This window comes from Oncorhynchus mykiss, chromosome 25 (genome assembly GCF_013265735.2).
Source record: "Oncorhynchus mykiss isolate Arlee chromosome 25, USDA_OmykA_1.1, whole genome shotgun sequence".
NCBI classification, from domain to species: domain Eukaryota; kingdom Metazoa; phylum Chordata; class Actinopteri; order Salmoniformes; family Salmonidae; genus Oncorhynchus; species Oncorhynchus mykiss.
This window is the reverse complement of record NC_048589.1, coordinates 46,774,304-47,062,661: the sequence shown is the minus strand read 5'-3', so window position 1 is coordinate 47,062,661 and position 288,358 is coordinate 46,774,304. Positions and strand designations below refer to the sequence as shown.

The window sequence follows — 288,358 nt, the reverse complement described above, 5'->3', positions numbered from 1 at the left end:
TTATACATCCAGACATAACAGATACTGTACATTATTATACATCCAGACAGATACTGTACATTATTACACATCTAGATATAACAGATACTGTATATTATTATACATCTAGATATAACAGATACTGTATATTATTATACATCTAGATATAACAGATACTGTATATTATTATACATCTAGATATAACAGATACTGTATATTATTATACATCTAGACATATACTGTACATTATTACACATCCAGACAGATACTGTATATTATTATACATCTAGATATAACAGATACTGTATATTATTATACATCTAGACATATACTGTACATTATTATACATCCAGACAGATACTGTATATTATTATACATCTAGATATAACAGATACTGTATATTATTATACATCTAGATATAACAGATACTGTATATTATTATACATCCAGACAGATACTGTATATTATTATACATCTAGATATAACAGATATTGTAAATTATTATACATCTAGATATAACAGATACTGTATATTATTATACATCCAGACAGATACTGTATATTATTATACATCTAGATATAACAGATACTGTATATTTTTATACATCTAGATATAACAGATACTGTATATTATTATACATCTAGATATAACAGATAATGTATATTATTATACATCCAGACATAACAGATACTGTACATTATTATACATCCAGACAGATACTGTACATTATTACACATCTAGATATAACAGATACTGTATATTATTATACATCTAGATATAACAGATACTGTATATTATTATACATCTAGATATAACAGATACTGTATATTATTATACATCTAGATATAACAGATACTGTAAATTATTATACATCCAGACATAACAGATACTGTATATTATTATACATCCAGACAGATACTGTATATTATTATACATCTAGATATAACAGATACTGTATATTATTATACATCTAGATATAACAGATACTGTATATTATTATACATCTAGATATAACAGATACTGTATATTATTATACATCTAGATATAACAGATACTGTATATTATTATACATCTAGACATAACAGATACTGTACATTATTATACATCCAGACAGATACTGTACATTATTACACATCTAGATATAACAGATACTGTATATTATTATACATCTAGATATAACAGATACTGTATATTATTATACATCTAGATATAACAGATACTGTATATTATTATACATCTAGATATAACAGATACTGTATATTTTTATACATCTAGATATAACAGATAATGTATATTATTACACATCTAGATATAACAGATACTGTATATTATTATACATCTAGATATAACAGATACTGTATATTTTTATACATCTAGATATAACAGATACTGTATATTATTATACATCTAGATATAACAGATACTGTATATTATTATACATCCAGACAGATACTGTATATTATTATACATCTAGACACAACAGATACTGTATATTATTATACATCCAGACAGATACTGTATATTATTACACATCTAGATATAACAGATACAGTATATTATTATACATCTAGACAGATACTGTAAAATATTATACATCCAGACATAACAGATACTGTATATTATTATGAATCTAGACAGATACTGTATATTATTATACATCTAGACACAACAGATACTGTATATTATTATACATCCAGACAGATACTGTATATTATTATACATCTAGATATAACAGATACTGTATATTATTATACATCTAGACATATACTGTACATTATTATACATCCAGACAGATACTGTATATTATTACACATCTAGATATAACAGATACTGTATATTATTATACATCTAGATATAACAGATACGGTATATTATTATACATCTAGATATAACAGATACTGTATATTATTATACATCTAGATATAACAGATACTGTATATTATTATACATCCAGACAGATACTGTATATTATTATACATCTAGATATAACAGATACTGTATATTATTATACATCTAGATATAACAGATACTGTATATTATTATACATCTAGACAGATACTGTATATTATTATACATCTAGATATAACAGATACTGTACATTATTATACATCTAGATATAACAGATACTGTATATTATTATACATCCAGACAGATACTGTATATTATTATACATCTAGATATAACAGATACTGTACATTATTATACATCTAGATATAACAGATACTGTATATTATTATACATCTAGATATAACAGATACTGTATATTATTATACATCTAGATATAACAGATACTGTATATTTTTATACATCTAGATATAACAGATACTGTATATTATTATACATCTAGATATAACAGATACTGTATATTATTATACATCCAGACAGATACTGTACATTATTATACATCTAGATATAACAGATACTGTATATTATTATACATCTAGATATAACAGATACTGTATATTATTATACATCTAGATATAACAGATACTGTAAATTATTATACATCCAGACATAACAGATACTGTACATTATTATACATCCAGACAGATACTGTACATTATTACACATCTAGATATAACAGATACTGTATATTATTATACATCTAGATATAACAGATACTGTATATTATTATACATCCAGACAGATACTGTATATTATTATACATCTAGATATAACAGATACTGTATATTATTATACATCTAGATATAACAGATACTGTAAATTATTATACATCCAGACATAACAGATACTGTATATTATTATACATCTAGATATAACAGATACTGTATATTATTATACATCTAGATATAACAGATACTGTATATTATTATACATCTAGATATAACAGATACTGTATATTATTATACATCTAGATATAACAGATACTGTATATTATTATACATCTAGATATAACAGATACTGTATATTTTTATACATCTAGATATAACAGATACTGTATATTATTATACATCTAGATATAACAGATACTGTATATTTTTATACATCTAGATATAACAGATACTGTACATTATTATACATCTAGATATAACAGATACTGTATATTATTATACATCTAGATATAACAGATACTGTAAATTATTATACATCCAGACATAACAGATACTGTACATTATTATACATCCAGACAGATACTGTACATTATTACACATCTAGATATAACAGATACTGTATATTATTATACATCTAGATATAACAGATACTGTATATTATTATACATCTAGATATAACAGATACTGTATATTATTATACATCTAGATATAACAGATACTGTATATTATTATACATCTAGACATATACTGTACATTATTACACATCCAGACAGATACTGTATATTATTATACATCTAGATATAACAGATACTGTATATTATTATACATCTAGACATATACTGTACATTATTATACATCCAGACAGATACTGTATATTATTATACATCTAGATATAACAGATACTGTATATTATTATACATCTAGATATAACAGATACTGTATATTATTATACATCCAGACAGATACTGTATATTATTATACATCTAGATATAACAGATATTGTAAATTATTATACATCTAGATATAACAGATACTGTATATTATTATACATCCAGACAGATACTGTATATTATTATACATCTAGATATAACAGATACTGTATATTATTATACATCTAGATATAACAGATACTGTATATTATTATACATCTAGATATAACAGATACTGTATATTATTATACATCCAGACATAACAGATACTGTACATTATTATACATCCAGACAGATACTGTACATTATTACACATCTAGATATAACAGATACTGTATATTATTATACATCTAGATATAACAGATACTGTATATTATTATACATCTAGATATAACAGATACTGTATATTATTATACATCTAGATATAACAGATACTGTAAATTATTATACATCCAGACATAACAGATACTGTATATTATTATACATCCAGACAGATACTGTATATTATTATACATCTAGATATAACAGATACTGTATATTATTATACATCTAGATATAACAGATACTGTATATTATTATACATCTAGATATAACAGATACTGTATATTATTATACATCTAGATATAACAGATACTGTATATTATTATACATCTAGACATAACAGATACTGTACATTATTATACATCCAGACAGATACTGTACATTATTACACATCTAGATATAACAGATACTGTATATTATTATACATCTAGATATAACAGATACTGTATATTATTATACATCTAGATATAACAGATACTGTATATTATTATACATCTAGATATAACAGATACTGTATATTTTTAGACATCTAGATATAACAGATAATGTATATTATTACACATCTAGATATAACAGATACGGTATATTATTATACATCTAGATATAACAGATACTGTATATTTTTATACATCTAGATATAACAGATACTGTATATTATTATACATCTAGATATAACAGATACTGTATATTATTATACATCTAGACATAACAGATACTGTACATTATTATACATCCAGACAGATACTGTACATTATTACACATCTAGATATAACAGATACTGTATATTATTATACATCTAGATATAACAGATACGGTATATTATTATACATCTAGATATAACAGATACTGTATATTATTATACATCTAGACATAACAGATACTGTATATTATTATACATCTAGATATAACAGATACTGTATATTATTATACATCTAGACATAACAGATACTGTATATTATTATACATCTAGATATAACAGATACTGTATATTATTATACATCTAGATATAACAGATACTGTATATTATTATACATCTAGACATAACAGATACTGTATATTATTATACATCTAGATATAACAGATACTGTATATTTTTATACATCTAGATATAACAGATACTGTATATTATTATACATCTAGATATAACAGATACTGTATATTATTATACATCTAGACATAACAGATACTGTACATTATTATACATCCAGACAGATACTGTACATTATTACACATCTAGATATAACAGATACTGTATATTATTATACATCTAGATATAACAGATACGGTATATTATTATACATCTAGACATAACAGATACTGTATATTATTATACATCTAGATATAACAGATACTGTATATTATTATACATCTAGACATAACAGATACTGTATATTATTATACATCTAGATATAACAGATACTGTATATTATTATACATCTAGATATAACAGATACTGTATATTTTTATACATCTAGATATAACAGATACTGTATATTATTATACATCTAGATATAACAGATACTGTATATTATTATACATCTAGACATAACAGATACTGTACATTATTATACATCCAGACAGATACTGTACATTATTACACATCTAGATATAACAGATACTGTATATTATTATACATCTAGATATAACAGATACGGTATATTATTATACATCTAGACATAACAGATACTGTATATTATTATACATCTAGATATAACAGATACTGTATATTATTATACATCTAGATATAACAGATACTGTACATTATTATACATCTAGACATAACAGATACTGTATATTATTATACATCTAGATATAACAGATACTGTATATTATTATACATCTAGATATAACAGAGACTGTACATTATTATACATCTAGACATAACAGATACTGTATATTATTATACATCTAGATATAACAGATACTGTATATTATTATACATCTAGATATAACAGATACTGTACATTATTATACATCTAGACATAACAGATACTGTATATTATTATACATCTAGATATAACAGATACTGTATATTATTATACATCTAGATATAACAGATACTGTACATTATTATACATCTAGACATAACAGATACTGTATATTATTATACATCTAGATATAACAGATACTGTATATTATTATACATCTAGACATAACAGATACTGTATATTATTATACATCTAGATATAACAGATACTGTATATTATTATACATCTAGATATAACAGAGACTGTACATTATTATACATCCAGACAGATACTGTATATTATTATACATCTAGATATAACAGATACTGTATATTATTATACATCTAGATATAACAGATACTGTATATTATTATACATCTAGACATAACAGATACTGTATATTATTATACATCCAGACAGATACTGTACATTATTATACATCTAGATATAACAGATACTGTATATTATTATACATCTAGATATAACAGATACTGTATATTATTATACATCTAGATATAACAGATACTGTATATTATTATACATCTAGACATAACAGATACTGTACATTATTATACATCCAGACAGATACTGTACATTATTATACATCTAGATATAACAGATACTGTATATTATTATACATCTAGATATAACAGATACTGTATATTATTATACATCTAGACATAACAGATACTGTATATTATTATACATCTAGACATAACAGATACTGTACATTATTATACATCCAGACAGATACTGTACATTATTACACATCTAGATATAACAGATACTGTATATTATTATACATCTAGACAGATACTGTATATTATTATACATCTAGACAGATACAGTATATTATTATACATCTAGATATAACAGATACTGTACATTATTATACATCTAGATATAACAGATACTGTATATTATTATACATCTAGATATAACAGATACTGTATATTATTATACATCTAGATATAACAGATACTGTATATTATTATACATCTAGACAGATACTGTATATTATTATACATCTAGATATAACAGATACGGTATATTATTATACATCTAGATATAACAGATACTGTATATTATTATACATCTAGATATAACAGATACTGTATATTATTATACATCTAGACATAACAGATACTGTACATTATTATACATCCAGACAGATACTGTACATTATTATACATCTAGATATAACAGATACTGTATATTATTATACATCTAGATATAACAGATACTGTATATTATTATACATCTAGATATAACAGATACTGTATATTATTATACATCTAGACATAACAGATACTGTACATTATTATACATCCAGACAGATACTGTACATTATTACACATCTAGATATAACAGATACTGTATATTATTATACATCTAGATATAACAGATACTGTATATTATTATACATCTAGATATAACAGATACTGTATATTATTATACATCTAGATATAACAGATACTGTAAATTATTATACATCTAGACAGATACTGTATATTATTATACATCTAGATATAACAGATACTGTATATTATTATACATCTAGATATAACAGATACTGTATATTATTATACATCTAGATATAACAGATACGGTATATTATTATACATCTAGATATAACAGATACTGTATATTATTATACATCTAGATATAACAGATACTGTATATTATTATACATCTAGACATAACAGAGACTGTACATTATTATACATCCAGACAGATACTGTACATTATTATACATCTAGATATAACAGATACTGTATATTATTATACATCTAGATATAACAGATACTGTATATTATTATACATCTAGATATAACAGATACTGTATATTATTATACATCTAGACATAACAGATACTGTACATTATTATACATCCAGACAGATACTGTACATTATTATACATCTAGATATAACAGATACTGTATATTATTATACATCTAGATATAACAGATACTGTATATTATTATACATCTAGACATAACAGATACTGTACATTATTATACATCCAGACAGATACTGTACATTATTATACATCTAGATATAACAGATACTGTATATTATTATACATCCAGACAGATACTGTATATTTTTATACATCTAGATATAACAGATACTGTATATTATTATACATCCAGACAGATACTGTATATTTTTATACATCTAGATATAACAGATACTGTATATTATTATACATCCAGACAGATACTGTATATTATTATACATCTAGATATAACAGATACTGTATATTTTTATACATCTAGATATAACAGATACTGTACATTATTATACATCCAGACAGATACTGTACATTATTATACATCTAGATATAACAGATACTGTATATTATTATACATCCAGACAGATACTGTATATTTTTATACATCTAGATATAACAGATACTGTATATTATTATACATCCAGACAGATACTGTATATTTTTATACATCTAGATATAACAGATACTGTATATTATTATACATCTAGATATAACAGATACTGTATATTATTATACATCTAGATATAACAGATACTGTATATTATTATACATCTAGATATAACAGATACTGTATATTATTATACATCTAGACAGATACTGTATATTATTATACATCTAGATATAACAGATACTGTATATTATTATACATCTAGATATAACAGATACTGTATATTATTATACATCTAGATATAACAGATACTGTACATTATTATACATCTAGATATAACAGATACGGTATATTATTATACATCTAGATATAACAGATACTGTATATTATTATACATCTAGATATAACAGATACTGTATATTATTATACATCCAGACAGATACTGTATATTATTATACATCTAGATATAACAGATACTGTATATTATTATACATCTAGATATAACAGATACTGTATATTATTATACATCTAGATATAACAGATACTGTACATTATTACACATCTAGACATAACAGATACTGTATATTATTATACATCCAGACAGATACTGTACATTATTATACATCTAGATATAACAGATACTGTACATTATTATACATCTAGACAGATACTGTACATTATTATACATCTAGATATAACAGATACTGTATATTATTATACATCTAGATATAACAGATACTGTATATTATTATACATCTAGATATAACAGATACTGTACTTTATTATACATCCAGACAGATACTGTACATTATTATACATCTAGACAGATACTGTACATTATTATACATCTAGATATAACAGATACTGTACATTATTATACATCTAGACAGATACTGTACATTATTATACATCTAGACAGATACTGTACATTATTATACATCCAGACAGATACTGTACATTATTATACATCTAGATATAACAGATACTGTATATTATTATACATCTAGATATAACAGATACTGTATATTATTATACATCCAGACATAACAGATACTGTACATTATTATACATCTAGATATAACAGATACTGTACATTATTATACATCTAGACAGATACTGTACATTATTATACATCTAGATATAACAGATACTGTACATTATTATACATCTAGACAGATACTGTACATTATTATACATCTAGATATAACAGATACTGTACATTATTATACATCTAGATATAACAGATACTGTAAATTATTATACATCTAGATATAACAGATACTGTACATTATTATACATCTAGATATAACAGATACTGTAAATTATTATACATCTAGATATAACAGATACTGTATATTATTATACATCTAGATATAACAGATACTGTACATTATTATACATCTAGATATAACAGATACTGTACATTATTATACATCTAGATATAACAGATACTGTACATTATTATACATCTAGACAGATACTGTACATTATTACACATCTAGATATAACAGATACTGTATATTATTATACATCTAGATATAACAGATACTGTATATTATTATACATCCAGACATAACAGATACTGTACATTATTATACATCTAGACAGATACTGTACATTATTATACATCTAGACATAACAGATACTGTATATTATTATACATCTAGACAGATACTGTATATTATTATACATCTAGATATAACAGATACTGTATATTATTATACATCCAGACAGATACTGTATATTATTATACATCTAGATATAACAGATACTGTATATTATTATACATCTAGATATAACAGATACTGTATATTATTATACATCTAGATATAACAGATACTGTATATTATTATACATCTAGATATAACAGAGACTGTACATTATTATACATCTAGATATAACAGATACTGTATATTATTATACATCTAGATATAACAGAGACTGTACATTATTATACATCCAGACAGATACTGTATATTATTATACATCTAGATATAACAGATACTGTATATTATTATACATCTAGATATAACAGATACTGTATATTATTATACATCTAGATATAACAGATACTGTATATTATTATACATCTAGATATAACAGATACTGTACATTATTATACATCTAGATATAACAGATACTGTATATTATTATACATCTAGATATAACAGATACTGTACATTATTATACATCTAGACAGATACTGTACATTATTACACATCTAGATATAACAGATACTGTATATTATTATACATCTAGATATAACAGATACTGTATATTATTATACATCTAGATATAACAGATACTGTACATTATTATACATCTAGACAGATACTGTACATTATTACACATCTAGATATAACAGATACTGTATATTATTATACATCTAGATATAACAGATACTGTACATTATTATACATCCAGATATAACAGATACGGTATATTATTATACATCTAGACAGATACTGTATATTATTATACATCTAGACATAACAGATACTGTATATTATTATACATCCAGATATAACAGAGACTGTACATTATTATACATCCAGACAGATACTGTATATTATTATACATCTAGATATAACAGATACTGTATATTATTATACATCTAGATATAACAGATACTGTATATTATTATACATCTAGATATAACAGATACTGTATATTATTATACATCTAGATATAACAGATACTGTATATTATTATACATCTAGACATAACAGATACTGTATATTATTATACATCTAGACAGATACTGTACATTATTACACATCTAGATATAACAGATACTGTATATTATTATACATCTAGACATAACAGATACTGTATATTATTATACATCTAGACAGATACTGTACATTATTACACATCTAGATATAACAGATACTGTATATTATTATACATCTAGATATAACAGATACTGTATATTATTATACATCTAGATATAACAGATACTGTATATTATTATACATCTAGATATAACAGAGACTGTACATTATTATACATCCAGACAGATACTGTACATTATTATACATCTAGATATAACAGATACTGTATATTATTATACATCTAGATATAACAGATACTGTATATTATTATACATCTAGATATAACAGATACTGTACATTATTATACATCTAGATATAACAGATACTGTATATTATTATACATCCAGACAGATACTGTACATTATTACACATCTAGATATAACAGATACTGTATATTATTATACATCTAGATATAACAGATACTGTACATTATTATACATCTAGATATAACAGATACTGTATATTATTATACATCTAGATATAACAGATACTGTATATTATTATACATCCAGACATAACAGATACTGTATATTATTATACATCTAGACATAACAGATACTGTACATTATTATACATCTAGACATAACAGATACTGTATATTATTATACATCTAGATATAACAGATACTGTATATTATTATACATCCAGACAGATACTGTATATTATTATACATCCAGACATAACAGATACTGTATATTATTATACATCTAGATATAACAGATACTGTATATTATTATACATCTAGACAGATACTGTATATTATTATACATCTAGATATAACAGATACTGTATATTATTATACATCCAGACATAACAGATACTGTACATTATTATACATCTAGATATAACAGATACTGTACTTTATTATACATCCAGACAGATACTGTACATTATTATACATCTAGATATAACAGATACTGTACATTATTATACATCTAGATATAACAGATACTGTATATTATTATACATCCAGACATAACAGATACTGTACATTATTATACATCTAGACATAACAGATACTGTATATTATTATACATCCAGACATAACAGATACTGTACATTATTATACATCTAGACATAACAGATACTGTATATTATTATACATCCAGACATAACAGATACTGTACATTATTATACATCTAGACATAACAGATACTGTACATTATTATACATCTAGACATAACAGATTCTGTATATTATTATACATCCAGACATAACAGATACTGTACATTATTATACATCTAGACATAACAGATACTGTATATTATTATACATCTAGATATAACAGATACTGTATATTATTATACATCCAGACATAACAGATACTGTATATTATTATACATCTAGATATAACAGATACTGTATATTATTATACATCCAGACATAACAGATACGGTATATTATTATACATCTAGATATAACAGATACTGTATATTATTATACATCTAGATATAACAGATACTGTACATTATTATACATCTAGATATAACAGATACTGTATATTATTATACATCTAGATATAACAGATACTGTACATTATTATACATCCAGACAGATACTGTACATTATTATACATCTAGATATAACAGATACTGTATATTATTATACATCTAGATATAACAGATACTGTACATTATTATACATCCAGACAGATACTGTACATTATTATACATCTAGATATAACAGATACTGTATATTATTATACATCTAGATATAACAGATACTGTACATTATTATACATCTAGATATAACAGATACTGTATATTATTATACATCTAGATATAACAGATACTGTATATTATTATACATCTAGATATAACAGAGACTGTACATTATTATACATCTAGATATAACAGATACTGTATATTATTATACATCTAGATATAACAGATACTGTATATTATTATACATCTAGATATAACAGATACTGTATATTATTATACATCTAGATATAACAGATACTGTACATTATTATACATCTAGATATAACAGATACTGTATATTATTATACATCTAGATATAACAGATACTGTATATTATTATACATCTAGATATAACAGATACTGTACATTATTATACATCTAGATATAACAGATACTGTATATTATTATACATCTAGATATAACAGATACTGTATATTATTATACATCTAGATATAACAGATACTGTACATTATTATACATCCAGACAGATACTGTACATTATTACACATCTAGATATAACAGATACTGTATATTATTATACATCTAGACAGATACTGTATATTATTATACATCCAGACATAACAGATACTGTATATTATTATACATCTAGACAGATACTGTATATTATTATACATCCAGACATAACAGATACTGTACATTATTATACATCTAGATATAACAGATACTGTACATTATTATACATCTAGATATAACAGATACTGTATATTATTATACATCTAGATATAACAGATACTGTACATTATTATACATCTAGACAGATACTGTATATTATTATACATCTAGATATAACAGATACTGTATATTATTATACATCCAGACAGATACTGTAAATTATTATACATCTAGATATAACAGATACTGTATATTATTATACATCTAGATATAACAGATACTGTACATTATTATACATCTAGATATAACAGATACTGTACATTATTATACATCTAGATATAACAGATACTGTACATTATTATACATCTAGATATAACAGAGACTGTACATTATTATACATCCAGACAGATACTGTATATTATTATACATCTAGATATAACAGATACTGTATATTATTATACATCTAGATATAACAGATACTGTATATTATTATACATCTAGATATAACAGATACTGTACATTATTATACATCTAGATATAACAGATACTGTACATTATTATACATCTAGATATAACAGAGACTGTACATTATTATACATCCAGACAGATACTGTATATTATTATACATCTAGATATAACAGATACTGTATATTATTATACATCTAGATATAACAGATACTGTACATTATTATACATCTAGATATAACAGATACTGTATATTATTATACATCTAGATATAACAGATACTGTACATTATTATACATCTAGTTATAACAGATACTGTATATTATTATACATCTAGATATAACAGAGACTGTACATTATTATACATCCAGACAGATACTGTACATTATTATACATCTAGATATAACAGATACTGTATATTATTATACATCTAGATATAACAGATACTGTACATTATTATACATCTAGATATAACAGATACTGTATATTATTATACATCCAGACAGATACTGTACATTATTACACATCTAGATATAACAGATACTGTATATTATTATACATCTAGATATAACAGATACTGTACATTATTATACATCTAGATATAACAGATACTGTACATTATTATACATCTAGATATAACAGATACTGTATATTATTATACATCTAGACAGATACTGTATATTATTATACATCTAGATATAACAGATACTGTATATTATTATACATCTAGATATAACAGATACTGTATATTATTATACATCCAGACAGATACTGTATATTATTATACATCTAGATATAACAGATACTGTATATTATTATACATCCAGACAGATACTGTATATTATTATACATCTAGATATAACAGATACAGTATATTATTATACATCTAGATATAACAGATACTGTATATTATTATACATCCAGACAGATACTGTATATTATTATACATCTAGATATAACAGATACTGTATATTATTATACATCCAGACAGATACTGTATATTATTATACATCTAGATATAACAGATACTGTATATTATTATACATCCAGACAGATACTGTATATTATTATACATCTAGACAGATACTGTATATTATTATACATCTAGATATAACAGATACTGTATATTATTATACATCTAGATATAACAGATACTGTACATTATTATACATCTAGATATAACAGATACTGTATATTATTATACATCTAGATATAACAGAGACTGTACATTATTATACATCCAGATATAACAGATACTGTACATTATTATACATCTAGATATAACAGATACTGTATATTATTATACATCTAGATATAACAGATACTGTATATTATTATACATCCAGACAGATACTGTACATTATTATACATCTAGATATAACAGATACTGTATATTATTATACATCTAGATATAACAGATACTGTATATTATTATACATCTAGATATAACAGATACTGTATATTATTATACATCCAGACAGATACTGTACATTATTATACATCTAGATATAACAGATACTGTATATTATTATACATCTAGATATAACAGATACTGTATATTATTATACATCTAGATATAACAGATACTGTATATTATTATACATCTAGACAGATACTGTATATTATTATACATCTAGATATAACAGATACTGTATATTATTATACATCTAGATATAACAGATACTGTACATTATTATACATCTAGACATAACAGATACTGTATATTATTATACATCTAGATATAACAGATACTGTATATTATTATACATCTAGATATAACAGATACTGTATATTATTATACATCTAGATATAACAGATACTGTATATTATTATACATCTAGATATAACAGATACTGTACATTATTATACATCTAGACATAACAGATACTGTATATTATTATACATCCAGACAGATACTGTATATTATTATACATCTAGATATAACAGATACTGTATATTATTATACATCCAGACATAACAGATACTGTACATTATTATACATCTAGACAGATACTGTACATTATTATACATCTAGATATAACAGATACTGTATATTATTATACATCTAGATATAACAGAGACTGTACATTATTATACATCCAGATATAACAGATACTGTATATTATTATACATCTAGATATAACAGATACTGTATATTATTATACATCCAGACAGATACTGTACATTATTATACATCCAGATATAACAGATACTGTATATTATTATACATCTAGATATAACAGATACTGTATATTATTATACATCTAGATATAACAGATACTGTATATTATTATACATCTAGATATAACAGATACTGTATATTATTATACATCTAGACATAACAGATACTGTATATTATTATACATCTAGATATAACAGATACTGTATATTATTATACATCTAGATATAACAGATACTGTATATTATTATACATCCAGACAGATACTGTATATTATTATACATCTAGATATAACAGATACTGTATATTATTATACATCTAGATATAACAGATACTGTACATTATTATACATCTAGATATAACAGATACTGTATATTATTATACATCTAGATATAACAGATACTGTATATTATTATACATCTAGATATAACAGATACTGTATATTATTATACATCCAGACAGATACTGTATATTATTATACATCTAGATATAACAGATACTGTATATTATTATACATCCAGACATAACAGATACTGTACATTATTATACATCTAGACAGATACTGTACATTATTATACATCTAGATATAACAGATACTGTATATTATTATACATCTAGATATAACAGAGACTGTACATTATTATACATCCAGATATAACAGATACTGTATATTATTATACATCTAGATATAACAGATACTGTATATTATTATACATCCAGACAGATACTGTACATTATTATACATCCAGATATAACAGATACTGTATATTATTATACATCTAGATATAACAGATACTGTATATTATTATACATCTAGATATAACAGATACTGTATATTATTATACATCTAGATATAACAGATACTGTATATTATTATACATCTAGACATAACAGATACTGTATATTATTATACATCTAGATATAACAGATACTGTATATTATTATACATCTAGATATAACAGATACTGTATATTATTATACATCCAGACAGATACTGTATATTATTATACATCTAGATATAACAGATACTGTATATTATTATACATCTAGATATAACAGATACTGTACATTATTATACATCTAGATATAACAGATACTGTATATTATTATACATCTAGATATAACAGATACTGTATATTATTATTTTTTATTAATATTTTTTTATTTCATCTTTATTTAACCAGGTAGGCCATTTTAGGAGAAGTTCTCATTTACAACTGCGACCTGGCCAAGATAAAGCAAACCATTGCGACACAAACAACAACACAGAGTTACACATGGAATAAACAAACATTCAGTCAATAACACAGTAGAAAAAAAGTCTATATACATTGTGTTCAAATGAGGTAAGATTAGGGAGGTAAGGCAATAAATAGGCCATGGTGGCGAAGTCATTACAATATAGCAATTAAACACTGGAATGGTAGATGTGCAGAAAATGAATGTGCAAGTAGAGATACTGGGGTGCAAAGGAGCAAGATAAATAAATAAATACACTATGGGGATGAGGTAGTTGGATGGGCTGTTTACAGATGGGCTATGTACAGGTGCAGTGATCTGTGATCTGCTCTGACAGCTGGTGCTTAAAGCTAGTGAGGGAGATATGTGTCCTTTATCCTTCTCCCCCTCTCTCACCTCTCCTCTCTCCCCTCTCCTCTCTCCTCTCTCCCTTTTATCCTTCTCCCCCTCTCTCCCCTATCCTCTCTCCCCTTTATCCTTCTCCCCTTCTCTCCCCTTTATCCTTCTTCCCCCCTCTCTCCTCTCCCCTTTATCCTTCTCCCCCCTCTCCCTTCTCCCCTCTCCCCTTTATCCTTCTCCCCCTCTCTCCCCTCTCCTCTCTCCCCTTTATCCTTCTCCCCCTCTCTCCCCTCTCCCCTTTATCCTTCTCCCCCCCTCTATCCTTCTCCCCACTCTCCTCTCTCCCCTCTCCTCTCTCCTCTCCCCTTTATCCTTCTCCCCTTCTCTCCCCTCTCCTCTCTCCCCTTTATCCTTCTTCCCCTCTCTCCCCTCTCCTCTCCCCTTTATCCTTCTCCCCCTCTCTCCCCTCTCCCCTTTATCCTTCTCCCCGTCTCTCCCCTCTCCTCTCTCCCCTTTATCCTTCTCCCCCTCTCTCCCCTCTCCCCTTTATCCTTCTCCCCCTCTCTCCCCTCCCCTCTCCCCTTTATCCGTCTCCCCCTCTCTCCCCTCCCCTCTCCCCTTTATCCTTCTCCCCCTCTCTCCCCTCTCCTCTCCCCTTTATCCTTCTCTCTCCCCTCTCCCCTCCCCTCTCCCCTTTATCCTTCTCCCCCTCTCTCTCCTCTCTCCCCTCTCCCCTCTATCCTTCTACCCCCCCTCTCCCCTTTCCCTCCCCTTTATCCTTCTCCCCCTCTCTCCCATCTCCTCTCCCCTTTATCCTTATCTCCCCCTCTCCCCTCTCCCCTCCCATTTGTCCTTCTCCCCCCCTCTCCCCTCTCCTCTCCCCTTTATCCTTCTCCCCCTCTCTCCCATCTCCTCTCTCCTCTCCCCTTTTTCCTTCTCCCCCCTCTCCCCTCTCCCCTCCCCTTTATCCTTCTCCCGTTCTCTCCCCTCTCCTCTCCCCTTTATCCTTCTCCCCCTCTCTCCCCTCTCCCCTCTCCTCTCCCCTTTATCCTTCTCCCCCCCTCTCCTCTCCCCTTTATCCTTCTCCCCCCTCTCCCCTCTCCTCTCCCCTTTATCCTTCTCCCCCTCTCTCCCCTCTCCTCTCCCCTTTATCCTTCTCCCCCTCTCTCCCCTCTCCTCTCTCCCCTCCCCTTTATCCTTCTCCCCCCTCTCCTCTCCCCTCCCCTCTCCCCTTTATCCTTCTCCCCCCTCTCCTCTCTCCCCTCTCCTCTCCCATTTATCCTTCTCCCCCCCCTCTCCTTTCTCCTCTCTCCTCTCCCCTTTATTCTTCTTCCCCCCTCATTCTCCTACCTCCTCTCTTCCCCCCTCATTCTCCTACCTCCTCTCTTCTCCCCCTATTCTCCTCCCCTCTCTCTTCCCCATCTGCTGCCTATTTTCTTCCGCCTCCAAACCAACCTCTAAATCACCCTTCAACACACCATGAGGGGAGATGAGGAAGATAATAAGTTTTTTATAAATAAAGATGTCTAGTAATATTTTGCTATTTAAACCATGCATCAAAACGTGAACAACAGAGTACACCAACAATGATATCATTTAAACAGTAGAAAACCAGTTGGTAGAAAAAGCTAATTATAGCAGAAATATTCAGGGTGAGGTTCTCGCATAGCAGATAACCTACTGGTCTACTACTGGCCTACTACTGGTCTACTACTGGTCTACTACTGGTCTACTACTGGTCTACTACTGGCCTACTACTGGTCTACTACTGGCCTACTACTGGTCTACTACTGGTCTACTACTGGCCTACTACTGGCCTACTACTGTTCTACTACTGGCCTACTACTGGCCTACTACTGGTCTACTACTGGTCTACTACAATGTGGTTCTCTTATAGCACATAACCTACTGGCCTACTACTGGTCTACTACTGGTCTACTACTGGTCTACTACTGGCCTACTACTGGTCTATTACTGGTCTACTACTGGTCTATTACTATGTGGTTGTCACATAGCAGATAACCTACTGGTCTACTACTGGTCTACTACTATGAGGTTATCAAATCAAATCAAATCAAATTTATATTTATATAGCCCTTCGTACATCAGCTGATATCTCAAAGTGCTGTACAGAAACCCAGCCTATAACCCCAAACAGCAAGCAATGTAGGTGTAGAAGCACGGTGGCTGGGAAAAACTCCCTAGAAAGGCCAAAACCTAGGAAGAAACCTAGAGAGGAACCAGGCTATGTGGGGTGGACAGTCCTCTTCTGGCTGTGCCGGGTGGAGATTATAACAGAACATGGCCAAGATGTTCAAATGTTCATAAATGACCAGCATGGTCCTATAATAATAAGGCAGAACAGTTGAAACTGGAGCAGCAGCACTGCCAGGTGGACTGGGGACAGCAAGGAGTCATCATGTCAGGTAGTCCTGAGGCATGGTCCTAGGGCTCAGGTCCTCCGAGAGAGAGAAAGAAAGAAAGAATTAGAGAGAGCACACTTAAATTCACACAGGACACCGAATAGGACAGGAGAAGTACTCCAGATATAACAAACTGACCCTAGCCCCCCGACACATAAACTACTGCAGCATAAATACTGGAGGCTGAGACAGGAGGGGTCAGGAGACACTGTGGCCCCATCCGAGGACACCCCCGGACAGGGCCAAACAGGAAGGATATAACCCCACCCACTTTTCCAAAGCACAGCCCCCACACCACTAGAGGGATATCTTCAACTACCAACTTACCATCCTGAGACAAGGCTGAGTATAGCCCACAAAGATCTCCGCCACGGCACAACCCAAGGGGAGGGGTGCCAACCCAGACAGGATGACCACATCGGTGACTCAACCCACTCAGGTGACACACCCCTCCCAGGGACGGTATGAGAGAGCCCCAGTAAGCCAGTGACTCAGCCCCTGTAATAGGGTTAGAGGCAGAGAATCCCAGGGAAAGAGGGGAACCGGCCAGGCAGAGACAGCAAGGTCGGTTCGTTGCTCCAGAGCCTTTCCGTTCACCTTCCCACTCCTGGGCCAGACTACATTCAATCATATGACCCACTGAAGAGATGAGTCTTCAGTAAAGACTTAAAGGTTGAGACCGAGTTTGCGTCTCTGACATGGGTAGGCAGACCATTCCATAAAAATGGAGCTCTATAGGAGAAAGCCCTGCCTCCAGCTGTTTGCTTAGAAATTCTAGGGACAATTAGGAGGCCTGCGTCTTGTGACCGTAGCGTACGTGTAGGTATGTACGGCAGGACCAAATCAGAGAGATAGGTAGGAGCAAGCCCATGTAATACTTTGTAGGTTAGCAGTAAAACCTTGAAATCAGCCCTTGCTTTGACAGGAAGCCAGTGTAGGGAGGCTAGCACTGGAGTAATATGATCACATTTTTTGGTTCTAGTCAGGATTCTAGCAGCCGTATTTAGCACTAACTGAAGTTTATTTAGTGCTTTATCCGGGTAGCCGGAAAGTAGAGCATTGCAGTAGTCTAACCTAGAAGTGACAAAAGCATGATACATCTTTCTGCATCATTTTTGGACAGAAAGTTTCTGATTTTACGTAGATGGAAAAAAGCTGTCCTTGAAATGGTCTTGATATGTTCTTCAAAAGAGAGATCAGGGTCCAGAGTAACGCCGAGGTCCTTCAGAGTTTTATTTGAGACGACTGTACAACCATTAAGATTAATTGTCAGATTCAACAGAAGATCTCTTTGTTTCTTGGGACCTAGAACAAGCATCTCTGTTTTGTCCGAGTTTAAAAGTAAAAAGTTTGCAGCCATCCACTTCCTTATGTCTGAAATACATGCTTCTAGCGAGGGCAATTTTGGGGCTTCACCATGTTTCATTGAAATGTACAGCTGTGTGTCATCCGCATAGCAGTGAAAGTTAACATTATGTTTTCGAATGACATCCCCAAGAGGTAAAATATATAGTGAAAACAATAGTGGTCCTAAAACGGAACCTTGAGGAACACTGAAATTTACAGTTGATGTGTCAGAGGACAAACCCTTCACAGAGACAAACTGATATCTTTCCGACAGATAAGATCTAAACCAGGCCAGAACTTGTCCGTGTAGACCAATTTGGGTTTCCAATCTCTCCAAAAGAATGTGGTGAGGTTATGAGGTTATCTCATAGCACATAACCTACTGGCCTACTACTTGTCTACTACTATGAGGTTCTCTCATAGCACATAACCTACTGGTCTACTACTGGTCTACTACTGGTCTACTACTATGAGGTTTTCTCATAGCACATAACCTACTGGCCTACTGGTCTTCTACTATGAGGTTCACATAGCACATAACCTACTATAAAGAGCCATCAGAGATCCAAAGTTTATCTTACAGCACATAACCTACTGGCCTACTACTGGTCTACTACTGGTCTACTACCATGTGGTTCTCTTATAGCACATAACCTACTGGTCTACTACTGGTCTACTACTGGTCTATTACTGGTCTACTACTATGTGGTTCTCTTATAGCACATAACCTACTGGTCTACTACTGGTCTACTACTGGTCTATTGCTGTTCTACTACTGGTCTACTACTGGTCTACTACTGGTATATTACTGGTCTATTACTGGTCTACTACTGGTCTACTACTGGTATATTACTGGTCTACTACTATGAGGTTCTCACAGCACATAACCTGCTGGTCTACTACTGGTCTACTACTGGTCTACTACTATGTGGTTCTCTTATAGCACATAAGCTACTGGTCTACTACTGGTCTACTACTGGCCTACTCCTGGCCTACTACTGGTCTACTACTGGTCTATTACTGGTCTACTACTTTGTGGTTCTCTTATAGCACATAATCTACTGGCCTACTACTGGTCTACTACTGGTCTACTAAAATTTGGTGAGGAATGTAACCCAGTGAGTTGAATGGGTTCTGGGTTAGAGTGGCAAGTCTCACTAACACCTCAGTTAGACACAAACCACAGATATATCAAATTGAGGGAGCGTGCAATTGGAGAATGTTCCTTGTGCAGGGATACTTAGATAGTCGGATTAACAGGGAGAGTTCTCCTGGGGCAGGGATAGTTATATAGATTGATTAACATTGAGAGTATTCCTGGGGCAGGGATAGGTAGAAATCTGGAATAACATGGAGAACATTACTTGTGCAGTGACAGCTAGCTGGAATAACATGGAGAACATTCCTTGTGCAGTGATAGCTAGCTGGAATAACATGGAGAACATTCCTTGTGCTGTGATAGCTAGCTGGAAAAACATGGAGAACATTCCTTGTGCAGTGATAGCTAGCTGGAATAACATGGAGAACATTCCTTGTGCTGTGATAGCTAGCTGGAAAAACATGGAGAACATTCCTTGTGCAGTGATAGCTAGCTGGAATAACATGGAGAACATTACTTGTGCAGTGATAGCTAACTGGAATAACATGGAGAACATTCCTGGTGCAGTGATAGCTAGCTGGAATAACATGGAGAACATTCCTTGTGCTGTGACAGCTAGCTGGAATAACATGGAGAACATTACTTGTGCAGTGATAGCTAGCTGTAATAACATGGAGAACATTCCTGGTGCAGTGATAGCTAGCTGGAATAACATGGAGAACATTCCTGGTGCAGTGATAGCTAGCTGGAATAACAAGGAGAACATTCCTGGTGCAAGTATAGTTTCCTATTGTGATTAACATTGAAAATATTCCTGGTTTTGGGAGAGTTAAATAGCTGTATTAAAATGGAGAATATTTCTGGTGCCTGGATTGTGAGATAGCTTCATTAACATGGATAATATTCCTGGTACTGGGATCCTTAGATAGTCGGATTAACATGGGAAATATTCCTTCAGTCAGGATAGTGAGATAGCTGGAATAACATTACGAATATTCCTGGTGCCAGGACAGTTATATAAATCAAATCAGATTTCATTGGTCACATACACATGGTCAGCAGATGTTAATGGTCACATACACATGGTTAGCAGTTGTTAATGTGAGCGTAGCAAAATGCTTGTGCTTCTAGTTCCGACTATGCAGTAATATCTAACAAGTTGTCACGGCCGTCGAATGAAGAGGACCAAGGTGCAGCGTGGTGAGCGTACATATTCCGTTTTATTTAGGATGATGCCGACAAAAACAATAAACAATACAAAAACAACCATGAAGCTTAAGGCTTTAGTGCCAACAAACAAAGACAACTTCCCACAAAGAAAGGAGGGAAAGGGCTACCTAAGTATGGTTCCCAATCAGAGACAACGATAGACAGCTGTCCCTGATTGAGAACCATACCCAGCCAAAGCATAGAAGTACAAAATCATAGCAAAACAAAACATAGAATGCCCACCCCAAATCACACCCTGACCAAACAAAATAGAGACATTAAAGGCTCTCCATGGTCAGGGCGTGACACAAGTAATCTAACTAATTCACAAAGACTACCTTATACACACAAATACACAGAAGTGTAAAGGGCTGAATAAGAATATGTACATATAAATATATGGATGAGCGATGGCCGTGCGGCATAGGCAAGATGCAGTAGACGGTATAGAGTACAGTATATACATATGAGATGAGTAATGTAGGGTATGTAAACATTATATAAAGTGCCGTTATTTAAAGTGACTAGTGATACCTCTATTAAGTCCATTTTTTTAAGTGGCCAGAGATTTGAATCTGTATGTTGGCAGCAGCCTCTCATTGTTAGTGGAGGCTGTTTAACAGTCTGATGGCCTTGAGATAGAAGCTATTTTTCAGTCTCTCAGTCCCAGCTTTGATGCACCTGTACTGACCTCGCCTTCTAGATGGTAGCGGGGTGAACAGGCAGTGGCTTCGGGTGGTTGTTGTTCTTGATGATCTTTTTGGCCTTCCTGTGACATCAGGTGCTGTAGGTGTCCTGGAGGGCAGGTAGTTTGTGCAGACCGCACTACCCTCTGGAGAGGCTTGTGGTTGAGGGCGGTGCAATTTCTGTACCAGGTGGTGATACAGCCCGACAAGATGCTCTCGATTGTGCATCTGTAAAAGTTTGTGAGTGTTTTAGATGACAAGCCAAATTTCTTCAGCCTCCTGAGGTTGAAGTTGATTGAGTTGGAGGCGTTCATGGCCACGCAGTCATGGGTGAACAGGGAGTACAGGAGAGGGCTGAGAACGCACCCTTGTGGGGCCCCAGTGTTGAGGATCAGCGTGGCAGATGTATTGCTACTTACAATCACCACCTGGGGGCGGTCAGTCAGGATGTCCAGGATCCAGTTGCAGAGGGAGGTGTTTAGTCCCAGGATCCTTAGCTTGGTGATGTGCTTTGAGGGCACTATGGTGTTGAACGCTGAGCTGTAGTAAATGAATAGCATTCTCACATAAGTGTTCCTTTTGTCCAGGTGTGAAAGGGCGGTGTGCAGTGTGATTGAGATTCCATCATCTGTGGATCTGTTTGGCCGGTATGCAAATTGGAGTGGCTCTAGGGTTTCTGGGATAATGGTGTTAATGTGGGCCATTACCAGCCTTTCAAAGCACTTCATGGCTACGGACGGACGTGAGTGCTACGGGTCTGTAGCAGGTTGCCTTAGTGTTCTTGGGCACAGGGACTATGGTGGTCTGCTTGAAACATGTTGGTATTACAGACTCAATCAGGGACATGTTGAAAATGTCAGTGAAGACACCTGCCAGTTGGTCAGCACATGCCCGGAGCACACGTCCTGGCAATCCGTCTGGCTCCGCAGCTTTCTGTTTAAAGGTCAGCATCTCTTTCATTTCAAAGATGATTAAAAAAATAACAAATAGAAAACGCATGTTTGTATTATCTTTTACCAGATCTATTGTGTTATATTCTCCTACATTGTTTCACATTTCCACAAACTTCATAGAGTTTCCTTTCAAATGGTATCGACAATATGCATATCCTTGCTTCAGGTACTGAGCTACGGGCAGTTAGACGTGGGAATGTCCAATACATGGAGAATATTCCTGATGCCGGGGCAGTTAGACGTGGGAATGTCCATAACATGGAGAATATTCCTGATGCCGGGGCAGTTAGACGTGGGAATGTCCAATACATGGAGAATATTCCTGATGCCGGGGCAGTTAGACATGGGAATGTCCAATACATGGAGAATATTCCTGATGCCGGGGCAGTTAGACGTGGGAATGTCCATAACATGGAGAATATTCCTGATGCCGGGGCAGTTAGACGTGGGAATGTCCATAACATGGAGAATATTCCTGATGCCGGGGCAGTTAGACGTGGGAATGTCCATAACATGGAGAATATTCCTGATGCCGGGGCAGTTAGACGTGGGAATGTCCATAACATGGAGAATATTCCTGATGCCGGGGCAGTTAGACGTGGGAATGTCCATAACATGGAGAATATTCCTGATGCCGGGGGCAGTTAGACGTGGGAATGTCCAATACATGAAGAATATTCCTGATGCCGGGGCAGTTAGACGTGGGAATGTCAAATACATGGAGAATATTCCTGATGCCGGGGGCAGTTCGATTAAAAGAGAGAATATTCCTGGTATCGGGATCGTTAGATAGCTGGATTTAAAAACATGAGTTGGCGCACACCCAGAATAATAGTTTGTGTGGAGGTGCTGACTAATTCAGAATAATATGTTTGTGTGGAGGTGCTGACTAATTCAGAATAATATGTTTGTGTGGAGGTGCTGACTAATTCAGAATAATAGTTTGTGTGGAGGTGCTGACTAATTCAGAATAATATGTTTGTGTGGAGGTGCTGACTAATTCAGAATAATATGTTTGTGTGGAGGTGCTGACTAATTCAGAATAATATGTTTGTGTGGAGGTGCTGACTAATTCAGAATAATAGTTTGTGTGGAGGTGCTGACTAATCCAGAATAATAGTTTGTGTGGAGGTGCTGACTAATTCAGAATAATAGTTTGTGTGGAGGTGCTGACTAATTCAGAATAATAGTTTGTGTGGAGGTGCTGACTAATCCAGAATAATAGTTTGTGTGGAGGTGCTGACTAATCCAGAATAATAGTTTGTGTGGAGGTGCTGACTAATTCAGAATAATATGTTTGTGTGGAGGTGCTGACTAATTCAGAATAATATGTTTGTGTGGAGGTGCTGACTAATTCAGAATAATATGTTTGTGTGGAGGTGCTGACTAATTCAGAATAATATGTTTGTGTGGAGGTGCTGACTAATTCAGAATAATATGTTTGTGTGGAGGTGCTGACTAATTCAGAATAATATGTTTGTGTGGAGGTGCTGACTAATTCAGAATAATATGTTTGTGTGGAGGTGCTGACTAATTCAGAATAATATGTTTGTGTGGAGGTGCTGACTAATTCAGAATAATAGTTTGTGTGGAGGTGCTGACTAATTCAGAATAATATGTTTGTGTGGAGGTGCTGACTAATTCAGAATAATATGTTTGTGTGGAGGTGCTGACTAATTCAGAATAATATGTTTGTGTGGAGGTGCTGACTAATTCAGAATAATATGTTTGTGTGGAGGTGCTGACTAATTCAGAATAATAGTTTGTGTGGAGGTGCTGACTAATTCAGAATAATATGTTTGTGTGGAGGTGCTGACTAATTCAGAATAATATGTTTGTGTGGAGGTGCTGACTAATTCAGAATAATATGTTTGTGTGGAGGTGCTGACTAATTCAGAATAATATGTTTGTGTGGAGGTGCTGACTAATTCAGAATAATATGTTTGTGTGGAGGTGCTGACTAATTCAGAATAATATGTTTGTGTGGAGGTGCTGACTAATTCAGAATAATATGTTTGTGTGGAGGTGCTGACTAATCCAGAATAATAGTTTGTGTGGAGGTGCTGACTAATTCAGAATAATATGTTTGTGTGGAGGTGCTGACTAATTCAGAATAATATGTTTGTGTGGAGGTGCTGACTAATTCAGAATAATATGTTTGTGTGGAGGTGCTGACTAATTCAGAATAATATGTTTGTGTGGAGGTGCTGACTAATTCAGAATAATATGTTTGTGTGGAGGTGCTGACTAATTCAGAATAATATGTTTGTGTGGAGGTGCTGACTAATTCAGAATAATATGTTTGTGTGGAGGTGCTGACTAATTCAGAATAATATGTTTGTGTGGAGGTGCTGACTAATCCAGAATAATAGTTTGTGTGGAGGTGCTGACTAATCCAGAATAATATGTTTGTGTGGAGGTGCTGACTAATTCAGAATAATATGTTTGTGTGGAGGTGCTGACTAATTCAGAATAATATGTTTGTGTGGAGGTGCTGACTAATTCAGAATAATATGTTTGTGTGGAGGTGCTGACTAATTCAGAATAATATGTTTGTGTGGAGGTGCTGACTAATTCAGAATAATATGTTTGTGTGGAGGTGCTGACTAATTCAGAATAATATGTTTGTGTGGAGGTGCTGACTAATTCAGAATAATATGTTTGTGTGGAGGTGCTGACTAATTCAGAATAATATGTTTGTGTGGAGGTGCTGACTAATTCAGAATAATATGTTTGTGTGGAGGTGCTGACTAATTCAGAATAATATGTTTGTGTGGAGGTGCTGACTAATTCAGAATAATATGTTTGTGTGGAGGTGCTGACTAATCCAGAATAATAGTTTGTGTGGAGGTGCTGACTAATTCAGAATAATATGTTTGTGTGAAGGTGCTGACTAATCCAGAATAATATGTTTGTGTGGAGGTGCTGACTAATTCAGAATAATAGTTTGTGTGGAGGTGCTGACTAATTCAGAATAATTTATAAACTATCAAAATAAAGAAAGTCACACACTCCATATATAAACTCCCAACAATGAGTTTTTACCAACGTCATCACTGTGCCTTCCTCAGGGTCATCAATTATTGATCCAGGTTATGTAGACAAACAATTAGTGCAATTAGTGCAACCAATGACAAAAGTGAGGGGTGTGTCACGATGATTAAGTTCACATAATTGTTTCGTATTTAATTTCATATTTGTTACATGTAATCTTTTGGTTCAACCTTAATGTATAATGAGCATCATCAACAGGTGGAACATATTAGCTGTATGCTAATAAGCTGCAGAAATAATATATACATTAAAGGGCCTGAGTCAATATTCAGACCACTAGGGCTCAATGTTTTTAGACAGGATCTCCAGTAAGCCTCCCTTTGGAGTAGTAGGATCTCATAGACCATTTTGAATCTCACCATACCTTCTCTGCTATGCAATCTGGTTTCAGAGCTGGTCATGGGTGCACCTCAGCCACGCTCAAGGTCCTAAACGATATCTTAACCGCCATCGATAAGAAACATTACTGTGCAGCCGTATTCATTGATCTGGCCAAGGCTTTCGACTCTGTCAATCACCACATCCTCATCGGCAGACTCAACAGCCTTGGTTTCTCAAATGATTGCATCGCCTGGTTCACCAACTACTTCTCTGATAGAGTTCAGTGTGTCAAATCTGAGGGTCTGTTGTCCGGACCTCTGGCAGTCTCTATGGGGGTGCCACAGGGTTCAATTCTTGGACCGACTCTCTTCTCTGTATACATCAATGAGGTCGCTCTTGCTGCTGGTGAGTCTCTGATCCACCTCTACGCAGACGACACCATTCTGTATACTTCCGGCCCTTCTTTGGACACTGTGTTAACAACCCTCCAGGCAAGCTTCAATGCCATACAACTCTCCTTCCGTGGCCTCCAATTGCTCTTAAATACAAGTAAAACTAAATGCATGCTCTTCAACCGATCACTACCTGCACCTACCCGCCTGTCCAACATCACTACTCTGGACGGCTCTGACTTAGAATACGTGGACAACTACAAATACTTAGGTGTCTGGTTAGACTGTAAACTCTCCTTCCAGACCCATATCAAACATCTCCAATCCAAAGTTAAATCTAGAATTGGCTTCCTATTTCGCAACAAAGCATCCTTCACTCATGCTGCCAAACATACCCTTGTAAAACTGACCATCCTACCAATCCTCGACTTTGGCGATGTAATTTACAAAATAGCCTCCAATACCCTACTCAACAAATTGGATGCAGTCTATCACAGTGCAATCCGTTTTGTCACCAAAGCCCCATATACTACCCACCATTGCGACCTGTACGCTCTCGTTGGCTGGCCCTCGCTTCATACTCGTCGCCAAACCCACTGGCTCCATGTCATCTACAAGACCCTGCTAGGTAAAGTCCCCCCTTATCTCAGCTCGCTGGTCACCATAGCATCTCCCACCTGTAGCACACGCTCCAGCAGGTATATCTCTCTGGTCACCCCCAAAACCAATTCTTTCTTTGGCCGTCTCTCTTTCCAGTTCTCGGCTGCCAATGACTGGAACGAACTACAAAAATCTCTGAAACTGGAAACACTTATCTCCCTCACTAGCTTTAAGCACCAACTGTCAGAGCAGCTCACAGATTACTGCACCTGTACATAGCCCACCTATAATTTAGCCCTATCAACTACCTCTTTCCCAACTGTATTTAATTTATTTATTTATTTTGCTCCTTTGCACCCCATTATTTTTATTTCTACTTTGCACATTCTTCCATTGCAAAACTACCATTCCAGTGTTTTACTTGCTATATTGTATTTACCTTGCCACCAAGGCCTTTTTTTGCCTTTACCTCCCTTCTCACCTCATTTGCTCACATTGTATATAGACTTGTTTATACTTTATTATTGACTGTATGTTTGTTTTACTCCATGTGTAACTCTGTGTTGTTGTATCTGTCGAACTGCTTTGCTTTATCTTGGCCAGGTCGCAATTGTAAATGAGAACTTGTTCTCAACTTGCCTACCTGGTTAAATAAAGGTGATCTGGTCTACCTGGTTAAATAAAGGTAAATAAATAAATAATAAAAATAGTGATCCACCCCTCCAGCGGAGCACACACACTCTGACAAAAATACTTATTCTCTCTCTCACACCCACATCTCTCACTTCTCTCTCTCACACACCCACATCTCTCACTTCTCTCTCTCACACACCCACATCTCTCACTTCTCTCTCTCACACACCCACATCTCTCACTTCTCTCTCTCACACACCCACATCTCTCACTTCTCTCTCTCACACACCCACATCTCTCACTTCTCTCTCTCACACACCCACATCTCTCACTTCTCTCTCTCACACACCCACATCTCTCACTTCTCTCTCTCACACCCACATCTCTCACTTCTCTCTCTCACACCCACATCTCTCACTTCTCTCTCACACACCCACATCTCTCACTTCTCTCTCTCACACACCCACATCTCTCACTTCTCTCTCTCACACACCCACATCTCTCACTTCGCTCTCTCACACACCCACATCTCTCACTTCTCTCTCTCACACACCCACATCTCTCACTTCTCTCTCTCACACCCACATCTCTCACTTCTCTCTCTCACACCCACATCTCTCACTTCTCTCTCTCACACACCCACATCTCTCACTTCGCTCTCTCACACACCCACATCTCTCACTTCTCTCTCTCACACACCCACATCTCTAACTTCTCTCTCTCACACACCCACATCTCTCACTTCTCTCTCTCACACACCCACATCTCTCACTTCACTCTCTAACACACCCACATCTCTCACTTCTCTCTCTCACACACCCACATCTCTCACTTCTCTCTCACACACCCACATCTCTCACTTCTCTCTCTCCCACCCACATCTCTCACTTCTCTCTCTCACCCACCCACATCTCTCACTTCTCTCTCACACACCCACATCTCTCACTTCTCTCTCACACCCACATCTCTCACTTCTCTCTCTCACACACCCACATCTCTCACTTCTCTCTCACACCCACATCTCTCACTTCTCTCTCACACATCTCTCACTTCTCTCTCACACAGGCACCTCTCACTTCTTTCTCTCACACCCACATCTCTCATTTCTCTCTCACACATCTCTCACTTCTCTCTCACACCCGCACCTCTCACTTCTCACTCTCACACCCACATCTCTCACTTCTCTCTCTCACAACCACATCTCTCACTTCTCTCTCTCACACCCACATCTCTCACTTCTCTCTCTCACACACCCGCATCTCTCACTTCTCTCTCTCACACACCCACATCTCTCACTTCTCTCTCTCACACACCCGCATCTCTCACTTTTCTCTCTCACACCCACATCTCTCACTTCTCTCTCTCACACACCCACATCTCTCACTTCTCTCTCTCACACCCACATCTCTCACTTCTCTCTCTCACACACCCGCATCTCTCACTTCTCTCTCTCACACCCACATCTCTCACTTCTCTCTCTCACACCCACATCTCTCACTTCTCTCTCTCACACACCCACATCTCTCACTTCGCTCTCTCACACACCCGCATCTCTCACTTCTCTCTCTCCCACCCACATCTCTCACTTCTCTCTCTCACACACCCACATCTCTCACTTCGCTCTCTCACACACCGGCATCTCTCACTTCTCTCTCTCCCACCCACATCTCTCACTTCTCTCTCACACACCCACATATTCTCACTTCGCTCTCTCACACACCCGCATCTCTCACTTCTCTCTCTCCCACCCACATCTCTCACTTCTCTCTCACACACCCACATCTCTCACTTCTCTCTCACACACCCACATCTCTCACTTCTCTCTCACACCCACATCTCTCACTTCTCTCTCACACATCTCTCACTTCTCTCTCACACAGGCACCTCTCACTTCTCTCTCTCTCTCACACCCACATCTCTCACCTCTCTCTCACACATCTCTCACTTCTCTCTCACACCCACATCTCTCACACATCTCTCACTTCTCTCTCACACCCGCACCTCTCACTTCTCTCTCTCACACCCGCATCTCTCATCGCCGAAGTCGAGGATCAGTAGGCTTGTCAGTTTTACGAGGGTATGTTTGGCAGCATGAGTGAAGGATGCTTTGTTGGGAAGCTGATTCTAGATTTAATTTTGGAATGGAGATGTTTAATGTGAGTCTGGAAGGAGAGTTCACAGTCTAACCAGACACCGAGGTATTTGTAGTTGTCCACATATTCTAAGTCAGAACCGTTCAGAATAGTGATGCTGGACGGGCGGGCAGGTGTGGGCAGCAATCGGTTGAAGAGCATGCATTTAGTTTAACTTGCATTTAAGAGCAGTTGGAAACCACAGAAGGAGAGTTGTATGGCATTGAAGCTCGTCTGGACGTTAGTTAACACGGTGTCCAAAGAAGGGACAGAAGTATTCTCATCACCTGTTAATGTGGAAAAGCCAACATAGGACAAAAGAAAAGACAATTAAAACAACTCATAGCTGAAGACCTGAACACCTGAACTCAATCAGATGTAAGAAAATTGACTATTCAGTAGCAGCTCACTTTGTTGAAACTAACCACCCAATTTCCTTCATCAAATACACAGGCATTGAGCATGTTGCTCTACCAAGGAGAGGAGGTAACATCGGCAATGTCATTTACAAAATAGCCTCCAACTCTCTACTCAACAAATTGGATGTAGTCTATCACAAATCAAAATCAAATCAAATCAAATGTATTTATATAGCCCTTCGTATATGAGCTGATATCTCAAAGTGCTGTACAGAAACCCAGCCTAAAACCCCAAACAGCAAGCAATGCAGGTGTAGAAGCACAGTGCCATCTGTTTTGTCACCAAAGCCCCTGGCTCCAGGTCATCTACAAGTTTTTGCTAGGTAAAGCCCCGCCTTATCTCAGGTCACTGGTCACCATAGCAGGATGGATAAAGGATGGATAAAAAAAGCCTCCCTAGCAGCAACACATTGGAAAAACCATTAAGGAGGGAACAAGCCCCGTCAGTAGATAATGAATAGCTCCTCAGTAGCAGCAGGATGTTCCCTTCAGGACGCACTTCAGACAAGATGGGACATGGGCCAATGTCCGAGCAGGGAGCACAACCAGCTTCAGTGCATTGTGAACCCCATCAGACAGCAGTGGAACAGCTAGCTCAAAACAGACAGACCCCTCTATCACACAGATAGCTAGCTCAATACAGACAGACCCCTCTATCACACAGATCGCAGGCTCAATACAGACAGACCCCTCTATCACACAGATAGCAGGCTCAATACAAACAGACCCCTCTTTCACACAGATAGCAGGCTCAATACAAACAGACCCCTCATTCACGCAGCTAGTAGGCTCAATACAGACAGACCCCTCTATCACACAGATAGCTGGCTCAATACAGACAGACCCCTCTATCACACAGATAGCAGGCTCAATACAGACAGACCTCTCTATAACACAGCCAGCAGGATCAATACTGGCAGATCCCTCTTTCACACAGCTAATAGGCCCAATACAGACAGACCCCTCTATCACATAGATAGCAGGCTCAATATAGACAGACCCCTCTATCACACAGATAGCAGGCTCAATATAGACAGGCGACTCTATCACACAGATAGCAGGCTCAATATAGACATGCGACTCTATCACACAGATAGCAGGCTCAATACAGACAGACCTCTCTATAACACAGCCAGCAGGATCAATACAGACAGACCCCTCTTTCACACAGCTAATAGGCTCAATACAGACAGACCCCTCTATAACACAGATAGCAGGCTCAATATAGACCCCTCTATAACAGAGCCATCAGGCTCAATACAGACAGACCTCTCTATCACACAGATAGCAGGCTCAATACAAACAGACCCCTCTTTCACACAGCTAGTAGGCTCAATACAGACCCCTTTATCACACAGATAGCAGGCTCAACATAGACAGACCCCTCTATCACATAGATAGCAGTCTCAATATAGACAGGCGACTCTATCACACAGATAGCAGGCTCAATACAGACAGACCTCTCTATAACACAGCCAGCAGGATCAATACAGACAGACCCCTCTTTCACACAGCTAATAGGCCCAATACAGACAGACCCTTCTATAACACAGATAGCAGGCTCAATATAGACAGACCCCTCTATCACATAGATAGCAGGCTCAATATAGACATACCCCTCTATCACACAGATAGCAGTCTCAATACAGACAGACCTCTCTATAACACAGCCAGCAGGATCAATACAGACAGACCCCTCTTTCACACAGCTAATAGGCTCAATACAGACAGACCCCTCTATAACACAGATAGCAGGCTCAATATAGACCCCTCTATAACAGAGCCATCCGGCTCAATACAGACAGACCCCTCTATCCCACAGATGGCAGGCTCAATACAGACAGACCTCTCTATAACACAGCCAGCAGACTCAATACAGACAGACTCCTCTTTCACACAGCTAGTAGGCTCAATACAGACAGACCCCTCTTTAACAGAGCTAGCAGGATCAATACAAACAGACCCCTCTATTCCACAGCTAGCATAATCAATACAGACAGAGATATCTATTCCTCAACTAGCAGGCTCAATACAGACCGACCCTCTGACTGGAATCCCCAAAGCCAGCAGAATAAATACAGACGCCTTTATTTTTTAAAATTTTATTTCACCTTTATTTAACCAGGTAGGCTAGTTGAGAACACCTTTATTTAAGTAGGTAGGCTAGTTGAGAACACCTTTATTTAACCAGGTAGGCTAGTAGAGAACACCTTTATTTAACCAGGTAGGCTAGTTGAGAACAAGTTCTCATTTACAACTGCGACATGACCAAGATAAAGCATAGCAGTGTGAACAGACAACAACACAGAGTTACACATGGAGTAAACAATAAACAAGCCAATAACACAATAAACAAGTCAATGACACAGTAGAAAAAAGAAAGTCTATATACAGTGTGTGCAAAAGGCATGAGGAGGTAGGCAATAAATAGGCCATAGGAGCGAATAATTACAATTTCGAGGATTGGTAGGATAGTCAGTTTTACGAGGGTAAGTTTGGCAGCGTGAGTGAAGGAGGCTTTGTTGTGAAATAGAAAGCTGATTCTGGATTTGGATCGGAGATGTTTAATATGAGTCTGGAATGAGAGTTTACAGTCTAACCAGACACCTAGGTATTTATAGTTGTCCACATATTCTAGATAGTAAACGTCCAGGGTGGTGATGCTAGACGGGCGGGCGGGTGCAGGCAGCGAATGGTTGAAAAACATGCATTTGGTTTTACTAGCGTTTAAGAGCAGTTGGAGGCCACGGAAGGAGTGTTGTATGGCATTGAAGCTCGTTTGGAGGTTAGTTAGCACAGTGTCCAAGGAAGGGCCAGAAGTATACATAATTGTGTTGTCTACGTAGAGGTGGATCAGGGAATCACCCGCAGCAAGAGCGACATCATTGATATATACAAAAAAAAAAGAGTTGGCCCGAGGATTGAACCCTGTTGTACCCCCATAGAGACTGCCAGAGGACCGGACAACAGGCCCTCCGATTTGACACACTGAACTCTGTCTGCAAAGTAGTTGGTGAACCAGGCGAGGCAGTCATTAGAAAAACCAAGGCTATTGAGTCTGCCGATAAGAATACGTTGATTGACAGAGTCGAAAGCCTTGGCCAGGTCGATGAAGACGGCTGCACAGTGCTGTCTTTTATCGATGGCGGTTATGATATCGTTTAGTACCTTGAGCATGCCTGAGGGGCACCCGTGACCGGCTCGGAAACCGGATTGCACAGCGGAGAAGGTACGGTGGGATTGGAAATGGTCAGTGATCTGTTTATTAACTTGGCGTTCGAAGACTTTAGAAACGCAGGGCAGGATGGATATAGGTCTGTAACAGTTTGGGTCTAGAGGCAGGGCAGGATGGATATTGGTCTGTAACAGTTTGGGTCTAGAGGCAGGGCAGGATGGATATAGGTCTGTAACAATTTGGGTCTAGAGGCAGGGCAGGATGGATATAGGTCTGTAACAGTTTGCGTCTAGAGGCAGGGCAGGATGGATATAGGTCTGTAACAGTTTGGGTCTAGAGGCAGGGCAGGATTGATATAGGTCTGTAACAGTTTGGGTCTAGAGGCAGGGCAGGATGGATATAGGTCTGTAACAGTTTGGGTCTAGAGGCAGGGCAGGGCAGGATGGATATAGGTCTGTAACAGTTTGGGTCTAGAGGCAGGGCAGGATGGATACAGGTTTGTAACAGTTTGGGTCTAGAGGCAGGGCAGGATGGATATAGGTCTGTAACAGTTTGGGTCTAGAGGCAGGGCAGGATGGATATAGGTCTGTAACAGTTTGGGTCTAGAGGCAGGGCAGGATGGATATAGGTCTGTAACAGTTTGGGTCTAGAGGCAGGGCAGGATGGATATAGGTCTATAACAGTTTGGGACTAGAGGCAGAGCAGGATGGATATAGGTCTGTAACAGTTTGGGTCTAGAGGCAGGGCAGGATGGATATAGGTCTGTAACAGTTTGGGTCTAGAGGCAGGGCAGGATGGATATAGATCTGTAACAGTTTGGGTCTAGAGGCAGGGCAGGATGGATATAGGTTTGTAACAGTTTGGGTCTAGAGGCAGGACAGGATGGATATAGGTCTGTAACAGTTTGGGTCTAAGAGGCAGGGCAGGATGGATATAGGTCTATAACAGTTTGGGACTAGAGGCAGAGCAGGATGGATATAGGTCTGTAACAGTTTGGGTCTAGAGGCAGGGCAGGATGGATATAGGTCTGTAAGAGTTTGGGTCTAGAGGCAGGGCAGGATGGATATAGGTCTATAACAGTTTGGGACTAGAGGCAGGGCAGGATGGATATGGGTTTGTAACAGTTTGGGTCTAGAGGCAGGGCAGGATGGATATAGGTCTGTAACAGTTTGGGTCTAGAGGCAGGGCAGGATGGATATAGGTCTGTAACAGTTTGGGTCTAGAGGCAGGGCAGGATGGATATAGGTCTGTAACAGTTTGGGTCTAGAGGCAGGGCAGGATGGATATAGGTCTACAACAGTTTGGGACTAGAGGCAGGGCAGGATGGATATGGGTCTGTAACAGTTTGGGTCTATAGGCAGGGCAGGATGGATATAGGTCTGTAACAGTTTGGGTCTAGAGCCAGGGCAGGATGGATATAGGTCTGTAACAGTTTGGGTCTAGAGGCAGGGCAGGATGGATATAGGTCTATAACAGTTTGGGACTAGAGGCAGAGCAGGATGGATATAGGTCTGTAACAGTTTGGGTCTAGAGGCAGGGCAGGATGGATATAGGTCTGTAACAGTTTGGGTCTAGAGGCAGGGCAGGATGGATATAGGTCTGTAACAGTTTGGGTCTAGAGGCAGGGCAGGATGGATATAGGTCTGTAACAGTTTGGGTCTAGAGGCAGGGCAGGATGGATATAGGTCTGTAACAGTTTGAGTCTAGAGGCAGGGCAGGATGGATATAGGTCTGTAACAGTTTGGGTCTAGAGGCAGGGCAGGATGGATATATGTCTGTAACAGTTTGGGTCTAGAGGCAGGGCAGGAGGGATATAGGTCTGTAACAGTTTGGGTCTAGAGGCAGGGCAGGATGGATATAGGTCTGTAACAGTTTGGGTCTAGAGGCAGGGCAGGATAGATATAGGTCTGTAACAGTTTGGGTCTAGAGGCAGGGCAGGGCAGGATGGATATAGGTCTGTAACAGTTTGAGTCTAGAGGCAGGGCAGGATGGATATAGGTCTGTAACAGTTTGGGTCTAGAGGCAGGGCAGGATGGATATAGGTCTATAACAGTTTGGGACTAGAGACAGAGCAGGATGGATATAGGTCTGTAACAGTTTGGGTCTAGAGGCAGGGCAGGATGGATATAGGTCTGTAACAGTTTGGGTCTAGAGGCAGGGCAGGATGGATATAGGTCTGTAACAGTTTGGGTCTAGAGGCAGGGCAGGATGGATATGGGTTTGTAACAGTTTGGGTCTAGAGGCAGGACAGGATGGATATAGGTCTGTAACAGTTTGGGTCTAGAGGCAGGGCAGGATGGATATAGGTCTGTAACAGTTTGGGTCTAGAGGCAGGGCAGGATGGATATAGGTCTGTAACAGTTTGGGTCTAGAGGCAGGGCAGGATGGATATAGATCTGTAACAGTTTGGGTCTAGAGGCAGGGCAGGGCAGGATGGATATAGGTCTGTAATAGTTTGGGTCTAGAGGCAGGGCAGGATGGATATAGGTCTGTAACAGTTTGGGTCTAGAGGCAGGGCAGGATGGATATAGGTCTATAACAGTTTGGGACTAGAGGCAGGGCAGGATGGATATGGGTCTGTAACAGTTTGGGTCTAGAGGCAGGGCAGGATGGATATAGGTCTATAACAGTTTGGGACTAGAGGCAGGGCAGGATGGATATGGGTCTGTACCAGTTTGGGTCTAGAGGCAGGGCAGGATGGATATAGGTCTGTAACAGTTTGGGTCTAGAGGCAGGGCAGGATGGATATAGGTCTGTAACAGTTTGGGTCTAGAGGCAGGGCAGGATGGATATAGGTCTGTAACAGTTTGAGTCTAGAGGCAGGGCAGGATTGATATAGGTCTACAACAGTTTGGGACTAGAGGCAGGGCAGGATGGATATGGGTCTGTAACAGTTTGGGTCTAGAGGCAGGGCAGGATGGATATATGTCTGTAACAGTTTGGTTCTAGAGGCAGGGCAGGATGGATATAGGTCTGTAACAGTTTGGGTCTAGAGGCAGGGCAGGATGGATATAGGTTTGTAACAGTTTGGGTCTAGAGGCAGGGCAGGATGGATATTGGTCTGTAACAGTTTGGGTCTAGAGGCAGGGCAGGGCAGGATGGATATAGGTCTGTAACAGTTTGGGTCTAGGGTTTCACCCCCTTTGAAGAGGGTGAAGATTTCCAATCTTTAGGGATCTCTGACGATACGAAAGAGAGGTTGAACAGGCTGGTAATAGGGGTTGCAACAATGGCGGTGGATAGATTTAGAAAGAGAGGATCCAGATTGTCTAGTCCAGCTGATTTATACGGGTCCAGGTTTTGCAGCTCTTTCAGAACATCTGCTATCTAGATTTGGGTGGAGAAGCTGGGGAGGCTTGGGCGAAGTAGCTGCGGCCAGGGTTGGAGTAGCCAGGAGGACTATCCCACAGCTTGCAGGCTCATTACAGACCCCTTTATCCCACAGCTAGCAGGCTCAATAACGACTGACCCCTCTATCCCACAGCTAGCAGGCTCAATACAGACAGACCCCTCTATCCCAAAGCTAACATACTCAATACAGACCCTTCTATTACACAGCTAGCAGAATCAATACAGACAGATCCCTCTATCCCAAAGCTAACATACTCAATACAGACCCTTCTATCACACAGCTAGTAGCTGTGACCCCTCTATTCCACAGCTAGCAGAATCAATACAGACAGATCCCTCTATCCCAAAGCTAACAGACTCAATACAGACCCTTCTATTACACAACTAGGAAAATCAATACAGACAGACCCCTCTATCCCAAAGCTAACAGACTCAATACAGACCCTTCTATTCCACAGCTAGCAGAATCAATACAGACAGACCCCTCTATCCCAAAGCTAACAGACTCAATACAGACTCTTCTATTTCACAGCTAGCAGAATCAATACAGACAGTCCCCTCTATCCCACATCTAGCAGAATCAATACAGACAGACCCCTCTATCCCACAGCTAGCAGAATCAATACAGACAGACCCCTCTATCCCACATCTAACAGAATCAATACAGACAGACAGAGCCCTTTATTCCACAGCTAGCAGGCTCAACACATAACCCCCTCTACTTCCAGCAAACTCCAGTACACACTCTCTCAATCTCTCTACATACAGTAAAGCAAAGCATGTTGATTTGTTTAACAGATCTTTATCAAGGAGCATATTTGTTTTCAGGGAGTGCAGGAAGTGTGTGTTTGATTAGTTTGATACATTTTGAGTTTACACATTAAAACATAGAAAATATTTATTACTTCAGTTAGTGCTAAAACGGCTGCTAGAATCCTGACTAGAACCAAAACATGTGATCATATTACTCCAGTGCTAGCCTCCCTACACTGGCTTCCTGTTAAGCAAGGGCTGATTTCAAGGTTTTACTGCTAACCTACAAAGCATTACATGGGCTTGCTCCTACCTATCTTTCCGATTTGGTCCTGCCGTACATACCTACACGTACGCTACGGTCACAAGACGCAGGCCTCCTAATTGTCCCTAGAATTTCTAAGCAAACAGCTGGATGCAGGGCTTTCTCCTATAGAGCTCAATTTTTATGGAATGGTCTGCCTACCCATGTGAGAGACGCATACTCAGTCTCAAACTTTAACTCTTTAACTCATCTCTTCAGTGGGTCATATGATTGGGTGTAGTCTGGCCCAGGAGTGTGAAGGTGAACGGAAAGGCTCTGGAGCAACTAACCGCCCTTGCTGTCTCTGCCTGGCCGGTCCCCCTCTCTCCACTGGGATTCTCTGCATCTAACCCTATTACAGGGGCTGAGTCACTGGCTTACTGGTGCTCTTTCATGCCGTCCCTAGGAGGGGTGCGTCACTTGAGTGGGTTGAGTCATTGACGTGATCTTCCTGTCTGAGTTGGCGCCCCCCCTTGGGTTGTGCCATGGCGGAGATCTTTGTGGGCTATACTCGGCCTTATCTCAGGATGGTAAGTTAGTGGTTGAAGATATCCCTCTAGTTGTGTGGGGGCTGTGCTTTGGCAAAGTGGGTGGGGTTATATCCTTCCTGTTTTGCCCTGTTTTGCCCTGTCATCGGATGGGGCCACAGTGGGTTCCCAGTCCAAGGTCGGTGGCGAGGGTCGCCGCTTTAAAGAGGCCACGGAGGCGGGCAAAGAGGCGCACTAGAACTTTGGTGAAGTGGGGTCCAAGTCCCGCGCCAGAACCGCCACCCCTATAGGTTCAGGTTTTGCTGGCAGAGTCCGCACCTTTTAGGGGGGGTACTGTCACATTCTGACCTTTATTTCCTTTGTTTTGTCTTTGTTTAGTATGGTCAGGGCGTGAGTTGGGGTGGGCAGACTATGTTTTGTGTTTCTATGTTTGGTTTCTGTTTCGGGCCTAGTATGGTTCTCAATCAGAGGCAGGTGTCGTTAGTTGTCTCTGATTGAGAATCATACTTAGGTAGCCTGGGTTTCACTGTTGGTTTTGTGGGTGTCTGTTTTTGTCACCACACGGGACTGTGTTGGTTTGGTTTTCGTTCATGTTCACATTTATTGTTTTGTATTTCTTAGTGTTCAGTTTATGTTTTATAATAAACGATATGGACACTTACCACGCTGCGTTTTGGTCCGATCCCTGCTACACCTCCTCTTCAGACGAAGAGGAGGAAATCTGCCGTTACAAGCTCATTCTAAACTATTGTTCCTTGGGACTGTCGACGTTAATATCTCATATCTCACTCCTCTAGACAAGGTTTCCCTCTCAACCTTTTTGGATATTACTTTCTTTCAGTATTGAATAGGTTAAGCCATCATGTTTGTACCAAACGACTGTCCTATTTAACCATACCTACTATATCCCTTCCTTCCTTCCGTTATATTAATTTGTGGTAATATTCGTTACCTCAGGTCTTTTCGGACCTGCCCCTTCCTATCGATTTTGGTTAAACTACAAAGTAGAAACCTAGTGTATTTGTTCAGAATGTTCAAGCACCTATCATTGATTAATTCTAAGCTTCTTTAGAACATCCAATCAAAAATATCTTAAATCATTCCCCCCAAATTCGAGAATATAGACTACTGACCTTTATCCTGAAGACTGGGAAAAGCAATGTAGGTTGAATCTCGTCACCACCTCTGTCGTTTACCAGTTCGATACCATCTACTGCATCTTGCCTATGCCGTTCTGTACCATCACTCATTCAAATATCTTTATGTACATATTCTTTATCACTTTACACTTGTGTGTATAAGGTAGTAGTTTTGGAATTGTTAGCTAGATTACTTGTTGATTATTACTGCATTGTCGGAACTAGAAACACAAGCATTTCACTACACTCGCATTAACATCTGTTAACCATGTGTATGTGACAAATACATTTGATTTGATTTGAGTTCACCACTGGCCTGAAATGAACCCTCAAATCAGAGGTCAGGTCTTTGTCTTACGGATTCTGGATCCGCCTGTGCACGATTTTCAGCAGTTCCTTGGAATGACAGAGGCAGGTCTTGAGATCCGTCTCGAAGGACTATTTGTCACTGGAATTTTATAATTACTATTAATTATAAATTAATTAAATCACTTCACTATTTTATAAGAATTTGTAAGATTCCTATTTGCATGAAATAGACAGAGACCAGTCTTATCAAAATTAGATAGTAGTATTTATTCTCGGAGCGCGCTGCCATGTAACCACGAACAACAGTTTATATACAAAATATGACGTCATTGGTTCTAGAATGAATCTCCTCCTCTCGACCAAGACAAAGCAAGTTTAAAAGTTCATTCCGACCTACTAGCGCACACACAAGACACACAATATAACTGAATTAACTCTTGACCCCTCACCATTATCCATCACCACTTAGCGGACAGTTCCAGTTAACGGAAAACCTGGGAAAGCATCCAATGTCTTATCTAAACATCCCAGAGCTAAGTTGCGTCGGTTCAACCATAGGTTAATGACCTTTTCTGCTTACTTAAAAAAACCCACTTCCAATCTTCTCCAACCTGGCTGGAATGGTATTTATTTAATTGAATTACCCCCAGTTTCAGGCTCCATAATCCCTCACTTATGAATTCATATTGTTAATCAGATATAATAAAACAGAGTATAAGTTTACTTAGTTACAGTTCTATTTATAATGGGGATATTGTTTACTCATTTATTCATAACATTCCTAACAGGTGCGCTTCTTCACAAAATTGGACCTCAGGAGCGCAACCTGGTGCGTATCCGGGCGGGGGATGAGTGGAAGACGGCATTTAGCACCACTTCTGGGCACTATGAGTACCTCGTCATGCGGTAAGTGTTGATGAATGCTCCATCAGTCTTCTAATCCTTTGTAGATGAGATTTTCAGGGACCTGCACGGGCAGGGTGTAGTGGTGTATAAAGATGACATTCTCATATACTCCGCTACACGCGCCGAGCATGTGTCCCTGGTACGCAAGGTGCTTGGTCGACTGTTGGAGCATGACCTGTATGTCAAGGCTGAGAAATGTCTGTTCTTCCAACAGTCCGTCTCCTTCCTAGGGTACCGCCTTTCTGCGTCAGGGGTGGAGATGGAGAATGACCGCATTTCAGCCATGCGTAATTGGCCGACTCCAACCACGGTAAAGGAGGTGCAGCGGTTCTTAGGGGCTTTGGTCAGGTAGCGGCTCCCATTACCTCCTTGCTGAAGGGGGGACTGGTGCGACTGCAGTCACCATTGGCCTCATGGTGATATCCATGAGCGATTACCTTCCTCTCCAGCATATGAGTTAGGATGGACGCCTGTATATTTGTAGTGACTGGGTGTATTGCTACACCATCCAAAGTGTAATTAATAACTTCCCCATGCTCAAAGGGATATTAAATGTCTGTTTTTTTATTTATTTTTACCCATCTACCAGTAGGTGTCCTTCTTTGCAAGGTATTGGAAAACCTCCCTGGTCTTTGTGGTTGAATCTGTTTTAAATTCCCTGCTAGACTGAGGGAGGCAACGCACAATTGGCCCAGCATCGTCCGGGTTAGGGAAGGGTTTGGCCGGCCGGGATGTCCTTGTCCCATCACGCTCTAGCGACTCCTGTGGCGGGCTGGGCGCATACAAGAAGCAGTGCGACTTGGTTGGGTTGTGTTTCGGAGGACGCACGGCTCTCGACCTTCGTCTCTACCGAGTCCGTAAGGGAGTTGTAGCGATGAGACAAGACTGTAACTACCAATTGCATATGATGAAAAAGGAGTTAAAAACATTTTATATATGCTATTATTATATTATATATACTATTATTATATTAAATATACTATTATTATATTATAAATACTATAATTGCACAGAGTCCATACAATTTAGGCTTATTTAGGCTTCCCATAACAAAGGGTTTGAATACTTATTGCCTCAAGACATTTCAGCTTTTCATTAATTTGTAAACATTTCTAAAAAATGAAATACATTTCCACTTTGACATTGTGTGTAGGCCAGTGACAGATCTAAATTTAATCCATTTTAAACTTAGGCTGTAACAACAACATGTGGAAAATGTCAAGGGGTGTAAATACTTTCTGTAGGCAATGCAGTATTTGGTTCAGGAGATTTTCTAAATAAGATGAAATAAGAGATATCTGCTTTAGCCGACATCAGCATAGCTGTTGTTTTGGTGGTGGAAATGTGTTAAAACGGTCAAATCCTTTAATGTGTACACTGGGAGTCGGGAAGCAGGGATTTAACAAATACTCATAGAACAAAACAACAAACCACGAGTGACTTACAGACATGAACACAGAGTCAATAACGCCTAGGGAAAGAACCAAAGGGAAAAGACAGTTATAGGGAAGGTAATCAGGACGGTGATGGAGTCCAGGGGAGTCTGATGAGGCGCTGGTGTGCTTAACGATGGTGACAGGTGTGCGTAATAATAAGCAGACTGGCGACCTCGAGCGCCGGAGAGGGAGGATACGTGACAAATCCACAAGTGGCTCCTGGAATTATACAAAAAGCGGACATTGCCATTGGCTGCACGGAGTCGCAGTATCAGAAATTCCATGCAGCCTTGCTTACAAGTTGGAACACTGGAATGTAGGATGCAATCTACCCCTTGATTAGGCTGATAGAAATATCTTAATTTCGTTTCATAATTTTCCATTTGAGGGTCATTATTCTGATATCTACACTTTCTCAATGTGAATTTCTAACGTGAGTGGGACGGGTGTGGCTTCATGATCACAAGAGCAGCAGCTCACCGATTTGACAGCTCCAACAAAGTTACACCTCTGACACCACCAAAACACCAGCTATGTGGGTGTCGGCCATTGACGGTTAATGCTTGATCTGATTGACACACTGGAAACCTGGGAAGATGTTTCAATAACAGTAGATAATGTTTCGGATGTTTCAATAACACTAGATAATGTTTCAGATGTTTCATTAACACTGGATAATGTTTCAGTAACACTAGATAATGTTTCAGATACACTAGATAATGTTTCAGATGTTTCAATAACACTAGATAATGTTTCAGATGTTTCAATAACACTGGATAATGTTTCAGATGTTTCAGTAACACTAGATAATGTTTCAGTAACACTAGATAATGTTTCAGTAACACTAGATCATGTTTCAGTAACACTAGATAATGTTTCAGATGTTTCAGTAACACTATATTATGTTTCAGAAACACTAGATAATGTTTCAGACACACTAGATAATGTTTCAGAAACACTAGATAATGTTTCAGATGTTTCAATAACACTAGATAATGTTTCAGTAACACTAGATAATGTTTAAGAGGTTTCAATAACACAAAATAATGTTTCAGATGTTTCAGTAAGACTAGATAACGTTTTAGTAACACTAGATAATGTTTCAGTAACACTAGATACTGTTTTAATAACACTAGATAATGTTTCAGATGGTTCAGTAACACTAGATAATGTTTCAGTAACACTAGATCATGTTTCCGATGTTTCAGTAACACTAGATAATGTTTCAGATGTTTCAGTAACAATAGATGATGTTTTAGTAACACTAGATAATGTTGCAATAACACTAGATAATGTTTTAGTAACACTAGATAATGTTTCAGATGTTTCAGTAACACTAGATAATGTTTCAGTAACACTAGATATTGTTTTAGTAGCACTAGATAATGTTTCAGTAACACTAGATAATGTTTTAGACGTTTTAGTAACACTAGATAATGTTTTAGATGTTCCGGTAACATTTTAAATAATGTTTCCGTAACATTCCACATAATGTTTCAGTAACACTAGATAATGTTTTAGATGTTTTAGTAACACTAGATAATGTTTCAGTAACACTAGATAATGTTTTAGTAACACTAGATAATGTTTCAGATGTTTCAGTAACACTAGATAATGTTGCAATAACACTAGATAATGTTATAGTAACACTAGATAATGTTTCAGATGTTTCAGTAACAATAGATAATGTTTTAGTAACACTAGATAATGTTGCAATAACACTAGATAATGTTTTAGTAACACTAGATAATGTTTCAGATGTTTCAGTAACACTAGATAATGTTGCAATAACACTATATAATGTTATAGTAACACTAGATAATGTTTCAGATGTTTCAGTAACACTAGATAATGTTTCAGTAACACTAGATCATGTGTCAGTAACACTACATAATGTTTCAGTAACACTAGATATTGTTTCAGTAACACTAGATAATGTTTTAGTAACAATAGATAATGTTTCAGATGTTTCAGTAACACTACAAATTATTTCAGTAACACTAGATCATGTTTCAGTAACACTAGATAATGTTTTAGATGTTTTAGTAACACTAGACAATGTTTCAGATGTTTCAGTAACACTACATAATGTTTCCGATGTTTCAGTAACACTTGATCATGTTTCAGTAACACTAGATCATGTTTTAGTAACACTGGATAATGTTTCAGTCACACTAGATCATGTTTTAATAACACTAGATAATGTTTCAGATGTTTCAGTTATACTAGATAATGTTTCAGATGTTTCAGTAACACTATATAATGTTTCAGTAACACTAGATAATGTTTTAGTAACACTAGATAATGTTTCAGTAACACTAGATAATGTTTTAGTAACACAAGATAATGTTTTAGTAACACTAGATCATGTTTCAGAAACACTAGATAATGTTTCAGATGTTTCAGTGACACTATATAATGTTTCAGATGTTTCAGTAACACTAGATAATGTTTTAGTAACACTAGATCATGCTTCAGAAACACTAGATAATGTTTCAGATGTTTCAGTAACACTAGATAACGTGTCAGATACACTAGATCATGTTTTAGTGACACTAGATAATGTTTCAGATGTTTCAGTAACACTAGATCATGTTTTAGTAACACTAGATAATGTTTTAGATGTTTTAGTAACACTAGATAATGTTTCAGTAACACTAGATAATGTTTTAGTAACACTAGATAATGTTTCAGATGTTTCAGTAACACTAGATAATGTTTCAGTAACACTAGATATTGTTTTAGTAGCACTAGATAATGTTTCAGTAACACTAGATAATGTTTTAGACGTTTTAGTAACACTAGATAATGTTTTAGATGTTTCAGTAACACTAGATAATGTTTTAGATGTTCCGGTAACATTTTAAATAATGTTTCCGTAACATTCCACATAATGTTTCAGTAACACTAGATAATGTTTTAGATGTTTTAGTAACACTAGATAATGTTTCAGTAACACTAGATAATGTTTTAGATGTTTTAGTAACACTAGATAATGTTTCAGTAACACTAGATAATGTTTCAGATGTTTCAGTAACACTACAAATTATTTCAGTAACACTAGATCATGTTTCAGTAACAATAGATAATGTTTTAGATGTTTTAGTAACACTAGACAATGTTTCAGATGTTTCAGTAACACTACATAATGTTTCCGATGTTTCAGTAACACTAGATCATGTTTCAGTAACACTAGATCATGTTTTAGTAACAATAGATAATGTTTCAGTCACACTAGATCATGTTTTAATAACACTAGATAATGTTTCAGATGTTTCAGTTATACTAGATAATGTTTCAGATGTTTCAGTAACACTATATAATGTTTCAGTAACACTAGATAATGTTTTAGTAACACTAGATAATGTTTCAGTAACACTAGATAATGTTTTAGTAACACAAGATAATGTTTTAGTAACACTAGATCATGTTTCAGAAACACTAGATAATGTTTCAGATGTTTCAGTAACACTAGATAATGTTTCAGATACACTAGATCATGTTTTAGTGACACTAGATAATGTTTCAAATGTTTCAGTGACACTATATAATGTTTCAGATGTTTCAGTAACACTAGATAACGTTTTAGTAACACTAGATAATGTTTTAGTAACACTAGATCATGCTTCAGAAACACTAGATAATGTTTCAGATGTTTCAGTAACACTAGATAATGTGTCAGATACACTAGAAAATGTTTTAGTGACACTAGATAATGTTTCAGATGTTTCAGTAACACTAGATCATGTTTCAGTAACACTAGATCATGTTTTAGTAACACTAGATAATGTTTCAGTCACACTAGATCATGTTTTAATAACACTAGATAATGTTTCAGTTACACTAGATAATGTTTCAGATGTTTCAGTAACACTATATAATGTTTCAGTAACACTAGATAATGTTTTAGTAACACTAGATAATGTTTCAGTAACACTAGATAATGTTTTAGTAACACAAGATAATGTTTTAGTAACACTAGATCATGTTTCAGAAACACTAGATAATAGTTCAGATGTTTCAGTAACACTAGATAATGTGTCAGATACACTAGAAAATGTTTTAGTGACACTAGATAATGTTTCAGATGTTTCAGTAACACTAGATCATGTTTCAGTAACACTAGATCATGTTTTAGTAACACTAGATAATGTTTCAGTCACACTAGATCATGTTTTAATAACACTAGATAATGTTTCAGATGTTTCAGTTACACTAGATAATGTTTCAGATGTTTCAGTAACACTATATAATGTTGCAGTAACACTAGATAATGTTTTAGTAACACTAGATAATGTTTCAGTAACACTAGATAATGTTTTAGTAACACAAGATAATGTTTTAGTAAAACTAGATCATGTTTCAGAAACACTAGATAATATTTCAGATGTTTCAGATACACTAGATCATGTTTTAGTGACACTAGATAATGTTTCAGATGTTTCAGTGACACTATATAATGTTTCAGATGTTTCAGTAACACTAGATAATGTTTTAGTAACACTAGATAATGTTTTAGTAACACTAGATCATGCTTCAGAAACACTAGATAATGTTTCAGATGTTTCAGTAACACTAGATAATGTGTCAGATACACTAGATAATGTTTTAGTGACACTAGATAATGTTTCAGATGTTTCAGTAACACTAGATCATGTTTTAGTAACACCAGATAATGTTTTAGATGTTTTAGTAACACTAGATAATGTTTCAGTAACACTAGATAATGTTTTAGTAACACTAGATAATGTTTCAGATGTTTCAGTAACACTAGATAATGTTTCAGTAACACTAGATATTGTTTTAGTAGCACTAGATAATGTTTCAGTAACACTAGATAATGTTTTAGACGTTTTAGTAACACTAGATAATGTTTTAGATGTTTCAGTAACACTAGATAATGTTGTAGATGTTCCGGTAACATTTTAAATAATGTTTCCGTAACATTCCACATGTTTCAGTAACACTAGATAATGTTTTAGATGTTTTAGTAACACTAGATAATGTTTCAGTAACACTAGATAATGTTTCAGTAACACTAGATAATGTTTCAGTAACACTAGATAATGTTTCAGTAACACTAGATAATGTTTTAGTAACACTAGATCATGTTTCAGTAACACTAGATAATGTTTCAGATGTTTCAGTAACACTATATTATGTTTCAGAAACACTAGATAATGTTTCAGACACACTAGATAATGTTTCAGAAACACTAGATAATGTTTCAGATGTTTCAATAACACTAGATAATGTTTCAGTAACACTAGATAATGTTTAAGAGGTTTCAATAACACAAAATAATGTTTCAGATGTTTCAGTAAGACTAGATAACGTTTTAGTAACACTAGATAATGTGTCAGTAACACTAGATACTGTTTTAATAACACTAGATAATGTTTCAGATGGTTCAGTAACACTAGATAATGTTTCAGTAACACTAGATCATGTTTCCGATGTTTCAGTAACACTAGATAATGTTTCAGATGTTTCAGTAACAATAGATAATGTTTTAGTAACACTAGATAATGTTGCAATAACACTAGATAATGTTTAGTAACACTAGATGATAATGTTTCAGATGTTTCAGTAACACTAGATAATGTTGCAATAACAATAGATAATGTTATAGTAACACTAGATAATGTTTAGTAACACTAGATAATGTTTTAGTAACACTAGATCATGCTTCAGAAACACTAGATAATGTTTCAGATGTTTCAGTAACACTAGATAATGTGTCAGATACACTAGATAATGTTTTAGTGACACTAGATAATGTTTCAGATGTTTCAGTAACACTAGATCATGTTTTAGTAACACTAGATAATGTTTTAGATGTTTTAGTAACACTAGATAATGTTTCAGTAACACTAGATAATGTTTTAGTAACACTAGATAATGTTTCAGATGTTTCAGTAACACTAGATAATGTTTCAGTAACACTAGATATTGTTTTAGTAGCACTAGATAATGTTTCAGTAACACTAGATAATGTTTTAGACGTTTTAGTAACACTAGATAATGTTTTAGATGTTTCAGTAACACTAGATCATGTTTTAATAACACTAGATAATGTTTCAGATGTTTCAGTTACACTAGATAATGTTTCAGATGTTTCAGTAACACTATATAATGTTGCAGTAACACTAGATAATGTTTTAGTAACACTAGATAATGTTTCAGTAACACTAGATAATGTTTTAGTAACACAAGATAATGTTTTAGTAACACTAGATCATGTTTCAGAAACACTAGATAATATTTCAGATGTTTCAGATACACTAGATCATGTTTTAGTGACACTAGATAATGTTTCAGATGTTTCAGTGACACTATATAATGTTTCAGATGTTTCAGTAACACTAGATAATGTTTTAGTAACACTAGATAATGTTTTAGTAACACTAGATCATGCTTCAGAAACACTAGATAATGTTTCAGATGTTTCAGTAACACTAGATAATGTGTCAGATACACTAGATAATGTTTTAGTGACACTAGATAATGTTTCAGATGTTTCAGTAACACTAGATCATGTTTTAGTAACACCAGATAATGTTTTAGATGTTTTAGTAACACTAGATAATGTTTCAGTAACACTAGATAATGTTTTAGTAACACTAGATAATGTTTCAGATGTTTCAGTAACACTAGATAATGTTTCAGTAACACTAGATATTGTTTTAGTAGCACTAGATAATGTTTCAGTAACACTAGATAATGTTTTAGACGTTTTAGTAACACTAGATAATGTTTTAGATGTTTCAGTAACACTAGATAATGTTGTAGATGTTCCGGTAACATTTTAAATAATGTTTCCGTAACATTCCACATGTTTCAGTAACACTAGATAATGTTTTAGATGTTTTAGTAACACTAGATAATGTTTCAGTAACACTAGATAATGTTTTAGATGTTTTAGTAACACTAGATAATGTTTCAGTAACACTAGATAATGTTTCAGTAACACTAGATAATGTTTCAGTAACACTAGATAATGTTTTAGTAACACTAGATCATGTTTCAGTAACACTAGATAATGTTTCAGATGTTTCAGTAACACTATATTATGTTTCAGAAACACTAGATAATGTTTCAGACACACTAGATAATGTTTCAGAAACACTAGATAATGTTTCAGATGTTTCAATAACACTAGATAATGTTTCAGTAACACTAGATAATGTTTAAGAGGTTTCAATAACACAAAATAATGTTTCAGATGTTTCAGTAAGACTAGATAACGTTTTAGTAACACTAGATAATGTGTCAGTAACACTAGATACTGTTTTAATAACACTAGATAATGTTTCAGATGGTTCAGTAACACTAGATAATGTTTCAGTAACACTAGATCATGTTTCCGATGTTTCAGTAACACTAGATAATGTTTCAGATGTTTCAGTAACAATAGATAATGTTTTAGTAACACTAGATAATGTTGCAATAACACTAGATAATGTTTAGTAACACTAGATGATAATGTTTCAGATGTTTCAGTAACACTAGATAATGTTGCAATAACACTAGATAATGTTATAGTAACACTAGATAATGTTTTAGTAACACTAGATAATGTTTTAGTAACACTAGATCATGCTTCAGAAACACTAGATAATGTTTCAGATGTTTCAGTAACACTAGATAATGTGTCAGATACACTAGATAATGTTTTAGTGACACTAGATAATGTTTCAGATGTTTCAGTAACACTAGATCATGTTTTAGTAACACTAGATAATGTTTTAGATGTTTTAGTAACACTAGATAATGTTTCAGTAACACTAGATAATGTTTTAGTAACACTAGATAATGTTTCAGATGTTTCAGTAACACTAGATAATGTTTCAGTAACACTAGATATTGTTTTAGTAGCACTAGATAATGTTTCAGTAACACTAGATAATGTTTTAGACGTTTTAGTAACACTAGATAATGTTTTAGATGTTTCAGTAACACTAGATAATGTTGTAGATGTTCCGGTAACATTTTAAATAATGTTTCCGTAACATTCCACATGTTTCAGTAACACTAGATAATGTTTTAGATGTTTTAGTAACACTAGATAATGTTTCAGTAACACTAGATAATGTTTTAGATGTTTTAGTAACACTAGATAATGTTTCAGTAACACTAGATAATGTTTCAGTAACACTAGATAATGTTTCAGTAACACTAGATAATGTTTCAGTAACACTAGATAATGTTTCAGTAACACTAGATCATGTTTCAGTAACACTAGATAATGTTTCAGATGTTTCAGTAACACTATATTATGTTTCAGAAACACTAGATAATGTTTCAGACACACTAGATAATGTTTCAGAAACACTAGATAATGTTTCAGATGTTTCAATAACACTAGATAATGTTTCAGTAACACTAGATAATGTTTAAGAGGTTTCAATAACACAAAATAATGTTTCAGATGTTTCAGTAAGACTAGATAACGTTTTAGTAACACTAGATAATGTGTCAGTAACACTAGATAATGTTTTAATAACACTAGATAATGTTTCAGATGGTTCAGTAACACTAGATAATGTTTCAGTAACACTAGATCATGTTTCCGATGTTTCAGTAACACTAGATAATGTTTCAGATGTTTCAGTAACAATAGATAATGTTTTAGTAACACTAGATAATGTTGCAATAACACTAGATAATGTTTTAGTAACACTAGATGATAATGTTTCAGATGTTTCAGTAACACTAGATAATGTTGCAATAACACTAGATAATGTTATAGTAACACTAGATAATGTTTCAGATGTTTCAGTAACACTAGATAATGTTTCAGTAACACTAGATCATGTTTCAGTAACACTACATAATGTTTCAGTAACACTAGATATTGTTTCAGTAACACTAGATAATGTTCCAGTAACACTAGATAATGTTTTAGTAACACTAGATAATGTTTCAGATGTTTCAGTAACACTACAAATTATTTCAGTAACACTAGATCATGTTTCAGTAACACTAGATAATGTTTTAGATGTTTTAGTAACACTAGACAATGTTTCAGATGTTTCAGTAACACTACATAATGTTTCCGATGTTTCAGTAACACTAGATCATGTTTCAGTAACACTATATCATGTTTTAGTAACACTAGATAATGTTTCAGTCACACTAGATCACGTTTTAATAACACTAGATAATGTTTCAGATGTTTCAGTTATACTAGATAATGTTTCAGATGTTTCAGTAACACTATATAATGTTTCAGTAACACTAGATAATGTTTTAGTAACACTAGATAATGTTTCAGTAACACTAGATAATGTTTTAGTAACACAAGATAATGTTTCAGTAACACTAGATCATGTTTCAGAAACACTAGATAATGTTTCAGATGTTTCAGTAACTCTAGATAATGTTTCAGATACACTAGATCATGTTTTAGTGACACTAGATAATGTTTCAGATGTTTCAGTGACACTATATAATGTTTCAGATGTTTCAGTAACACTAGATCATGTTTTAGTAACACTAGATAATGTTTTAGATGTTTTAGTAACACTAGATAATGTTTTAGTAACACTAGATAATGTTTTAGTAACACTAGATCATGCTTCAGAAACATTAGATAATGTTTCAGATGTTTCAGTAACACTAGATAATGTGTCAGATACACTAGATAATGTTTTAGTGACACTAGATAATGTTTCAGATGTTTCAGTAATACTAGATCATGTTTTAGTAACACTAGATAATGTTTTAGATGTTTTAGTAACACTAGATAATGTTTCAGTAACACTAGATAATGTTTCAGTAACACTAGATATTGTTTTAGTAGCACTAGATAATGTTTCAGTAACACTAGATAATGTTTTAGTAACACTAGATAATGTTTTAGTAACACTAGATAATGTTTCAGATGTTTCAGTAACACTAGATAATGTTTTAGATGTTTTAGTAAAACTAGATAATGTTTCAGTATCACTAGATAATGTTTTAGATGTTTTACTAACACTAGATAATGTTTCAGATGTTTTAGTAACACAAAATAATGTTTCAGTAACACTAGATAATGTTTCAGTAACACTAGATAATGTTTTAGACGTTTTAGTAACACTAGATAATGTTTTAGATGTTTCAGTAATACTAGATAATGTTTTAGATGTTCCGGTAACATTTTAAATAATGTTTCCGTAACACTAGATAATGTTTTAGATGTTTTAGTAACACTAGATAATGTTTCAGTAACACTAGATAATGTTTTAGATGTTTTAGTAACACTAGATAGTGTTTCAGTAACACTAGATAATGTTTCAGTAACACTAGATACTGTTTCAGTAACACTAGATAATGTTTCAGTAACACTAGATAATGTTTCAGTAACACTAGATAATGTTTCGGTAACACTAGATAATGTTTTAGTAACACTAGATAATGTTTCAGTAACACTAGATCATGTTTCAGTAACACTAGATCATGTTTTAGATGTTTCAATAACACTAGATAATGTTAAAATATATTATTAGCCTCTCTATATTATTAGCCTCTCTATAGTATAAGCCTCTCTAAAAGTATAAGCCTCTCTATATATAACAGTATATAACAATTGTAACAGCATTAGAGATTGAAGAATAACTTGGATGAAGAGGACTACTTATAGAACTACTGTAGCATGAGAAACTAGCATAAATAGTAGTAAAGTAAACTTGACATTTAGCTAAAATGTTACTGAAACCTTCGCAGTTGAGTCCTGTGAATCACTGCTTTGATTTGGTAAAAGTCAACTTTGCAACCAAGGTACGACGCAATAATGTTTCACTCCCTAGATTTACATTTAATCAAATTCAGTTTCCTTGTCCTACTCTGCTCATTAAAATTGCTTTAAATCTTTCATACATTCTTTTTTTTTTACTGTAAACAAAACAAGATGGATGAAAAATAAGAGAAATAAAATCTGCCAGTCGTGAAAATAATATTGTTCTGCTTTAAATAAGTTACAGAAAAATAAATAAAACATCTTTGCTGACAGTACTAAATCCTGAACAAGATTGTTCTAACTTATGAACTACATGTTAAGTCTATAAATATCTTTACAAATATACATGTTAATAATTCAAATAAACCTTTTGTATCACTTTAAATTATTACATGATCATGACAGTGTATTCTAGATTGCAATGCTTTGATTCTAAAACAATATTTTAGATGAAAAAACATCTCATTTTAAGCACATGGCTGTTGACAGCAATATGATACATATTTGCATTTATATATTTACAATGAAAACGTTTTAAAGATACATAGAAACACCCCCAATTATATTTCCCTCCTGTTGAAGGGTCTGACTACAGCTTGGTTCCCATCAGAGAGATTGGTTCTATATTTCCCTCCCGTTGAAGGGTCTGACTGCAGCTTGGTTCCCATCAGAGATTGGTTCTATATTTCCCTCCTGTTGAAGGGTCTGACTGCAGCTTGGTTCCCATCAGAGATATTGGTTCTATATTTCCCTCCTGTTGAAGGGTCTGACTACAGCTTGGTTCCCATCAGAGAGATTGGTTCTATATTTCCCTCCTGTTGAAGGGTCTGACTACAGCTTGGTTCCCATCAGAGAGACTGGTTCTATATTTCCCTCCTGTTGAAGGGTCTGACTACAGCTTGGTTCCCATCAGAGAGACTGGTTCTATATTTCCCTCCTGTTGAAGGGTCTGACTGCAGCTTGGTTCCCATCAGAGATTGGTTCTATATTTCCCTCCTGTTGAAGGGTCTGACTACAGCTTGGTTCCCATCAGAGAGACTGGTTCTATATTTCCCTCCTGTTGAAGGGTCTGACTACAGCTTGGTTCCCATCAGAGAGATTGGTTCTATATTTCCCTCCTGTTGAAGGGTCTGACTACAGCTTGGTTCCCATCAGTTTCAAACAGCAGAGACTTCTGTTACAGTCCTGGTTCAGATTGTTGTATTGTAGTCCCATTCTGTTGCATGATGGTTGAGATGATTCAACAGAGGTGAGGGTGAGGGATCTTGGAGTAAAGCACTAACTGTTATTGGAAGAACTAGTCACATAATTTTGTTGATTCTGGCTCTGCTGGTATGCTGCACATTTGCAAAAACGAGTTCCCGTGTACTCCACTGAGGAGAGGTAAAGAGACCCAGCCTCCCTGGCCAATGGCGTTATAGATACCATGTCTCCCTGGCCAATGGCGTTATAGATACCCTGCCTCCCTGGCCAATGGCGTTATAGATACCCTGCCTCCCTGGCCAATGGCGTTATAGATACCCTGCCTCCCTGGCTAATGGCGTTATAGATACCCTGCCTCCCTGGCCAATGGCGTTATAGATACCCTGCCTCCCTGGCCAATGGCGTTATAAATACCATGCCTCCCTGGCCAATGGCGTTATAGATACCCTGCCTTCCTGGCCAATGGCGTTATAGATACCCTGCCTCCCTGGCTAATGGCGTTATAGATACCCTGCCTCAGAGAGACTGGTTCTATATTTCCCTCCTGTTGAAGGGTCTGACTGCAGCTTGGTTCCCATCAGAGATTGGTTCTATATTTCCCTCCTGTTGAAGGGTCTGACTACAGCTTGGTTCCCATCAGAGAGACTGGTTCTATATTTCCCTCCTGTTGAAGGGTCTGACTACAGCTTGGTTCCCATCAGAGAGATTGGTTCTATATTTCCCTCCTGTTGAAGGGTCTGACTACAGCTTGGTTCCCATCAGTTTCAAACAGCAGAGACTTCTGTTACAGTCCTGGTTCAGATTGTTGTATTGTAGTCCCATTCTGTTGCATGATGGTTGAGATGATTCAACAGAGGTGAGGGTGAGGGATCTTGGAGTAAAGCACTAACTGTTATTGGAAGAACTAGTCACATAATTTTGTTGATTCTGGCTCTGCTGGTATGCTGCACATTTGCAAAAACGAGTTCCCGTGTACTCCACTGAGGAGAGGTAAAGAGACCCAGCCTCCCTGGCCAATGGCGTTATAGATACCATGTCTCCCTGGCCAATGGCGTTATAGATACCCTGCCTCCCTGGCCAATGGCGTTATAGATACCCTGCCTCCCTGGCCAATGGCGTTATAGATACCCTGCCTCCCTGGCTAATGGCGTTATAGATACCCTGCCTCCCTGGCCAATGGCGTTATAGATACCCTGCCTCCCTGGCCAATGGCGTTATAAATACCATGCCTCCTGGCCAATGGCGTTATAGATACCCTGCCTCCCTGGCCAATGGCGTTATAGATACCCTGCCTCCCTGGCTAATGGCGTTATAGATACCCTGCCTCCCTGGCCAATGGCGTTATAGATATCCTGCCTCCCTGGCCAATGGCGTTATAGATACCCTGCCTCCCTGGCCAATGGCGTTATAGATACCCTGCCTCCCTGGCCAATGGCGTTATAGATACCCTTTCTCCCTGGCCAATGGCGTTATAGATACCCTGCCTCCCTGGCCAATGGCGCTAAAGATTCCCTGCTTTCGAGGCCAATGGCGTTATAGATACCCTGCCTCCCTGGCCAATGGCGTTATAGATACCCTGCCTCCCTGGCCAATGGCGTTATAGATTCCCTGCTTTCATGGCCAATGGCGTTATAGATGCCCTGCCTCCCTGGTTAATGGTGTTCATGTCCTTGTGTCAATCTCCTCCCAGTCCTGTGGGTTAGAGTTAGGTTCCTGTAGGCACTGAATGGTTTGACCTTTCGGATTGTCAATAACTAAAGACTGGCCAAGTACAAAAAATATACATTTTCATTTTTAAGAAAAAAAAAAAGAGTTTTTGGCGGCAAAAAATTGTCCAACCTTCAATGCAAAGATTCTTAAAAAATGGGTCCATTTGAGGATGTATTGCATGGGCTGTTCTCTTCCTCATATCTGGAGGAGGCTCAAAGTATGACGCTGAGAGGTGTCTCGGGGGAGCCTCCCCCTCTCTCCCCATCCAGCCCCACCTATGTCCTGATTGCCATGTAAATCTGCAGCAGTTTGACAAGGTTATTCCCCCCTAATTTTGGGGAGGCAGGGTTGTTCAGGGAGGGGGTTGTGAGAAGGGGGTCGTGGGGAGGCAGGGTTGGTCAGGGAGGGGTTCATGGGGAGGCAAGGTTGGTTAGGGAGGGGGTCGTGGGGAGGGGGTCGTGGGAGAACACAGAGTCATCTCCTGAGGAACAGGTGCTGCTGGAGTCTTGGCAGGTTGGAGAGTACTGCTCAAACGGAACAGACAAGTCCAGGTACTCCTGTTGTAACACAACACACAGTGTTAGAACAGACAAGTCCAGGTACTCCTGTTGTAACACAACACACAGTGTTAGAACAGACAGGTCCAGGTACTCCTGGGTTTATAGTTGTGACTTACGTCTGTGGAGGTCATGGACAGAACCCTGTCATGGTCCTCCACCAGCTGCCTGAAGGTAGGTCTCTGAGATGGGACAGCGTGCCAGCACTCCCTCATGATCATATATCTACAGGGACACACAACAGTTACAATACATCACAGTCTATACAGACAACACCATACAATACAACACAGTCTATACAGACCACACCATACAATACATCACAGTCTATACAGACCACACCATACAATACAACACAGTCTATACAGACCACACCATACAATACATCACAGTCTATACAGACCACACCATACAATACAACACAGTCTATACAGACCACACCATACAGTACAACAGAGTCTATACAGACCACACCATACAATACAACACAGTCTATACAGACCACACCATACAATACAACACAGTCTATACAGACCACACCATACAATACAACACAGTCTATACAGACCACACCATACAATACAACACAGTCTATACAGACCACACCATACAATGCAACACAGTCTATACAGACCACACCATACAATACAACACAGTCTATACAGACCACACCATACAATACAACACAGTCTATACAGACCACACCATACAATACAACACAGTCTATACAGACCACACCATACAATACAACACAGTCTATACAGACCACACCATACAATACAACACAGTCTATACAGACCACACCATACAAAACAACACAGTCTATACAGACCACACCATACAATACAACACAGTCTATACAGACCACACCATACAATACAACACAGTCTATACAGACCACACCATACAATACAACACAGTCTATACAGACCACACCATACAATCCAACACCGTCTATACAGACCACACCATACAATGCATAACAGTCTATACAGACCACACCATACAATACAACACAGTCTATACAGACCACACCATACAATACAACACAGTCTATAAAGGCCACACCATAAAATACAACACAGTCTATACAGACCACACCATTCAATACAACACAGTCTATACAGACCACACCATACAATACAACACAGTCCATACAGACCACACCATACAATACAACACAGTCTATACAGACCACACCATACAATACAACACAGTCTATACAGACCACACCATACAATACAACACAGTCTATACAGACCACACCATACAATCCAACACCGTCTATACAGACCACACCATACAATGCATAACAGTCTATACAGACCACACCATACAATACAACACAGTCTATACAGACCACACCATACAATACAACACAGTCTATACAGACCACACCATACAATCCAACACCGTCTATACAGACCACACCATACAATGCATAACAGTCTATACAGACCACACCATACAATACAACACAGTCTATACAGACCACACCATACAATACAACACAGTCTATAAAGGCCACACCATAAAATACAACACAGTCTATACAGACCACACCATTCAATACAACACAGTCTATACAGACCACACCATACAATACAACACAGTCCATACAGACCACACCATACAATACAACACAGTCTATACAGACCACACCATACAATACAACACAGTCTATACAGACCACACCATACAATACAACACAGTCTATACAGACCACACCATACAATCCAACACCGTCTATACAGACCACACCATACAATGCATAACAGTCTATACAGACCACACCATACAATACAACACAGTCTATACAGACCACACCATACAATACAACACAGTCTATAAAGGCCACACCATAAAATACAACACAGTCTATACAGACCACACCATTCAATACAACACAGTCTATACAGACCACACCATACAATACAACACAGTCCATACAGACCACACCATACAATACAACACAGTCTATACAGACCACACCATACAATGCAACACAGTCTATACAGACCACACCATACATTACAACACAGTCTATACAGACCACACCATACAATACAACACAGTCTATACAGACCACACCATACAATACAACACAGTCTATACAGACCACACCATACAATCCAACACGGTCTATACAGACCACACCATACATCACAGTCTATACAGACCACACCATACAATACAACACAGTCTATACAGACCACACCATACAATACAACACAGTCTATACAGACCACACCATACAATACAACACAGTCTATATAGACCACACCATACAATACATCACAGTCTATACAGACCACACCATACAATACAACCCAGTCTATACAGACCACACCATACAATACAACACAGTCTATAAAGACCACACCAACAGTTACAACAGACCACACCATACAATACAACACAGTCTATACAGACCACACCATACAATACAAAACAGTCTATACAGACCACACCATACAATACAACACAGTCTATACAGACCACACCATACAATACAACACAGTCTATACAGACCACACCATACAATACAAAACAGTCTATACAGACCACACCATACAATACAACACAGTCTATACAGACCACACCATACAATGCAACACAGTCTATACAGACCACACCATACAATACAACACAGTCTATACAGACCACACCATACAATACAGCACAGTCTATACAGACCACACCATACAATACAACCCAGTCTATACAGACCACACCATACAATACAACACAGTCTATACAGACCACACCATACAATACAACACAGTCTATACAGACCACACCATACAATACAACACAGTCTATACAGACCACACCATACAATACAACACAGTCTATACAGACCACACCATACAATACAACACAGTCTATACAGACCACACCATACAATCCAACACCGTCTATACAGACCACACCATACAATACAACACAGTCTATACAGACCACACCATACAATACAACACAGTCTATACAGACCACACCAACAGTTACAACAGACCACACCATACAATACAACACAGTCTATACAGACCACACCATACAATACAAAACAGTCTATACAGACCACACCATACAATACAACACAGTCTATACAGACCACACCATACAATGCAACACAGTACATACAGACCACACCATACAATACAACACAGTCCATACAGACCACACCATACAACACAACACAGTCTATACAGACCACACCATACAATTCAACACAGTCTATACAGACCATACCACACCATACAAAACAACACAGCCTATACAGACCACACCATACAATACAACACAGTCTCTACAGACCACAACATACAATACAACACAGTCTATACAGACTACACCATACAATACAACACAGTCTATATAGACCACACCATACAATACAACACAGTCTATACAGACCACACCATACAAAACAACAGTCTATACAGACTACACCATACAATACAACACAGTCTCTACAGACCACACCATACAATACAACACAGTCTATACAGACCACACCATACAATCCAACACAATCTATACAGACCACACCATACAATACAACACAGTCTATACAGACTACACCATACAATACAACACAGTCTATACAGACCACACCATAAAATACAACACAGTCTATACAGACCACACCATACAATACAACACAGTCTATACAGACCACACCATACAATACAACACAGTCTATACAGACCACACCATACAATACAACACAGTCTATACAGACCACACCATACAATTCAACACAGTCTATCCAGACCACACCAACAGTTACAACAGAGTCTATACAGACCACACCATACAATACAACACAGTCTATACAGACCACACCATACAACACAACACAGTCCATACAGACCACACCATACAATACAACACAGTCTATACAGACCACACCATACAATACAACACAGTCTATACAATACAACACAGTCTATACAGACCACACCATACAACACAACACAGTCCATACAGACCACACCATACAATACAACACAGTCCATACAGACCACACCATACAACACAACACAGTCCATACAGACCACACCATACAATACAACACAGTCTATACAGACCACACCATACAACACAACACAGTCCATACAGACCACACCATACAATACAACACAGTCTATACAGACCACACCATACAATACAACACAGTCTATACAGACCACACCATACAACACAACACAGTCCATACAGACCACACCATACAATACAACACAGTCCATACAGACCACACCATACAACACAACACAGTCTATACAGACCACACCATACAATGCAACACAGTCCCATACAGACCACACCATACAACACAACACAGTCCATACAGACCACACCATACAATACAACACAGTACCATACAGACCACACCACACAATACAACACAGTCTATTCAGACCACACCATACAAAACAACACAGTCTATACAGACCACACCATACAATACAACACAGTCTATACAGACCACACCATACAATACAACACAGTCTATACAGACCACACCATACAATACAAAACAGTCTATACAGACCACACCATACAATACAACACAGTCTATACAGACCACACCATACAATACAACACAGTCTATACAGACCACACCATACAATACAAAACAGTCTATACAGACCACACCATACAATACAACACAGTCTATACAGACCACACCATACAATGCAACACAGTCTATACAGACCACACCATACAATACAACACAGTCTATACAGACCACACCATACAATACAGCACAGTCTATACAGACCACACCATACAATACAACCCAGTCTATACAGACCACACCATACAATACAACACAGTCTATACAGACCACACCATACAATACAACACAGTCTATACAGACCACACCATACAATACAACACAGTCTATACAGACCACACCATACAATACAACACAGTCTATACAGACCACACCATACAATACAACACAGTCTATACAGACCACACCATACAATACAACACAGTCTATACAGACCACACCATACAATACAACACAGTCTATACAGACCACACCATACAATACAACACAGTCTATACAGACCACACCAACAGTTACAACAGACCACACCATACAATACAACACAGTCTATACAGACCACACCATACAATACAAAACAGTCTATACAGACCACACCATACAATACAACACAGTCTATACAGACCACACCATACAATGCAACACAGTACATACAGACCACACCATACAATACAACACAGTCCATACAGACCACACCATACAACACAACACACTCTATACAGACCACACCATACAATTCAACACAGTCTATACAGACCATACCACACCATACAAAACAACACAGCCTATACAGACCACACCATACAATACAACACAGTCTCTACAGACCACAACATACAATACAACACAGTCTATACAGACTACACCATACAATACAACACAGTCTATATAGACCACACCATACAATACAACACAGTCTATACAGACCACACCATACAAAACAACAGTCTATACAGACTACACCATACAATACAACACAGTCTCTACAGACCACACCATACAATACAACACAGTCTATACAGACCACACCATACAATCCAACACAGTCTATACAGACCACACCATACAATACAACACAGTCTATACAGACTACACCATACAATACAACACAGTCTATACAGACCACACCATACAATACAACACAGTCTATACAGACCACACCATACAATACAACACAGTCTATACAGACCACACCATACAATACAACACAGTCTATACAGACCACACCATACAATTCAACACAGTCTATCCAGACCACACCAACAGTTACAACAGAGTCTATACAGACCACACCATACAATACAACACAGTCTATACAGACCACACCATACAACACAACACAGTCCATACAGACCACACCATACAATACAACACAGTCTATACAGACCACACCATACAATACAACACAGTCTATACAATACAACACAGTCTATACAGACCACACCATACAACACAACACAGTCCATACAGACCACACCATACAATACAACACAGTCCATACAGACCACACCATACAATACAACACAGTCTATACAGACCACACCATACAACACAACACAGTCCATACAGACCACACCATACAATACAACACAGTCTATACAGACCACACCATACAACACAACACAGTCCATACAGACCACACCATACAATACAACACAGTCTATACAGACCACACCATACAATACAACACAGTCTATACAGACCACACCATACAACACAACACAGTCCATACAGACCACACCATACAATACAACACAGTCCATACAGACCACACCATACAACACAACACAGTCTATACAGACCACACCATACAATGCAACACAGTCCCATACAGACCACACCATACAATACAACACAGTCTATACAGACTACACCATACAATACAACACAGTCTATACAGACCACACCATACAATACAACACAGTCTATACAGACCACACCATACAATACAACACAGTCTATACAGACCACACCATACAATACAAAACAGTCTATACAGACCACACCATACAATTCAACACAGTCTATCCAGACCACACCAACAGTTACAACAGAGTCTATACAGACCACACCATACAATACAACACAGTCTATACAGACCACACCATACAACACAACACAGTCCATACAGACCACACCATACAATACAACACAGTCTATACAGACCACACCATACAATACAACACAGTCTATACAATACAACACAGTCTATACAGACCACACCATACAACACAACACAGTCCATACAGACCACACCATACAATACAACACAGTCCATACAGACCACACCATACAATACAACACAGTCTATACAGACCACACCATACAACACAACACAGTCCATACAGACCACACCATACAATACAACACAGTCTATACAGACCACACCATACAACACAACACAGTCCATACAGACCACACCATACAATACAACACAGTCTATACAGACCACACCATACAATACAACACAGTCTATACAGACCACACCATACAACACAACACAGTCCATACAGACCACACCATACAATACAACACAGTCCATACAGACCACACCATACAACACAACACAGTCTATACAGACCACACCATACAATGCAACACAGTCCCATACAGACCACACCATACAATACAACACAGTCTATACAGACCACACCATACAATGCAACACAGTACCATACAGACCACACCACACAATACAACACAGTCTATTCAGACCACACCATACAAAACAACACAGTCTATACAGACCACACCATACAATACAACACAGTCTATACAGACCACACCATACAATACAACACAGTCTATACAGACCACACCATACAATACAACACAGTCTATACAGACCACACCATACAATACAACAGTCTATACAGACCACACCATACAAAACAACACAGCTTATACAGACCACGCCATACAATACAACACGGTCTATACAGACCACACCAACAGTTACAACAGAGTCTATACAGACCACACCATACAATACAACACAGTCTATACAGACCACACCATACAATACAACACAGTCTATACAGACCACACCATACAATACAACACAGTCTATACAGACCATACCATACAATACAACACAGTCTATACAGACCACACCATACAATACAACACAGTCTATACAGACCATACCATACAATACAACACAGTCTATACAGACCACACCATACAATCCAACACAGTCTATACAGACCACACCATACAATACAACACAGTCTATACAGACCACACCATACAATCCAACACAGTCTATACAGACCACACCAACAGTGTGAGGCTGGTGGGAGGAGCTATAGGAGGATGGGCTCATTGTTATGGCTGAAATGAATTACATGGAACATAGGAAACATATGTTTGACTGTTCCATGTATCCCATTCCAGTCATTACAATGAGCCTGTCCTCCTATAGCTCACCCACCAGCCTCCTCTGACATGTACAGTATCAGTCAAACGTTTGGACACACCTTCTCATTCAAGTGTTTTATTTCTTTTCACTATTTTCTACATTGTAGAATAATAGTGAAGACCACAAAACTATGAAACAACACATATGGAATCTTGTACTAACCAAAAAAGTGATAGATTCTTCAAAGTAGCCACCCATTGCCTTGATGATAGCTTTGCACACTCTTGGCATTCTCTCAACCAGATTCACCTGGAATGCTTTTCCAGCTATCTTGAAGGAGTTCCCACATATGCTGAGCACTTTTTGGCTGTTTTTCCTTCACTCTGCGGTCCAACTCATCCCAAACCATCTCAATTGGGTTGAGGTTGGTTGATTGTGGTGGCCAGGTCATCTGATGCAGCACTCCATCACTATCCTTCTTGGTAAAATAGCCCTTACACAGTCTGGAGGTGTGTTGGGTCATTGTCCTGTTGAAAAACAAATGATAGTCCCACTAAGCACAAACCAGATAGGATGGCTTATCGCTGCAGAATGCTGTGGTAGCCATGCTGGTTAAGTGTGCCTTGAATTCTAAATAAATCACTGACAGTGTCACCAGCAAAGCACCCCCACACCATCACACCTCCTCCTCCATGCTTCACGGTGGAAACCACACATGCAGAGACCATCCATTCACCTACTCTGCATCTCACAAGGACACGGAGGTTGGAACCAAAAATCTCAAATTTCGACTCATCAGACCGAAAGACAGATTTCCACCGGTCTAATGCCCATTGCTTGTGTTTCTTGGCCCAAGCAAGTCTCTTCTTATTGGCATCCTTAAGTAATGGTTTCTTTGCAGCCTGATTCACGCAGTCTCCTCTGAACAGTTGACGTTGAGATGTGTCTGTTTCTTGAACTCCGTGAAGCATTTATTTGGGCTGCAATCTGAGGTGTATTTAACTCTAATGAACTTATGCTCTGCATCAGAGGTAACTTCCTTTCCTGTGGCGGTCCTCATGAGAGCCAGTTTCATCATAGCGCTTCATGGTTTTTGCAATTGCACTTTCAAAGTTCTTGAAATGTTCCGTTATGACTGACCTTGATGTCTTAAAGTAATGATGGACTGTCATTTCTCTTTGCTTATTTGAGCTGATCTTGACATAACATGGACTTGGTATTTACCAAATAGGGCTATCTTCTGTATCCCCCCTTACCTTGTTACAACACAACTGATGGGCTCAAATGCATAAAAAAGGAAGAAAAAAAAGAAATTCCACAAATGAACTTTTATCACACCTGTTAATTTACATGCATTCCAGGTGACTACCTCATGAAGCTGGTTGAGAGAATGCCAAGAGTGTGCAAAGCTGTCATCAAGGCAAAGGGTGGCTACTTTGAAGAATCTCAAATATAAAATATATTTTGATTTATTTAACACATTTTGTGTTACTACATGATTCCAACTTTTGACTGGTACTATATATATATATATTTATTTATTTTTACATGGTTTTTGCTGTTTCCTGTCTACTGTCAGGTATAAGACACATTGTATTTTGTATCTACATTGTATCTACATAAGACACATTGTATTTTGTCATATTTTTGTTATTGTGATCACTGATGATAAAAGACCCAGTCTGATTTTAATACGCAGGTGATTCACAGCCATGAACATCATTGAGTCTTGCTCATCTAATGAGCTGTTTTCTACCTATTGTCAGAAAAGAAACTCCCGGTCAACTGGGACCGCTGGTTAGTCTCTATATTACACAACGAGAGATAAAACATCTGTGACATTAACATGACCTACAGTTCATGTGTGCAGTTGGCAGGTTTGTCCATGCGGTGGCCCTCCTTCAGCAGTTTGAACAGCTCCTCTACAGGGATGCCGGGGTACGGGGACCCTCCCAAGGTAAATATCTCCCAGAGCAGCACCCCATACGACCACCTGGAGAGAGGGGAGGGATCACAGATTAGAGGTCAAAGAGCACTGAAATAGTAAGATTGTTCAGCTGTCATTTTGACTTTATATCTTATTAAATACATCACTCCCCTCAACTCTAACTCTAGTACCTGGACCTGTCTCTGGTAAGTGTATCATTGTATCAGTAAATTCCCATCATGATATATGTACTTTCTGACCAATCTTCAAGATTGTTTTGATCACGCGGACTGGGACATGTTCCGGGTAGCCAACGGAGAATAACATTGATCTATACGCTGATTCGGTGAGTGAGTTTATAAGGATGTGTATTGGAGATGTTGCACCCACTGTGACTATTAAAACCTACCCAAACCAGAAACCGTGGATTGACGGCAGCATTCACACAAAACTGAAAGCGCAAACCACCGCATTTAACCATGGCACGGTGACTGGGAATATGGCCGAATACAAACAGTGTAGTTATTCCCTCCGCAAGGCAATCAAACAAGTGAAATATCAGTACAGAGGCAAAGTGGAGTCGACGGCTCAGACACGAGACGTATGTGACAGGGTTTACGGACAATCACGGACTACAAAGGGAAAACCAGGGACGTCACGGACACCGACATCTTGCTTTCAGACAAACTAAACACCTTTTCCCGCTTTGAGGATAATACAGTGCCACCGATGTGGCCCACTAACAGGGACTGTGGGCCCCCCTCTCCTTCTCCGTGGCCAACGTGAGTAAGACATTTAAACATGTTAACCCTCGTAAGGCTGTTGGCCCAGACGGCATCCATAGCCGCGTCCTCAGAGCATGCACAGACCAGCTGGCTGGAGTGTTTACGGACATATTCAATCAATCCCTATCCCAGTCTGCTGTTCCCACATGCTTCAAGAGGGCCACCATTGTTCCTGTTCCCAAGAAGGCTAAGGTAACTGAACTAAATCACTTCTGTCATCATGAAGTGCTTTGAGAGACTAGTCAAGGATCAGACGATGCAATCGCCAACACACTGCCCACTGCTCTATCCCATCTGGACAAGAGGAATACCTATGTAAGAATGCTGTTCATTGACTATAGCTCAGCATTCAACACCATAGTGCCCTCCAAGCTCATCATCAAGCTGGTATGGTCCATATCAAGAACAACATCAAAAACAACATCCCTACAGCACTACTGCCATCAGCACAAGGAAGGTCAACAACAACAACAACATCAACAACAACATCAACAACATCCCTACAACTCAAAGAAGAAAATACTATAACCCAGACCTACTACTGTATACAGGACTAATACTATAACCCAGACCTACTACTGTATACAGGGCTAATACTATAACCCAGACCTACTACTGTATACAGGGCTAATACTATAACCCAGACCTACTACTGTATACAGGGCTAATACTATAACCCAGACCTACTACTGTATACAGGGCTAATACTGTAACCCAGACCTACTGCTCTATACAGGGCTAATACTATAACCCAGACCTACTACTGTATACAGGGCTAATACTATAACCCAGACCTACTACTGTATACAGGGCTAATACTATAACCCAGACCTACTACTGTATACAGGGCTAATACTATAACCCAGACCTACTACTGTATACAGGGCTAATACTATAACCCAGACCTACTACTGTATACAGGGCTAATACTATAACCCAGACCTACTACTGTATACAGGACTAATACTATAACCCAGACCTACTACTGTATACAGAGCTAATATTGTAACCCAGACCTACTACTGTATACTGGGCTAATACTATAACCCAGACCTACTACTGTATACAGGGCTAATACTATAACCCAGACCTACTACTGAGTACAGGGCTAATACTATAACCCAGACCTACTACTGTATACAGGGCTAATACTATAACCCAGACCTACTACTGTATACAGGGCTAATACTATAACCCAGACCTACTACTGTATACAGGGCTAATACTATAACCCAGACCTACTACTGTATACAGGGCTAATACTATAACCCAGACCTACTACTGTATACAGGGCTAATACTATAACCCAGACCTACTACTGTATACAGGGCTAATATTATAACCCAGACCTACTACTGTATACAGGGCTAATACTATAACCCAGACCTACTACTGTATACAGGGCTAATACTATAACCCAGACCTACTACTGTATACAGGGCTAATACTATAACCCAGACCTACTACTGTATACAGGGCTAATACTATAACCTAGACCTACTACTGTATACAGGACTAATACTATAACCCAGACCTACTACTGTATACAGGGCTAATACTGTAACCCAGACCTACTGCTGTATACAGGGCTAATACTATAACCCAGATCTACTACTGTATACAGGGCTAATACTATAACCCAGACCTACTACTGTATACAGGGCTAATACTATAACCCAGACCTACTACTGAGTACAGGGCTAATACTATAACCCAGACCTACTACTGTATACAGAGCTAATATTGTAACCCAGACCTACTACTGTATACCGGGCTAATACTATAACCCAGACCTACTACTGTATACAGGGCTAATATTATAACCCAGACCTACTACTGAGTACAGGGCTAATACTATAACCCAGACCTACTACTGTACACAGGGCTAATACTATAACCCAGACCTACTACTGTATACAGGGCTAATACTGTAACCCAGACCTACTACTGTATACAGGGCTAATGCTGTAACCCAGACCTACTACTGTATACAGGGCTAATACTATAACCCAGACCTACTACTGTATACAGGGCTAATACTGTAACCCAGACCTACTACTGTATACAGGGCTAATACTGTAACCCAGACCTACTACTGTATACAGGGCTAATGCTGTAACCCAGACCTACTACTGTATACAGGGCTAATACTATAACCCAGACCTACTACTGTATACAGGGCTAATACTGTAACCCAGACCTACTACTGTATACATGGCTAATACTGTAACCCAGACCTACTACTGTATACAGGGCTAATACTATAACCCAGACCTACTACTGTACACAGGGCTAATACTGTAACCCAGCCCTACTACTGTATACAGGGCTAATACTGTAACCCAGACCTACTACTGTATACAGGGCTAATACTGTAACCCAGACCTACTACTGTATACAGGGATAATACTGTAACCCAGCCCTACTACTGTATACAGGCCTAATACTGTAACCCAGACCTACTACTGTACACAGGGCTAATACTGTAACCCAGACCTACTACTGTACACAGGGCTAATACTATAACCCAGACCTACTGCTGTATACCGGGCTAATACTATAACCCAGACCTACTACTGTATACAGGGCTAATACTATAACCCAGACCTACTACTGTATACAGGGCTAATACTATAACCCAGACCTACTACTGTATACAGGGCTAATACTATAACCCAGACCTACTACTGTATACAGGGCTAATACTATAACCCAGACCTACTACTGTATACAGGGCTAATACTATAACCCAGACCTACTACTGTATACAGGGCTAATACTGTAACCCAGACCTACTACTGTATACAGGGCTAATACTGTAACCCAGACCTACTACGGCATACAGGGCTAATACTATAACCCAGACCTACTACTGTATACAGGGCTAATACTGTAACCCAGCCCTACTAGTGTATACAGGGCTAATACTGTAACCCAGACCTACTACTGTATACAGGGCTAATACTATAACCCAGACCTACTACTGTATACAGGGCTAATACTATAACCCAGACCTACTACTGTATACAGGGCTAATACTATAACCCAGACCTACTACTGTATACAGGGATAATACTATAACCCAGACCTACTACTGTATACCGGGCTAATACTATAACCCAGACCTACTACTGTATACAGGGCTAATACTATAACCCAGACCTACTACTGTATACAGGGCTAATACTATAACCCAGACCTACTACTGTATACAGGGATAATACTATAACCCAGACCTACTACTGTATACAGGGCTAATACTGTAACCCAGACCTACTACTGTATACAGGGCTAATACTGTAACCCAGACCTACTACTGTATACAGGGCTAATACTATAACCCAGACCTACTACTGTATACAGGGCTAATACTGTAACCCAGACCTACTACTGTATACAGGGCTAATACTGTAACCCAGACCTACTACTGTATACAGGGCTAATGCTGTAACCCAGACCTACTACTGTATACAGGGCTAATACTATAACCCAGACCTACTACTGTATACAGGGCTAATACTGTAACCCAGACCTACTACTGTATACAGGGCTAATACTGTAACCCAGACCTACTACTGTATACAGTGCTAATACTATAACCCAGACCTACTACTGTACACAGGGCTAATACTGTAACCCAGCCCTACTACTGTATACAGGGCTAATACTGTAACCCAGACCTACTACTGTATACAGGGCTAATACTGTAACCCAGACCTACTACTGTATACAGGGATAATACTGTAACCCAGCCCTACTACTGTATACAGACCTAATACTGTAACCCAGACCTACTACTGTACACAGGGCTAATACTGTAACCCAGACCTACTACTGTACACAGGGCTAATACTATAACCCAGACCTACTGCTGTATACAGGGCTAATACTATAACCCAGACCTACTACTGTATACAGGGCTAATACTATAACCCAGACCTACTACTGTATACAGGGCTAATACTATAACCCAGACCTACTACTGTATACAGAGCTAATACTATAACCCAGACCTACTACTGTATACAGGGCTAATACTATAACCCAGACCTACTACTGTATACAGGGCTAATACTGTAACCCAGACCTACTACTGTATACAGGGCTAATACTGTAACCCAGACCTACTACGGTATACAGGGCTAATACTATAACCCAGACCTACTACTGTATACAGGGCTAATACTGTAACCCAGCCCTACTAGTGTATACAGGGCTAATACTGTAACCCAGACCTACTACTGTATACAGGGATAATACTATAACCCAGACCTACTACTGTATACAGGGCTAATACTGTAACCCAGACCTACTACTGTATACAGGGCTAATACTGTAACCCAGACCTACTACTGTATACAGGGCTAATACTATAACCCAGACCTACTACTGTATACAGGGCTAATACTGTAACCCAGACCTACTACTGTATACAGGGCTAATACTGTAACCCAGACCTACTGCTGTACACAGGGCTAATACTGTAACCCAGACCTACTACTGTACACAGGGCTAATATTATAACCCAGACCTACTACTGTATACAGGGCTAATACTATAACCCAGACCTACTACTGTATACAGGGCTAATACTATAACCCAGACCTACTACTGTATACAGGGCTAATACTATAACCCAGACCTACTACTGTATACAGGGCTAATACTATAACCCAGACCTACTACTGTATACAGGGCTAATACTATAACCCAGACCTACTACTGTATACAGGGCTAATACTATAACCCAGACCTACTACTGTATACAGGGCAAATACTATAACCCAGACCTACTACTGTATACAGGGCTAATACTATAACCCAGACCTACTACTGTATACAGGGCTAATACTATAACCCAGACCTACTACTGTATACAAGGCTAATACTATAACCCAGACCTACTACTGTATACAGGGCTAATACTATAACCCAGACCTTCTACTGTATACAGGGCTAATACTATAATCCAGATCTACTACTGTATACAGGGCTAATACTATAACCCAGACCTACTACTGTACACAGGGCTAATACTGTAACCCAGACCTACTACTGTATACAGGGCTAATACTATAACCCAGCCCTACTACAGTATACAGGGCTAATACTGTAACCCAGACCTACTACTGTACACAGGGCTAATACTATAACCCAGACCTACTACTGTATACAGGGCTAATACTATAACCCAGCCCTACTACTGTATACAGGGCTAATACTATAACCCAGACCTACTACTGTATACACGGCTAATACTATAACCCAGACCTACAGGGACACATTGTTTCCAAGTCTACACTTTTAGAAAAACAAGTTACTATCTAGAACCTAAAAGGAAGATAAGGTACCTTAACTGAATGACTAGCAGCACTTTGAGAGGCTAGTTAAGGATCACCTCCACCTTACCCAGAAGCCCTAGACCCACTACAATTTGCATACCGCTCCAACAGATCCATGGGACGACGCAATCGCCATGGCATTCCACGCCGCCCTATCCCTCCTGGACAAGAGGAACACCTACGTGAGAATGCTGTTCCATTGACTACAGCTCATTGACAACGACAGAGTGCCCTCCAAGTGCATGAGTAACCTCAGGGTCCTGGCTCTGAACCCATCTCTGTGCAACTGGGTCCTAGACTTCCTGATGGGCCGACCTCAGATGGGGAAGGTAGGCAACAACACCTCCTCCACACTGATCCACTCAACAGCCCGCTCCTGTAAACCTTGTATATAGGCATGGTATTTTGATTCATTATTCACTGGCACTGTTTCGTTTGTATTCATTTTGTTATCTTTAACTCTGCATTGTTGGAAAAGTAAGTAAGCATTTCACTGTTAGGGTACACCTGTTGTTTACCAAGCATGTGACAAATAACATTTGATTTGATTTAAGTACGTGGACATGCAAGTCTCCTACTCAATCTTCAAGTTTGCCGACAACACAACAGTGGTAGGCTTGATTGCCAACAACGACGAGACGGCCTACAGGGAGGAGGTGAGAGCCCTGGCAGAGTGGTGCCAGGAAAATAACCTCTCTCTCAACGTCAACAAAATGAAGGAGCTGAACGTGGACTACAGTAGACAACAGAGAAAGCACGCCCCCATCCACATCAACAAGGCTGCAGTGGAGGGGTAACAAGTTTAAAGTTCCTTGGCTTCCATCTCCAGGACATCAGACTGTTAAACAGTCACCACCAGCTGGCCTCTGCGCAGTACCTTGCCTTGAACCTTAGTCACTGTTACTAGCCGTCTACCACCCTGTACTCTACCCTGAACCTTAGTCACTGTTACTAGCCGGCTACAGCTCTGTACTCTACCCTGAACCTTAGTCACTGTTACTAGCTGGCTACCACCCTGTACTCTACCCTGAACCTTAATCACTGTTACTAGCCGGCTACCGCCCAGTACCCTGCCCTGGACCTTAGTCACTGTTACTAGCCAGCTACCACCCAGTACTCTACCCTGAACCTTAGTCACTGTTACTAGCCGGCTACCACCCTGTACTCTACCCTGAACCTTAGTCACTGTTACTAGCCGTCTACCACCCTGTACTCTACCCTGAACCTTAGTCACTGTTACTAGCCGGCTACAGCTCTGTACTCTACCCTGAACCTTAGTCACTGTTACTAGCTGGCTACCACCCTGTACTCTACCCTGAACCTTAATCACTGTTACTAGCCGGCTACCGCCCAGTACCCTGCCCTGGACCTTAGTCACTGTTACTAGCCAGCTACCACCCAGTACTCTACCCTGAACCTTAGTCACTGTTACTAGCCGGCTACCACCCTGTACTCTACCCTGAACCTTAGTCACTGTTACTAGCCGGCAACCACCCTGTACTCTACCCTGAACTTTAGTCACTGTTACTAGCCGGCTACCACCCAGTACTCTACCCTGAACCTTAGTCACTGTTACTAGCCGGCTACCACCCTGTACTCTACCCTGAACCTTAGTTACTGTTACTAGCCGTCTACCACCCTGTACTCTACCCTGAACCTTAGTCACTGTTACTAGCCGGCTACAGCTCTGTACTCTACCCTGAACCTTAGTCACTGTTACTAGCCGGCTACCACCCTGTACTCTACCCTGAACCTTAGTCACTGTTACTAGCCAGCTACCACCCTGTACTCTACCCTGAACCTTAATCACTGTTACAAGCCAGCTACCACCCAGTACTCTACCCTGAACCTTAGTCACTGTTACTAGCCGGCTACCACCCTGTACTCTACCCTGAACCTTAGTCACTGTTACTAGCCGGCTACCACCCTGTACTCTACCCTGAACCTTAGTCACTGTTACTAGCCGGCTACCACCCTGTACTCTACCCTGAACCTTAGTCACTGTTACTAGCCGGCTACCACCCTGTACTCTACCCTGAACCTTAGTCACTGTTACTAGCCAGCTACCACCCTGTACTCTACCCTGAACCTTAATCACTGTTACAAGCCAGCTACCACCCAGTACTCTACCCTGAACCTTAGTCACTGTTACTAGCCGGCTACCACCCTGTACTCTACCCTGAACCTTAGTCACTGTTACTAGCCGGCTACCACCCTGTACTCTACCCTGAACCTTAGTCACTGTTACTAGCCGGCTACCACCCTGTACTCTACCCTGAACCTTAGTCACTGTTACTAGCCGGCTACAGCTCTGTAATCTACCCTGAACATTAGTCACTGTTACTAGCCGGATACCACCCTGTACTCTACCCTGAACCTTAGTTACTGTTACTAGCCGGCTACCACCCTGTACTCTACCCTGAACCTTAATCACTGTTACTAGCCGGCTACCACCCTGTACTCTACCCTGAACCTTAGTTACTGTTACTAGCCGTCTACCACCCAGTACTCTACCCTGAACCTTAATCACTGTTACTAGCCGGCTACCACCCTGTACTCTACTCTGAACCTTAGTTACTGTTACTAGTCGTCTACCACCCTGTACTCTACCCTGAACCTTAATCACTGTTACTAGCCGGCTACCGCCCAGTACCCTGCCCTGGACCTTAGTCACTGTTACTAGCCAGCTACCACCCAGTACTCTACCCTGAACCTTAGTCACTGTTACTAGCCGGCTACCACCCTGTACTCTACCCTGAACCTTAATCACTGTTATTAGCCGGCTACCGCCCAGTACCCTGCCCTGGACCTTAGTCACTGTTACTAGCCAGCTACCACCCTGTACTCTACCCTGAACCTTAGTCACTGTTACTAGCCGGCTACCGCCCAGTACCCTGCCCTGAGCCTTAGTCACTGTTACTAGCCGGCTACCACCCTGTACTCTACCCTGAACCTTAGTCCTGTTACTAGCCGGCTACCACCCTGTACTCTACCCTGAACCTTAGTCACTGTTACTAGCCGGCTACCACCCTGTATTCTACCCTGAACCTTAGTCACTGTTACTAGCCGGCAACCACCCTGTACTCTACCCTGAACCTTAGTCACTGTTACTAGCCGGCTACCACCCAGTACTCTACCCTGAACCTTAATCACTGTTACTAGCCGGCAACCACCCTGTACTCTACCCTGAACCTTAGTCACTGTTACTAGCCGGCTACCACCCTGTACTCTACCCTGAACCTTAGTCACTGTTACTAGCCGGCTACCACCCTGTACTCTACCCTGAACCTTAGTCACTGTTACAAGCCGGCTACCACCCTGTACTCTACCCTGAACCTTAGTCACTGTTACTAGCCGGCTACCACCCTGTACTCTACTCTGAACCTTAGTTACTGTTACTAGTCGTCTACCACCCTGTACTCTACCCTGAACCTTAATCACTGTTACTAGCCGGCTACCACCCTGTACTCTACCCTGAACCTTAGTTACTGTTACTAGCCGGCTACCACCCTGTACTCTACCCTGAACCTTAGTCACTGTTACTAGCCGGCTACAGCTCTGTACTCTACCCTGAACCTTAGTCACTGTTACTAGCCGGCTACCACCCTGTACTCTACCCTGAACCTTAGTCACTGTTACTAGCCAGCTACCACCCAGTACTCTACCCTGAACCTTAGTCACTGTTACTAGCCGGCTACCACCCTGTACTCTACCCTGAACCTTAGTCACTGTTACTAGCCGGCTACCACCCTGTACTCTACCCTGAACCTTAGTCACTGTTACTAGCCGGCTACCACCCTGTACTCTACCCTGAACCTTAGTTACTGTTACTAGCCGTCTACCACCCTGTACTCTACCCTGAACCTTAATCACTGTTACTAGCCGGCTACCACCCTGTACTCTACCCTGAACCTTAGTCACTGTTACTAGCCGGCTACCACCCTGTACTCTACCCTGAACCTTAGTCACTGTTACTAGCCGGCTACCACCACATACTCTACCCTGAACCTTAGTCACTGCTACTACCTGGCTACCACCCTGTACTCTACCCTGAACCTTAGAGACTGTTACTAGCCGGCTACAGCCCAGTACCCTGCCCTGAACCTTAGTCACTGTTACTAGCCGGCTACCACCCTGTATTCTACCCTGAACCTTAGTCACTGTTACTAGCCGGCTACCACCCTGTACTGTACCCTGAACCTTAGTCACTGTTACTAGCCGGCTACCACCCTGTACTCTACCCTGAACCTTAGAGACTGTTACTAGCCGGCTACCACCCTGTACTCTAGCCTGAACCTTAGTCACTGTTACTAGCCGGCTACCACCCTGTACTCTACCCTGAACCTTAGTCACTGTTACTAGCCGGCTACCACCCTGTACTCTACCCTGAACCTTAGAGACTGTTACTAGCCGGCTACCACCCTGTACTCTACCCTGAACTTTAGTCACTGTTACTAGCCGGCTACCACCCTGTACTCTACCCTGAACTTTAGTCACTGTTACTAGCCGGCTACCACCCTGTACTCTACCCTGAACCTTAGAGACTGTTACTAGCCGGCTACCACCCTGTACTCTACCCTGAACCTTAGTCACTGTTACTAGCCGGCTACCACCCTGTACTCTACCCTGAACCTTAGAGACTGTTACTAGCCGGCTACCACCCTGTACTCTACCCTGAACCTTAGTCACTGTTACTAGCCGGCTACCACCCTGTACTCTACCCTGCACCTTAGAGACTGTTACTAGCCGGCTACCACCCTGTACTCTACCCTGAACTTTAGTCACTGTTACTAGCCGGCTACCACCCTGTACTCTACCCTGAACCTTAGTCACTGTTACTAGCCGGCTACCACCCTGTACTCTACCCTGAACTTTAGTCACTGTTACTAGCCGGCTACCACCCTGTACTCTACCCTGCACCTTAGAGACTGTTACTAGCCGGCTACAGCTCTGTACTCTACCCTGAACTTTAGTCACTGTTACTAGCCGGCTACCACCCTGTACTCTACCCTGAACCTTAGAGACTGTTACTAGCCGGCTACCACCCTGTACTCTACCCTGAACTTTAGTCACTGTTACTAGCCGGCTACCACCCTGTACTCTACTCTGAACCTTAGTCACTGTTACTAGCCGGCTACCACCCTGTACTCTACCCTGAACCTTAGTCACTGTTACTAGCCGTCTACCACCCTGTACTCTACCCTGAACCTTAGTCACTGTTACTAGCCGGCTACCACCCTGTACTCTACCCTGAACCTTAGTCACTGTTACTAGCCGTCTACCACCCTGTACTCTACCCTGAACCTTAGTCACTGTTACTAGCCGGCTACCACCCTGTACTCTACCCTGAACCTTAGAGACTGCTGCCCTGTGTACATAGAGTTATTGAACACTAGTCACTTTATATGTACAGCACCAGTCAAAGGCTTGGTAACACCTATTCTACACTTTATATGTACAGCACCAGTCAAAGGCTTGGTAACACCTATTCTACACTTTATATGTACAGTACCAGTCAAAGGCTTGGTAACACCTATTCTACACTTTATATGTACAGTACCAGTCAAAGGCTTGGTAACACCTATTCTACACTTTATATGTACAGTACCAGTCAAAGGCTTGGTAACACCTATTCTACACTTTATATGTACAGTACCAGTCAAAGGCTTGGTAACACCTATTCTACACTTTATATGTACAGTACCAGTCAAAGGCTTGGTAACACCTATTCTACACTTTATATGTACAGTACCAGTCAAAGGCTTGGAAACACCTATTCTACACTTTATATGTACAGTACCAGTCAAAGGCTTGGTAACACCTATTCTACACTTTATATGTACAGCACCAGTCAAACGCTTGGTAACACCTATTCTACACTTTATATGTACAGTACCAGTCAAACGCTTGGTAACACCTATTCTACACTTTATATGTACAGTACCAGTCAAAGGCTTGGTAACACCTATTCTACACTTTATATGTACAGTACCAGTCAAACGCTTGGTAACACCTATTCTACACTTTATATGTACAGTACCAGTCAAAGGCTTGGTAACACCTATTCTACACTTTATATGTACAGTACCAGTCAAAGGCTTGGTAACACCTATTCTACACTTTATATGTACAGTACCAGTCAAAGGCTTGGTAACACCTATTCTACACTTTATATGTACAGTACCAGTCAAAGGCTTGGAAACACCTATTCTACACTTTATATGTACAGTACCAGTCAAAGGCTTGGTAACACCTATTCTACACTTTATATGTACAGCACCAGTCAAAGGCTTGGTAACACCTATTCTACACTTTATATGTACAGTACCAGTCAAACGCTTGGAAACACCTATTCTACACTTTATATGTACAGTACCAGTCAAAGGCTTGGTAACACCTATTCTACACTTTATATGTACAGCACCAGTCAAAGGCTTGGTAACACCTATTCTACACTTTATATGTACAGTACCAGTCAAAGGCTTGGTAACACCTATTCTACACTTTATATGTACAGTACCAGTCAAAGGCTTGGAAACACCTATTCTACACTTTATATGTACAGTACCAGTCAAAGGCTTGGTAACACCTATTCTACACTTTATATGTACAGTACCAGTCAAAGGCTTGGTAACACCTATTCTACACTTTATATGTACAGTACCAGTCAAAGGCTTGGTAACACCTATTCTACACTTTATATGTACAGTACCAGTCAAAGGCTTGGTAACACCTATTCTACACTTTATATGTACAGTACCAGTCAAAGGCTTGGTAACACCTATTCTACACTTTATATGTACAGTACCAGTCAAAGGCTTGGTAACACCTATTCTACACTTTATATGTACAGTACCAGTCAAAGGCTTGGTAACACCTATTCTACACTTTATATGTACAGTACCAGTCAAAGGCTTGGTAACACCTATTCTACACTTTATATGTACAGTACCAGTCAAAGGCTTGGTAACACCTATTCTACACTTTATATGTACAGTACCAGTCAAAGGCTTGGTAACACCTATTCTACACTTTATATGTACAGTACCAGTCAAAGGCTTGGAAACACCTATTCTACACTTTATATGTACAGTACCAGTCAAAGGCTTGGTAACACCTATTCTACACTTTATATGTACAGTACCAGTCAAAGGCTTGGTAACACCTATTCTACACTTTATATGTACAGTACCAGTCAAAGGCTTGGTAACACCTATTCTACACTTTATATGTACAGTACCAGTCAAAGGCTTGGTAACACCTATTCTACACTTTATATGTACAGTACCAGTCAAACATTTGGAAACACCTATTCATTCCAGGGTTTTTCTTTATTTTTTCAATTTTTTACATTGTAGAATAATAGTGAAAACATTAAAACTATGAAATAACACATTTGGAATCTTGTAATAACCAAAGAAGTGCTAAACAGGTCAAAATATATGTTATATTTGAGATTCTTCAAAGTAGCCATCCTCTGCCTTGATGACAGCTTTGCACACTCTTTGAATTCTGTCAACCAGCTTCACCTGGTTTTCCAACAATCTGGAAGGAGTTCCCACATATGCTGAGTTCTTCTTTTCCTTCACTCTGTGGTCAAACTCATCCCAAACCATCTCAATTGGGTTGAGGTAGGGTGATTGAGGAGGCCAGGTCATCTGATGCAGCACTCCATCACTCTCCTCCTTGGTCAAATAGCCCTTACACAGCCTGAAGGTGTGTTGGGTCATTGTCCTGTTGAAAAACAAATGATAGTCCCACTAAGCGCAAACCAGATAGGATGGCGTATCGCTGCAGAATGATGTGGTAGCCATGCTGGTTAAGTATACCTTGAATTCTAAATAAATCACTGACAGTGTCACCAGCACTGACTCATCAGACCAAAGGACAGATTTCCACCGGTCCCTTGCTTGTGTTTCTTGGCCCAAGCAAGTCTCTTCTTATTCATGGTGTCCTTTAGTCTTTGCAGCAATTTGACCACTAAGGCCTGATTCACGAAGTCTCCTCTGAATAGTTGATGTTGAGATGTGTCTGTTACTTGAACTCTGTGAAGCATTTATTTGGGCTGCAATCTGAGGTTCAGTTAACTCTAATGACCTTATTCTTTGCAGCAGAGGTAACTCTGGGTCTTCCTTTCCTGTGGTACGAAGTACCAGTGACTCACTCAATACGGAAGTGGTCAGATGACACGGATGCCACGTTACAGGACAATTTTGCTAGCACAGACTGGAATGTGTTCCGGGATTCATCCAATGGCATTGAGGAGTTTACCACCTCAGCCTACCAGACGAGCTAAATGTATTTTATGCTTGCTTTGAGGCAAGCAACACCGAAGCATGCATGAGCACACCAGCTGTTCCGGACGACTGTGTGATGACGCTCGCCATAGCCGATGTGAGCAAGACCTTTAAACAGGACGACATTCACAAAGCCGCACGGGGCCATGCGGATTACCAGGAAGTGTACTCAAAGCATTTGTGGACCAACTGGCATGTATCTTCACTACTGTAATACCTTCATGTTTCAAACAGACCACCATAGTCCCTGTGCCCAAGAAAGTGAAGGTAACCTGCCTAAATGAAGGCTTTCAAAAGGCTGGTCATGGCTCACATCAACACCATCATGCCGGAAACCCAAGACCCACTCCAATTCGCATACTGCCCCAACAGATCCACAGATGATGCAATCTATATTGCACACCACATTGCCCTTTCCCACCTGGACTAAAGGAACACCTACATGAGAATGCTATTCATTGACTAAAGCTCAGCGTTCAACACCATAGGTCCCACAAAGCTCATTACTATGCTAAGGACACTGGGACTAAACACCTCTCTCTGCAACTGGATCCTGGACTTCCTGACGGGCCGCCCCCGCGTGATAAGGCTAGGCAACAACACATCTGCCACGCTGATCCTCAACATTGGTGCCCCTCAGGGGTGTGTACTTAGACCCCTCCTGTACTTCCTGTTCACCCACGACTGCGTGGCCAAACATGACTCCAACACCATCATTAAGTTTGCTGACGACACAACAGTGGTAGGCCTGATCACCGACAACAATGAGGCGCCTATAGGGAGGAGGTCAGAGAACTGTCAGTGTGGTGCCAGGACAACAACCTCTCCCTCAATGTGAGCAAGACATAGGAGCTGATCGTGGGCTACAGGAAAAGGCGGGCCGAACAGGCCCCCATTGACATCGACAGGGCTGTAGTGGAGCGGGTCGAGAGTTTTAAGTTCCTTGGTGCCAACATCACCAACAAACTATTATGGTCTAAACAAACCAAAACAATCGTGAAGAGGCCACGACAAAATCTTTTCCCCCTCAGGAGACTGAAAAGACTTGACATGGGTCCCCAGATCCTCAAAAAGTTATACGGCAGCACCGTCGAGAACATCCTGACCGGTTGCAGCAACTGCTCGGCATCTGACCGTAAGGCGCTACAGAGGGTAGTATGCACAGCCCAGTACATCACCGGGGCCAATCTTCCTGCCATCCAGGACCTATATAATAGGCGGTGTCAGGGAAAAGCCCATAAAATCGTCATAGATTCAGTCACCCAAGTCAAAGACTGTTTTCTCTGCTACCGCACGGCATGCTGTAACGGAGCACCAAGTCTAGGACCAAAAGGCTACTTAACAGCTTCTACCCCCAAGCCATAACACTGCTGAACAATTAATCTAATGGCACCCCCCCATCCCTACCATTTGTTTTGTACACTGCTACTACTCACTGTTTATCTATGCATAGTCACTTCACCCCTACCTCCATGTACAAATTACCTCAACTAACCTGTACCCCCGCACACTGACTCGGTACCGGTACCCCCTGTATATAGCCGCCACATTGACTCTGTACTGGTACCCCCTGTATATAGCCTCCACACTGACTCTGTACCGTAACACCCTGTATATAGCCGCCACATTGACTCTGTACTGGTACCCCCTGTATATAGCCTCCACATTGACTCTGTACCGTAACACCCTGTATATAGCCTCCACATTGACTCTGTACCGTAACACCCTGTATATAGCCTCCACACTGACTCTGTACCGTAACACCCTGTATATAGCCGCCACATTGACTCTGTACTGGTACCCCCTGTATATAGCCTCCACATTGACTCTGTACCGGTACCCCCTGTATATAGCCTCCACACTGACTCGGTACCGGTACCCCCTGTATATAGCCTCCACATTGACTCTGTAATGTAACACCCTGTATATAGCCTCCACATTGACTCTGTACCGGTGCCCCCTGTATATAGCCTCCACATTGACTCTGTACCGTAACACACTGTATATAGCCTCCACATTGACTCTGTACCGTAACACCCTGTATATAGCCTCCACACTGACTCTGTACCGTAACACCCTGTATATAGCCTCCACATTGACTCTGTACCGTAACACACTGTATATAGCTTCCACATTGACTCTGTACCGTAACACCCTGTATATAGCCTCCACATTGACTCTGTACTGGTACCTCCTGTATATAGTCTTGTTAACAGGACTGAGACAGGACTGATACAACAGGATTGAGACAACAGGACTGAGACAGGACTGAGACAACAGGACTGAGACAACAGGACTGAGACAACAGGACTGATACAACAGGACTGAGACGGCAGGACTGAGACAACAAGACTGATACAACAGGACTGATACAACAGGACTGATACAACCGGACTGATACAACAGGACTGAGACAGGACTGAGACAACAGGACTGAGACAACAGGACCGATACAGCAGGACCGAGACAACAGGACCGATACAACAGGACTGAGACAACAGGACTGAGACAACAGGACTGAGACAACAGGACTGATACAACAGGACTGATACAAGAGGACTGATACAACAGGACTGAGACAACAGAACTGAGACAACAGGACTGATACAACAGGACTGATACAACAGGACTGAGACAACAGGACTGATACAACAGGACTGAGACAACAGGACTGATACAACAGGACTGAGACAACAGGACTGAGATGGCAGGACTGAGACAACAGGACTGAGACAGCAGGACTGAGACAACAGGACTGAGACAACAGGACTGAGACAGCAGGACTGAGACAACAGGACTGAGACAGGACTGAGACAACAGGACTGAGACAACAGGACTGAGACAGGACTGAGACAACAGGACTGAGACAACAGGACTGAGACAGGACTGAGACAACAGGACTGAGACAACAGGACTGAGACAACAGGACTGAAACAGGACTCAGACAACAGGACTGAGACAACAGGACTGAGACAGGACTGAGACAACAAGACTGAGACAACAGGACTGAGATATATCAATCCATATTCACATGTGGTTTTGATGGTAATTGAGGCTAATTCACAAAGTCATGATATTACAACACATTCCTCCTGTCCTGCATATCTCTCTACATGGGCAGACCGGAGGCATGCTGTGTGGCTGGCTGTGTCAACTTACACATCGCTCTGGTGCGTGTAGACGCGGTCGAACAGCGCCTCTGGAGCCATCCATTTCACGGGTAGACGACCCTGCAACAACACACAGACAACAGAACAGCTGTCTCAGCACAACGGCTCAAAACACCCATAACAGATATACCCCCCACCAATCACTGTCTTACCCATAATAAATATACCCCACCCCCACCAATCACTGTCTTACCCATAACAGATATACCCCACCCCCACCAATCACTGTCTTACCCATAACAGATATACCCCACCCCCCACCAATCACTGTCTTACCCATAACATATATACCCCACCCCCACCAATCACTGTCTTACCCATAACAGATATACCCCACCCCCCACCAATCACTGTCTTACCCATAACATATATACCCCACCCCCACCAATCACTGTCTTACCCATAACAGATATACCCCACCCCCCACCAATCACTGTCTTACCCATAACAGATATACCCCCCACCAATCACTGTCTTACCCATAATAAATATACCCCACCCCCACCAATCACTGTCTTACCCATAACAGATATACCCCACCCCCACCAATCACTGTCTTACCCATAACAGATATACCCCACCCCCCACCAATCACTGTCTTACCCATAACAGATATACCCCACCCCCCACCAATCACTGTCTTACCCATAACATATATACCCCACCCCCACCAATCACTGTCTTACCCATAACAGATATACCCCACCCCCACCAATCACTGTCTTACCCATAACAGATATACCCCACCCCCACCAATCACTGTCTTACCCATAACAGATATACCCCACCCCCCACCAATCACTGTCTTACCCATAACAGATATACCACACCTCCCCCACACCCCAATCACTGTCGTACCCATAACAGATATAACACACCCACCCAATCACTGTCTTACCACACCTCCATCACACCCCTCAATCACTATTTTACCCATAACAGATATAACCCCCCCAATCACTGTTTTACCCATAACAGATATACCACACCCACCCAATCACTGTCTTACCACACCTCCATCACACCCCTCAATCACTATTTTACCCATAACAGATAACCCCCCCCAATCACTGTCTTACCCATAACATATACTGTATACCCCCCCAATCACTGTCTTACCCATAACATATACTGTATACCCCCCCAATCACTGTTTTACCCATAACAGATATGCCACACCTCCCCCACACCCCCCACCAATCACTGTTTTACCCATAACAGATATGCCACACCTCCCCCACACCCCCCACCAATCACTGTTTTACCCATAACAGATATGCCACACCTCCCCCACACCACCCACCAATCACTGTTTTACCCATAACAGATATGCCACACCTCCCCCACACCCCCCACCAATCACTGTTTTACCCATAACAGATATGCCACACCTCCCCCACACCCCCCACCAATCACTGTTTTACCCATAACAGATATGCCACACCTCCCCCACACACCCCACCAATCACTGTTTTACCCATAACAGATATGCCACACCTCCCCCACACCCCCCACCAATCACTGTTTTACCCATAACAGATATGCCACACCTCCCCCACACCCCCCACCAATCACTGTTTTACCCATAACAGATATGCCACACCTCCCCCACACCCCCCACCAATCACTGTTTTACCCATAACAGATATGCCACACCTCCCCCACACCCCCCACCAATCACTGTTTTACCCATAACAGATATGCCACACCTCCCCCACACCCCCCACCAATCACTGTTTTACCCATAACAGATATGCCACACCTCCCCCACACCCCCCACCAATCACTGTTTTACCCATAACAGATATGCCACACCTCCCCCACACCCCCCACCAATCACTGTTTTACCCATAACAGATATGCCACACCTCCCCTACACCCCCACCAATCACTGTTTTACCCATAACAGATATGCCACACATCCCCCACACCACCCACAAATCACTGTTTTACCACACCTCCCCCACACCCCCAATCACTGTTTTACCCATAACAGATATGCCACACCTCCCCCACACCCCCCACCAATCACTGTTTTACCCATAACAGATATGCCACACCTCCCCCACACCCCCCACCAATCACTGTTTTACTCATAACAGATATGCCACACCTCCCCCACACCCCCCACCAATCACTGTTTTACCCATAACAGATATGCCACACCTCCCCCACACACCCCACCAATCACTGTTTTACCACACCTCCCCCACACCCCCAATCACTGTTTTACCCATAACAGATATGCCACACCTCCCCCACACCCCCCACCAATCACTGTTTTACCCATAACAGATATGCCACACCGCCCCCACACCCCCCACCAATCACTGTTTTACCCATAACAGATATGCCACACCTCCCCCACACCCCCCACCAATCACTGTTTTACCCATAACAGATATGCCACACCTCCCCCACACCCCCCACCAATCACTGTTTTACCCATAACAGATATGCCACACCTCCCCCACACCCCCCACCAATCCCTTTTTTTCCCATAACAGACATGCCACACCTCCCCCAAACCACCCACCAATCACTGTTTTACCCATAACAGATATGCCACACCTCCCCAATCACTGTCTGCTTGGGGGGTGTGGTATGTTATTACTGACATTAGTAGTCTTCTTGTAGTAGTCTATGTTGTGCACATCTCTGGCCAGACCGAAGTCTGCAATCTTCATCACGTTCTCCTCGGTTACCAGGACGTTCCTGGCTGCCAGATCTCTATGGATACACTGAGGAAGAGGAAGCAATAAGTCCGGCTAAATACACTGGACTGTATTATACCATATTGTAGCATATAGACCATATATAATCATAACCAGGGCTGCAAAATTCCGGTAGCTTTCCAAAAATGCCAAGGTTTTCCAGCAATCCCAGTTGGAACATCCCCGGAATCACAGGGAATCCAGAAACTCCACCCAGGATTTCTAGAAACCCTGAGAATTGTCCAGTATGCCACCAACCTTCTGTGAGGCCAGGTACTCCATGCCACGCGCCACCTGGTAGGCACAGGACACCAGGTCTTTAAAGGTGAGCTGCTCGTCAGGGATCTTACAGGTGTCGAAGGAGTAGTCCGTCCCTGGGGGCCGACGGGCTCTCAGGTACTCCCTCAGGTTCCCTTTGGAAGCGTACTCCACCAACACGTACAGGGGACCTGGGGAATATATATTCTGTATTTATACTTTATACGTAAACCCTTTTCAGTGGTGTAAAATACTTAAGCAAAAATACTTTAAAGTACTACTTCAGTAGTTTTTTTGTGTATCTGTACTTTACTTGACTATTTATATTTTTGACAACTTTTACTTTTACTTCACTATGTTCCTAAAGAAGGTAATGTACGTTTAGCACCATACATTTTCACTGACACCCAAAAGTACTTATTACAGTTTGAATGCTTAGCAGGAAAATGGTCCAATTCACACACTTATCAAGAGAACATGTACATTTCGGTGTTCCTCAAGGTTCCGTTTTAGGACCACTATTGTTTTCACTATATATTTTACCTCTTGGGGATGTTATTCGAAAACATAATGTTAATTTTCCCTGCTATGCGGATGATACACAGCTGTACATTTCAATGAAACATGGTGAAGCCCCAAAATTGCCCTCGCTAGAAGCCTGTGTTTCAGACGTAAGGAGTGGATGGCTGCAAACTTTCTCATTTTAAACTCGGACAAAACAGAGATGCTTGTTCTAGGTCCCAAGAAACAACAGGATCTTCTCTTGAGTCTGACAATTAATCTTGATGGTTGTACAGTCGTCTCAAATAAAACTGTGAAGGACCTCGGTGTTACTCTGGACCCTGATATCTCTTTTGACGAACATATCAAGACTGTTTCAAGGACAGCTTTTTTCCATCTACGTAACATTGCAAAAATCAGAAACTTTCTGTCCAAAAATGATGCAGAAAAAATAAATCCATGCTTTTGTTACTTCTAGGTTAGACTACTGCAATGCTCTACTTTCCGGCTACCCGGATAAAGCACTAAATAAACTTCAGTTAGTGCTAAATACGTCTGTTAGAATCCTGAATAGAACCAAAACATTTGATCATATTACTGGCTTCCTGTTAAGGCAAGAGCTGATTTCAAGGTTTTACTGCTAACCTACAAAGCATTACATGGGCTTGCTCCTACCTATCTTTCTGATTTGGTCCTGCCGTACATACCTACACGTACGCTACGGTCACAAGACGCAGGCCTCATAATTGTCCCTAGAATTTCAAAGCAAACAGCTGGAGGCAGGGCCTTCTCCTATAGAGCTCAATTTTTATGGAATGGTCTGCCTACCCATGTGAGAGACGCAGACTCGGTCTCAACCTTTAAGTCTTTACTGAAGACTCATCTCTTCAGTAGGTTATTTGAGTGAGTGTAGTCTGGCCCAGGAGTGTGAAGGTGAACGGAAAGGCTCTGGAGCAACGAACCGCCCTTGCTGTCTCTGCCTGGCCGGTTCCCCTCTTTCCACTGGGATTCTCTGCCTCTAACCCTATTACAGGGGCTGAGTCACTGGCTTACTGATGCTCTTCCATGCCGTCCCTAGGAGGGGTGCTTCACTTGAGTGGGTTGTGTCACTGACGTGATCTTCCTGTCTGGGTTGGCGCCCCCCCTTGGGTTGTGCCGTGGCAGAGATCTTTGTGGGCGATACTCGGCCTTGTATCAGGATGGTAAGTTGGTGGTTGGAGATATCCCTCTAGTGGTGTGGGGGCTGTGCTTTGGCAAAGTGGGTGGGGTTATATCCTTCCTGTTTGGCCCTGTCCGGGGGTATCATCAGATGAGGCCACAGTGTCTCCTGACACCTCCTGTCTCATCTCCAGTATTTATGCTGCAGTAATTTATGTGTTGGGGGGCTAGGGTCAGTTTGTTATATCTGGAGTACTTCTCCTGTCTTATCCGGTGTCCTGTGTGAATTTAAGTGTGCTCTCTCCAATTCTCTCTTTCTCTCTTTCTTTCTCTCTCTCGGAGGACCTGAGCCCTAGGACCATGCCTCAGGACTACCTGGCATGATGACTCCTTGCAGTCCCCAGTCCACCTGAATGTGCTGATGCTCCAGTTTCAACTGTTCTGCCTGCGGCTATGGAACCCTGACCTGTTCACCGGACGTGCAGAAGACAGCAGGAGTGCTACCTGTCCCAGACCTGCTGTTTTCAACTCTCTAGAGACAGCAGGAGTGGTAGAGATACTCTTAATGATCGGCTATGAAAGGCCAACTGACATTTACTCCTGAGGTGCTGACTTGCTGCACCCTCGACAACTACTGTGATTATTATTATTTGACCATGCTGGTCATTTATGAACATTTGAACATCTTGGCCATGTTCTGTTATAATCTCCACCCGGCACAGCCAGAAGAGGACTGGCCACCCCTCATAGCCTGGTTTCTCTCTAGGTTTTGGCCTTTCTAGGGAGTTTTTCCTAGCCGCTGTGCTTCTACACCTGCATTGCTTGCTGTTTGGAGTTTTAGGCTGGTTTTCTGTACAGCACTTTGAGATATCAGCTGATGTAAGAAGGTCTATATATTGATTTGATTTGAACATCCCTGGTCCTCCCTACTGCCTCTAATCTGGAGGACTCACTAAACAGAGAACATCCCTGATCATCCCTACTGCCTCTGATCTGGAGGACTCACTAAACAGAGAACATCCCTGGTCCTCCCTCCTGCCTCTAATCTGGAGGACTCACTAAACAGAGAACATCCCTGGTCATTCCTACTGCCTCTGATCTGGAGGACTCACTAAACAGAGAACATCCCTGGTCATCCCTACTGCCTCTGATCTGGAGGACTCACTAAACAGAGAACATCCCTGGTCATCCCTACTTCCTCTGATCTGGAGGACTCACTAAACAGAGAACATCCCTGGTCATCCCTACTGCCTCTGATCTGGAGGACTCACTAAACAGAGAACATCCCTGGTCATCCCTACTGCCTCTGATCTGGAGGACTCACTAAACAGAGAACATCCCTGGTCATCCCTACTGCCTCTGATCCGGAGGACTCACTAAACAGAGAACATCCCTGGTCATCCCTACTGCCTCTGATCTGGTGGACTCACTCTTTGTTAAAGAGCTGTTACAGTATGTCAGGGTCGTACGATCTGTAATTTACCATCCTGTGTACATGCTCCCAGCAGGTTGAGGATGTTTTTGTGTTTTCCAATCATCTTCATCATCTCCATCTCTGAGACCAGGTCTGACAGGTCCTTATCTGTGGCGTCGTCTGATGGAAAAAGAGAGGGGACAGACAGATGGTGGGAGAGAGCGGGGACAGACAGTGGGAGAGAGAGGGGACAGACAGACAGCGGGAGAGAGAGCGGACAGACAGACAGCGGGAGAGAGAGGGGACAGACAGACAGCAGGAGAGAGAGGGGGACAGACAAACAGCGGGAGAGAGAGGGGACAGACAGACAGCGGGAGAGAGAGGGGGACAGACAGACAGCGGGAGAGAGAGGGGACAGACAGACAGCGGGAGAGAGAGGGGACGGACAGATAGCGGGAGACAGAAGAAGACATTTAAATTCCAGATCACATTATAATTCCCTGAAGAGTAGATAGACTGAGACAGTCAGAGATAATAAGCCTCTCTATGAGGAGGCAGACAGAAACAATTAGCCTCTCTATGAGGAGACAGTCAGAGATTATAAGCCTCTCAATGAGGAGACAGTCAGAGATAATACGCCTCTCTATGAGGAGGCAGACAGAGATAATAAGCATCTCTATGAGGAGCCAGACAGAGATAATAAGCCTCTCTATGAGGAGACAATCAGAGACAATTCGCCTCTCTATGAGGAGCCAGTCAGAGACAATTCGCCTCTCTATGAGGAGCCAGTCAGAGACAATTAGCCTCTCTATGAGGAGACAGTCAGAGATAATAAGCCTCTCTATGAGGAGACAGTCAGAGATAATAAGCATCTCTATGAGGAGACAGTCAGAGATAATAAGCCTCTCTATGAGGAGACAGTCAGAGATAATAAGCCTCTCTTTGAGGAGACAGACAGAGATAATGAGCATCTCTATGAGGAGACAGACAGAAACAATTAGCCTCTCTCTGAGGAGACAGTCAGAGATAATAAGCCTCTCTATGAGGAGACAGTCAGAGATAATAAGCCTCTCTTTGAGGAGACAGACAGAGATAATAAGCATCTCTATGAGGAGACAGACAGAGACAATGAGCCTCTCTATGAGGAGACAGTCAGAAATAATAAGCCTCTCTATGAGGAGACAGTCAGAGATAATAAGCCTCTCTTTGAGGAGACAGACAGATAATAAGCCTGTCTATGAGGAGACAGACAGTCAGAGATAATAAGCCTCTCTATGAGGAGACAGACAGAGATAATAAGCCTCTCTTTGAGGAGACAGACAGAGATAATAAGCATCTCTATGAGGAGATAGACAGAGATAATAAGCCTCTCTTTGAGGAGACAGACAGATATAATAAGCCTCTCTATGAGGAGACAGTCAGAGATAATACACCTCTCTATGAGGAGACAGACAGTCAGAGATAATAAGCCTCTCTATGAGGAGACAGACAGAGATAATAAGCATCTCTATGAGGAGATAGACAGTCAGAGATATTAAGCCTCTCTATGAAGAGACAGTCAGAGATAATTAGCCTCTTTATGAGGAGACAGACAGTCAGAGGCAATCATTGGCACCTTTTTGTGGCACCTGACCACACGACTGAACAGTTGTGCAGGTGTGACAAAACTAGGGCCTGTAAGACCTGCCTTGTTGATAGCGTTGTTAAGAAGGCAGAGCAGCACTTTATTATAGACAGACTTCTCCCCATCTCATGTAGTGTTGTATCAATATGTTTTGACCATGACAGTTTACAATCCAGGGTAACTCCAAGCACCTCAACTTGCTCAATTTCCACATGATTTATTACAAGACTTAGTTTAGGTTTAGGGTTCAGTGAATGATTTGTTGTAGAAATATTTAGGACTAACTGATTCCTTGCCAACCATTCTGAAACTAACTGCAACTCTTTGTTAAGTGTTGCAGTCATTTCAGTTGCTGTAGTAGCTGACGTGTATAGCGTTGAGTCATCCGCATACATAAACACACTGGCTTTACTCAAACACAATTTCTTTCCAGAAGTTTACTAAGGGTTGGTTACGGGCTGATTGGTCAGCTATTTGAGCCAGTAAAGGGGGCTTTACTATTCTTGGGCAGGGGAAGAACTTTTGCTTCCCTCCAGAACTGAGGGCACACACTTTCTAGTAGGCTTAAAATTAAGATATGCCAAATAGGAATGGCAATATCGTCTGACTTCTCAATTTATAATACTTTGCCATTCAGTTGTGCAGCCAGACTTTTTTGACATACAGTGCCTTGCGAAAGTATTCGGCCCCCTTGAACTTTGCGACCTTTTGCCACATTTCAGGCTTCAAACATAAAGATATAAAACTGTATTTTTTTGTGAAGAATCAACAACAAGTGGGACACAATCATGAAGTGGAACGACATTTATTGGATATTTCAAACCTTTTTAACAAATCAAAAACTGAAAAATTGGGCGTGCAAAATTATTCAGCCCCTTTAAGTTAATACTTTGTAGCGCCACCTTTTGCTGCGATTACAGCTGTAAGTCGCTTGGGGTATGTCTCTATCAGTTTTGCACATCAAGAGACTGACATTTTTTCCCATTCCTCCTTGCAAAACAGCTTGAGCTCAGTGAGGTTGGATGGAGAGCATTTGTGAACAGCAGTTTTCAGTTCTTTCCACAGATTCTCGATTGGATTCTAGTCTGGACTTTGACTTGGCCATTCTAACACCTGGATATGTTTATTTTTGAACCATTCCATTGTAGATTTTGCTTTATGTTTTGGATCATTGTCTTGTTGGAAGACAAATCTCTGTCCCAGTCTCAGGTCTTTTGCTGACTCCATCAGGTTTTCTTCCAGAATGGTCCTGTATTTGGCTCCATCCATCTTCCCATCAATTTTAACCATCTTCCCTGTCCCTGCTGAAGAAAAGCAGGCCCAAACCATGATGCTGCCACCACCATGTTTGACAGTGGGGATGGTGTGTTCAGCTGTGTTGCTTTTACGCCAAACATAACGTTTTGCATTGTTGCCAAAAAGTTCCATTTTGGTTTCATCTGACCAGAGCACCTTCTTCCACATGTTTGGTGTGTCTCCCAGGTGGCTTGTGGCAAACTTTAAACTACACTTTATATGGATATCTTTAAGAAATGGCTTTCTTCTTGCCACTCTTCCATAAAGGCAAGATTTGTGCAATATACGACTGATTGTTGTCCTATGGACAGATTCTCCCACCTCAGCTGTAGATCTCTGCAGTTCATCCAGAGTGATCATGGGCCTCTTGGCTGCATCTCTGATCAGTCTTCTCCTTGTATGAGCTGAAAGTTTAGAGGGACGGCCAGGTCTTGGTAGATTTGCAGTGGTTTGATACTCCTTCCATTTCAATATTATCGCTTGCACAGTGCTCCTTGGGATGTTTAAAGCTTGGGAAATCTTTTTGTATCCAAATCCGGCTTTAAACTTCTTCACAACAGTATCTCGGACCTGCCTGGTGTGTTCCTTGTCCTTCATGATGCTCTCTGCGCTTTTAACGGACCTCTGAGACTATCACAGTGCAGGTGCATTTATACGGAGACTTGATTACACACAGGTGGATTGTATTTATCATCATTAGTCATTTAGGTCAACATTGGATCATTCAGAGATCCTCACTGTACTTCTGGAGAGAGTTTGCTGCACTGAAAGTAAAGGGGCTGAATACGTTTGCACGCCCAATTTTTCAGTTTTTGATTTGTTAAAAAAGTTTGAAATATCCAATAAATGTCGTTCCTCTTCATGATTGTGTCCCACTTGTTGTTGATTCTTCACAAAAAAATACAGTTTTATTTCTTTATGTTTGAAGCCTGAAATGTGGCAAAAGGTCGCAAAGTTCAAGGGGGCCGAATACTTTCGCAAGGCACTGTATCTACCTCCATCACTCCAGTATCCCTGTCTCCTTCCCCCTATACATATCTACCTCCATCACTCCAGTATCCCTGTCTCCTTCCCCCTATACATATCTACCTCCATCACTCCAGTATCCCTGTCTCCTTCTCCCTATACATATCTACCTCCATCACCCCAGTATCCATGTACCCTATACATATATACCTCTATCACTCCAGTATCCCTGTACATTGTTAATATGGTACTGACCCTGTATATAGTCCCCTTCCCCCTATACATATCTACCTCCATCACTCCAGTATCCTTGTCTCCTTCCCCTATACATATCTACCTCCATCACTCCAGTATCCTTGTCTCCTTCCCCTATACATATCTACCTCTATCACTCCAGTATCCCTGTACATTGTTAATATGGTACTGACCCTGTATATAGTCTCGTTCCCCCTATACATATCTACCTCCATCACTCCAGTATCCCTGTCTCCTTCCCCCTATACATATCTACCTCCATCACTCCAGTATCCCTGTCACCTTCCCCCTATACATATCTACCTCCATCACTCCAGTATCCCTGTCTCCTTCCCCCTATACATATCTACCTCCATCACTCCAGTATCCCTGTCTCCTTCCCCCTATACATATCTACCTCCATCACTCCAGTATCCCTGTACATGTTAATATGGTACTGACCCTGTATATAGTCACCTTCCCCCTATACACATCTACCTCCATCACTCCAGTATCCCTGTCTCCTTCCCCCTATACACATCTACCTCCATCACTCCAGTATCCCTGTCTCCTTCCCCCTATACATATCTACCTCCATCACTCCAGTATCCCTGTCTCCTTCCCCCTATACATATCTACCTCCATCACTCCAGTATCCCTGTCTCCTTCCCCCTATACATATCTACCTCCATCACTCCAGTATCCCTGTACATTGTTAATGTGGTACTGACCTTGTATATAGTCACCTTACCCCTATACATATCTACCTCCATCACTCCAGTATCCCTGTACATTGTTAATATGGTACTGACCCTGTATATAGTCACCTTCCCCCTATACATATCTACCTTCATCACTCCAGTATCCCTGTCACCTTCCCCTATACATATCTACCTCCATCACTCCAGTATCCCTGTCTCCTTCCCCTATACATATCTACCTCCATCACTCCAGTATCCCTGTCACCTTCCCCTATACATATCTACCTCCATCACTCCAGTATCCTTGTCTCCTTCCCCTATACATATCTACCTCTATCACTCCAGTATCCCTGTACATTGTTAATATGGTACTGACCCTGTATATAGTCCCCTTCCCCCTATACATATCTACCTCCATCACTCCAGTATCCCTGTCTCCTTCCCCTATACATATCTACCTCCATCACTCCAGTATCCCTGTACATTGTTAATATGGTACTGACCCTGTATATAGTCCCCTTCCCCCTATACATATCTACCTCCATCACTCCAGTATCCCTGTCTCCTTCCCCTATACATATCTACCTCCATCTCTCCAGTATCCCTGTCTCCTTCCCCCTATACATATCTACCTCCATCACTCCAGTATCCCTGTCTCCTTCCCCTATACATATCTACCTCCATCACTCCAGTATCCCTGTACATGTTAATATGGTATATAGTCTGATCACTTGATCGTGTTCTGATTTTTTATTTATTGTGTGTTTCTGTTTAACAGTGTTATTTGTAGTAATCCATTGATAGTGATGACTGCCTTCTTGGGGTTAGAGCTGGTAATTGAGATTGATGACTGCCTTGTTGGGGTTAGAGGTGGTAATTGATAGTGATGACTGCCTTGTTGGGGTTAGAGCTGGTAATTGATATTGATGACTGCCTTTTTGGGGTTAGAGCTGGTAATTGATAGTGATGACTGCCTTGTTGGAGTTAGAGCTGGTAAGACATTTCACTGTACTTGTTCACAAGACATTAAAACTTGAAACTGAAACAACAACCTTTGAGCATTTTCACAGCGACGTCCAGGGGCTTGTTGGGTTTCTCCTTGTCGATCCCGATGGCCTCCGCCATTACCACCTGACCGAAGCAGCCTTCTCCCAGAGGTTTACCCAACGTTAGCCTGAAACACAACCACAACGTTAGCCTGAAACACAACCACAACGTTAGCCTGAAACACAACCACAACGTTAGCCTGAAACACAACCACAACGTTAGCCTGAAACACAACCACAACGTTAGCCTGAAACACAACCGCAACTAGTTAGTCTGAAACACAACCACAACTAGTTAGTCTGAAACACAACCGCAACTAGTTAGTCTGAAACACAACCACAACTAGTTAGTCTGAAACACAATCATAACTAGTTAGTCTGAAACACAACCACAACACAACCACAACTAGTTAGTCTGAAACACAACCGCAACTAGTTAGTCTGAAACACAATCATAACTAGTTAGTCTGAAACACAACCACAACTAGTTAGTCTGAAACACAACCGCAACTAGTTAGTCTGAAACACAACCACAACTAGTTAGTCTGAAACACAATCATAACTAGTTAGTCTGAAACACAACCACAACACAACCACAACTAGTTAGTCTGAAACACAACCGCAACTAGTTAGTCTGAAACACAACCACAACTAGTTAGTCTGAAACACAATCATAACTAGTTAGTCTGAAACACAACCACAACTAGTTAGTCTGAAACACAACCGCAACTAGTTCGTCTGAAACACAACCACAACTAGTTAGTCTGAAACACAACCACAACTAGTTAGTCTGAAACACAATCATAACTAGTTAGTCTGAAACACAACCACAACTAGTTAGTCTGAAACACAACCGCAACTAGTTAGTCTGAAACACAACCACAACTAGTTAGTCTGAAACACAACCACTAGTTAGTCTGAAACACAACCACAACTAGTTAGTCTGAAACACAACCACAACTAGTTAGTCTGAAACACAACCGCAATTAGTTAATCTGAAACACAACCACAACAAGTTGGCCTGAAACACAACCACAACTAGTTAGTCTGAAACACAACCACAACTAGTTAGTCTGAAACACAATCATAACTAGTTAGTCTGAAACACAACCACAACATTAGCCTGAAACACAACCACAACTAGTTAGTCTGAAACACAACCACAACTAGTTAGTCTGAAACACAACCACAACAAGTTAGTCTGAAACACGACCACAACTAGTTAGTCTGAAACACAACATACAACACAACCACAACTAGTTAGTCTGAAACACAACCACAACACAACCACAACAAGTTAGTCTGAAACACAACCACAACAAGTTAGTCTGAAACACAACCACAACTAGTTAGTCTGAAACACAACCACAACACAACCACAACAAGTTAGTCTGAAACACAACCACAACAAGTTAGTCTGAAACACAACCACAACAAGTTAGTCTGAAACACAACCACAACTAGTTAGTCTGAAACACAACATACAACACAACCACAACTAGTTAGTCTGAAACACAACCACAACACAACCACAACAAGTTAGTCTGAAACACAACCACAACAAGTTAGTCTGAAACACAACCACAACTAGTTAGTCTGAAACACAACCACAACTAGTTAGTCTGAAACACAACCACAACACAACCACAACAAGTTAGTCTGAAACACAACCACAACAAGTTAGTCTGAAACACAACCACAACAAGTTAGTCTGAAACACAACCACAACTAGTTAGTCTGAAACACAACCACAACAAGTTAGTCTGAAACACAACCACAACTAGTTAGTCTGAAACACAACATACAACACAACCACAACTAGTTAGTCTGAAACACAACCACAACACAACCACAACTAGTTAGTCTGAAACACAACCACAACAAGTTAGTCTGAAACACAACCACAACCAGATAGAAGGAAACAATGACAATGACAAACAACTTAACTCAGGGGTAGGCAACTAGATTTCGCTGCGGGAAGATTTTTGTCCGAATGGATGGTCAGGGGGCCAGAACATAATTGTAAAAATGTGTACACTGCAAAATGGCCACAAGTAAGCCCGAAAATAGATTGTATTTGAAAACAACATGATCATTTTACACCTTGATTACATTGAGAGACAATCACCTTTTTTGTGGGAATACTTGAGAACATTTTTCCTAAATGTATTTATTTTTTGCTAAATTCCTGGTGATTGTTTTGGGCCCCCAAAAGATTTTCGTAAAAAATGATTGTACAATCTGTTGCCGATCACTGAGATTAAAGGATAAACAACTACAAGATTAATGTTTTAATCTGAACTGGGACAATCTGATCCAAAGGTCACATTTTTTCTTTTCTGGGAGGTCCAAGAAAGTGATCTAATGATGTCCAAAATATTATCTGAATGTTTCAATCCTCAAAAGAATGATCACCAAACATCCTGCAGCATCTAAACAGCATGTCTTAAATGACCCAGCTCTGTTCATTCCTAACAGACACAACTGCTATACTGAGTACTACACCGTCAGCAAGGCTTGGAAAAATACCATAGCTAAGGTAAAGGGTATCTCTCTGTCTCACCTGGCCTAAGGTAAAGGGTATCTCTCTGTCTCACCTGGCCTAAGGTAAAGGGTATCTCTCTGTCTCACATGGCCTAAGGTAAAGGGTATCTCTCTGTCTCACTTGGCCTAAGGTAAACGGTATCTCTCTGTCTCACCTGGCCTAAGGTAAAGGTTATCTCTCTGTCTCACCTGGCCTAAGGTAAAGGGTATCTCTCTGTCTCACCTGGTCTAAGGTAAAGGGTATCTCTCTGTCTCACCTGGCCTAAGGTAAAGGATATCTCTCTGTCTCACCTGGCCTAAGGTAAAGGGTATCTCTCTGTCTCACATGGCCTAAGGTAAAGGGTATCTCTATGTCTCACCTGGCCTAAGGTAAAGGGTATCTCTCTGTCTCACATGGCCTAAGGTAAAGGGTATCTCTCTGTCTCACTTGGCCTAAGGTAAAGGGTATCTCTCTGTCTCACCTGGCCTAAGGTAAAGGGTATCTCTCTGTCTCACCTGGCCTAAGGTAAAGGGTATCTCTCTGTCTCACCTGGTCTAAGGTAAAGGGTATCTCTCTGTCTCACATGGCCTAAGGTAAAGGGTATCTCTCTGTCTCACCTGGTCTAAGGTAAAGGGTATCTCTCTGTCTCACCTGGCCTAAGGTAAAGGGTATCTCTCTGTCTCACCTGGCCTAAGGTAAAGGGTATCTCTGTGTCTCACCTGGACTAAGGTAAAGGGTATCTCTCTGTCCTACCTGGCCTAAGGTAAAGGGTATCTCTCTGTCTCACCTGGCCTAAGGTAAAGGGTATCTCTCTGTCCCACCTGGCCTAAGGTAAAGGGTATCTCTCTGTCTCACCTGGCCTAAGGTAAAGGGTATCTCTAAGTTAAGGTGTTTCTCCTAGATATCGCCCCTTTGTCTCACCTAGTCCTAGAGAACTCCCATTTGGGGTCTGACGGAAGCTCCAGCTCCAAGACGTTGGACAGCATTGGTCCATCGCTGGATGACAGACGTGCAATCCTGACCAATGGTGTGTTGGAGTTCATGGAGGAGTTAGACTCCAAGGAAACCTGCTGGGTGATAAAGACAGACTGTTATAGTCTCTGAAGAGGAGAGAGGGATGGGAGAGGAGAGGGAGTGGACTAGATATGAGCTGTTACAATAGGGAGGGTGAAACTGGATGGTTCACTCCCCTTGGTGAAAAAGACAGACTGTTATAGTCTCTGAAGAATGAGGTTACAGTCTCTGAAGAGGAGAGAGGTTATAGTCTCTGAAGAGGAGAGAGGTTATAGTCTCTGAAGAGGAGTGAGGTTACAGTCTCTGAAGAGGAGAGAGGTTATAGTCTCTGAAGAGGAGTGAGGTACAGTCTCTGAAGAGGAGTGAGGTACAGTCTCTGAAGAGGAGTGAGGTACAGTCTCTGAAGAGGAGTGAGGTACAGTCTCTGAAGAGGAGAGAGGGATGAGAGAGAGAGAGGAGAAGGAGAGGTCTGGATATGAGATGTTACAATAGGCAGGGTGAAACTGGAAGGTTCACTCCTCTGGGTGAAAATAACAGACAGTCTGGTAGTGATGTGGAGACAATAGTGGTCTGGTAGTGGTAGTGGTATAGAGACAGTAGTGGTCTGGTAGTGGTATAGAGACAGTAGTGGTCTGGTAGTGGTATAGAGACAGTAGTGGTCTGGTAGTGGTATAAAGACAGTAGTGGTCTGGTAGTGGTAGTGATATAGAGACAGTAGTGGTCTGGTAGTGGTAGTGGTATAGAGACAGTAGGGGTCTGGTAGTGGTATAGAGACAGTAGGGGTCTGGTAGTGGTATAGAGACAGTAGTGGTCTGGTAGTGATATAGAGAGAGTAGTGGTCTGGTAGTGGTAGTGATGTGGAGACAATAGTGGTCTGGTAGTGGTAGTGGTATAGAGACAGTAGTGGTCTGGTAGTGGTAGTGGTATAGAGACAGTAGTGGTCTGGTAGTGATATAGAGACAGTAGTGGTCTGGTAGTGGTATAGAGACAGTAGTGGTCTGGTAGTGGTATAGAGACAGTAGTGGTCTGGTAGTGATAGAGACAGTAGTGGTCTGGTAGTGATATAGAGACAGTAGTGGTCTGGTAGTGGTATAGAGACAATAGTGGTCTGGTAGTGGTAGTGGTATAGAGACAGTAGTGGTCTGGTAGTGGTAGTGGTATAGAGACAGTAGTGGTCTGGTAGTGGTAGTGATATAGAGACAGTAGTGGTCTGGTAGTGGTAGTGGTATAGAGACAGTAGTGGTCTGGTAGTGGTAGTGGTATAGAGACAGTAGTGGTCTGGTAGTGGTATAGAGACAGTAGTGGTCTGGTAGTGGTATAGAGACAGTAGTGGTCTGGTAGTGGTATAGAGAAGTAGTGGTCTGGTAGTGGTAGTGGTATAGAGACAGTAGTGGTCTGGTAGTGGTATAGAGACAGTAGTGGTCTGGTAGTGGTATAGAGACAGTAGTGGTCTGGTAGTGATATAGAGACAGTAGTGGTCTGGTAGTGGTATAGAGACAGTAGTGGTCTGGTAGTGGTAGTGGTATAGAGACAGTAGTGGTCTGGTAGTGGTAGTGGTATAGAGACAGTAGTGGTCTGGTAGTGGTAGTGGTATAGAGACAGTAGTGGTCTGGTAGTGGTATAGAGACAGTAGTGGTCTGGTAGTGGTAGTGGTATAGAGACAGTAGTGATCTGGTAGTGGTAGTGGTATAGAGACAGTAGTGGTCTGGTAGTGATATAGAGACAGTAGTGGTCTGGTAGTGGTATAGAGACAGTAGTGGTCTGGTAGTGGTATAGAGACAGTAGTGGTCTGGTAGTGGTATAGAGACAGTAGTGATCTGGTAGTGGTAGTGGTATAGAGACAGTAGTGGTCTGGTAGTGGTAGTGGTATAGAGACAGTAGTGGTCTGGTAGTGATATAGAGACAGTAGTGGTCTGGTAGTGGTATAGAGACAGTAGTGGTCTGGTAGTGGTATAGAGACAGTAGTGATCTGGTAGTGGTAGTGGTATAGAGACAGTAGTGGTCTGGTAGTGGTAGTGGTATAGAGACAATAGTGGTCTGGTAGTGGTAGTGGTATAGAGACAGTAGTGGTCTGGTAGTGGTAGTGGTATAGAGACAATAGTGGTCTGGTAGTGGTAGTGATATAGAGACAATAGTGGTCTGGTAGTGGTAGTGGTATAGAGACAGTAGTGGTCTGGTAGTGGTAGTGGTATAGAGACAGTAGTGGTCTGGTAGTGGTAGTGGTATAGAGACAGTAGTGGTCTGGTAGTGGTAGTGGTATAGAGACAGTAGGGGTCTGGTAGTGGTATAGAGACAGTAGGGGTCTGGTAGTGGTATAGAGACAGTAGTGGTGTAGTAGTGGTATAGAGACAGTAGTGGTCTGGTAGTGATATAGAGACAGTAGTGGTCTGGTAGTGGTATAGAGACAGTAGTGGTCTGGTAGTGATATAGAGACAGTAGTGGTCTGGTAGTGGTATAGAGACAGTAGTGGTCTGGTAGTGGTAGTGGTATAGAGACAGTAGTGGTCTGGTAGTGGTAGTGGTATAGAGACAGTAGTGGTCTGGTAGTGGTAGTGGTATAGAGACAGTAGTGGTCTGGTAGTGGTAGTGATATAGAGACAGTAGTGGTCTGGTAGTGGTAGTGGTATAGAGACAGTAGTGGTCTGGTAGTGGTAGTGGTATAGAGACAGTAGTGGTCTGGTAGTGGTAGTGATATAGAGACAGTAGTGGTCTGGTAGTGATATAGAGACAGTAGTGGTCTGGTAGTGATATAGAGACAGTAGTGGTCTGGTAGTGGTATAGAGACAGTAGTGGTCTGGTAGTGGTAGTGATATAGAGACAGTAGTGGTCTGGTAGTGATATAGAGACAGTAGTGGTCTGGTAGTGATATAGAGACAGTAGTGGTCTGGTAGTGGTATAGAGACAGTAGTGGTCTGGTAGTGGTATAGAGACAGTAGTGGTCTGGTAGTGGTAGTGGTATAGAGACAGTAGTGGTCTAGTAGTGGTAGTGGTATAGAGACAGTAGTGGTCTGGTAGTGGTAGTGGTATAGAGACAGTAGTGGTCTAGTAGTGGTAGTGGTATAGAGACAGTAGTGATCTGGTAGTGATGGTGGTATAGAGACAGTAGTGGTCTGGTAGTGGTATAGAGACAGTAGTGATCTGGTAGTGGTATAGAGACAGTAGTGGTCTGGTAGTGGTAGTGATATAGAGACAGTAGTGGTCTGGTAGTGATATAGAGACAGTAGTGGTCTGGTAGTGGTATAGAGACAGTAGTGGTCTGGTAGTGATATAGAGACAGTAGTGGTCTGGTAGTGGTATAGAGACAGTAGTGGTCTGGTAGTGATATAGAGACAGTAGTGGTCTGGTAGTGGTATAGAGACAGTAGTGGTCTGGTAGTGATATAGAGACAGTAGTGGTCTGGTAGTGGTAGTGGTATAGAGACAGTAGTGGTCTGGTAGTGATATAGAGACAGTAGTGGTCTGGTAGTGTTATAGAGACAGTAGTGGTCTGGTAGTGGTCTGGTAGTGTTATAGAGACAGTAGTGGTCTGGTAGTGTTATAGAGACAGTAGTGGTCTGGTAGTGGTAGTGTTATAGAGACAGTAGTGGTCTGGTAGTGATATAGAGACAGTAGTGGTCTGGTAGTGGTAGTGGTATAGAGACAGTAGTGGTCTGGTAGTGGTATAGAGACAGTAGTGGTCTGGTAGTGGTAGTGGTATAGAGACAGTAGTGGTCTGGTAGTGGTAGTGGTATAGAGACAGTAGTGGTCTGGTAGTGGTAGTGGTATAGAGACAGTAGTGGTCTGGTAGTGGTATAGAGACAGTAGTGGTCTGGTAGTGATATAGAGACAGTAGTGGTCTGGTAGTGGTAGTGATATAGAGACAGTAGTGGTCTGGTAGTGGTATAGAGACAGTAGTGGTCTGGTAGTGGTAGTGATATAGAGACAGTAGTGGTCTGGTAGTGGTAGTGGTATAGAGACAGTAGTGGTCTGGTAGTGGTATAGAGACAGTAGTGGTCTGGTAGTGATATAGAGACAGTAGTGGTGTAGTAGTGGTATAGAGACAGTAGTGATCTGGTAGTGGTATAGAGACAGTAGTGGTCTGGTAGTGGTAGTGGTATAGAGACAGTAGTGGTCTGGTAGTGGTATAGAGACAGTAGTGGTCTGGTAGTGATATAGAGACAGTAGTGGTCTGGTAGTGGTATAGAGACAGTAGTGGTCTGGTAGTGGTAGTGGTATAGAGACAGTAGTGGTCTAGTAGTGGTAGTGGTATAGAGACAGTAGTGGTCTGGTAGTGGTAGTGGTATAGAGACAGTAGTGGTCTGGTAGTGATATAGAGACAGTAGTGGTCTGGTAGTGGTATAGAGACAGTAGTGGTCTGGTAGTGATATAGAGACAGTAGTGGTCTGGTAGTGGTAGTGGTATAGAGACAGTAGTGATCTGGTAGTGGTAGTGGTATAGAGACAGTAGTGGTCTGGTAGTGGTAGTGGTATAGAGACAGTAGTGGTCTGGTAGTGGTAGTGGTATAGAGACAGTAGTGGTCTGGTAGTGGTAGTGATGTGTAGACAATAGTGGTCTGGTAGTGGTAGTGGTATAGAGACAGTAGTGGTCTGGTAGTGGTAGTGGTATAGAGACAGTAGTGGTCTGGTAGTGAGCAGAGAAGGACCGTCTCATTTCATGAGTGGAGAAGGACCGTCTCATTTCATGAGCAGAGAAGGACCGTCTCATTTCATGAGTGGAGAAGGACCGTCTCATTTCATGAGTGGAGAAGGACCGTCTCATTTCATGAGTGGAGAAGGACCGTCTCATTTCATGAGTGGAGAAGGACCGTCTCATTTCATGAGTGGAGAAGGACCGTCTCATTTCAAGCAAGAGCATTTCCGTCCACATTCAATCTGTTCACCGGCTCTCCTGGATGAACTTTGACCTTTTTCAAAAGGAGGAGAGCGAGGATGGAGAGGACCCAGGCGGTGAGCAAATGTAATTTATAAAAGGCCAGTTTATAGGTTTGTTGGAAATCTTGTATCTACTTTCTGTTACCTGTCTCTTTAAGGGGAACTTGGAGAGTTTCTGGATGGGTGGGGAGGGCAGGGTCTTCTGGGTAGACATCCTCATACGACAGAGGATGATGATGACGACGGCCAGGATGAACAGCACGCAGCCCGTCACATAGATCAGGATGTCAGCATAGTCATCCTCCTTGTCACCATCGTGCAGCGCTGGGAGAGGTCAGGGGTTAGAGGTCAGGGGTTAGAGATCAGGGGTTAGAGGTTACAGAGTAAACGTTGGACTACAGTCACAACCACAAATACACTACAAACATTGCAGACGGGCCCAGATCTGCTTGAACTATCATTTCAACAGCTTATCCCTCATTATCAAGACTGGCGTAACAATGTGTGATAAGGAGTTGGAAACTTGGCAAAAGAGCAGAAAAAGACTGGAACCCAGGCTCAGGAATCGGAATCACAACCATTGTGTTTAAATGTGTTGATTAATACCCTACTGTCTTGTTCAGTTAAATCACAACCATTGTGTTTAAATGTGTTGATTAATACCCTACTGTCTTGTTCAGTTAAATCACAACCATTGTGTTTAAATGTGTTGATTAATACCCTACTGTCTTGTTCAGTTAAATCACAACCATTGTGTTTAAATGTGTTGATTAATACCCTACTGTCTTGTTCAGTTAAATCACAACCATTGTGTTTAAATGTGTTGATTAATACCCTACTGTCTTGTTCAGTTGAATCACAACCATCAGTCTAGGAGGCTTGGGGACATAGTTCAGTCTAGGAGGCTTGGGGATATAGTTCAGTCTAGGAGGCTGGAGGACATAGTTCAGTCTAGGAGGTTGGGGTTCATAGTTCAGTCTAGGAGGTTGGGGGACATCGTTCAGTCTAGGAGGCTGGGGGACATAGTTCAGTCTAGGAGGCTGGGGGTCATAGTTCAGTCTAGGAGGTTGGGGGTCATAGTTCAGTCTAGGAGGCTGGAGGACATAGTCCAGTCTAGGAGGCTGGGGGACATAGTTCAGTCTAGGAGGTTGGGGGTCATAGTTCAGTCTAGGAGGTTGGGGGACATCGTTCAGTCTAGGAGGCTGGGGGACATAGTTCAGTCTAGGAGGCTGGGGGTCATAGTTCAGTCTAGGAGGTTAGGGGTCATAGTTCAGTCTAGGAGGCTGGGGGACATAGTTCAGTCTAGGAGGCTGGAGGACATAGTCGAGTCTAGGAGGCTGGGGGACATAGTTCAGTCTAGGAGGTTGGGGGTCATAGTTCAGTCTAGGAGGTTGGGGGACATCGTTCAGTCTAGGAGGCTGAGAGACATAGTTCAGTCTAGGAGGTTGGGGATATAGTTCAGTCTAGGAGGCTGGAGGACATAGTCCAGTCTAGGAAGCTGGGGGGCATAGTTCAGTCTAGGAGGCTGGGGGACATAGTTCAGGCTCTAAGAGGCTGAGAGACATAGTTCAGTCTAGGAGGTTGGGGATATAGTTCAGTCTAGGAGGCTAGAGGACATAGTCCAGTCTAGGAGGCTGGGGGACATAGTTCAGTCTAGGAGGCTGGGGGACATAGCTCAGGCTCTAAGAGGCTGAGAGACATAGTTCAGTCTAGGAGGTTGGGGGTCATAGTTCAGTCTAGGAGGCTGGGGGACATAGTTCAATCTCTAAGAGGCTGGGGGTCATAGTTCAGTCTAGATAGCTGGGGGACACAGTTCATTCTAGGAGGCTGGGGGACATAGTTCAGTCTTTAGGAGGCTGGGGGTCATAGTTCAGTCTAGGAGGATGGGGGACATAGTTCAGTCTAGGAGGCTGGGGGTCATAGTTCAGTCTAGGAGGCTGGGGGACATAGTTCAGGCTCTAAGAGGCTGGGGGTCATAGTTCAGTCTAGGAGGTTGGGGGACATAGTTCAGTCTAGGAGGCTGGGGGACATAGTTCAGTCTAGGAGGCTGGGGGACATAGTTCAGGCTCTAAGAGGCTGAGAGACATAGTTCAGTCTAGGAGGTTGGGGATATAGTTCAGTCTAGGAGGCTGGAGGACATAGTCCAGTCTAGGAAGCTGGGGGGCATAGTTCAGTCTAGGAGGCTGGGGGATATAGTTCAGGCTCTAAGAGGCTGGGGGTCATAGTTCAGTCTAGGAGGTTGGGGGACATAGTTCAGTCTAGGAGGCTGGGGGACATAGTTCAGTCTAGGAGGCTGGGGGACATAGTTCAGGCTCTAAGAGGCTGAGAGACATAGTTCCGTCTAGGAGGTTGGGGATATAGTTCAGTCTAGGAGGCTAGAGGACATAGTCCAGTCTAGGAGGCTGGGGGACATAGTTCAGGCTCTAAGAGGCTGAGAGACATAGTTCAGTCTAGGAGGTTGGGGTCATAGTTCAGTCTAGGATGCTGGGGGACATAGTTCAGTCTAGAAGGCTTGGGGATATAGTTCAGTCTAGGAGGCTGGGGGACATAGTTCAGTCTAGGAGACTGGGGGACATAGTTCAGTCTAGGAGGCTGGGGGACATAGTTCAGTCTAGGAGGCTGGGGGTCATAGTTCAGTCTAGGAGGCTTGGGGACATAGTTCAGTCTAGGAGGTTGGGGGACATAGTTCAGTCTAGGAGGCTGGGGGACATAGTTCAGTCTAGGAGGCTGGGGGACATAGTTCAGGCTCTAAGAGGCTGAGAGACATAGTTCAGTCTAGGAGGTTGGGGATATAGTTCAGTCTAGGAGGCTAGAGAGGACATAGTCCAGTCTAGGAGGCTGGGGGACATAGTTCAGTCTAGGAGGCTGGGGGACATAGCTCAGGCTCTAAGAGGCTGAGAGACATAGTTCAGTCTAGGAGGTTGGGGGTCATAGTTCAGTCTAGGAGGCTGGGGGACATAGTTCAATCTCTAAGAGGCTGGGGGTCATAGTTCAGTCTAGATAGCTGGGGGACACAGTTCATTCTAGGAGGCTGGGGGACATAGTTCAGTCTAGAAGGCTTGGGGATATAGTTCAGTCTAGGAGGCTGGGGGACATAGTTCAGTCTAGGAGACTGGGGGACATAGTTCAGTCTAGGAGGCTGGGGGACATAGTTCAGTCTAGGAGGCTGGGGGTCATAGTTCAGTCTAGGAGGCTTGGGGACATAGTTCAGTCTAGTAGGCTGGGGGACATAGTTCAGTCTAGGAGGCTGGGGGATATAGTTCAGGCTCTAAGAGGCTGGGGGTCATAGTTCAGTCTAGGAGGATGGGGGTCATAGTTCAGTCTAGGAGGCTGGGGAACATAGTTCAGTCTCTATGAGGCTGGGGGACATAGTTCAATCTCTAAGAGGCTGGGGGTCATAGTTCAGTCTAGATAGCTGGGGGACACAGTTCATTCTAGGAGGCTGGAGGACATAGTGAAGTCCATGGAGAACAAGAGCACCTCCTCCCAGCTGCCCACTGCACTGAGGCTAGGTAACACGGTCACCACCGATAAATCCATGATTATCGAAAACTTCAACAAGCATTTCTCAACGGCTGGCCATGCCTTCCGCCTGGCTACTCCAACCTCGGCCAACAGCCCCCCCCCCCCCCCGCAGCTACTCGCCCAAGCCTCTCCAGGTTCTCCTTTACCCAAATCCAGATAGCAGATGTTCTGAAAGAGCTGCAAAACCTGGACCCGTACAAATCAGCTGGGCTTGACAATCTGGACCCTCTATTCCTGAAACTATCCGCCGCCATTGTCGCAACCCCTATTACCAGCCTGTTCAACCTCTCTTTCCTATCGTCTGAGATCCCCAAGGATTGGAAAGCTGCCGCAGTCATCCCCCTCTTCAAAGGGGGCGACACCCTGGACCCAAACTGTTACAGACCTATATCCATCCTGCCCTGCCTATCTAAGGTCTTCGAAAGCCAAGTCAACAAACAGGTCACTGACCATCTCGAATCCCACCGTACCTTCTCCGCTGTGCAATCTGGTTTCCGAGCCGGTCACGGGTGTACCTCAGCCACGCTCAAGGTACTAAACGATATCATAACCGCCATCGATAAAAGACAGTACTGTGCAGCCGTCTTCATAGACCTTGCCAAGGCTTTCGACTCTGTCAATCACCGTATTCTTATCGGCAGACTCAGTAGCCTCGGTTTTTCGGATGACTGCCTTGCCTGGTTCACCAATTACTTTGCAGACAGAGTTCAGTGTGTCAAATCGGAGGGCATGCTGTCCGGTCCTCTGGCAGTCTCTATGGGGGTGCCACAGGGTTCAATTCTCGGGCCGACTCTTTTCTCTGTATATATCAATGATGTTTCTCATGCTGCGGGCGATTCCCTGATCCACCTCTACGCAGACGACACCATTCTATATACTTCCGGCCCGTCCTTGGACACTGTGCTATCTAACCTCCAAACGAGCTTCAATGCCATACAGCACTCCTTCCGTGGCCTCCAACTGCTCTTAAACGCTAGTAAAACCAAATGCATGCTTTTCAACCGTTCGCTGCCTGCACCCGCACGCCTGACCATCATCACCACCCTGGATGGTTCCGACCTTGAATATGTGGACATCTATAAGTACCTAGGTGTCTGGCTAGACTCTAAACTCTCCTTCCAGACCCATATCAAACATCTCCAATCGAAAATCAAATCAAGAGTCGGCTTTCTATTCCGCAACAAAGCCTCCTTCACTCACGCCGCCAAACTTACCCTAGTAAAACTGACTATCCTACCGATCCTCGACTTCGGCGATGTCATCTACAAAATTGCTTCCAACACTCTACTCAGCTAACTGGATGCAGTTTATCACAGTGCTATCCGTTTTGTCACTAAAGCACCTTATACCACCCACCACTGCGACTTGTATGCTCTAGTCGGCTGGCCCTCGCTACATATTCGTCGCCAGACCCACTGGCTCCAGGTCATCTACAAGTCCATGCTAGGTAAAGCTCCGCCTTATCTCAGTTCACTGGTTACGATGGCAACACCCATCCGTAGCACGCGCTCCAGCAGGTGTATCTCACTGATCATCCCTAAAGCCAACACCTCATTTGGCCGCCTTTCGTTCCAGTTCTCTGCTGCCTGTGACTGGAACGAATTGCAAAAATCGCTGAAGTTGGAGACTTTTATCTCCCTCACCAACTTCAAACATCTGCTATCTGAGCAGCTAACCGATCGCTGCAGCTGTACATAGTCCATTGGTAAATAGCCCACCCATTTTCACCTACCTCATCCCCATACTGTTTTTATTTATTTATTTTTCTGCTCTTTTGCACACCAATATCTCTACCTGTACATAACCATCTGATCATTTATCACTCCAGTGTTAATCTGCATAATTGTAATTATTTGCCTACCTTCTCATGCCTTTTGCACACAATGTATATATAGACTCCCCTTTTTTCTACTGTGTTATTGACTTGTTAATTGTTTACTCCATGTGTAACTCTGTGTTGTCTGTTCACACTGCTATGCCCTATCTTGGCCAGGTCGCAGTTGCAAATGAGAACTTGTTCTCAACTAGCCTACCTGGTTAAATAAAGGTGAAATAAAAATTTCTTTTTAGGAGGTTGGGGGTCACAGTTCAGTCTAGGAGGCTGGGGGTCATAGTTCAGTCGTGGAGGCTGGGGGTCATAGTCCAATCTAGGAGGCTGGGGGACATAGTTCAGTCTAGGAGGCTGGGGGACATAGTTCGGTCTAGGAGACTGGGGGTCATAGTTCAGTCTAGGAGGCTGGGGGTCATAGTTCAGTCTAGAAGGCTGGGGGACATAGTTCAGTCTAGGAGGCTGGGGGACATAGTTCAGTCTAGAAGGCTTGGGGATATAGTTCAGTCTAGGAGGCTGGGGGACATAGTTCAGTCTAGGAGGTTGGGGGTCACAGTTCAGTCTAGGAGGCTGGGGGTCATAATTCAGTCTAGGAGGCTGGGGGACATAGTTCAGTCTTGGAGGCTGGGGGACATAGTTCAGTCTAGGAGGCTGGGGGACATAGTTCAGTCTAGGTGGATGGGGGACATAGTTCAGTCTAGGAGGCTGGAGGACATAGTTCAGTCTAGGTGGCTGGAGGACATAGTTCAGTCTAGGTGGCTGGAGGACATAGTTCAGTCTAGGAGGCTTGGGGTCATAGTTCAGTCTAGGAGGCTGGGGGTCATAGTTCAGTCTAGGAGGCTGGGGGACATAGTTCGGTCTAGGAGGCTGGAGGACATAGTTCAGCAGTAATCATCAATACTCATACTGAAGTCTCTACTCTACAATCATCTCTAGGAGGCTGGGGGTCATAGTTCAGTCTAGGAGGCTGGGGGTCACAGTTCAGTCTAGGAGGCTGGAGGACATAGTTCAGAAGTAATCATCAATACTCATACTGAAGTCTCTACACTACAATCATCTCTAGGAGGTTGGGGTCATAGTTCAGTCTAGGAGGCTGGGGGTCACAGTTCAGTCTAGGAGGCTGGGGGTCATAGTTCAGTCTAGGAGACTGGAGGACATAGTTCAGTCTAGGAGGCTGGGGGTCATAGTTCAGTCTAGGAGGCTGGGGGTCATTGTTCAGTCTAGGAGGCTGGGGGTCACAGTTCAGTCTAGGAGGCTGGGGGTCATAGTTCAGTCTAGGAGGCTGGGGGTCATAGTTCAGTCTAGGAGGCTGGGGGTCACAGTTCAGTCTAGGAGGCTGGAGGACATAGTTCAGCAGTAATCATCAATACTCATACTGAAGTCTCTACACTACAATCATCTCTAGGAGGCTGGGGGTCATAGTTCAGTCTAGGAGGCTGGGGGTCACAGTTCAGTCTAGGAGGCTGGAGGACATAGTTCAGCAGTAATCATCAATACTCATACTGAAGTCTCTACACTACAATCATCTCTAGGAGGCTGGGGGTCATAGTTCAGTCTAGGAGGCTGGGGGTCACAGTTCAGTCTAGGAGGCTGGAGGACATAGTTCAGCAGTAATCATCAATACTCATACTGAAGTCTCTACACTACAACCATCTCTAGGATGTTGCTGCTTCTTCAGCTGAATACTGTGCCACTGAGTAAATAAATGATTTGAAATCAAATTACATTTGAAAAGTTTCAGACACAGGCATACAAACAGAAATTCAGAGATTCAACCGTTAGAATGAGACATAGAGGAGAGAGAGAGGGGTAGCGTATACCTGGGAGCACGGTGAGCCAAGCAGAGTGGTAAGCATACCCAATAGAGTTCCCTGCTAGACAAGTATACTCTCCTGCATCCTCTAAAGACACATTGGTAAGGAAGAGGCTCTCTAGTTCCTTATCCGTGGTGTTAATACCAGCCGTCTGGAGAGGAGGGGAGGAGGGGAGGAGGAGAGGAGGGGAGGAGGGGAGGAGGGGAGGAGGGGAGGAGGGGAGGAGGGGAGGAGGAGAGGAGGGGAGGAGGAGAGGAGGAGAGGAGGGGAGGAGGGGAGGAGGAGGGAAAACAGAAAGAGATTTCATAAACCAAACGCTCCAAGAGAAAATGCACCAAACACCAAAACACTAAAATCACCGAACATCAGGAGCATCTCAGATTAGACCAGTCACCATGGGAATAGAGGGTTAGGGTTAGAGGTCAGGGGTTAGGGGTCACAGGAAGCAAGACTGAAGACCTTATTCCACGGGCTCAAGTCGGCTTGATGTAACACCACTAGGATGGTCTTTACCACCACCTGACAACAGCGGACACCCAGAGCAGCCATAGAGAAGCCATCACCCAGAGGTCACCACCACACCATGTACTGCTGTCAAACTGAGGAGAGGGGAGAGAGGGATGAATACACTGATATGGCTGGAATAACATGGTGTGTGTTTGAGGAAGGGGGAGAGGGCAGCCTATTGAAGTACTAGCACTAATGAAGGGTGTGGTTGTATTGATCTGAGGCAGGAGATGGTAAATGGATGAGACAAGCTACCTGACAAAACTCAGCCCTAACATAGGAGAGTGGGGGGTTTCTGCTCATCAACCAGCCAGTCATTCAGCAGCACAGGAGAGATAGACTGAGTCAGAACAGGGGACATATAGAGAGAGATATAGAGGGGAAACAGGGGAGAGATAGAGGAGAGGAAACCGAGGGGGAGAGATAGACGAGGGGAGACAGAGAGGGAGAGAGAAGGAGAGATAGAGGAGGAGAGTAAACAGAGAGGGAGATATAGAGGAGAGGAAACTGAGGGGGAGCGATAGAGGAGGGGAGACAGAGAGGGAGAGATAGAGGAGAGTAAACAGAGAGGGAGATATAGAGGAGAGGAAACCGAGGAGGAGAGATAGACGAGGGGAGACAGAGAGGGAGAGATAGAGGAGAGTAAACAGAGAGGGAGAGATAGAGGAGGGGAGACAGATAGGGAGAGATAGAGGAGGAGAAACAGAGGGAGAGATAGAGGAGAGTAAATGGAGAGGGAGAGATAGAGGAGAGGAACCTGAGGGTGAGAGATTGAGGAGGGGAGACAGAGAGGGAGAGATAGAGGAGAGTAAACAGAGAGGGAGAGATAGAGGAGGGTAGACAGATAGGGAGAGATAGAGGAGAGTAAACGGAGAGGGAGAGATAGAGGAGAGTAAATGGAGAGGGAGAGATAGAGGAGAGGAACCTGAGGGGGAGAGATAGAGGAGGGGAGACAGAGAGGGAGAGATAGAGGAGAGTAAACGGAGAGGGAGAGATAGAGGGGAGGAACCTGAGGGGGAGAGATAGAGGAGGGGAGACAGAGAGGGATAGATAGAGGAGAGTAAACGGAGAGGGAGAGATAGAGGAGAGGAACCTGAGGGGAAGAGATAGAGGAGGGGAGACAGAGAGGGAGAGAGAAGGAGAGATAGAGGAGGAGAGTAAACAGAGAGGGAGAGATAGAGGAGAGTAAACAGAGAGGGAGAGATATAGGAGAGTAAACGGAGAGGGAGAGATAGAGGAGAGGAAACAGGGGGAGAGATAGAGGGAGAGATAGAGGAGAAGAAACTAAGGGGGAGAGATAGAGGAGAAGAAACTGAGGGGGAGAGATAGAGGAGGGGAGACAGATAGGGAGAGAGAAGGAGAGATAGAGGAGGAGAAACTGAGCGGGGGAGATAGATAGAGGAGCGGAAACAGATGGGTTAGATAGATAGAGGAGGGGAGACAGATGGGTTAGATAGAGAGAGGAGGGGGAACAGATGGGTTAGATAGAGAGAGGAGGGGGAACAGATGGGTTAGATAGATAGAGAAGGGGAGACAGATGGGTTAGATAGATAGAGGAGGGGAGACAGATGGGTTAGATAGATAGAGGAGGGGAGACAGATGGGTTAGATAGATAGAGGAGGGGAGACAGATGGGTTAGATAGATAGAGGAGGGGAAACAGATGGGTTAGATAGATAGAGGAGGGGAGACAGATGGGTTAGATAGATAGAGGAGGGGAGACAGATGGGTTAGATAGAGAGAGGAGGGGGAACAGATGGGTTAGATAGAGAGAGGAGGGGAGACAGATGGGTTAGATAGATAGACGGGGGGGAACAGATGGGTTAGATAGATAGAGGAGGGGAAACAGGTGGGTTAGATAGATAGAGGAGGGGAAACAGGTGGGTTAGATAGATAGAGGAGGGGAAACAGGTGGGTTAGATAGATAGAGGAGGGGAGACAGATGGGTTAGATAGATAGAGGAGGGTTGTTACAACAGTAGACAGCTTGGAACGCCAGGTGGTCGTAGTGATAGTGGGTTTACCTGGTTTACTTGGTCTGTGTACCGTGAGCCAGAAGGCGTTTTCTGACTTTCCTACAAAGTTAGATGCTCGACACCAGTACTTCCCGGCATCAGCTTCGGTCACATTCAACACAGCCAGTATAACATCAACCTCTGTTCTCCTGCTCACTAGACTCTGGATAGAAGGGGTTAAAATACACTGGTGTAAACAACAACAACAACAACACAGCCAGTATAACATCAACCTCTGTTCTCCTGCTCACTAGACTCTGGATAGAAGGGGTTAAAATACACTGGTGTAAACAACAACACAGCCAGTATAACATCAACCTCTGTCCTCCTGCTGACTGGACTCTGGAGGAGAGGAGGGTTAGAACCATACAATTACATATTATAACTCCACATTTGGATCCTAGCAACATGCCCAAAAAATTATCAATTTTGTTAAAGGAAAACTTTGATCCAACAGGATCTCTGTGGTTAACCCACCGTGAGATGGAAGCTGTAGATGAGGACATTAAAGGAAAGGGAAAGGAAGGATAACTAGTCAGTCCGACAACTGAAAGTAAGTACGTACGCAGAACACACACACCGCATCATTACTCGTGACAGAAAAAAACTGTTGATCAATAATTAAACACAAGGAGAAAACAGAACATGTATCAAAACTGGACGTGGTTCATTAAAACAGATCATTTATCATATGAAGTATTAATATATTATATCTGGCTCACCCATAGAACACATTTATATAGGAATGACTGTGAATAAAAGTATCTGCTAAATGACGTACATTATACAGTTGAAGTCGGAAGTTTACATACACTTGGGTTGGAGTCATTAAAACTTGTTTTTCAACCACAACACACATTTCTTCTTATGGCTGCAGGGGCAGTATTGAGTAGCTTGGATGAAAGGTGCCCAGAGGTGCCCAGAGTAAAAGGCCTGCTCCTCAGTCCCAGTTGCTAATATATGCATATTATTATTATTATTATTGGATAGAAAACACTCTGAAGTTTCTAAAACTGTTTGAATGATGTCTGTGAGTATAACAGAACTGGCCCCATTTTCTGTGCGCCGTCTCAGATTATTGCATGGTTTGCTAGTTTTTTTTTAATCTGACACAGCGGTTGCATTAAGGAGAGGTATATCTATAATTCCATGTGTATAACTTGTATTATCATCTATATTTATGATGAGTACTTCTGTTGAATCGATGTGGCTATGCAAAATCATTGAATGTTTTTGGAACTAGTGAACGTAACGCGCCAATGTAAACTCCGATTTTTTTATATAAATATGAACTTCATCAAACAAAACATACATGTATTGTGTAACATCAAGTCCTATGAGTGTCATCTGATGAAGATCATCAAAGGTTAGTGATTCATTTTATCTCTTTGGCTGGAAAAATGTCTGTGTTTATTCTGTGGCTTGGTGGTGACCTAACATAATCGTTTGTAAAGCATATTTGAAATCGGACACTGTGGTGGGATTAACAACAAGATTACCTTTAAAACGGTATACGATACTTGTATGTTTGAGGATTTCTGTTGTTTTGAATTTGGCGCCCTGCACTTTCACTGGCTGTTGTCATATCATCCCGTTAACGGGATTTCAGCCCTAAGAAGTTTTAACAAACTATAGTTTTGGCAAGTCGGTTCGGACATCTACTTTGTGCATGACACAAGTAATTTTTCCAACAATTGTTTACAGACAGATTATTTCACTATAATCCACTGTATCACAAATCCAGTGGGTCAGAAGTTTACATACACTAAGTTGACTGTGCCTTTAAACAGCTTGCAAAATTCCAGAAAATGATGTCATGGCTTTAGAAGCTTCTGATAGGCTAATTAACATCATTGTGTAACGGGTGTCGTCGTCTGAGGAAGAATCAGACCAAAGCGCAGAGCGGTAAGTGTTCCTGATATTTATTTGAACTGAACACTAGAACAAAATAACAAAGTGCAAAAACGAACCAAAACTGTCCTGTCAGGTGCAGAAAACACTAAACACAGGTGGGAAAACGTATGGTTCCCAATCAGAGACAACGATAGACAGCTGTCCCTGATTGAGAACCACACCCGGCCAAAAACAAAGAAATACAAAAACATAGAAAAAGGAACATAGAATGCCCACCCAAATCACACCATGACCAAACCAACATAGAGACATATAAAGGTCTCTAAGGTCAGGTTGTGACACATTTGGCTGAATTGGAGGTGTACCTGTATTTCAAGGCCTACCTTCAAACTCAGTGCCTCTTTGCTTGACATCATGGGAAAATCTAAAGAAATCAGCCAAGACCTCAGAATTGTTTTAGACCTCCACAAGTCTGGTTCATCATTGGGAGCAATTTCCAAACGCCTGAAGGTACCACGTTCATCTGTACAAACTATAATACGGAAGTATAAACACCATGGGACCACGCAGCCGTCATACCGCTCCGGAAGGAGACGCGTTCTGTCTCCCAGAGATTAACATACTTTGGTGCGAAAAGTGCAAATCAATCCCAGAACAACAGCAAAGGATCCTGTGAAGATGCTGGAGGAAACAGGTACACAAGTATCTATATCCACAGTAAAACGAGTCCTATATCGACATAACCTGAAAGGCCGCTCAGCAAGGAAGAAGCCACTGCTCCAAAACCTACATAAAAAAGCCAGACTCCGGTTTGCAACTGCACATGGGAACAAAGATCATACTTTTTGGAGAAATGTCCTCTGGTCTGATGAAACAAAAATAGAACTGTTTGGCCATAATGACCATAGTTATGTTTGGAGGAAAAAGGGGGAGGCTTGCAAGCCGAAGAACACCATCCCAACCGTGAAGCACGGGGTTGGCAGCATAATGTGGGGGTGCTTTGCTGCAGGAGGGACTGGTGCACTTCACAAAATAGATGGCTTCATGAGGTAGGAAAGACCCCCCCCCATCAGTTATAGTTGTAGGATGTCAGTAGACCCCCCCATCAGTCATAGTTGTAGGATGTCAGTAGATCACCCCATCAGTCATAGTTGTAGGATGTCAGTAGACCCTCCATCAGTTATAGTTGAAGGATGTCAGTAGACCCCCCCATCAGTCATAGTTGTAGGATGTCAGTAGATCACCCCATCAGTCATAGTTGTAGGATATCAGTAGACCCCCCCATCAGTTATAGTTGTAGGATGTCAGTAGATCACCCCATCAGTCATAGTTGTAGGATGTCAGTAGACCCCCCCATCAGTTATAGTTGAAGGATGTCAGTAGACCCTCCCATCAGTCATAGTTCTAGGATGTCAGTAGACCCCCCCATCAGTTATAGTTGAAGGATGTCAGTAGACCCTCCCATCAGTTATAGTTGAAGGATGTCAGTAGACCCCCCCATCAGTCATAGTTGTAGGATGTCAGTAGATCACCCCATCAGTCATAGTTGTAGGATATCAGTAGACCCCCCCATCAGTTATAGTTGTAGGATGTCAGTAGATCACCCCATCAGTCATAGTTGTAGGATGTCAGTAGACCCCCCCATCAGTCATAGTTGTAGGATGTCAGTAGATCACCCCATCAGTCATAGTTGTAGGATGTCAGTAGACCCCCCCCCCATCAGTTATAGTTGTAGGATGTCAGTAGATCACCCCATCAGTCATAGTTGTAGGATATCAGTAGACCCCCCCATCAGTTATAGTTGTAGGATGTCAGTAGATCACCCCATCAGTCATAGTTGTAGGATGTCAGTAGACCCCCCCATCAGTCATAGTTGTAGGATGTCAGTAGATCACCCCATCAGTCATAGTTGTAGGATGTCAGTAGACCCCCCCCCCTCCCATCAGTTATAGTTGTAGGATGTCAGTAGACCCCCCATCAGTCATAGTTGTAGGATGTCAGTAGATCACCCCATCAGTCATAGTTGTAGGATGTCAGTAGACCCCCCCATCAGTCATAGTTGTAGGATGTCAGTAGATCACCCCATCAGTCATAGTTGTAGGATGTCAGTAGACCCCCCCATCAGTCGTAGTTGTAGGATGTCAGTAGACCCCCCCCATCAGTCATAGTTGTAGGATGTCAGTAGATCACCCCATCAGTCATAGTTGTAGGATGTCAGTAGACCCCCCCCCATCAGTCGTAGTTGTACGATGTCAGTAGACCCCCCCCATCAGTCATAGTTGTAGGATGTCAGTAGACCCCCCCATCAGTCATAGTTGTAGGATGTTAGTAGACCCCCCCCCCCCCCCCATCAGCCATAGTTGTAAGATGTCGGTAGACCACCCCATCAGTCATAGTTGTAGGATGTCAGTAGACCCCCCCCCCATCAGTCATAGTTGTAGGATTTCAGTAGACCCCCCCCATCAGTCATAGTTGTAGGATGTCAGTAGACCCCCCCCCCCATCAGTCATAGTTGTAGGATGTCAGTAGATCACCCCATCAGTTATAGTTGTAGGATGTCAGTAGATCACCCCATCAGTCATAGTTGTAGGATGTCAGTAGATCACCCCATCAGTCATAGTTGTAGGACGTCAGTAGACCCCCCCATCAGTCATAGTTGTAGGATGTTAGTAGACCCCCCCCCCTCCCCATCAGTCATAGTTGTAAGATGTCGGTAGACCACCCCATCAGTCATAGTTGTAGGATGTCAGTAGACCCCCCCCCCCCATCAGTCATAGTTGTAGGATGTCAGTAGACCCCCCCCATCAGTCATAGTTGTAGGATGTCAGTAGACCCCCCCCCCCCCATCAGTCATAGTTGTAGGATGTCAGTAGATCACCCCATCAGTTATAGTTGTAGGATGTCAGTAGATCACCCCATCAGTCATAGTTGTAGGATGTCAGTAGATCACCCCATCAGTCATAGTTGTAAGATGTCAGTAGAGCTGTGGCATGGTGGGGCCAGTCCCAGATCAACTCTACAGACTGTGGTGGGGCCAGTCCCAGATCAACTCTACAGCCTGTGGAGGGGCCAGTCCCAGATCAACTCTACAGCCTGTGGTGGGGCCAGTCCCAGATCAACTCTACAGCCTGTGGTGGGGCCAGTCCCAGATCAACTCTACAGACTGTGGAGGGGCCAGTCCCAGATCAACTCTACAGACTGTGGAGGGGCCAGTCCCAGATCAACTCTACAGACTGTGGTGGGGCCAGTCCCAGATCAACTCTACAGACTGTGGTGGGGCCAGTCCCAGATCAACTCTACAGCCTGTGGTGGGGCCAGTCTCAGATCAACTCTACAGACTGTGGTGGGGCCAGTCCCAGATCAACTCTACAGACTGTGGTGGGGCCAGTCCCAGATCAACTCTACAGACTGTGGAGGGACCAGTCCCAGATCAACTCTACAGCCTGTGGTGGGGCCAGTCCCAGATCAACTCTACAGCCTGTGGTGGGGCCAGTCTCAGATCAACTCTACAGACTGTGGTGGGGCCAGTCCCAGATCAACTCTACAGCCTGTGGTGGGGCCAGTCCCAGATCAACTCTACAGACTGTGGTGGGGCCAGTCCCAGATCAACTCTACAGACTGTGGTGGGGCCAGTCCCAGATCAACTCTACAGACTGTGGTGGGGCCAGTCCCAGATCAACTCTACAGCTTGTGGTGGGGCCAGTCTCAGATCAACTCTACAGACTGTGGTGGGGCCAGTCCCAGATCAACTCTACAGACTGTGGTGGGGCCAGTCACAGATCAACTCTACAGACTGTGGAGGGGCCAGTCTCAGATCAACTCTACAGCCTGTGGTGGGGCCAGTCCCAGATCAACTCTACAGACTGTGGTGGGGCCAGTCCCAGATCAACTCTACAGACTGTGGTGGGGCCAGTCCCAGATCAACTCTACAGACTGTGGAGGGGCCAGTCCCAGATCAACTCTACAGCCTGTGGTGGGGCCAGTCCCAGATCAACTCTACAGACTGTGGAGGGGCCAGTCCCAGATCAACTCTACAGACTGTGGAGGGGCCAGTCTCAGATCAACTCTACAGCCTGTGGTGGGGCCAGTCCCAGATCAACTCTACAGCCTGTGGTGGGGCCAGTCCCAGATCAACTCTACAGACTGTGGAGGGGCCAGTCCCAGATCAACTCTACAGCCTGTGGTGGGGCCAGTCCCAGATCAACTCTACAGACTGTGGAGGGGCCAGTCCCAGATCAACTCTACAGCCTGTGGTGGGGCCAGTCCCAGACTGCTTCAATTATGTGGAGATGAAAATAGTGTGGAGCCGTGGTCTGGGTAGCCGAGGCGCTCTCTGTCCTCTCACTCTTTCTCTGCCCCTTCTCTCTCTGCCCCCCTCTCTCTCTCTCTGTCTCTTTCTTTGTCCCCTCTTTCTCTGTCACCCCTCTCTCTGTCCCCCCCCCTCTCTCTCTCTCTCTCTCTCTCTCTCTCTCTCTCTCTCTCTCTCTCACACTTCTAATTCTCTCACTCTTTCTCTCTTTCTCTCTCACTATCAGCTCTCCTTCTCTCTCTCTTTCTCTCTCTGTCCTCTCTCTCTCTCTCTCTCTTTCTCTCTTGCTCACCTCCTACTTCTGTCTTTCTCTCTGTCCTCTCTCTCTCTCTGTCTTTCACTCTGTCTCTGTCACTGTCTCTTTCTCTCTCTTTCAGCTCTCCCACTTCTCCCCCTCTCTCTCTCTCTCTCTCAGCTCTCCTACTTCTCTCTCTCTCTCTCTCTCGCTCTCTCTCTCTCTCTGCTGACTCTGCCCTTCCCCTTGTTCTTCCGCTCAGTTTTTCCATGGTGGCTTTTTCGAGTGCCTCTTCCCTCCTTCCCTCTCTCCTCCTCCTCTCCTCCTCCTCCCTCTCTCAGACGAGGCGACACAGCACATCAGAGTCTGGGTGGTTAACAGCCGTCTCTCCCTGCCTCCCTGCCGCCACCACACTAGTTAACTTTAGTCCAAACCAGATGATTGTTTTATTCCCTCGGTGCCAAAATGGGAAAGCCAAATTCTTTATTTCTCTGGGAGTCTCTTTCTCTGAGTTCAAATAAAATCTGTTTTTAAAACACTCTGGTGGGAAGGAAGGGTGTTGTCCCCTGAGAGGAATCCTGCATGCTCTCTTCTAGATCACCAGACTACTGCTCTGTTACAGAACTATACATGCTAAACAAACTAGAAGACTAAGGAGAGAGACCAGAGTCTCTATAATCCTTTAAAGAAACATCACACTATCAACTGAACACCAAACTAAAACTACTCTCCCCATGACCTCATCCTAACCTTGTATGAAGAAGGTTAGAGGTCAACTCAATGTATCCCTTCTTGCCTCACAGCTACTACAGACAAGAGTAATACTAGAGTTTAATCTAGTGTCTCTTCTTATTGGTCCAAGTCAATCTGGATGTCAGGTCTGATTGACCAAGTAGACAGGAAGTCAGATCTGATTTGCTCTAGCTGACAAGAAGTCAGGTGTGATTGATTCAGCAGACCGTTAAGTCCCACCCACCTTGAGTATGTTGACGTATGGGACACCGTCGGGACCATACCGGGATCCGTTCACCTCAATGTGCTTCAGCCACTGGATGTGAGGCTGGGCATCGCTGTACACCTTACAGTGGAACTCCACATTACTGCCCAATACCACTGTCTGATTGGCTGGAAGACCTGCCTGGAGGATGGGCCTGTGAGGGGAGCGCTCTGAATGGGCCAGAGAAGTGAGAGGGGCAGGAGGTTTGTCAGCAGAACACAAACACACAGGTGTAGTATGGATTCTGATGACTTTGATACCATGTGACAATATGAACTGAAGTCAATTAATCTATCAGTTCCCAAATTATGACATCTTGTTGGAGCGTCTTACCTTGCAAGTCTAGCTGGTAGCTGTGGTGGTGTCTTACCTAGCACGTCTAGCTGGTAGCTGTGGTGGTGTCTTACCTAGCACGTCTAGCTGGTAGCTGTGGTGGTGTCTTACCTAGCACGTCTAGCTGTGGTGGTGTCTTACCTAGCACGTCTAGCTGGAAGCTGTGGTGGTGTCTTACCTAAGCATGTCTAGCTGGTAGCTGTGGTGGTGTCTGACCTAGCACATATAGCTGATAGCTGTGGTGGTGTCTTACCTAGGACGTCTAGCTGTGGTGGTGTCTTACCTAGCACGTCTAGCTGTGGTGGTGTCTTACTTAGCACGTCTAGCTGTGGTGGTGTCTTACCTAGCATGTCTAGCTGGTAGCTGTGGTGGTGTCTTACCTAGCACGTCTAGCTGTGGTGATGTCTTACCTAGCACGTCTAGCTGTGGTGGTGTCTTACCTAGGAAGTCTAGCTGGTAGCTGTGGTGGTGTCTTACCTAGCACGTCTAGCTGTGGTGGTGTCTTACCTAGCACGTCTAGCTGTGGTGGTGTCTTACCTAGCACGTCTAGCTGTGGTGGTGTCTTACCTAGGACGTCTAGCTGTGGTGGTGACTTACCTAGCAGGTCTAGCTGTGGTGGTGTCTTACCTAGCACGTCTAGCTGGTAGCTGTGGTGGTGTCTTACCTAGCATGTCTAGCTGTGGTGGTGTCTTACCAAGCATGTCTAGCTGAGTGGTGTCTTACCTAGCAGGTCTAGCTGTGGTGGAGTCTTACCTAGCACGTCTAGCTGTGGTGGTGTCTTACCTAGCAGGTCTAGCTGTGGTGGTGTCTTACCTAGCACGTCTAGCTGGTAGCTGTGGTGGTGTCTTACCTAGCACGTCTAGCTGTGGTGGTGTCTTACCTAGCACGTCTAGCTGTGGTGGTGTCTTACCTAGCATGTCTAGCTGTGGTGGTGTCTTACCTAGCACGTCTAGCTGTGGTGGTGTCTTACCTAGCAGGTCTAGCTGTGGCTGTGTCTTACCTAGCATGTCTAGCTGTGGTGGTGTCTTACCTAGCACGTCTTGCTGTGGTGGTGTCTTACCTAGCATGTCTAGCTGTGGTGGTGTCTTACCTAGCACGTCTAGCTGGTAGCTGTGGTGGTGTCTTACCTAGCACGCCAAGCTGTGGTGGTGTCTTACCTGGCAAGTCTAGCTGTGGTGGAGTCTTACCTAGCACATCTAGCTGTGGTGGTGTCTTACCTAGCACGTCTAGCTGTGGTGGTGTCTTACCTAGCATGTCTAGCTGTGGTGGTGTCTTACCTAGCACGTCTAGCTGTGGTGATGTCTTACCTAGCACGTCTAGCTGGTAGCTGTGGTGATGTCTTACCTAGCACGTCTAGCTTGTAGCTGTGCTGGTGTCTTACCTAGCACTTCTAGCTGTGGTGGTGTCTTACCTAGCATGTCTAGCTGTGGTGGTGTCTTACCTAGCATGTCTAGCTGTGGTGGTGTCTTACCTAGCACGTCTAGCTGTGGTGGTGTCTTACCTAGCATGTCTAGCTGTGGTGGTGTCTTACCTAGCACGTCTAGCTGGTAGCTGTGGTGGTGTCTTATCTAGCACGTCTTGCTGTGGTGGTGTCTTACTTAGCATGTCTATCTGGTAGCTGTGGTGGTGTCTTACCTAGCACGCCGAGCTGTGGTGGTGTCTTACCTAGCACGTCTAGCTGTGGTGGTGTCTTACCTAGCATGTCTAGCTGTGGTGGTGTCTTACCTAGCATGTCTAGCTGTGGTGGTGTCTTACCTAGCACGTCTAGCTGTGGTGATGTCTTACCTAGCACGTCTAGCTGGTAGCTGTGGTGGTGTCTTACCTAGGAAGTCTAGCTGGTAGCTGTGGTGGTGTCTTACCTAGCACGTCTAGCTGTGGTGTTTTAACTAGCACGTCTAGCTGTGGTGGTGTCTTACCTAGCATGTCTAGCTGGAAGCTGTGGTGGTGTCTTACCTAGCATGTCTATCTGGTAGCTGTGGTGGTGTCTTACCTAGCACGTCTAGCTGTGGTGGTGTCTTACCTAGCAGGTCTAGCTGTGGTGGTGTTTTACCTAGCATGTCTAGCTGGAAGCTGTGGTGGTGTCTTACCTAGCACGTCTAGCTGGTAGCTGTGGTGGTGTCTTACCTAGCACGTCTAGCTGGTAGCTGTGGTGGTGTCTTACCTAGCAGGTCTAGCTGTGGTGGTGTCTTACCTAGCATGTCTAGCTGTGGTGGTGTCTTACCAAGCATGTCTAGCTGTGGTGGTGTCTTACCTAGCACGTCTAGCTGTGGTGGAGTCTTTCTTACCTAGCAGGTCTAGCTGTGGTGGTGTCTTACCTTGTACCTCTAGCTGTTGTGGAGTCTTACCTAGCACGTCTAGCTGTGGTGGTGTCTTACCTAAGCAGGTCTAGCTGTGGTGGTGTCTTACCTAGCATGTCTAGCTGTGGTGGAGTCTTACCTAGCACGTCTAGCTGTGGTGATGTCTTACCTAGCACGTCTAGCTGGTAGCTGTGGTGGTGTCTTACCTAGCACTTCTAGCTGTGGTGATGTCTTACCTAGCACGTCTAGCTGTGGTGATGTCTTACCTAGCAGGTCTAGCCGGTAGCTGTGGTGGTGTCTTAATTGGCACGTCTAGCTTGTAGCTGTGGTGGTGTCTTACCTAGCACTTCTAGCTGTGGTGGTGTCTTACCAAGCATGTCTAGCTGTGGTGGTGTCTTACCTAGCATGTCTAGCTGTGGTGGTGTCTTACCTAGCACGTCTAGCTGTGGTGGTGTCTTACCTAGCATGTCTAGCTGTGGTGGTGTCTTACCTAGCACGTCTAGCTGGTAGCTGTGGTGGTGTCTTATCTAGCACGTCTTGCTGTGGTGGTGTCTTACTTAGCATGTCTATCTGGTAGCTGTGGTGGTGTCTTACCTAGCACGCCGAGCTGTGGTGGTGTCTTACCTAGCACGTCTAGCTGTGGTGGTGTCTTACCTAGCATGTCTAGCTGTGGTAGTGTCTTACCTAGCACGTCTAGCTGTGGTGATGTCTTACCTAGCACGTCTAGCTGGTAGCTGTGGTGGTGTCTTACCTAGGAAGTCTAGCTGGTAGCTGTGGTGGTGTCTTACCTAGGACGTCTAGCTGTGGTGGTGTCTTACCTAGCAAGTCTAGCTGTGGTGGTGTCTTACCTAGCACGTCGAGCTGTGGTGGTATCTTACCTAGCACGTCTAGCTGGTAGCTGTGGTGGTGTCTTATCTAGCACGTCTAGCTGTGGAGGTGTCTTACCTACCATGTCTAGCTGGTAGCTGTGGTGGTGTCTTACCTAGCACGTCTAGCTGTGGTGGTGTCTTACCTAGCACGTCTAGCTGTGGCTGTGTCTTACCTAGCACGTCTAGCTGGTAGCTGTGGTGGTGTCTTACCTAGCACGTCTAGCTGTGGTGTCTTAACTAGCATGTCTAGCTGTGGTGGTGTCTTACCTAGCACGTCTAGCTGGAAGCTGTGGTGGTGTCTTACCTAGCATGTCTAGCTGGTAACTGTGGTGGTGTCTGACCTAGCACGTCTAGCTGGTAGCTGTGGTGGTGTCTTACCTAGCACGTTTAGCTGGTAGCTGTGGTGGTGTCTTACCTGGCACGTCCAGCTGTGGTGGTGTCTTACCTAGCACGTCTAGATGTGGTGGTGTCTTACCTAGCACGTCTAGCTGGTAGCTGTGGTGGTGTCTTAATTGGCACGTCTAGCTTGTAGCTGTGGTGGTGTCTTACCTAGCACTTCTAGCTGTGGTGGTTTCTTACCTAGCACGTCTAGCTGTGGTGGTGTCTTACCTAGCATGTCTAGCTGTGGTGGTGTCTTACCTAGCACGTCTAGCTGTGGTGGTGTATTACCTAGCACGTCTAGCTGTGGTGGTGTCTTACCTAGCACGTCTAGCTGGTAGCTGTGGTGGTGTCTTACCTAGCACGTCTAGCTGTGGCTGTGTCTTACCTAACACCTCTAGCTGTGGTGGTGTCTTACCTAGCACGTCTAGCTGTGGTGGTGTCTTACTTAGCATGTCTAGCTGGTAGCTGTGGTGGTGTCTTATCTAGCACGTCTAGCTGTGGTGGTGTCTTACCTAGCATGTCTAGCTGGTAGCTGTGGTGGTGTCTTACCTAGCACGTCTAGCTGTGGTGTCTTAACTAGCACGTCTAGCTGTGGTGGTGTCTTACCTAGCACGTCTAGCTGTGGTGGTGTCTTACCAAGCACGTCTAGCTGGTAGCTGTGGTGGTGTCTTACCTAGCACGTCTAGCTGTGGTGTCTTAACTAGCAGGTCTAGCTGTGGTGGTGTCTTACCTAGCACGTCTAGCTGGAAGCTGTGGTGGTGTCTTACCTAGCACGTCTAGCTGTGGTGTCTTAACTAGCACGTCTAGCTGTGGTGGTGTCTTACCTAGCACGTCTAGCTGTGGTGTCTTAACTAGCACGTCTAGCTGTGGTGGTGTCTTACCTAGTACGTCTAGCTGGAAGCTGTGGTGGTGTCTTACCTAGCATGTCTAGCTGGTAGCTGTGGTGGTGTCTGACCTAGCACGTCTAGCTGGTAGCTGTGGTGGTGTATTACCTAGCACGTCTAGCTTGTAGCTGTGGTGGTGTCTTACCTAGCACGTCCAGCTGTGGTGGTGTCTTACCTAGCACGTCTAGCTGTGGTGGTGTCTTACCTAGCACGTCTAGCTGGTAGCTGTGGTGGTGTCTTAATTGGCACGTCTAGCTTGTAGCTGTGGCGGTGTCTTACCTAGCAAGTCTAGCTGTGGTGGTGTCTTACCTAGCACGTCTAGCTGTAGTGGTGTCTTACCTAGCATGTCTAGCTGTGGTGGTGTCTTACCTAGCACGTCTAGCTTTGGTGGTGTCTTACCTGGCATGTCTAGCTGTGGTGGTGTCTTACCTAGCACGTCTAGCTGGTAGCTGTGGTGCTGTCTTACCTAGCATGTCTAGCTGTGGTGGTGTCTTAGCTAGCACGTCTAGCTGGTAGCTGTGGTGGTGTCTTACCTAGCACGTCTAGCTGGTAGCTGTGGTGGTGTCTTACCTAGCACATCTAGCTGTGGTGGTGTCTTACCTAGCACGTCTAGCTGTGGCTGTGTCTTACCTAGCACGTCTAGCTGTGGTGGTGTCTTACCTAGCACGTCTTGCTGTGGTGGTGTCTTACCTAGCACGTCTAGCTGGTAGCTGTGGTGGTGTCTTACCTAGCACGTCTAGCTGTGGTGGTGTCTTACCTAGCACGTCTTGCTGTGGTGGTGTCTTACCTAGCACATCTAGCTGGTAGCTGTGGTGGTGTCTTACCTAGTACGTCTAGCTGGAAGCTGTGGTGGTGTCTTACCTAGCATGTCTAGCTGGTAGCTGTGGTGGTGTCTGACCTAGCACGTCTAGCTGGTAGCTGTGGTGGTGTATTACCTAGCACGTCTAGCTTTTAGCTGTGGTGGTGTCTTACCTAGCACGTCCAGCTGTGGTGGTGTCTTACCTAGCACGTCTAGCTGTGGTGGTGTCTTACCTAGCACGTCTAGCTGGTAGCTGTGGTGGTGTCTTAATTGGCACGTCTAGCTTGTAGCTGTGGCGGTGTCTTACCTAGCAAGTCTAGCTGTGGTGGTGTCTTACCTAGCACGTCTAGCTGTAGTGGTGTCTTACCTAGCATGTCTAGCTGTGGTGGTGTCTTACCTAGCACGTCTAGCTTTGGTGGTGTCTTACCTGGCATGTCTAGCTGTGGTGGTGTCTTACCTAGCACGTCTAGCTGGTTGCTGTGGTGCTGTCTTACCTAGCATGTCTAGCTGTGGTGGTGTCTTAGCTAGCACGTCTAGCTGGTAGCTGTGGTGGTGTCTTACCTAGCACGTCTAGCTGGTAGCTGTGGTGGTGTCTTACCTAGCACATCTAGCTGTGGTGGTGTCTTACCTAGCACGTCTAGCTGTGGCTGTGTCTTACCTAGCACGTCTAGCTGTGGTGGTGTCTTACCTAGCACGTCTTGCTGTGGTGGTGTCTTACCTAGCACGTCTAGCTGGTAGCTGTGGTGGTGTCTTACCTAGCACGTCTAGCTGTGGTGATGTCTTACCTAGCACGTCTAGCTGTAGTGGTGTCTTACCTGGCAAGTCTAGCTGTGGTGGTGTCTTACCTGGCAAGTCTAGCTGTGGTGATGTCTTACCTAGCATGTCTATTTGTGGTGGTGTCTTACCTAGCACGTCTAGCTGGTAGCTGTGGGTGATGGTGCCGTACTTGTTCTGTACAACACAGGTGTAGTTCCCACGGTCTGAAGGGACAGCACTCTCCATCACCAGACTCCACTGCTGGTGCCTTAGCTGAGGGGGAGAGAGGGAGAAGCAGAGAGGGGGTAAGGCAGGGAGGGAGGAGAGAAGGAGAAGCAGAGAGGGGGTAAGGCAGGGAGGGAGGCGAGAGGGAGAAGCAGAGAGGAGGTAAGGCAGGGAGGGAAGAGAGAGGGGGTAAGGCAGGGAGGGAGGAGAGAGGGGGTAAGGCAGGGAGGGAGGAGAGAGGGGGTAAGGCAGGGAGGGAGGAGAGAGGGGGTAAGGCAGGGAGGGAGGAGAGAGGGAGAAGCAGAGAGGGGCTAAGTCAGGGAGGGAGGAGAGAGGGAGAAGAAGAGAGGGGGTAAGGCAGGGAGGGAGGAGAGAGGGAGAAGCAGAGAGGGGTAAGGCAGGGAGGGAGGAGAGAAGGAGAAGCAGAGAGGGGGTAAGGCAGGGAGGGAGGAGAGAGGGGGTAAGGCAGGGAGGGAGGAGAGAGGGGGTAAGGCAGGGAGGGAGGAGAGAGGGGGTAAGGCAGGGAGGGAGGAGAGAGGGGGTAAGGCAGGGAGGGAGGAGAGAGGGGGTAAGGCAGGGAGGGAGGAGAGAGGGTGTAAGGCAGGGAGGGAGGAGAGAGGGGGTAAGGCAGAGAGGGAGGAGAGAGGGGGTAAGGCAGGGAGGGAGGAGAGAGGGGGTAAGGCAGGGAGGGCGAAGAGAGGGATGGGAGGTAAAGAGGGGGTGAGGGAAGGGGTTTGGAAGAGGGGAGAGGCAGCAGACAGGGGAGGGTGTGAGGAAGAGGGGGGAGAGGCAGACAGGGAAGGGTGTGAGGAAGACGGGGAGGGGCAGACAGGAAAGGGTGTGAGGAAGAGGGGGAGAGGTAGACAGGGAAGGGTGTATAAGCAGGGTGAGGGGAGAGAGAAGGGGGTGAGGAAGAGGGGGGAGAGTTAGACAGGGAAGTGGGTGAGGAATAGGGGTGAGGGGGAGAGTGAAGGGGGTGAGGAAGAGGGGGAGAGGTAGACAGGGAAGGGGGTGAGGCATGGTTAGCATGGGGGTTCAACATAAGACTGTGGATGAAAAACAAAAAGGTGAAAAAGAGGATTGGCTAACATGGCAAAGACAAGAGATGAACAATAGAGAGACAAAGACAGGGGAGACAAGAGAGAGACAGGAGAGGGACAGGAGAGAGACAGAGACAGGAGAGAGACAGGAGAGAGACAGGAGAGAGACAGGAGAGGGACAGGAGAGAGACAGAGATAAAAGAGAGACAGGAGAGAGACAGGAGAGAGACAGGAGAGGGACAGGAGAGAGACAGAGATAAAAGAGAGACAGGAGAGAGACAGGAGAGCGACAGAGACAGGAGAGAGACAGGAGAGAGACAGAGATAAAAGCGAGACAGGAGAGGGACAGGAGAGGGACAGAGACAGGAGAGAGACAGAGACAGGAGAGGGACAGGAGAGAGACAGAGACAGGATAGAGACAGGAGAGAGATAGAGACAGGAGAGACAGAGACAGGAGAGAGACAGAGACAGAAGTCTGGTATTTGAGAATATTAAAACTAGACAGAAACAGCCAGAGGGGCTAAACTTCGCTGCTTATTGTGAAGAGGAGAGAAATATAGAATAGAGAGAGAGAAATAAAGAGAGGTAGTGTATTGTTATGACTGGTGTATTGAAGGCAGAGATGATTTGACAGCTCAGTGGAAACATGATGATAATATATAACCCAGTGTACATTATAAACTGTCCCTGTGTAGTACTGTTACTACAGTGTAGTAACCCTGACATGAACTCAGCTAGAAGGTCATAGTGACTAAGAGAGTGAGTGATGTCACAGGATGGAACGCTTCACATTACCTCGCTGCGATGGAACCTTATGCAGAGAGAGTTAATCCCTACCCCGTTTAAACCCCACTCTGGGTAGAACCGTTTAAACCTCACTCTGGGTAGAACCGTTTAAACCCCACTCTGGGTAGAACCGTTTAAACCCTACTCTGGGTAGAACCGTTTAAACCCTACTCTGGGTAGAACCGTTTAAACCCTACTCTGGGTAGAACCGTTTAAGCCCTACTCTGGGTAGAACCGTTTAAACCTCACTCTGGGTAGAACCGTTTAAACCCCACTCTGGGTAGAACCGTTTAAACCCTACTCTGGGTAGAACCGTTTAAACCCCACTCTGGGTAGAACCATTTAAACCCCACTCTGGGTAGAACCGTTTAAACCCCACTCTGGGTAGAACCGTTTAAACCCTACTCTGGGTAGAACCGTTTAAACCCCACTCTGGGTAGAACCGTTTAAACCCTACTCTGGGTAGAACCGTTTAAACCCCACTCTGGGTAGAACCGTTTAAACCCCACTCTGGGTAGAACCTTTTAAACCCTACTCTGGGTAGAACCGTTTAAACCCCACTCTGGGTAGAACCGTTTAAACCCCACTCTGGGTAGAACCGTTTAAACCCCACTCTGGGTAGAACCTTTTAAACCCTACTCTGGGTAGAACCGTTTAAACCCCACTCTGGGTAGAACCGTTTAAACCCCACTCTGGGTAGAACCTTTTAAACCCTACTCTGGGTAGAACCGTTTAAACCCCACTCTGGGTAGAACCGTTTAAACCCCACTCTGGGTAGAACCGTTTAAACCCTACTCTGGGTAGAACCGTTTAAACCCCACTCTGGGTAGAACCGTTTAAGCCCTACTCTGGGTAGAACCGTTTAAACCCCACTCTGGGTAGAACAATTTAAACCCCACTCTGGGTAGAACCGTTTAAACCCCACTCTGGGTAGAACCGTTTAAACCCTACTCTGAGTAGAACCGTTTAAACCCTACTCTGAGTAGAACCGTTTAAGCCCTACTGTAGACTGGGTAACACTAGAGAGATAGATCACTTCGCCAGTCAGTCATTTATAGTTCTGTAATTGTGGAGAAGAATGCTCTCTCTCTCTTCTTGCTCTCCATATCTCCTCTCCCTCTCTTCTGTCTCTCTCCCTCTCTTTCTGCTCTTTTCTCTCTCTCTCTCTCTCTCTCTCTCTCTCTCTCTCTCTCTCTCTCTCTTTCTCTCTTTCTCTCTTTCTGCTCTTCTCTCTCTCTCTCTCTCTTTCTGCTCCTCTCTCTCTCTTTCTGCTCCTCTCCCTCTCTCTCCCTCTCTCTTCATCTTTCCCCCCCCCCCCCCCTCTCTCTCTCTCTCTCTCTCTCTCTCTCTCTCTTTCTGCTCTTCTCTCTCTCTCTCTCTCTTTCTGCTCCTCTCTCTCTCTCTCTCTTTCTGCTCCTCTCTTTCTGCTCTTCTGTCTCTCTTTCTGTTGGAGGCCCGGGTGGAAAATAATGCTGCAGTGTAAATATTATGGAGAGTGTTTTTTCTCAGTTGCATGGTAACAGAGCCCAGGCACAGTACAGGCTGGCAAATGTTTTTTATACCCTGCCCCTCCCCTGCACCCCCCCTCCCCCATCTTCTGCCCCCCTCACCCCACCCCTTCTGGCCCCATACCCCCTCTCCTGCCCCCGGTTCCCCTCCTCTCTGCTTCAGCCCCCTTCTTCTCTCAAACAAGCTCCCCTCCTCCCCCTGCCTCGCCCTTACCTCGCCCCTGCCCCACCGCCAGCCCTGCCTCCTCCCCCCCCAACAACCCACTGTGTGTGTGAGGAGTCAAACTGCAGTCAATGGCTCCTCTTATGAGGTAGATGTGTGAAGCCTTGTGCCGTGGTAATGCTGCTGTATTTGTGCGTGTGCGTGTGCGTGTGCGTTTGTGTGTGAAGTGGGTAAAAGTCTCAGAAGAACCTTTCTCTGTATAACTTACCATCGTGTATTAAATACATACGCATCAGATTTTCTAAAACAACCCTGACTAAAACAGCCCTGACTAAAACAGCCCTGACTAAAACAACCCTGACTAAAACAGCCCTGACTAAAACAGCCCTGACTAAAACAACCCTGACTAAAACAGCCCTGACTAAAACAGCCCTGACTAAAACAGCCCTGACTAAAACAGCCCTGACTAAAACAGCCCTGACTAAAACAGCCCTAACTAAAACAGCCCTGACTAAAACAACCCTGACTAAAACAGCCCTGACTAAAACAACCCTGACTAAAACAGCCCTGACTAAAACAGCCCTGACTAAAACAGCCCTGACTAAAACAGCCCTAACTAAAACAGCCCTGACTAAAACAGCCCTAACTAAAACAGCCCTGACTAAAACAACCCTGACTAAAACAACCCTGACTAAAACAGCCCTAACTAAAACAGCCCTGACTAAAACAACCCTGACTAAAACAACCCTGACTAAAACAACCCTGACTAAAACAGCCCTGACTAAAAACACCCTGACTAAAACAGCCCTAACTAAAACAACCCTGACTAAAACAGCCCTGACTAAAACAGCCATGACTAAAACAACCCTGACTAAAACAGCCCTGACTAAAACAGCCCTGACTATAACAGCCCTAACTAAAACAGCCCTGACTGTAACAGCCCTGACTAAAACAACCCTGACTATAACAGCCCTGACTAAAACAACCCTGACTAAAACAACCCTGAATAAAACAGCCCTGACTAAAACAACCATAACTAAAACAACCCTGACTAAAACAACCCTGACTAAAACAGCCCTGACTAAAACAGCCCTGACTAAAACAACCCTAACTAAAACAGCCCTGACTAAAACAGCCCTGACTAAAACAGCCCTGACTAAAACAGTCTTGACTAAAACAGCCCTGACTAAAACAGCCCTGACTAAAACAGCCCTGACGATAACAGCTCTGACTAAAACAGCCCTAACTAAAACAGCCCTGACTAAAACAGCCCTGACTAAAACAGCCCTGACTAAAACAGCCCTGACTAAAACAACCCTGACTAAAACAGCCTTGACTAAAACAGCCCTGACTAAAACAACCCTGACTAAAACAACCCTAACTAAAACAACCCTAACTAAAACAGCCCTAACTAAAACAGCCCTGACTAAAACAGCCCTGACTAAAACAGCCCTGACTAAAACAGCCCTGACTAAAACAGCCCTGACTAAAACAGCCCTGACGATAACAGCTCTGACTAAAACAGCCCTGGCTAAAACAGCTCTGACTAAAACAGCCCTGACTAAAACAGCCCTGACTAAACAGCCCTGACTAAAACAGCCCTGACTAAAACAGCCCTGACTAAAACAACCCTGACTATAACAGCCCTGACTAAAACAGCTCTAACTAAAACAGCCCTGACTAAAACAGCCCTGACTAAAACAGCCCTGACGATAACAGCCCTGACTAAAACAACCCTGACTAAAACAACCCTGACTAAAACAGCCCTGACGATAACAGCCCTGACGATAACAGCCCTGACTAAACAGCCCTGACTAAACAGCCCTGACTAAAACAGCCCTGACGATAACAGCCCTGACTAAAACAGCCCTAACTAAAACAGCCCTGACTAAAACAGCCCTGACTAAAACAGCTCTAACTAAAACAGCCCTAACTAAAACATCCCTGACTAAAACAGCCCTGACTAAAACAGCTCTAACTAAAACAGCCCTAACTAAAACAGCCCTAACTAAAACAGCCCTGACTAAAACAGCAAAACAGAAATATCAGCAACTACAATGTCCTGAATGCTGTAATTTAGTTGTATTCTCTCTTCAGACTTCAGTCCATTTAGCTGGTTTGTGCAAAGTGAGGATGCAACCTAGTGAACCAGGAGGCTGAGCAGTATTAATGTCCCCATCGTTATAATCCATTCAGCCAATCAACATACAGATTCCACAGAGAATTAACTGATTAAGCAGCTTTACTCTGAAGTCAGAGAGATTTAGAGTTTTACATACCTGGCTACAGTGGTCAGCATAGCATGGGAATGAGAAGTTTATGTCTGGCCAGGACTACAGGAAACTCTGCTCTCTACCAGGTATATAGGAGTTTATGTCTGCCAGGACTACAGGAAACTCTGCTCTCTACCAGGTATATAGGAGTTTATGTCTGCCAGGACTACAGGAAACTCTGCTCTCTACCAGGTATATAGGAGTTTATGTCTGGCCAGGACTACAGCAAACTCTGCTCTCTACCAGGTATATAGGAGTTTATGTCTGGCCAGGACTGACATTTCTTCAGCCTCCTGAGGTTGAAGAGGCGCTGTTGCGCCTTCTTCACCAAACTGTCTGTGTGGGTGGACATTTTCATATTGTCAGTGACGTGCACGCAGAGGAACTTTGAAGCTTTTCAACTTCTACACTGTGGTCCCGTCGATGTTGTCCCGTCGATAGGCTGTCTCCTCCCTGTAGGATGTCTCCTCCCTGTAGGATGTCTCCTCCTCCCTGTAGGATGTATCCTCCTCCCTGTAGGATGTATCCTCCTCCCTGTAGGATGTCTCCTCCCTGTGGGCTGTCTCCTCCTCCCTGTAGGATGTCTCCTCCTCCCTGTAGGATGTCTCCTCCCTGTAGGATGTCTCCTCCTCCCTGTAGGATGTCACCTCCTCCCTGTAGGATGTCTCCTCCCTGTAGGATGTCTCCTCCCTGTAGGCTGTCTCCTCCTCCCTGTAGGCTGTCTCCTCCCTGTAGGCTGTCTCCTCCCTGTAGGCTGTCTCCTCCCTGTAGGATGTCTCCTCCCTGTAGGATGTCTCCTCCCTGTAGGATGTCTCCTCCTCCCTGTAGGATGTATCCTCCTCCCTGTAGGATGTATCCTCCTCCCTGTAGGATGTCACCTCCTCCCTGTAGGATGTCTCCTCCCTGTAGGATGTCTCCTCCCTGTAGGCTGTCTCCTCCTCATTGTAGGCTGTCTCCTCCCTGTAGGCTGTCTCCTCCCTGTAGGCTGTCTCCTCCCTGTAGGATGTCTCCTCCCTGTAGGCTGTCTCCTCCTCCCTGTAGGATGTCTCCTCCTCCCTGTAGGATGTCTCATCGCCCCTGTAGGATGTCTCCTCCCTGTAGGATGTCTCCTCCTCCCTGTAGGATGTCTCCTCCCTGTAGGCTGTCTCCTCCCTGTAGGATGTCTCCTCCCTGTAGGCTGTCACCTCCTCCCTGTAGGATGTCTCCTCCTCCCTGTAGGTTGTCTCCTCCTCCCTGTAGGATGTCTCCTCCTCCCTGTAGGCTGTCTCCTCCCTGTAAGATGTCTCCTCCTCCCCGTAGGCTGTCTCCTCCCTGTAGAATGTCTCCTCCTCCCTGTAGGATGTCTCCTCCCTGTAGGATGTCTCCTCCCTGTAGGATGTCTCATCCCTGTAGGATGTCTCCTCCCTGTAGGATGTCTCCTCCTCCCTGTAGGATGTCTCCTCCTCCCTGTAGGATGTATCCTCCTCCCTGTAGGATGTATCCTCCTCCCTGTAGGATGTCACCTCCTCCCTGTAGGATGTCTCCTCCCTGTAGGATGTCTCCTCCCTGTAGGCTGTCTCCTCCTCCCTGTAGGCTGACTCCTCCCTGTAGGCTGTCTCCTCCCTGTAGGCTGTCTCCTCCCTGTAGGATGTCTCCTCCCTGTAGGCTGTCTCCTCCTCCCTGTAGGATGTCTCCTCCTCCCTGTAGGATGTCTCATCCCCCCTGTAGGATGTCTCCTCCCTGTAGGATGTCTCCTCCTCCCTGTAGGATGTCTCCTCCCTGTAGGCTGTCTCCTCCCTGTAGGATGTCTCCTCCCTGTAGGCTGTCACCTCCTCCCTGTAGGTTGTCTCCTCCTCCCTGTAGGATGTCTCCTCCTCCCTGTAGGATGTCTCCTCCCTGTAGGATGTCTCCTCCTCCCCGTAGGCTGTCTCCTCCCTGTAGAATGTCTCCTCCTCCCTGTAGGATGTCTCCTCCCTGTAGGATGTCTCCTCCCTGTAGGATGTCTCATCCCTGTAGGATGTCTCATCCCTGTAGGATGTCTCCTCCCTGTAGGATGTCTCCTCCCTCTAGGATGTCTCCTACTCCCCGTAGGCTGTCTCCTCACTGTAGGATGTCTCCTCCTCCCTGTAGGATGTCTCCTCCCTGTAGGTTGTCTCCTCCCTGTGGGATGTCTCCTCCCTGTGGGATGTCTCCTCCCTGTAGGCTGTCTTCTCCCTGTAGGATGTCTCCTCCCTGTAGGATGTCTCCTCCCTGTAGGATGTCTCCTCCTCCCTGTAGGATGTCTCCTCCTCCCTGTAGGATGTCTCCTCCCTGTAGGATGTCTCCTCCCTGTAGGATGTCTCCTCCTCCCTGTGGGATATCTCCTCCTCCCTGTTAGATGTCTCCTCCCTGTAGGATGTCTCCTCCTCCCTGTAGGATATCTCCTCCTCCCTGTTAGATGTCTCCTCCTCCCTGTAGGCTGTCTCCTCCCTGTAGGATGTCTCCTCCTCCCTGTAGGATGTCTCCTTCTCCCTGTAGGATGTCTCCTCCTTGTAGGATGTCTCCTCACTGTAGGATGTCTCCTCGCTGTAGGATATCTCCTCCCTGTAGAATGTCTCCTCCCTGGTAGGATGTCTCTTCCTCTCTGTAGGATGTCTCCTCCTCCCTGTAGGCTGTCTCCTCCCTGTAGGCTGTCTCCTCCCTGTAGGTTGTCTCCTCCCTGTAGGCTGTCTCCTCCTCCCTGTGGGATGTCTCCTCCTCCCTGTAGGATGTCTCCTCCACCCTGTAGGCTGTCTCCTCCCTGGAGGATGTCTCCTCCCTGTAGGATGTCTCCTCCTCCCTGTAGGCTGTCTCCTCCATGTAGGCTGTCTCCTCCCTGTAGGCTGTCTCCTCCCTGTAGGCTGTCTCCTCCCTGTAGGCTGTCTCCTCCCTGTAGGCTGTCTCCTCCCTGTAGGCTGTCTCCTCCCTGTAGGCTGTCTCCTCCCTGTAGGCTGTCTCCTCCCTGTAGGCTGTCACATCCTCCCTTTAGGATGTCTCCTCCTCCCTGTAGGATGTCTCCTCCTCCCTGTAGGATGTCTCCTCCTCCCTGTAGGCTGTCTCCTCCATGTAGGCTGTCTCCTCCCTGTAGGCTGTCTCCTCCCTGTAGGCTGTCTCCTCCCTGTAGGCTGTCTCCTCCTCTCTGTAGGCTGTCTCCTCCATGTAGGATGTCTCCTCCCTGTAGGCTGTCTCCTCCCTGTAGGATGTCTCCTCCCTGTAGGCTGTCTCCTCCCTGTAGGATGTCTCCTCCTCCCTGTAGGATGTCTCCTCCTCCCTGTAGGCTGTCTCCTCTTCCCTGTAGGCTGTCTCCTCTTCCCTGTAGGATGTCTCCTCTTCCCTGTAGGATGTCTCCTCCTCCCTGTAGGATGTCTCCTCCTCCCTGTAGGATGTCACCTCCTACCTGTAGGATGTCTCCTCCCTGTAGGCTGTCTCCTCCTCCCTGTAGGCTGTCTCCTCCCTGTAGGCTGTCTCCTCCCTGTAGGATGTCTCCTCCCTGTAGGCTGTCTCCTCCTCCCTGTAGGATGTCTCCTCCTCCCTGTAGGATGTCTCATCCCCCCTGTAGGATGTCTCCTCCCTGTAGGATGTCTCCTCCTCCCTGTAGGCTGTCTCCTCCCTGTAGGCTGTCTCCTCCCTGTAGGCTGTCTCCTCCTCCCTGTAGGCTGTCACATCCTCCCTTTAGGATGTCTCCTCCTCCCTGTAGGATGTATCCTCCTCCCTGTAGGATGTCTCCTCCTCCCTGTAGGATGTCTCCTCCCTGTAGGATGTCTCCTCCTCCCTGTAGGATGTCTCCTCCTCCCTGTAGGATGTCTCCTCCTCCCTGTAGGATGTCTACTCCTCCCTGTAGGATGTCTCCTCCTCCCTGTAGGCTGTCTCCTCCCTGTAGGATGTCTCCTCCTCCCCGTAGGCTGTCTCCTCCCTGTAGGATGTCTCCTCCTCCCTGTAGGATGTCTCCTCCTCCATGTAGGCTGTCTCCTCCCTGTAGGCTGTCTCCTCCCTGTAGGCTGTCTCCTCCCTGTAGGCTGTCTCCTCCTCTCTGTAGGCTGTCTCCTCCCTGTAGGATGTCTCCTCCCTGTAGGCTGTCTCCTCCCTGTAGGATGTCTCCTCCCTGTAGGCTGTCTCCTCCCTGTAGGATGTCTCCTCCTCCCTGTAGGATGTCTCCTCCTCCCTGTAGGCTGTCTCCTCTTCCCTGTAGGCTGTCTCCTCTTCCCTGTAGGATGTCTCCTCTTCCCTGTAGGATGTCTCCTCCTCCCTGTAGGATGTCTCCTCCTCCCTGTAGGATGTCACCTCCTACCTGTAGGATGTCTCCTCCCTGTAGGCTGTCTCCTCCTCCCTGTAGGCTGTCTCCTCCCTGTAGGCTGTCTCCTCCCTGTAGGATGTCTCCTCCCTGTAGGCTGTCTCCTCCTCCCTGTAGGATGTCTCCTCCTCCCTGTAGGATGTCTCATCCCCCCTGTAGGATGTCTCCTCCCTGTAGGATGTCTCCTCCTCCCTGTAGGCTGTCTCCTCCCTGTAGGCTGTCTCCTCCCTGTAGGCTGTCTCCTCCCTGTAGGCTGTCACATCCTCCCTTTAGGATGTCTCCTCCTCCCTGTAGGATGTATCCTCCTCCCTGTAGGATGTCTCCTCCTCCCTGTAGGATGTCTCCTCCCTGTAGGATGTCTCCTCCTCCCTGTAGGATGTCTCCTCCTCCCTGTAGGATGTCTCCTCCTCCCTGTAGGATGTCTACTCCTCCCTGTAGGATGTCTCCTCCTCCCTGTAGGCTGTCTCCTCCCTGTAGGATGTCTCCTCCTCCCCGTAGGCTGTCTCCTCCCTGTAGGATGTCTCCTCCTCCCTGTAGGATGTCTCCTCCTCCCTGTAGGATGTCTCCTCCCTGTAGGATGTATCCTCCCTGTAGGCTGTCTCCACCCTGTAGGATGTCTCCTCCCTGTAGGATGTCTCCTCCTCCCTGTAGGATGTCTCCTCCTCCCTGTAGGATGTCTCCTCCTCCCTGTAGGATGTCTCCTCCCTGTAGGATGTCTCCTCCTCCCTGTTAGATGTCTCCTCCTCCCTGTAGGCTGTCTCCTCCATGTAGGCTGTCTCCTCCCTGTTGGATGTCTCCTCCCTGTTGGATGTCTCCTCCCTGTAGGCTGTCTCCTCCCTGTAGGCTGTCTCCTCCTCCCTGTAGGCTGTCTCCTCCCTGTAGGCTGTCTCCTCCCTGTAGGATGTCTCCTCCCTGTAGGCTGTCTCCTCCTCCCTGTAGGATGTCTCCTCCTCCCTGTAGGATGTCTCATCCCCCCTGTAGGATGTCTCCTCCCTGTAGGATGTCTCCTCCTCCCTGTAGGCTGTCTCCTCCCTGTAGGCTGTCTCCTCCCTGTAGGCTGTCTCTTCCCTGTAGGCTGTCACATCCTCCCTTTAGGATGTCTCCTCCTCCCTGTAGGATGTATCCTCCTCCCTGTAGGATGTCTCCTCCTCCCTGTAGGATGTCTCCTCCCTGTAGGATGTCTCCTCCTCCCTGTAGGATGTCTCCTCCTCCCTGTAGGATGTCTCCTCCTCCCTGTAGGCTGTCTCCTCCCTGTAGGATGTCTCCTCCTCCCCGTAGGCTGTCTCCTCCCTGTAGGATGTCTCCTCCTCCCTGTAGGATGTCTCCTCCTCCCTGTAGGCTGTCTCCTCCATGTAGGCTGTCTCCTCCCTGTAGGCTGTCTCCTCCCTGTAGGCTGTCTCCTCCCTGTAGGCTGTCTCCTCCTCTCTGTAGGCTGTCTCCTCCCTGTAGGATGTCTCCTCCCTGTAGGCTGTCTCCTCCCTGTAGGATGTCTCCTCCTCCCTGTAGGATGTCTCCTCCTCCCTGTAGGCTGTCTCCTCTTCCCTGTAGGCTGTCTCTTCTTCCCTGTAGGATGTCTCCTCTTCCCTGTAGGATGTCTCCTCCTCCCTGTAGGATGTCTCCTCCTCCCTGTAGGATGTCACCTCCTACCTGTAGGATGTCTCCTCCCTGTAGGCTGTCTCCTCCTCCCTGTAGGCTGTCTCCTCCCTGTAGGCTGTCTCCTCCCTGTAGGATGTCTCCTCCCTGTAGGCTGTCTCCTCCTCCCTGTAGGATGTCTCCTCCTCCCTGTAGGATGTCTCATCCCCCCTGTAGGATGTCTCCTCCCTGTAGGATGTCTCCTCCTCCCTGTAGGCTGTCTCCTCCCTGTAGGCTGTCTCCTCCCTGTAGGCTGTCTCCTCCCTGTAGGCTGTCACATCCTCCCTTTAGGATGTCTCCTCCTCCCTGTAGGATGTATCCTCCTCCCTGTAGGATGTCTCCTCCTCCCTGTAGGATGTCTCCTCCCTGTAGGATGTCTCCTCCTCCCTGTAGGATGTCTCCTCCTCCCTGTAGGATGTCTCCTCCTCCCTGTAGGATGTCTCCTCCTCCCTGTAGGCTGTCTCCTCCCTGTAGGATGTCTCCTCCTCCCCGTAGGCTGTCTCCTCCCTGTAGGATGTCTCCTCCTCCCTGTAGGATGTCTCCTCCTCCCTGTAGGATGTCTCCTCCCTGTAGGATGTATCCTCCCTGTAGGCTGTCTCCACCCTGTAGGATGTCTCCTCCCTGTAGGATGTCTCCTCCTCCCTGTAGGATGTCTCCTCCTCCCTGTAGGATGTCTCCTCCTCCCTGTAGGATGTCTCCTCCCTGTAGGATGTCTCCTCCTCCCTGTTAGATGTCTCCTCCTCCCTGTAGGCTGTCTCCTCCCTGTTGGATGTCTCCTCCCTGTTGGATGTCTCCTCCCTGTTGGATGTCTCCTCCCTGTAGGCTGTCTCCTCCCTGTAGGCTGTCTCCTCCCTGTAGGCTGTCTCCTCCTCCCTGTAGGCTGTCTCCTCCCTGTAGGATGTCTCCTCCCTGTAGGATGTCTCCTCCCTGTAGGATGTCTCCTCCTCCCTGTAGGATGTCTCCTCCTCCCTGTAGGATGTCTCCTCCCTGTAGGATGTCTCCTCCTCCCTGTAGGATGTCTCCTCCTCCCTGTAGGATGTCTCCTCCTCCCTGTAGGCTGAGCTATAGTCAATGAACATCATTCTTACATACGTATTCCTCTTGTCCAGATGGGTTAGGGCAGTGTGCAGTGTGATTCCGATTGCATCGTCTGTGGATCTATTTGTGCGGTAAGCAAATTGAAGTGGGTCTACGGTGGCTGGTAAGGTACAGGTGATATGATCCTTAACTAGCCTCTCAAAGCACTTCATGATGGCAGAAGTGAGTTCTACTGGGCGACAGTCATTTAGTTCCATTACATTTGCTTTCTTGGGTACAGGAACATTGGTGGACATCTTGAAGCAAGTGTTGACAGCAAATGTTTTCTTAATTTTTTATTGAACCTTTATTTAACTAGGCAAATCATGTCAAGAACAAATTCTTATTTACAATGACGGCCAAAAGGCAAAAGGCCTCCTGTTGGGGACGGGGACTGGGATTAAAAATACAAATGAATTAATTATATAAAAATACAAGACAAATCACACGATTAGCAAGACAACACAACACTACATAAAGAGAGAACTACAACAGCACAAAGGCCAAGAAGGTAGAGACAACATTAAATCACGCAAAGCAGCCACAACTGTCAGTAAGAGTGTCCATGATTGAGTCTTTGAATGAAGAGATTGAGATAAAACTGTCCAGTTTGAATGTTTGTTGCAGCTCGTTCCAGTCGCTAGCTGCAGTGAACTGAAAAGAGGAGCGACACAGGGATGTGTGTGCTTTGGAGACCTTTAACAGAATGTGACTGGCAGAACGAGTGTTGTATGTGGAGGATAAGGACTGCAGTAGATATCTCAGATAGGGGGGAGGGAGGTCTAAGAGGGTTTTATAAATAAGCATCAACCAGTGTGTCTTGCGACGGGTATACAGAGATGACCAGTTTACAGAGGAGTATAGAGTGCAGTGATGTGTCCTATGAGGAGCATTGGTGGCAAATCTGATGGCCGAATGGTAAAGAACATCTAGCCGGTCGAGAGCACCCTAACCTGCCGATCAATAAATTATGTCTCCGTAATCTAGCATGGGTAGGATGGTTATCTGAATCAGGGTTAGTTTGGCAGCTGGGCTGAAAGAGGAGTGATTTACGATAGAGGAAACCAAGTCTAGATTTAACTTTAGTCTGCAGCTTTGATATGTGCTGAGAGAAGGACAGTGTACCGTCTTGCCATACTCCCAAGTACTTGTATGAGGTTACCTCAAGCTCTAAACCCTCAGAGGTAGTAATCACACCTGTGGGGAGAGAGGCATTCTTCTTACCAAACCACATAACCTTTGTTTTGGAGGTGTTCAGGGCAGAGAAAGCTTGTAAGACATTTTTGTTGTAGAGTATTTATCAAAATCTGGGGAGGGACCAGCTGAGTATATGACTGTATCATCTGCAAATAAATGGATGAGAGAGCTTCCTACTGCCTGAGCTATGTTGTTGATGTAAATTGAGAAGAGCGTGGGACCTAGGACCGAACCTTGGGGTACACAATTGGTGACAGGCAGTGGCTGAGACAGCAGATGTTCTGCTGATACAAGAATGTATCAAAAGCTTTGGCCAAGTCAATAAAAATAGCAGCACAGAACCCTAGGATAAGTTCAATTGCCCCGGGGGTTACGTTTCAGGAAATTCTTGGTCTTAATGCTAGTGAGTGATATCTAATATCTGGCTGTATGTAATAATAACACAAAAAACATTCTAGGCTAATAATGTAAGAAATAACACACAAACAAACAAAATACTGCAAAGCTGCTTAGGAGCTAGAAGCAGAGCTGCCAAATATAGGCTATGCAATTGCATGATAAACAGAGTGATGGCCTCTATTAAAATGAGGAGGATCCCATCAGCTTTCTATAGACTACTATATGTATTTCTCAACTCTCCTAATATTAAGCACATTGCTTCTCTTTACAACAGGAGTATATCTGGCTGAAAACGAACCAAGAGAAAACGTCCTCCATTCTCTATTTAAATAGATGACATGTATTTCCCCCCCTGTTTCGGTGCATGATAATGATGTATTCTCAACCAAAATACATTTCACACATATATTATGTATTATCTGAAAAGACAATATTAAATCAAGAATAGTCTGATGGGTGACAATATTAGGCTATCACGTGTGAGTGATATATTATCACTTATGAATAATGCCCAGCCTGTGTGCAGTACGGCAAGAAACGCACACCTTTTCATAGTGACATGTTTAAATCATAGTATCACACCTCATGTAGCCTAGCCCATAGTCCTATAAGGTTAGTATCACACCTCATGTAGCCTAGCCCATAGTCCTATAAGGTTAGTATCACACCTCATGTAGCCTAGCCCATAGTCCTGTAAGGTTAGTATCACACCTCATGTAGCCTAGCCCATAGTCCTATAAGGTTAGTATCACACCTCATGTAGCCTAGCCCATAGTCCTATAAGGTTAGTATCACACCTCATGTAGCCTAGCCCATAGTCCTATAAGGTTAGTATCACACCTCATGTAGCCTAGCCCATAGTCCTATAAGGTTAGTATCACACCTCATGTAGCCTAGCCCATAGTCCTATAAGGTTAGTATCACACCTCATGTAGCCTAGCCCATAGTCCTATAAGGTTAGTATCACACCTCATGTAGCCTAGCCCATAGTCCTATAAGGTTAGTATCACACCTCATGTAGCCTAGCCCATAGTCCTATAAGGTTAGTATCACACCTCATGTAGCCTAGCCCATAGTCCTATAAGGTTAGTATCACACCTCATGTAGCCTAGCCCATAGTCCTATAAGGTTAGTATCACACCTCATGTAGCCTAGCCCATAGTCCTATAAGGTTAGTATCACACCTCATGTAGCCTAGCCCATAGTCCTATAAGGTTAGTATCACACCTCATGTAGCCTAGCCCATAGTCCTATAAGGTTAGTATCACACCTCATGTAGCCTATCCCATAGTCCTATAAGGTTAGTATCACACCTCATGTAGCCTAGCACATAGTCCTATAAGGTTAGTGTCACACCTCATGTAGCCTAGCCCATAGTCCTATAAGGTTAGTATCACACCTCATGTAGCCTAGCCCATAGTCCTATAAGGTTAGTATCACACCACATGTAGCCTAGCCCATAGTCCTATAAGGTTAGTATCACACCTCATGTAGCCTAGCCCATAGTCCTATAAGGTTAGTATCACACCTCATGTAGCCTAGCCCATAGTCCTATAAGGTTAGTATCACACCTCATGTAGCCTAGCCCATAGTCCTATAAGGTTAGTATCACACCTCATGTAGCCTAGCCCATAGTCCTATATGTTTTAATTAGGATTGCATGACACATCATGTAGCCTAGCCCATAGTCCTGTAAGGTTAGTATCACACCTCATGTAGCCTAGCCCATAGTCCTATAAGGTTAGTATCACACCTCATGTAGCCTAGCCCATAGTCCTATATGTTTTAATTAGGATTGTATGACACCTCATGTAGCCCAGCCCATAGTCCTGTATGGTTAGTATCATACCTCATGTAGCCTAGCCCATAGTCCTATAAGGTTAGTATCACACCTCATGTATTCTAGTCCATACTCCTATAAGGGTAGTATCACACCTCATGTAGTCTCGTCAATAGTCCTATAAGGTTAGTATCACACCTCATGTAGCCTAGCCCATAGTCCTATAAGGTTAGTATCACACCTCATGTAGCCTAGCCCATAGTCCTATAAGGTTAGCATCACACCTCATGTAGCCTAGCCCATAGTCCTATAAGGTTAGTATCACACCTCATGTAGCCTAGCCCATAGTCCTATATGTTTTAATAAGGTTAGTATCACACCTCATGTAGCCTAGCCCATAGTCCTATATGTTTTAATTAGGATTGTATGACACCTCATGTAGCCCAGCCCATAGTCCTGTAAGGTTAGTATCACACCTCATGTAGCCTAGCCCATAGTCCTATAAGGTTAGTATCACACCTCATGTAGCCTAGCCCATAGTCCTATAAGGTTAGTATCACACCTCATGTAGCCTAGCCCATAGTCCTATATGTTTTAATTAGGATTGTATCACACCTCATGTAGCCTAGCCCATAGTCCTATATGTTTTAATTAGGATTGTATGACACCTCATGTAGCCTAGCCCATAGTCCTGTAAGGTTAGTATCACACCTCATGTAGCCTAGCCCATAGTCCTATATGTTTTAGCCCATGTTTTAATTACGTTTGTATCACACCTCATGTAGCCTAGTCCATAGGCCTATATGTTTTAATTAGGTTTGTATCACAACTAAAGTGGCCAAATAACTTCTTAAAATGAATCCCCTTTACAACAGGTGTAACATACGTAGCACATGAGGTTCAAGTTGGAGGAAGATAATGTTCACTAGAAGAATGTACCTTTGTAACAAAGCATTACTTTGTGGTCACTTTAGAGAGTGGCGTTTTCCCGCTAATGGAACATTTCGTGTTTATAGCCTACTGCTGTGTGGGCATTGCTTTGCTTATAATGTGAAGAAATAGCCTAATACTTTATCAACATTTTAAGCTAAATGTTCTGATCTGTTGTGTCAGCCACATTGCTTGCAAAAGTTGTATTAATTTGGGATCTATCCCACAACTGGCCCAGACTATGTTTGGAATAATTATTTCTCACACAGAATAGAATTGGTCAACTTTTGTACTATGGGGATAGTAGATTGACATAGGCTAGTGCTTTTGCTGTTTGTTAGGCCTACTCATCTTGTTGGCTGACGAAAAGTAAATGTGGACAGTTCTTCCAATATCTTCAATATGCACCTCTGAATTGGATAAGGACATGTGCAGTTGTGTCCCCGATGTGTCTGTCTTCACTTGTAGCCTGTGAGAAAGACCTGATCACCTGACAGAGCCATTTGAGTGAGTGGTGTTTGGAGCATGCAGCAGGGAGAAGGAAATGTTCACTATTAGATTCTGCCCAAGTGTACAACGACCATTGCCTGCAAAAAGTATGGATTTGTTTTAGGGGGCATTGCGGACACACAAAGGGGATGCTGGGGGGAAATTTGAGGCATTATCAAGTGCTTGTCATATTGTGAATGAGAGACTGATGAAGTGTGTGCAGCGTGCACAAAAAAGAGCTCATGCCTTTCATGGTCATCATTAGAGTCGCATCATGCAGTCTTAGAATGTATAAAAAACATAAACATATAGCCCAACATTTGTATCACAACTAAAGTTGCATAAATAACTTTAAATTAAATATATAGTAGTACCTCATTCTTTGTTAACTGCTCAACACAGAATAGCCACATGTGCGCACTCCCTCAAATCTTTTGGAGAAAATATCCTTTCTATTTTCTATCTGCTTTGATCAATTGTATTCTTCATACTATAAAATAATATAAAATAATGCTACAGAATTCTAAGCAAGTCTTGTCTGCTAAATGAACTAGTGTAGCCCACAGCCATTTGGCATAGCCAGATCAGGACCTAGCATAAGGACAACTCAGAGTATGCTCCACAGAGGAACTCTGGAGCTTTGTGACTATAGGGTTCTCCCTGACCAAGGCCCTTTGGTACCGGCCAGGCAGTTCTAAGAAGAGTCTTGGAGGTTCCAAAATTATTCCAGTTAAGAATGATGAATGATGGAGGCCATTGTGTTCTTGGGGACCTTCAATGCTGCAGACATTTTTTGGTACCCATCCCCAGATCTGTGCCTCGACACAATCCTGTCTCAGAGCATAATGGACAATTTCTTCGACCTCATGGCTTGGTTTTGCTCTGACATGCACTGTCAACTGTGGGATCTTTTATAGACAGGTGTGTGCCTTTCCAAATCATGTCCAATCAATTGAATTTACCACAGTTGGTCTCCAATCAAGTTGTATCAACATCTCAAGGATGATCAATGAAAACAGGATGCACCTGAGTTTCATAGCAAAGGGTCTGAATACTGGACACCATATGTGAATTGAATGTCCCCCATCTATCTTCAGAGTTCGTTCTGTTAGGTGACCTAAACTGGGATATGCTTAACCCCGGCCGTCCTACAATCTAAGCTAGATGCCCTCAATCTCACACAAATCATCCAGGAACCCACCAGGTACAACCCTAAATCCGTAAACATGGGCACTCTCATAGATATTATCCTGACCAACTTGCCCTCCAAATACACCTCTGCTGTTTTCAATCAGGATCTCAGCGACCACTGCCTCATTGCCTGCATCCGTTATGGGTCCACGGTCAAACAACCACCCCTCATCACTGTCAAACGCTCCCTAAAAAACTTCTGCGAGCAGGCCTTTCTAATCGATCTGGCCCAGGTATCCTGGAAGGATATTGACCTCCCCCTGTCAGTTGAGGATGCCTGGTTGTCCTTTAAAAGGAATTTCCTCACCATCTTAGATAAGCATGCCCCTTTCAAAAAATTTAGAACTAAGAACAGACATAGCCCTTGGTTCACTTCAGACCTGAATGCACTCGACCAGCACAAAAACATCCTGAATGCTGCCACGGTCATCCCCCTCTTCAAAGGGGGAGACACTCTAGACCCAAACTGACACTCTAGACCCAAACTGTTACATCCATCCTGTCCTGCCTTTCTAAAGTCTTCGAAAGCCAAGTCTTCGAAAGCCAAGTGAACAAACAGATCACTGACCATTTCAAATCCCACCGTACATTCTCTGCTGTGCAATCCGGATTCCGGGCTGGTCACGGGTGCACCTCAGCCACGCTCAAGGTACTAAACGATATCATAACCGCCATCAATAAAAGACAGTACTGTACAGCCGTCTTCATCGACCTGGCCAAGGCTTTCGACTCTGTCAATCACCGTATTCTTATCGGCAGACTCAACAGCCTTGGTTTCTCAATGACTGCCTCGCCTGATTCACCATCTACTTCTCAGATAGAGTTCAGTGTGTCAAATCGGAGGGCCTGTTGTCCTGGCCTCTGGCAGACTCTATGGGGGTACCACAGGGTTCAATTCTCGGGCCGACTCTTTTCTCTGTATATATCAATGATGTCGCTCTTGCTGCGGGTGATTCCTTGATCCACCTCTATGCAGCCGACACCATTCTGTATACAACTGGCCCTTCTTTGGACACTGTGTTAACAAACCTCCAAACGAGCTTCAATGCCATACAACTCTCCTTCTGTGGCCTCCAACTGCTCTTAAACGCTAGGAAAACTAAATGCATGCTTTTCAACCGATCGCTGGCCGCACCCGCCTGCCCGACTAGCATCAGCACCCTGGACGGTTCTGACTTAGAATATGTGGACAACTACAAATACCTAGGTGTCTGGCTAAACTGTAAACTCTCCTTCCAGACTCCTATTTAGCATCTCCAATCCAAAAGTAAATCTAGAATCGGCTTCCTATTTCGCAACAAAGCCTCCTTCACTCTCGCTGCCAAACATTCCCTCGTAAAACTGACTATCCTACCAATCCTCGACTTCGGCGAAGTCATTTACAAAATAGCCTCCAACACTCAAACTGGATGCAGTCTATCACAGTACCATCCGTTTTGTAAGCAAAGCCCCATATACCACCCACCACTGCGACCTGTATGCTCTCGTCGGCTGGCCCTCGCTACATATTCGTCGCCAGACCCACTGGCTCCAGGTCATCTATAAGTCTTTGTTAGGAAAAGCTCCTCCTTATCTCAGCTCACAGGTCACCATAGCAACACCCACCCATAGCACTCGCTCCAGCAGGTATATCTCATTGGTCATCTCCAAAGCTAACACCCACTTTGGCTGCCTTTCCTTCCATTTCTCTGCTGCCAATGACTGGAACGAATTGCAAAGATCGCTGAAGTTGGAGACCTATATCTCCCTCTCTAACTTTAAGCATCAGCTATCTGAGCAGCTTACCGATCGCTGCAGCTGTACATAGCCCATCTGTAAATAGCCCACCCAATCTACCTACCTCATCCCCATACTGTTTTTATTTACTTTTTCACTCTTTTGCACACCAGTATTTCTACTTGCACATCATCATCTGCACATCTATGACTTCAGTGTTAATTTGCTAAATTGTAATTACCTCGCTACTATGGCCTATTTATTGCCTTACCACCTTACTCCATTTGCACACACTGTATACATATTTATATACTGTGTTATTGACTGTACTTTTGTTTATCCTATGTGTAACTCTGTGTTGTTTTTTGTCGCACTGCTTTGCCAGGACACAGTAGTAAATGAGAACTTGTTCTCAACTGGCCTACCTGGTTAAATAAAGGTGAGATAAATAAATGAATAAATACTTATGTAAGGTATTTCAGTTTGAGATAATAATTTCGAAAAACCTGTTTTTGCTTTGTCATTATGGCGTATTCTGTGTAGAGGAAATGTTCTTATTTAATCCATTTTAGAATAAGGCTGTTTTGTAACAAAATGTGGCAAAAGTCAACTCATCACACTTTTCCAATCACACAAACATTCGGGCATCATCCCAACACACCTCCCTCCACCTTTTGTTTCTATTTCCACCTTATTGATTCCTAATCTGGGGCTTTTGACTACTTTTATGTTCCAGTTCCTTGTATTTGGGATTTATTACTTCATTAGTTGTCCTTTCCTCCCTTCCTCTAATGCTGCCTTCTATTATAAAAATATAAACTCAACATGAAACAATCTCAAAGATTGTTGTAAGGAAATCAATACATTGAAATACATGAAATAGGCCTTAATATATGGATTTCACTGGGAAGACAGATATGCATCTGGTGGTCACAGATACCTTAAAAACAATTAGGGGTGTGGATCAGAAAACCAGTCAGTATCTGGTGTGGATCAGAAAACCAGTCAGTATCTGGTGTGGATCAGAAAACCAGTCAGTATCTGGTGTGGATCAGAAAACCAAGTCAGTATCTGGTGTGGATCAGAAAACCAGTCAGTATCTGGTGTGGATCAGAAAACCAGTCAGTATCTGGTGTGGATCAGAAAACCAGTCAGTATCTGGTGTGACCGCCATTTGCCTCATGCAGCACGACCCATCTCCTTCGTATAGAGTTGATCAGGCTGTTGATTGTGGCCTGTGGAATGTTGTTCCACTCTGCAGTGGCTGTGCGAAGTTGCTGGATATTGGCAGGAACTGGAAATGCGCTGTCCTACAAATCGATCCAGAGCATCCCAAACATGTCTGGTGAGTATGCAGGCCAAGACATTTTCAGTTTCCAGAAATTGTGTACAGATCCTTGAGACATCGGGCTGTGCATGGCAGCGGATGAATGGCACGACAATGGGCCGTAGGATTTCCTCATGGTATCTTTGTGCATTCAAATTGCAATCGATAAAATGCAACTGTGTTTTCGTTGTCTGTAGCTTATGCCTGCCCATACCAAAACTCCACTGCCACCATGGGACAGTCTGTTCACAACGTTGACATCAGCAAACCGCTCGCCGACACAACGCCATACACGTGGTCTACGGTTGTGAGGCCGTTTGGACGTACCGCCAAATTCTCTAAAACAATGTTGAAGGCGGCTTATGGTAGAGAAATTAACATTAAATTATCTGGCAACAGCTCTGGTGGACATTCTTGCAATCAGCATTCCAATTGCACACTGCCTCAAAACAAAACTGCACATTTTAGAGGGGCCTTTTATTGTCCCCAGCACAAGGTGCACTTGTGTAATGATCATGCTGTTTAATCAGCTTCTTGATATGCCACACCTGTCAGGCGGATGGATTATCTTGTCAAAGGATACATTCTCACTAGCAGGGATCTAAACACATTCGTGCACCACATTTAAAACCTGTTAAGGATATGGCAGACATACGCCCCCTTTGGAGAGATTGGGTACCCCTAGTAAACTGGAAAAAAAATCTGTCAAAAATTGCTAATATATGCAAATAAAAATTATTATTGGATAGAAAACACTCTAAAGATTCTAAAACCGTTGGAATTATGTCTGTAAGTATAGCAGAACTCACAGGGCAGGCATTCTTCCAAACTAGTTTTTGTGGCCATGAAAGTTGGAGCAACTTTGACGTCATGGCCCCCACCCTTCCCAACCAGTTATGATTCTGGGGACACTTTCTATCTCTTCCGCTAGATGTCCTCTTTCAGTAGAGCTTTGAATCGTTCAAATCGTGCGAGAATTGACCCTATGGGAGTGAAATTAGTGCGTGCCACGAGAGAATAGGCTGTGCGTATGGGCGCGAATTGGTCCCAGCCATTCCTTTGTTCCAGCACTCAGGAGAAGGGCAGACGATGGCCGATTGAATTGAAGTTTGTTTTGCGTGTCTAAAACATCATAAAGCTTGCTTCTGCACTTAGTTTGACCTGTTTAGTCGACATATAATATGTAATTTTGAAGTTTTGATGCGCAACTTTTCCGGACCAGAGGACGTTTTGGGTGCATTTCAGCTGATGTTATTAGCAGTAGCTAATACAAAGACGCAAGACTTGAAACCAAACAATGTATTGGGTAAGTATGAAGCCTTCCAGAACATTCTGAACGAAGACCATCGAAGGTAAGGGAATATTTATGCTTAAATCTGTGTTTCTGTTGACTCCAACATTACGTAGAAATGTAGCTTGGAACTGAGCGCTGTCTCAGCATATGGAATAGTGTGCGATTTCTGTAACGTTAAAAATAAATCTAACACAGCGGTTGCATAAAGAAGCAGTGTATCTTTCTAACTATATGTAGAACATGTATATTTAGTCAAAGTTTATGATGTCTATTTACGTTATCTTGCCGCGCTACATAGATATCCTGCGGGCATTTTTGAGTAATTTCTGAACGTGAACTCACTGTAAATGGACATTTATGGATATAAATGGCATATTATTGAAAAAAAAAAAAATGTACTGTGTAACATGTCATAATACTGTCATCTGATGAAGATTTTCAAAAGGTTAGTGAGCGATTTATTTTTTAATCCTGCGTTTGTTGATTGCATGTTTTGGCTATTCAAATGAGCTGTGTCTGGTGGTGGTTTTACATATATATGTGCTATGTTTTCGCCGTAAAACATTTTAGAAATCTGACTTGCTGGCTAGATGAACAAGGTGTTTATCTTTCATTTGAGCTATTGGACTTGTTAATGTGTGGAGGTTAAATATTTTTAAGAATATTTTTGCGTTCCATGCGCCACCGTTTCAGCTGAACGTGGAAGGGTTGATCCCCAATTGGGAACCAATATCGTAGACAGGAAGACAAATAAGCTTTTTGTGCGTATGGAACATTTCTGGGATCTTATATTTCAGCTCAGTAAACCAACACTTTATATGTTGCGTTCATATTTTTGTTTAGTGTACATACATTTAGATAATACCTTATTGTGGTATTACTCTGTAGGCTACGGACCTATTCAAAGCTTCCTTTGGCATCTCAGCATACAATCTGCCTGTAATTATGGACCTCAACCTGCAGGAGGTTTGCTTTTTGTGATTGAGGAAACAGCTGCAAGGTTCTGACAGATGGATGTGTGGTGGTGGAAAGGACACACCCAAAAAACACTCACATCAAACCCCACCCACAAGCTAACCCCACCCACAAGCTAACCCCACCCACAAGCGAACCCCACCCACAAGCCAACCCCACCCACAAGCTAACCCCACCCACAAGCTAACCCCACCCACAAGCTAACCCCACCCACAAGCGAACCCCACCCACAAGCCAACCCCACCCACAAGCTAACCCCACCCACAAGCTAACCCCACCCACAAGCTAACCCCACCCACAAGCCAACTCGCGTTTGGCATCTGTCATGGCTGCCAGCATTTCTTGAGGAGCCCAAAAAACCAATCAGCGCGTGCAGTTCCTCTAACAGAAAATTACCTTCTAAAAACCATGGAAATGAAAAACTATGTTTAAGTGAGAAGTAGGCATTGGTCTGAAGCTGAAGAATCAAGGAAATTCACATGAGCAACACAATGCCTAATCCACCCATGCCCTACCAAGGTTTTCAGCACACAGCTTTGACCAACTACAGTAGCTATGTTGGTCTATTGTACTTCAAACAATGTATATGCAGGTTGCTTAGGCTTCAAACATTCTCAAACAGCCTATTTCATACTCTTATATATCTTATATAGTAGGAATTGAACCTGGCTTGGCATCCTATTTCTTATATAGTGCACTACTTTTGACAAGGGTCCGTAGGGCTTAAAGTACTGCTTTATAGGGCCTTGGTCAAAAGTAGTGCACTATGTAGGGAATAGGGTGCTATTTGGGACGCCTCCTTGGTAAGAACTCTGTATACCTCTGTCGACTAACTTCTGACTACTAATGTCTGATTGGCTGTCTGACTCACCTTGATCCCGCCCATCCTCTGTTCACCCTTAAACTCCTTCCCATTCTTCAGCCAATGGATGGAGGGCGTGGGGTTTCCAGCGGCAGCGCAACGAAATTTGACGGTATTGGCGGCTGGGATAGCGAGGAGCTTCTTCTCCATGCGATCCGGTCTGGTCCAATACGGGCCTTCTGATTGGACAGGAGAGAGAGGAGGGCATGTTAGTCATCGTGGACTGTTTGAGTGTATCAGATTTAACTTCCTGATTAATATAAATAGCCAGATGTTTACACAACACATACACTAGATGCATTATATATACAGCAGTGTGTGGACACCCCTTCAAATTAGTGGATTTCAGCCGCACACGTTGCTGACAGGTGTATAAAATCCAGCACACAGCCATGCAATCCCCATAGACAAACATTGGCAGTAGAATGGCCTTACTGAAGAGCTCAGGGACTTTCAACTTGGCACCGTCATAGGATGCTACCTTTCCAACAAGTCATTTCACCAAATTGCCCCAGTCAACTGTAAGTGCTGTCATTGTAAACTGGAATGGTCTAGGAGCAACAACGGCTCCTAGACGAAGTGGTAAGCAAAACACAAGCACACAGAATGAAACCGCCGAGTGCTGAAGCACGTTGTGCGTAAAAATCTTATGTCCTCGGTTGCAACACTCACTACCGAGTTTCAAATTGCCTCTGGATGTCACGTTCTGACCATCGTTCGTGTGTGTTTTCCTTGTTTTAGTGTTGGTCAGGACGTGAACTGGGTGGGCATTCTATGTTGGATGTCTTGTTTGTCTATTTCTATGTCCGGCCTGATATGGTTCTCAATCAGAGGCAGGTGTTAGTCATTGTCTCTGATTGGGAACCATATTTAGGTAGCCTGGGTTTCACTGTGTGTTTGTGGGTGATTGTCCTTAGTGTTAGTTTGCACCAGTTTAGGCTGTTTCGGTTTTCATTACGTTTATTATTTTGCACTGTTTGTATTTAGATTCATGTTGCTATAGTCACAATAAACATGGATCGCAATCTACACGCCGCATTTTGGTCCGACTCTCCTTCACACCTAGAAAACCGTTACAGAATCACCCACCACAACAGGACCAAGCGGTGTGGTAATGGGCAAAGGAGAAAGCAGCAGCAGGAGCAGCGCGAGGAGGTATGGACATGGGAGGACGAATTAGACGGTAAAGGACCTTGGGCTCAGCCAGGAGAATATCGCCGCCCCAAGGAAGAACGGGAGGCGGCGAAAGCGGAGAGGCGCTGGTACGAGGAGGCAGCGCGGCGTCGTGGATGGAAGCCCGGGAGTCAGCCCCAAAAATTTCTTGGGGGGGGGGCTAACAGGGAGTATGGCTACGCCAGGTAGGAGACCTGAGCCAACTTCCTGTGGTTACCGGGGGGCTAGAGAGACCGGGCAGGCACCGTGTTATGCTGTGGAGCGCACGGTGTCCCCAGTGCGGGTGCACAGCCCGGTGCGGTACATTCCAGCTCCGCGTATCGGCCGGGCTAGAGTGGGCATCGAGCCAAGTGCCATGAAGCCGGCTCTACGCATCTGGTCTCCAGTGCGTCTCCTTGGGCCGGCTTACATGGCACCAGCCTTGCGCACGGTGTCCCCGGTTCGCCTGCATAGCCCAGTGCGGGCTATTCCACCTCGCCGCACTGGCAGGGCGACCGGGACCATTCAACCGGGTAAGGTTGGGCAGGCTCGGTGCTCAAGAGCTCCAGTGCGCCTGCACGGCCCGGTCTATCCGTCACCACCTCCACACCCCAGCCCTCCGGTGGCAGCTCCCCGTACCAGGCTGTCTCTCCGGCCCATCCGTCCAGAGCCTTCCTCCTCTCCAGCTCTGCCGGAGCCTCCCGCCTGTCCGGCGCCTCTGCCGGAGCCTCCCGCCTGTCCGGCGCCTCTGCCGGAGCCTCCCGCCTGTCCGGCGCCTCTGCCGGAGCCTCCCGCCTGTCCGGCGCCTCTGCCGGAGCCTCCCGCCTGTCCGGCGCCTCTGCCGGAGCCTCCCGCCTGTCCGGCGCCGCTGCCGGAGCCTCCCGCCTGTCCGGCGCCGCTGCCGGAGCCTCCCGCCTGTCCGGCGCCTCTGCCGGAGCCTCCCGCCTGTCCGGCGCCTCTGCCGGAGCCTCCCGCCTGTCCGGCGCCTCTGCCGGAGCCTCCCGCCTGTCCGGCGCCTCTGCCGGAGCCTCCCGCCTGTCCGGCGCCTCTGCCGGAGCCTCCCGCCTGTCCGGCGCCTCTGCCGGAGCCTCCCGCCTGTCCGGCGCCTCTGCCGGAGCTTCCCGTCTGCCCGGCGCCATCGGAGCTTCCCGTCTGCCCAACGCCGCCAGTGCCGCCCGTCTGCCCAGCGCCGCCAGTGCCGCCCGTCTGCCCAGCGCCGCCAGTGCCGCCCGTCTGCCCAGCGCCGCCAGCGCCGCCCGTCTGCCCAGCGCCGCCAGCGCCGCCCGTCTGCCCAGCGCCGCCAGCGCCGCCCGTCTGCCCAGCGCCGCCAGCGCCGCCCGTCTGCCAGGAGCCGCCAGCGCCGCCCGTCTGCCAGGGGCCGCCAGTGCCGCCAGTCAGCCAGGGGCCTCCAGTGCCGCCAGTCAGCCAGGGGCCGCCAGTGCCGCCAGTCAGCCAGGGGCCGCCAGTGCCGCCAGTCAGCCCAGCGCCAGCGCCGCCAGTCAACCAGGGGCCGCCAGAGCTGCCAGTCTGCAAGGAGCTACCAGTCTGCAAGGAGCAGCCAGAGCTGCCAGTCATCATGGAGCAGCCAGTCAGCATGGAGCAGCCAGATCTGCCAGTCGGCCAGACTCTTCCAGATCTGCCAGTCGGCCAGACTCTTCCAGATCTGCCAGTCAGCCAGGATCTGCCAGAACCGCCAGCCAGCCAGGATCTGCCGGATCTAACTACCTGCCTGAGCTTCCTCTCAGTGCTGTGCTACCCATCAGTCCCGAGCTACTTCTGTCCCGAGCTGCCCCTCTGTCTCGAGCTGACCCTCTGTCCCGAGCTGTCATTAAGAAGGGTCACCTATCTAGGGACGCTAAGGAGGTGGACTAAAACTGTTATGGAGTGGGGTCCACGTCCAGCGCCAGAGCCGCCACCGCGGACAGATGCCCACCCACACCCTCCCCCATAGGTTTAAGTTGTGCGTCCGGAGTCCGCACCTTGGAGGGGGGGTACTGTCACGTTCTGACCATCGTTCGTGTGTGTTTTCCTTGTTTTAGTGTTGGTCAGGACGTGAACTGGGTGGGCATTCTATGTTGGATGTCTTGTTTGTCTATTTCTATGTCCGGCCTGATATGGTTCTCAATCAGAGGCAGGTGTTAGTCATTGTCTCTGATTGGGAACCATATTTAGGTAGCCTGGGTTTCACTGTGTGTTTGTGGGTGATTGTCCTTAGTGTTAGTTTGCACCAGTTTAGGCTGTTTCGGTTTTCATTACGTTTATTATTTTGCACTGTTTGTATTTAGATTCATGTTGCTATAGTCACAATAAACATGGATCGCAATCTACACGCCGCATTTTGGTCCGACTCTCCTTCACACCTAGAAAACCGTTACACTGGAAGCAAGGTCAGCACAATAACTGTTAATCAGGAGCTTCATGAAATGGGTTTGGATGGCCGAGCAGCTGCACACAAGTCTAAGATCACAATGCACAATGCCAAGCGTCAGCTGGAATGGTGTAAACCTTGCCGCTATTGGACTCCGGAGCAGTGGAAAAGCGTTCTCTGGAGTGATGAATCACGCTTCACCATCTCAAACAAATCAAATCAAATGTTATTTTTCACAAGCGCCAAATACCGTGAAATGCTTCCTTACAAGCCCTTAACCATTAATGCAGTTCAAGAAATAGAGTTAAGAAAATATTTCTGAAATAAACTAAAGTAAAAAATTTAATAAAAAGTAACACACACATCCAACGAGCATCAGACCCTGTGTAGTAAGTAGGGTTCAATCTTAGTCTTGTTTTGACACTTTGCCTGATTGATGGCTCGTCTGAGGATATAGCAGGATTTCTTATAAGAGTCCGGATTAGTGTCACGCTTCTTGAAAGCGGTAGCTCTAGCCTTTAGCTCGGTTGCCTGTAATCCATGGCTTCTGGTTTGGATATGTACGTACTGTCACTGTGGGAACCACATCGTTGATGCACTTATTGATGAAGCCGGTGACTGAGGTGGTATACCATTGGATGAATCCTGGCACATATTCCAGTCTGTGCTAGCAAAACAGCCCTGCAGGGTAGCATCCGCGTCATCTGACCACTTCCGTATTGAGCGAGTCACTGGTACTTCCTGCTTTGGAGGGCGAGGGACAGCTTTGTATGTCTCTGTGTGTGAAGTAAAGGTGGTCAATATTTTTTTCCCCTCTGGTTGCACGTGACATGCTGGTAAAAAGTTTCTCTGCATTAAAGTCCCTGGCCACAAGGAGCGCCAATTCTGAATGATCATTTTCTTGTTTGCTTATGGCCTTATAGAGTTGGTTGAGTGCAGTCTTAGTCTCAAGATCAGTTTGTGGTCGTAAATAGACGGCTACGAGTAATACAGATGAAAACTCTCTTGGTAGATAGTCTACAGTTTATCATGAGGTTTTTAATATTAGACATCGCGGTCCAGCTGTTACTGACAAATAGACACACACCCCCTTACCAGATGTTCAGTAGCTGCTCTGTCCTGCTGATGCAGGAGTAGCCAGTCAACTCTATATTATACGTGATGTCGTTCAGCCGTGTCTTGGTGAAACATAAGATATTATAGTTTTTAATGTCCTGTTGGTAGGATAGTCTCAATCGTAGATCATCCAGTTTATTCTCCAGTGATTGCTCGTTGGTCAATAGAACGGATGGTGAAGGCAGTTTACTCACTCGACCTCCACCCCCTGTATTTCTGTCTTTTCTTCATGCGAATGACAGGGATTTGGACCTGGTCTGGGAGCAGGATATCCTTCGTGTCGGACTCATTAAAGAAAACATCTTTGTCCAGTTTGTGGTGATTAATCGCTGTTCTGATGTCCACAAGCTATTTTCGGTCATAAGAGATGGTAGTAGCAACATTGTGTATAAAATATGTTTATAAACCATGTGGGGGATGCCGAGGAGAATGCTACCTGCCCCAATGCATAGTGGCAACTGTAAAGTTTGGTGGAGGAGGAATAAAAGTCTGGGGCTGTTTTTCATGGTTCGGCCTAGGTTCCAGTGAAGGGAAATCTTGATGCTTAAGAATACAATGACATTCTAGACGATTCTGTTCTTCCAACTTTATGGCAACAGTTTGGGGAAGGCCCTTTCCTGTTTCAGTATGACAATGCCCCTGCTCACAAAGCAAAGTCCATATAGAAATGCTTTGTCGAGATCGGTGTGGAAGAACTTGACTGGCCTGAGCAGAGCCCTGACATCAACCTCATCGAACACCTTAGAGATGAATTGGAACACCGACTGTGAGCCAGGCCTAATCGCCCAACATCAGTGCCCAACCTCACTAACGCTCTGGTGGCTGAATGGAAACAAGTCCCCGCTGCAATGTTCCAACATCCAGTTGAAACAGCCTTACCAGAAGAGTGGAGGCTGTTGTAGAAGCAATGTTCCAACATCCAGTTGAAACAGCCTTACCAGAAGAGTGGAGGCTGTTGTAGAAGCAATGTTCCAACATCCAGTGGAAACAGCCTCACCAGAAGAGTGGAGGCTGTTGTAGAAGCAATGTTCCAACATCCAGTTGAAACAGCCTTACCAGAAGAGTGGAGGCTGTTGTAGAAGCAATGTTCCAACATCCAGTTGAAACAGCCTCACCAGAAGAGTGGAGGCTGTTGTAGAAGCAATGTTCCAACATCGAGTGGAAACAGCCTCACCAGAAGAGTGGAGGCTGTTGTAGAAGCAATGTTCCAACATCCAGTTGAAACAGCCTTCCAGAAGAGTGGAGGCTGTTGTAGAAGCAAGGAGGGACAAGTGTATGTTTCCCATGCCAATAAACCCCTTTGAATTGAATTGAGTAGAGAAATAGTGTAGAGAGAAAATTGGCGAGGGCACTAGAACAGTCTGCAGCACCTAGCCTCACCCTCCTAGAATCTGAAGTCAAATGTCTACTGTTTGCTGATGATCTGGTGCTTCTGTCACCAACCAAGGAGAGCCTATAGCAGCACCTAGATCTTCTGATTCTGCCAGACCTGGGCCCTGACAGTAAATCTCAGTAAGACCAAAATAAGGGTGTTCCAAAAAAGGTCCAGTCACCAGGACCACAAATACAAATTCCATCTAGACACCATTGCCCTAGAGCACACAAAAAACTATACATACCTCCGCCTAAACATCAGCACCACAGGTAACTTCCACAAAGCTGTGAACAATCTGAGAGAAGGCAAGAAGGGCCTTCTATGCCATCAAAAGGAACATAAAATTCGACATACCAATTAGGATCTGGTAAAAAATACTTGAATCAGTTATAGAACCCATTGCTCTTCATGGCAGTGAGGTCTGGGGTCCGCTCACCAACCAAGAATTCACTAAATGAGACAAACACCAAATTAAGACTCTAGATGCAGAATTCTGTTCACAAACACAAACAGAACCACAGAGCCCCAGGACAGAAACCCAATTAGACCCAACCAAATCATGAGAAAACAACAAGATAATTACTTGACACATTGGAAAGAATGAACAAAAAAACAGAGCAAACTAGAATGCTATTTGGCCCTAAACAGAGAGTACACAGTGGCAGAATACCTGACCACTGTGACTGACCAAAAATTAAGGAAATATTTTACTATGTACAGACTCAGTGAGCCTAGCCTTGCTATTGAGAAAGGCCGCCGTAGACAGACCTGGCTCTCAAGAGAAGACAGGCTATGTGCTCACTGCCCACAAAATGAGGTGGAAACTGAGCTGCACTTCCTAACCTCCTGCCAAATGTATGACCATATTAGAGACACATATTTCCCTCAAATTATACAGATCCACAAAGAATTAGAAAACAAACCCAATTTTGATGCACAACTCCCATATCTAGTGGGTGAAATACCACAGTGTGCATCACACAGCAAGATGTGTGACCTGTTGTCTGAAGAAAAGGGCAACCAGGGAAGAACAAACAACATTCATTTTCCCTTTTGTACTTGAACTTTGTGCACATGCTATGAGGTTTGAAATGTCTTTATTCTTTAGGAACTTTTGTGCGTGTAATGTTTACTGCTAATTTATATAGTTTATTTAACTTTTGTTTATTATCTACTTCACATGCCTTGGCAATGTAAACATATGTTTCCCATGCTAATAAAGCCCCTTAAATTGAAATTGAATTGACACACACACACACACAGAGACATGGAGAGAGAGAGAGAGAGAGAGAGAGCACATTAGTAAACCCTAGACCAGCAGCTAAGAGAAACCAGCTGACACACACACACACACACACACACACACACACACACACACACACACACACACACACACACACACACACACACACACACACACACACACACACAAGCAATGCCACCTTAAAAGGGAAATCTTCACCAGTCCTTCACTGCTTCTTTACCCCTTCTCTCTCTCTCTCCCTCCCCCTCTCTCACTCCCTCCCTCTCTCCCTCCCTCTCTCCCTCCCTCTCTCCCTCCCTCCCTCTCCCTCCCTCCCTCCCTCCCTCCCTCCCTCCCTCCCTCCCTCCCTCAACTCCACTCTCTCTCTCCCATCTCCACTCAATTCAATTCAATTCAAGGTTTTTATTGGCATGGGAAACATGTGTTAACGTTGCCAAAGCAGGTGAAATAGATAATAAACAAAAGTGAAATAAACAATAAAAATGAACAGTAAACATTACACTCACAGAAGTTCCAAGAGAATAAAGACATTTCAAATATCATATCATGTCTATGTACAGTGTTGTAACAATGTGCAAAAGGGAAAATAAATAAACATGAGTTGTATTTATGTGTTGTGTCACGTTCTGACCTTTATTTCCTTTGTTTTGTCTTTGTTTAGTATGGTCAGGGCGTGAGTTGGGGTGGGCAGTCTATGTTTGTTTTTCTATGATTGGTTTCTGTTTCGGGCCTAGTATGGTTCTCAATCAGAGGCAGGTGTCGTTAGTTGTCTCTGATTGAGAATCATACTTAGGTAGCCTGGGTTTCACTGTTGGTTTGTGGGTGTTTGTTTCCGTGTGTGCGTTTGTCGCCACTGTTTCGGTTTGGTTATTTCACGTATTAGTTTATTGTTTTTGTATTTCATAGTGTTCAGTGCTTTTCTTCTTAAAATCATCATGAACACTTACCACGCCGCATCTTGGTCCGATCCTTACTCCCCTTCGGACGAAGAGGAGGAAATGTGCCGCTACATGTTTGTGCTTCACTGGTTGCCCTTTTCTTGTGGCAACAAACAAATATTAAATATATTAAAATATTTAAAAAATATTAAATATTAAATATATCAAATATACACTGTGGTATTTCACCCAGTTAATTCTACTCTTCTTACACACACACACGCAAATACTCTGAGTTCATAATGAGGTCTACTCTCCTGCTGCATGTTGGGTAAGAGAGACTTGCAATGTTGAGACACAGACAGAGCATCTCAGGCACTCCTCTCTCACACCCCCTCTCTCACACCCCCTCCCCCCACACACCTCCTCTCTCACACCCCCCTAACTGAGAACCCTCTCTCTCTCTCCTCCAATCCTCTCTCTCCTCCTCCTCCTCCTCCTCCTCCACTCCAGATACAGGTATGGTCAGACCAAGTTATGAGAAATGTTTTGTGTGTTCAATTATGGTGTTGTTCAATATTAATTTATACTTGTGTTTCTGACATTTTAATTTTTTTTACTGAAAAATCATGATTTTTGTCTGCACACTTGTTTTCTGTGTACATACAGTACCAAAGTCAAAAGATTGAACACACCTACTCATTCCAGGGTTTTTCTTTATTTTTACTATTTTTGACATTGTAGAATAATAGTGAAAATATTAAAACTATGAAATAATACATATGGAATCATGTAGTAACCAAAAAAAGTGTTAAACAAATCAAAATAGATTTTATATTCGAGATTCTTCAAAGTAGCCACCCTTTGCCTTGCCTTTGCCTTCAAAATTCTTGAGATTTCCCACATTGATTGACCTTCGTGTCTTAAAAGTAATGATGGACTGTGGTTTCTCTTTGCCTATTTGAGCTGTTCTTGCCATAATATGGACTTGGTCTTTTACCAAATAGGGCTATCTTCTGTTTACCACCCCTACCTTGTCACAACACAACTGATTGGCTCAAAGGAAATAAATTCCACAAATTAACAAGGCACACCTGTTAATTGAAATACATTCCAGGTGACTACCCCGTGAAGCTGTTTGAGAGAATGCCAAGAGTATGCAAAGCTGTCATCAAGGCAGAGTGAATATTTGAAGAATCTCAAATATAAATCTATTTTGATTTGATTAATATCCTTTTGGTTATTACATGATTCCATATGTGTTATTTCATAGTTTTGATGTCGTCACAATTATTCTACAACGTGGAAAATAATAAAAATAAAGAAAAACATTTGAATGAGTAGGTGTGTACAGACTTTTGACTGGTACTGTATGTACAGTATCCTACAGTATGTGCTATGGTAATATCAGCTGAAAAATGGGGCAGTGTAACAGGGGGCAGTGTAACATGGGGCAGTGTAACAGGGGGCAGTGTAACATGGGGCAGTGTAACAGGGGGTAGTGTAACATGGGGCAGTGTAACATGGGGCAGTGTAACATGGGGCAGTGTAACATGGGGCAGTGTAACAGGGGGCAGTGTAACATGGGGTAGTGTAACAGGGGGCAGTGTAACAGGGGGTAGTGTAACAGGGGGCAGTGTAACAGGGGGCAGTGTAACATGGGGCAGTGTAACATGGGGCAGTGTAACAGGGGGCAGTGTTAGGGTTAAGGCAGGTATATCTGAGGATAACTGGGGCAATTAGCTGCCTGGTGGTTGACAAGGTGCTGTGAGGCGCTACGGTACTGTAGATCAGATCAGGGCTCAGATGGGGAGAGATACAGCGAGCCATTACCGCAGACAGGAAATTGAGTAGAGTAGGTCCGAGCAGAGTTGGGGGGAGCCTGAGAGTGGAGCAGAGTTGGGGGGGGGGGCCTGAGAGTGGAGCAGAGTTGGGAGGGGCCTGAGAGTGGAGCAGAGTTGGGGGGGGGGAGCCTGAGAGTGGAGCAGAGTTGGGAGGGGCCTGAGAGTGGAGCAGAGTTGGGAGGGGCCTGAGAGTGGAGCAGAGTTGGGAGGGGCCTGAGAGTGGAGCAGAGTTGGGGGGGGCCTGAGAGTGGAGCAGAGTTGGGAGGGGCCTGAGAGTGGAGCAGAGTTGGGGGGGGCCTGAGAGTGGAGCAGAGTTGGGGGGGGGGGGGGGGGCCTGAGAGTGGAGCAGAGTTGGGGGGGGAGCCTGAGAGTGGAGCAGAGTTGGGAGGGGCCTGAGAGTGGAGCAGAGTTGGGGGGGGCCTGAGAGTGGAGCAGAGTTGGGGGGGGGGGCCTGAGAGTGGAGCAGAGTTGGGGGGGGGGAGCCTGAGAGTGGAGCAGAGTTGGGGGGGGGGAGCCTGAGAGTGGAGCAGAGTTGGGGGGGGGAGCCTGAGAGTGGAGCAGAGTTGGGGGGGGAGCCTGAGAGTGGAGCAGAGTTGGGAGGGGCCTGAGAGTGGAGCAGAGTTGGGGGGGGGGGGGGCTGGGAGTGGAGCAGAGATGGGGGGGGGGAGCCTGAGAGTGGAGCAGAGTTGGGAGGGGCCTGGGAGCGGAGCAGCAACACTGGCAGTTCTGATTCAGATTACAGGGAGCTCTTTGAGGGCATGCTGCCCCTGGCCCCTCGGGGCCCTAGACAAACAGAGACGGCCCAGTGGTGCCCCAACGGTGGCTTAGCGCTGCCCTGCGCACCAGCAATGCTGCATAGCTCATCGCCACAGATCTAACCCTGTTAACATAGTTTGGGAACACAGATCTAACCCTGTTAACATAGTATAGGAACACGGATCTAACCATGTTAACATAGTTTAGGAACACGGATCGAACCCTGTTAACATAGTATAGGAACACGGATCTAACCCTGTTAACATAGTATAGGAACACGGATCTAACCCTGTTAACATAGTTTAGGAACACGGATCTAACCCTGTAGTGTGTAGTGTGTGGCCTGTAGTGTGTAGTGTGTGGCCTGTAGTGTGTAGTGTGCAGTGTGTGGCCTGTAGTGTGTAGTGTATGGCCTGTAGTGTGTAGTGTATGGCCTGTAGTGTGTAGTGTGTAGTGTGTGGCCTGTAGTGTGTAGTGTATGGCCTGTAGTGTGTAGTGTATGGCCTGTAGTGTGTAGTGTGTAGTGTGTGGCCTGTAGTGTGTAGTGTATGGCCTGTAGTGTGTAGTGTGTGGCCTGTAGTGTGTAGTGTATGGCCTGTAGTGTGTAGTGTGCAGTGTGTGGCCTGTAGTGTGTAGTGTATGGCCTGTAGTGTGTAGTGTGTTGTGTGTAGTGTATGGCCTGTAGTGTGTAGTGTGTGGACTGTAGTGTGTAGTGTGTAGTGTGTGGCCTGTAGTGTGTAGTGTGTAGTGTGTGGCCTGTAGTGTGTAGTGTGTAGTGTGTGGCCTGTAGTGTGTAGTGTGTAGTGTGTGGCCTGTAGTGTGTAGTGTATGGCCTGTAGTGTGCAGTGTGGCCTGTAGTGTGTAGTGTATGGTCTGTAGTGTGTAGTGTGCAGTGTGTGGCCTGTAGTGTGTAGTGTGTAGTGTGTCGTGTGTAGTGTATGGCCTGTAGTGTGTAGTGTGTGGCCTGTAGTGTGTAGTGTGTAGTGTGTAGTGTGTGGTGTGTAGTGTATGGCCTGTAGTGTATAGTATGTAGTGTGTGGACTGTAGTGTGTAGTGTGTAGTGTGTAGTGTGTGGCAAGAAGACACGCCACACAGACAGCCAGACAGACAGACAGACAGACAGCCAGACAGACAGCCAGACAGACAGACAGACAGACAGACAGACAGACAGACAGACAGACAGAGCCAGACACACAGACAGCTGTGATTATTCCAGTATCATTGACATACTGTGACCTGTAATGTGTTGCAGGCTACTTTGAGGCTGGCTGCCTCCTCTCTCTGTGTGAGAGCTCTGTCTTCTTGACCAAGGGTAAAACAGCAGAGTTATTCTACAGGGTATGGTATGAGCTCATTTCTCCCCACAGCAGACCGATCCAACCCTAACCACTCATTAAGTTGGTGACTAAAAACGGTGACTAAAAACCTCAAACCCTCTCTCTCTTTCAAAACAAAAAAGGCATTAGAGTAGAGTGTGTCTGCCTGCTACGTAGGGGGTTTAACCTCTCTGTCCCCTGCTACATAGGGGTTTAACCTCTCTGTCCCCTGCTACGTAGGGGTTTAACCTCTCTGTCCCCTGCTACGTAGGGGTTTAACCTCTCTGTCCCCTGCTACGTAGGGGTTTAACCTCTCTGTCCCCTGCTACGTAGGGGGTTAACCTCTCTGTCCCCTGCTACGTAGGGGGTTTAACCTCTCTGTCCCCTGCTACATAGGGGGTTTAACCTCTCTGTCCCCTGCTACGTAGGGGTTTAACCTCTCTGTCCCCTGCTACGTAGGGGTTTAACCTCTCTGTCCCCTGCTACGTAGGGGGTTAACCTCTCTGTCCCCTGCTACGTGGGGGGTTAACCTCTCTGTCCCCTGCTACGTAGGGGGTTTAACCTCTCTGTCCCCTGCTACGTGGGGTTTAAACTCTCTGTCCCCTGATAGGTGGGGGGTTAACCTCTCTGTCCCCTGCTACATGGGGGGTTTAACCTCTCTGTCCCCTGCTACATGGGGGGTTTAACCTCTCTGTCCCCTGCTACGTAGGGGGTTAAACTCTCTGTCCCCTGCTACGTAGGGGGTTTAACCTCTCTGTCCCCTGCTACGTAGGGGGTTTAACCTCTCTGTCCCCTGCTACGTAGGGGTTTAACCTCTCTGTCCCCTGCTACGTAGGGGGTTAACCTCTCTGTCCCCTGCTACGTGGGGGGTTAACCTCTCTGTCCCCTGCTACGTAGGGGGTTTAACCTCTCTGTCCCCTGATAGGTGGGGGGTTAACCTCTCTGTCCCCTGCTACATGGGGGGTTTAACCTCTCTGTCCCCTGCTACATGGGGGGGTTTAACCTCTCTGTCCCCTGCTACATGGGGGGTTTAACCTCTCTGTCCCCTGCTACGTAGGGGGCTTAACCTCTCTGTCCCCTGCTACGTAGGGGTTTAACCTCTCTGTCCCCTGCTACATAGGGGGTTTAACCTCTCTGTCCCCTGCTACATAGGGGGTTTAACCTCTCTGTCCCCTGCTACGTAGGGGTTTAACCTCTCTGTCCCCTGCTACGTAGGGGGTTAACCTCTCTGTCCCCTGCTACGTGGGGGGTTAACCTCTCTGTCCCCTGCTACGTAGGGGGTTTAACCTCTCTGTCCCCTGCTACGTGGGGTTTAAACTCTCTGTCCCCTGCTAGGTGGGGGGTTAACCTCTCTGTCCCCTGCTACATGGGGGGTTTAACCTCTCTGTCCCCTGCTACATGGGGGGTTTAACCTCTCTGTCCCCTGCTACGTAGGGGGCTTAACCTCTCTGTCCCCTGCTACGTAGGGGGTTTAACCTCTCTGTCCCCTGCTACGTAGGTGGTTAAACTCTCTGTCACCTGCTACGTAGGGGGTTTAACCTCTCTGTCCCCTGCTACTTGGGGGTTTAACCTCTCTGTCCCCTGCTACATGGGGGGTTTAACCTCTCTGTCCCCTGCTACGTAGGGGGCTTAACCTCTCTGTCCCCTGCTACGTAGGGGGTTTAACCTCTCTATCCCCTGCTACGTAGGGGGTTTAACCTCTCTGTCCCCTGCTACGTAGGGGGCTTAACCTCTCTGTCCCCTGCTACGTAGGGGGTTTAACCTCTCTGTCCCCTGCTACGTAGGGGGTTTAACCTCTCTGTCCCCTGCTACGTAGGGGGTTTAACCTCTCTGTCCCCTGCTACGTAGGGGGTTAAACTCTCTGTCCCCTCTCTGTCCCCTGCTGTAACCATATTGTAATACCTACTAATAATTATTGCTTTTGAAGCGGGTAAAAAAGGATAATGGATCGTATTATAACTTGAACCCGACTGATGAGTAACGTGTCAGACAGGACCCAGACAGTCCCCAGACAGGACCCAGACAGGCCTCAGACAGGACCGAGACAGGACCGAGACAGGACCCAGACAGGCCCCAGACATGACCCAGACAGGACCCAGACAGGACCCAGACAGGACCCAGACAGGCCCAGACAGGACCCAGACAGGACCCAGACATGACCCAGACAGGACCCGGACAGGACCCAGACAGGCCCCAGACAGGACCCAGACAGGACCAAGACAGGACCTGGACAGGACCCAGACAGGCCCCAGACAGGACCCAGACAGGACCCAGACAGGACCCAGACAGGACCCGGACAGGACCCAGACAGGACCCATCTACAAATAGGAACAGCATAATAACTTGAACCAATAATGTAATAACAACCTAAAAAAAAAAATGAATTGGAATTGTAAAATCATTTAATCTTTGGAATTGAATTGGAATTTTATATTTTTACATGTCCTATTTATTAAATGAATGTACGTACAGTAGTTGAACTGTAGAATGTGTTGGAATCATTTCCACCTGTATTCCAATAATCTAGGCTGTATGAAATGACTTAAAAATAATCTTTGAATTCAAAGACTGACCTGGAATTTACAGGGAGCGAGAGCTGAATTAGAATTGAATTTGTGGAATTCACTCCAACCTTGCCTGCTGCAGCAATAGCTGGCTACACACCACATTCCTATTGAACATTACTAAGGTAATGTAACTGGACAGCTTATTAAACCAGTGGACTAACTTTGGGAAAGCTCATGTTTCCCAGCAGACATAAACAGGGAGATCATTTGGATTAAGACACATTTAGATACTGCGGATAAAACATTCCCAGAGAGTTGTGATGTCGACACAATACCAGAACACAACTTTGTATTGAAATGTTTCTTGTACTGGTTGACCTGAGAAGGAAACGCTGTAAAACGTCCATACTTTCTAGTTGTGTGATTAGTCAGATCTACAGAATACGCAGTGGACACATCGTACAACCAAATGATCACTGCTGGTTGATTCTCCCCAATGCAACAACAATTATAAAGTTTAACAATAGGAACATAAAAGTACCCGTCTCAGTAAAACAGAATGAACATTGTAGCATCAGTATTAGACAGGAAGGCACCATTTAAAGTCTATTACATATGTTTTGGGGAAAGGGGGGATCGAGGGCCAAGTGTATAAATTGTGCAGTATTTAGCCATCATAATAAGAGACTGGTAGCAGCAGTTGTGGTGTGTGTGTGTGTGTGTGTGTGTGTGTGTGTGTGTGTGTGTGTGTGTGTGTGTACATGTGCAGAGAATCAGAGCAGGTGGTCAGTCCAGTTCAAGTGTTCAACAGTCTGATGGTTTGTAGATAGAAACTGTCTCTGAACCTGTTGGTATCAGACATCATGACCCAATACTGTATGCCCAACGGTAAGTGAGTGAACAGCTCGTGGTTGGGGGGGGGGTCTTTGATGATGCTGCAGGCCTTCCTCAGGCAACGTTTCCAGTAGATGTCCTGGATGCGTGGGAACAAGGTCCCAGGGATGTACTGGTGTACTGATGTTCACTACCCACTGGAGGGCCTTGTGGTCATGGACAGAACCCATGGGTGAACAGGGAGGGGCTGAGGACACACCCCTGGGGGGCCCCTGTGTTAAGCGTCATTGTGGAGGTTGTGTTGTTGCTAATCATCATAGCCTGTGGTGGTCTGCCCGTCAGAAAGTCCAGGAAGTCTGTTTCAGAGGGTGATGTCCAGACCCAGGGCTCTGAGCTTGGTGTCCAGACCCAGGGCTCTGAGCTTGGTGTCCAGACCCAGGGCTCTGAGCTTGGTGTCCAGACCCAGGGCTCTGAGCTTGGTGTCCAGACCCAGGGCTCTGAGCTTGGTGTCCAGACCCAGGGCTCTGAGCTTGATGTCCAGACCCAGGGGTCTGAGCTTGGTGTCCAGACCCAGGGCTCTGAGCGTGATGTCCAGACCCAGGGCTCTGAGCTTGGTGTCCAGACCCAGGGCTCTGAGCTTGGTGTCCAGACCCAGGGCTCTGAGCTTGGTGTCCAGACCCAGGGCTCTGAGCTTGGTGTCCAGACCCAGGGCTCTGAGCTTGGTGTCCAGACCCAGGGCTCTGAGCGTGGTGTCCAGACCCAGGGCTCTGAGCTTGGTGTCCAGACCCAGGGCTCTGAGCTTGGTGTCCAGACCCAGGGCTCTGAGCTTGGTGTCCAGACCCAGGGCTCTGAGCTTGGTGTCAAGACCCAGGGCTCTGAGCTTGGTGTCAAGACCCAGGGCTCTGAGCTTGGTGTCCAGACCCAGGGCTCTGAGCTTGGTGTCCAGACCCAGGGCTCTGAGCTTGGTGTTGAGCTTGGAGGGAACAATAGTGTTGAATGTTGAACTGTAGTCAATGAACAGCATTCTCACATAGGTGTTCCTCTTGTCCAGATGTGTTACGGCCGTGTGAATCGTGATGGACATGGCACCTTCAGTGGATCTGTTGGAGAGGTAGGCTAACTGGAGTGGGTCCAGTGTGTGAGGCTTATAAGAGGACTGTAAAGGCAGAAAAATAAAAGTAAGGAAAAAATCCGATTTTGGCTTTGGATCGATGGGTTAAGTGTGAGTGTGCGTGTAAGTGAGTGAATCAGTCAGTCTGTCAGCCTGTCATGGTTCCATCTGCACTCTGTCAAAGTGTCCTGGTGAATAACCGTGTGGCTCCATCTGCACTCTGAAAAGTCATAGTGCCCTGGTGAATAACAGTCTGGTTCCATCTGCACTCTGAAAGGTCAAAGTGTCCTGGTGAATAACAATCTGGTTCCATCTGCACTCTGAAAGATCAAAGTGTCCTGGTGAATAACAGTCTGGTTCCATCTACACTCGGAAAGGTCATAGTGTCCTGGTGAATAACAATCTGGTTCCATCTGCACTCTGAAAGATCAAAGTGTCCTGGTGAATAACAATCTGGTTCCATCTGCACTCTGAAAGGTCAAAGTGTCCTGGTGAATAACAATCTGGTTCCATCTGCACTCTGAAAGGTCAAAGTGTCCTGGTCATTCCTGGGATAAGGAGGAGTGAAACTCCTGTGGAATATGTTGGTAATCATTACAACATGGATAATCACATGACTGTGTGTCTTCAAGTTTTTTTTTGTTAGGTCTTTGTTTGTCGTCGTTTCTTAGGTCAGAATTGAAGTATAACCCCCCCTTGCAAGTCTGTTGTGGGAATTGATGCAGATGCAAGGCTTTCCTCAAGTGTGTGACTCAAACAAGTGATTTTAGGTTATTTTAGGTTGTTATCATTTAAAAATATTTTTTACACAATTTGTAATGTAATAATGATTTCATTAGGTGAAAAACATTATTACGTAATGCTTGCAGCATATTTATTACATTATCAGTGTGTATTACATTATGGCTTTCAGTTCAACATCTACTGAGATCAGGATGAATGAATGAAGAGATGAAGAGACAAAGAGATTAAGAGATGAAGAGATTAAGAGATTAAAAGTAGAAGAGATGAAGAGACGAAGAGATGAAGAGATGGAACACACCATTTCCATTACCTGTATCGTCCCAGTCTTCATCATGGTCTTCATCATCTCCAGAAGACAGGGGATCTGTCGGCATGAAAACAGACATGAAGACGTTCCAGTCTGGACAACAACATCAGACATGGAGACGTTCCAGTCTGGACAACAACATCAGACATGGAGACATGAAGATGTTCCAGTCTGGACAACAACATCAGACATGAAGACATGAAGACGTTCCAGTCTGGACAACAACATCAGACATGGAGACATGAAGACGTTCCAGTCTGGACAACAACATCAGACATGAAGACGTTCCAGTCTGGACAACAACATCAGACATGGAGACGTTCCAGTCTGGACAACAACATCAGACATGAAGACGTTCCAGTTTGGACAACAACATCAGACATGAAGACATGAAGACGTTCCAGTCTGGACAACAACATCAGACATGAAGACATGGAGACGTTCCAGTCTGGACAACAACATCAAACATGAAGACATGAAGACGTTCCAGTCTGGACAACATCAGACATGGAGATATGAAGACGTTCCAGTCTGGACAACATCAGACATGAAGACATGGAGACGTTCCAGTCTGGACAACATCAGACATGAAGACGTTCCAGTCTGGACAACGACATCAGACATGAAGACATGAAGGCATTCCAGTCTGGACAACAACATCAGACATGAAGACATGAAGACGTTCCAGTCTGGACAACAACATCAGACATGGAGACGTTCCAATCTGGACAACATCATCAGACATGAAGACATGAAGACGTTCCAGTCTGGACAACAACATCAGACATGGAGACATGAAGACGTTCCAGTCTGGACAACAACATCAGACATGAAGACGTTCCAGTCTGGACAACAACATCAGACATGGAGACATGAAGACGTTCCAGTCTGGACAACAACATAAGACATGAAGACGTTCCAGTCTGGACAACATCATCAGACATGAAGACATGAAGATATGGAGAGGTTCCAGTCTGAACAACAACATCAGACATGAAGACGTTCCAGTCTGGACAACAACATCAGACATGAAGACATGAAGACGTTCCAGTCTGGACAACAACATCAGACATGAAGACGTTCCAGTCTGGACAACAACATCAGACATGAAGACATGGAGACGTTCCAGTCTGGACAACAACATCAGACATGAAGACGTTCCAGTCTGGACAACAACATCAGACATGGAGACATGAAGACGTTTCAGTCTGGAAAACAACATCAGACATGAAGACATGGAGACGTTCCAGTCTGGACAACAACATCAGACATGAAGACATGAAGACGTTCCAGTCTAGACAACAACATCAGACATGAAGACAAGAAGACGTTCCAGTCTGGACAACAACATCAGACATGAAGACGTTCCAGTCTGGACAACAACATCAGACATGGAGAAATGAAGATGTTCCAGTCTGGACAACAACATCAGACATGAAGACATGGAGACGTTCCAGTTTGGACAACATCATCAGACATGAAGACATGGGGACATGAAGACGTTCCAGTTTGGACAACAACATCAGACATGAAGACATGAATACGTTCCAGTCTGGACAACAACATCAGACATGAAGACGTTCCAGTCTGGACAACAACATCTGACATGAAGACGTTTCAGTCTGGACAACAACATCAGACATGAAGACATGAAGACGTTCCAGTCTGGACAACAACATCAGACATGAAGACGTTCCAGTCTGGACAACAACATCAGACATGAAGACATGGAGACGTTCCAGTCTGGACAACAACATCAGACATGAAGACGTTCCAGTCTGGACAACAACATCAGACATGAAGACATGGAGACGTTCCAGTCTGGACAGCAACATCAGACATGAAGACATGAAGACGTTCCAGTCTGGACAACAACATCAGACATGAAGACAAGAAGACGTTCCAGTCTGGACAACAACATCAGACATGAAGACGTTCCAGTCTGGACAACAACATCAGACATGGAGACATGAAGACGTTCCAGTCTCAACAAAAACATCAGACATGAAGACATGGAGACGTTCCAGTTTGGACAACATCATCAGACATGAAGACATGGAGACATGAAGACGTTCCAGTCTGGACAACAACATCAGACATGAAGACATGGAGACGTTCCAGTCTGGACAACAACATCAGAAATGAAGACGTTCCAGTCTGGACAACAACATCAGACATGAAGACATGAAGACGTTCCAGTCTGGACAACAACATCATACATGAAGACGTTCCAGTCTGGACAACAACATCAGACATGAAGACGTTCCAGTCTGGACAACAACATCAGACATGGAGACATGAAGACGTTCCAGTCTGGACAACAACATCAGACATGAAGAAGTTCCAGTCTGGACAACAACATCAGACATGAAGACATGAAGACGTTCCAGTCTGGACAACAACATCAGACATGAAGACATGAAGACGTTCCAGTCTGGACAACATCATCAGACATGAAGACATGAAGACATGGAGACGTTCCAGAAAGGACAACAACATCAGACATGAAGACATGAATACGTTCCAGTCTGGACAACAACATCAGACATGAAGAAGTTCCAGTCTGGACAACAACATCAGACATGAAGACATGAAGACGTTCCAGTCTGGACAACAACATCAGACATGAAGACATGAAGACGTTCCAGTCTGGACAACATCATCAGACATGAAGACATGAAGACATGGAGACGTTCCAGTCTGGACAACAACATCAGACATGAAGACATGAATACGTTCCAGTCTGGACAACAACATCAGACATGAAGAAGTTCCAGTCTGGACAACAACATCAGACATGAAGACATGAAGACGTTCCAGTCTGGACAACAACATCAGACATGAAGACGTTCCAGTCTGGACAACAACATCAGACATGAAGACATGAAGACGTTCCAGTCTGGACAACAACATCAGACATGAAGACATGAACACGTTCCAGTCTGGACAACAACATCAGACATGAAGACGTTCCAGTCTGGACAACAACATCAGACATGGAGACATGAAGACGTTCCAGTCTGGACAACAACATCAGACATGAAGAAGTTCCAGTCTGGACAACAACATCAGACATGAAGACATGAAGACGTTCCAGTCTGGACAACAACATCAGACATGAAGACATGAAGACGTTCCAGTCTGGACAACATCATCAGACATGAAGACATGAAGACATGGAGACGTTCCAGTCTGGACAACAACATCAGACATGAAGACATGAATACGTTCCAGTCTGGACAACAACATCAGACATGAAGAAGTTCCAGTCTGGACAACAACATCAGACATGAAGACATGAAGACGTTCCAGTCTGGACAACAACATCAGACATGAAGACGTTCCAGTCTGGACAACAACATCAGACATGAAGACATGAAGACGTTCCAGTCTGGACAACAACATCAGACATGAAGACATGAAGACGTTCCAGTCTGGACAACAACATCAGACATGAAGACGTTCCAGTCTGGACAACAACATCAGACATGGAGACATGAAGACGTTCCAGTCTGGACAAAAACATCAGACATGAAGACATGGAGACGTTCCAGTTTGGACAACATCGTCAGACATGAAGACATGGAGACATGAAGACGTTCCAGTCTGGACAACAACATCAGACATGAAGACATGGAGACATTCCAGTCTGGACAACAACATCAGACATGAAGACATGAAGACGTTCCAGTCTGGACAACAACATCAGACATGAAGACATGAAGACGTTCCAGTCTGAACAACAACATCAGACATGAAGACCTTCCAGTCTGGACAACAACATCAGACATGGAGACATGAAGACGTTCCAGTCTGGACAACAACATCAGACATGAATACGTTCCAGTCTGGACAACAACATCAGACATGAAGACGTGAAGACGTTCCAGTCTGGACAACATCATCAGACATGAAGACATGAAGACATGGAGACGTTCCAGTCTGGACAACAACATCAGACATGAAGACATGAAGACGTTCCAGTCTGGACAACAACATCAGACATGAAGACATGAAGATGTTCCAGTCTGGACAACAACATCAGACATGAAGACGTTCCAGTCTGGACAACAACATCAGACATGAAGACATGAAGACGTTCCAGTCTGGACAACAACATCAGACATGAAGACATGAAGACGTTCCAGTCTGGACAACAACATCAGACATGAAGACGTTCCAGTCTGGACAACAACATCAGACATGGAGACATGAAGACGTTCCAGTCTGGACAACAACATCAGACATGAAGACATGAAGACGTTCCAGTCTGGACAACATCATCAGACATGAAGACATGAAGACATGGAGACATTCCAGTCTGGACAACAACATCAGACATGAAGACATGAAGACGTTCCAGTCTGGACAACAACATCAGACATGAAGACGTTCCAGTCTGGACAACAACATCAGACATGAAGACGTTCCAGTCTGGACAACAACATCAGACATGAAGACATGGAGACGTTCCAGTCTGGACAACAACATCAGACATGAAGACATGAAGACGTTCCAGTCTGGACAACAACATCAGACATGAAGACAAGAAGACGTTCCAGTCTGGACAACAACATCAGACATGAAGACGTTCCAGTCTGGACAACAAAATCAGACATGGATACATGAAGACGTACCAGTCTGGACAACAACATCACACATGAAGACATGGAGACGTTCCAGTTTGGACAACAACATAAGACATGAAGACATGGAGACATGAAGACGTTCCAGTTTGAACAACAACATCAGACATGAAGACATGAATACGTTCCAGTCTGGACAACAACATCAGACATGAAGACGTTCCAGTCTGGACAACAACATCAGACATGAAGACATGGAGACGTTCCAGTCTGGACAACAACATCAGACATGAAGACGTTCCAGTCTGGACAACAACATCAGACATGAAGACATGGAGATATTCCAGTCTGGACAACAACATCAGACATGAAGACGTTCCAGTCTGGACAACAACATCAGACATGAAGACATGAAGACGTTCCAGTCTGAACAACAACATCAGACATGAAGACCTTCCAGTCTGGACAACAACATCAGACATGGAGACATGAAGACGTTCCAGTCTGGACAACAACATCAGACATGAATACGTTCCAGTCTGGACAACAACATCAGACATGAAGACGTGAAGACGTTCCAGTCTGGACAACATCATCAGACATGAAGACATGAAGACATGGAGACGTTCCAGTCTGGACAACAACATCAGACATGAAGACATGAAGACGTTCCAGTCTGGACAACAACATCAGACATGAAGACATGAAGATGTTCCAGTCTGGACAACAACATCAGACATGAAGACGTTCCAGTCTGGACAACAACATCAGACATGAAGACATGAAGACGTTCCAGTCTGGACAACAACATCAGACATGAAGACATGAAGACGTTCCAGTCTGGACAACAACATCAGACATGAAGACGTTCCAGTCTGGACAACAACATCAGACATGGAGACATGAAGACGTTCCAGTCTGGACAACAACATCAGACATGAAGACATGAAGACGTTCCAGTCTGGACAACATCATCAGACATGAAGACATGAAGACGTTCCAGTCTGGACAAAAACATCAGACATGAAGACATGAAGACGTTCCAGTCTGGACAACAACATCAGACATGAAGACAAGAAGACGTTCCAGTCTGGACAACAACATCAGACATGAAGACATGAAGACGTTCCAGTCTGGACAACAACATCAGACATGAAGACGTTCCAGTCTGGACAACAACATCAGACATGAAGACGTTCCAGTCTGGACAACAACATCAGACATGAAGACATGGAGACGTTCCAGTCTGGACAACAACATCAGACATGAATACGTTCCAGTCTGGACAACAACATCAGACATGAAGACATGGAGACGTTCCAGTCTGGACAACAACATCAGACATGAAGACATGAAGACGTTCCAGTCTGGACAACAACATCAGACATGAAGACAAGAAGACGTTCCAGTCTGGACAACAACATCAGACATGAAGACGTTCCAGTCTGGACAACAAAATCAGACATGGATACATGAAGACATACCAGTCTGGACAACAACATCACACATGAAGACATGGAGACGTTCCAGTTTGGACAACAACATAAGACATGAAGACATGGAGACATGAAGACGTTCCAGTTTGAACAACAACATCAGACATGAAGACATGAATACGTTCCAGTCTGGACAACAACATCAGACATGAAGACGTTCCAGTCTGGACAACAACATCAGACATGAAGACATGGAGACGTTCCAGTCTGGACAACAACATCAGACATGAAGACGTTCCAGTCTGGACAACAACATCAGACATGAAGACATGGAGATATTCCAGTCTGGACAACAACATCAGACATGAAGACGTTCCAGTCTGGACAACAACATCAGACATGGAGACATGAAGACGTTCCAGTCTCGACAAAAACATCAGACATGAAGACATGGAGACGTTCCAGTTTGGACAACATCATCAGACATGAAGACATGGAGACATGAAGACGTTCCAGTCTGGACAACAACATCAGACATGAAGACATGGAGACGTTACAGTCTGGACAACAACATCAGACATGAAGACGTTCCAGTCTGGACAACAACATCAGACATGAAGACATGAAGACGCTCCAGTCTGGACAACAACATCAGACATGAAGACGTTCCAATCTGGACAACAACATCAGACATGAAGACATGAAGACGTTCCAGTCTGGACAACAACATCAGACATGAAGACATGAAGACGTTCCAGTCTGGACAACAACATCAGACATGAAGACGTTCCAGTCTGGACAACAACATCAGACATGGAGACATGAAGACGTTCCAGTCTGGACAACAACATCAGACATGAAGACATGAAGACGTTCCAGTCTGGACAACATCATCAGACATGAAGACATGAAGACATGGAGACGTTCCAGTCTGGACAACAACATCAGACATGAAGACATGAATACGTTCCAGTCTGAACAACAACATCAGACATGGAGACATGAAGACGTTCCAGTCTGGACAAAAACATCAGACATGAAGACATGGAGACGTTCCAGTCTGGACAACAACATCAGACATGGAGACATGAAGACGTTCCAGTCTGGACAAAAACATCAGACATGAAGACATGAAGACGTTCCAGTCTGGACAACAACATCAGACATGAAGACAAGAAGACGTTCCAGTCTGGACAAAAACATCAGACATGAAGACATGAAGACGTTCCAGTCTGGACAACAACATCAGACATGGAGACATGAAGACGTTCCAGTCTGGACAAAAACATCAGACATGAAGACATGAAGACGTTCCAGTCTGGACAACATCATCAGACATGAAGACATGAAGACATGGAGACATTCCAGTCTGGACAACAACATCAGACATGAAGACATGAAGACGTTCCAGTCTGGACAACAACATCAGACATGAAGACGTTCCAGTCTGGACAACAACATCAGACATGAAGACGTTCCAGTCTGGACAACAACATCAGACATGAAGACATGGAGACGTTCCAGTCTGGACAACAACATCAGACATGAATACGTTCCAGTCTGGACAACAACATCAGACATGAAGACATGGAGACGTTCCAGTCTGGACAACAACATCAGACATGAAGACATGAAGACGTTCCAGTCTGGACAACAACATCAGACATGAAGACAAGAAGACGTTCCAGTCTGGACAACAACATCAGACATGAAGACGTTCCAGTCTGGACAACAAAATCAGACATGGATACATGAAGACATATCAGTCTGGACAACAACATCACACATGAAGACATGGAGACGTTCCAGTTTGGACAACAACATAAGACATGAAGACATGGAGACATGAAGACGTTCCAGTTTGAACAACAACATCAGACATGAAGACATGAATACGTTCCAGTCTGGACAACAACATCAGACATGAAGACGTTCCAGTCTGGACAACAACATCAGACATGAAGACATGGAGACGTTCCAGTCTGGACAACAACATCAGACATGAAGACGTTCCAGTCTGGACAACAACATCAGACATGGAGACATGAAGACGTTCCAGTCTCGACAAAAACATCAGACATGAAGACATGGAGACGTTCCAGTTTGGACAACATCATCAGACATGAAGACATGGAGACATGAAGACGTTCCAGTCTGGACAACAACATCAGACATGAAGACATGGAGACGTTCCAGTCTGGACAACAACATCAGACATGAAGACGTTCCAGTCTGGACAACAACATCAGACATGAAGACATGAAGACGTTCCAGTCTGGACAACATCATCAGACATGAAGACATGAAGACATGGAGACATTCCAGTCTGGACAACAACATCAGACATGAAGACATGAAGACGTTCCAGTCTGGACAACAACATCAGACATGAAGACGTTCCAGTCTGGACAACAACATCAGACATGAAGACATGAATACGTTCCAGTCTGGACAACAACATCAGACATGAAGAAGTTCCAGTCTGGACAACAACATCAGACATGAAGACATGAAGACGTTCCAGTCTGGACAACAACATCAGACATGAAGACATGAAGACGTTCCAGTCTGGACAACATCATCAACATGAAGACATGAAGACATGGAGACGTTCCAGTCTGGACAACAACATCAGACATGAAGACATGAAGACGTTCCAGTCTGGACAACATCATCAGACATGAAGACATGAAGACATGGAGACGTTCCAGTCTGGACAACAACATCAGACATGAAGACATGAATACGTTCCAGTCTGGACAACAACATCAGACATGAAGAAGTTCCAGTCTGGACAACAACATCAGACATGAAGACATGAAGACGTTCCAGTCTGGACAACAACATCAGACATGAAGACATGGAGACGTTCCAGTCTGGACAACAACATCAGACATGAAGACGTTTCAGTCTGGACAACAACATCAGACATGAAGACATGGAGACGTTCCAGTCTGGACAACAACATCAGACATGAAGACATGAAGACGTTCCAGTCTGGACAACAACATCAGACATGAAGACAAGAAGACGTTCCAGTCTGGACAACAACATCAGACATGAAGACATGAAGACGTTCCAGTCTGGACAACAACATCAGACATGGAGACATGAAGACGTTCCAGTCTGGACAAAAACATCAGACATGAAGACATGGAGACGTTCCAGTTTGGACAACATCATCAGACATGAAGACATGGAGACATGAAGACGTTCCAGTCTGGACAACAACATCAGACATGAAGACATGGAGACATTCCAGTCTGGACAACAACATCAGACATGAAGACATGAAGACGTTCCAGTCTGGACAACAACATCAGACATGAAGACATGAAGACGTTCCAGTCTGGACAACAACATCAGACATGAAGACGTTCCAGTCTGGACAACAACATCAGACATGGAGACATGAAGACGTTCCAGTCTGGACAACAACATAAGACATGAAGACATGAAGACGTTCCAGTCTGGACAACATCATCAGACATGAAGACATGAAGACATGGAGACGTTCCAGTCTGGACAACAACATCAGACATGAAGACATGAAGACGTTCCAGTCTGGACAACAACATCAGACATGAAGACATGGAGACGTTCCAGTCTGGACAACAACATCAGACATGAATACGTTCCAGTCTGGACAACAACATCAGACATGAAGACATGGAGACGTTCCAGTCTGGACAACAACATCAGACATGAAGACATGGAGACGTTCCAGTCTGGACAACAACATCAGACATGAAGACAAGAAGACGTTCCAGTCTGGACAACAACATCAGACATGAAGACGTTCCAGTCTGGACAACAAAATCAGACATGGTTACATGAAGACGTACCAGTCTGGACAACAACATCAGACATGAAGACATGGAGACGTTCCAGTTTGGACAACAACATCAGACATGAAGACATGGAGACATGAAGACGTTCCAGTTTGAACAACAACATCAGACATGAAGACATGAATACGTTCCAGTCTGGACAACAACATCAGACATGAAGACGTTCCAGTCTGGACAACAACATCAGACATGAAGACGTTCCAGTCTGGACAAAAACATCAGACATGAAGACATGAAGCGTTCCAGTCTGGACAACAACATCAGACATGAAGACGTTCCAGTCTGGACAACAACATCAGACATGAAGACATGGAGACGTTCCAGTCTGGACAACAACATCAGACATGAAGACGTTCCAGTCTGGACAACAACATCAGACATGAAGACATGGAGACATTCCAGTCTGGACAACAACATCAGACATGAAGACATGAAGACAAGAAGACGTTCCAGTCTGGACAACAACATCAGACATGAAGACGTTCCAGTCTGGACAACAACATCAGACATGGAGACATGAAGACGTTCCAGTCTGGACAACATCATCAGACATGAAGACATGAAGACATGGAGACGTTCCAGTCTGGACAACAACATCAGACATGAAGACATGAAGATGTTCCAGTCTGGACAACAACATCAGACATGAAGACGTTCCAGTCTGGACAACAACATCAGACATGAAGACATGAAGACGTTCCAGTCTGGACAACAACATCAGACATGAAGACGTTCCAGTCTGGACAACAACATCAGACATGAAGACATGGAGATATTCCAGTCTGGACAACAACATCAGACATGAAGACGTTCCAGTCTGGACAACAACATCAGACATGGAGACATGAAGACGTTCCAGTCTCGACAAAAACATCAGACATGAAGACATGGAGACGTTCCAGTTTGGACAACATCATCAGACATGAAGACATGGAGACATGAAGACGTTCCAGTCTGGACAACAACATCAGACATGAAGACATGGAGACGTTCCAGTCTGGACAACAACATCAGACATGAAGACGTTCCAGTCTGGACAACAACATCAGACATGAAGACATGAAGACGCTCCAGTCTGGACAACAACATCAGACATGAAGACGTTCCAATCTGGACAACAACATCAGACATGAAGACATGAAGACGTTCCAGTCTGGACAACAACATCAGACATGAAGACATGAAGACGTTCCAGTCTGGACAACAACATCAGACATGAAGACGTTCCAGTCTGGACAACAACATCAGACATGAAGACATGAAGACGTTCCAGTCTGGACAACATCATCAGACATGAAGACATGAAGACATGGAGACGTTCCAGTCTGGACAACAACATCAGACATGAAGACATGAATACGTTCCAGTCTGGACAACAACATCAGACATGAAGAAGTTCCAGTCTGGACAACAACATCAGACATGAAGACATGAAGACGTTCCAGTCTGGACAACAACATCAGACATGAAGACATGAAGACGTTCCAGTCTGGACAACATCATCAACATGAAGACATGAAGACATGGAGACGTTCCAGTCTGGACAACAACATCAGACATGAAGACATGAAGACGTTCCAGTCTGGACAACATCATCAGACATGAAGACATGAAGACATGGAGACGTTCCAGTCTGGACAACAACATCAGACATGAAGACATGAATACGTTCCAGTCTGGACAACAACATCAGACATGAAGAAGTTCCAGTCTGGACAACAACATCAGACATGAAGACATGAAGACGTTACAGTCTGGACAACAACATCAGACATGAAGACATGGAGACGTTCCAGTCTGGACAACAACATCAGACATGAAGACGTTTCAGTCTGGACAACAACATCAGACATGAAGACATGGAGACGTTCCAGTCTGGACAACAACATCAGACATGAAGACGTGAAGACGTTCCAGTCTGGACAACAACATCAGACATGAAGACAAGAAGACGTTCCAGTCTGGACAACAACATCAGACATGAAGACATGAAGACGTTCCAGTCTGGACAACAACATCAGACATGGAGACATGAAGACGTTCCAGTCTGGACAAAAACATCAGACATGAAGACATGGAGACGTTCCAGTTTGGACAACATCATCAGACATGAAGACATGGAGACATGAAGACGTTCCAGTCTGGACAACAACATCAGACATGAAGACATGGAGACATTCCAGTCTGGACAACAACATCAGACATGAAGACATGAAGACGTTCCAGTCTGGACAACAACATCAGACATGAAGACATGAAGACGTTCCAGTCTGGACAACAACATCAGACATGAAGACGTTCCAGTCTGGACAACAACATCAGACATGGAGACATGAAGACGTTCCAGTCTGGACAACAACATAAGACATGAAGACATGAAGACGTTCCAGTCTGGACAACATCATCAGACATGAAGACATGAAGACATGGAGACGTTCCAGTCTGGACAACAACATCAGACATGAAGACATGAAGACGTTCCAGTCTGGACAACAACATCAGACATGAAGACATGAAGACGTTCCAGTCTGGACAACAACATCAGACATGAAGACGTTCCAGTCTGGACAACAACATCAGACATGAAGACATGGAGACGTTCCAGTCTGGACAACAACATCAGACATGAATACGTTCCAGTCTGGACAACAACATCAGACATGAAGACATGGAGACGTTCCAGTCTGGACAACAACATCAGACATGAAGACATGGAGACGTTCCAGTCTGGACAACAACATCAGACATGAAGACAAGAAGACGTTCCAGTCTGGACAACAACATCAGACATGAAGACGTTCCAGTCTGGACAACAAAATCAGACATGGTTACATGAAGACGTACCAGTCTGGACAACAACATCAGACATGAAGACATGGAGACGTTCCAGTTTGGACAACAACATCAGACATGAAGACATGGAGACATGAAGACGTTCCAGTTTGAACAACAACATCAGACATGAAGACATGAATACGTTCCAGTCTGGACAACAACATCAGACATGAAGACGTTCCAGTCTGGACAACAACATCAGACATGAAGACATGAAGACGTTCCAGTCTGGACAAAAACATCAGACATGAAGACATGAAGCGTTCCAGTCTGGACAACAACATCAGACATGAAGACGTTCCAGTCTGGACAACAACATCAGACATGAAGACATGGAGACGTTCCAGTCTGGACAACAACATCAGACATGAAGACGTTCCAGTCTGGACAACAACATCAGACATGAAGACATGGAGACATTCCAGTCTGGACAACAACATCAGACATGAAGACATGAAGACAAGAAGACGTTCCAGTCTGGACAACAACATCAGACATGAAGACGTTCCAGTCTGGACAACAGCATCAGACATGGAGACATGAAGACGTTCCAGTCTGGACAACATCATCAGACATGAAGACATGAAGACATGGAGACGTTCCAGTCTGGACAACAACATCAGACATGAAGACATGAAGATGTTCCAGTCTGGACAACAACATCAGACATGAAGACGTTCCAGTCTGGACAACAACATCAGACATGAAGACATGAAGACGTTCCAGTCTGGACAACAACATCAGACATGAAGACATGAAGACGTTCCAGTCTGGACAACATCATCAGACATGAAGACGTTCCAGTCTGGACAACAACATCAGACATGGAGACTTGAAGACGTTCCAGTCTGGACAACAACATCAGACATGAAGACATGAAGACGTTCCAGTCTGGACAACAACATCAGACATGAAGACGTTCCAGTCTGGACAACAACATCAGACATGAAGACATGGAGACGTTCCAGTCTGGACAACAACATCAGACATGAATACGTTCCAGTCTGGACAACAACATCAGACATGAAGACATGGAGACGTTCCAGTCTGGACAACAACATCAGACATGAAGACAAGAAGACGTTCCAGTCTGGACAACAACATCAGACATGAAGACGTTCCAGTCTGGACAACAAAATCAGACATGGATACATGAAGACGTTCCAGTCTGGACAACAACATCAGACATGAAGACATGGAGACGTTCCAGTTTGGACAACAACATCAGACATGAAGACATGAATACGTTCCAGTCTGGACAACAACATCAGACATGAAGACGTTCCAGTCTGGACAACAACATGAGACATGAAGACATGAAGACGTTCCAGTCTGGACAAAAACATCAGACATGAAGACATGAAGACGTTCCAGTCTGGACAACAACATCAGACATGAAGACGTTCCAGTCTGGACAACAACATCAGACATGAAGACATGGAGACGTTCCAGTCTGGACAACAACATCAGACATGAAGACGTTCCAGTCTGGACAACAACATCAGACATGAAGACATGGAGACATTCCAGTCTGGACAACAACATCAGACATGAAGACATGAAGACAAGAAGACGTTCCAGTCTGGACAACAACATCAGACATGAAGACGTTCCAGTTTGGACAACAACATCAGACATGGAGACATGAAGACGTTCCAGTCTGGACAACAACATCAGACATGAAGACATGGAGACGTTCCAGTTTGGACAACATCATCAGACATGAAGACATGGAGACATGAAGTCTGGACAACAGCATCAGACATGGAGACATGAAGACGTTCCAGTCTGGACAACATCATCAGACATGAAGACATGAAGACATGGAGACGTTCCAGTCTGGACAACAACATCAGACATGAAGACATGAAGATGTTCCAGTCTGGACAACAACATCAGACATGAAGACGTTCCAGTCTGGACAACAACATCAGACATGAAGACATGAAGACGTTCCAGTCTGGACAACAACATCAGACATGAAGACATGAAGACGTTCCAGTCTGGACAACATCATCAGACATGAAGACGTTCCAGTCTGGACAACAACATCAGACATGGAGACTTGAAGACGTTCCAGTCTGGACAACAACATCAGACATGAAGACATGAAGACGTTCCAGTCTGGACAACAACATCAGACATGAAGACGTTCCAGTCTGGACAACAACATCAGACATGAAGACATGGAGACGTTCCAGTCTGGACAACAACATCAGACATGAATACGTTCCAGTCTGGACAACAACATCAGACATGAAGACATGGAGACGTTCCAGTCTGGACAACAACATCAGACATGAATACAAGAAGACGTTCCAGTCTGGACAACAACATCAGACATGAAGACGTTCCAGTCTGGACAACAAAATCAGACATGGATACATGAAGACGTTCCAGTCTGGACAACAACATCAGACATGAAGACATGGAGACGTTCCAGTTTGGACAACAACATCAGACATGAAGACATGAATACGTTCCAGTCTGGACAACAACATCAGACATGAAGACGTTCCAGTCTGGACAACAACATGAGACATGAAGACATGAAGACGTTCCAGTCTGGACAAAAACATCAGACATGAAGACATGAAGACGTTCCAGTCTGGACAACAACATCAGACATGAAGACGTTCCAGTCTGGACAACAACATCAGACATGAAGACATGGAGACGTTCCAGTCTGGACAACAACATCAGACATGAAGACGTTCCAGTCTGGACAACAACATCAGACATGAAGACATGGAGACATTCCAGTCTGGACAACAACATCAGACATGAAGACATGAAGACAAGAAGACGTTCCAGTCTGGACAACAACATCAGACATGAAGACGTTCCAGTTTGGACAACAACATCAGACATGGAGACATGAAGACGTTCCAGTCTGGACAACAACATCAGACATGAAGACATGGAGACGTTCCAGTTTGGACAACATCATCAGACATGAAGACATGGAGACATGAAGACGTTCCAGTCTGGACAACAACATCAGACATGAAGACATGGAGACGTTCCAGTCTGGACAACAACATCAGACATGAAGACATGAAGACGTTCCAGTCTGGACAACAACATCAGACATGAAGACATGAAGACGTTCCAGTCTGGACAACAACATCAGACATGAAGACGTTCCAGTCTGGACAACAACATCAGACATGAAGACATGAAGACGTTCCAGTCTGGACAACAACATCAGACATGAAGACGTTCCAGTCTGGACAACAACATCAGACATGAAGACATGGAGACGTTCCAGTCTGGACAACAACATCAGACATGAATACGTTCCAGTCTGGACAACAACATCAGACATGAAGACATGGAGACGTTCCAGTCTGGACAACAACATCAGACATGAAGACGTTCCAGTCTGGACAACAACATCAGACATGAAGACATGGAGACGTTCCAGTCTGGACAACAACATCAGACATGAATACGTTCCAGTCTGGACAACAACATCAGACATGAAGACATGGAGACGTTCCAGTCTGGACAACAACATCAGACATGAAGACAAGAAGACGTTCCAGTCTGGACAACAACATCAGACATGAAGACGTTCCAGTCTGGACAACAAAATCAGACATGGATACATGAAGACGTTCCAGTCTGGACAACAACATCAGACATGAAGACATGAAGACGTTCCAGTCTGGACAACAACATCAGACATGAAGACGTTCCAGTCTGGACAACAACATCAGACATGAAGACATGAAGACGTTCCAGTCTGGACAACAACATCAGACATGAAGACGTTCCAATCTGGACAACAACATCAGACATGAAGACATGAAGACGTTCCAGTCTGGACAACAACATCAGAAATGAAGACATGAAGACGTTCCAGTCTGGACAACATCATCAGACATGAAGTCATGGAGACGTTCCAGTCTGGACAACAACATCAGACATGAAGACATGAAGACGTTCCAGTCTGGACAACAACATCAGACATGAAGACTTGAAGATGTTCCAGTCTGGACAACAACATCAGACATGAAGACGTTCCAGTCTGGACAACAACATCAGACATGAAGACATGAAGACGTTCCAGTCTGGACAACAACATCAGACATGGACGACATGAAGACGTTCCAGTCTGGACAACAACATCAGACATGAAGACGTTCCAGTCTGGACAACAACATCAGACATGGAGACATGAAGACGTTCCAGTCTGGACGACAACATCAGACATGAAGACATGAAGACGTTCCAGTCTAGACAACATCATCAGACATGAAGACATGAAGACATGGAGACGTTCCAGTCTGGACAACAACATCAGACATGAAGACGTTCCAGTCTGGACAACAACATCAGACATGAAGACATGAAGACGTTCCAGTCTGGACAACAACATCAGACATGAAGACGTTCCAGTCTGGACAACAACATCAGACATGGACACATGAAGACGTTCCAGTCTGGACAACAACATCAGACATGAAGACATGAAGACGTTCCAGTCTGGACAACATCATCAGACATGAAGACATGAAGACATGGAGACGTTCCAGTCTGGACAACAACATCAGACATGAAGACGTTCCAGTCTGAACAACAACATCAGACATGAAGACATGAAGACGTTCCAGTCTGGACAACAACATCAGACATGAAGACGTTCCAGTCTGGACAACAACATCAGACATGAAGACATGAAGACGTTCCAGTCTGGACAACAACATCAGACATGAAGACATGAAGACGTTCCAGTCTAGACAACATCATCAGACATGAAGACATGAAGACATGGAGACGTTCCAGTCTGGACAACCACATCAGACATGAAGACATGAAGACGTTCCAGTCTGGACAACAACATCAGACATGAAGACATGAAGACGTTCCAGTCTGGACAACAACATCAGACATGAAGACGTTCCAGTCTGGACAACAACATCAGACATGAAGACAAGAAGACGTTCCAGTCTGGAGAACAACATCAGACATGAAGACGTTCCAGTCTGGACAACAACATCAGACATGGAGACATGAAGACGTTCCAGTCTGGACAACAACATCAGACATGAAGATATGGAGACGTTCCAGTTTGGACAACAACATCAGACATGAAGACATGGAGACATGAAGACGTTCCAGTTTGAACAACAACATCAGACATGAAGACATGAATACGTTCCAGTCTGGACAACAACATCAGACATGAAGACGTTCCAGTCTGGACAACAACATCAGACATGAAGACATGAAGACGTTCCAGTCTGGACAAAAACATCAGACATGAAGACATGAAGACGTTCCAGTCTGGACAACAACATCAGAAATGAAGACGTTCCAGTCTGGACAACAACATCAGACATGAAGACGTTCCAGTCTGGACAACAACATCAGACATGAAGACATGAAGACGTTCCAGTCTGGACAAAAACATCAGACATGAAGACATGAAGACGTTCCAGTCTGGACAACAACATCAGAAATGAAGACGTTCCAGTCTGGACAACAACATCAGACATGAAGACATGAAGACGTTCCAGTCTGGACAACAACATCAGACACGAAGACAAGAAGACGTTCCAGTCTGGACAACAACATCAGACATGAACACGTTCCAGTCTGGACAACAACATCAGACATGGAGACATGAAGGCGTTCCAGTCTGGACAACAACATCAGACATGAAGATATGGAGACGTTCCAGTTTGGACAACATCATCAGACATGAAGACATGGAGACATGAAGACGTTCCAGTTTGGACAACAACATCAGACATGAAGACATGAATACGTTCCAGTCTGGACAACAAAATCAGACATGAAGACATGGAGACGTTCCAGTCTGGACAACAACATCAGACATGAAGACAAGAAGACGTTCCAGTCTGGACAACAACATCAGACATGAAGACATGAAGAAGTTCCAGTCTGGACAACAACATCAGACATGAAGACGTTCCAGTCTGGACAACAACATCAGACATGGAGACATGAAGACGTTCCAGTCTGGACAACAACATCAGACATGAAGACATGGAGACGTTCCAGTTTGGACAACATCATCAGACATGAAGACATGGAGACATGAAGACGTTCCAGTTTGGACAACAACATCAGACATGAAGACATGAAGACGTTCCAGTCTGGACAACAACATCAGACATGAAGACATGAAGACGTTCCAGTCTGGACAACAACATCAGACATGAAGACATGAATACGTTCCAGTCTGGACAACAACATCAGACATGAAGACGTTCCAGTCTGGACAACAACATCAGACATGAAGACATGAAGACGTTCCAGTCTGGACAAAAACATCAGACATGAAGACATGAAGACGTTCCAGTCTGGACAACAACATCAGACATGAAGACGTTCCAGTCTGGACAACAACATCAGACATGAAGACATGGAGAAGTTCCAGTCTGGACAACAACATCAGACATGAAGACATGGAGACGTTCCAGTCTGGACAACAACATCAGACATGAAGACATGAAGACGTTCCAGTCTGGACAACAACATCAGACATGAAGACAAGAAGACGTTCCAGTCTGGACAACAACATCAGACATGAAGACGTTCCAGTCTGGACAACAACATCAGACATGGAGACATGAAGACATTCCAGTTTGGACAACATCATCAGACATGAAGACATGGAGACGTTCCAGTCTGGACAACATCATCAGACATGGAGAAATGAAGACATGAAGACGTTCCAGTCTGGACAACAACATCAGACATGAAGACATGAATACGTTCCAGTCTGGACAACAACATCAGACATGAAGACATGAAGACGTTCCAGTCTGGACAACAACATCAGACATGAAGACGTTCCAGTCTGGACAACAACATCAGACATGAAGACATGGAGACGTTCCAGTCTGGACAACAACATCAGACATGAAGAAGCTCCAGTCTGGACAACAACATCAGACATGAAGACATTGAGACGTTCCAGTCTGGACAACAACATCAGACATGAAGACATGAAGACGTTCCAGTCTGGACAACAACATCAGACATGAAGACAAGAAGACGTTCCAGTCTGGACAACAACATCAGACATGAAGACGTTCCAGTCTGGACAACAACATCAGACATGGGAGACATGAAGACGTTCCAGTCTGGACAACAACATCAGACATGAAGGCATGGAGACGTTCCAGTTTGGACAACATCATCAGACATGAAGACATGGAGACATGAAGACGTTCCAGTCTGGACAACAACATCAGACATGAAGACATGAAGACTTTCCAGTTTGGAAAACAACATCAGACATGAAGACATGAAGACATTCCAGTCTGGACAACAACATCAGACATGAAGACATGAAGACGTTCCAGTCTGGACAACAACATCAGACATGAAGACGTTCCAGTCTGGACAACAACATCAGAAATGAAGACATGGAGACGTTCCAGTCTGGACAACAACATCAGACATGAAGACGTTCCAGTCTGGACAACAACATCAGACATGAAGTCATGGAGACGTTCCAGTCTGGACAACAACATCAGACATGAAGACATGAAGACGTTCCAGTCTGGACAACAGCATCAGACATGAAGACAAGAAGACGTTCCAGTCTGGACAACAACATCAGACATGAAGACGTTCCAGTCTGGACAACAACATCAGACATGGAGACATGAAGACGTTCCAGTCTGGACAACAACATCAGACATGAAGACATGGAGACGTTCCAGTTTGGACAACATCATCAGACATGAAGACATGGAGACATGAAGACGTTCCAGTTTGGACAACAACATCAGACATGAAGACATGAATACGTTCCAGTCTGGACAACAACATCAGACATGAAGACATGGAGACGTTCCAGTCTGGACAACAACATCAGACATGAAGACATGGAGACGTTCCAGTCTGGACAACAACAACAGACATGAAGACATGAAGACGTTCCAGTCTGGACAACAACATCAGACATGAAGACAAGAAGACGTTCCAGTCTGGACAACAACATCAGACATGAAGACGTTCCAGTCTGGACAACAACATCAGACATGGAGACATGAAGACGTTCCAGTCTGGACAACAACATCAGACATGAAGACATGGAGACGTTCCAGTTTGGACAACATCATCAGACATGAAGACATGGAGACATGAAGACGTTCCAGTTTGGACAACAACATCAGACATGAAGACATGAATACGTTCCAGTCTGGACAACAAAATCAGACATGAAGACATGGAGACGTTCCAGTCTGGACAACATCATCAGACATGGAGAAATGAAGACATGAAGACGTTCCAGTCTGGACAACAACATCAGACATGAAGACATGAAGACGTTCCAGTCTGGACAACAACATCAGACATGAAGACATGAAGACGTTCCAGTCTGGACAACAACATCAGACATGAAGACGTTCCAGTCTGGACAACAACATCAGACATGAAGACATGGAGACGTTCCAGTCTGGACAACAACATCAGACATGAAGACGCTCCAGTCTGGACAACAACATCAGACATGAAGACATGGAGACGTTCCAGTCTGGACAACAACATCAGACATGAAGACGTTCCAGTCTGGACAACAACATCAGACATGGAGACATGAAGACGTTCCAGTCTGGACAACAACATCAGACATGAAGACATGGAGACGTTCCAGTTTGGACAACATCATCAGACATGAAGACATGGAGACATGAAGACGTTCCAGTTTGGACAACAACATCAGACATGAAGACATGAATACGTTCCAGTCTGGACAACAACATCAGACATGAAGACATGGAGACATGAAGACGTTCCAGTTTGGACAACATCAGACATGAAGACATGGAGACGTTCCAGTCTGGACAACATGATCAGACATGGAGACATGAAGACATGAAGACGTTCCAGTCTGGACAACAACATCAGACATGAAGACATGAATACGTTCCAGTCTGGACAACAACATCAGACATGGAGACATGAAGACATGAAGACGTTCCAGTCTGGACAACAACATCAGACATGGAGACGTTCCAGTCTGGACAACAACATCAGACATGGAGACGTTCCAGTCTGGACAACAACATCAGACACCCTATTCCCTATACATTCTCTCTGAATGAGAGAATCAGGCTCTCAAATTGCACCATATTCCCTATAAAGCCTTATGGGTACAGGTCAAAAGTAGTGCACTGCACATGTATAGGGAATAGGGTGCGATTTGAGAGCCTGATTCTCTCATTCAGAGAGAATGTATAGGGAATAGGGTGCGATTTGAGAGCCTGATTCTCTCATTCAGAGAGAATGTATAGGGTTTAGGGTGCAATTTAGGACACAACATGAATCTATATATTTTTTTACTTTAAAAAACATAAATCTGAGGAGTGAGTTTTTACTCAGAAGCAGCTTTCATAGAAAACACCAACAGTAGTTTAGCAAATGAAACTGAGAGGGATTAAATATTACAAACACACACAAACACTCAAAACGACACAATCATGTAGCCAGAGAATTTTTCACCTGCATGTGTTTATTTGTATAAAGTTCGTCAAAATATTATATTCTCATTCTAAAGCGAATACGTTTCAAGATCCTCTATGAAAAAAATATTGCGTTCAGAGTGCAGTATAACTGCAGTACGCTGCAAATACCTCGTCCAGAGTGCAGTATAACTGCAGTACGCTGCAAATACCTCGTCCAGAGTGTAGTATAACTGCCGTACGCTGCAAATACCTCGTCCAGAGTGTAGTATAACTGCAGTACGCTGCAAATACCTCGTCCAGAGTGCAGTACAACTGCAGTACGCTGCAAATACCTCGTCCAGAGTGCAGTATAACTGCCGTACGCTGCAAATATCTCGTCCAGAGTGCAGTATAACTGCAGCACGCTGCAAATACTGCGTCCAGAGTGCAGTATAACTGCAGTACGCTGCAAATACTGCATCCAGAGTGCAGTATAACTGCAGTACGCTGCAAATACCTCGTCCAGAGTGCAGAATAACTGCCGTACGCTGCAAATACCTCGTCCAGAGTGCAGTATAACTGCAGTACGCTGCAAATACCTCGTCCAGAGTGCAGTATAACTGCAGTACGCTGAAAATACCTCGTCTAGAGTGCAGTCTAACTGCAGTACGCTGCAAATACCTCGTCCAGAATACCACAGTCGACTGCACTTACTGCACATTTACTGCCGTTTCAAAATTGCAATCTTTTTTTTTTACGGGATGTTAAGTCTCTATTCAAGACTCTTTTACATCGTTTCTACGGCCTCTCCTGGTATCAACTGCTATTGGTCTGGTGTCAACTTCACCTTTGCCGCCATATTTGAGCTCCATAATCGATGATTATGGCGAAGACGGTACGTAGAAAGTTGAGCTCCGCTCCTTTCTGCAGTAAAACATGTCGTGATCCTCATTCCGTCTGTTTAAAGCGCCTTATGAATCTACGGATCTAACTGGAGATTAGACTCTCAGATATATGAATATATCAGTATCTTCATAACGGTTAGCTACCTGGCGCTCAATAAACATGCTGAATGTGTGAAATGACTAACGTTACTATGAACTAGAAAGAGTTGTGACCGCGTTTCATCTCCAGGAGCTGGAGGAATGTGAATTCATAATGGCCTGATTCTAACACCGACGGCGACAGACGACACGGGCTGAAACCGGTGATACATTGTGCGCATGTGAATCCTGAAAGTAGTGAGTCAAGAATCTAGGGAGTGTACACACACACACACACACACACAGGCACACACACACACACACACGCACGCACGCACACACACGCACATACACACACACACACACACACACACACACACACACACACACACACACACACACACACACACACACACACACACACACACGCACACACAAGACAGTTCACACTGACTGCAGCATTGAGAGCCCATGAATGCCCCTACAGTTCTCAGAGAGGCTGGTCTTAAGTTCTTGCACAAACATTTCCACAGACAGACATTTACAGACCAGCGTCTTGTTACTGGGCTCTGTGAGAGAGGAACACTCCGATACTCACATCCACGCACACACTCACACACACACACACATCCACGCAAACACACACACACACACACACACACACTCACACACACACACACACACATCCACGCACACACTCACACACACACACACATCCACGCAAACACACACACACACACACACACACACACGCACGCACACACTCACAAACAGCCCGACATATGGAAGAGTTTTCAGATAGTCATCCGATTCAGCTGTTAGATTTAGAATTTTAGGACCCGTTTAGGTACAAAAAATATATATACATTAAAAATGTATTTGATAAAATATTGATTTTGGCCTTAACTACTAAAACCCATAGAAACACATTGAATAACACATTCATAAACGGCAAAAAGACAGATGTTAAAATGAACAAGGTTTTGAAGTGCGTCTTGTATCTAGGATATAAATATAAACTCAGTAAATATATATTTATATCTATTTTATTGTTTTACACATATTTAATCCCTTTTTGGGGAGGGGGCAAATCTACCTTCAAACTTCCATTTGGTTCTTGGCACTGAGGAAATTTCAGGTCTTGAAAGTTGTGAAAATTCTCTGCAACTTCCAGCACACGTTTACTGTGAACACTGAGGCTGTACCCACTATAAATTACAGTTTTACTGTGAACACTGAGGCTGTACCCAATATAAATTACAGTTTTACTGTGAACACTGAGGCTGTGCGCACTATAAGTGACAGTTTTACTGTGAACACTGAGGATGTACACACTATAAATTACAGTTTTACTGTGAACACTGAGGCTGTACCCACTATAAATTACAGTTTTACTGTGAACACTGAGGCTGTACCCACTATAAGTTACAGTTTTACTGTGAACAGTGAGGCTGTACCCACTATAAATTACAGTTCTACTGTGAACACTGAGGCTGTACCCACTATAAGTGACAGTTTTACTGTGAATACTGAGGCTGTACCCACTATAAGTGACAGTTTTACTGTGAATACTGAGGCTGTACCCACTATAAGTGACAGTTTTACTGTGAACACTGAGGCTGTACCCACTATAAATGACAGTTTTACTGTGAACACTGAGGCTGTACCCACTATAAATTACAGCTTTACTGTGAACACTGAGGCTGTACCCGCTATAAATTACAGTTCTACTGTGAACACTGAGGCTGTACCCACTATAAGTGACAGTTTTACTGTGAATACTGAGGCTGTACCCACTATAAGTGACAGTTTTACTGTGAACTCTGAGTATAAATTACAGTTTTACTGTGAACGCTGAGGCTGTGCCCACTATAAGTGACAGTTTTACTGTGAACACTGAGGCTGTACCCACTATAAATGACAGTTTTACTGTGAACACTGAGGCTGTACCCACTATAAATTACAGCTTTACTGTGAACACTGAGGCTGTACCCACGATAAATTACAGTTTTACTGTGAACACTGGATGTACCCACTATAAATTACAGTTTTACTGTGAACTATGAGACTGTACCCACTATAATTTACAGTTTTACTGTGAACACTGAGGCTGTACCCACTATAAGTGACAGTTTTACTGTGAATACTGAGGCTGTACCCACTATAAGTGACAGTTTTACTGTGAACACTGAGGCTGTACCCACTATAAATGACAGTTTTACTGTGAACACTGAGGCTGTACCCACTATAAATTACAGCTTTACTGTGAACACTGAGGCTGTACCCGCTATAAATTACAGTTCTACTGTGAACACTGAGGCTGTACCCACTATAAGTGACAGTTTTACTGTGAATACTGAGGCTGTACCCACTATAAGTGACAGTTTTACTGTGAACTCTGAGTATAAATTACAGTTTTACTGTGAACGCTGAGGCTGTGCCCACTATAAGTGACAGTTTTACTGTGAACACTGAGGCTGTACGCACTATAAATGACAGTTTTACTGTGAACACTGAGGCTGTACCCACTATAAATTACAGCTTTACTGTGAACACTGAGGCTGTACCCACGATAAATTACAGTTTTACTGTGAACACTGTGGATGTACCCACTATAAATTACAGTTTTACTGTGAACTATGAGACTGTACCCACTATAAATTACAGTTTTACTGTAAACACTGAGGCTGTGCGCACTATAAGTGACAGTTTTACTGTGAACACTGAGGCTGTACCCACTATAAATTAAAGTTTTACTGTGAACAGTGAGGCTGTACCCACTATAAATTACAGTTTTACTGTGAACACTGAGGCTGTACCCACTATAAGTTACAGTTTTACTGTGAACAGTGAGGCTGTACCCACTATAAATTACAGTTCTACTGTGAACACTGAGGCTGTACCCACTATAAGTGACAGTTTTACTGTGAATACTGAGGCTGTACCCACTATAAGTGACAGTTTTACTGTGAACTCTGAGTATAAATTACAGTTTTACTGTGAACACTGAGGCTGTACCCACTATAACTTACAGTTTTACTGTGAACACTGAAGCTGTACTGACTATAAGTGACAGTTTTACTGTGAACTCTGAGACTGTACCCACTATAAATTACAGTTTTACTGTGAACACTGAGGCTGTACCCACTATAAATTACAGTTTTACTTTGAACACTGAGGCTGTACCCACTATAAATTACAGTTTTACTGTGAACACTAAGGCTGTACCCACTATAAATTACAGATTTACTGTGAACACTGAGGCTGTACTGACTATAAATTACAGTTCTACTATGAACACTGAGGCTGTACCCACTATAAATTAAAGTTTTACAGGGAACACTGAGGTTGTACCCACTATAAATTACAGTTTTACTGTGAACACTGAGGCTGTACCCACTATAAATTACAGTTCTACTGTGAACACTGAGGCTGTACCCACTATAAGTGACAGTTTTACTGTGAATACTGAGGATGTACCCACTATAAATTACAGTTTTACTATGAACACTGAGGCTGTACCCACTATAACTTACAGTTTTACAGGGAACACTGAGGCTGTACCCACTATAACTTACAGTTTTACTGGGAACACTGAGGCTGTACCCACTATAAATTAAAGTTTTACTGTGAACTCTGAGTATAAATTACAGTTTTACTGTGAACAATGAGGCTGTGCCCACTATAAGTGACAGTTTTACTGTGAACACTAAGAATGTACCCACTATAAATTACAGTTTTACTGTGAACACTGAGGCTGTACCCACTATAACTTACAGATTTACTGTGAACACTGAGGCTGTACCCACTATAAGTTACAGTTTTACTGTGAACACTGAGGCTGTACCCACTATAAGTGACAGTTTTAATGTGAACACTGAGGCTGTACCCACTATAAGTGACAGTTTTACTGTGAATACTGAGGCTGTACCCACTATAAATTACAGTTTTACTGTGAACACTGAGGATGTGCCCGCTATAAGTGACAGTTTTACTGTGAACACTGAGGATGTACCCACTATAAATTAAAGTTTTACAGGGAACACTGAGGCTGTACACACTATGAATGACAGTTTTACTGTGAACACTAAGGCTGTACCCACTATAACTTACAGTTTTACTGTGAACACTGAGGATGTACCCACTATAACTTACAGTTTTACTGGGAACACTGAGACTGTACCCACTATAAGTGACAGTTTTACTGTGAACTCTGAGACTGTACCCACTATAAATTACAGTTCTACTGTGAACAGTGAGGCTGTGCCCACTATAAGTGACAGTTTTACTGTGAACACTGAGGATGTACCCACTATAAATTACAGTTTTACTGTGAATACTGAGGCTGTACCCACTATAACTTACAGTTTTACTGTGAACACTGAAGCTGTACCCACTATAAATTACAGCTTTACAGGGAACACTGAGGCTGTACCTGCTATAAATTACAGTTTTACTGTGAACACTGAGGCTGTACCCACTCTAAGTGACAGTTTTATGTGAACTCTGAGGCTGTACCCACTATAAATTACAGTTTTACTGTGAACACTGAGGCTGTACCCACTATAAATTACAGTTTTACTTTGAACACTGAGGCTGTACCCACTATGAATTACAGTTTTACTGTGAACACTAAGGCTGTACCCACTATAAATTACAGATTTACTGTGAACACTGAGGCTGTACTGACTAGAAGTGACAGTTTTACTGTGAACTCTGAGACTGTACCCACTATAAATTACAGTTTTACTGTGAACACTGAGGATGTGCCCGCTATAAGTGACAGTTTTACTGTGAACACTGAGGATGTACCCACTATAAATTAAAGTTTTACAGGGAACACTGAGGCTGTACCCAATATAAATTACAGTTTTACTGTGAACACTGAGGCTGTACCCACTATAACTTACAGTTTTACAGGGAACACTGAGGCTGTACACACTATACATTACAGTTTCACTGTGAACACTGAGGCTGTACCTGCTATAAATTACAGTTTTACTGTGAACACTGAGGATGTACCCACTATAACTTACAGTTTTACTGGGAACACTGAGACTGTACCCACTATAAGTGACAGTTTTACTGTGAACTCTGAGACTGTACCCACTATAAATTACAGTTCTAATGTGAACACTGAGGCTGTGCCCACTATAAGTGACAGTTTTACTGTGAACACTGAGGATGTAACCACTATATATTACAGTTTTACTGTGAACACTGAGGCTGTACCCACTATAAATTAAAGTTTTACAGGGAACACTGAGGCTGTACACACTATAAATTAAAGTTTTACTGTGAACACTGAGGCTGTACCCACTATAACTTACAGTTTTACTGTGAACACTGAAGCTGTACTGACTATAAGTGACAGTTTTACTGTGAACTCTGAGACTGTACCCACTATAAATTACAGTTTTACTGTGAACACTGAGGCTGTACCCACTATAAATTACAGTTTTACTTTGAACACTGAGGCTGTACCCACTATAAATTACAGTTTTACTGTGAACACTAAGGCTGTACCCACTATAAATTACAGATTTACTGTGAACACTGAGGCTGTACTGACTATAAGTGACAGTTTTACTGTGAACTCTGAGACTGTACCCACTATAAATTACAGTTTTACTGTGAACACTGAGGATGTGCCCGCTATAATTGACAGTTTTACTGTGAACACTGAGGATGTACCCACTATAAATTAAAGTTTTACAGGGAACACTGAGGCTGTACACACTATTAATGACAGTTTTAATGTGAACACTGAGGCTGTACCCACTATAACTTACAGTTTTACAGGGAACACTGAGGCTGTACACACTATACATTACAGTTTCACTGTGAACACTGAGGCTGTACCTGCTATAAATTACAGTTTTACTGTGAACACTGAGGATGTACCCACTATAACTTACAGTTTTACTGGGAACACTGAGACTGTACCCACTATAAGTGACAGTTTTACTGTGAACTCTGAGACTGTACCCACTATAAATTACAGTTCTAATGTGAACACTGAGGCTGTGCCCACTATAAGTGACAGTTTTACTGTGAACACTGAGGATGTACCCACTATAAATTACAGTTTTACTGTGAACACTGAGGCTGTACCCACTATAAATTAAAGTTTTACAGGGAACACTGAGGCTGTACACACTATAAATTAAAGTTTTACTGTGAACACTGAGGCTGTACCCACTATAACATACAGTTTTACTGTGAACACTGAAGCTGTACCCACTATAAATTACAGCTTTACAGGGAACACTGAGGCTGTACTTGCTATAAATTACAGTTTTACTGTGAACACTGAGGCTGTACCCACTATAAGTGACAGTTTACTGTGAACTCTGAGGCTGTACCCACTTTAAATTACAGTTTTACTGTGAACACTGAGGTTGTACCCACTATAAGTGACAGTTTTACTGTGAACACTGAGGATGTACCCACTATAAATTACAGTTTTACTTTGAACACTGAGGCTGTACCCACTATAAATTACAGTTTTACTGTGAACACTGAGGCTGTACCCACTATAAATTACAGTTTTGCTGTGAACACTGAGGCTGTACCCACTATAAATTACAGTTCTACTGTGAACACTGAGGCTGTACCCACTATAAATTATAGTTTTACAGGGACCACTGAGGCTGTGCCCGCTATAAATTACAGTTTTACTGTGAACACTGAGGGTGTACCCACTATAAATTACAGTTCTACTGTGAACACTGAGGCTGTACCCACTATAAATTATAGTTTTACAGGGACCACTGAGGCTGTACCCGCTATAACTTACAGTTTTACAGGGAACACTGAGGCTGTACCCACTATACATTACAGTTTTACTGTGAACACTGTGGCTGTACCCACTATGAGTGACAGTTTTACTGTGAACTCTGAGGCTGTACCCACTATAAATTACAGTTTTACTGTGAACACTGAGGCTGTACCCACTATAAATTACAGTTCTACTGTGAACACTGAGGCTGTACCCACTATAAATTATAGTTTTACAGGGACCACTGAGGCTGTACCCGCTATAACTTACAGTTTTACAGGGAACACTGAGGCTGTACCCACTATACATTACAGTTTTACTGTGAACACTGTGGCTGTACCCACTATGAGTGACAGTTTTACTGTGAACTCTGAGGCTGTACCCACTATAAATTACAGTTTTACTGTGAACACTGAGGCTGTACCCACTATAAATTACAGTTTTGCTGTGAACACTGAGGCTGTACCCACTATAACTTACAGTTTTACAGGGAACACTGAGGCTGTATCAATGTATGCTACTGTGGCTATTTGATCATAATGTAGGCCTGACACCACACTCCGAGGGCCCTCACCTCTTCCCTGTAGGCTGTCTCGCCGTTGGTAATCAAGCCCACTGCTGTTGTGTCGTCTGCAAACTTGATAATTGAGTTGGAGTTGTGCAAGGCCACGCAGTCATGGGTGAACAGGGAGTACAGGAGGGGGCTGAGCACGCACCCATTGTTGAGGGTCAGCGAACTGGAGGCCCAGGTCTGTCAGGGCCCAGGTCTGTCAGAATCTGTGCAGAAGATCTAGGTGCTGCTGTAGGCCCTCCTCTCTGTCTCTCTACCCTTCCCCCTGGCAGCACTAGACCAGACCCTCTCCCTCTCTCTTCTCTACCCCTTCCCCCTGGCAGCACTAGACCAGACCCTCTCCCTCTCCCTCTCTCCATCTCTGTTCTCTACCCATTCCCCCTGGCAGCACTAGACCAGACCCTCTCCCTCTCTCCATCTCTGTTCTCTACCCCTTCCCCCTGGCAGCACTAGACCAGACCCTCTCCCTCTCTCCATCTCTGTTCTCTACCCCTTCCCCCTGGCAGCACTAGACCAGACCCTCTCCCTCTCTCCATCTCTGTCTCTCTACCCTTCCCCCTGGCAGCACTAGACCAGACCCTCTCCCTCTCTCCATCTCCATCTCTGTCTCTCTACCCTTCCCCCTGGCAGCACTAGACCAGACCCTCTCCCTCTCTCCATCTCTGTTCTCTACCCCTTCCCCTTCCCCTCTACCCCTTCCCCTCTACCCCTTACTGTTCACATTACAGAGCTACTGTTAACATGACCCTTACTTTTCACATTACAGAGCTACTGTGGAAGTGGAAATGAGGCCTGTATCAGAGTGGAAAAGAGGCCTGTATCAGAGTGGAAATGAGGCCTGTATCAGAGTGGAACTAAGGCTTTTATCAGAGTGGAAATGAGGCCTGTATCAGAGTGGAAATGAGGCCGGCATCAGAGTGGAACTAAGGCTTTTATCAGAGTGGAAATGAGGCCTGTATCAGATTGGAACTAAGGCTTTTATCAGAGTGGAAATGAGGCCAGTATAAGAGTGGAAATGAGTCCAGTATCAGAGTGGAAACGAGGCCAGTATCAGAGTGGAAATGAGTCCAGTATCAGAGTGGAAACGAGGCCAGTATCAGAGTGGAAATGAGTCCAGTATCAGAGTGGAACTAAGGCTTTTATCAGATTGGAAATGAGGCCTGTATCAGAGTGGAAATGAGGCCTGTATCCGAGTGGAACTAAGGCTTTTATCAGAGTGGAAATGAGGCCAGTATCAGAGTGGAACTAAGGCTTTTATCAGAGTGGAACTAAGGCTTTATCAGAGTTGAAATGAGGCCAGTATCAGAGTGGAAATGAGGCCTGTATCAGAGTGGAAACGAGGCCAGTATCAGAGTGGAAATGAGGCCTGTATCAGAGTGGAACTAAGGCTTTGTTCAGAGTGGAAATGAGGCCTGTATCAGAGTGGAACTAAGGCTTTTATCAGAGTGGAAATGATGCCTGTATCGGAGTGGAAATGAGGCCTGTATCAGAGTGGAACTAAGGCTTTTATCAGAGTGGAAATGAGTCCTGTATCAGAGTGGAACTAAGGCTTTTATCAGAGTGGAAATGAGGCCAGTATCAGAGTGGAAATGAGTCCAGTATCAGAGTGGAAACGAGGCCAGTATCAGAGTGGAAATGAGTCCAGTATCAGAGTGGAAACGAGGCCAGTATCAGAGTGGAAATGAGTCCAGTATCAGAGTGGAACTAAGGCTTTAATCAGAGTGGAAATGAGGCCTGTATCAGAGTGGAAATGAGGCTTGTATCAGAGTGGAACTAAGGCTTTTATCAGAGTGGAACTAAGGCTTCATCAGAGTGGACATGAGGCCTGTATCAGAGTTGAAATGAGGCCAGTATCAGAGTGGAACTAAGGCTTTTATCAGAGTGGAAATTAGGCCTGTATCAGAGTTGAAATGAGGCCAGTATCAGAGTGGAAACAAGGCCAGTATCAGAGTGGAAATGAGGCCTGTATCAGAGTGGAACTAAGGCTTTTATCAGAGTGGAAATGAGGCCAGTATCAGAGTGGAACTAAGGCTTTTAACAGAGTGGAAATTAGGCCTGTATCAGAGTTGAAATGAGGCCTGTATCAGAGTGGAAATGAGGCCAGAGGTCTGAGGCCTGTATCAGAGTGGAACTTGGCTGTGACAATTGGAGCCAGAAGTGTCTGAGCCTATGTGAGCATGCGCTACTAGATGTGTGGGAGGAATACGTGTGTGTGTAACTTGGCAGCAGCAGTTCTGAATCCTCTCCTCTCCTCTCCTCTCCTCTCCTCTCCTCTCCTCTCCTCTCCTCAGCTCTAAAGGAGCTGCCTGCTCCGCTCCGCCCATCTGACTGTGTGTGTCTGAATGTTGGAACTCTGGAGGTTTTCAACTAGACAGAACCTGGGAGGAAACCTCTCTTTTTATGGACTATAATAAGCTGGCAGAAATCAATACTTACTGGTAATCAGATATCTATTGACTGAAAACTGTGGATACCAGTAGTTTGTTGATTGGTTATACTGACTGGTTATACTGTAAGATCTATCAGGCAGACACAGCGAAGTCATGGTGACCTAACCATAACCCTCCTATCAGACACAGGGAAGTCGTGGTGACCTCCTGACAGTGACTAATATTATTCATCACGGTTGGTCATTACATAATTGGTTGATTAAATCATTACCCTCTTGGAGAGATATGGATAGAAACAGAGGGATACAGAGTAGAGGGAAAAGGATAGCCAAACATAGAAAGAGAGAGAGAGAGAGAGAGAGAGAGAGAGAGAGAGAAAGAGAGAGAGGAGAGAAAGTTATAGCCAAACAGTGGAGACTAATTTGACCCCAACAAATACCAGGCTATATGTGTCAACAGCAACAAAAACAATGTACTGAGTAAATGTCAAATTGGCTTTTTACCAAATTACCGTACGACAGACCACGTATTCACCCTGCACAACCCAATTGACAAACAAACAAACCAAAACAAAGGCAAAGTCTTCTCATGCTTTGTTGATTTAAAACATATTTCGACACAATTTGGCATGAGGGTCTGCTATACAAATGGATAGAAAGTGGTGTTGGGGGAAAAACATACGACATTATAAAATCCATGTACACAAACAACAAGTGTGCGGTTAAAATATGCAAATAACACACATTTCTTTCCACAGGGCCGTGGGGTGAGACAGGGATGCAGCTTAAGCCCCACCCTCTTCAACATATATATCAACGAATTGGTGCGGGCACTAGAACAGTCCGCAGCACCCGGCCTCACCCTACTAGAATCTGAAGTCAAATGTATACTGTTTGCTGATGATCTGGTGCTTCTGTCACCAATCAAGGAGGGCCTTTAGCATCACCTAGATCTTCTGCACATATTCTGTCAGACCCGGGCCCTGACAAACCTGTGCCCTGACAGACCTGGGCCCTGACAGACCTGTGCCCTGACAGACCTGTGCCCTGACAGACCTGGGCCCTGACAGACCTGGGCCCTGACAGACTTGGACCCTGACAGTAAATCTCAGTAAGACCAAACAAAGATCCAGTCACCAGGACCACAAATACAAATTCCATCTAGACACTGTTGCCCTAGAGCACACAAAAAAACTATACATACCTCGGCCTAAACATCAGCACCACAGGTAACTTCCACAAATCTGTGAACAATCTGAGAGAAGGCAAGAAGGGCCTTCTACACCATCAAAAGGAACATAAAATTCGATACACCAATTAGAATCTGGCCAAAAATCAGTTATACAACCCAGTGCCCTTTATGGTTGTGAGGTCTGGGGTCTGCTCACAAACCAAGAATTCACTAAATGGGACAAACACCAAATTGACACTCTTCATGCAGAATTCTGCAAAATTATCCTCTGTGTACAACGTAAAACACCAAATAATGCATGCAGAGTAGAATTAGGCCGATACCCGTTAATTATCAAAATCCAGAAAAGAGCCGTTAAATTCTGCAACCACGTAAAAGGAAGTGATTCCCAAACCTTCCATAACAAAGCCATCACCTACAGAGAGATTAACCTGGAGAGGAGTCCCCTAAGCAAGCTGGTCCTGGGGCTCTGTTCACAAACACAAACACACGCCACAGAGCCTCAGGACAGCAACACAATTAGACGCAACCAAATCATGAGAAAACAAAAAGATAATTACTTGACACAAAGAATTAACAAAAAAAATATTAGGGCTATTTGCCCCATAACAGAGAGTACACAGTGGTAGAATACCTGACCACTGTGACTGACCCAAACTTAAAGAAATCTTTGACTATATACAGACTCAGTGAGCATAGCCTTGCTATTGAGAAAGGCCGCCGTAGACAGACCTGGCTCTCAAGAGAAGACAGGTTATGTGCTCACTGCCCACAAAATGAGGCCCACAAAATGAGGTGGAAACTGAGCTGCACTTCCTAACCTCCTGCCAAATGTAAGACCATATTAGAGACACATATTTCCCTCAGATCCCTCAGACCCACAAATAATTAGAAAATAAACCAAATTTTGATAAACTCCCATATCTACTGGGTGAAATACCACAGTGTGCATCACAGCAGCAAGATGTGTGACCTGTTGCCACAAGAAAAGGGCAATCAGTGAAGAACAAACACCATTGTAAATACAACCCATATTTATGCTTATTTATTTTCCTTTTTGTACTTTAACTATTTGCACATCGTTATAACACTGTAAATAGTAGACATAATATGACAGAAATGTCTTTATGTTTTGGAACTTCTGTGAGTGTAATGTTTACTGTTTGTTTTTATTGATTATTTCACTTTTGTTTATTATCTACTTCACTTCCTTTGGCAAATTAAACATGTGTTTCCCATGCCAATAAAGCCCCGTAAATTGAATTGAATTGAGAGAGAGAGAGAGAGAGAGAGAGAGAGAGTGGTGGGAAAAGGAAAGATAGAGAGAGAGAGAGATTTAGGAGAGAGGAGGGAAAATGATAGCCAAAGATAGAGAGAGAGAGATAGGAGAGAGGAGGGAAAAGGATAGCCAACCAGAGAGAGAGAGAGAGAGAGAGGAGAGAGGAGGGAAAAGGATAGCCAACCAGAGAGAGAGAGAGAGAGGAGAGAGGAGGGAAAATGATATCAACCAGAGAGAGAGAGAGAGGAGATAGGAGGGAAAAGAATAGCCAACCAGAGAGAGATAGAGAGAGGAGAGAGGAGGGAAAAGGATAGCCAAACAGAGAGAGAGAGAGGAGAGAGGAGGGAAAAGGATAGCCAACCAGAGAGAGAGAGAGGAGGGAAAAGGATAGCCAACCAGAGAGAGAGAGAGAGAGAGAGAGGAGAGAGGAGGGAAAAGGATAGCCACCAGAGAGAGAGAGAGAGGAGAGAGGAGGGAAAAGGATAGCCAACCAGAGAGAGAGAGAGAGGAGAGAGGAGGGAAAAGGATAGCCAACCAGAGAGAGAGAGAGAGAGAGAGAGAGAGGAGAGAGGAGGGAAAATGATAGCCAACCAGAGAGAGAGAGAGAGAGAGGAGAGAGGAGAGAGGAGGGAAGAGGATAGCCAACCAGAGAGAGAGAGAGAGAGGAGAGAGGAGGGAAAAGGATAGCCAACCAGAGGTAAATATAAAATCTGACGGATAGCAAGAGAGATGGAGATGTATGATGATATCACCTGTCACTCTGATTGTGTAGTTGCTGAGCAGGTTGTTGTCGTGAGTGACGTGGCAGGAGTACATGCCGGAGTCCTCGTAAGACACGTTGATGATGCGTAGAACCCTCTGGTCCACTCGCGTCCGGTTGCTAGGCAACAGGCCGCTGCCATCCTTGAACCAGAGGACAGCTTGGGCGGGACCGTTGGGGTTACAGGACAGATCCAGGGTGTCCCCAGTAGAGACCACATAGTCCTCCAGGAACACAGAGTCTAGAAGGGGAGAGAGAGAGACACAGACAAACAGAGAGATTACGCATAGAGGAAGACTACCTCAAAAGACAAAGAGTGTATAGCCAGGGACAAAGAGAAATAGTTAGGGAGCAGAGAGAGAGACAGACAGGGTTAGGGGACAGAGAGAGAGACAGACAGGGTTAGGGGACAGAGAGAGACAGACAGGGTTAGGGGACAGAGAGAGAGACAGACAGGGTTAGGGGACAGAGAGAGAGACAGACAGGGTTAGGGGACAGAGAGAGAGACAGACAGGGTTAGGGGACAGAGAGAGATAGACAGGGTTAGGGGACAGAGAGAGACAGACAGGGTTACGGGACAGAGAGAGACAGACAGGGTTAGGGGACAGAGAGCGAGACAGACAGGGTTAGGGGACAGAGAGAGGGACAGGCAGGGTTAGGGGACAGAGAGAGAGACAGACAGGGTTAGGGGACAGAGAGAGACAGACAGGGTTAGGGGACAGAGAGAGACAGACAGGGTTAGGGGACAGAGAGAAAGACAGACAGGGTTAGGGGACAGAGAGAGAGACAGACAGGGTTAGGGGACAGAGAGAGAGACAGACAGGGTTAGGGGACAGAGAGAGAGACAGACAGGGTTAGGGGACAGAGAGAGAGACAGACAGGGTTAGGGGACAGAGAGAGAGACAGACAGGGTTAGGGGACAGAGAGAGACAGACAGGGTTAGGGGACAGAGAGAGAGACAGACAGGGTTAGGGGACAGAGAGAGAGACAGACAGGGTTAGGGGACAGAGAGAGACAGACAGGGTTAGGGGACAGAGAGAGACAGACAGGGTTAGGGGACAGAGAGAGACAGGCAGGGTTAGGGGACAGAGAGAGAGAGACAGACAGGGTTAGGGGACAGAGAGAGACAGACAGGGTTAGGGGACAGAGAGAGACAGGCAGGGTTAGGGGACAGAGAGAGAGACAGACAGGGTTAGGGGACAGAGAGAGACAGACAGGGTTAGGGGACAGAGAGAGACAGACAGGGTTAGGGGACAGAGAGAGACAGACAGGGTTACACTCTTATAAAAAAGGGTTCTGAAGGGGTTCTACCAAGACCTGTTTCGATCAGAAGACAATGGTTCTTCGTAAGGCAAAGGGTTCTACCCAGAACCTTTAACATTCTAAGAACTGGTTCTAGAAGAAAGGGCTCTTTGATGATTCTTTGGAAGGTGAGAAGGGTTCTACATATATGGTATTTCCCAGCATGCTCTATTGCAGGGAGTTTTTCAGAATAGTTTGTTTTACTGTTAAATCTGTTGTTTTTGCAGTGATTGATTGATGTCATGCTGCACAGAGATCAATAACACACTGTTTTCTAGTTGATTAATGTCATGCTGCACAGAGATCAATAACACACTGTTTTCTAGTTTATTAATGTCATGCTGCACAGAGATCAATAACACACTGTTTTCTAGTTTATTAATGTCATGCTGCACAGAGATCAATAACACACTGTTTTCTAGTTTATTAATGTCATGCTGCACAGAGATCAATAACACACTGTTTTCTAGTTGATTAATGTCATGCTGCACAGAGATCAATAACACACTGTTTTCTAGTTGATTAATGTCGTGCTGCACAGAGATCAATAACACACTGTTTTCTAGTTGATTAATGTCGTGCTGCACAGAGATCAATAACACACTGTTTTCTAGTTGATTAATGTCATGCTGCACAGAGATCAATAACACACTGTTTTCTAGTTGATTAATGTCATGCTGCACAGAGATCAATAACACACTGTTTTCTAGTTGATTAATGTCGTGCTGCACAGAGATCAATAACACACTGTTTTCTAGTTGATTAATGTCATGCTGCACAGAGATCAATAACACACTGTTTTCTAGTTTATTAATGTCATGCTGCACAGAGATCAATAACACACTGTTTTCTAGTTGTTTAATGTCATGCTGCACAGAGATCAATAACACACTGTTTTCTAGTTGATTAATGTCGTGCTGCACAGAGATCAATAACACACTGTTTTCTAGTTGATTAATGTCATGCTGCACAGAGATCAATAACACACTGTTTTCTAGTTGATTAATGTCATGCTGCACAGAGATCAATAACACACTGTTTTCTAGTTTATTAATGTCATGCTGCACAGAGATCAATAACACACTGTTTTCTAGTTTATTAATGTCATGCTGCACAGAGATCAATAACACACTGTTTTCCAAACTAATCCAACCTGCTAATATTTTGATTTCAAATCAAATCAAAATGAAATTGTATTTGTCACATACATGTGTTTAGCAGATGTTACAGCGGGTGTAGTGAAACGCTCGTTTTAATGGACCTGTTGCTGAGATGGTTGTCAATCAATCTACCCTGACAGTCATTCAGAATGCAGTAGATTCCAATATAAATTACACAACACTTCGCTTGCAGGCCTGATGTGGCTATAACCAGGCCCTTAAATAAAGGTCTTATATATTGTATGTACTCTATTGTCATAACATGACATTTTAAGGCTAATAAGGCTGGTAGAACTGTTCATAGAGGGTTCTAGGTAGAAACCTACGTAGGGGGTTCTAGGTAGAACCCTCAGCAAAGGATTCTACCCAGCAACAGAAAGGGTCCCATATGGGGACAAACTGATGATCCCGGTATGCTTCCACTTAGCACCTTTTTCTCTAAGAGTTAGAGACAGGGTTAAGGGACAGAGAGAGACAGACAGGGTCAACTCTCTCTCTCTCCCTCCATCTTCCTCTCCCTCTCTCTCTCCATCTCTCCCCCCTCTCTCTCTCTCCCTCCATCTTCCTCTCCCTCTCTCTCTCCATCTCTCTCTCTCTCCCTCTCTCCATCTCTCCACCTCTCTCTCTCTCTCCCTCTCGCTCCATCTTTCCCCTCTCTCTCTCTCTCTCTCTCTCTCTCTCTCTCTCTCCTTTCTCTCTCTCCTTTCTCTCCCCCTCTCCATCTCTCTCTCTCTCTCTCTCTCTCTCTCTCTCTCTCTCCTTTCTCTCCCCCTCTCCATCTCTCTCTCTCTCTTTCCTCTCTCTCTCTCTCTCTCTCTCTCTCTCTCTCTCTCTCTCTCTCTCCTTTCTCTCCCCCTCTCCATCTCTCTCTCTCTCTCTCTCTCTCTCTCCTTTCTCTCCCCCTCTCCATCTCTCTCTCTCTCTTTCCTCTCTCTCCCCTTCTCTCCCCCTCTCCATCTCTCTCTCTCTCTCTCTCTCTCTCTCTCTCTCTCTCTCTCCTTTCTCTCCCCCTCTCCATCTCTCTCTCTCTCTCTCTCTCTCTCTCTCTCTCTCTCTCTCTCTCTCTCTCTCTCTCCTTTCTCTCCCCCTCTCCATCTCTCTCTCTCTCTTTCCTCTCTCTCCCCTTCTCTCTCCCTCTCAGACAACTACTTTCCTGTAAAATAGCTGAAAGTGTGAATGTGCGTTACCATGGTTCCATGGTAGATGGAGATCATGAATGAGTTATGATGATTCATATCCTACAGTATGGGGGAGTATTTAAAACAGAGAAAGACAACTTCAGAAGGATTGGTTAATGAGTTTATAGAGCGAGTTTGTGTTGTTTACACACACACACACACACACACATACACACACCGTGTGCAGTGTGTGTGTGTAGTGTGTGTAGTGTTTGAAGTGTGTGTAGAGTGTGAGTGTGTGTAGTGTTTGTAGTGTGTGCAGTGTGGGTGTGTGTAGTGTGTGTAGTGTGTGCAGTGTTTGTAGTGTGTGTAGTGTGTGCAGTGTGTGCGTGTAGTGTTTGTAGTGTGTGTAGTGAGTGTAGTGTGTGCAGTGTTCGTAGTGTGTGCAGTGTGTGTGTGTGTAGTGTTCGTAGTGTGTGTGTGTAGTGTGTGTAGTGTTTGTAGTGTGTGTAGAGTGTGCAGTGTTTGTAGTGTGTGCAGTGTGTGTGTGTGTGTGTGTAGTGTTCGTAGTGTGTGTGTGTAGTGTATGTAGTGTGTGCAGTGTGTGTGTGTAGTGTGTAGTGTTTGTAGTGTGTGTAGTGTGTATAGTGTGTATAGTGTGTGTAGTGTGTGTAGTGTGTGTGTGTGTAGTGTGTAGTGTGTAGTGTTTGTAGTGTGTGTAGTGTGCGTAGTGTGTATAGTGTGTGCAGTGTGTGTGTAGTGTGTGCAGTGTGTGTGTGTAGTGTATGTAGTGTTTGTAGTGTGTGTGGTGTGTAGTGTGCGTAGTGTGTGTGTAGTGTGTAGTGTGTGCAGTGTGTCTGTAGTGTTTGTAGTGTGTGTGTATAGTGTGTGTGTGCAGTGTGTGTGTGTGTGTGTGCAGTGTTTCTGGTATGTGTGTGTGTGTGTGTGTGTGTGTGTGTGTGTGTGTGTGTGTGTGTGTGTGTGTGTGTGTGTGTGTGTGTGTGTGTGCAGTGTGTGTGTGTGTGTAGTGTTTGTAGTGTGTGTGTATAGTGTGTGTGTGCAGTGTGTGTGTGTGTGTGCAGTGTTTCTGGTGTGTGTGTGTGTGTGTGTGTGTGTGTGTGTGTGTGTGTAGTGTTTCTGGTGTGTTTCCTGTGTGTGTGTGTGTGTGTGTGTGTGTGTGTGTGTGTGTGTGTGTGTGTGTGTGTGTGTGTGTGTGTGTGTGTGTGTGTGTGTGTGTGTGTGTAGTGTTTCTGGTGTGTGTGTTTGTGTGTGTGTGTGTAGTGTTTCTGGTGTGTGTGTGTGTGTGTGTGTGTGTAGTGTTTCTGGTGTGTGTGTTTGTGTGTGTGTGTATACAGTGCCTTGCAAAAGTATTCAACCCCCTTGGCGTTTTTTCCTATTTTGTTGCAATACAACCAGTAATTTAAATTGATATTTATTTGGATTTCATGTAATGGATTTACACAAATTAGTCCAAATTGGTGAAGTGAAGTGAAAATAATAACTTGAAACAGAAAAGTGGTGTGTGCATAAGTATTCACCCCCTTTCCTATGAAGCTCCTAAATAAGATCTGGTGCAACAAATTACCCACAGAAGTCCAACTGTGTGCAATCTAAGTGTCACACGACCTCAGTATATATACACCTGTTCTGAAAGGCCCCAGAGTTTGCAACACGCCTAAGCAAGGGGCACCACCAAGCAAGTGGCAACATGAAGACCAAGGAGCTCTCCAAACAGGTCAGGGACAAAGTTGTGGAGAAGTACAGATCAGGGTTGGGTTATAAAGAAGTATCTGAAACTTTGAATATCCCACAGAGCACCATTAAATCCATTATTAAATAATGAAAAGAATATGGCACCACAACAAACCTGCCAAGAGAGGGCCGCCCACCAAAACTCACAGACCAGGCAAGGGGGGCATTGTTCAGAGAGGCGACAAAGAGCCCAAAGATAACCCTGAAGGAGCTGCAAAGCTCCACAGCGGAGATTGGAGTATCTGTCCATAGGACCACTTTAAGCCGTACACTTCACAGAGCTTTACGGAAGAGTGTCCAGAAAAAAAGCCATTGCTTATAAATAAAAAAAATAAGCAAACACATTTGGTGTTCAAAAAGGCATGTGGGAGACTCCCCAAACATATGGAAGAAGGTACTCTGGTCAGATGAGACAAAAATGTAGCCTTTTGGCCATCAAGGAAAACGCTATTTCCGGAGCAAACTCAACACCTTTCATCACCCCGAGGGCACCATCCCCACATTGAAGCATGGTGGTGGCAGCATCATGCTGTGGGGATGTTTTTCATCGGCAGGGGCTGGGAAACTGGTCAGAATTGAAGGAATGATGGATGGTGCTAAATACAGGGAAATTATTGAGGGAAACCTGTTTCAGTCTTCCAGAGATTTGAGACTGGGATGGAGGTTCACCTTCCAGCAGGACAATGACCCTAACCATACTGCTAAAGCAACACTCGAGTGGTTTAAGGGGAAACATTTAAATGTCTTGGAATGGCCTAGTCTTGTCTTGGAATGGCCTCAATCCAATTGAGAATCTGTGGTATGACTTAAAGATTGCTGTACACCAACGGAACCATCCAACTTGAAGGAGTTTTGGCTTGAAGAATGGGCAAAAATCCCAGTGACTAGATGTCCCAAGCTTATAGAGACTTACCCCAAGAGATTTGCAGCTGTAATTGCTGCAAAAGGTGGCTCTACAAAGTATTGACTTTGGGGGGTGAATAGTTTCGCACGCTCAAGTTTTCCGTTTTTTTGTGTTATTTCTTGTTTGTTTCACAATAAAAAATATTATGCATCTTCAAAGTGGTAGGCATGTTGTTTACATCAAATGATACAAACCCCCCCCCCCCCAAAATTTTTTATTTTAATTCCAGGTTGTAAGGCAACAAAATAGGAAAAATGCCAAGGGGTGAATTCTTTCTCAAGCCACTGTAGTTGTGGATGGAGTACTAGGAGGGGAATCCTTTCTCAAGCCACTGTAGTTGTGGATGGAGTACTAGTGGCCTCCATCATTCTTAAACGGAAGAAGTTTGGAACCACCAAGACTTCCTAGAGCTGGCCGACCAGGCAAAATTGAGCAATCGGGGGAGAAGGGCCTTGGTCAGGGAGGTGACCAAGAACCTGATAGTCATTCTGACAGAGCTCCAGTGAACAAGCACCAAACCAGCGAAAAGTTGTTGGTTGCAAAGCACTGTACATCAAGTGATTTTTATACTCTCAAGTGATGATTTAAATGTACAATTTATATCAAATTGTTTGTAAATGTTATTGGAACATCACACATAAGATGCAGCGGTTTTTGGAGAATATTTGTTGTAAAGAATTCCCGCCAGTACTAGCTAGCAACTTACTGTGTCTGGTGGGGGGGTTCATATATTTTGTACAGTGTGTGAGTGCAGAGTTGGATGGTGAGACGTGCATTGAATGACGTGCACTTTTGTGCCGTTCCTATCAGGTACATTGTTAAATATATTATATTGTATATTGTAATTGTATTATTTTGGTAACTACCCAGTGAACAAGCACCAAACCAGCGTGTGTGAGTGCAGAGTTGGAGGGTGAGACGTGCATTGAATGACGTGTAATTTTGTGCCGTTCCTAACAGGTACATTGTTAAATATATTATATTGTATATTGTAATTGTATTATTTTGGTAACTACCCAGTGAACAAGCACCAAACCAGCGTGTGTGAGTGCAGAGTTGGAGGGTGAGACGTGCATTGCATGACGTGCAGTACGTAGCGCACATAGGCACTCATACAAACAATATCCCAAATCGCAGGTGGGAAAAGGGACACACTAATCCCCAATTAGAGGTAACGATTATCAGCTGCCTCCAATTGGAAACCATACTCACACACCAACATAAAACTATAATAACTAGAAAAAAAAACTAGTCACACTCTGACCTATTACACCATAGAGATCCCCGAGGGCTCTCTATGGTCAGGTCGTGACAGTAGCGTCATACCCAAGAAGACTTGAGGCTGTAATCTCTGCCAAAGGTGCTTTTAACAAAGTACTGAGTAAACGGTCTGAGTAGTGTCTTGTCAAAAACTCCTGCCACCCTAGTTATAGATTGTTCTCTCTGCTACCGCACGGTAAACGGGTACCGGAGCGCGAATTAGGCCGATACCCACTAATTATCAAAATCCCAGAAAAGAGCCGTTAAATTCTACAACCACCTAAAAGGAAGTGATTCCCAAACCTTCCATAACAAAGCCATCACCTACAGAGAGATTAACCTGGAGAAGAGTCCCCTAAGCAAGCTGGTCCTCCGGCTCTGTTCATGAACACAAACAGATCCCACAGAGCCCCAGGACCCAACCAAATCATGAGAAAACAATGACACATTGGAAAGAATTAACAAAAAAACTATTAGGGCTATTTGGCCATAAACAGAGAGTACACAGTGGCAGAATACCTGACCACTGTGACTGACCCAAACTTAAGGAAAGCTTTGACTATATACAGACTCAGTGAGCATAGCCTTGCTATTGAGAAAGGCCGCCGTAGGCAGACATGGCTCTCAAGAGAAGACTGAGAAAAAAATGAGGTGGAAACTGAGCTGCACTTCCTAACCTCCTGCCCAATGTATGACCACATTAGAGAGACATATTTCCCCACAGATTACACAGACCCACAAAAAATTAGAAAATAAACAACATTTTGATAACCTCCCATATCTACTGGGTGAAATTCCACAGTGTGAATCACATCAGCAAGATTTGTGACCTATTACCACAAGAAAAGGGCAATCAGTGAAGAACAAACACCATTGTAAATACAACCCATATTTATGCTTATTTATTTATTTTCCTTTTTACTTTAAATATTTGCACATCATTACAACACTGTATATAGACATAATATGACATTTGAAATGTCTTTATTCGTTTGGAAATGTTGTGAGTGTAATGTTATACTGGAGCAGATTGTTTGACTGTTTCCTCACTGAAAACAGTTCCTCTGCCAAAATCTGTCTCAATACTAAACCCCCCCCACCCAACACGGCCGTGTCACATGACCTTCAAACAGGATCTGAAAAATTCTCCGCCCCCCTCATACCCCCTCCTGCATCCTCCTTCACTCCTCCCCATTTCTCCACACCGTGAAGAACACATTTCTCACTCCCCATTTCCAGGCTGATTGTAAATCCTTGTCTTCTGGGTAAAAAGGTTATTCTATCTCTGGGGCACTGCAGCTAATCTGGGTTTAATATGGTTGGGCTGGATGTAAACAGCTCTGGACAATGTCCCTAATCTGAGCTGTCCTGACAACCTCACAACATCACCCCCCCCCCCCCACCCCGCACGCACGCACGCACACACACACACACACACACACACACACACACACACACACACACACACCCACCCCCCACCCCCCCACCCCGCACGCACACACACACACACACACACACACACACACACACACACACACACACACACACACACACACACACACCCCCCTACCCCCCCCCCCCCGCCCCACACCCAACACACACCCCACCCCCTACCCCCCCCCCCCCCACATCCAACACCCCCCCCCCCCCCCCCCCCCCACACACACACGCTCTGAAGGGGTGGAAGAGGAGAGATGAAGGGAACAGAAGAAAAGAAGAGGATCGCAGCTTGTTGCTTCTTTTCATGTCTGTGTTGAGGCGTGCTTCATCAAAAGACCCAGAAACTTTCACCCAGTCTCCCTCCTCCCCTCTCCCCTGTTCTTCTGTTCTGCTGCTAACAAGCATCGTAAACTACAGTCCATTCAGTGTGCTGGCAGAGAGACCAATCAACTCTGCTCCTTTCAGACCTCGTCAGCCCCCCCCCCCCTTGTAGAAAGGGCTGAGATGAGTCTGTGGTAATTGTCATTCCAAAGACGAACTGGCCCAGTTTCAATTCAGAGACAAGTGTTATGAGTCTACTGGCAGGAGAGTGGAGAGTCAAATCAAATCAACGTTTATTGGTCCTGTACACAGATTTGCAAATGCTTGTGTTTCTAGCTCCAACAGTAATACCTAGCAATATGCTTGTGTTTCTAGCTCCAACAGTAATACCTAGCAATATGCTTGTGTTTCTAGCTCCAACAGTAATACCTAGCAATATGCTTGTGTTTCTAGCTCCAACAGTAATACCTAGCAATATGCTTGTTTCTAGCTCCAACAGTACAGTAATACCTAACAATATGCTTGTGTTTCTAGCTCCAACAGTAGTACCTAGCAATATGCTTGTGTTTCTAGCTCCAACAGTAATACCTAGCAATATGCTTGTGTTTCTAGCTCCAACAGTAGTACCTAGCAATATGCTTGTGTTTCTAGCTCCAACAGTAATACCTAGCAATATGCTTGTGTTTCTAGCTCCAACAGTAATACCTAACAATATGCTTGTGTTTCTAGCTCCAACAGTAATACCTAGCAATATGCTTGTGTTTCTAGCTCCAACAGTGTAGTAGTACCTAACAATATGCTTGTGTTTCTAGCTCCAACAGTAATACCTAACAATATGCTTGTGTTTCTAGCTCCAACAGTACAGTAATACCTAACAATATGCTTGTGTTTCTAGCTCCAACAGTGTAGTAATACCTAACAATATGCTTGTGTTTCTAGCTCCAACAGTGTAGTAGTACCTAACAATATGCTTGTGTTTCTAGCTCCAACAGTGTAGTAGTACCTAACAATATGCTTGTGTTTCTAGCTCCAACAGTGTAGTAGTACCTAACAATATGCTTGTGTTTCTAGCTCCAACAGTGTAGTAGTACCTAACAATATGCTTGTGTTTCTAGCTCCAACAGTAATACCTAACAATATGCTTGTGTTTCTAGCTCCAACAGTGTAGTAGTACCTAGCAATAAAAAAGCAATACACACATAATCCCCCCCAAAGAAAAAGCTACATAGGACGAGCCATGCCTCGAAGACAGTACACACAGAGCATTCAGAAAGTATTCAAAACCCTTGACTTATTCAACATTTAGTGTTTCCAGCCTGAACTAAAAAATGATTGCATTGTTTTTAAATTACACCCATATGCACACAATGCCCTTTAAGGACAAAGTGAAAACATGTTTCTAGACATGTAGGCACATATTGAAAATGAAATACAAAGATTTCTTGTTTACATAAGTATTCACACCCCTGAGTCAATACTTTGCACCCTTGGTAGTGATTACAGCTGTGAGTCTTTCTGGGTGAGTCTCTAAGAGCTTTGCACACCTGGACTGTGCAACATACGCCCATTATTAGTTTCTAAATTCTTCATGCTTTGTCAAATTGGTTGTTGATCATTGCTAGACAATCATTTTCAGGTCTTGACATAACTCAGCCACTCAGGAACATTCACGACTTCTTGGTAAGGAACTCCAGTGTAGATTTGACCTTGTGTTTTAGGTTACTGTCCTGTTGAAAGGTAAATTCCTCTCCCAGTGTCTGGTGGAAATCAGAATGAATAATGTTTCCTCTCGGATTTTGCCTGTTCTTAGCGCCAATCCATTTTTTTTTTATCCTGAAAAACGCCACAGTCCTTAACAACAACAAGCATACACATAACATGATGAAGCCACCACTATGCTTGAAAATTTGAAGAATTGTACTCAGTACTATGTTGTATTGGATTTGCCCCAAATATAACACTTTGTATTCAGGACAAAAAGTGAATTGCTTTGCCACATGTTTTGCAGTATTACTTCAGTGCCTTGTAGAGAACAGGATGCATGTTTTGCAGTATTACTTCAGTGCCTTGTAGAGAACAGGATGCATGTTTTGCAGTATTACTTCAGTGCCTTGTAGAGAACAGGATGCATGTTTTGCAGTATTACTTCAGTGCCTTGTAGAGAACAGGATGCATGTTTTGCAGTATTACTTCAGTGCCTTGTAGAGAACAGGATGCATGTTTTGCAGTATTACTTCAGTGCCTTGTAGAGAACAGGATGCATGTTTTGCAGTATTACTTCAGTGCCTTGTAGAGAACAGGATGCATGTTTTGCAGTATTACTTCAGTGCCTTGTAGAGAACAGGATGCATGTTTTGCAGTATTACTTCAGTGCCTTGTAGAGAACAGGATGCATGTTTTGCAGTATTACTTCAGTGCCTTGTAGAGAACAGGATGCATGTTTTGCAGTATTACTTCAGTGCCTTGTAGAGAACAGGATGCATGTTTTGGAATATTTGTATTCTGTACAGGCTTCCTTTTCACTCTGTAAATTTGGTTAGTATTGTGGAGTAACTACAATGTTGTTGATCCATCCTCAGTTTTTTCTGTTAAACTCTGTAACTGTTTTAAAGTCACCACTGGCCTCATGGTGAAATCCCAGAGCGGTTCCCTTCTTCTCCGGTAACTGAGTTAGGAAGGACGTACAGTGCCTTGCGAAAGTATTCGGCCCCCTTGAACTTTGCGACCTTTTGCCACATTTCAGGCTTCAAACATAAAGATATAAAACTGTATTTTTTTGTGAAGAATCAACAACAAGTGGGACACAATCATGAAGTGGAACGACATTTATTGGATATTTCAAACTTTTTTAACAAATCAAAAACTGAAAAATTGGGCGTGCAAAATTATTCAGCCCCTTAAGTTAATACTTTGTAGCGCCACCATTTGCTGCGATTACAGCTGTAAGTCGCTTGGGGTATGTCTCTATCAGTTTTGCACATCGAAGAGACTGAAATTTTTTCCCATTCCTCCTTGCAAAACAGCTCGAGCTCAGTGAGGTTGGATGGAGAGCATTTGTGAACAGCAGTTTTCAGTTCTTTCCACAGATTCTCGATTGGATTCAGGTCTGGACTTTGACTTGGCCATTCTAACACCTGGATATGTTTATTTTTGAACCATTCCATTGTAGATTTTGCTTTATGTTTTGGATCATTGTCTTGTTGGAAGACAAATCTCCGTCCCAGTCTCAGGTCTTTTGCAGACTCCATCAGGTTTTCTTCCAGAATGGTCCTGTATTTGGCTCCATCCATCTTCCCATCAATTTTAACCATCTTCCCTGTCCCTGCTGAAGAAATGCAGGCCCAAACCATGATGCTGCCACCACCATGTTTGACAGTGGGGATGGTGTGTTCAGCTGTGTTGCTTTTACGCCAAACATAACATTTTGCATTGTTGCCAAAAAGTTCAATTTTGGTTTCATCTGACCAGAGCACCTTCTTCCACATGTTTGGTGTGTCTCCCAGGTGGCTTGTGGCAAACTTTAAACAACACTTTTTATGGATATCTTTAAGAAATGGCTTTCTTCTTGCCACTCTTCCATAAAGGCCAGATTTGTGCAATATACGACTGATTGTTGTCCTATGGACAGAGTCTCCCACCTCAGCTGTAGATCTCTGCAGTTCATCCAGAGTGATCATGGGCCTCTTGGCTGCATCTCTGATCAGTCTTCTCCTTGTATGAGCTGAAAGTTTAGAGGGACGGCCAGGTCTTGGTAGATTTGCAGTGGTCTGATACTCCTTCCATTTCAATATTATCGCTTGCACAGTGCTCCTTGGGATGTTTAAAGCTTGGGAAATATTTTTGTATCCAAATCCGGCTTTAAACTTCTTCACAACAGTATCTCGGACCTTCCTGGTGTGTTCCTTGTTCTTCATGATGCTCTCTGCGCTTTTAACGGACCTCTGGGACTATCACAATGCAGGTGCATTTATACGGAGACTTGATTACACACAGGTGGATTGTATTTATCATCATTAGTCATTTAGGTCAACATTGGATCATTCAGAGAACCTCACTGAACTTCTGGAGAGAGTTTGCTGCACTGAAAGTAAAGGGGCTGAATAATTTTGCACGCCCAATTTTTCAGTTTTTGATTTGTTAAAAAAGTTTGAAATATCCAATAAATGTCGTTCCACTTCATGATTGTGTCCCACTTGTTGTTGATTCTTCACAAACAAATACAGTTTTATATCTTTATGTTTGAAGCCTGAAATGTGGCAAAAGGTCGCAAAGTTCAAGGGGGCCGAATACTTTCGCAAGGCACTGTATGTATCTTTGTAATGACTGGGTGTATTGATACACCATCCAAAGTGTAATTAATAATTTCAACATGCTCAAAGGAATATTCAATGTCTGCTGTTTTTTACCCATCTACCAATAGCTGCCTTTCTTTGCGAGGCATTGGAAAACCTCCCTGGTCTTTGAATCTGTTTGAATACACTGCTCGACTGAGGGACCTTACAGATAATTGTATGTGTGGGGTACAGAGATGATGTAGTCATTCAAAAATCATGTTAAACACTAGTGACTATGCAACTTATCATGTGACTTGTTTATCAATTTTTTTACTTGTGACCTTATTTAGTGAACTTACTCGTGAACTTATTTAACAAAATTCCATTTTGACATTATGGGATATTATGTGTAGGCTAGTGACAAAAAAATCTAAATTTAATACATTTTAAATTCAGGCTGTAACACAACATAATGTGGAAAAGGGGGTGTGAAAACTTCCTGAAGGTACTGTACATATAAAGTGTAGAATAGGTGTTACCAAGCCTTTGACTGGTACTGTACATATAAAGTGTAGAATAGGTGTTACCAAGCCTTTGACTGGTGCTGTACATATAAAGTGTAGAATAGGTGTTACCAAGCCTTTGACTGGTACTGTACATATAAAGTGTAGAATAGGTGTTACCAAGCCTTTGACTGGTACTGTACATATAAAGTGTAGAATAGGTGTTACCAAGCCTTTGACTGGTACTGTACATATAAAGTGTAGAATAGGTGTTACCAAGCCTTTGACTGGTACTGTACATATAAAGTGTAGAATAGGTGTTACCAAGCCTTTGACTGGTACTGTACATATAAAGTGTAGAATAGGTGTTACCAAGCCTTTGACTGGTACTGTACATATAAAGTGTAGAATAGGTGTTACCAAGCCTTTGACTGGTACTGTACATATAAAGTGTAGAATAGGTGTTACCAAGCCTTTGACTGGTACTGTACATATAAAGTGTAGAATAGGTGTTACCAAGCCTTTGACTGGTACTGTACATATAAAGTGACTAGTGTTCAATAACTCTATGTACACAGGGCAGCAGTCTCTAAGGTTCAGGGTAGAGTACAGGGTGGTAGCCGGCTAGTAACAGTGACTAAAGTTCAGGGTAGAGTACAGGGTGGTAGCCGGCTAGTAACAGTGACTAAAGTTCAGGGTAGAGTACAGGGTGGTAGCCGGCTAGTAACAGTGACTAAGGTTCAGGGTAGAGTACAGGGTGGTAGCCGGCTAGTAACAGTGACTAAGGTTCAGGGTAGAGTACAGGGTGGTAGCCGGCTAGTAACAGTGACTAAGGTGCAGGGTAGAGTACAGGGTGGTAGCCGGCTAGTAACAGTCTCTAAGGTTCAGGGCAGGGTACTGGGCAGAGGCCAGCTGGTGGTGACTGTTTAACAGTCTGATGTCCTGGAGATGGAAGCCAAGGAACTTTAAACTTTTGACCCCTCCACTGCAGCCTTGTTGATGTGGTATGGGGGTGTGCTCTCTCTGCTGGCTCCTGTAGTCCACGATCAGCTCTTTCAATTTGTTGTCATTAAGGGAGAAGTTATTTTCCACTCTGCCAGGACTCTCACCTTCTCCATGTAGGCTGTCTCATTGTTGTTGGTAATCAGGCCTACCACTGTTGTGTCGTCAGCAAACTTGACGATTGAGTTGGAGACTTCATGGGTGAACAGGGAGTACAGGAGGGGGCTGAGCACGCACCCTTGTGGGGCCCCAGTGTTGAGGATCAGCATGGCGAAGGTGTTGATGCCTACCTTCACCAGCTGGAGACGGCCCGTCAGGAAGTCCAGGATCCAATTGCACAGGGGTTCAGTCCCAGGGCCCTGAGCTTAGCGATGAGCTTGGAGGACACTACCGTGTTGAAGGCTGAGCTGTAGTTAATGAACACCATTCTTACATAGGTATTCCCCTTGTCCAGATGGGATAGGGCAGTGTGCAGTACAAAGCCTCTCAAAGCACTTCATGATGACAGAAGCGAGTTCTACGGAGATTTAGTTCAGTTACCTTTTCTTTCTTGGGTACAGGAACAATGGTGGACATCTTGAAGCAAGTGGGGACAGCAGACTGCGATAGGGAGAGATTGAATATGTTTGTAAACACTCCAGCCAGCTGGTCAGCACATGCTCTGACGACGCGGTTCGGGATGTCATCAGTGTTCCTGTACACACTTAAATGTCTTAGTCACGTCAGCCACTGAGAACGAGAGCACACAGTCCTCGTGAGCGTCGGGGACCCACATCGGAGGCTCGATGTTGTTTTCCTCGAAGTGGGCAAAGAAGGTGTTTAGCTCGTCCGGGAGCTATGAGTCAGTGTCCGCGACCTGGTTGGCTCTCCCTTTATAATCTGTCATTGTCTGGAGTCCCTGCCACATACGTCTCGTGTCTGAGCCGTGTCTCCACTTTGATATGGAGCCTTACATCAATAATATTCTCAGAGGCGGCCCGGAATATTTTCCAGTCCAAGTGAACAAAACAATCTTGAAGGATAGATTCCGATTGGTCAGACTTACATTGAACAGTCCTTACCACGGTAGCTTCCTGTTTAAGTTTCTGCCTATAGGTGCGGAGGAGCAGAACGGAGGTGTGATCTGATTTGCCGAAGGGAGGGCAGGGAAGTGCCTTGTAGCCGTCCCAGAAGGGAGAGTAGCAATGATCCAGGGTCTGTGTTGCGTGTGTAGCACAGGTGATTGTGTTGATAGAATTTTGGCAGCGTTTTCCTCAGATTTCCTTTATTACAGTCCCCAGCAACAATAAATGCAGCCTCAGGATATGCAGTTTCCAGTTTGCACATAGTCTAGTGTAGTTCCTTGAGAGCCGTCGTGGTGTGAGCTTGGGAGGAATATACACGGCCGTGACAATGGCTGAAGGAAATGTGATCGGCATTTGATTGTGTATTCCAGATCGGGAGAACAAAGGGACTTGGGTTCCTGTACATTACCACAATCACACCATGAGTTGTTAATCATGAAACAAACCTCTCTGCCATTCTTTTTCCCAGAGAGTTCTTTCTTCGTGTCTGCGCAATGGAGGGAGAACCCCGCTGGCTGAATGGACGGGGACAGTATATGATTCCGTAAAACAGAGTATATTACAGTCCTTGATGTCTCTGTGGAAGGAGATCCTCGCCCTGAGCTCTTCTGCTTTATTGTCCAGGGACTGAATGTTAGTGAGTAATATACTCTGAAGCGGTGGCTGGTGTGCACGCCTACTGAATCTGACTAGGGCCCCACTCCTTCTACCTCTTCTCCGGGGGTCAGTCTTGTGGTGCCGCCCCCGGGATGAATAGAGCAGGAAATGCAAACAGAGGATCCAGGTCAGGGAAGTGGAATTTCTGGTGACCGACAATCTAATATCCTGTAGGTAATAATGCAAAAAACGTTCTGAGCAAATAATGTAAGTAATAACTGTAAGTTGATAGAACTTATCTCTGAACACTCCCTGACAGAACGGACTGATTGAAACACCAAGTTTTGACCTACCTGACCACAGACTGACTTTGAGTGTGTGCTGATCCCACAACTATCTGAGCTTTGACCTGAGTGAACTGCGGGCGCCACATCTACGCCGACTCTGTTGACCCATGCTGGTCAGCACTTAGATAGCTGACCCATAGGTCAGTCAGTCCCAACAGTCCTGACCTACTTTAGGACAACATGACACACAACCTGGTGGGTGGTACAGACAAAGAGACATCAGCCCTATCTACAGAAAGCGAAAACACATTCACTACCCCAGGTCAAGTCTTGTCTTCTCTTGTCTTCACTGGCAGATGATAGAACTAGTTTCATACAACTCTAGAACTAGTTTCACACAACTCTAGAACTAGTTTCACACAACTCTAGAACTAGTTTCATACAACTCTAGAACTAGTTTCACACAACTCTAGAACTAGTTTCACACAACTCTACAACTAGTTTCATACAACTCTAGAACTAGTTTCACACAACTCTAGAACTAGTTTCACACAACTCTACAACTAGTTTCACACAACTCTAGAACTAGTTTCACACAACTCTAGAACTACTGTCTCACAATCTACAACGTCCTGTTAAGTGTAACTTGATTCTTACTTCAGGGAGGTTGATAACTTCTCAGCTCCACTGGCTTCTATCAGCAGGTTCTAAACCATTTACTACACCGTTTATTACACTGTTTACTACACTGTTTACTACACTGTTTATTACACTGTTTACTACAATGTTTATTACACTGTTTACTACACCGTTTATTACACTGTTTACTACAATGTTTATTACACCGTCTACTACACAATCTGCTACACTGTTTACTACACCGTTTATTACACTGTTTACTACACTGTTTATTACACTGTTTACTACAATGTTTATTACACTGTTTACTACAATGTTTATTACACTGTTTACTACACAGTTTACTACAATGTTTACTACACTGTTTACTACAATGTTTATTACACTGTTTACTACACTGTTTATTACACCGTTTACTACAATGTTTACTACACTGTTTACTACACCGTTTATTACATTGTTTACTATACTGTTTACTACACTGTCTACTACACTGTCTACTACACTGTTTACTACACTGTATACTACACGGTCTGCTACACTGTCTACTATACTGTTTACTACACTGTCTACTACACTGTCTACTACACTGTTTACTACACTGTCTACTACACTGTTTACTACACCGTCTACTATACCGTCTACTACACTGTTTACTACACTGTATACTACACGGTCTACTACACTGTCTACTACACTGTTTACTACACTATTTACTACACTGTCTACTACACTGTCTACTATACCGTCTACTACACTGTTTACTACACTGTATACTACACAGTCTACTACACTGTCTACTACACTGTTTACTACACTATTTACTACACTGTTTACTACACCGTCTACTACACCGTCTACTACACTGTCTACTACACTGTTTACTACACTGTTTACTACACTGTTTGTGCTTCTGATCATGATTACAATGAGCTTCCTGTCCCAATATACAGTGCAGTCACCAGCCATCACCATGTCCCTGACCAAACACCACACTGACCCTAACATACTGCCCTAACTCCAGTAACCAACACACAGCCAGTCACCTGGAAGATAGAAACAAGGGGCTGTGATACATAGATAGATAACAACCTGTCCTCCTTCCTCCCCCCCTCCCTCCTTCCCTCCTTCCTTACTCCTTCGTTCCCTCCCTCCCTCCTTCCAACCCAGCGAGAAGAGCCTCTGTTCAGGAGAACTACTGTACACAATTGTTCTGAGGGTTTGTACTGAGGATCCAAACGCTAGCTACTGAGGGTTACTGAGGGTCCAAACGCTAGCTACTGAGGGTTACTGAGGGTCCAAACGCTAGCTACTGAGGGTTTCTGAGGAGCCAAACGCTAGCTACTGAGGGTTACTGAGGGTCCAAACGCTAGCTACTGAGGGTTACTGAGGGTCCAAACGCTAGCTACTGAGGGTTACTGAGGATCCAGATGCTAGCTACTGAGGGTTTCTGAGGAGCCAAACAGCTACTGAGGGTTACTGAGGGTCCAAACGCTAGCTACTGAGGGTTACTGAGGGTCCAAACGCTAGCTACTGAGGGTTACTGAGGGTCCAAACGCTAGCTACTGAGGGTTACTGAGGGTCCAAACGCTAGATACTGAGGGTTACTGAGGGTCCAAACGCTATCTACTGAGGGTTACTGAAGGTCCAAACGCTAGCTACAAAGGGTTACTGAGGGTTCCAAACACTAGCTACGGGACATACAACACAGGGTGCATATTGCATACTATACAAGTAGGTTTCAAATAGAAAACTGTAGATTCTGAGGGTGATCTTTTTTAGTAGGCAACACTACTTTATCTGTTTCCAGAGAAGATACCTATATTACCCAGCAAACACTGCATGATTTATTAGTGTTAACGCTTTAGTAGAATACCACAGAGGGTTTAATATTAGTCGTGTCAGCCTCACCTCCCCCCCACACCACTCTGGATGTGAAGATGTTAACACAGAGGGAGAGGGGGAGTTTGGGGTTTAATATTAGTTGTGTCAGCCCCCCCCCCCCCCCCCCCACTCTGGATGTGGAGCGGGGGGCACATGTCTGGCGTCAGAACCACAGACAGAGAGAGATGGGGTGGCCACTAGTAGACTAAAGAGAGAGAGAGAGACAGACAGACAAAGCGAGGGAGGGAGAGAGGGACAGACAGAGAGAGAGAGAGAGAGAGAGAGACAGAGAGAGAGAGAGAGCGAGACAGAGAGACAGAGAGAGAGAGAGAGAGAGAGAGAGAGACAGAGAGAGAGAGAGAGAGAGAGAGAGAGAGAGAGAGAGAGAGAGAGAGAGAGAACACATAACATTTGAAATCCCAATTAAGGCTAAAAATACTTCAAAGTGATTGTCCTCTATGGTTGAGAGGTCTGGGGTTCACTCATCAACCAACAACTCACCAAATGGGACAAGCACCCAATTGAGACTCTGCATGCAGAATTCTGCAAAAAATATCCTCTGTGTACTATTTTACAAAAATAATAATAACGCATGCAGAGCAGAATTAGGCCGACACCCGCTAATTATCAAAATTCAGAAAAGAGACGTTAAATACCACACCAACCAAAGGGGAAGTGATAGAGTGAGAGAGAGAGACATATACTATTGGTTATTGTCTATTCCATTTGCTTAGGCAATGTAAACAAATGTTTCCCATGCCAATAAAGCCCATTGAATTGAATTGAGAGAAAGAGGGGGAGAGAGAGAGAGAGAGAGAGAGAGAGAGAGAGAGAGAGAGAGAGAGAGGGGATTGGAGGAGAGAGAGAGGATTGGAGGAGAGAGAGAGAGGATTGGAGAAGAGAGGGAGAGGATTGGAGAGAGAGAGAGAGAGAGAGAGAGAGAGAGAGAGAGAGAGAGAGAGAGAGAATTGGAGGAGAGGGAGAGAGAGAGAGACAGAGAGAGAGAGAGAGAGAGAGAGAGAGAGAGAGAGAGAGAGAGAGAGAGAGGATTGGAGGAGAGAGGGAGAGGATTGGAGGAGAGAGGGAGGGAGAGAGAGAGAGAGAGAGAGAGAGAGAGAGAGAGAGTTATGAGGTCTGGGGTCCGCTCACCAACCAAGACTTCACAAAATGGGACAAACACCAAATTGAGACTCTGCACGCAGAATTCTGCAAAAATATCCTCCGTGTACAACGTAGAACACCAAATAATGCATGCAGAGCAGAAGTAGGCCGATACCCACTAATTATCAAAATCCAGAAAAGAGACGTTAAATTCTACAACCACCTAAAAGGAAGCGATTCCCAAACCTTCCATAACAAAGCCATCACCTACAGAGAGATGAACCTGGAGAAGAGTCCCCTAAGCAAGCACAAACACACCCTACAGAGCCCCAGGACAGCAGCACAATTAGACCCAACCAAATCATGAGAAAACAAAAAGATAATTACTTGACACATTGGAAAGAATGAACAAAAAAACAGAGCAAACTAGAATGCTATTTGGCCCTACACAGAGAGTACACAGCGGCAGAATACCTGACCACTGTGACTGACCCAAAATTAAGGAAAGCTTTGACTATGTACAGACTCAGTGAGCATAGCCTTGCTATTGAGAAAGGCCGCCGTAGGCAGACATGGCTCTCAAGAGAAGACAGGCTATGTGCTCACTGCCCACAAAATGAGGTGGAAACTGAGCTGCACTTCCTAACCTCCTGCCCAATATATGACCATATTAGAGACACATATTTCCCTCAGATTACACAGATCCACAAAGAATTCGAAAACAAATCAAATTTTGATAAACTCCCATATCTACTGGGTGAAATTCCACAGTGTGCCATCACAGCAGCAAGATTTGTGACCTGTTGCCACGAGAAAAGGGCAACCAGTGAAGAACACACACCATTGTAAATACAACCCATATTTATGCTTATTTATTTTATATTGTGTCCTTTAACCATTTGTACATTGTTAAAACACTGTATATATATAATATGACATTTGAAACTTCTGTATGTGTAATGTTTACTGTTAATTTTTATTGTTTATTTCACTTTATATATTCACTTTATATATTATCTACCTCACTTGCTTTGGCAATGTTATCACGTTTCCCATGCCAATAAAGCCCTTGAATTGAATTGAGAGAGAGTGAGAGAGAGAGAGAGAGAGAGAGAGAGAGAGAGAGAGAGAGAGAGAGAGAGAGAGAGAGAGAGAGAGAGAGGGGATTGGAGGAGAGAGAGAGAGAGAGAGGATTGGAGGAGAGAGAGAGAGGATTGGAGGAGAGAGGGGGATGATTGGAGGAGAGAGGGAGAGAGAGAAAGAAAAAGAGAGAGAGAGAGACCAGGTGTCGCCGTGTGACAGTTCATACATTTGAAAGGTTTAGAAAGACCACGGGAATATTGTGGGCCTGTGAGTTAAAACAGTAGAGCAGAGAGTAAACCCAACTGGAGGGTTCTGATGGTAGAGCAGAGAGTAGACCCAACTGGAGGGTTCTGATGGTAGAGCAGATAGTGGACCCGACTGGAGGGTTCTGATGGTAGAGCAGAGAGTAGACCCAACTGGAGGGTTCTGATGGTAGAACAGATAGTTGGCCCAACTGGAGGGTTCTGATGGTAGAGCAGAGAGTAGACCCAACTGGAGGGTTCTGATGGTAGAGCAGAGAGTAAACCCAACTGGAGGGTTCTGATGGTAGAGCAGAGAGTAGACCCAACTGGAGGGTTCTGATGGTAGAGCAGATAGTGGACCCAACTGGAGGGTTCTGATGGTAGAGCAGATAGTGGACCAAACGGTTTTGGAGCAGTGGCTTCTTCCTTGCTGAGTGGCCTTTCAGGTTATGTCGATATAGGACTCGTTTTACTGTGGATATAGATACTTTTGTATCGGTTTCCTCCAGCATCTTCACAAGGTCCTTTGCTGTTGTTCTGGGATTGATTTGCACTTTTCGCACCAAAGTACGTTCATCTCAAGGAGACAGAACGCGTCTCCTTGCTGAGCAGTATGACGGCTGCGTGGTCCCATGGAGTTTATACTTGCGTACTATTGTTTGTACAGATGAACGTGGTACCTTCAGGCGTTTGGAAATGGCTCCCAATGATGAACCAGACCTGTGGAGGTCAACCATTTTTTTTCTGAGGTCTTGGCTGATTTCTTTTGATTTTCCCATGATGTCAAGCAAAGAGGCACTGAGTTTGAAGATAGGCCTTGAAATGAATCCACAGGTACACCTCCAATTGACTCAAATGATGTCAATTAGCCTATCAGAAGCTTCTAGCACACTGAGGTCTGTACCGGTCTAGAAACACACTGAGGTCTGTACCGGTCTAGAAACACACTGAGGTCTGTACCGGTCTAGAAACACACTGAGGTCTGTACCGGTCTAGAAACACACTGAGGTCTGTACTGGTCTAGAAACACACTGAGGTCTGTACTGGTCTAGAAACACACTGAGGTCTGTACTGGTCTAGAAACACACTGAGGTCTGTACTGGTCTAGAAACACACTGAGGTCTGTACCAGTCTAGAAACACACTGAGGTCTGTACCGGTCTAGAAACACACTGAGGTCTGTACTGGTCTAGAAACACACTGAGGTCTGTACTGGTCTAGAAACACACTGAGGTCTGTACCGGTCTAGAAACACACTGAGGTCTGTACCGGTCTAGAAACACACTGAGGTCTGTACCGGTCTAGAAACACACTGAGGTCTGTACTGGTCTAGAAACACACTGAGGTCTGTACTGGTCTAGAAACACACTGAGGTCTGTACTGGTCTAGAAACACACTGAGGTCTGTACCGGTCTAGAAACACACTGAGGTCTGTACCAGTCTAGAAACACACTGAGGTCTGTACTGGTCTAGAAACACACTGAGGTCTGTACCGGTCTAGAAACACACTGAGGTCTGTACTGGTCTAGAAACACACTGAGGTCTGTACCGGTCTAGAAACACACTGAGGTCTGTACCAGTCTAGAAACACACTGAGGTCTGTACCGGTCTAGAAACACACTGAGGTCTGTACCGGTCTAGAAACACACTGAGGTCTGTACTGGTCTAGAAACACACTGAGGTCTGTACTGGTCTAGAAACACACTGAGGTCTGTACGGTCTAGAAACACACTGAGGTCTGTACGGTCTAGAAACACACTGAGGTCTGTACCGGTCTAGAAACACACTGAGGTCTGTACTGGTCTAGAAACACACTGAGGTCTGTACGGTCTAGAAACACTCTGAGGTCTGTACCGGTCTAGAAACACACTGAGGTCTGTACTGGTCTAGAAACACACTGAGGTCTGTACCGGTCTAGAAACACACTGAGGTCTGTACCGGTCTAGAAACACACTGAGGTCTGTACCGGTCTAGAAACACACTGAGGTCTGTACTGGTCTAGAAACACACTGAGGTCTGTACTGGTCTAGAAACACACTGAGGTCTGTACCGGTCTAGAAACACACTGAGGTCTGTACTGGTCTAGAAACACACTGAGGTCTGTACCGGTCTAGAAACACACTGAGGTCTGTACGGTCTAGAAACACATAAACACACAACACAGAAAGAGAGCGAGAGAGACCAAATCATGAGAAAACAAAAAGATAATTACTTGACACATTGGAAGTGTTCAATAACTCTATGTACACAGGGCAGCAGTCTCTAAGGTTCAGGGCAGGGTACTGGGCAGAGGCCAGCTGGTGGTGACTGTTTAACAGTCTGATGTCCTGGAGATGGAAGCCAAGGAACTTTAAACTTTTGACCCCTCCACTGCAGCCTTGTTGATGTGGTATGGGGGTGTGCTCTCTCTGCTGGCTCCTGTAGTCCACGATCAGCTCTTTCAATTTGTTGTCATTAAGGGAGAAGTTATTTTCCACTCTGCCAGGACTCTCACCTTCTCCATGTAGGCTGTCTCATTGTTGTTGGTAATCAGGCCTACCACTGTTGTGTCGTCAGCAAACTTGACGATTGAGTTGGAGACTTCATGGGTGAACAGGGAGTACAGGAGGGGGCTGAGCACGCACCCTTGTGGGGCCCCAGTGTTGAGGATCAGCATGGCGAAGGTGTTGATGCCTACCTTCACCAGCTGGAGACGGCCCGTCAGGAAGTCCAGGATCCAATTGCACAGGGGTTCAGTCCCAGGGCCCTGAGCTTAGCGATGAGCTTGGAGGACACTACCGTGTTGAAGGCTGAGCTGTAGTTAATGAACACCATTCTTACATAGGTATTCCCCTTGTCCAGATGGGATAGGGCAGTGTGCAGTACAAAGCCTCTCAAAGCACTTCATGATGACAGAAGCGAGTTCTACGGAGATTTAGTTCAGTTACCTTTTCTTTCTTGGGTACAGGAACAATGGTGGACATCTTGAAGCAAGTGGGGACAGCAGACTGCGATAGGGAGAGATTGAATATGTTTGTAAACACTCCAGCCAGCTGGTCAGCACATGCTCTGACGACGCGGTTCGGGATGTCATCAGTGTTCCTGTACACACTTAAATGTCTTAGTCACGTCAGCCACTGAGAACGAGAGCACACAGTCCTCGTGAGCGTCGGGGACCCACATCGGAGGCTCGATGTTGTTTTCCTCGAAGTGGGCAAAGAAGGTGTTTAGCTCGTCCGGGAGCTATGAGTCAGTGTCCGCGACCTGGTTGGCTCTCCCTTTATAATCTGTCATTGTCTGGAGTCCCTGCCACATACGTCTCGTGTCTGAGCCGTGTCTCCACTTTGATATGGAGCCTTACATCAATAATATTCTCAGAGGCGGCCCGGAATATTTTCCAGTCCAAGTGAACAAAACAATCTTGAAGGATAGATTCCGATTGGTCAGACTTACATTGAACAGTCCTTACCACGGTAGCTTCCTGTTTAAGTTTCTGCCTATAGGTGCGGAGGAGCAGAACGGAGGTGTGATCTGATTTGCCGAAGGGAGGGCAGGGAAGTGCCTTGTAGCCGTCCCAGAAGGGAGAGTAGCAATGATCCAGGGTCTGTGTTGCGTGTGTAGCACAGGTGATTGTGTTGATAGAATTTTGGCAGCGTTTTCCTCAGATTTCCTTTATTACAGTCCCCAGCAACAATAAATGCAGCCTCAGGATATGCAGTTTCCAGTTTGCACATAGTCTAGTGTAGTTCCTTGAGAGCCGTCGTGGTGTGAGCTTGGGAGGAATATACACGGCCGTGACAATGGCTGAAGGAAATGTGATCGGCATTTGATTGTGTATTCCAGATCGGGAGAACAAAGGGACTTGGGTTCCTGTACATTACCACAATCACACCATGAGTTGTTAATCATGAAACAAACCTCTCTGCCATTCTTTTTCCCAGAGAGTTCTTTCTTCGTGTCTGCGCAATGGAGGGAGAACCCCGCTGGCTGAATGGACGGGGACAGTATATGATTCCGTAAAACAGAGTATATTACAGTCCTTGATGTCTCTGTGGAAGGAGATCCTCGCCCTGAGCTCTTCTGCTTTATTGTCCAGGGACTGAATGTTAGTGAGTAATATACTCTGAAGCGGTGGCTGGTGTGCACGCCTACTGAATCTGACTAGGGCCCCACTCCTTCTACCTCTTCTCCGGGGGTCAGTCTTGTGGTGCCGCCCCCGGGATGAATAGAGCAGGAAATGCAAACAGAGGATCCAGGTCAGGGAAGTGGAATTTCTGGTGACCGACAATCTAATATCCTGTAGGTAATAATGCAAAAAACGTTCTGAGCAAATAATGTAAGTAATAACTGTAAGTTGATAGAACTTATCTCTGAACACTCCCTGACAGAACGGACTGATTGAAACACCAAGTTTTGACCTACCTGACCACAGACTGACTTTGAGTGTGTGCTGATCCCACAACTATCTGAGCTTTGACCTGAGTGAACTGCGGGCGCCACATCTACGCCGACTCTGTTGACCCATGCTGGTCAGCACTTAGATAGCTGACCCATAGGTCAGTCAGTCCCAACAGTCCTGACCTACTTTAGGACAACATGACACACAACCTGGTGGGTGGTACAGACAAAGAGACATCAGCCCTATCTACAGAAAGCGAAAACACATTCACTACCCCAGGTCAAGTCTTGTCTTCTCTTGTCTTCACTGGCAGATGATAGAACTAGTTTCATACAACTCTAGAACTAGTTTCACACAACTCTAGAACTAGTTTCACACAACTCTAGAACTAGTTTCATACAACTCTAGAACTAGTTTCACACAACTCTAGAACTAGTTTCACACAACTCTACAACTAGTTTCATACAACTCTAGAACTAGTTTCACACAACTCTAGAACTAGTTTCACACAACTCTACAACTAGTTTCACACAACTCTAGAACTAGTTTCACACAACTCTAGAACTACTGTCTCACAATCTACAACGTCCTGTTAAGTGTAACTTGATTCTTACTTCAGGGAGGTTGATAACTTCTCAGCTCCACTGGCTTCTATCAGCAGGTTCTAAACCATTTACTACACCGTTTATTACACTGTTTACTACACTGTTTACTACACTGTTTATTACACTGTTTACTACAATGTTTATTACACTGTTTACTACACCGTTTATTACACTGTTTACTACAATGTTTATTACACCGTCTACTACACAATCTGCTACACTGTTTACTACACCGTTTATTACACTGTTTACTACACTGTTTATTACACTGTTTACTACAATGTTTATTACACTGTTTACTACAATGTTTATTACACTGTTTACTACACAGTTTACTACAATGTTTACTACACTGTTTACTACAATGTTTATTACACTGTTTACTACACTGTTTATTACACCGTTTACTACAATGTTTACTACACTGTTTACTACACCGTTTATTACATTGTTTACTATACTGTTTACTACACTGTCTACTACACTGTCTACTACACTGTTTACTACACTGTATACTACACGGTCTGCTACACTGTCTACTATACTGTTTACTACACTGTCTACTACACTGTCTACTACACTGTTTACTACACTGTCTACTACACTGTTTACTACACCGTCTACTATACCGTCTACTACACTGTTTACTACACTGTATACTACACGGTCTACTACACTGTCTACTACACTGTTTACTACACTATTTACTACACTGTCTACTACACTGTCTACTATACCGTCTACTACACTGTTTACTACACTGTATACTACACAGTCTACTACACTGTCTACTACACTGTTTACTACACTATTTACTACACTGTTTACTACACCGTCTACTACACCGTCTACTACACTGTCTACTACACTGTTTACTACACTGTTTACTACACTGTTTGTGCTTCTGATCATGATTACAATGAGCTTCCTGTCCCAATATACAGTGCAGTCACCAGCCATCACCATGTCCCTGACCAAACACCACACTGACCCTAACATACTGCCCTAACTCCAGTAACCAACACACAGCCAGTCACCTGGAAGATAGAAACAAGGGGCTGTGATACATAGATAGATAACAACCTGTCCTCCTTCCTCCCCCCCTCCCTCCTTCCCTCCTTCCTTACTCCTTCGTTCCCTCCCTCCCTCCTTCCAACCCAGCGAGAAGAGCCTCTGTTCAGGAGAACTACTGTACACAATTGTTCTGAGGGTTTGTACTGAGGATCCAAACGCTAGCTACTGAGGGTTACTGAGGGTCCAAACGCTAGCTACTGAGGGTTACTGAGGGTCCAAACGCTAGCTACTGAGGGTTTCTGAGGAGCCAAACGCTAGCTACTGAGGGTTACTGAGGGTCCAAACGCTAGCTACTGAGGGTTACTGAGGGTCCAAACGCTAGCTACTGAGGGTTACTGAGGATCCAGATGCTAGCTACTGAGGGTTTCTGAGGAGCCAAACAGCTACTGAGGGTTACTGAGGGTCCAAACGCTAGCTACTGAGGGTTACTGAGGGTCCAAACGCTAGCTACTGAGGGTTACTGAGGGTCCAAACGCTAGCTACTGAGGGTTACTGAGGGTCCAAACGCTAGATACTGAGGGTTACTGAGGGTCCAAACGCTATCTACTGAGGGTTACTGAAGGTCCAAACGCTAGCTACAAAGGGTTACTGAGGGTTCCAAACACTAGCTACGGGACATACAACACAGGGTGCATATTGCATACTATACAAGTAGGTTTCAAATAGAAAACTGTAGATTCTGAGGGTGATCTTTTTTAGTAGGCAACACTACTTTATCTGTTTCCAGAGAAGATACCTATATTACCCAGCAAACACTGCATGATTTATTAGTGTTAACGCTTTAGTAGAATACCACAGAGGGTTTAATATTAGTCGTGTCAGCCTCACCTCCCCCCCACACCACTCTGGATGTGAAGATGTTAACACAGAGGGAGAGGGGGAGTTTGGGGTTTAATATTAGTTGTGTCAGCCCCCCCCCCCCCCCCCCCACTCTGGATGTGGAGCGGGGGGCACATGTCTGGCGTCAGAACCACAGACAGAGAGAGATGGGGTGGCCACTAGTAGACTAAAGAGAGAGAGAGAGACAGACAGACAAAGCGAGGGAGGGAGAGAGGGACAGACAGAGAGAGAGAGAGAGAGAGAGAGACAGAGAGAGAGAGAGAGCGAGACAGAGAGACAGAGAGAGAGAGAGAGAGAGAGAGAGACAGAGAGAGAGAGAGAGAGAGAGAGAGAGAGAGAGAGAGAGAGAGAGAGAGAACACATAACATTTGAAATCCCAATTAAGGCTAAAAATACTTCAAAGTGATTGTCCTCTATGGTTGAGAGGTCTGGGGTTCACTCATCAACCAACAACTCACCAAATGGGACAAGCACCCAATTGAGACTCTGCATGCAGAATTCTGCAAAAAATATCCTCTGTGTACTATTTTACAAAAATAATAATAACGCATGCAGAGCAGAATTAGGCCGACACCCGCTAATTATCAAAATTCAGAAAAGAGACGTTAAATACCACACCAACCAAAGGGGAAGTGATAGAGTGAGAGAGAGAGACATATACTATTGGTTATTGTCTATTCCATTTGCTTAGGCAATGTAAACAAATGTTTCCCATGCCAATAAAGCCCATTGAATTGAATTGAGAGAAAGAGGGGGAGAGAGAGAGAGAGAGAGAGAGAGAGAGAGAGAGAGAGAGAGAGAGGGGATTGGAGGAGAGAGAGAGGATTGGAGGAGAGAGAGAGAGGATTGGAGAAGAGAGGGAGAGGATTGGAGAGAGAGAGAGAGAGAGAGAGAGAGAGAGAGAGAGAGAGAGAGAATTGGAGGAGAGGGAGAGAGAGAGAGACAGAGAGAGAGAGAGAGAGAGAGAGAGAGAGAGAGAGAGAGAGAGAGAGAGGATTGGAGGAGAGAGGGAGAGGATTGGAGGAGAGAGGGAGGGAGAGAGAGAGAGAGAGAGAGAGAGAGAGAGAGAGTTATGAGGTCTGGGGTCCGCTCACCAACCAAGACTTCACAAAATGGGACAAACACCAAATTGAGACTCTGCACGCAGAATTCTGCAAAAATATCCTCCGTGTACAACGTAGAACACCAAATAATGCATGCAGAGCAGAAGTAGGCCGATACCCACTAATTATCAAAATCCAGAAAAGAGACGTTAAATTCTACAACCACCTAAAAGGAAGCGATTCCCAAACCTTCCATAACAAAGCCATCACCTACAGAGAGATGAACCTGGAGAAGAGTCCCCTAAGCAAGCACAAACACACCCTACAGAGCCCCAGGACAGCAGCACAATTAGACCCAACCAAATCATGAGAAAACAAAAAGATAATTACTTGACACATTGGAAAGAATGAACAAAAAAACAGAGCAAACTAGAATGCTATTTGGCCCTACACAGAGAGTACACAGCGGCAGAATACCTGACCACTGTGACTGACCCAAAATTAAGGAAAGCTTTGACTATGTACAGACTCAGTGAGCATAGCCTTGCTATTGAGAAAGGCCGCCGTAGGCAGACATGGCTCTCAAGAGAAGACAGGCTATGTGCTCACTGCCCACAAAATGAGGTGGAAACTGAGCTGCACTTCCTAACCTCCTGCCCAATATATGACCATATTAGAGACACATATTTCCCTCAGATTACACAGATCCACAAAGAATTCGAAAACAAATCAAATTTTGATAAACTCCCATATCTACTGGGTGAAATTCCACAGTGTGCCATCACAGCAGCAAGATTTGTGACCTGTTGCCACGAGAAAAGGGCAACCAGTGAAGAACACACACCATTGTAAATACAACCCATATTTATGCTTATTTATTTTATATTGTGTCCTTTAACCATTTGTACATTGTTAAAACACTGTATATATATAATATGACATTTGAAACTTCTGTATGTGTAATGTTTACTGTTAATTTTTATTGTTTATTTCACTTTATATATTCACTTTATATATTATCTACCTCACTTGCTTTGGCAATGTTATCACGTTTCCCATGCCAATAAAGCCCTTGAATTGAATTGAGAGAGAGTGAGAGAGAGAGAGAGAGAGAGAGAGAGAGAGAGAGAGAGAGAGAGAGAGAGAGAGAGAGAGGGGATTTGGAGGAGAGAGAGAGAGAGAGAGGATTGGAGGAGAGAGAGAGAGGATTGGAGGAGAGAGGGGGATGATTGGAGGAGAGAGGGAGAGAGAGAAAGAAAAAGAGAGAGAGAGAGACCAGGTGTCGCCGTGTGACAGTTCATACATTTGAAAGGTTTAGAAAGACCACGGGAATATTGTGGGCCTGTGAGTTAAAACAGTAGAGCAGAGAGTAAACCCAACTGGAGGGTTCTGATGGTAGAGCAGAGAGTAGACCCAACTGGAGGGTTCTGATGGTAGAGCAGATAGTGGACCCGACTGGAGGGTTCTGATGGTAGAGCAGAGAGTAGACCCAACTGGAGGGTTCTGATGGTAGAACAGATAGTTGGCCCAACTGGAGGGTTCTGATGGTAGAGCAGAGAGTAGACCCAACTGGAGGGTTCTGATGGTAGAGCAGAGAGTAAACCCAACTGGAGGGTTCTGATGGTAGAGCAGAGAGTAGACCCAACTGGAGGGTTCTGATGGTAGAGCAGATAGTGGACCCAACTGGAGGGTTCTGATGGTAGAGCAGATAGTGGACCAAACGGTTTTGGAGCAGTGGCTTCTTCCTTGCTGAGTGGCCTTTCAGGTTATGTCGATATAGGACTCGTTTTACTGTGGATATAGATACTTTTGTATCTGTTTCCTCCAGCATCTTCACAAGGTCCTTTGCTGTTGTTCTGGGATTGATTTGCACTTTTCGCACCAAAGTACGTTCATCTCAAGGAGACAGAACGCGTCTCCTTGCTGAGCAGTATGACGGCTGCGTGGTCCCATGGAGTTTATACTTGCGTACTATTGTTTGTACAGATGAACGTGGTACCTTCAGGCGTTTGGAAATGGCTCCCAATGATGAACCAGACCTGTGGAGGTCAACCATTTTTTTTCTGAGGTCTTGGCTGATTTCTTTTGATTTTCCCATGATGTCAAGCAAAGAGGCACTGAGTTTGAAGATAGGCCTTGAAATGAATCCACAGGTACACCTCCAATTGACTCAAATGATGTCAATTAGCCTATCAGAAGCTTCTAGCACACTGAGGTCTGTACCGGTCTAGAAACACACTGAGGTCTGTACCGGTCTAGAAACACACTGAGGTCTGTACCGGTCTAGAAACACACTGAGGTCTGTACCGGTCTAGAAACACACTGAGGTCTGTACTGGTCTAGAAACACACTGAGGTCTGTACTGGTCTAGAAACACACTGAGGTCTGTACTGGTCTAGAAACACACTGAGGTCTGTACTGGTCTAGAAACACACTGAGGTCTGTACCAGTCTAGAAACACACTGAGGTCTGTACCGGTCTAGAAACACACTGAGGTCTGTACTGGTCTAGAAACACACTGAGGTCTGTACTGGTCTAGAAACACACTGAGGTCTGTACCGGTCTAGAAACACACTGAGGTCTGTACCGGTCTAGAAACACACTGAGGTCTGTACCGGTCTAGAAACACACTGAGGTCTGTACTGGTCTAGAAACACACTGAGGTCTGTACTGGTCTAGAAACACACTGAGGTCTGTACTGGTCTAGAAACACACTGAGGTCTGTACCGGTCTAGAAACACACTGAGGTCTGTACCAGTCTAGAAACACACTGAGGTCTGTACTGGTCTAGAAACACACTGAGGTCTGTACCGGTCTAGAAACACACTGAGGTCTGTACTGGTCTAGAAACACACTGAGGTCTGTACCGGTCTAGAAACACACTGAGGTCTGTACCAGTCTAGAAACACACTGAGGTCTGTACCGGTCTAGAAACACACTGAGGTCTGTACCGGTCTAGAAACACACTGAGGTCTGTACTGGTCTAGAAACACACTGAGGTCTGTACTGGTCTAGAAACACACTGAGGTCTGTACGGTCTAGAAACACACTGAGGTCTGTACGGTCTAGAAACACACTGAGGTCTGTACCGGTCTAGAAACACACTGAGGTCTGTACTGGTCTAGAAACACACTGAGGTCTGTACGGTCTAGAAACACTCTGAGGTCTGTACCGGTCTAGAAACACACTGAGGTCTGTACTGGTCTAGAAACACACTGAGGTCTGTACCGGTCTAGAAACACACTGAGGTCTGTACCGGTCTAGAAACACACTGAGGTCTGTACCGGTCTAGAAACACACTGAGGTCTGTACTGGTCTAGAAACACACTGAGGTCTGTACTGGTCTAGAAACACACTGAGGTCTGTACCGGTCTAGAAACACACTGAGGTCTGTACTGGTCTAGAAACACACTGAGGTCTGTACCGGTCTAGAAACACACTGAGGTCTGTACGGTCTAGAAACACATAAACACACAACACAGAAAGAGAGCGAGAGAGACCAAATCATGAGAAAACAAAAAGATAATTACTTGACACATTGGAAATAAAACAATTTTAAACAGAACCTCCAGCCAAATGTATGACCACATTAGAGACACATATTTCCCTCAGATTACACAGACCCACAAAACAAATCCAACTCCCATATCTACCACAGTGTGCAATCACAGCAGCACGATGTGTGACCTGTTACCACAAGGATAGGGCAACCACTGAAGAACAAACACCATTGTAAATACAACTCATATTTACAGTATGTTAATTTATTTTCCCTTTTGTACAACTATAAGAGAGAAAGGGTGTGCGCGAAAGAAAGAAAGAAAGAAAGAAAGAAAGAAAGAAAGAAAGAAAGAAAGAAAGAAAGAAAGAAAGGTCAGGGTGGGAAAGTCTATGTTTTCTATTTCTTTGTGTTTGGCCGTGTGTGTGTGTGGTCCCCAATCAGAGACAGCTGTCTATTGTTGTCTCTGATTGGGGATCACATATAAGTTGTCATTTTCCTTGGGTTTTGTGGGATCTTGTTTCCGGTTTAGTATCTTAGACAGAACTGTGTGCGTTCGGTTTTTGTCTTTGTTATTTTGTTTGGTGTCGTGAATAAAAATACGATGTACGCCTACCACGCTGCGCCTTGGTCTCCTTCTACAAACGAGAGCCGTTACAGAAAGAAAGAGAGAGAGAGAACACAAATGTGTTATTACAGGCCTGTTTCTAACTGTCTTCATCTCCCCCATAGAAACAACAGTGACAGCACCGTCAACAACAACGGAAGGGATCTGTTGCAGCCTGGGTCTGTACTTTGTCAATGGCAGGTTACGGTGGGACTCTTTGAGGAGATTCATCTATTGCTCACCTCTCGGCCACAGCACAGAAGACTATATGATCACAGACATTGACCCTTCCTCTCTCAGCTCATTCACCATCAAGCCATTAACACCTCTGTCTGATCACAGTCAAATGACATTGTTCCTCAAAAGAACAGGCATGGAAACAAATCAAATTGTATTAGTCACATACCCTTAACCAACAGTGCAGTTTCAAAGAATACGAATAAGAGATCAAATTAACAAGTAATTAAAGAGCAGCAGTAAAAAATAACAATATTTACAGGGGGGTGTAGGTACAGAATGTGTGGGGGCACCGGTTAGTTGAGGTAGTATGTACATGTAGGTAGAGTTATTAAAGTGACGTTGCATAGATGACAACAGAGAGTAGCAGTGGTGGGGAGGGGGGTGGGAATGCAAATAGTCTGCGGTAGCAGGGAGAACAGTCTATGACTTGGGTGGCTGGAGTCTTTGACCATTTTTAGGGCCTTCCTCTGACACCACCTGGTATAGAGGTCCTGGATGGCAGGAAGCTTGGCCCAGTGATGTACTGGACTGTACGCACTACCCTCTGTAGTGCCCTGCGGTCGGAGGCCGAGCAGTTGCCATACCAGGCAGTGATGCAACCAGTCAGGACGCTCTCGATGGTGCAGCTGTAGAACCTTTTGAGGATCTGAGGTCAAAACCTATTCCTGAGGGGGAATAGGTTTTGTAGTGCCCGCTTCAAAACTGTCGTGGTGTGCTTGGACTAGAGGTCGACCAATTATGATTTTTCAATGCCGATACCGATACCGATTATTGGAGGACCAAAAAAAGCTGATGCCGATATTTTTAAATGTATTTATTTATTTGTAATAATGACAATTACAACAATACTGAATGAACACTTTTATTTTAACTTAATATAATACATCAATAAAATCAATTTAGCCTCAAATAAATAATGAAACATGTTCAATTTGGTTTAAACAATGAAAAAACAAAGGGTTGTAGAAGAAAGTAAAAGTGCAATATGTGTCATGTAAGAAAGCTAACGTTTAAGTTCCTTGCTCAGAACATGAGAACATATGAAAGCTGGTGGTTCCTTTTAACATGAGTCTTCAATATTCCCAGGTAAGATGTTTTAGGTTGAGGTTATTATAGGAATTATAGGACTATTTCTCTCTATACCATTTGTATTTCATTAACCTTTGACCATTGGATGTTCTTATAGGCACTTTAGTATTGCCAGTGTAACAGCATAGCTTCCGTCCCCCTCCTCGCCCCTACCTGGGCGCGAACCAGGAACACATCGACAACAGCCACCCTCGAAGCATCGTTACCCATCGCTCCACAAAAGCCGTGCCCCGCTAACTAGCTAGCCATTTCACATCGGTTACACCAGCCTAATCTCGGGAGTTGATAGGCTTGAAGTCATAAACAGCGCAATGCTTCAAGCATTGCGAAGAGCTGCTGGCAAACGCACAAAAGTTCGGTTTGAATGAATGCTTATGAGCATGCTGCTGCCTACCACCGCTCAGTCGGAGAGCCCTATCAAATCATAGACTTAATTATAACATAACACACAGAAATACGAGCCTTAGGTCATTAATATGGTAAAATCCGGAAACTATAATTTCGAAAATAAAACGTTTATTCTTTCAGTGAAATACGGAACCGTTCCGTATTTTATCTAATGGGTGGCATCCCTAAGTCTAAATATTCCTGTTACATTGCACTAAATATTCAGTGTGGCCACCAGCTGCATTAAGTACATTACACAGCCTTCAATGTTATGTCATAATTACGTACAATTCCGGCAAATTAGTTCGCAACGAGCCTGACGGCCCAAACTGCTGCATATACCCTGACTCTGCGTGCAAGAACGCAAGAGAAGTGACACAATTTCCACAGTTTAATATGGTCTGCTAACTTGAATTTATTTTAACTAAATATGCAGGTTTAAAAATATATACATGTGTATTGATTTTAAGAAAGGTGTTGACGTTTATGGTTAGGTACACATTGGTGCAACGACAGTGCTTTTTTCGAGAATGCGCTTGTAAAATCACCTGTTTGTCAAGGTAGGCTATGATTCAATGATAAATTAACAGGCACCGCATCGATTATATGCAACGCAGGACAAGCTAGATGAACTAGTAATATCATCAACCATGTGTAGTTAACTAGTGATTATTTTAAGATTTATCGTTTTTTATAAGATAAGTTTAATGCTAGCTAGCACCTTACCTTGGCTACTTGCTGCACTCGCATAACAGGTAGTCAGCCTGCCACGCAGTCTCCTCGTGGAGTACAATGTAATCGGCCATGATCGGTGTCCAAATATTCCGATTACCGATTGTTATGAAAACTTGAAATCGACCCTATTTAAATCGGGCATTACGATTAATCGGTCGACCTCTAGCTTGGACCATGTTAGTTTGTTGGTGATGTGGACACCAAGGAACTTGAAGCTCTCAACCTGCTCCACTGCAGCCACGTTGATGAGAATGGGGGCGTGCTCTGTCCTCTTTTTCCTGTAGTCCACAATCATCTCCTTTGTCTTGATCACGTTGAGGGATAGGTTGTTATTCTGGTACCACCCGGTCAGGTCTCTGACCTCCTCCTCTCTGACCTCTGACCTCCGTCTCGTTGTTGTCGGTGATCAGGCCTACCACTGTTGTGTCATCGGCAAATTTAATGATGGTGTTGGAGTCGTGCCTGGCTGTGCAGTCATGGGTTAACAGGGAGTACAGGAGGGGAATGAGAACGCACCCCTGAGAGGCCTCTGTGTTGCAAATCAGTGTGGCGGATGTGTTGTTACCTACCCTTACCACCTGGGTGGCCCGTCAGGAAGTCCAGGATCCAGTTGCAGCGAGAGGTGTTTAGACCAGGGTCCTTAGCTTATTGATGAGCTTTGAGGGCAGTATGGTGTTGAAAGCTGAGCTCTAGTCAATGAACAGCATTCTCACATAGGTGTTCCTTTTGTCCGGGTGGGAAAAGGCAGTGTGGAGTGCAATAGAGATTGCATCATCTATGGATCTGTTGGGGCGGTGTGCAAATTGGAGTGGGTCTAGGGTTTCTGGGATAATGGTGTGACCAGCCTTTCAAAGCACTTCATGGCTACATACCTGAGTGCTACGGGTCGGTAGTCATTTAGACAGGTTACCTTAGTGATCTTGGGCACAGGGACTATGGTGGTCTGCTTGAAACATGTTGGTATTACAGACTCGGACAGGGAGAGGTTGAAAATGTCAGTGAAGACACTTGCTAATTGGTCAGCGCATGCTCGTAGTACACGTCCTGGTAATCCTTCTGGCCCTGCGGCCTTGTGAATGTTGACCTGTCTAAAGGTCTTACTCACATCGGCTGCGCAGAGCGTGATCACACAGTCTTCCGATACAGCTGGTGCTCTCATGCATGTTTGTTATTTGCCTCGAAGCGAGCATAGAAGTAGTTTAGCTCATCTGGTAGTCTCATGTCACTGGGCAGCTCGCGGCTGTGCTTCCCTTTGTAGTCTGTAATGGTTTGCAGGCCCTAACACATCCGACGAGCGTCAGAGACGGTGTAGTACGACTTGATCTTAGTCCTGTATTGGTGCTTTGCCTGTTTGACGGTTTGTCTGACGGCATAGCAGGATTTCTTATACGCTTCCGGGTTAGAGTCCCGCTCCTTGAAAGCGGCAGCTCTAGCATTTAGCTCAGTGCGGATACTACCTGTAACCCATTGCTTCTGGTTGGGGTATGTACGTACAGTCACTGTGGGGACGACGTCATCGATGCACTTATTGATGAAGCCAATGACAGATGTGATGTACTCCTCAATGCCATTGGAGGAATCCCAGAACATATTCCAGACTGTGCTAGCAAAACAGTCCTGTAGCTTAGCATCTGCTTCCTCTGACCACTTTTATTTATCTCGTCACTGGTGCTTCCTGCTTTTATTTTTGCTTGTAAGCAGGAACTAGGAGGATGGAATTATGGTCAGATTTGACAATCAGAGGGTGAGGGAGAGCATTGTATGCGTCTCTGTGTGTGGAGTCTAGGTGGTCCAGAGTGCTTTTTCCTCTGGTTGCACATTTAACATGCTGATAGAAATTTGGTCAAACTGATTCAAGTTTCCCTTCATTAAAGTCCACAGCTACTCGGAGCGCCGCCTCTGGGTGAGCGGTTTCTTGTTTGCTTATGGCGGAATACAGCTCATTCAATGCTATCTTAGTGCCAGCCTCTGACTGTGGTGGTATGTAAACAGCTACAAAGAATACAGATGAAAACTCTCTCGGTAGGTAGTGTGGTCTACAGCTTATCATGAGATACTCTACCTCAGGCGAGCAATAGCTTGAGACTTCCTTAGATGTGGTGCGCCAGCTGTTGTTCACAAAAATACATAGACCGCCACCCCTTGTCTTACCAGACGCCACTGTTCTATCCTGCCGGTACAGCGTATAACCAGCCAGCTGTATGTTGATGTTGTCGTCGTTCAGCTGCCAGACCTCTCCGTGAAGCATAAGATGTTACAGTTTTTAATGTCCCGTTGGTAGTTTAATCTTCCCAGTAATTAGTTGATTTTTATTAAACAACCACACAGTCACAGCCCAGTCAGCTGGACAACATCAGAAATTCCTACAGATGGGCCCAAAACAGCACAGAAAAATACCAGAAAGCAACCTGTAACCAAAATATCCAAACACAACACAACTTTCTGGATACCACATCCACTCACAGTAAAGAAGGCATCAATCTGGCAGTACAAAACATCAACTATATATTCAGGCAAACGGCAAAAGAAGCACAACACAACATAAATAAATATCACGGATGACAACTAATTTGATGCAGATTGTAAAATTAAGGACAAAACTTAGAACACAGTCAAAGCAAAAGCACAAACCCAAATAATGGTGAATTACTCCGTCATTACTGTGAAACTTTAAAACTCTATAAATGTAACACTCAGAACCAACAAAGCACAGTACAACAGCAAGCAGCTGACACTAATTGAGGAGTCGATAAACACAAACAACTTCTGGCAAAATTGGAAAAAACAAAACAAAATCTGAACCAGTGTAACGGTTTTCTTGTGGTGAAGGAGAGGCGGACCAAAATGCAGCGTGGTGGTTATTCATGTTCTTTAATAAAGGAACTAGACGTGAAATAACTAACAAAACAATAAATGTGCAAAAACCTAAACAGTCCTATCTGGTGCAAACACAGAGACAGGAACAATCACCCACCAAACAGGCTACCTAAATATGGTTCCCAATCAGAGACAATGACTAACACCTGCCTCTGATTGAGAACCATATCAGGCCAAACATAGAACTAGACAAACTAGACATGTAACATAGAATGCCCACTCAGATCACACCCTGACCAAACAAAACATAGAAACATACAAAGCAAACTATGGTCAGGGTGTGACAACTAGAGGAATTAGCTATACAAAATGGTGACACATGGACAACCCATTTACAACACTCTACAACACCGTTCAAATTGGTGCAAACACAGAATAATGGCAAATTCATGAGTAGTTGAATGGATTAGAAAAAGCTATAAAGGACAATGAAAATAAATTGGACTCCCAAATTACTGACCAGGAGCTCTATAAGAAACTAAACTATTACTGACCAGGAGCTCTATAAGAAACTAAACTATTACTGACCAGGAGCTCTATAAGAAACTAAACTATTACTGACCAGGAGCTCTATAAGAAACTAAACTATTACTGACCAGGAGCTCTATAATAAACTAAACTATTACTGACCAGGAGCTCTATAAGAAACTAAACTATTACTGACCAGGAGCTCTATAAGAAACTAAACTATTACTGACCAGGAGCTCTATAAGAAACTAAACTATTACTGACCAGGAGATCTATAAGAAACTAAACTATTACTGACCAGGAGCTCTGTAAGAAACTAAACTATTACTGACCAGGAGCTCTATAAGAAACTAAACTATTACTGACCAGGAGCTCTATAAGAAACTAAACTATTACTGACCAGGAGCTCTGTAAGAAACTAAACTATTACTGACCAGGAGCTCTAAAAGAAACTAAACTATTACTGACCAGGAGCTCTATAAGAAACAAAACTATTACTGACCAGGAGCTCTATAAGAAACTAAACTATTACTGACCAGGAGCTCTATAAGAAACTAAACTATTACTGACCAGGAGCTCTATAAGAAACTAAACTATTACTGACCAGGAGCTCTATAAGAAACTAAACTATTACTGACCAGGAGCTCTATAAGAAACTAAACTATTACTGACCAGGAGCTCTATAAGAAACTAAACTATTACTGACCAGGAGCTCTATAAGAAACTAAACTATTACTGACCAGGAGCTCTATAAGAAACTAAACTACTACTGACCAGGAGCTCTGTAAGAAACTAAACTATTACTGACCAGGAGCTCTATAAGAAACTAAACTATTACTGACCAGGAGCTCTGTAAGAAACTAAACTATTACTGACCAGGAGATCTATAAGAAACTAAACTATTACTGACCAGGAGCTCTGTAAGAAACTAAACTATTACTGACCAGGAGCTCTAAAAGAAACTAAACTATTACTGACCAGGAGCTCTATAAGAAACTAAACTATTACTGACCAGGAGCTCTATAAGAAACTAAACTATTACTGACCAGGAGCTCTATAAGAAACTAAACAATTACTGACCAGGAGCTCTATAAGAAACTAAACTATTACTGACCAGGAGCTCTATAAGAAACTAAACTATTACTGACCAGGAGCTCTATAAGAAACTAAACTATTACTGACCAGGAGCTCTATAAGAAACTAAACTATTACTGACCAGGAGCTCTATAAGAAACTAAACTATTACTGACCAGGAACTCTATAAGAAATTAAACAATTACTGACCAGGAGCTCTATAAGAAACTAAACTATTACTGACCAGGAGCTCTATAAGAAACTAAACTATTACTGACCAGGAGCTCTATAAGAAACTAAACTATTACTGACCAGGAGCTCTATAAGAAACTAAACTATTACTGACCAGGAGCTCTATAAGAAACTAAACTATTACTGACCAGGAGCTCTATAAGAAACTAAACTATTACTGACCAGGAGCTCTATAAGAAACTAAACTATTACTGACCAGGAGCTCTATAAGACACTAAACTATTACTGACCAGGAGCTCTATAAGAAACTAAACTATTACTGACCAGGAGCTCTAGAAGAAACTAAACTATTACTGACCAGGAGCTCTATAAGAAACTAAACTATTACTGACCAGGAGCTCTATAAGAAACTAAACTATTACTGACCAGGAGCTCTATAAGAAACTAAACTATTACTGACCAGGAGCTCGATAAGAAACTAAACTATTACTGACCAGGAGCTCTATAAGAAACTAAACTATTACTGACCAGGAGCTCTATAAGAAACTAAACTATTACTGACCAGGAGCTCTATAAGAAACTAAACTATTACTGACCAGGAGCTCTATAAGAAACTAAACTATTACTGACCAGGAGCTCTATAAGAAACTAAACTATTACTGACCAGGAGCTCTATAAGAAACTAAACTATTACTGACCAGGAGCTCTATAAGAAACTAAACTATTACTGACCAGGAGCTCTATAAGAAACTTCAGACTCAAATTTAAAAAAGCATGTGGACCTGATGGCATCCTAAATGGGATGCTGAAAATTTCAATTGGCTATATTAAAACTGTTTAATTTGATCCTGTGTGAAGGTTATTTACCTGTCATCAAGGACTCATAACCCCAACCTTTAAGGAATGAGACAAATTTGACCCTAACAATTCCAGAGGCTGTGAACAGTAACCTGGGGAAGGTTTTCTGTAGTATTATAAATGTAAGAGTTCTAAACTTCCTTAATAAGCCCAATGTCTTGAGTAAAAGTCAAATTGGATTTATACCAAAACATCGCACAACTGATCATATTTACACCCTGCACACCCTGATAGATAAACATGTCCACCAAAATAATTCCAAAATATACACTTGCTTTATCGACTTTCAAAAAGCATTTGATTCTATTTGGCATACAGGACTGTTCTATAAAGTTATTGAAAGTGGTGTAGGGGGTAAAACATATGTCATCATTAAATCAATGTATACTGGCAATACATGCAGCATTAAAATTGGCAAGAAAATAACAGAATTCTTTAACCAGGGGCGGGGCCTTCATCAGGGTTGCAATCTGAGCCCTGAACTCTTCAATATTTATGTCAACAAATTTGCTACAATTCTAGAAAAATCCTCAGCCTTCTTTTGGCAGATGACCTATGCCTGCTGTCACCCACAGCACATGGCCTACAGCAGAGCCTGGACCTGCTAGAGCAGTACTGCCAGACCTGGGCCCTGGCAGTAAACCCCCACAGCACATGGCCTAAGGCAGAGCCTGGACCTGCTAGTGCAGTACTGCCAGACCTGGGCCCTGGCAGTAAGCCCCAAAAATACTAAAATAATGCATTTTCAGAGAAGATCCAGATCTCAGGGAATTAGACCAAAGTTCTCAATTGGTACAAAATATATAGAGTACTGCACACACTACAATTACTTAGGTTTAAATATGTAGAGTACTGCACACACTACAGTTACTTAGGTTTAAATATATGGAGTACTGTACACACTACAGTTCCTGAGGTTTAAATATATGGAGTACTGTACACACTACAGTTCCTGAGGTTTAAATATAAGCTCTACTGGACACCTAAATGAGGAAGTTAATGAACTGAGAGAGAAAAAACGCAGGGCATTCTACACCATTAACAAACCAATTCAAATGAAATAGCTATAAAAATGCCCTTTATGGCAGCGAGGTGTGGGAACCACTTGCAAAACAAGATTTTACCCAATGAGATAAACACCCCATTGAAATCCTGCATGGAGAGTTCTGTAAGATTCTCCTACATGTCCAGAGGAAAACTACAAACGATGAATGCAGGGCTGAATTAGGCCAATATCCACTAATAATACAAACTCCAAAGAGAGCAATTAAGCTTTGGAATCATCTAAAATACAGTGACCCCCTCTCATATCATTACCAAGCCCTGCAATGCCAAGAGCTGAGCAAAGAAAATAGTTTCCTCATCCAGCTGGTCCTGGGGCTGAGTTCACAAACCTGTTCTACTAACACACTGAAGCCTCAGGACCAGAACATCCAATCAATCAGAAAACAAGTTACAACAACAGTCAAAACTAAACTACATTACCTATTGGGAAACACAAGCACAAGCAAAATGCAGTGCTATCTGGCCCTAAATTCACCGTACACCTTGGCAAAGTATTTGACCATGGTTACTGTTCGAAACCTGTAGAAAAACCTTGACAACGTACAGGCTCAGTGAGCACAGCCTTGCCATTGAGAAGGGAAACCTGGCAGTGTCTGGCAGACCAATCAAGAGTCCTCTATAGGGATGTCCTCTATGCTCAACATGTCCTCTATGCTTATTGTGATTGTCCATTGATTGTATGGTTATTTTGACACTTGGTTATTGTTGTTACTGTTGTCCCGTTAATATTGTAAATATCCAAAATAAGCTTTGGCAATACGTACATTATTACGTCATGCAGAGAGAGAGAGAGAGAGAGAGAGAGAGAGAGAGAGAGAGAGAGAAAGAGAGTGAGAGAGGAGTGTATTTACCTGTTGGCAGAACTGTGGGTAATCTGGCTGTAGAGACGGAGAGAGGGTATAGGAGGAGGGACAGCCAGAGAGAACACCACATAGCAACTATTCCTCTGGTCTCCACAGTGATGTGCTGAGCTACTAGACCTGTCTCCGACTCAGGCATCGTACCGGTGCATCATGGGTATCCAACAGAATCACTGCCTCCGTCACCATAGAAACAACCCCAGATATACCTCTCACTGTCCTGAAACACAGAGACACAACAGACAGACAGTCAGTCAGTTAGTTACTCAGTCAGACATACAGACAGCCAGTCAAACAGTCAGTCAGCCAGACATACAGACAGTCAGTCAGTCACAATCCCTAATTTTCCTAAAACACATTATTTGCTGTCAGTGTCAGTCACTCAGTCATTCAGTTAGTAATTCAGGCAGTCAGACTCAGTCACTCAGTCAGACATACAGGCAGACAGTCACTTAGTCAGTCAGTCAGACATACAGGCAGTCAGTCACTCAGTCACTCAGTCAGACATACAGGCAGACAGTCACTCAGTCAGTGAGTCAGTACAGTACAATACAATACAAAGAATACCAATCTTTAAAACAGGGTTAGTTAACTGTTATGTAGTAGGTAGGTAAGTCTGGAGGCAAAAGAAACTCACACCTGTTTAGGAGAGGTGTTGGCTAGCAGAGTAGAACACCTGTTTAGGAGAGGTGCTGGCTAGCAGAGTAGAACACCTGTTTAGGAGAGGTGCTGGCTATCAGAGTAGAACACCTGTTTAGGAGAGGTGCTGGCTAGCAGAGTAGAACACCTGTTTAGGAGAGGTGCTGGCTAGCAGAGTAGAACACCTGTTTAGGAGAGGTGCTGGCTAGCGGAGTAGAACACCTGTTTAGGAGAGGTGCTGGCTAGCGGAGTAGAACACCTGTTTAGGAGAGGTGCTGGCTAGCGGAGTAGAACACCTGTTTAGGTGAGGTGCTGGCTAGCGGAGTAGAACACCTGTTTAGGAGAGGTGCTGGCTATCAGAGTAGAACACCTGTTTAGGAGAGGTGCTGGCTAGCAGAGTAGAACACCTGTTTAGGTGAGGTGCTGGCTAGCGGAGTAGAACACCTGTTTAGGAGAGGTGCTGGCTAGCAGAGTAGAACACCTGTTTAGGAGAGGTGCTGGCTAGCAGAGTAGAACACCTGTTTAGGAGAGGTGCTGGCTAGCAGAGTAGAACACCTGTTTAGGAGAGGTGTTGGCTAGCAGAGTAGAACACCTGTTTAGGTGAGGTGCTGGCTAGCAGAGTAGAACACCTGTTTAGGTGAGGTGCTGGCTAGCGGAGTAGAACACCTGTTTAGGAGAGGTGCTGGCTAGCAGAGTAGAACACCTGTTTAGGAGAGGTGCTGGCTAGCGGAGTAGAACACCTGTTTAGGTGAGGTGCTGGCTAGCAGAGTAGAACACCTGTTTAGGAGAGGTGCTGGCTAGCGGAGTAGAACACCTGTTTAGGTGAGGTGCTGGCTATCAGAGTAGAACACCTGTTTAGGAGAGGTGCTGGCTAGCAGAGTAGAACACCTGTTTAGGTGAGGTGCTGGCTAGCGGAGTAGAACACCTGTTTAGGAGAGGTGCTGGCTAGCAGAGTAGAACACCTGTTTAGGAGAGGTGCTGGCTAGCAGAGTAGAACACCTGTTTAGGAGAGGTGCTGGCTAGCAGAGTAGAACACCTGTTTAGGTGAGGTGCTGGCTAGCAGAGTAGAACACCTGTTTAGGTGAGGTGCTGGCTAGCGGAGTAGAACACCTGTTTAGGAGAGGTGCTGGCTAGCAGAGTAGAACACCTGTTTAGGTGAGGTGCTGGCTATCAGAGTAGAACACCTGTTTAGGAGAGGTGCTGGCTAGCAGAGTAGAACACCTGTTTAGGTGAGGTGCTGGCTAGCGGAGTAGAACACCTGTTTAGGAGAGGTGCTGGCTAGCAGAGTAGAACACCTGTTTAGGAGAGGTGCTGGCTAGCAGAGTAGAACACCTGTTTAGGAGAGGTGCTGGCTAGCAGAGTAGAACACCTGTTTAGGAGAGGTGTTGGCTAGCAGAGTAGAACACCTGTTTAGGTGAGGTGCTGGCTAGCAGAGTAGAACACCTGTTTAGGTGAGGTGCTGGCTAGCGGAGTAGAACACCTGTTTAGGAGAGGTGCTGGCTAGCAGAGTAGAACACCTGTTTAGGAGAGGTGCTGGCTATCAGAGTAGAACACCTGTTTAGGAGAGGTGTGGCTAGCTAACACAACGTGCCATTGGAACACAGGAGTGATGGTTGCTGATAATGGACCTCTGTACACCTATGTAGATATTCCATAAAAAATCTGCCACTTCCAGCTACAATAGTCATTTACAACATTAACAATGTCTACACTGTACTTCTGATCAATTTGATGTTATTTTAATGAGCTTTTCTTTCAAAAACAAGGATGTTTCTAAGTGACCCCAGACTTTAGTAGTGTATACTCCAGTGTGTAATATAGTATTCTGTGGTAAACTATAGTATTTTTTCATGTGGGGTTTGAGACGTCTTTTTGTAGGTTTTCGTATTATCATCTTTTGTTTGTCACCCAAGTCCCATTTCCAACACTAGTTAAGGAACGTAATTCCCTTTTTATGAACTGTTCTCTTGACCTACAATTAATAAAGTGCTATTCACCTGCTATACACCTGTTATACACCTGTTATTCACCTGCTATACACCTGTTATTCACCTGTTATACACCTGTTATACACCTGTTATTCACCTACTATACACCTGTTATACACCTGTTATTCACCTGCTATTCACATGTTATTCACCTGTTATTCACCTGCTATACACCTGTTATTCACCTGTTATACACCTGTTATACACCTGTTATACACCTGTTATACACCTGTTATTCGCCTACTATAAACCTGTAATTCACATGTTATACACCTGTTATACACCTGTTATACACCTGTTATACACCTGTTATACACCTGTTATTCACCTACTATACACCTGTTATTCACCTGCTATACACCTGTTATACACCTGTTATACACCTGTTATTCACCTGTTATTCACCTACTATACACCTGTTATACACCTGTTATACACCTGTTATTCACCTGTTATTCACCTACTATACACCTGTTATTCACCTACTATACACATGTTATTCACCTGCTATACACCTGTTATTCACCTGTTATACACCTGTTATACACCTGTTATACACCTGTTATACACATGTTATTCACCTACTATACACCTGTTATTCACCTATTATACACCTGTTATACACCTGTTATTCACCTGCTATACAACTGTTATACACCTGTTATACACCTGTTATTCACCTACTATACACCTGTTATACACCTGTTATACACCTGTTATTCACCTGCCATACACCTGTTATACACCTGTTATACACCTGTTATACACCTGTTATTCACCTACTATACACCTGTTATACACCTGTTATTCACCTGCTATTCACCTGCTATACACCTGTTTTTTCACCTGCTATTCACCTGTTATTCACCTGTTATTCACCTGTTATTCACCTACTATACACCTGTTATACACCTGTTATTCACCTGCTATTCACCTGCTATTCACCTGCTATACACCTGTTATTCACCTGCTATTCACCTGCTATTCACCTGCTATTCACCTGCTATTCACCTGATATACACATGCTATACACCTATTATTCACCTGCTATTCACCTGTTATACACCTGTTATTCACCTGTTATTCACCTACTATACACCTATTATACACCTGTTATACACCTGTTATTCACCTGCTATTCACCTGCTATACACCTGTTTTTTCACCTGCTATTCACCTGTTATTCACCTGTTATTCACCTGTTATTCACCTACTATACACCTATTATACACCTGTTATACACCTGTTATTCACCTGCTATTCACCTGCTATACACCTGTTTTTTCACCTGCTATTCACCTGTTATTCACCTGTTATTCACCTGTTATTCACCTACTATACACCTGTTATACACCTGTTATTCACCTGCTATTCACCTGCTATTCACCTGCTATACACCTGTTATTCACCTGCTATTCACCTGCTATTCACCTGATATACACATGCTATACACCTATTATTCACCTGCTCTTCACCTGATATACACCTGCTCTTCACCTGATATACACCTGCTATTCACCTGCTATTCACCTGCTATACAGCTGCTATACACCTGCTATTCACCTGCTATTCACCTGTTATACACCTCCTATTCATCTGCTATACATCTGTAATTCACCTGTTATTCAGCTGTTATTCACGTCTTCAGATTTTTTAATGACGGTGTGGTGGAGGTGTCTACAGATACACCATAGTAATGAAGCTATTGGTAAGAGCTGGATAAATTAGTAATCTGTTTGGAGGAGGGGAATGTGCACATAGCAATTGTTTTAGATAATTTTTCCTTGTGCTCCCTGGAGTCTAATGCGAAACCCGCCACCTGGAAGCAAACTGAAAATTATATCAACCTGGAACTCAGACGTAGCAGGATAAACCTGGAGCCTGGTGTACGGTTCACAACGACTGGACCGCTGTCATACAGTTCCATGATTAGTGAGTTTTAGGGTTTATAGGACTATTGTTCAACCCCTGTTGTACACTTTCTTCCACTTTCCAATATTTCATGGATTGCACTTGAACATGACAACTTTCAGGATGAATCAAACCACTGATTCATCAAGACTTTCCTAACCTCAAAATGTGCCTCAATAATCTCCAAGATCAGAGTATTTTTAAATCTACCAGTTGGTGCTGAAACGGAGACAAAGATGCATAGATATGTTTATTTCATTGATCCCTATTTTCTGACCCCGTTCTCTCCATGTTTTCCAGTGATTCTGTCCACAAAATTATAATTAAAGGTGCACCGTATTTAAAGGGATGGCTTAAGATAAAATGTACTGAAAACTCCATTGAATGAAAACTCCACAAGAAATTATGTTGGCCAGCAAAGAGGAAGGTTTTCAGCAGTTGAATTATATTTATTCAGTGTGCGCAAGGGAACCACGCCTGCAAAGCCTGTTACACACCTTCAAGGTAAGTCTGGAAAACAGGTGTAATTTTCTAAGTCAGAATCGGGCCCCCACTGAACATTGCCGACCCAATTGCGCTGACCCAACCAGAGAGTCAAGCAAGAGCTGTCTACCTGAATCCCTGCCATCCCCAGGTACACCCACATCCAACACTGACAGCACATTCAGTCAATGCACATGAGGTCAGGTTACCAGACAACTAGAGACTTGATAAGTAATAGTAGGTTTGTTTAGTCGGCTCTGTAAAATAAAGATGAAGCTCGGCCCTTACGGAACTGACGTGGCCTGACTTCAGTCTATGTAGTTGGCTCTATACACGCCTTTGGTCTGTCTGTCTGTCTGTCTGTCTGTCTGTCTGTCTGTCTGTCTGTCTGTCTGTCTGTCTGTCTGTCTGTCTGCTGTCAGCTATCTCAAATCAAATTAAATTCAATTGTATTAATCACATGCGCTTACAGTGAAATGCTTATATACGAGCCCCTAACCAACAATGCAGTTAAAAAATATATATGCAGGAGTTTTATGGCTTGGGGGTAGAAGCTGTTTAGAAGCCTCTTAGACCTGGACTTGGCGCTCCAGTACTGCTAGCCATGTGGTAGCAGAGAGAACAGTCTATGACTAGGATGGCTGGGGTCTGGATGTCAGAAAGCTTGGCCCCAATGATGCACTGGGCCGTACGCACTACCCTCTGTAGGGCCCTGCGGTCGGAGGCCGAGCAGTTGCCATACTAGGCAGTGATGTAACCAGTCAGGATGCTCTCGATGGTGCAGCTGTAGAACCTTTTGAGGATCTGAGGACCCATGCTAAATCTTTTCAGTCTCCTGAGGGGGATTAGGTTTTGTCGCGCGAGCATAGAAGTAGTTTAGCTTGCCTGGTAGGCTCGTGTCACTGGGGAGCTCTCGGCTTTGCTTCCTTTCTAGTCTGTAATGGTTTGCAAGCTCTGCCACATCCGACGAGCGTCAGAGCCGGTGTAGTACGATTCGATCTTAGTCCTGTATTGACTCTTTGCCTGTTTATGATTCATCAGAGTGCAAAGCAGGATTTCTTATAAGCTTCCGGGTTAGAGTACCACTCCTTGAAAGCCACTCCTTTAGCTCAGTGCGGATGCTGCCTGTAATCCATGGCTTCTGGTTGAGGTATGCACGTATGGTCACTGTGGGGACGACGTCATCGATGCACTTATTGATGAAGCCAGTGACTGAAGTGGTGTACTTCTCAATGCCATCGGAGGAGTCCTGGAACATATTCCAGTTTGTGCTAGCAAAACAGTCCTGTAGCTTAGCATCTGCTTCCTCTGACCACTTTTATTTATCTCGTCACTGGTGCTTTTAGTTGTTGCTTGTAAGCAGGAATCAGGAGGATGGAATTATGGTCAGATTTGCCAAATGGAGGGCGAGGGAGAGCTTTGTATGCGTCTCTGTGTGTGGAGTCTAGGTGGTCCAGAGTGCTTTTTCCTCTGGTTGCACATTTAACATGCTGATAGAAATTTGGTCAAACTGATTTAAGTTTCCCTGCATTAAAGTCCACAGCTACTCGGAGCGCCGCCTCTGGGTGAGCGGTTTCTTGTTTGCTTATGGCGGAATACAGCTCATTCAATGCTGTCTTAGTGCCAATCTCTGACTATGGTGGTATGTAAACAGCTACAAAGAATACAGATGAAAACTCTCTCGGTAGGTAGTGTGGTCTACAGCTTATCATGAGATACTCTACCTCAGGCTAGCAATAGTTTGAGACTTCCTTAGATATCGTGCACCAGCTGTTATTTACAAATATACATAGTCCGCTGCCCCTTGTTTTACCAGACGCCGCTGTTCTATCCTGCCGGTACAGCGTATAACCAGACACCGCTGTTCTATCCTGCCGGTACAGCGTATAACCAGACACCGCTGTTCTATCCTGCCGGTACATCGTATAACCAGACGCCGCTGTTCTATCCTGCCGGTACAGCGTATAACCAGACACCGCTGTTCTATCCTGCCGGTACATCGTATAACCAGACACCGCTGTTCTATCCTGCCGGTACATCGTATAACCAGACACCGCTGTTCTATCCTGCCGGTACATCGTATAACCAGACACCGCTGTTCTATCCTGCCGGTACATCGTATAACCAGACACCGCTGTTCTATCCTGCCGGTACATCGTATAACCAGACACCGCTGTTCTATCCTGCCGGTACATCGTATAACCAGACACCGCTGTTCTATCCTGCCGGTACATCGTATAACCAGACACCGCTGTTCTATCCTGCCGGTACATCGTATAACCAGACACCGCTGTTCTATCCTGCCGGTACATCGTATAACCAGACACCGCTGTTCTATCCTGCCGGTACAGCGTATAACCAGACACCGCTGTTCTATCCTGCCGGTACATCGTATAACCAGACGCCGCTGTTCTATCCTGCCGGTACAGCGTATAACCAGACACCGCTGTTCTATCCTGCCGGTACAGCGTATAACCAGACACCGCTGTTCTATCCTGCCGGTACAGCGTATAACCAGACACCGCTGTTCTATCCTGCCGGTACATCGTATAACCAGACACCGCTGTTCTATCCTGCCGGTACATCGTATAACCAGACACCGCTGTTCTATCCTGCCGATACATCGTATAACCAGACACCGCTGTTCTATCCTGCCGGTACATCGTATAACCAGACACCGCTGTTCTATCCTGCCGGTACATCGTATAACCAGACACCGCTGTTCTATCCTGCCGGTACAGCGTATAACCAGACACCGCTGTTCTATCCTGCCGGTACATCGTATAACCAGACGCCGCTGTTCTATCCTGCCGGTACATCGTATAACCAGACACCGCTGTTCTATCCTGCCGGTACATCGTATAACCAGACACCGCTGTTCTATCCTGCCGGTACAGCGTATAACCAGACACCGCTGTTCTATCCTGCCGGTACATCGTATAACCAGACACCGCTGTTCTATCCTGCCGGTACAGCGTATAACCAGACACCGCTGTTCTATCCTGCCGGTACATCGTATAACCAGACACCGCTGTTCTATCCTGCCGGTACATCGTATAACCAGCCACCGCTGTTCTATCCTGCCGGTACATCGTATAACCAGACACCGCTGTTCTATCCTGCCGGTACAGCGTATAACCAGACACCGCTGTTCTATCCTGCCGGTACATCGTATAACCAGACACCGCTGTTCTATCCTGCCGGTACAGCGTATAACCAGACACCGCTGTTCTATCCTGCCGGTACAGCGTATAACCAGACACCGCTGTTCTATCCTGCCGGTACATCGTATAACCAGACACCGCTGTTCTATCCTGCCGGTACAGCGTATAACCAGACACCGCTGTTCTATCCTGCCGGTACAGCGTATAACCAGACACCGCTGTTCTATCCTGCCGGTACAGCGTATAACCAGACACCGCTGTTCTATCCTGCCGGTACAGCGTATAACCAGACACCGCTGTTCTATCCTGCCGGTACAGCGTATAACCAGACACCGCTGTACTATCCTGCCGGTACAGCGTATAACCAGACACCGCTGTTCTATCCTGCCGGTACAGCGTATAACCAGACACCGCTGTTCTATCCTGCCGGTACATCGTATAACCAGACACCGCTGTTCTATCCTGCCGGTACATCGTATAACCAGACACCGCTGTTCTATCCTGCCGGTACATCGTATAACCAGACGCCGCTGTTCTATCCTGCCGGTACAGCGTATAACCAGACACCGCTGTTCTATCCTGCCGGTACATCGTATAACCAGACACCGCTGTTCTATCCTGCCGGTACATCGTATAACCAGACGCCGCTGTTCTATCCTGCCGGTACAGCGTATAACCAGACGCCGCTGTTCTATCCTGCCGGTACAGCGTATAACCAGACACCGCTGTTCTATCCTGCCGGTACATCGTATAACCAGACACCGCTGTTCTATCCTGCCGGTACATCGTATAACCAGACACCGCTGTTCTATCCTGCCGGTACAGCGTATAACCAGACACCGCTGTTCTATCCTGCCGGTACAGCGTATAACCAGACGCCGCTGTTCTATCCTGCCGGTACAGCGTATAACCAGACGCCGCTGTTCTATCCTGCCGGTACAGCGTATAACCAGACACCGCTGTTCTATCCTGCCGGTACAGCGTATAACCAGACGCCGCTGTTCTATCCTGCCGGTACATCGTATAACCAGACACCGCTGTTCTATCCTGCCGGTACAGCGTATAACCAGACACCGCTGTTCTATCCTGCCGGTACAGCGTATAACCAGACACCGCTGTTCTATCCTGCCGGTACATCGTATAACCAGACACCGCTGTTCTATCCTGCCGGTACAGCGTATAACCAGACACCGCTGTTCTATCCTGCCGGTACATCGTATAACCAGACACCGCTGTTCTATCCTGCCGGTACAGCGTATAACCAGACACCGCTGTTCTATCCTGCCGGTACATCGTATAACCAGACACCGCTGTTCTATCCTGCCGGTACATCGTATAACCAGACACCGCTGTTCTATCCTGCCGGTACAGCGTATAACCAGACACCGCTGTTCTATCCTGCCGGTACATCGTATAACCAGCCAGCTGTATGTTGATGTTGTCGTCGTTCAGCCGCGATTCCGTGAAGCATAAGATGTTACAGTTATTAATGTCCCCTTGGTAGTTTAATCTTACGCGGAACTCGTCGTTTTCATTCTCCGAAGATTGCACGTTTACTAGCATAATGGAGGGAAGTGGGGGTTTATTAGATAGCCTACGAATTCTCACAAGGCAGCCTGACCTTCGTGCCCTCTTTCTCCGACTCCTCTTCACACAGATCATGGGGATCGGGGATCGTAGGGCTCGTCAGAGTCAAGAATGGAAAAAATAATTATTCTAGTCCGTGGTGAGTAATCGCAGTCCTGATGTCCACAAGTCATTTTCGGCTAAAAGAAACAGTTACAAACAACGCAAATAAACTAATTAAAAACACAATCGGCTCGTAAAATGTCTGTCTTCTTCTCCGGCGCCGTCTGTCTGTCTGTATGTCTGTCTATCTGTGTGTGTGTGTGTGTGTGTGGCCTCAGCACCATGCTGACTGTTTGTATAAGTCAGAGGAATTGGAATGTTCAAGAGTGCAGAACTACAAGAGCCCAGAAAAGCACACATATACACGTGCGAACTCGCCACACACTCACAACCCTGAAACGTACACTGTTAGCTTAAATATCTATTTAAACAACAGCTTTGGTAGGTACAGACAGACAGACAGACAGACAGGCAGGCAGGCAGGCAGGCAGACAGACAGACAGACAAAGACAGACAGACAGACAGACAGCTCTGGGTACAGAGAGGTGTATTGTAGACACTCCAGTGAGAGAGAGGCTGTGTTGTCTTAACACTCGTGTTTTTCTTTCCTCCCTGACCCACTCCTGCCTCAGCACATTCTGCAGCCCTGGCAGGGTTAGGGTAGCTCTACTGTACACACACTGACTACAGCTCTGGGTACAGAGAGGTGTATTGTAGACACACTCCAGTGAGAGAGAGGATGTGTTGTCTGCAGCCCTGGCAGGGTTAGGGTAGCTCTAGTATACTGCCCTACAAAAAGGATAAACGCAATGTTGTTTTTTGTAATGCAAAATCTGACTTCAAAGTCTTTTTCTGTCTAGACAGACGTGTATTTCTGATCAACTGGCTTGTTCTTGTGTCAAGAAACTAAATACCACATTAATCAGATAATATAACTGCCCATTTTAACAGTTGAAAGATTTTTTTACCAAATTCGTAGATTCTGTGTTTTGCATTAATAGGGCAGTGTACAGCTCAAGTATACTGTCGCCTTGTAGCCCTCTAGCTTCTAGCCCTCTAGCCCTGAGGTCCTCTAGCCCTGTAGTCCTGTAGCTTCTATCCCTGTAGCCCTGTAGCTTCTAGCCCTGTAGCTTCTAGCCCTGTAGCCCTGTAGCTTCTAGCCCTGTAGCCCTGTAGCTTCTAGCCCTGTAGCCCTGTAGATTTTTTTACCAAATTCGTAGATTCTGTGTTTTGCATTAATAGGGCAGTGTACAGCTCAAGTATACTGTCGCCTTGTAGCCCTGTAGCCCTCTAGTCCTGCAGCCCTCTAGCCCTGTAGCCCTCTAGTCCTGCAGCCCACTAGCCCTCTAGCTCTGTAGCCCTCTAGTCCTGCAGCCATCTAGCCCTGTAGCCCTCTAGCCCTGTAGCCCTCTAGCCCTCTAGCACTGCAGCCCTCTAGTCCTGTAGCCCTCTAGCCCTCTAGTCCTGTAGCCCTCTAGCCCTGTAGCCCTCTATCCCTCTAGTCCTGTAGCCCTGTAGCTCTGTAGCCCTCTAGCCCTCTAGCCCTCTATACCTCTAGTCCTATAGCCCTCGAGTCCTGTAGCCCTCTAGCCCTGTAGCCCTCGAGCCCTCTAGTCCTCTAGTCCTCTAGTCCTGTAGCCCTGTAGCCCTCTAGCCCTGCAACCTGTAGCCCTGTAGCCCTCTAGCCCACTAGCCCTCTAGCCCTCTAGCCCTGTAACCTGTAGCCCTGTATCCCTCTAGCCCACTAGCCCTCTAGCCCTCTAGCCCTGTAGCCCTCTAGCCCTCTAGCCCTCTAGCCCTCTAGCCCTGTAACCTGTAGCCCTGTAACCTGTAGCCCTGTAGCCTTCTAGCCCTGTAGCTCACTAGCCCTCTAGCCCTCTAGCCCTGTAACCTGTAGCCCTGTAACCTGTAGCCCTGTAACCTGTAGCCCTGTAACCTGTAGCCCTCTAGCCCTCTAGCCCTGTAGCCCTGTAACCTGTAGCCCTGTAACCTGTAGCCCTGTAGCCCTCTGGCCCTGTAACCTGTAGCCATCTAGCCCTCTAGCCCTGTAGCCCTATAGCCCTCTAGCCCTGTAGCCCTCTAGCCCTGTAGGCCTGTAGCCTGTAACCTGTAGCCCTCTAGCCCTCTAGTCCTGCACCCCCCTAGCCCTCTAGTCCTCTAGCCCTGTAGCCCTCTAGCCCTGTAGCCCTCTAGTCCTGTAGCCCTCTAGCCCTCTAGCCATCTAGCCCTGTAGCCCTCTAGCCCTGTAGCCCTCTAGCCCTCTAGCCCTGTAACCTGTAGCCCTCTAGCCCTCTAGCCCTCTAGCCCTCTAGCACTCTAGCCCTCTAGCCCTGTAACCTCTAGCCCTGTAACCTCTAGCCCTCTAGCCCTGTAACCTCTAGCCCTCTAGCCCTGTAACCTCTAGCCCTCTAGCACTCTAGCCCTGTAACCTGTAGCCCTCTAGCCCTCTAGCCCTGTAACCTCTAGCCCTCTAGCCCTGTAACCTCTAGCCCTCTAGCCCTGTAACCTGTATCCCTCTAGCCCTGTAACCTCTAGCCCTCTAGCCCTGTAACCTCTAGCCCTGTAACCTCTAGCCCTGTAACCTCTAGCCCTGTAGCCCTGTAACCTCTAGCCCTGTAGCCCTGTAACCTCTAGCCCTGTAACCTGTAACCTCTAGCGCTGTAGCCCTGTAACCTCTAGCCCTGTAGCCCTGTAACCTCTAGCCCTGTAGCCCTGTAACCTCTAGCCCTGTAGCCCTGTAACCTCTAGCCCTGTAACCTGTAACCTCTAGCCCTGTAGCCCTGTAACCTCTAGCCCTGTAACCTGTAACCTCTAGCCCTGTAGCCCTGTAACCTCTAGCCCTGTAACCTGTAACCTCTAGCCCTGTAGCCCTGTAACCTCTAGCCCTGTAACCTGTAACCTCTAGCCCTGTAACCTCTAGCCCTGTAGCCCTGTAACCTGTAGCCCTGTAGCCCTGTAACCTCTAGACCTGTAGCCCTGTAACCTCTAGCCCTGTAACCTGTAACCTCTAGCCCTGTAACCTCTAGCCCTGTAGCCCTGTAACCTCTAGCCCTGTAACCTGTAACCTATAGCGCTGTAGCCCTGTAACCTCTAGCCCTGTAGCCCTGTAACCTCTAGCCCTGTAGCCCTGTAACCTCTAGCCCTGTAACCTGTAACCTCTAGCCCTGTAGCCCTGTAACCTCTAGCCCTGTAGCCATGTAACCTCTAGCCCTGTAGCCCTGTAACCTCTAGCCCTGTAGCCCTGTAACCTCTAGCCCTGTAACCTGTAACCTCTAGCCCTGTAGCCCTGTAACCTCTAGCCCTGTAGCCCTGTAACCTCTAGCCCTGTAACCTGTAACCTCTAGCCCTGTAGCCCTGTAACCTCTAGCCCTGTAACCTCTAACCTCTAGCCATGTAGCCCTGTAACCTCTAGCCCTGTAACCTGTAACCTCTAGCCCTGTAGCCCTGTAACCTCTAGCCCTGTAATCTGTAACCTCTAGCCCTGTAGCCCTGTAACCTCTAGCCCTGTAACCTGTAACCTCTAGCCTTGTAGCCCTGTAACCTCCAGCCCTGTAGCCCTCTAGCCCTGCAGCCCTGTAACCTCTAGCCCTGTAGCCCTGTAACCTCTAGCCGTGTAACCTGTATCCTCTAGCCCTGTAACCTCTAGCCCTGCGGCCCTGTAACCTCTAGTCCCAACCTGTACCCTCTATCCCTGTAACCTGTAACCTCTAGCCCTGTAACCTCTAGCCCTGTGGCCCTGTAACCTCTAGCCCTGTAGCCCTGTAACCTATAGCCCTGTAACCTGTAACCTCTATCCCTGTAACCTCTAGCCCTGTAGCCCTGTAACCTCTAGCCCTGTAACCTGTAACCTCTAGCCCTGTAACCTCTAGCCCTGTGGCCCTGTAACCTCTAGCCCTGTAGCCATGTAACCTCTAGCCCTGTAGCCCTGTAACCTCTAGCCCTGTAGCCCTGTAACCTCTAGCCTTGTAGCCCTGTAACCTCTAGCCCTGTAGCCCTGTAACCTCTAGCCCTGTAGCCCTGTAACCTGTAGCATTGTAGCCCTGTAACCTCTAGCCCTGTAGCCCTGTAATCTCAAGCCCTGTAGCCCTGTAACCTCTAGCCCTGTAGCCCTGTAACCTCTAGCCCTGTAACCTGTAACCTCTAGCGCTGTAGCCCTGTAACCTCTAGCCCTGTAGCCCTGTAACCTCTAGCCCTGTAGCCCTCTAGCCCTGTAGCCCTCTAGCCCTGTAGCCCTCTAGCCCTCTAGTCCTGTATCCCTCTAGTCCTGTAGCCCTCTAGCCCTGTAACCTCTAGCCCTGTAACCTCTAGCCCTGTAGCCCTGTAACCTGTAGCCTTGTAGCCCTGTAACCTCTAGCCCTGTAGCCCTGTAATCTCAAGCCCTGTAGCCCTGTAACCTCTAGCCCTGTAGCCCTGTAACCTCTAGCCCTGTAACCTGTAACCTCTAGCCCTGTAGCCCTGTAACCTCTAGCCCTGTAGCCCTGTAACCTCTAGCCCTGTAGCCCTGTAACCTCTAGCCCTGTAGGATGAAATTGGGCTGCGTCTTAAATGGCACCCTACTCCCTATAGTGTACTCCCTCCCTCTCTTCCATTCTCAGAGAGAGAGACAGTAGAGAGAGAGAGTAGCGAGAGAGAGAGAGAGAGAGAGTAGCGAGAGAGAGAGAGAGAGAGAGAGTAGAGAGAGAGAGAGAGAGAGAGACAGTAGAGAGAGAGATAGAGACAGTAGAGAGAGAGAGAGACAGTAGAGAGAGACAGTAGAGAGAGAGAGAGAGAGAGAGAGAGAGAGTAGAGAGAGAGAGACAGTAGAGAGAGAGAGAGAGAGAGAGAGACAGTAGAGAGAGAGAGAGCGAGACAGTAGAGAGAGAGAAAGCAGTATGACAGACAGACAGAGAGAAGCAGTATGACTGGGACAGACAGAGAGAAAGAGTATGACTGGGACAGACAGGGAGACGCAGTATGACTGGGACAGACAGAGAGAAGCAGTATGACTGGGACTGACAGAGAGAATCAGTATGACTGAGAGAAGCAGTATGACAGACAGACAGAGAGAAGCAGTACGACTGGGACAGACAGAGAGAATCAGTATGACTGAGACAGACAGGGAGACGCAGTATGACTGGGACAGACAGAAAGAAGCAGTATGACTAGGACAGACAGAGAGAAGCAGTATGACAGACAGACAGAGAGAAGCAGTATGACTGGGACAGACAGAAAGAAGCAGTATGACTAGGACAGACAGAGAGAAGCAGTATGACAGGGACAGGAAGAAAGAAGCAGTATGACTGAGAGAAGCAGTATGACAGACAGACAGAGAGAAGCAGTATGACTGGGAGAAGCAGTATGACTGGGACAGACAGAGAGAAGCAGTATGACTGAAAGAAGCAGTATGACAGACAGACAGAGAGAAGCAGTATGACTTGGACAGACAGAGAGAAGCAGTATGACTGAGAGAATCAGTATGACAGACAGACAGAGAGAAGCAGTATGACTGGGACAGACAGAGAGAAGCAGTATGACTGGGACAGACAGAGAGAAGCAGTATGACTGAGAGAAGCAGTATGACAGACAGACAGAGAGAAGCAGTATGACTGAGACATTTAGGAAAAGTAATAAACTGATAGAGAGAGAGAGACAGTGTAGAGAGAGAGAGAGAGAGCAGTATGACTGGGACAGACAGAGAGAAGGAGTATGACTGGGACAGACAGGGAGACGCAGTATGACTGGGACAGACAGAGAGAAGCAGTATGACTGGGACTGACAGAGAGAATCAGTATGACTGAGAGAAGCAGTATGACAGACAGACAGAGAGAAGCAGTACGACTGGGACAGACAGAGAGAATCAGTATGACTGAGACAGACAGGGAGACGCAGTATGACTGGGACAGACAGAAAGAAGCAGTATGACTAGGACAGACAGAGAGAAGCAGTATGACAGACAGACAGAGAGAAGCAGTATGACTGGGACAGACAGAAAGAAGCAGTATGACTAGGACAGACAGAGAGAAGCAGTATGACTGGGACAGACAGAGAGAAGCAGTATGACTGAGAGAAGCAGTATGACAGACAGACAGAGAGAAGCAGTACGACTGGGACAGACAGAGAGAATCAGTATGACTGAGACAGACAGGGAGACGCAGTATGACTGGGACAGACAGAAAGAAGCAGTATGACTAGGACAGACAGAGAGAAGCAGTATGACTGGGACAGGCAGAAAGAAGCAGTATGACTGAGAGAAGCAGTATGACAGACAGACAGAGAGAAGCAGTATGACTGGGAGAAGCAGTATGACTGGGACAGACAGAGAGAAGCAGTATGACTGAGAGAATCAGTATGACAGACAGACAGAGAGAAGCAGTATGACTGGGACAGACAGAGAGAAGCAGTATGACTGGGACAGACAGAGAGAAGCAGTATGACTGAGAGAAGCAGTGTGACAGACAGACAGAGAGAAGCAGTATGACTGAGACAGACAAAGAGAAGCAGTATGACTGAGAAGCAGTATGACAGACAGACAGAGAGAAGCAGTATGACTGGGACAGACAGAGAGAAACAGTATGACTGAGAGAAGCAGTATGACTGACAGACAGAGAGAAGCAGTATGACTGAGACAGACAGAGAGAAGCAGTATGACTGGGACAGACAGAGAGAAACAGTATGACTGAGACAGACAGGGAGAAGCAGTATGACTGAGAGAAGCAGTATGACTGAGAGAAGCAGTATGACTGAGAGAAGCAGTATGACTGGGGGAAGCAGTATGACTGGGACAGACAGAGAGAAGCAGTATGACTGAGAGAAGCAGTATGACTGAGAGAAGCAGTATGACAGACAGACAGAGAGAAGCAGTATGACAGACAGACAGAGAGAAGCAGTATGACTGGGAGAAGCAGTATGACTGGGACAGACAGAGAGAAGCAGTATGACTGAGAGAAGCAGTATGACAGACAGACAGAGAGAAGCAGTATGACTGGGACAGACAGAGAGAAGCAGTATGACTGGGACAGATAGATAGAAGCAGTATGACTGGGAGAAGCAGTATGACTGAGACAGACAGAGAGAAGCAGTATGACTGAGAGAAGCAGATTGAAAGCAGTATGACTGGGAAAAGCAGTATGACTGAGATAAGCAGATAGACTGAGACAGACAGAGAGAAGCAGTATGACTGACAGAGAGAAGCAGTATGACTGGGACAGACAGAGAGAAGCAGTATGACTGGGGGAAGCAGTATGACAGACAGACAGAGAGAAGCAGTATGACTGAGACAGACAGAGAGAAGCAGTATGACTGGGACAGACAGAGAGAAGCAGTATGACTGGGACAGACAGAGAGGAGAAGTATGACTGGGAGAAGCAGTATGACTGAGAGAAGCAGTATGACTAAGAGAAGCAGTATGACTAAGAGAAGCAGTATGACTGGGACAGACAGAGAGAAGCAGTATGACTGAGAGAAGCAGTATGACTAAGAGAAGCAGTATGACTGGGACAGATAGAGAGAAGCAGTATGACTAAGAGAAGCAGTATGACTGGGGCAGATAGAGAGAAGCAGTATGACTAAGAGAAGCTGTATGACTGGGACAGACAGAGACAAGCAGTATGACTAAGAGAAGCAGTATGACTAAGAGAAGCAGTATGACTGGGACAGATAGAGAGAAGCAGTATGACTAAGAGAAGCAGTATGACTGGGGCAGATAGAGAGAAGCAGTATGACTAAGAGAAGCTGTATGACTGGGACAGACAGAGACAAGCAGTATGACTAAGAGAAGCAGTATGACTAAGAGAAGCAGTATGACTGGGGCAGATAGAGAGAAGCAGTATGACTAAGAGAAGCAGTATGACTGGGACAGACAGAGAGAAGCAGTATGACTGAGACAAACAAACAGGCTGCTGGTCCAGTCTCCTCTCTCCCCTGATGTCGACCCACAATAGACCGACTGGTCAGTGATGAGATTAACTACTGTCGACCCACAATAGACCGACTGGTCAGTGATGAGATTAACTACTGTCGACCCACAATAGACCGACTGGTCAGTGATGAGATTAACTACTGTCGACCCACAATAGACCGACTGGTCAGTGATCAGATTAACTACTGTCGACCCACAATAGACCGACTGGTCAGTGATCAGATTAACTATGATTGATACATAACCAGCTCAGCTCGGATCATTAGTGTGAGTTTGTGTTGCCTTCTCCAGTACTGAAACCTCATGGTTGGCCCTTACTCTCTCCTCTAAAGGTCCTCTCCTCGCTCGTAGTTGTTCATATATTTTCCATGACATTTAGCTACATTTTACCACTAAATAATTTAGTTTCCTATAATGAATTATGGTAACTATTAATTCTGCAAGAGTGTTTTATATTCTAATAGCTGAAGGTCTGTTAGATCTTTGAATGTTATAAGCATTGTTCACATTCTTGTCACTCCTCTTGGAAAGATAATCAAGTCAAGTCGGTAATAATAAACAGGCTGGATGAGCCAACAGGTCAGTAATAATAAACAGGCTGGATGAGCCAACAGGTCAGTAATAATAAACAGGATGGATGAGCCAACAGGTCAGTAATAATAAACAGGTCAGTAATAATAAACAGGCTGGATGAGCCAACAGGTCAGTAATAATAAACAGGCTGGATGAGCCAACAGGTCAGTAATAATAAACAGGCTGGATGAGCCAACAGGTCAGTAATAATAAACAGGCTGGATGAGCCAACAGGTCAGTAATAATAAACAGGCTGGATGAGCCAACAGGTCAGTAATAATAAACAGGCTGGACGAGCCAACAGGTCAGTAATAATAAACAGGCTGGATGAGCCAACAGGTCAGTAATAATAAACAGGTCAGTAATAATAAACAGGCTGGATGAGCCAACAGGTCAGTAATAATAAACAGGCTGGATGAGCCAACAGGTCAGTAATAATAAACAGGCTGGATGAGCCAACAGGTCAGTAATAATAAACAGGCTGGACGAGCCAACAGGTCAGTAATAATAAACAGGCTGGATGAGCCAACAGGTCAGTAATAATAAACAGGTCAGTAATAATAAACAGGCTGGATGAGCCAACAGGTCAGTAATAATAAACAGGCTGGATGAGCCAACAGGTCAGTAATAATAAACAGGTCAGTAATAATAAACAGGCTGGATGAGCCAACAGGTCAGTAATAATAAACAGGCTGGATGAGCCAACAGGTCAGTAATAATAAACAGGCTGGATGAGCCAACAGGTCAGTAATAATAAACAGGCTGGATGAGCCAACAGGTCAGTAATAATAAACAGGCTGGATGAGCCAACAGGTCAGTAATAATAAACAGGCTGGATGAGCCAACAGGTCAGTAATAATAAACAGGTCAGTAATAATAAACAGGCTGGATGAGCCAACAGGTCAGTAATAATAAACAGGCTGGATGAGCCAACAGGTCAGTAATAATAAACAGGTCAGTAATAATAAACAGGCTGGATGAGCCAACAGGTCAGTAATAATAAACAGGCTGGATGAGCCAACAGGTCAGTAATAATAAACAGGCTGGATGAGCCAACAGGTCAGTAATAATAAACAGGCTGGATGAGCCAACAGGTCAGTAATAATAAACAGGCTGGATGAGCCAACAGGTCAGTAATAATAAACAGGCTGGACGAGCCAACAGGTCAGTAATAATAAACAGGCTGGATGAACCAAAAGCTAAGTAATAATAAACAGGTCAGTAATAATAAACAGTCTGGATGAGCCAACAGGTCAGTAAAAATAAACAGTCTGGATGAGCCAACAGGTCAGTAATAATAAACAGGCTGGATGAGCCAACAGGTCAGTAATAATAAACAGGCTGGATGAACCAACAGGTCAGTAATAATCAAGGTCAGTAATAATAATAAACAGGCTGGATGAGCCAACAGGTCAGTAATAATAAACAGGCTGGATGAGCCAACAGGTCAGTAATAATAAACAGGCTGGATGAGCCAACAGGTCACTAATAATAAACAGGCTGGATGAGCCAACAGGTCACTAATAATAAACAGGCTGGATGAGCCAAAAGGTCAGTAATAATAAACAGGCTGGATGAGCCAACAGGTCAGTAATAATAAACAGGCTGGATGAGCCAACAGGTCAGTAATAATAAACAGGCTGGATGAGCTAACACGTCAGTAATAATAAACAGGCTGGATGAGCCAACAGGTAAGTAATAATAAACAGGCTGGATGAGCCAACAGGTCAGTAATAATAATAAACAGGCTGGGTGAGCCAACAGGTCAGTAATAATAAACAGGCTGGATGAGCCAACAGGTCAGTAATAATAAACAGGCTGGATGAGCCAACAGGTCAGTAATAATAAACAGGCTGGATGAGCCAACAGGTCATTAATAATAAACAGGCTGGACGAGCCAACAGGTCAGTAATAATAAACAGGCTGGATGAGCCAACAGGTCAGTAATAATAATAAACAGGCTGGGTGAGCCAACAGGTCAGTAATAATAAACAGGCTGGATGAGCCAACAGGTCAGTAATAATAAACAGGCTGGATGAGCCAACAGGTCAGTAATAATAAACAGGCTGGATGAGCCAACAGGTCATTAATAATAAACAGGCTGGACGAGCCAACAGGTCAGTAATAATAAACAGGCTGGATGAGCCAACAGGTCAGTAATAATAAACAGGCTGGACGAGCCAACAGGTCAGTAATAATAAACAGGCTGGATGAGCCAACAGGTCAGTAATAATAAACAGGCTGGACGAGCCAACAGGTCAGTAATAATAAACAGGCTGGTCGAGCCAACAGGTCAGTAATAATAATTAGGTCAGTAATAATAAACAGGCTGGATGAGCCAACAGGTCAGTCATAATAAACAGGCTGGATGAGCCAACAGGTCAGTAATAATAAACAGGCTGGATGAGCCAACAGGTCAGTAATAATAAACAGGCTGGATGAGCCAACAGGTCAGTAATAATAAACAGGCTGGATGAGCCAACAGGTCAGTAATAATAAACAGGCTGGATGAGCCAACAGGTCAGTAATAATAAACAGGCTGGATGAGCCAACACGTCAGTAATAATAAACAGGTTGGATGAGCCAACAGGTCAGTAATAATAAACAGTCTGGATGAGCCAACAGGTCAGTAATAATCAAGGTCAGTAATAATAAACAGGCTGGATGAGCCAACAGGTCAGTAATAATAAACAGGCTGGATGAGCCAACAGGTCAGTAATAATAAACAGGTCAGTAATAATAAACAGGTCAGTAATAATAAACAGGCTGGATGAATCAACAGGTCAGTAATAATAAACAGGCTGGATGACCCAACAGGTCAGTAATAATAAACAGGCTGGATGAGCCAACAGGTCAGTAATAATAAACAGGCTGGATGAGCCAACAGGTCAGTAATAATAAACAGGCTGGACAAGCCAACAGGTCAGTAATTTTTAACAGGCTGGACGAGCCAACAGGTCAGTAATAATAAATAGGTCAGTAATAAAAAACAGGCTGGATGAATCAACAGGTCAGTAATAATAAACAGGCTGGATGAGCCAACAGGTCAGTAATAGTAAACAGGCTGGATGAGCCAACAGGTCAGTAATAATAAACAGGCTGGACGAGCCAACAGGTCAGTAATAATAAACAGGTCAGTAATAATAAACAGGCTGGATGAGCCAACAGGTCAGTAATAATAAACAGGCTGGATGAGCCAACAGGTCAGTAATAATAAACAGGCTGGACGAGCCAACAGGTCAGTAATAATAAACAGGCTGGATGAGCCAACAGGTCAGTAATAATAAACAGGCTGGATGAGCCAACAGGTCAGTAATAATAAACAGGCTGGATGAGCCAACAGGTCAGTAATAATAAACAGGCTGGACGAGCCAACAGGTCAGTAATATTTAACAGGCTGGACGAGCCAACAGGTCAGTAATAATAAACAGGTCAGTAATAATAAACAGGTCAGTAATAATAAATAGGTCAGTAATAATAAACAGGCTGGATGAATCAACAGGTCAGTAATAATAAACAGGCTGGATGGGCCAACAGGTCAGTAATAGTAAACAGGCTGGATGAGCCAACAGGTCAGTAATAATAAACAGGCTGGACGAGCCAACAGGTCAGTAATAATAAACAGGTCAGTAATAATAAACAGGCTGGATGAGCCAACAGGTCAGTAATAATAAACAGGCTGGATGAGCCAACAGGTCAGTAATAATAAACAGGCTGGACGAGCCAACAGGTCAGTAATAATAAACAGGCTGGATGAGCCAACAGGTCAGTATTAATAAACAGGCTGGACAAGCCAACAGGTCAGTAATAATAAACAGGCTGGATGAGCCAACAGGTTATTAATAATAAACAGGCTGTATGGGTCATTAATAAAAACAGGTCAGTAATAAAATGAGATACCACCTGGAGCTTCTCCCCTGACACATAGACATCTGGTTCAGTAGCATCTGTTGCCCCCTTTGTAAAGAGCATGCAAACAGTTTTTTTCACATTGAGATGCAAACACGAGTCACTGAGCCACTTTGTAACCTGGACCATTACAGTAGTGAGTTCTTGTGCAGCTTGTTGTTTACTCTTTGCATGCACATATATCACTGTATCATCTGCATACATTTTAACTTCAGACCCAGTACAGACAGAAGGCAGATCATTAATGTACAGGCTGAACAGGAGGGGCCCCAGTATTGACCCTTGGGGCATGCCCACATCATAGCTAAGAGTGGGCGACAGCTCATTGCTCACTCTGACACACAGAGTTCTGCCTTCAAGGTATGCTTTCATCCATCTCAAGGCATCGGGGGAAAAGTTGAACTTGGAAAATTTTGTGATGAGAATCTCATGGTTAACAGTACCAAAAGCCTTCCTTAGGTCCAGAAACACAGCCCCAACAACAACTGTGTCCATCTTGGACTTCACATTGTCCAGAAGAAAGCAGTTGGCCGTTTCTGTGGAGTGTTTCGCTCTGAAGCCAAGCTGCATGGAATGTAATGTGGAGGGGCTGTTGTTGAGGTGGGCAATCAGTTATTCTGCTACACACTTTTCAGCAACCTTTGACACCACAGGTCAGCAGGGTCGCCTGATTTAAAGATGGCCGTTATTATGGCCGACTTCCATACCCTTGGAAACACCCCCAGACCAATAGATGTGTTGGTGTCCTTAGTAATGAGGCCAATGAGTGACTATTTGTAGTTTATAAGAAAGGTAGAGTCCAGCCCAAACACATCTTTGGCTTTAGAGTTCTTTAGTGAGCTAATCACCTTGTTCACCTTTGACTCAGAAACCTCCCTTATGATGAAGACAGGTTGAGCGTCATTCACTAGCACTGAGCCCAAGAATCCAGTGGAGGGGTTCTGTGTCAGTACCCTGACAGAGTCAACAAAGTAGGAATTGAAGGCTATTGCTATTTCGACTGCATCCTGTGTTAGATTGTTATTCACCATGATTTCTAGTCTTTTTGCAGTGTTACTATGGTCTTTCCCTGTTAACTTTTTTAGATTCTCCCAGATCAGTTTAGAATTTCCCTTTGCTTCACCAATTATGTTAATAAAAAAGTTTGCCTTGGCCTGTCTGATTTCTTTCATCACCTTATTTCTCAACATGGTAAACCTACGTCTGTCATGCTCTAATTTGGATCTTAGGGCTATTTTTAGAGCATAATCTCGTTCTTTCATCAATTTCCAGATTTCTCCATTTAGCCAAGGAAGAGGGCTCTTCTGGCCATTTGATTTGATTTTCTTTAGGAAGCCATTTATTGTAGTCTGGATTGTGGATAAAAAAACCTGACTATCAGCTTCCACATCTGTATAGGACAAGAGATCATTCCAGTTCATTCCCTTAATTGTGTTTTCAAAATGTGTTTAATTCACTCTTAGGTATTCTTAGTTGATCCGGCTATCTAACAGAAGAGAGGTTAAACCTGCTCTTAGACAGCTTTCTGGCTATAAGTGTCAGATTATGATCAGACAGCCCAGTAACCATATTGAATGATTTAGTCTCTCTGGTTTATTACTGAACACCAAATCAGTCTGTGTTTTAGAGCAACAAGTCACCCTGGTTGGCCCTTTAACTAGCTGTGTAAGGTCAAAGGTATTAGTGATCCGTTTGAGGGTTTTCCTACAACACTTGTCTTCATAATTAATGTTACAATCTCCCATTAAGATGACCTCTTTCCCAAAATCACATTCCCTAAGCATCTTTCTTTGATTTCATTATTAATTAGTCGTTGGCTCTCACTAAAAAGATAGGCCCACAAACGTTAGGCTTGTAAAATTAACAATGGTATTACATTTAGTCCAATGAATGAATAAAAAGGCCTAGGAGTAGGAGACTATTCGGTTATGCAGCCCTCCCCGTACCTCTCTGATTCAGGTTAAATGAGGAAGACACATTTCAGTTGAAGGCATTCAGTTCTACAACTGACCAGGTATCCCACATTTCCTTTCCCTAATTGTTCCATTTGGACGTGTAGCCCAAATATCCACTACAGCTCTCAGACTGACTGGGGAGAGGGGTCTCATGTAGAGGATGATGTGCCATGGCCTACAGCAACCTAATATCTGTGAAGATGGGAGATGAACGCGGCTGAAGACCGTAGCTCAGTAGCATGGTACAGTGAGGTTGGTGAAGCAGCGTTGTAGAGCAGTCGGGTGAAGGAAGGGTAGTTTTGCCCTGTGTGAAACGCCACATTCACCAGAGAACAGAGGTTGCAATCATTTTACTTTATAGATCCTAAAATACTCATTTTAGAGTGTAGATGTACACAACCGTAATTAACTGAATATTTACTCAGGCTATTTATAACAAAAACATTGTTTCCCAACCTTGACAAAATATGACTTGTATTTGGCCTATTGATCATGATGAACCAAATCCAAACTGCAATAGATCACTTTTGTTATCAGGGGTAGGCCGTCATTGTAAATAGGAATTTGTTCTTAACTGACTTGCCTAGTTAAATACAAGTTGAATATATAAATATATAAATGAAAATCACGGTCTGTAGCAGCCTGTTCAGTTCTGTAACAGTCAACTATAACTATCAGATAGAAGCGTGGGTGGGTCTCCAGGGTTCCAACACAGTATTAAAGTACATTTATGCTTGATCAAGTTCGTGCTTGGTGAATCCTTATGGAGGGTGTGACGCAATTGCGGAGCCTCTGGAGGCACGCAGAGGCCAAATTGAGTTTGGTACCGCTTTACCCCGCGCCTCCCAAATTGTATAACAATGCTATGGGTTCTGCATAACTCCTTATAGCTCTGCATCATTGGTTGAAGGTAAGTAGGGCGGGAGGTCCTACATAAACACCAATTCACTTCCTTGACAACTTCCTTCACAACAGCTCTGCTCAGCAAAGGGAGAAGTATACATGGCCTGACTCCTGCGGGGGCCGTATCGCAGTAAATGGTGCACGGCCACTGCTGACATCAGATTGACCATGTGCGACCTTTTAGCCTACAGCACGGCAGTTTATCGTGGTCCCCATAGCGCACCTGTGCGTCCAGAGGAGACAGCGGTGAACACTGACAGACAGACCCGCTCTCTGCAGCACCTGTCCGGGGGCCGGGCCACGGGGGACCGGGAACAAAAGAGCTCTGATAGCAGGAAGCTCATCCTGAGACGCTCAGCTCTCTATACGCTCACATACCAGGTTTAAATTATGTTATGGATGCCGATGGTAACAACAGTCCAACTGGTTTTTAGTCAACCAACCTGTCTGTCTAACTCTCGAAGGCTATAATCAAGGAAGTGCTGCTCGCATTAAGTCGGCTCCAATATTCACCCAACTTTCTCTCTTATATCGTAACAACAATATAATTATAACAATAATAATAGTAATAGTAATCAAATCATATGCAATCGGTCTTACCCAAGGAGTGTGATCCTTTCTGTGTAATTCCGTTTTGACAGCGATCCTTTATAAGAGTTAATTATCACCATAAAAATAAACAAAACTTTTCCTCAAAACTGCTCCAAAAACACTATATATGTACATCCGCATAGAAGTGTCGTAGTTGTAATATTATGCAGTTCTAAAATCAAATCCCAACAAGCAGCCTGCCTGAGCCCTCTTCCACCCGGGCAGAGAGATATCCCCCCGAAACGATCTCTTCAGTCTTCAAGTCTAAATCCTTTTGCAACCGCGTCGTGTTCAGCTGTTGTATCCAGTGAGTGACTATATAATCCACATTATTTAATCATCTCTCATCTCTCTCTGAACTGGTCAGTTCCGTAAGGACCAGGTCGGGACCGGGAGAGAAGGATCAGCTCGTTCCGCTCTGCTCCACAGTGTTAATGTCTGCTGCCTCCAGACTCTGGACTGGAACTGCTGTCTGGTTGTTGGTGAAGTACAGCTCGAGTCCCACGCGGCGCTGCGCAGTGTACCTGATCCTACTGACTGACTGACGCGGGAGATAAAAGCAGCCTCTGCTTCGAGATGTCTTTCTCTCTGTGGCGATGTGCAAGAGCTTCTGGTGTCGCCTGCCAGTACGCTCGAGGCTTTCAGCAGATCAGCAAGTCGGGAATGTTCTGGGGGAGAGTTGGAGACGAGGAGGAAGGCGCCTCCCACCATCTCTTCTAGAATACAATCAATGGTCGTTATTGGATTGTCTGTCCAGGCAGATAATCTACACTCACTCGACACACACTAGGTGCTCTTACAGCACAGGAGGCTGCTGAGGGAAGGATGGCTTATAATAATGGCCGGAACAACGCACACGGAATGGCATCAAACACCTGGAAACGATGTATTTGATGTATGTGATACCATTCCACCTATTCTGCTTCACTCATTACCATGAGCCCGTTCTCCCCAAAAAAGGTGCCACCAACCTCGTGTCTTATCGACTACAACACTGAAACTAAGAAATATAGAATAATATAGACTCTTTAAGATGTATCGTTTTAGATATATGTCTGGGGAGAGGCTTGCTAAAACTTCCAATCCAATGTTGTTACACTCAAAAGAGATATAGAGAGCAGTACATGTAAATCATGTGGAATATTGCATCTAAAACAAAGGGACTCATCACTGTGGCAATATCCTGGAAAATAAAAATATCTGTACAGGAGGTAATGGCTAATAAAAGGAGTTCACCCTGTAGGTAATACAATGAAGCAATTCACTATAGGTAATCAATACAATTAATCTATTCACTATAAGTAATTTATACAAATAATCTATTCACTATAGGTCATCTATAGCATGTGGCTATTCACTATAGGTAATCTACAAAGAAGCTATTCACTATTTTAATCTCTACAAAGAATCTATTCACTATCGGAAATCTATAGCAAGAAGCTGTTCACTATAGGTACTCTACATAGAAGCTATTCACTATAGGTAATCTACATAGAATCTATTCACTATAGGTAATCTATACCATGAAGCTATTCACTATAGGTAATCTATACCATGAAGCTATTCACTATAGGTAATCTATACCATGAAGCTATTCACTATAGGTAATCTACATAGAAGCTATTCACTATATGAACTCTACCAATAAGCTATTCACTATAGGTAATCTATAGCATTAAACTATTCACTTTAGGTAATCCAAAAAAATATATTCGCTCTAGTTAATCTATAGCATGAAGATCTTCACTATAGGTAATCTACAAAGAAGCTATTCACTATAGGTAATAAATCAAAATAAACTTTGCACTATTGTAATCTATACAATGAAGCTTTTCACTATAGGTAATCTATACAGTGAAGCTTTTCACTATAGGTAATCTATACAGTGAAGCTTTTCACTATAGGTAATCTATACAGTGAAGCTTTTCACTATAGGTAATCTATACAGTGAAGCTGATAACTACAGTTCATCTATACAAAGAAGCTATTCACCATAAATCATCTATAGCATGAAGCTGTTCACTGTAGGTAATCTATACAAAGAAGCTATTCACTATAGGTAATCTATACCATGAAACTATTCACTATATGAACTCTACCAATAAGACATTCACTATAAGTAATCTATAGTATTAAACTATTCACTTTAGGTAATCTACAGAGAAGCTGTTCACTATTGGTAATCTATGCCATGAAGCTATTCACCATAAATCATCTATAGCATGAAGCTGTTCACTGTAGGTAATCTATACAAAGAAGCTATTCACTATAGGTAATCTATACCATGAAACTATTCACTATATGAACTCTACCAATAAGACATTCACTATAAGTAATCTATAGTATTAAACTATTCACTTTAGGTAATCTACAGAGAAGCTGTTCACTATTGGTAATCTATGCCATGAAGCTATTCACCATAAATCATCTATAGCATGAAGCTGTTCACTGTAGGTAATCTATACAAAGAAGCTATTCACTATAGGTAATCTATACCATGAAACTATTCACTATATGAACTCTACCAATAAGACATTCACTATAAGTAATCTATAGTATTAAACTATTCACTTTAGGTAATCTACAGAGAAGCTGTTCACTATTGGTAATCTATGCCATGAAGCTATTCACCATAAATCATCTATAGCATGAAGCTGTTCACTGTAGGTAATCTATACAAAGAAGCTATTCACTATAGGTAATCTATACAATTAATCTATTCACTATAGTTAATCTATACAAAGAAGCTATTCACTATTGGTTATCTATACAATTAATCTATTCACTATAGTTAATCTATACCATGAAGCTATTCACCATAGGTCATCTGTAGCATGAAGCTGTTCACTATAGGAAGTCTACAAATAAGTTGTTCACTGTAGGTAATCTATACAAAGAATCTATTCACTATAGGTAATCTACATAGAAGCTATTCACTATAGGTAATCTACATAGAAGCTATTCATTATAGGTAATCTACATAGAAGCTATTCACCATAGGTAATCTACATAGAAGCTATTCACCATAGGAAATCTATAGCATGAAGCTATTAACTATAGGTAATCTACAAAGAAGCTATTCACTCTAGGTATTCTTTTCAGATAAGCTTTTACCTATAGTTAATATAGACCATTTAAACTCTTCACTATAGGTAATCTATAATACAACTATTCATTATTGGTAATCTATACAAATAATCTATTCACTATAGGTAATCTATAGCATGAAGCTATTCACTACAGGTAATCTACGAAGAAGTTATTCACTGTTGGTAATCTATACCGTTAACCTATAGTGAAGAGTTTATCTACATTTAACCTATTAATTATTGGTAATCTATATAAAAAATCTATTCACTATAGGTAATCTATAGCATGAAGCTCTTCACTACAGGTCATCTACAATGAAACTATTCACTATAGGTAATCTGAAAGAAGCTATTCACCATAGGTAATAAATAAAAATAAGCTATTCACTATAGGTCATCTGAAAGAAGCTATTCACTATAGGTAATAAATAAAAATAAGGTATTCACTATAGGTAATCTACAATGAAGGTACTCACTATAGGTAATCTACAATGAAGGTACTCACTATAGGTAATCTACAATGAAGGTACTCACTATAGGTAATCTACAATGAAGGTACTCACTATAGGTAATCTACAATGAAGGTACTCACTATAGGTAATCTACAATGAAGGTACTCACTATAGGTAATCTACAATGGAGGTACTCACTATAGGTAATCTACAATGAAGGTACTCACTATAGGTAATCTACAATGAAGGTACTCACTATAGGTAATCTACAATGAAGGTACTCACTATAGGTAATCTACAATGAAGGTACTCACTATAGGTAATCTACAATGAAGGTACTCACTATAGGTAATTTATTTAGTATGGTCAGGGCGTGAGTTGGGGTGGGCAGTCTATGTTTGTTTTTCTATGATTTGGGGATTTGTATGTTTCGGCCTCGTATGGTTCTCAATCAAAGGCAGGTGTCATTAGTTGTCTCTGATTGAGAATCACACTTAGGAAGCCTGGGTGCACTGTTTGTTTGTGGGTGACTGTCTGTTAGTTGCTTGTGTTCAGCACAGGTCTCATTTATAGCTTCACGGTCGTTTTATGTTTATTGTTTTTGTATAGTTTGTATTCAGTGTTTTCTTTTATTAAATATTCATCATGAACACATACCACGTCGCATTTTGGTCCTCTGATCCTTCTCGCCTCTCCTCTTCAGATGAAGAGGAGGACGACCGTGACATATACAAAGAAGCTATTCACTATAGGTAATCTATAGCATGAAGCTATTCACTATAGGTAATCTATAGCATGATGCTATTCACTATAGGTAATCTATAGCATGAAGCTATTCACTATAGGTAATCTATAGCATGATGCTATTCACTATAGGAAATCTACAAAGAAGCTATTCACTATTAGAAAACTATACAATTGATCTATTCGCTATAGGTAAACTATCATGGTTGTGGGCGGAGCAGTTGCCGTACCAGGCGGTGATACAGCCCGACAGGATGCTCTCGATTGTGCATCTGTAGAAGTTTGTGAGTGCTTTTGGTGACAAGCCAAATTTCTTCAGCCTCCTGAGGTTGAAGAGGCGCTGCTGCGCCTTCTTCACGATGCTGTCTGTGTGAGTGGACCAATTCAGCTTGTCTGTGATGTGTACGCCGAGGAACTTAAAACTTACTACCCTCTCCACTACTGTTCCATCGATGTGGATAGGGGGGTGTTTCCTCTGCTGTTTTCTGAAGTCCACAATCATCTCCTTAGTTTTGTTGACGTTGAGTGTGAGGTTATTTTCCTGACACCACACTCCGAGGGCCCTCACCTCCTCCCTGTAGGCCGTCTCGTCATTGTTGGTAATCAAGCTTACCACTGTTGTGTCGTCCGCAAACTTGATGATTGAGTTGGAGGCGTGCGTGGCCACGCAGCCGTGGGTGAACAGGGAGTACAGGAGAGGGCTCAGAACCACCCTTGTGGGGCCCCAGTGTTGAGGATCAGCGGGGTGGAGATGTTGTTGCCTACCCTGACCACCTGGGGGCGGCCCGTCAGGAAGTCCAGTACCCAGTTGCACAGGGCGCGGTCGAGGCCCAGGGTCTATGGTGTTAAATGCCGAGCTGTAGTCGATGAACAGCATTCTCACATAGGTATTCCTCTTGTCCAGATGGGTTAGGGCAGTGTGCAGTGTGGTTGAGATTGCATCGTCTGTGGACCTATTTGGGCGGTAAGCAAATTGGAGTGGGTCTAGGGTGTCAGGTAGGGTGGAGGTGATATGGTCCTTGACTAGTCTCTCAAAGCACTTCATGATGACGGAAGTGAGTGCTACGGGGCGGTAGTCGTTTAGCTCAGTTACCTTAGCTTTCTTGGGAACAGGAACAATGGTGGCCCTCTTGAAGCATGTGGGAACAACAGACTGGGATAGGGATATTCAATAGGATTGAATATGTCCGTAAACACACCAGCCAGCTGGTCTGCGCATGATCTGAGGGCGCGGCTGGGGATGCCGTCTGGGCCTGCAGCCTTGCGAGGGTTGACACATTTAAATGTTTTCCTCACGTCGGCTGCAGTGAAGGAGAGTCCGCATGTTTTAGTTACGGGCCGTGTCAGTGGCACTGTATTGTCCTCAAAGCGGGCAAAAAAGTTATTTAGTCTTGCTGGGAGCAAGACATCCTGGTCCGTGACGGGGCTGGTTTTCTTTTTGTAATCCGTGATTGACTGTAGACCCTGCCACATGCCTCTTGTGTCTGAGCCGTTGAATTGAGATTCTACTTTGTCTCTATACTGACGCTTAGCTTGTTTGATTGCCTTGCGGAGGGAATAGCTACACTGTTTGTATTCGGTCATGTTTCCGGTCACCTTGTCCTGATTAAAAGCAGTGGTTCGCGCTTTCAGTTTCACGTGAATGCTGGCATCAATCCACAGTTTCTGGTTTGGAAATGTTTTAATCGTTGCTATGGGAACGACATCTTCAACGCACGTTCTAATGAACCCGCTCACCGAATCAGCGTATTCGTCAATGTTGTTGTTTGATGCAATACGAAACATATCCCAGTCCACGTGATGGAAGCAGTCTTGGAGCCTGGAATCAGCTTGGTCGGACCAGCGTTGAACAGACCTCAGCGTGGGAGCCTCTTGTTTTAGTTTCTGTCTGTAGGCAGTGATCAACAAAATGGAGTCGGGGCAGGGGCAGGGGGGCAGGGCCTTATATGCGTTGCGGAAGTTAGAATAGCAATGATCCAAGGTTTTTCCAGCCCTGGTTGCGCAATCGATATGCTGATACAATTTAGGGAGTCTTGTTTTCAGATTAGCCTTGTTAAAATCCCCAGCTACAAGGAATGCAGCCTCAGGTTATATGGATTCCAGTAATCCCCAGCTATATGGATTCCAGTAATCCCCAGCTATATGGATTCCAGTAATCCCCAGCTATATGGTTTCCAGTTTGCAAAGAGTAAAATAAAGTTTGTTCAGAGCCATCGATGTGTCTGCTTGGGGGGGAATATATACGGCTGTGATTATAATCGAAGAGAATTCCCTTGGTAGATAATGCGGTCGACATTTGATTGTGAGGAATTCTAAATCAGGTGAACAGAAGGACTTGAGTTCCTGTATGTTGTTGTGGCCACACCACGTCACGTTAACCATGAAGCATACGCCCCCGCACCTCTTCTTACCGGAAAGATGTTTGTTTCTGTTGGCGCGATGCGTGGAGAAACCAGCTGGTTGCACCGACTCCGATAGCGTCTCTCCAGTGAGCCATGTTTCCGTGAAGCAAAGAACGTTACAGTCTCTGATGTCCCTCTGGAATGCTACCCTTGCTCGGATTTCATCAGCCTTGTTGTCAAGAGACTGGACATTGGCGAGAAGAATGCTAGGGAGTGGTGCACAATGTGCCCGTCTCCGGAGTCTGACCAGAAGACCGCTTCGTTTCCCCCTTTTACGAAGTCGTTTTTTTGGGTTGCCGGCTGGGATCCATTCCGTTGTCCTGGGTGAAAGGCAGAACACAGGATCCGCTTCGCAAAAGTCATATTCTTGGTCGTACTGATGGTGAGTTGACGCTGCTCTTATGTTCAGTAGTTCTTCTCGACTGTATGTAATGAAACCTAAGATGACCTGGGGTACCAATGTAAGAAATAACACGTAAAAAAACAAAAAACTGCAAAGTTTCCTAGGAACGCGAAGCGAGGCGGCCATCTCTGTCGGCGCCGGAAGTCAGAGAGGTAGAGGTAGTAGTCCTACTGAAACATTGGTAAGAGGTAGTAGGTCTACTGAAACATTGATAAGAGGTAGTAGGTCCTACTGAAACATTGGTAAGAGGTAGTAGGTCTACTGAAACATTGATAAGAGGTAGTAGGTCTACTGAAACATTGATAAGAGGTAGTAGGTCCTACTGAAACATTGGTAAGAGGTAGTAGGTCTACTGAAACATTGATAAGGTAATAGATCTACAGAAACATTGATAAGAGGTAGTAGGTCTACTGAAACATTGATAAGGTAATAGATCTACAGAAACATTGATAAGAGGTAGTAGTCCTACTGAAACATTGATAAGAGGTAGTAGGTCTACTTAAACATTGGTAAGAGGTAGTAGGTCCTACTGAAACATTGATAAGGTAATAGATCTACAGAAACATTGATAAGAGGTAGTAGGTCTACTGAAACATTGATAAGGTAATAGATCTACAGAAACATTGATAAGAGGTAGTAGTCCTACTGAAACATTGATAAGAGGTAGTAGGTCCTACTGAAACATTGGTAAGAGGTAGTAGGTCCTACTGAAACATTGATAAGGTAAAAGATCTACAGAAACATTGATAAGAGGTAGTAGGTCTACTGAAACATTGATAAGAGGTAGTAGGTCTACTGAAACATTGATAAGAGGTAGTAGGTCCTACTGAAACATTGGTAAGAGGTAGTAGGTCCTACTGAAACATTGATAAGGTAATAGATCTACAGAAACATTGATAAGAGGTAGTAGGTCTACTGAAACATTGATAAGGTAATAGATCTACAGAAACATTGATAAGAGGTAGTAGTCCTACTGAAACATTGATAAGAGGTAGTAGGTCCTACTGAAACATTGGTAAGAGGTAGTAGGTCCTACTGAAACATTGATAAGGTAATAGATCTACAGAAACATTGATAAGAGGTAGTAGGTCTACTGAAACATTGATAAGGTAATAGATCTACAGAAACATTGATAAGAGGTAGTAGTCCTACTGAAACATTGATAAGAGGTAGTAGGTCTACTGAAACATTGGTAAGAGGTAGTAGGTCCTACTGAAACATTGATAAGGTAATAGATCTACAGAAACATTGATAAGAGGTAGTAGGTCTATTGAAACATTGGTAAGAGGTAGTAGGTCCTACTGAAACATTGATAAGGTAATAGATCTACAGAAACATTGATAAGAGGTAGTAGGTCTACTGAAACATTGATAAGGTAATAGATCTACAGAAACATTGATAAGAGGTAGTAGTCCTACTGAAACATTGATAAGAGGTAGTAGGTCTACTGAAACATTGATAAGAGGTAGTAGGTCCTACTGAAACATTGGTAAGAGGTAGTAGGTCTACTGAAACATTGATAAGAGGTAGTAGGTCTACTGAAACATTGATAAGAGGTAGTAGGTCCTACTGAAACATTGGTAAGAGGTAGTAGGTCCTACTGAAACATTGATAAGGTAATAGATCTACAGAAACATTGATAAGAGGTAGTAGGTCTACTGAAACATTGATAAGGTAATAGATCTACAGAAACATTGATAAGAGGTAGTAGTCCTACTGAAACATTGATAAGAGGTAGTAGGTCTACTGAAACATTGGTAAGAGGTAGTAGGTCCTACTGAAACATTGATAAGGTAATAGATCTACAGAAACATTGATAAGAGGTAGTAGGTCTATTGAAACATTGATAAGGTAATAGATCTACAGAAACATTGATAAGAGGTAGTAGGTCTACTGAAACATTGATAAGAGGTAGTAGTCCTACTGAAACATTGATAAGAGGTAGTAGGTCTACTGAAACACTGATAAGAGGTAGTAGGTCCTACTGAAACATTGATAAGGTAATAGATCTACAGAAACATTGATAAGAGGTAGTAGGTCTACTGAAACATTGATAAGGTAATAGATCTACAGAAACATTGATAAGAGGTAGTAGTCCTACTGAAACATTGATAAGAGGTAGTAGGTCCTACTGAAACATTGGTAAGAGGTAGTAGGTCCTACTGAAACATTGATAAGGTAAAAGATCTACAGAAACACTGATAAGAGGTAGTAGGTCTACTGAAACATTGATAAGAGGTAGTAGGTCTACTGAAACATTGATAAGAGGTAGTAGGTCCTACTGAAACATTGGTAAGAGGTAGTAGGTCCTACTGAAACATTGATAAGGTAATAGATCTACAGAAACATTGATAAGAGGTAGTAGGTCTACTGAAACATTGATAAGGTAATAGATCTACAGAAACATTGATAAGAGGTAGTAGTCCTACTGAAACATTGATAAGAGGTAGTAGGTCTACTGAAACATTGGTAAGAGGTAGTAGGACTACTGAAACATTGATAAGGTAATAGATCTACAGAAACATTGATAAGAGGTAGTAGTCCTACTGAAACATTGATAAGAGGTAGTAGGTCCTACTGAAACATTGGTAAGAGGTAGTAGGTCCTACTGAAACATTGATAAGGTAATAGATCTACAGAAACATTGATAAGAGGTAGTAGGTCTACTGAAACATTGATAAGAGGTAGTAGGTCTACTGAAACATTGATAAGAGGTAGTAGGTCCTACTGAAACATTGGTAAGAGGTAGTAGGTCCTACTGAAACATTGATAAGGTAATAGATCTACAGAAACATTGATAAGAGGTAGTAGGTCTACTGAAACATTGATAAGGTAATAGATCTACAGAAACATTGATAAGAGGTAGTAGTCCTACTGAAACATTGATAAGAGGTAGTAGGTCTACTGAAACATT

The 288,358-nt window shown here is 43.6% G+C and overlaps 1 protein-coding gene across 4 annotated transcripts; it reads right to left on the bottom strand.

The window, feature by feature from the left end:
• Window positions 1-55,472: 55,472 nt before the first annotated feature.
• Window positions 55,473-279,137, bottom strand: fgfr3 (fibroblast growth factor receptor 3). 4 transcript variants are annotated; one of them, XM_036962310.1, is made up of 18 exons: window positions 278,364-279,137; window positions 252,704-252,932; window positions 208,882-209,130; window positions 172,796-172,849; window positions 155,230-155,399; window positions 130,218-130,341; window positions 123,729-123,919; window positions 116,364-116,517; window positions 106,814-106,992; window positions 101,707-101,852; window positions 98,268-98,389; window positions 92,464-92,574; window positions 89,322-89,512; window positions 88,968-89,090; window positions 86,339-86,409; window positions 68,684-68,821; window positions 59,005-59,110; window positions 55,473-58,885 (listed from the first exon to the last, which is right to left on the bottom strand). In XM_036962310.1, exons 2-18 carry the CDS (start codon window positions 252,849-252,851, stop codon window positions 58,739-58,741), a joined length of 2,424 nt encoding a protein of 807 aa, XP_036818205.1. In that variant the 5' UTR covers window positions 252,852-252,932; window positions 278,364-279,137; the 3' UTR covers window positions 55,473-58,738. The 4 variants fall into 4 exon arrangements, with proteins under 4 accessions (XP_036818205.1, XP_036818204.1, XP_036818207.1 ...); XM_036962309.1 differs by having other exon boundaries at window positions 101,707-101,855; window positions 278,364-279,136; XM_036962312.1 differs by having other exon boundaries at window positions 101,707-101,855; window positions 116,373-116,517; window positions 278,364-279,136.
• Window positions 279,138-288,358: the final 9,221 nt, after the last annotated feature.

Bases quoted from the DNA above. Each gene is read 5' to 3' on its own strand.
- fgfr3 (XM_036962309.1), bottom strand. From the start codon at position 252,851: ATGCCTGAGTCGGAGACAGGTCTAGTAGCTCAGCACATCACTGTGGAG. The intron at 155,400-172,795 runs GTAATGGAAATG...CTGTCCAATCAG, and splicing joins TGAAGACTGGGACGATACAG to AAGGCCCGTATTGGACCAGA. The intron at 68,822-86,338 runs GTAAGTTGACAC...CCCTCTCTCCAG, and splicing joins TACACGCACCAGAGCGATGT to GTGGTCGTATGGGGTGCTGC.